At 40.7% G+C, this 288,358-nt stretch overlaps 13 protein-coding genes, 1 long non-coding RNA gene and 1 pseudogene across 21 annotated transcripts; 3 read left to right on the top strand and 12 right to left on the bottom strand.

Annotated features, from left to right (window-relative positions):
• Positions 1-13,668: 13,668 nt before the first annotated feature.
• Positions 13,669-14,907, bottom strand: LOC134630501 (carbohydrate sulfotransferase 6-like). The gene has a single exon (XM_063477821.2). The coding sequence runs from the start codon at positions 14,905-14,907 to the stop codon at positions 13,669-13,671; it is 1,239 nt and encodes a 412-aa protein (XP_063333891.1).
• A 3,185-nt stretch (positions 14,908-18,092) lies between these two features.
• Positions 18,093-24,605, bottom strand: LOC134630500 (uncharacterized; annotated as a pseudogene).
• Positions 24,606-30,258: 5,653 nt separating this feature from the next.
• On the bottom strand, positions 30,259-44,368 carry LOC134630394 (carbohydrate sulfotransferase 6-like). Its single transcript, XM_063477643.1, has 2 exons — positions 44,206-44,368; positions 30,259-34,266 (listed from the first exon to the last, which is right to left on the bottom strand). Exon 2 carries the CDS (start codon positions 34,185-34,187, stop codon positions 32,991-32,993), a length of 1,197 nt encoding a protein of 398 aa, XP_063333713.1. The 5' UTR covers positions 34,188-34,266; positions 44,206-44,368; the 3' UTR covers positions 30,259-32,990.
• A 12,439-nt stretch (positions 44,369-56,807) lies between these two features.
• Positions 56,808-64,936, bottom strand: tmem231 (transmembrane protein 231). The gene is made up of 7 exons (XM_063480485.1): positions 64,530-64,936; positions 63,444-63,610; positions 62,056-62,184; positions 60,411-60,554; positions 59,628-59,709; positions 59,435-59,540; positions 56,808-57,823 (listed from the first exon to the last, which is right to left on the bottom strand). Exons 1-7 carry the CDS (start codon positions 64,666-64,668, stop codon positions 57,661-57,663), a joined length of 930 nt encoding a protein of 309 aa, XP_063336555.1. The 5' UTR covers positions 64,669-64,936; the 3' UTR covers positions 56,808-57,660.
• A 1,355-nt stretch (positions 64,937-66,291) lies between these two features.
• Positions 66,292-74,074, top strand: gabarapl2 (GABA(A) receptor-associated protein like 2). Its single transcript, XM_063477642.1, has 4 exons — positions 66,292-66,507; positions 67,664-67,719; positions 68,627-68,799; positions 72,875-74,074. The coding sequence occupies exons 1-4, from the start codon at positions 66,474-66,476 to the stop codon at positions 72,987-72,989; spliced, it is 378 nt and encodes a 125-aa protein (XP_063333712.1). The 5' UTR covers positions 66,292-66,473; the 3' UTR covers positions 72,990-74,074.
• Positions 74,075-77,221: 3,147 nt separating this feature from the next.
• On the bottom strand, positions 77,222-89,343 carry adat1 (adenosine deaminase tRNA specific 1). 2 transcript variants are annotated; one of them, XM_063480483.1, is made up of 9 exons: positions 89,070-89,343; positions 88,757-88,825; positions 88,619-88,673; positions 88,403-88,533; positions 86,202-86,793; positions 80,926-81,071; positions 80,155-80,254; positions 79,982-80,068; positions 77,222-78,466 (listed from the first exon to the last, which is right to left on the bottom strand). In XM_063480483.1, the coding sequence occupies exons 1-9, from the start codon at positions 89,251-89,253 to the stop codon at positions 78,334-78,336; spliced, it is 1,497 nt and encodes a 498-aa protein (XP_063336553.1). In that variant the 5' UTR covers positions 89,254-89,343; the 3' UTR covers positions 77,222-78,333. The 2 variants fall into 2 exon arrangements, with proteins under 2 accessions (XP_063336553.1, XP_063336554.1); XM_063480484.1 differs by lacking the exon at positions 88,619-88,673 and having other exon boundaries at positions 89,070-89,179.
• A 1,746-nt stretch (positions 89,344-91,089) lies between these two features.
• Positions 91,090-151,979, bottom strand: wwp2 (WW domain containing E3 ubiquitin protein ligase 2). 2 transcript variants are annotated; one of them, XM_063477632.1, is made up of 24 exons: positions 151,931-151,979; positions 148,725-148,806; positions 143,392-143,548; positions 142,954-143,075; positions 140,071-140,208; positions 128,572-128,650; positions 126,009-126,166; positions 124,709-124,952; positions 123,776-123,865; positions 117,821-117,995; positions 106,171-106,225; positions 104,773-104,854; positions 103,039-103,167; positions 101,789-101,867; positions 100,180-100,251; positions 99,787-99,875; positions 97,864-98,023; positions 96,274-96,407; positions 95,025-95,165; positions 94,791-94,911; positions 93,854-93,958; positions 93,681-93,777; positions 93,215-93,287; positions 91,090-91,845 (listed from the first exon to the last, which is right to left on the bottom strand). In XM_063477632.1, exons 2-24 carry the CDS (start codon positions 148,792-148,794, stop codon positions 91,746-91,748), a joined length of 2,670 nt encoding a protein of 889 aa, XP_063333702.1. In that variant the 5' UTR covers positions 148,795-148,806; positions 151,931-151,979; the 3' UTR covers positions 91,090-91,745. The 2 variants fall into 2 exon arrangements, with proteins under 2 accessions (XP_063333702.1, XP_063333703.1); XM_063477633.1 differs by lacking the exon at positions 103,039-103,167.
• Positions 151,980-152,950: 971 nt separating this feature from the next.
• LOC134631912 (diacylglycerol O-acyltransferase 1-like) lies at positions 152,951-163,367 on the bottom strand. Its single transcript, XM_063480482.1, has 18 exons — positions 163,251-163,367; positions 161,966-162,150; positions 160,655-160,742; positions 160,526-160,566; positions 159,995-160,080; positions 159,815-159,867; positions 159,610-159,715; positions 157,884-157,979; positions 157,732-157,791; positions 157,552-157,655; positions 156,886-156,924; positions 156,164-156,205; positions 156,018-156,062; positions 155,813-155,922; positions 155,668-155,733; positions 155,479-155,566; positions 154,049-154,111; positions 152,951-153,784 (listed from the first exon to the last, which is right to left on the bottom strand). Exons 2-18 carry the CDS (start codon positions 162,094-162,096, stop codon positions 153,581-153,583), a joined length of 1,422 nt encoding a protein of 473 aa, XP_063336552.1. The 5' UTR covers positions 162,097-162,150; positions 163,251-163,367; the 3' UTR covers positions 152,951-153,580.
• An 874-nt stretch (positions 163,368-164,241) lies between these two features.
• Positions 164,242-168,868, bottom strand: polr2c (RNA polymerase II subunit C). Its single transcript, XM_063480481.1, has 9 exons — positions 168,701-168,868; positions 167,245-167,294; positions 166,915-166,983; positions 166,773-166,825; positions 165,912-166,040; positions 165,777-165,828; positions 165,507-165,675; positions 165,339-165,413; positions 164,242-164,659 (listed from the first exon to the last, which is right to left on the bottom strand). The coding sequence occupies exons 1-9, from the start codon at positions 168,784-168,786 to the stop codon at positions 164,515-164,517; spliced, it is 828 nt and encodes a 275-aa protein (XP_063336551.1). The 5' UTR covers positions 168,787-168,868; the 3' UTR covers positions 164,242-164,514.
• A 199-nt stretch (positions 168,869-169,067) lies between these two features.
• On the bottom strand, positions 169,068-175,183 carry coq9 (coenzyme Q9 homolog (S. cerevisiae)). Its single transcript, XM_063477636.1, has 9 exons — positions 175,076-175,183; positions 172,838-173,063; positions 172,591-172,726; positions 172,358-172,500; positions 171,515-171,599; positions 171,330-171,434; positions 170,237-170,392; positions 169,962-170,015; positions 169,068-169,657 (listed from the first exon to the last, which is right to left on the bottom strand). The coding sequence occupies exons 1-9, from the start codon at positions 175,131-175,133 to the stop codon at positions 169,622-169,624; spliced, it is 999 nt and encodes a 332-aa protein (XP_063333706.1). The 5' UTR covers positions 175,134-175,183; the 3' UTR covers positions 169,068-169,621.
• A 390-nt stretch (positions 175,184-175,573) lies between these two features.
• On the top strand, positions 175,574-182,995 carry ciapin1 (cytokine induced apoptosis inhibitor 1). 5 transcript variants are annotated; one of them, XM_063477641.1, is made up of 9 exons: positions 175,574-175,629; positions 177,407-177,569; positions 178,111-178,254; positions 179,328-179,407; positions 180,322-180,490; positions 181,286-181,362; positions 181,663-181,784; positions 182,101-182,182; positions 182,276-182,995. In XM_063477641.1, exons 2-9 carry the CDS (start codon positions 177,413-177,415, stop codon positions 182,384-182,386), a joined length of 942 nt encoding a protein of 313 aa, XP_063333711.1. In that variant the 5' UTR covers positions 175,574-175,629; positions 177,407-177,412; the 3' UTR covers positions 182,387-182,995. The 5 variants fall into 5 exon arrangements, with proteins under 5 accessions (XP_063333711.1, XP_063333709.1, XP_063333710.1 ...); XM_063477639.1 differs by having other exon boundaries at positions 175,595-175,874; XM_063477640.1 differs by having other exon boundaries at positions 175,595-175,874; positions 177,378-177,569.
• Positions 182,996-182,997: 2 nt separating this feature from the next.
• On the bottom strand, positions 182,998-190,829 carry prmt7 (protein arginine methyltransferase 7). The gene is made up of 17 exons (XM_063477634.1): positions 190,608-190,829; positions 189,916-189,952; positions 189,592-189,741; positions 189,389-189,497; positions 189,037-189,149; positions 188,706-188,935; positions 188,449-188,629; positions 187,835-187,962; positions 187,422-187,560; positions 187,255-187,338; positions 187,115-187,162; positions 186,849-186,938; positions 186,378-186,539; positions 185,807-185,881; positions 185,024-185,184; positions 184,645-184,741; positions 182,998-183,998 (listed from the first exon to the last, which is right to left on the bottom strand). Exons 1-17 carry the CDS (start codon positions 190,700-190,702, stop codon positions 183,840-183,842), a joined length of 2,058 nt encoding a protein of 685 aa, XP_063333704.1. The 5' UTR covers positions 190,703-190,829; the 3' UTR covers positions 182,998-183,839.
• A 773-nt stretch (positions 190,830-191,602) lies between these two features.
• On the bottom strand, positions 191,603-211,197 carry exoc3l1 (exocyst complex component 3-like 1). 2 transcript variants are annotated; one of them, XM_063480479.1, is made up of 15 exons: positions 210,935-211,197; positions 203,420-203,595; positions 202,182-202,401; positions 201,447-201,650; positions 200,713-200,912; positions 200,402-200,620; positions 200,205-200,275; positions 199,744-199,861; positions 199,442-199,567; positions 198,937-199,037; positions 198,119-198,235; positions 196,753-197,023; positions 196,468-196,623; positions 195,309-195,445; positions 191,603-194,142 (listed from the first exon to the last, which is right to left on the bottom strand). In XM_063480479.1, exons 1-15 carry the CDS (start codon positions 210,975-210,977, stop codon positions 193,956-193,958), a joined length of 2,346 nt encoding a protein of 781 aa, XP_063336549.1. In that variant the 5' UTR covers positions 210,978-211,197; the 3' UTR covers positions 191,603-193,955. The 2 variants fall into 2 exon arrangements, with proteins under 2 accessions (XP_063336549.1, XP_063336550.1); XM_063480480.1 differs by having other exon boundaries at positions 195,309-195,442.
• A 7,295-nt stretch (positions 211,198-218,492) lies between these two features.
• anln2 (anillin, actin binding protein 2) lies at positions 218,493-233,539 on the bottom strand. Its single transcript, XM_063480478.1, has 23 exons — positions 233,477-233,539; positions 232,572-232,671; positions 232,289-232,456; positions 231,888-231,962; positions 231,013-231,197; positions 230,703-230,795; positions 229,645-229,729; positions 227,287-227,588; positions 227,061-227,152; positions 226,236-226,365; positions 225,656-225,791; positions 225,215-225,388; positions 224,999-225,125; positions 224,767-224,815; positions 224,006-224,059; positions 223,893-223,925; positions 223,785-223,809; positions 223,171-223,277; positions 221,279-221,332; positions 220,707-220,793; positions 219,959-220,066; positions 219,299-219,447; positions 218,493-218,785 (listed from the first exon to the last, which is right to left on the bottom strand). The coding sequence occupies exons 2-23, from the start codon at positions 232,663-232,665 to the stop codon at positions 218,629-218,631; spliced, it is 2,484 nt and encodes an 827-aa protein (XP_063336548.1). The 5' UTR covers positions 232,666-232,671; positions 233,477-233,539; the 3' UTR covers positions 218,493-218,628.
• A 51,459-nt stretch (positions 233,540-284,998) lies between these two features.
• LOC134631871 (uncharacterized) lies at positions 284,999-286,020 on the top strand. Its single transcript, XR_010573727.1, has 3 exons — positions 284,999-285,102; positions 285,614-285,731; positions 285,879-286,020. It is a non-coding gene; the product is annotated as an uncharacterized LOC134631871 (long non-coding RNA).
• Positions 286,021-288,358: the final 2,338 nt, after the last annotated feature.

The following is a 288,358-nucleotide window of genomic DNA, read 5'->3' as shown; positions in this document are numbered from 1 at the left end:
CAAAGAACCACCAATGCACCGATGTCTGAGGGCGTCTGCCACTGGCAGGGGAAGTGGTGGGGGGAGATAGGCCTCCATACCTTGGAGGGCCTGAGATGTCCCTAGAGAGGTGGCGTCTGATACCCGACCTGACATATAGACACAGACATACAGGCACACACAGATACAGACATCCATTCCCACCCTCATGACCTCATATGCAATTATTCAACACTCACCCAACATGGAGACAGACATAAAGAGACACTGTACACACAATCACACTCCCCAAGCGTACTCTAAGCCCCAGGTCTAGGTACCCTTGCCCCTGGAGGGGGAAACTGCACCCAGACCCAGGTAGTGTTACCCTTTTCCCTGGGGTGGAGAGAAGCAGGCCGCCCCGACTCCGCAGCAGCAGGGAGGCCCCACATTCCAGACCCCAATCGGACGGCCAACTCCTCCTCCTAGTCCCCCCGCTCCAACAGGCAGCAGAGAACGGGGGTGGGTGAAGACTCCAAACCTCCCTCCGTCCCACTCATATGTAGTTTTGATGCATGTGTGTTCTAAGGTGCATTTAAAACCCAGGAGGGCATGGAGCTACCTGCCAGAGAGCAGCAGGTAAGCGCGTAGCCCCTCCTGATAGCCCTAAATGTCTACGTGTATTTAAAATTGAGAGGTGGGCAACGACGCCAGGGGTGAGGTTGTACACCCTGATTGTCTTTTGGATTCCGTGTAGTGAGCCCACCCCCAAGATCCTATATGTGTTATGAGAGTGTGAGTAATGTGAATGTCTAAGTTATGAGATAAAATTGAGGCAGAGGCAGCCAGAAGGGGACAGAGGGGGGGGATGCCTCCCCTGCACCCTGGTGACACACCTTTACCCCAAGGCCCTGCATGTGTGGGTGATTGTGGTGGAGCGGGAAGAGGGAGGCAGCTGGAGATGGGGAGGGAAGGAAGGGAGGGGCAAGTGACCCCTCCCTGGGGCCAGCTCCCCCACTGACCCCAGTACCCCCATACTCCGAAAGGGGCCCAAGCCCATCCGGACTGGGGCCCAGTTCAGCAGCGCCGCCCGGCCCCACAGAGCCCGGGACAGCCCACCCGACCCCACCACAGAGAAAACTGCACCCACCCCATCATCCACTCATCTTCCAGAATACACAAGACAATAGACGCCCAGGCTGAGATCTTCCTCCACCTCTCCTATATCTCCCCCTCCTGCAGAGTGAGTTCCTGAAGAGAGAAGACCTCCTGCAAGATGTAAAAGCCTCCCCCACCAGTTGAAGAGCCCCCCCAGGTGGCTCGATGTCACTGGCGGCACCCTGTGCCAGGGCTGGGCCCCCATACACCCACCCGCCCACAAACCCGGTGACACACCAACCAGGACCCAAGCCCCCAAGGCCCAGCCAGGGCCCCAGCCCAGAGACGGAGCACCCCCAGAACCCCACGCCCGTCCCGGACCCACCCAGGGGCAGCCAGGCTACCAGGTCAGTAACCCACGTCCGTCAGCACAGACCCTCCCCTAGCCCCGCTGCACGCAGCCACGAGGAAACCGTCACCTAAGAACCAACAGAGCCCTTAATAGGCCATGACCGCAACCCCGGGTTGAGCCCGCCAAGGAAGATGCTCCTGGGGAATCCCCCAACGCCCCAAGCCTGTCCCTACCCCCACACCAATCATAACAGCGAAGGTGGGACCAAACTATGACCGCCCACCCCCACTAGGTGATGGAGCTGATCAAAGGAGCCCAGAGCAATTGATCTGATGTGGTGGCAGAGGCTGTATCAAGACTAATGTAATCTAATAGATAATTTCTATATTGGATAGAATTAAGATTATTTTTATTTTTCCAGTTCATGAGGACTGTTTTCTTGGCTATGGATAGGGCAGTGAAAACCATATGGGCTATATTCTTTTCTGTAGTGACATTATCTAAGCTGCCCAACAAACACACTAAAGGGGAGGCTGGAATGTTACATTTCAGACACTTCGATAAGTCTTCACATATCTCACGCCAAAACTTCTGAACTGGTGGACAGAACCAAAGAGCGTGGATATAATTGTCCGGTGAATTGGTTTGGCAGTGTGAGCAGTTGTTGGTAGACGTAAAGCCCATCTTGAACATCCGATGACCTGTATAGTGTACTCTATGTAGTATTCTGTATTGAATTAATTGAAGACTGGGATTTCTAATTAAATGAAAGGTTTTTAAGCAAATCTGAGACCAGAAGTTTTGGTCTAAGTTAACTGATAAATCCGCTTCCCATTTTGCAATAGGAAGTGATATTGATTCATTTGTTTTAGAAAGCATTCTGTATATTTTGGAAAGTAATTTTGGGGTTTTAAGAGTAAGAAATTGTATCACACTTGGTGGTGTTTGTAGTTCAAGTTTGTCTAAGAAGGTATGTTTTAGCCATCATGAGATTAATTGAAGCCTGTTGCCTAAGAAGTAGTGCTGAAAGTTAGGTAGTTCTAATCCTCCTTTATCCTTGGTCTTTTGTAGTGTTTTTAAGCTTATACGTGGGGGTTTATCTTTCCAAAGGAATTTGGACATATATAAATGTCCAAATTGAGCTGTGTCTCTAATAAAACTTTGCTCTGCTTCACTTCAGCAGCATCAGGTAATGTTCATACATTAATTAATGTTTTGTTTTTGTTTGTTTTTTTCGTTTTTGATCTACTGCAGAATATTTTTAAGGTCATCTGCTGTAAAATCCCAGGCCAGGAAAATCGCCTTCATGTTTTTCTATGTTTTATGATGTTTCTTTGACACAAAGGCATCTGCTGTGATGCTTATACTTTTGATAAAGTCTCGCAAGTGTCAGCTTTGTTTTTATAGATAGGAAAATATTGATATGTACTGATATGTGATCAGAATTATAATATTTCTGACTGTCTGAGGCAAAATTTCCCCGATTCAAATAGAATAGAATAGAATTGAATTGAATCGTGGATCGAAGCGATTCAAATCGATTCTAGAAATCAGTGACGATACCCAGCCCTATTGTCAAACAGCTAACAGATTATCTGCAGGGGAATTACTTATTTGAAGAGTTTCAGTCAGGCTTCAGAGCTCATCACAGCACAGAAACAGCTGTAGTGAAGGTTACAAATTATCTTCTTGTGGACTGTTAGCAGAGATATGAAAATGCGCAGGAAAATCTGACGTGCATGGCAAACTTCACCGACGATACTTAGGGAGGAATAAACACACATCAGCCTTCGGCCATTTTGGATGAACGCTCACGCCCCTAGAGAGCGCCAACTTTATTAACAGCCACACATGTAAAACACACATCAAACGTAAATAAACCCTTTGGCTGTCTCCATAATTGAGAGCATTTTCTCTCTTCATGTCAACATGGACTCTGACAATGGACTCATCTCTGTGCTTGTCCGGAAAGACCTCAGTGCAGCGTTCAACACTGTTGACCATAATATTCTATTAGAACGATTAGAGCATGCTGTAGGTATTACAAGTACTGCGCGGCAGTGGTTTGTATTATATCTATCTAATAGACTCCAATTTGTTCATGTAAATGGAGAGTCCTCTTCACACACACTAAGGTTAATTATGGACTTCCACAGGGTTTAGTGTTGGGCTGGGTATCGTCACTGATTTCTAGTAGAATCGATTCAAATCGCATGTGTGTTGTACCTTGTCAATCTCGAGCTGTGAGAGCAGTCCCTTCTTCGAATATTGGAACACTGAGCTACTAGTTGTTTCGCCGTCATGTGGATGTTGGGTATCGAAGATTCCATAGGCACACAACTGATGTGCCCTGCTGGTAAAGCTTCCGGGTAGCCATCCCTCAAGACTTTCTCCATTTGAAGCAATGCAGTATTCGGGATTGTAACATCTAGTCCTTTTACTGAATTAAATGTATTAATTCACACAGTTGCATAGTATTAACATAGTTTAGTAGTTGTAACAGCAGAAGTTTCATTTTACAACTGTCTTTAAAATATTCTCTTTTTCTGTATGATGAGTATATTACAGGCAGATAGATGTAGGCAAATTATTTTACCAACACTTTCTGTTTGTCAACAGCATCTGTATCTGGAATTTACAGTAGTTAACTGTAAATAAAAAATTATAGCAAAGTGCCATAAAATTAAATACTGAAAGTGAAAGTACATAGATATTTTTTATCAGTAATTTACGGGATACCAGTAAGTTAGTGGAAAATTTACAGCAGCCTATACTTATAATTATAGTGTATTTTCATTTATACTATTATGTTTTACTGCAGGCAGAGGTTTTTCTGTGTGGAGTTTGCATGTTCTCCCCGTGTTTGCGTGGGTTCTCTCCGGGAACTCCGGCTTCCTCCCACAGTCCAAAGACATCCACTTAGTGGAGATAGGTTAATTGGAAACTCTAAATTGCCCATAGGTGTGAATGCGGGAGTGAATGTGAGCGCGAATGGTTGTCTATGTCTATGTGTTAGCCCTGCCTCTGTCCAGGGTGAACCCCACCTCTTACCCTAAGACAGCTGGGATAGGCTCCAGCGCCCCCCGCGACCCTGAAAAGGATAAGCGGAAGCGACTGGATGGATGGATGTTTTACTGCATATTTATTTACAGCATTATTAATTGGCTTTGTTCACACTGTTGCAGAATTAACGCTGTTTTTTACTTATAACAAAAGAAGTTCAACTTTAAAAATAACATCTTAACCGGTAATAAGAGTCACCTGTAAGAAGTGCCATATCTAATCCCTGTCACCTTAAAAAAGAAAAAAAGTACTACCAAAGGGAGGAAAATGAATGTCTGGACTATATTCAAACAAATTATAGAATTCACGTGTCTGCAACACTGTGTGCTTCAGGTCCCAGAATAATACTGGGATTTTCATAAAACAGAGCACAAATGAACTGAACCGAGCTTCTTTTTCACAGAAGTGTGCACACAGTGAGGGACTTCGCTCTATTGAATGTGTAACAAATAAAAGTGAAATGTCTGTAAATACAGCTATCAATTAATCTTATCTTCCTTCTTATTCCTATACAGTTTCTGACTGACTTGTCTTACAAAGTGAAATAGAAACAGAAAGCAAACATGTAATAATGAGTTATTCTGTACTTGTCATTCTCTCACAATGAGTCATTACACTGACTGACACATTTCATTAATGCTGGTGTCTTGACAGACAGAAATTACATGCTTGTGTTGCACAAAGGGCACTTTAAGAGCAATTTAAGAGCCTCAGACACTTAAATGGAGCCAGGATGCAAAATAACACAATTAAGAGCTTAGTGCTGCAGGGCAGGTAAACTAACCCATGCTGGGAGACTTTAGTCGATCACATCTAGAAGTTTTGATACGTCACTACTGGTGGGAAATATCTGAATTAGTGATTTTTTGGAAATGATATCCAAATTCAAGGGTTTGATGAAAATAATTCATATTTTATCAAACTTTATAAAACAATCCAAAATATTTTTGAAGGAAAATGTCCTTCACTCAAATGTTTTCCCTTCACTCAAATGAAACATTCTTTGTGAATAAGCTTTTGATGAGCTCGTAAAAATAAAATACAATTTTAAAAAGCCTTTGGAACACTTTCCAGCAAATTCATACATACAGACCAACGAGCTCAAGAAAAACAAATCAGCATGTATTTCTCACTGTACATGAACATGGTTCTCTCAGTCGGAAATATACGTCTGCGCCGGAATACCACCGGTAGAGATGCCATAGCCAGAGATGGGAAGTAACAAAGGGCAAATACTCCATTACTGTACTTAGGCAGAATTTCCAGGTACTATACTTTACTTGAGCATTTCTTTTTCTGGCAACTTTTTACTTCCCACATTTACCTTCTACTCCATGTAACAGGAGAGGAACAAGACAGGTTGTATTTAAAGGTAAGGACTGCTCAAGAGCATTAAATAAACTGTAAAGTTAAATATTACACATCAGTTGCTCATTTTGTAAATCAGATATTTGATCTGTATGATATGCAGTTATGTTTTTTTTTTCCTTTTGTTAAACACCCTGCAAAACAAACTGAGCTTTATAGTTGCTTGTGATATTCCGAGGTTGCAGGAAAACCGGTTCAGTGCTGGATAAACAGGTTAGTTTGCTGTGCTGTGGCTGGTGTACTATTTTTCTGTGTAGGTGGTTTATGATTACAGTAATTTGGGACATTATTTAGACACAAGTCAATTGTGGAATTTTCCTTCAAAAAGCGCTACTTTTTAATTTTGTGTGTGTTATTATTATTACTATTATTTATGGTGTATCTATATTGAAGAAAATCATGAGATGACTGTTATTTAATGTTTGATTACAAAAAACATGGCATCCATCCATCTTCTTCCGCTTATCCAATTCAAGGTCACAGGTGGGAGGCTGAAACCTGTCACAGGGTGAAAAGCGGAGTACAGGTCTGTCGGAGGGCTAACACAGAGACAGACAACTATTTGTGCCCACGTTAGCACCTCAATAAAATGCTATATAAATCAAATATAAACCTGTGTTTACATTAATAGTGTTTGCAGCACACAGTATTTGTAGGATGTTTTTATTTATTGTGTTTTCTTTTACTGTATTTTTAGTTCTTTTTTTACCTTCTAAAAATAAACTTGACAATTAGTCACAAACGTCTGTCATTAAAACAAGATTTTTAATTGTTGAGTACAAGTTACAAACATTATTTATTTTTCATACATCTCTACCTGTCTTAATATCTACTGCAGTAATGCACTTGTCTTTTTATTAGCTTATCTAAAATCATGGGGAACATCGACTGTGTGGATCATTATTCATCCAACAATTAGCATATCTCTGTCATACTCTCTCTGTCATACTTACAAAAAATGACATATACAGATCTAGTGCAAACCATCTATGCCAGGGGTGTCGAACTCCAGGCCTCAAGGGCCGGTGTCCTGCAGGTTTTAGATATCACCCTGTTTCAACACACCTGAATCAAATGATTAGTTCATTACCAGGCTTCTGGAGAACTTCAAGACATGTTGAGGAGCTAATTTAGCCATTTAAATCAGCTGTGATGGATCAAGGACACATCTAAAACCTGCAGGACACCAGCCCTCGAGGCCTGGAGTTCGACACCTGTGATCTATGCTGTCTTCAGTGTGCTGGTTCAGCGTATTCTTGAATCCTAGTCTGTACAATTACATTTGGCCTCCTCAACACAGCCTCTGATTGGCAGCTACAGGCTGACCTGGGTAAACAGCTAAAGTTCCCACAGTACATTGTAAAAACATCCCTCCAGACATGATCATTATGTCTGAGGCCTCAAAACATCTGATCATGCTGGAACTCAGTGCCCTGGGAAGAGCAGATCGAGGAGGCCAATGAAAGGAAACGTGCAAAGTACCAGGAACTCGTGCAGGAGTGCAGGGGAAGGGGCTGGAAGACTTTCTATGAGCCCATAGAAGTGGGTTGTAGGGGCTTTGCAGGACGATCACTCTGCAAAGTCCTAGGCCGGCTGGGTGTGGCTGGGGCAGCCAAGAAGAGGGCCATACAGGCTGTGAGTGAAGCAGCAGAGAAAGCCACAAGGTGGCTGTGGATTAAGAGGGCTGATCCGTGGGCAGCTACTGGTACGCAAGTCGGGGGCTGATCACCCCCGGCTGGGTCGCCTGGGTGAGGGTGTATGATGTTGCGAAACCCGAAACACCTGATGACCCCAGGATACATCACTGAAGATGCGTACCAGTGCATCCAGGAGATGCGTCTTGTATAGCTGAGCCTCTGAAAATGAGGGATAAAAGTTGCTGAAATTTTGAAGCAGTTAATGCAGTACTTTTGTTAAAAATGGGATTGTTTCTGTTATGCATTTCAATAATTTTGTAAAAGTCAAAAACATCTTTCAGAAACACAATGAGCAAATTCAGACCTGTCTTCTTTCTGGTATGATCTAGTGATTGGGGGGCCTTTCGTGCAGTCTGGGTGAAAGATGGACTGATCCTATATACAGTATCCAGTATCGGTCCGATCCTGACCTAAATTACTGGATCAGATATCGGCGAGAAATAAAAAATCAATTAAATATCACAAAAGCGCCTCACAGAACGTCCGACATGGCGTAACCCAGCTAGTGACCTTAGCACGTCGGAGCAGCAGCTGTTGCGTGCGAGACCTGTTGGCGGACTGGAGTTGCTTCACAATGAAGGCATCTGGAGCCTTGCACAGTAGGAGAAACGTTTCTCCCACTGAAAACACTACGTCCAGATGAACAGAATCAACTTTTGGAGATTTACTTACCTGGATGATTGAGCATGCATCAAGATGACCATACAATGGTTAGACTCACGTTTTACTTTGAAAAAACTGTGTTGCAGGCTAAACAATTCCGTGGTTTGAAAAAAAATATGAAGAACACTTTTTAACACTTTATGGGAAACGTTGTGTTAAGTTTCGTATAGAAATTACACCGAATTGATTAAAAAATGTGATAGAAACAGCTTACACTGACATCCATCTTGATAAAAGATGAGTGTCATGAAGCCGTGTTTGCATTTATTTGCACTGCTTTCCACTCTGGATGTCTATTTATGTTAAGCTTTAAGTATGAAAGGGTCCATTCTGCAAACTGTTTTGTTTTGGTTTTTTTAGTTGTTGACTATAAACATTATTTTGTGCTGATATTGCACTTTTTTTCAGAGCCATAGAGTTTTTGAAATCTTCATAAAATTGCATTTTAAATTACTTTTTGAATATTACTTTAAATACTTAGATTTAAAGTTCTGCTAAAAGTTTAAATAAAAAGATCAGTATTGCTGAACTGCAAAATGAGCAAATTCAAACTCATCTTCTTTCTAAGGGTTGATCTAATGCTTTGATTGGGGAGCATTCAATGCAATCTGGGTTGACTTGACTTCTTCTATTAATCTGCAAATACATAAAAATACATTGCTAAACTATGTTTCCACAGTGGCCATTCGTATGTGTAAAGTGAAAAGTAATGTGAAAAGGGTGCTGAATGAGTTGAAACATAAGCTTGTTATTTGTTCCTGCATTAAAGCATATTCTTAGCAGATCATCCAGCGACTGTGGTGTTGCAAGAATTTGCCCCGCTTCATAAATCTTTTTTTTTTTTTTACCCTTGTGTTTCTTCTCTGTTTGTCAGGTTGATTACTGTGTTTCTATTTTTCTCTTCTTACCCCCCCTAATTCCAACGTGAACCGTAAAACCTTAGCCCTAGACCATGAGTAAAATTAGAGCTCTAAGTCTTACAACATTTTTTACTCAAATCTTAAACTGGTGTGAATAAAATACACTATATATTATGCATATGCTATATTAAGGGAACATCAGTAAACTGCTCAAACAGAAAAAATGGGTAAAAGAAAAGACAGAAAGGAAATCCCTTGCATGGTATTTCCAAGTTTGTTTGTTTAGTTTTTTTGCTGTGTGTTAGGAAAGATTATTTCTGTTGCATTTACAGTCCAATGAGTATTAAGAAAGTAGTTTTATTGCATTCCAAAACTAAACAACTATTCCAGGTTCTTCCTTACTTTCACTGAATATCGAGCTAACAAAGATGAGGAAGGATAACAATATGATATACTTATTAGTGACTTAGCCAGTGGATGGTACTACAATGCAAATTATCCTTTGATGAGAAAAGCTTATCATCCCCTTACAATGTGAAGTCATCTAGGTTCCTAACAATAGACTAAAATACACAGGAGTACACATCATTATTTATTGCTGCCAATAGTCACGAACAGTTTCTGACTGATTCGTCTTACAAAGGGAAATAGAAACAAAAAGCTCAGACATGGAATCACAGAAATATGTTTCAAGTCTTTCACATAGTAGATAACATGCACTATGTCCTGAGCTACAGTGCTTCAATCCAAACCTTCTTTGTTGTGTCTTGAGTGATACTTTGTATCATTACTTTTGAGACTCTGAGAATGTAGGTTAAAAGTTGCTGAAATTCAGAATCAGTTAATGCAATACTTTTGTTAAACACCTTTATCTGAAAGTCTGTGTTTCAATCACAAGTGGATTCTTTGATTTAAAATCCATAGTGATGGCGTACAGAAGTAAAATTACAAAAATTATGTCACTGTCTAAACACTTGTGCATGTAACTGTATCCTACATATGTTAGAAACACCCGCTTTGGATAACTTACTACAGATATACATAGATTTGACAGTATATGACAAGTACTGGCTTTCTAAGACAATCATTCATATTTCTGTAACTCCATTAAATTTGTTTTTCTTTTGTCACGGTAAGGATTAACAGATGAGCCATATTTTGCCGCAGTGTGTAATACATTTGAGGAAACATGACAAGTGACGCCAAACGCAGCAAACCTGTCTACAGTAAAGTCTGTCACGATAAAGTGGCAAGTAGCATTACTAGTCCCTCTTGTGCTGACAAGTTGCAATAACACCAAAAACATGAAATGGCTCTAACACACTGGCCCCTAATTGTTCTTGGGCAGAGCACATAACAATTTCACATTTCACAAAAAAACAGCCATTACTTCAATAATTACAAAGGCAACAAATACTTAACAAAGAAAGAATGAAACCTTTTGCAAATTAATCATCGTAATTTGTATTGGCTTCAAAAAGGTGGCGAATTTTGGTCAAGGGCCTTTCAATGATCCTTGTCTTAGTTTTTTAGACCCCCAGATCTAACGAATCCTCCTTTGTCAGGATACACCTCAAGCACTTTTCAAAGGAATGTGGGAACAACGTGGTGTTTTGGGATGAACTACGCAACATCATCTCCAGATGAAAGGCTTTTTCTTTCTTTGTTCCATTCTTGCCTTTCTTGCAACAATGGCAAATATTCTCAAGTCCATCTTTTCCAGAAGAGATGGGCCAATTATTGAATTTGTTTCCATCTTCTTAGATATTGCTCAATCCTTTTGAAACTCCTGGTGGGAGAACTGGTTTTCCTTTCAGTAAAAGAATGATTTGGCGTAAGTGGGATAATTGTTGTGATCATCAATTCGTTTTGTAATGGGACGGTCATTCAAAATTTCTTCCACTTCGCGCAATATAGTGCGTAGCCCTTTGTCTTCTATGGTTTGCTGCATTGTCTCACTCACAGCATGACTATTATGTAATTTCGTCAACCCATTTAATTAGAGCAGGTAGTTGTACTGCCCTCTAGTGGAAGAGAATGTAATAGTTTTGGCCGTTACCTCGATCGCTTAGAGCAGGGGCCCCCAATCCCAGTCCACGAGGGCTGGTGTCCCTGCAGGTTTTAGATGTGTCCTTGATCCATCACAGCTGATTTAAATGGATAAATTACCTTCTCAACATGTCTTGAAGTTCTCCAGAGGCCTGGTAATGAACTAATCATGTGATTCAGGTGTGTTGACCCAGGGTGAGATCTAAAACCTGCAGGGACAACAGCCCTCGTGGACTGGGATTGGGGACCCCTGGCTTAGACTAACTAATCAGGTGGAGCCAGATAATCTTCCACGGCACACTTGATCATTTCTGCTCTATAACGTTGGCAACAGAAATCAAAGCTATTTTTTATACCCCCCTTCTTTTTCTATGCCCATGTTCTTCATACCAGTTTTAACTGAATACCTTTATCACAATTAAAATTTCGAATTAAAGATTAAAAACTGAAATAAAGTTTATATTTAAAAGTAATAACATAATTTCGTTGCATTAATATAGCACAAGGTTCAGTTAGCTTTGAACAAAAACACCTGACAGAAACATCCTCAAAACAACAAATTTTTAATTTCTTACGTTGGGTATATTTCAGAGCCTGTACTTTTTCACTTTTACTTGAGTAAATAAGTTGAATCAGTACTTTTACCAGAGTATTTTTTTCTGTACTTCTACAGAATGCTTGTACTTTTACCACCTCTATTTATTATTAGAGTGTACTAAAGTTAGGGTTTTTGCAGGGTTTGTTTTTGAGAGCCTGACTAATCATGTGAGCTCTATAGTCAAATGATTAGTGGTGGTATTTTCCTGCACATTTTCAGTTATGCTTCAAAGCATGCCCCTAATTCTTTCTGGGTGGCTGTAGCTCAGGTCGCAGAGCAGGTTCAGCCACTAATCAGAAGGTCAGTGGTTCAATCCCAGGCTGCCTCCTGGCTGCATGCCAAATATCCTTGGGCAAGATACTAACCCCATGTTTGCCTACTGGTGGTGGTCAGAGGGCCCGGTGGCGCCAGTGTCTGGCAGCCTCGCCTCTGTCAGTACACCCCAATGTAGCTTGCCATCACCAGAGTGTGAATGGGTGAATGACTAAATGTAGTGTAAAGCGCTTTGGGGTCCTTAGGGACTAAGTAAAGAGCTATACAAATGCAGGCCATTTATTTACCATTTCTACGCTGGTTAATGTTTGCTCTACTGTGAGCTTCCTGAACTACCCGTCCATTTAAGTCTCTCTGAAATGGAGAGCACTTGTTCCTTGTTGTGATCTTATGTGTGTGTATTTAAAACCTCAACTCTGCTCATACAAAAGAGACCCAAACCAATGCAAAAGAGATTCAAAACCAGTGTTTTTAATGAGTAGAATAAAGTTACCATTGATTGAATAAACCTCAAATCTGAGTGCTTATCATGTTAAATATTGCAAAATATAGCAAGTTTCCAAAAATGTACAAGTGAAGATATTGTTTTATTCAGAACACTCAGTCATGTAGGAAAACCAAAACTCACACAAAGTTGTGACTGAAGTCCATCTTTAATGTAAGCCTTTGGCAATTTTTCATGTGTTCAAAAAAATCACTATCAACATTTTCCCAGATATCACCCTAAACACGATTAATAGTAATTAATTTATCCTCTTTCTCTTACTCTGAATAGATAAATCAACATGATTTAACATTTGCTACTCATTCAAGTAATTTCAATGTCAAGTCATTTCAATGTAATCAAATATTAAGGAATAAAACGAACTCATTAACAAACATAAATAAAGACGCTGAGCACTTTTATGGAGTTTAAATAAACATCTGAATTTCACTCCTTCATGAATGTATATATTCATGGCTATGATGCACAGCGGAAGCGTCTGTGCTGTTGAAATCTGACTTCATCATTGAGGAGTTTCAAGTGGCAGCAAAACGATGTTTAAATTCTCTGCCCTTAAATAACAGCATTAACAGCTTAGAGATGGCCTGAGAAGGGGAAGATAATGTAGCCCATGCTGGGAGACTTTAGTCAGTCACATCTAGAAGGTTTGATGTGTCATTTTGGGAAAAGGAGAAATCCCTTTCCTCCCGTGTGTTTGGATGCTGGCATCTGCCATTTCCCTTACAGGTGAAAGCTGCTAATTAACCAGATGAATCAAGTATATCACACATATTCACATTCTGTCAAAGTAATTGAAAATATATGTGACGCCATTAAAGGTTTATGGGTACCACTGTTATTTACAAAATAAAAGTAAATAAATTAAACAAAACCAAAAAAACCCAATAAAGTTTCATTCAACCATTTCTACAGAAGCCCCACCCACCGCTGTTCAAGCCTTCTGTTTGCAAGGAACAGTAAATCATAAGAAGTTCCCATGAAAGCAAATAGTTTCAGACAGCAGATGACCTGAGAAGTTGCACCAATGCCCATTATAACATAAATATGATTTTGATCGTGGCATGCAAACACTAAATGTACACTATCAGAATACTGTGCTGCCTTTTCACATTTCAGTCTTGCCACAGTGTCCGTGCTTTAAAATGGACATTATGACAGTGTTCTCTGTTTTTAACAGTCGTACCCTAATGTAGTTTTTTGTGTAGTCCGTCTGTGATAAGGTCTTTGTCATTCTTGTTGTAACTGTTGTCCAGATGCTGTGTTTTACCAGGTGACCAGCTGAGCTGTTCTTGTGGTACCAGCAGATCTACATAGAGACTCTTCTGCTCTATTTCACTGTTTACCATCCTGTACCCGAGATAAGACATGGCCTCTTCACACACTTCCTGTACTCGTTTGACCGAGTTATGCGGCAGCATGGTGCGCCAAGCCTGAGAGATGTCAGTGGCGCTCCGCGATGTGATGTCGAAAGCCTCTTCAATGGAGCCTTTGCCTTTTCCGTGGGTCACCTTGTAGATCCATGTGGCCAGCTGTGTGGTCATCTCCAGACCTACAAACTGATACATGGCACTGATCTCCTTCAGTGGGTTGCGCGTCACATCCTCGTAGCGAACCAGTTTGTAGCGGCCTTTTAGAAACGGAGGGGGCTTCAGGATGGCCCTCTTATTGATGCGCAAGTGGCTTCGACAGATCTCCTGCATGACCTGATACTGTACCTTTGTTTCATTGATGGGTTTCTGCTCCAAAACGATCGCGTTATCACTCACAAAGTATCCAGCTACCTCTTCCTTAGATCGCATCACTCCCCGTGGGTCTCGGACCAGGTGGATGATGCGGAGATTTAAGTTTGGGTCCTGCAAAAGTGGGTAGAGGGATTCTAGCTCAAAGATGCGCACTTCCTTGTACACCACATGAGAGTAAAAGCCACACACCTGCTCTACAATCTTCAGGTCCCGAGGTTTACAATTCTGTAGGCAGTGTGTGTTGTTGCTGAGCTGATTACGTGGCATGAGAGGACAGGCCGGAGGTGAGCACAGAGCTCGACTCTGACTCCACATAAACAACTCTTTCTGGTTCTCTGGAAGGTAGGACTCCATCACTGAGAAGTCACACTGGAACAGGCTCCGTAAGAGATCCCTCAAGGCCATTCGAAGTGCCCGTGCACCATTTTGCCTCAGCTGGGTCCACACATGCCAGCCAGGCTCCATAAGGTAGAAGACAGACGGGTGCTGACTGAACACCTGGCCAATGAAGGATGAGCCTGATCTCCACGATGACAACAATAGAACGTGGACTTTGTCATTGGAGGGGGGTGGGTCATAGAGGCTGAGCTGCATGTACCAGCCGCTGACCAGCAACAACGCTGCCCCATATAGGATCACCAGGAACTTCATGGTGTTGCGGTTCACTCTGTACCGCAACATTATGGCTGTGAGCTGCTGTCAAGTCAGTGGTGCTTTGTGTGAATTCTTCTCTCTTCAGTCTTGTCTTAAGCTGTGTCTCTTTTGCTGCATAAAAATACACAAATAATATAAATTTGACATTAGTTTTTATAAAAATACCAATTTGCTTGCAAATCCTGTCTTTGCTGGAAAACCTGGCATGCCACTGGTTGTGAACCACCTTCTTAAACATTTTAAATCACATGATACAATTTTGTATATGGTGGAGAAACTAGACCAAAACGGCAAACATTAACCAATGATACTTTTTGTAAGGGTCATTTCATCTTAGGTCAGCACAGAATTTTAGTTTCAAAAATCTTGCATGGTCCTCTACTCCTTCTGTTTCCCTCGTTTCTCTCTCACTCTCTCTCTGTGTGTGTGTGTGTGTGTGTGTGTGTGTGCGTGTGTGTGTGTGTGTGTGTGTGTGTGAACAGCTAACCACACCTTTGTGCTTCAGGGGTGCGATTGCTCCAGAGTTCCTGTTCACATATGTGTGTGTGTGTGTGTGTTTTTGCCTGTAAAGCAGCCAAAATCATTTAAAACATTTTAAACTGCTGCGCACTGATGCTTTTGGCCCATGCACAAATTTGTGGCTTTTAATAATCTCATTCATTCACTGTGTGAACTCTGCGGTATCCTTGTGTAAAATAAAGCAATGCGGTTTTACCACAAAGGTCTGCTACCCAGTACAATTCTTTGGAATGAAAAATTATCCAGTATTCTGGGCTGTAGAATCTCTACATTACTGTAGCATCGCAGAACTTGACAAAATCTCTCTCTCATCTGTCATATATATATATATATATATATATATATATAGCAGCCTGTTCCAAGAAAAAGTGTCACCTTCACTGTTATTATCCGTCGTGCTGCCTGCCAACAGAGCGTGTCCACAGTCCTTTGAGTGTCCCAACACCGGGGAGCTCTCCTCTCCTCCTCCGCTTCCTCTGTCAAATGCTGCTGCTCGGATAATTATTTTCTTTAGTCCCCGGGCGTGTAAAAAGCGGAGTTTGTGGGCGGAGTATTGCATGCACAGGGTTGACGAGATAGGGGACTGGCACAGCCGATGCTGTCGTCACTTTCCGGCATAACAGGTCAGGTGGGGGAGGATGTTCGAAAGCTGGAACAGAACTGTTAAAAAGCCGTAATTTACATTTACCCGACTGCCGACATCGTTTAAGACATTTGCTCTAGTGTGTGGTGCTTTATGTGTTAATTATCTTGTGGTTCTGTCTGTTTTGTATCTGCTGGTGTGCCAAAATATGATCATCTGCCAAAAAGTAATTTACGGTGTCCCGGTATTTCCCAAAACGCGATTGCCCGTACCTGTAAAATACTTATTTGTTGACCTATAACATATCAAGTGTCAAATGCGTCACTCACGAATGGTATCAATTCATCTTGAGCTACAAACAACATTCTGGCTGTCACAAGGTAGAAGCCGCATCAGTTTTTAACACAGCGACTTTTATATATGCTCAAGAGTTATCAAGAGTTAAAAAGATATTTTAACTGGCCTAAAAGGCTGGATTGATTATACTGTAGGTACAATATCATAAAGATAGCCTACAAGTCATAAAGATAAAGAACAGGTAATGTCTTTATTTTATATATAACCCCATTGTGAATCCTGTTCGTTGAAGACTATTTAACAATATGAGTAAAGACATTACACACACACACACACACACACGCACACACTCACGCACACAAAACAAGACACTGGAAATGCAAACGTAGCAGCCACGATAAAACAAAAAACAAATACGTTCGGACTTTTCCCTGTTGGATTTCCACTTTTTGTTATGGTAATGTTTTTTCAAAGGTAAATATACTTATCTTTTTATATTTATATTATTTTTAAAAAATATATTTATATTTTTCTTTTTTCCCCCATTTCTTTATACGTTCACGTCCATCCCGAGAATTTTGCCAATTTCCCTTAAGGAACTCGGTGACATTTGTGAGTTCTTATAAGCGATGATTATTATTTTCTCCGAGGTCCGCAGCAGACCTTATGAACTAGACCAGCAAAAATGCCACTTACTGCCGTTGGGGGTGAGTGGATGAAGACAGGACAAAGACACGGTGGAAGAGAGGCAGAGATGAATAACCAATGATTAAACGCGTAAAGAGAGGCGTAAAAACACATAGCAAGTGAAAAAGGTGAGTGAAGAAGAAACAATGCATCATGGGAATCCCCCAGCAGCCTTGACCTATTGCAGAGTAAATAGAATAGAATACAATGCTTTTTATTGTCACTATACACACGTACAATGGGATACACACTGTCAGACTTTTCATCTCCACTTTACGGTAACATACTGGCGTCACTGTTGCCAGCGTCATACCGTGACGCCGTGTTACGGTAACTTACTGTTCTGCAGGATGATACCGTTTTTTGCTGTTGTGGTATAGTACTCTTGGATATGGATACACATTTCCAAAATCAAAAAATGAAAAAAAAAGAAAACATATTTTGATTGAGAAAGCACTTGTTTTTACTAAACCATTTAACCCATGTATTTTATCAGATGGTTGTACACACAATAACGATATTATGTCATATCCATATCATAACGGACAACATATGCTCAAGTGATGAGTTTTCTTAGTTATATTTTGTAGGGTCTTAAACCTACACTGTGAAGTGCCTTGGCATTCATTTTGTTGGCACCATGCAAATAAACTGAATTGAAATGAATCGAACATCAAGCCCCACACTTCTGCCTCTCTACACACTTTGTCCAAAATACTGGCTCACACCACCAAATCAATGCACAAAGCAGGGTCTACAAGGACATGGATGAGCATGTGTGGTGTGAAGGAACTTGACTGACCTGCACTGAACCCTGACCTTGCTTTGTGGACTGAGTTCATTGATTTGTAGGGTGAGCCAATACATGTGACAATAAAAGTGTAAGTACCTGAAATAAATTTTAACAAACGGGTAAAAGAAGGGGGAAAAAAATCAAAACTGTTGCACTCAAAAAACCTATTGGACAGAGACAGCTTCTTGCAAGATGGCGAAAGAGCTTGTCTTCATTGTTGTTCGCCTCGTGTAAATGTCCAGAAAGCATGGGCCATGGATCGTCTGTGGAGACACAGGTAACAACACACTGAAATTATACAGGAAATTCATTATGAATGGCAACAACAGTTACCTAATTTGAAGTTTTCCACTCAAATTCAGTAAGCCGCTGGAGGAAAGTTGTGACGTGAGGGTTAATGTGAACAACCTTTTGCTTCACAGTGGTCCCAGTCTTTCTGCTTGTCCCAACCTTGGAGGTACATTTTGTTCCCTCTTCAGGGTTTATCCTTACAAAAAACCTTAAAGCATGCCACAATAAATAGTAACATACAGTAACACTGAGTTGTGATTTGAAATAATGAGTTACTTAGGGATAATTTATTCATCATCTATCACAATTGGCTAACTGTTCAAACATACCTCTGAATTAGCTCCAATGTTGCACACGCTGACTCCTGGTATTCCAGGTTCAATACATAGAATGAACCAAAGAAGACTGACATCGCATCAGCAAAGGTGTTCTCTTTGTCCAGCTCAACAATTACACGCCCCTCTGCACTCACCATTAAGCAGGTGGCGGTCATTAAACTTTGTCCTTAAATGTATAGGGGCAACATGTTGTCATTTTGCAACATAAAATAATTTCAATACTTCACTTCTTCACACTGTCTAGATAATCAAAAAGCAAATAGCTACATACAGTTAATTATTAATGGCCTTATTCAAGATTCTAAATCCAGAAGTTCTTGACGATTGTAGATGTGTTTGTTGTTCCAACGCACATTACAGCTGTATAATAGACCAGAACTCGAATAGAACTTGAGTTAAAAATGAAATCGCACCATGGTTTTGAACCCGGTGTGGCCGCTGCGACCTAGCGCGCCGCCATCTTGGCCAAGCAGTATGTAGTCCGTGTTAACATACTATAATTGTACATAATTGGGAATTATTCTGCACATTAAACACACCTGACAAAGAGTCAGCCCAATTAAATTACTGGAGTTCCATCAACTGTATGGTTATTTTGGAGTTTATAGTTTGTGCTGCTGTTAAACTTTACAGTATTGACTTCAGTATTTCTGCTGTTAGTGTAGCTAGACTACCATGTTGATCAGTAATATGTAATGTGAAATTTGATATTGTTACTTTGCTGGATTCACTGAGACACATGTCCAACAACCTTGGTTTATAAAGGAAATTACAGAAATGTGAGCTAAATAAACAGAGACTGGATACCTGTCTCCACGAAAAGCTCCTGTGCCAAACAGAAATTGTAATATGGTCTAATCGACTCTATTTCACAAATGACTTCTTACCAAGCATAATCAGCCTTGGGGTGATTGGCAAGTTGCTCTCTGCTTCAAGGGACATCCTGGTAAATGTTTCCTGCCAGATAAAGGACCAAGACATTTTATGTAACGTAAAAAACAGGACAGCAGGCAACAGCATTAAACCTAGAGCTATATGAAAGAAGCTTACATCTGCTAAGACAAAGAGGGAGTCTTCGTTTTCCTTGTAATACTTCATCATGAGAAGTATGGCTGCTGTGCCAACCTTGTTGTTGGTCAAAACTTCCTCACTTTCTATCTGCTGGATGAGTGTCCTTATACCAAGGTTCCATTTGAGCTTCTGGCTGGAGAAATAGTTAACAATCCTTCTGCCTTTGGTTATGAGGGCCTGACTTAAGCGCTCACTGATATCAACACCTGTGAGTTTGTGAAAGTGGTTCAAAAGACCTTTCAGAGTAAACAAGAATGGCCACTGCTCCTGAATTTCAGCTACTGAAAGTGAGGGACAACTGTTGATAAGGTGCCGCTGAGAAATATATGTGAGGCACATGAAGTCATCCACATCAGGTCTCTCCACAGCTCCAGGTCCTTGTGAATTAAAAATTGTTGACAGGATGTCTTTCTTTTCCTCTAAAGAAGCTAGCGTTTCCCCCTCAGGAAGTTCAACTGGCTGCCAATTAATACAACCATTGCTATCAACAAGGCATCTAACTTTTTTAGGTGAGGTTGCATTACTGTTGGGACTGCAGTCTTCCTCATTCCTGGTTCTCTTTGTTTGACGAAGTCTATGTGTTGTATTATCTCGATTAACATGTTCAACTCTAGATTTGATGCTTCTTAGTAGTGAATAATGTCCACAACCCAGTCTTTCTCACTTTTCAGTAAAATCTGCAAATGTTTGAGGGTATCTGATGTTTCAGCTGATGCAGCAGGGCAAAGCTCCAGAGTAATGGTGTCATTCAGGTTCTCTGGTCTGTTGCCATCTAAAAAAAAGAGAGATCATTGGAAAAGCTACTTTATATGGCTATTTCAACAAATATGTCCTCACTAATAGATAAACCCTGCAATTAGGATTGAGTAGTAACAGAAAGGCAGTTTTGGGGACCTTGTCTGAAGATGAAAAGAATCAATCCCAGGACTGCAAAAGAACTACAAACTCAAGGTCTTGCATTGAAAAGTTGAAAAATACATTGAAAAATGCACTATATTTAACAGTTTGTCGCAATTTCCACCCTTAGTCCTACCACTACCAATGAAAGGTTAGTGGTGTTAGATTCAGTGTCTACTTTTGTTTAGGTTTTCCATGTTAATTAACTACCAGACAATGTGAGCCCCAAAAAGCTCTTCAATATTATACTGTCAAAGTACATGTGTAGAATGTGGTATCTTTATATAATCAAACCTTAAAAATAATGGATAAAAAATCGGTTCAGTGGCATCATTGTCACATTTTACAGAAATATAACTTACTTAGTTTTAAGAGTTTTAATCATTGGTGTTATCTTAAATTAGTTTTTAAATGTATAAATAGGATGGCCCCAGAGTGTCTCAATAGATACATTCAGAGACAAGACAGTAATCGTGTTACTAGGAGTAAGGTGAACGGTAACTGTAAGATATTATACCGCAGATCTACATTCGGTCAGTCAGCTTTTTCTATAAAGGCTTGCCACCTGTGGAACACACTTCCAACCGATATCAAACTGATTACAGACATTAGATCCTTTACATTGAAGGTTAAAGTGTGGTTAAAGGGAAACCAAAGTTGTAGTCATTTTATCTGATGATTTTAATTTTATTTTACATTATTGTCTATTAATTGTAATTGTATTTATGGTGTAATTTGGTTTTATGAAAATGTATGTTTTATTGTAATATGCATTTATTTAGATTGTAAGCCCAACAAGGGACAATTGTTGAAAATTAGCAGTAGCTATAAACCTATGTGCGGTACATCAGTCTCATGTCTTGCACCTGAACTATGTTAAACTGCACTGTCCCTTTTAAATAAATAAATTCAAAATTCAAAATGGTATGGTGAAGAAAAAAAAAGCTCATCAGTGGCATATGAGTCTATGAGTGACCTTCAAATAGACTCAAGTCTATGAGTCTGTGAGTTGTACAGAACTTACACAAACCTCCTTTAAATGCAAGAAGTAGTTTGCGTATTTGAATTGGTGTGAAAAAGGGTTTGAGATCTTCCGCCTCCACAAACAAAAGGTCACTTTTTTGTTGTACACCAATAACGTCCGTCAGATGTTCTACAATGCAGATTATTTTCTCTCTGTCTAGTGCCGGCAGGAGGCTTGTGAGTTCCTCTTCAATTTCCATCCCTGAAAAAGAATTAAGAGGAAACTGAATGGTGTAGGGAGACAACAAAAAGGCCTGCCATGTTATAAAGTGGTAGTGGGTAATAATCCATCAGACTATCAGCATTTACACACACACACTTCTTTCTGTAGGGCAACGCAAGCAGTGAAGTCCAAGGTCAATGAGGAGTACTGAGTGATGCAACTCGAGCACAAAGTACAATTCAGAATCGTTAACAAGTATCACAGCTATCTTCCCAAAACCGAGCCATCATCAGTGTAATCTACAATGGAAACATAGCCTTTGACATACTTGGTACCTTTGTAGACAACTGCTGACATCCAAAGTGGTCTGATTAGTGCAGCCTGCTTTTGCCACAGCTTCTTGAATGATAGCGTTGTAAAGATGATGATTATAATAACTTGTTTTTCCAATGATTTGAACTATAGGTGGAAACATTTGGCCCACTGAGAGGTAGAACTGCAGTAACTGATGTCGTTCAGTCAGAGTCTTGCATAAGTTGACAAAGTTATGCACTGTTCTTGTACATGCTTTGAAATACGAGTGCTTGCTCTCAAACCTAAGGGTCGACAAATGAATGAGTGGTCCAAAGTGAAGGATAAGGTCTGCATAATGTAACAAATAGTGATGTTTTGCTTTTAAAGCTTTGTCAGGAAACCTACTGTGTCTCAGATATATATAGTCCTCTATGAAAAAAGTTCTTGATTGATTTTGTCCACTTCTGCTTGTGGAATATTAAATGAAGACAGTTTGTCAGACAGTATTGCAAGAACATCGTGCATTGCACAGCTGCGAAGATCCTGATATTCCTCTATGATGCTCTGTATAGTGCTGGTTGGCGTTTTAGCCTGCATTTTTAAATGACACAAAGCCAACTGTCTTCTAATAGACTAACTGTGTCCTGTCCTTGTATTATGGCAAATTCCCCAATTTCTTGTTGCCTTGACTGCTGAACTGTCTACTTATGTTTTCGAGAAATATGGCTGGAAAATGATGTTCGGACACTGAAGTATTTAGAGCAATCTTCAAATGGACATAATACTTTGTCCCCGTCTTTGATGTGAAATCTGAGATGGGCACAAAGAGTTGTAAAGTTTTGTGCAGCATACCCACATCCAGGAACTTGACAGCTGAGGTAACCAGTGAACTTCTAGAACTTCTCCTCGGTGGTCTCCCTTCTTGTTCTGTGATTCCTAGGCATATGTGAATGAAAGGCAGAAAATGTTCTGAAAGTGGCAGGACAGCTCTCAGTTCCACAAGAAAACCTGTAGTTAGCTACATGTTTGTGGCTTTTAACACGCAAACTGAACAATATAAATTTGCGTGCATGGAAGACACAAAATTTACAAATACACATAGTTGCAAAAAGTTCAATGACCAATTACCTTTCCTAAATGACATATGCAATGCAAAAAAATAAAAAATACAGAGTATTGTCAATAGGGACCAATTCCCAGTTTTTACATGATCAAAATTATTCACAAAAAGCTTCAATAAACAGAAAATGTGTGCCGACAAAAAGCACAGTAAAGACAAGTGAGCAGTGCAGAAAAATGAAAAGATATTTGAGCTCGACGCTTAAACGGGTTTAGCTTGTCAGCACCCCGCACCGTACAGGTAGTACAAGCACACCTGAAAACACTGACCAGCTAACAGCTTTAAGCATTTGGGCGCAACCTATCACTGATTCACCTGTTGCAAACGTCCAAGTTTCTATCAAATCTCATAAATCTATCGGCAACTATTAACTAACTAGTCTTTTGAGTCTCCACATTCATAGCTATTGACATTTTGTCTTAGCGTTTGAATGAAAATAACCTAGTAAGAACGCATTTCTGACTTCTCTCGAATAAGTGAAAAAACACTTACCTATATCTATATAGATATATCTCTCTCTCTCTATATATATATATCTCTATATCTATATATCTATATATCTATATAGATATATCTCTCTCTCTCTCTCTATATATATATATATCTATATCTATATATCTATATATCTATATAGATATATCTCTCTCTATATATATATCTCTATATCTATATCTATATATCTATATATATCTATATCTATATATAGATATATATAGATATATCTATATCTATATATATCTATATATCTATCTATATATATATATCTATATCTATATATATAGATATAGATCTATCTATCTATCTATCTATCTATCTATCTATCTATATCTATATCTATATCTATATCTATCTATCTATATCTATATATATATATATTGATATATATAGTGGCTTGCAAAAGTATTCGGCCCCCTTGAACTTTTCCACATTTTGTCACATTACAGTTTTTCTCAGTTGCTTTGGTGCGTTTCTCAGATCAGAATTGAAATTCTCATAACTATTAGTTCAACCTCCACAACACTCAGTCATTTGTGCACATCATAGTAGCAATTTCTCCCCTCTCTGAACAAACTGCAAATGATCTTGGACATGAATCAGTTGCTTCCATACATTTCCCTGCTGCTTCCTGACATTTCCATTTGCTTATGTCATGTCAGTCAAAAGTAATCATACCTATGGATGCTGAATAGTCGTTCCCAATAAAACTAATAGTCATACATCCATTGCTTGAGTCATCACACACAAAATTGTTGAACTAGTTATCACATGCCAAATATTGGCCATCTGTCAAGCAAATCCTATACCTTTCTGTATCATTTTTCCTGGAAATGGCTCTGAAACTGAACAATTGATCTCAGGTGAATTACAGCTGTCACTCATGAGGAGGCGTGTGAAAGTTCAGTTGTAACCAATGACAAACAACTTGTTCACTGTCAATTATGGATGAATCCTGTGAATCCCCAATTGGCAAGCATATATAAACTGCGCAGGAGCTAGTGTGTACCATTTCTACACTTCTGTGACACAAAATGGAAGGTCAGCACCGTGGAAGAGGGGTGAGGATGCGGGGAGGAAGGGAAAGGGGAAGAGGGAGAAGAGGCAGATATAGGCGGATTCCTAATGAAATAAGGGCTACAATTGTGGACCATGTTGTCAATCACGGCCTCACCATGGAGGAGGCTGGTCGAAGGGTGCAACCCAATATTGGAAGAACTACTGTCAGTTCAATCATTCAAACATTCCGTAGGGAAAACAGGTATGCAAACAGTAATTCACTGTACTGTACTGTGCCATCTCAGACACATCACATGTTACTGTACTGTATTTGCAAATTCACAAAAAGTCCACTCTGCACCACATAGGATTGTCAGACAACCTCGCGGAGGCGGAAGAGGGCCCCTTTTTACCCCACAGCAAGAAGAAGCCATTTGTGCAATGGTCATTGCAAACAATGCAATAAAGCTGAGAGAAATACAAAGCGCTGTCATAGAGAACTACACGGTATTTGGCAATATTGAATCTGTTTCAATTTCAACAATTGACAGAGTACTCAAGAAGAATGAAATCCACATGAGGCAATTGTATAAAGTGCCATTTGAACGAAACAGTGACAGGGTGAAGGAGATCCGTCACCAGTATGTGCAGGTAAAGCTGGTCTTCTATGTTCTGCACTGCAAACTGTTTTACAGTACTTCGTAGTTTCATGCAGTACACTTGCAATTCCACAGCACATACTCTACAATGTGTTTTACCAAATGCATGCATTACTGTTTGTTACTGTACACAGGCATATTGTGACATTGCATTTCTGTCTCTCTCTAAAGCGTGTACTGGAGCTGGAAGCCAGGGAAACACTGCACACATTCATATATGTTGATGAGGCAGGTTTCAATCTGGCCAAAGGCAGAAGGCGTGGAAGAAATCGCATTGGACAGAGGGCAACCACTGAAGTCCCTGGTCAGCGCGGAGGGAATATTACCATGTGTGCAGCCATCTCAGACAACGGCGTCCTCACCCATATCCCCCTTCTTGGTCCATACAATACCCAACATCTCCTGACATTTTTAGACACTCTTTACAGGGACCTAGTCCCTGAGAATGAGAGAGGTGGAGGCCAACTCAGCAAGTATGTTGTTGTCTGGGATAATGTCCGTTTTCACCACTCCCATCAGGTCAGAGAGTGGTTTGCAGCACATGACAGAATTCTGGTTGAATATCTCCCTCCATATTCCCCATTCCTTAATCCAATAGAGGAGTTTTTCTCTGCCTGGAGGTGGAAAGTTTATGACCGGCATCCACATGAGCAAATGGCCCTGCTAGCAGCCATGGATGCAGCATGTGACGACATCACAGCAGGGTCATGCAGAGGATGGATTCGCTACTCCAGGAGATACTTTCCTCGCTGCATTGCGAGGGATAACATCTGTTGTGATGTAGATGAAAATATGTGGCCAGACAGACAGGAACGTCTGGATGTGCCAGAATGATTTACTGTACTGTTACATGTGCTGTTTATTGTTCACATTAGTGCACAGCTCTACCAAATGGGTGATTTTATGTTTACATGTATTCTACAGTGAACAAGTGACTGTAGCATATTTTTCTTTTGCACAATTCTGTAGGATTACAAACACTTCAACACAATGGAAATGTGAAACGTACGTATTCAGTGTCTCAGTTACTCCCAAGACTCCCATAACATCTACAGTGACTTCACTGCACGTTTCAGATGGCTGTACAGGTAGGCCATAGTGCTGTCGTCAGCATTTTCAGGTGTCACCAATTGTTTTTGCAATGGGAAACGCTGAAATTATAAACTGTCATAGTGGAAACATGACAATGCCATTTGACTATCTTGTTCATACAGATGGTGTCAAGACTTTTCATTTTGATGGCACTGGCAGTTTCATTGACATGGATACTTGCTTTTGCGGTATGGATAATCAATTCTGTGCATGTGACGTGCTTTTGCAGGCTATCCACTAGGTTTTGCAGTTTGCACTAATTGTTTTGGGAAATGCACTAACTGCTGTGCAAATGTTGATGGTGTTCTGAGAAACGCACCAAAGCGACTGAGAAAAACTGTAAAGCCACAAACATTAATCAATTTTACTGGAATTCCACGTGAAGTTTGCAGTTATTTATTTGTAAAAAATGTTTGGAATCATGTATGATTTTCATTCCACTTCTCAAGTGTACACCACTTTGTATTGGTCTTTCATGTGGAATTCCAATAAAATTGACTCATGTTTGTGGCTGTAATGTGACAAAATGTGGAAAAGTTCAAGGGGGCCGAATACTTTTGCAAGCCACTGTATCTATCTATCTACACGTGAAAGACCAATACAAAGTGGTGTACACGTGAGAAGTGGAACAAAAATCATACATGACTCCAAACATTTTTTACAAATAAATAACTGCAAAGTGGGGTGTGCGTAATTATTCAGCCCCCTTTGGTCTGAGTGCAGTCAGTTGCCCACTGACGTTGCCTGATGAGTGCTAATGACTAAATAGAGTGCACCTGTGTGTAATCTAATGTCAGTACAAATACAGCTGCTCTGTGACGGCCTCAGAGGTTGTCTAAGAGAATATTGGGAGCAACAACACCATGAAGTCCAAAGAACACACCAGACAGGTCAGGGATAAAGTTATTGAGAAATTTAAAGCAGGCTTAGGCTACAAAAAGATTTCCCAAGCCTTGAACATCCCACGGAGCACTGTTCAAGCCATCATTCAGAAATGGAAGGAGTATGGCACAACTGTAAACCTACCAAGACAAGGCCGTCCACCTAAACTCACAGGCCGAACAAGGAGAGCGCTGATCAGAAATGCAGCCAAGAGGCCCATGGTGACTCTGGACGAGCTGCAGAGATCTACAGCTCAGGTGGGGGAATCTGTCCATAGGACAACTATTAGTCGTGCACTGCACAAAGTTGGCCTTTATGGAAGAGTAGCAAGAAGAAAGCCATTGTTAACAGAAAACCATAAGAAGTCCCATTTGCAGTTTGCCACAAGCCATGTGGGGGACACAGCAAACGTGTGGAAGAAGGTGCTCTGGTCAGATGAGACCAAAATGGAACTTTTTGGCCAAAATGCAAAACACTATGTGTGGCGGAAAACTAACACTGCACATCACTCTGAACACACCATCCCCACTGTCAAATATGGTGGTGGCAGCATCATGCTCTGGGGGTGCTTCTCTTCAGCAGGGACAGGGAAGCTGGTCAGAGTTGATGGGAAGATGGATGGAGCCAAATACAGGGCAATCTTGGAAGAAAACCTCTTGGAGTCTGCAAAAGACTTGAGACTGGGGCGGAGGTTCACCTTCCAGCAGGACAACGACCCTAAACATAAAGCCAGGGCAACAATGGAATGGTTTAAAACAAAACATATCCATGTGTTAGAATGGCCCAGTCAAAGTCCAGATCTAAATCCAATCGAGAATCTGTGGCAAGATCTGAAAACTGCTGTTCACAAACGCTGTCCATCTAATCTGACTGAGCTGGAGCTGTTTTGCAAAGAAGAATGGGCAAGGATTTCAGTCTGTAGATGTGCAAAGCTGGTAGAGACATACCCTAAAAGACTGGCAGCTGGAATTGCAGCAAAAGGTGGTTCTACAAAGTATTGACTCAGGGGGCTGAATAATTACGCACACCCCACTTTTCAGTTATTTATTTGTAAAAAATGTTTGGAGTCATGTATGATTTTTGTTCCACTTCTCACGTGTACACCACTGTGTATTGGTCTTTCACGTGGAATTCCAATAAAATTGATTCATGTTTGTGGCTGTAATGTGACAAAATGTGGAAAAGTTCAAGGGGGCCGAACACTTTTGCAAGCCACTGTAGGTAGGTAGATAGATAGATAGATAGATCACCCCTGACTTTCTGAAGCTTCCCATTATACCATTATACTTTCTGTAACAACATTTTATGTGCTGTCTTTTACCAAGTGGGATGATTGGTGGATGAGTCATTTGGAAGACAATGCATGTTTTGATAATCATTTAATTATTTCAGCTATTTTACAAGCAGATATGCTGACTTATCAACATCTGCTTTTCTTTGTCTGACATGACAAAGGTCTAGGTAGTCTAGGTATCATTCTGCAAAAGACCAAATAATTAAAATAATAAAAAATAATAATAATAGGCAGTTTGGTGATTATTAGAAATAGTTATCTGCAACCACAGTGCTGTTATCCTCCACTGATTTCAAAGGGCAGCAAAGTTGATTCTCAAAATCAGTTTACAGAAACTTGACAGAGAGTCATCGGAGTCAATTAACATTTTAAGTGACTTGGTATTTTTAAGCTCATTTTCTGAAAGATTATGTCATAATTGTCCTGAAATTTTCTGTCCAAAGTCCAAAATTTCTGCTGGTGCCTGTTTGTGGTGAGCATCAGATCAAAGTTAAGAATTATAAATTATAATTATAATTATAAATGGCTTCTAGTGCACTTTCAGGCCTGTGAGATTCATTTAGACTCTCAGACACTGAGCCATGGCTCTTTGCCAAATGCACACATTTCTGCATCTCTGCCATTCAAAGACACTTTTTATAGAGTTTATTTTATGTAATATTCAATACTGACCTGTATGTGGGAGCCGAATCTTCAGCCCTGCTGAGAATCCATGTGGGACTTTACTTCCATGGGCATATCATGTGGGCCAGTTACATGCAAATACCGAAGGGTCATTTATAGCTGACATATGAAATTATCTTGCAGACCAGTTATATATAACAGAATAGCAGAATAGTACCTGCTCAGCTGGGGTTCCAAGCAATTCAAGCAGGTACTAAAATATGACATCATACCCAGAGTAAGTGCCACCAATTGGCTGGTCAGTGGCATCACTCAATGGGTCATTCAAAAAAATCAAAGCTGCTATTTCTGAAATCCAGCAACGAGGAAAATGGCTACAAAAACAATGCTCTGGTCATCCAGTCTCACAAAAAACCACAGACCGAGCAACAGTTACATCGTTGCCTCGACATCCACCTTTGTTGTAGCATTCATGTCACATACTAATTATGTCACAGGACCCTCGTCAGCGTTGCTATGACGAAGACCACACACATTAGGTGGCACTCGATTGTAATGGAAAACCAATGGATCCGAGTCAAGTCGTGGTGGGTCAATCCAAGTAGATACTAATGGAAAAGGAGCTTAATGGTATTGCGGGCCAAAAGTTTGACGCCCCTGGTTAGGATGCTTGATGTAAGATTTCAGGCTATAGGACAATGAAAACTGTTTTGTAAGGACATTGTGTTATCAAGTTGTGAAATGAAAGTGTGAAGTGTTGCCCTGATGGTAGGGTATGGAAACAAATTTCAAAATCCATTCAATACTTCGTGGACAGCATCAGCAGGATCAACGAAGCTGGAACCATTTTTGGCCAGAATCTGGGGGTTTGAGTCGATGAGCGCCACTGAATGATGGACAATCGATTGCACTCGCTCCACTCCACACTACCGAGGTAGCAGAGCTCCTTCTTCCTCAGACTTAAACCCTGCTGCCATAGAATGTTTCAGAACACTTCAGGAAACCATTCCTACCATTCTCTGTGAGACTGTATGCAACTCCACTTTCTTTAGCAGGTACGTATATCTGTCACCATGCCAGGATATACCTGTTACACCTGTTTCCAGGCAAAGTGTTAAAAACCCAAAAAGACACCCACCAGTGACAGGAGTGACTCCTCTCAGCAAAAGGTGTGTTCTCGTGTTAAACCAGATTCCTATGTGAACAACAATATGGTCAAATGTACATATATATTATTTATTTATTCAACTTGCATTCTCACATTCTCTTGCACAATCTTGCAATATCAAATACTTTTCAAGATACATATGCTTTTCAAGGGTCTTTTGAGCCGCTTTCAGGCCTTATTTTGCATAGTGAAATCTTCTACAATGATTGATCATGAATATCTCAAAGACTGTCAAAGATAGCCTGCCACGGTTACTAGAATCTACATGAAAGGTGAATGAAAATGGCATTTTATTTACAATTGTTTTGTTGAAAAGTATTCTATATCCTTAATTTTGTATTGCAGTGAAATATAACTATATATAATTCTCATTAGTTTATTTTGCAATGTGAAGTTATTTTAATTATGTGTGCTCAAATATGCAACTTTCCAGGACAGCTTGAAATTGTTTTTAATATTTTAAATAGCCAGTTCACATTTTCTACCATAAACCTTTTATGTAAAACAGAGACAGTCGAACAGGAAATGTTCTGAATGTTGGCTGTTTTGAAACAGAGTAACCCATATGTAAATTTTTGCATCTCACAGTAAATGTTAGGTCCTCACAGTGTGCGCCTGTGACCTTTTATTTTAACTATGTTGTTTATGTATTGTGAATGGTACTATTTTTATTCTTTACTCTGCTGAGAACATGCTTCCCAGTACAGGGTCAAATGATTAGTGGTGGTATTCTCCAACGCATGTTCAGTTTCACGTCAAGACATGCCTCTAATTTTTCCACTACTCTTTGCTCTGCTTTGAGCTTGCTGAACCACCCATCCCTTTTGAGATCTTGTGTCTGTGTATTTAAGATTTATCTTTGCTTGTGGAAAAGAGACCCAAACCAGTGCAAAAGAGATTCTAACCAGTGTTTTTAATGAGTAGAATAACCCATTTAGAGTTCCCATTGATGAAATAAACCTTAAATCAGAGTGCATATCATCTCAAATAAACAATATTTTGTTATGTATTTTACTCCATGATGTAAAACACTTCTGTACAATGGTATAGCAAGTTTCCAAAAATGTACAAGTGAAGATATTGTTTTAATCAGAACACTAAGTCATATATGAAACACAAAACTCACACCAAGTTATAGCTGAAGTCCATCTTTAACAAAAACCTTTGACAATTTTTTATGCATTAAAAAAATTTATGTACATTTATTTATAGTGCTTACTACAAAGCACCCTAAACACGATTAACAGTAGTTCATTTATCCTTTTTCTCTTACTGTAAAGATATAAATCAACGTGATTTAACATTTGTTACTCATTAAAAGACATTTTAGTGTAATCAAGTATTAATCAATAAAATAGACAGATCCCGTAAACAAATGTAAATAACGACACTGAGCACTTTTATCCAGTTTAAGTAAACATGTTAATTCCACTCCTTCATTAATGTATACCTTCATAGCTACAATGCATCGTGGAAGCCTCTGTGCTGTTAAGATCCTTCATCACTGAGGAGTTTCAAGTGGGAGCAAAACAATAATGTTTAAATTCTCAGGCACTTAAATGGAGCCAGGATGCAAAATAACGCTGTTAATTCTGAGCTGAGAGCTGGTCTGAGAAGGAACAGATAATCTATCCCATGCTGTGAGACTTTTGTCAGTTACATCAATATATTTTGATGTGTCAGACATTCAATTGCAGACTAACAGCAGACTGAATCCATCTTAAGGCAACATTTATGGCAGGTTTTAGTAACAGCGTTGGCATGCCTGACAATCTCATTTTGGAGCAAAAACACATAATTTTTTGTCAATACCTGTTTTTTTATATTGCGGGGTGTCTGGTGATTCCCGCCCCTACTTTTTACTGCGGGATGAATTAAGCTTGAGTGCAGTTAGTGAGTTTCCTGGCTGTACCGTATTAATAATAATCACATCGCTAAGAGAAGGTAGGTGCGTTTCATTGTGCTAATGCATTTTCTCACGGCTCTCTGCAGCTTCTTAACTTTTCTCACACTATCAGCATGAGAAAAGTATGTGAGGTGCCAAATGAGTAGTCCTTCAGTTCTAAGTGCTGTTAGTGCGTTAACACATCAGGTGCTGGTGATACTTGGAGGCTGGTCAGTATTTATGCATCTTGTTGCACCATTAAAGACTTTGCATAGGAAACATTTGTGTTTATTTGTTCTATATGTCTTGGTTGTCCTTGAGGTGCACATAAGGGATTTGAAGAGCAAGAGTAGCCACTAGAAAGCATAAAATAGCATCATCATCATCATGAATTGAGCCTTCAGGAGACAATGGTTTGATGCATATGCTTAAAACAATGTGGCATGCAACGGCCATGACCGGCTCTGTGTGTTTAATGTGGCACATCATAAATCAGGATTTTGGTTATGTGACATTATTTTGTCATAAATTATTTTGTCAGTGTGTCTGTTGACTGTTTTTGTTTGTGGTCTGTGCCTTGAAGAGACTATACATGTCCCTTGTCTGATTGGATGAGCTGTTTTGGGCTGGCTTAAAAAATGGCATCTGCTGATTGGCCCCCACTGTCAACTGGCCACTTCAAAAACTGTGTCTCAATACGTCCCCTGACAGCAGCTGACACCAACAGCAGACCTAGTTTTGATTAGTTTGATTTCTTGCTTTTGACCTTGGTTTACCCCGGAGTTTATGGTTTCAGTTTTGGTATTACTGGTGTCCCCACTTCGGCCCCCAAACCAGGAGAACCAGGGCAGGGTGGTACCTTTATCCAGTCCTTTGAGTAGTCCATTCTTTAAAAAGTTTTTATTCCTGTTTTAACAAGTCTTTGTCATTCCAGTTCTAATTGTTGTTAGGGTGCTGTGTTTTATCAGGCAACCAGCTGAACTGATAGGGTTCCCGTGGCACCAGGAGATCTATGTCAAGCCTCTTCTGTTCCTTTTCACTGTTCACCGTCCTGTACCCGAGCAACGACATGGCCCCTTTACACACTTCCTGGATTCGTCTGACCTTGTTGTGTGGCAGCATGGTGCGCCAAGCCTGGGAGACGTTGGTAGCGCTCCTCGACGTGATCTTGAAGGCCTCTTTAATAGAGCCTTTGCCTTTTCCGTGGGTCACCTTGTAGATCCATGTGGCCAGCTGTGTGGTCATCTCCAGACCTACAAACTGATACATGGCACTGATCTCCTCGAGTGGATTGCGTGCCATGTCCTCGTAGCGAACCAATTTGTAGCGGCCTTTTAGAAATGGAGGGGGCTTCAGGACCGCCCTCTCGTTGATACGCACATGGCTGCGACAAATCTCCTGCATGACCTGATACTGTACCTCTGCTTCCTTAATGCGTTTCTGTTCCAAGACGATTGCGTTATCACTCACAAAGGCCTTGGCTGACTCTTCCCTAGACCGCACAACTGCCCGTGGGTCTCGGACCAGGTGGATGATGCGGAGATCTAAGTTCGAGTCCTGCAAAAGTGGATAAAGTGATTCCAGTTCAAAGAGCCGCACATCTTTGTACACCACGTGAGAGTAAGAGTCACACGCCTGCTCTACCCTCTGCAGTCCCTCAGCACCACATTTCTCTAGGCACAGAGTCTGGTTGCTGAACTGATTACGTGGGGTAAGAGGACAGATTGGTGGTGAGCACAGAGCTCGACTGTGACTCCACATAAACAAAGACGACACATTGTGGTTCTCTGGAAGGTAGGACTCCATCACTGAGAAGTCACACTGGAACACGCTCCGTAAGAGATCCCTCACTGCCATTCGAAGCGCCCTTGCACCGTTTTTCTGCAGCTTGGTCCACACATGCCAACCGGGCTCCATAAGGTAGAAGACAGACGGGTGCTGACTGAACACCTGACCCAGGAAGGATGAGCCTGATCTCCACGATGACAGCAGCAGAACATGGACTTTGGCGTTGGAGGGTTGTGGGTCACAGGGGCTGAGTTGGGCGTACCAGCTAAAGAACAGCACTACTCCTGCCCCCTGTAAAATCACCAGGAACATCATGGTGCTGCAGTTCACTCTGTAGCGCGGCATCGTGGCTGTGAGCTGCTGTCAGACAGTCGTCCTTTGTTTGAATCCTCTCTTTGGTCCTGTGTTGAGGTGTTTATCTTTGCTGCATTAAAAAGCAAGACAGACAGAGGGAGAGAAATTCATATTCAAGATTTGACAATCATGTTTATGCAGCACTCAAAATCTCTAGCAAATCATTATCAAGCATGTGTCAAGAAGAGACAGTCCATACGCTCTTATAAATTAGCTGACTTTGGGACATTAATAGTGACACAATATTGATTAAGAAAATATGACTTTTGTTATCAGTTTTTTTATCTGATGAAAAGCTCAAATAATAAATAAATTAGATTAATTTTACTTAGAGACTAGTTATACTTGCTCCAGTAAATGAGGTCTTGTGCAGCTTTAAATGCTAAAAAAATTACATGTATAGTGGAAGTATTTTAAACTGTTTTAATTTTGGTGATTATGGCTTATGGCTCATGAAAATCAGAAATCTATTATCTCAAAGTGTTAGTATATTTAATTCAAAGTTTGCATATGAATGGCGTGTATTTCTCAGTCTAGTTTAGCACTAAAACCACAATCATGGGGACAACTGCCAATGTAACGGTTACCCAAATGATTATCGACATCCTGTACAAAGATTTTTGTATTTCATTTCAGGCTCATAGCGCCTAGGTACAGGAGTCAAGGTTTTTGAATGGTTTGAGATACTATGTCCTCTATGTTGGTGGTGGTGGTTGGTCTGCTGTGCTTCATCGAGTCCAAAGCCAACACAGCATTTCCCAGGAGATGTGTGAACACTTCATGCCTATATCTCCTGACAAGCTTTATGGACATGCTGCTTCCCTTTTCAACATGACATAGCACCTGCCCACAGCTCAAAAACATCATTACTGTGTGTGACTGGCCTGACCTGGCACCCCAGCAGTGCAACAATGTGATCGCCTCCCTGCCACACCACACGTGCCGAAATTCTTGGCAAATAAGTCCCAACCAAGTAATGAGTTTGTAAATATGGTTTAAGTAAATTTTAAATACTTTTATCATGTGTCTGACAAAACATAATCTGAGATACTGAAATGATGATTTAATGAGCTTTAAGCCCATAAGCCCTGAGTAAAGAAACATTTTACATAGATGAAGAACCTAACAATAAACTAGTGCAGAGTGAACTCAGGTCAAAGAAGTGGAGCAATATCCTTTAAGAGCACTACTTAGAAATTCATTGCGTTCTTATTCTATTACAGTTTTGTTTTCATCTAAACTCTCACCTTAGACATTTTATAGAGATGTCTGCAAAGATTATGGCTAATGTCAGTGCGTCAAATTACAAGCTGAGCAAGTTTCAACAATTTAAAATGATTCAAATGACACTCAGCCAATCAGACTAAGCCACTAGCTTATATCTATTATAGCCCATATATTGTTTATATCTAACTTTGTAAATAATGTGTTGCTAATATTATTAAGTGTACTGACAGCTAATAAACCAAAGATCGGGTTCATTTGGTAGATACACTCCTCACACTTGGAACACGTCATGCACTGACTGTACCTGACAAAGTCACGTACTACACACAGCACAGTCAGACCTTCCGGCACAATCTCAGCAAAAACTGTGAAAAGGTATTTGAATCCATTCATCACCTTTTCAGGTTTATTTTTACCCATTCATGTTCGCACCCTCATTTTCAGTACAGATAAAACAGATAAGCAGATAAGATTGCAAAACGCTCTTGCAAATTCTTCCTGTTGTACTTCTGTGTTTGTAATTACCTCAATGCATTTTTACCTCATTCTTTCTACACATACGCACATGCATACATCCATCGTCACAGTCTATTTTAAGTGACTCAGAGCTTCCATTACAAAATCACATGAATTCCAAAGAACCACCTCCCATTCTGCTTGCTTTTTATTATTATTATTTATTTATGATGTGTCCTACAATATTTGTCAATTTAACCAATTTTGCAGGGCAATCTTCATATACAAGATTAATTTTCATATATGAGAGACCTGACAGAATATGGAAACGACTTTTGTGCTTTGTTCTGCCTGTCTTGAAATCTTTGAAGCATTTCCACTGGACTAAACACATATGTTGAAAACAAAGACTGTGCTGAGAATTCAGTGACATTTACAAGCAAAGCTGTCATCCAGAGAACAAGTTAGAAGCATGATTGCATCTTAATTGGTGGATTTTGAGACATTTCATCCGTATTGTTGTACTTTGTGTCCCTCGCTGCTGCAGGAGAACTTCATGCTGGTTTGAAATGCAGAGAGAGCTCGGGTTAGTGCAGAGAGAAAACTGCAAACACTGGCACGGCTGTTAGAGTGAATTGATAAATGTTTGTCATTTTTATGCTTGACCATCCATCTCTATATAGTTTAACTGTGGGATGAAAACAATTCCACTCTCCCCCTCCCCAGATTCTCGAGGTTCTGGGTGCGAGGTTGAAGTGTGTTATCACAGGTCTTTTGATGTAAGCTTCCTGCGGTTACGACCCTTTGGTCAGCAGGAGGACACACACACACACACACACACACACACACACACACACACACACACACACACATTCCTACTTACATATAGAAATTCACACATGGCATACAAAGCTTTGTCTTAGAACTATGTGGGCGTTACTTCTTGTGTGTCTCAATAAAAGGCAGCAGGAGGAGGTCATCGTCGGGGGTCATTTTCGTGTGAGACACAAGACGATACTTCCCTTGCAAGTGAAAACGATCGATTGCTGTTGACTTGTATTTCTTTCACGGGAATAAGTCTCTAGAATTAGTGGGGTCTGAGTTAGACCCAACAACGGCTTCACTGAAAAAACTCTTTATGCAGTGTGACATCAAAATATCAATACAAACTCTAGACATCACGCCATGCAATTTTTCCTGCATCATGCCACTGTAGCAAGCGGCCTTTATGTAGCTGTTCAGTGTACATTTTTAAGGATTGAAAAAAAAAAGTTAATTTACATTAAATGTGTTTTCATAGAAAATAAAGGGACCAGTTTTATTGTTACTTAGTTGCACATGAGATGGTTTTAGTAAAGTTATAACTTTTGGCCACTTTTAAATGCGATACTTTCTATTGATACTTTTAGATACTTTTAAACCAATCCAATACAAAACTCTGATCTCTCCCCTAATGTTCCAATGTTACGCAACATGCTAACATGTGAGGCGTGTCACCTCACCGGCGGCTTATGACAGGAATGCTGTGAACTTGCTGTCACCTGATGACAGTTGAAAATACTGGCAGCATTCTTCTTTCACCAAGTGCAGGAAGAAGGAAGAAGAGCAAGATCCCTGACGATAAAGCAAATCATGGTAGTATGCCATAAGATGTCTGAACAGGCTGGGACACGAGCTAATCAACTTTAGACCCTCGAGATAGTGAAACAGTGATAGTGAAATCCTAGTGTGGCAATAATTACCTAGTTAGTTGGTAACTGATGTGAACCACCCTTCTTAAACATTTTGAATCACATGGGCTGATTTTGAACATGGTGAAAAAATCAGACCTAAACATCACACATTAACCACTGAAACTTTACACAGGTATTAATCACGCCACTGCATTCCTGCTCTCTCTGTTTCTCTGGGTCGTCTGATTGTTGGGACTTTCTCTGTATCAATGTAGAGTCATTACCTTATATATAAATTGCCTCGAGGTGATTGTTGCTGGGATTTGGTGATATATTAAAAAAATGAATTTCATTTATTGAAACTATCAGGTGTCAGGGCATTTAGCCACCTGCTACTCACAGATAGAAGGGCCTGAGTTTGACTCGTCTATCTGGGGCCTTTCTGTGTGGAGTTTGCATATTTTCTCAATGTTTGTGTGAGTTTTCTCTGGGTGCTCTGGCTTCCTCGCACAGTCCAAAGTTAGTGGGAATTAGTAATTAATTAGTTAATTATTAATTAGTGATTCCAAATTTCCCATAGGTATGAATGGCTGTGTGTCTCTCTGTGTTAGCCCTCTATCAGATTCCAGGGTATGCCCTACCTCTCAACCCTATGACAGCTGGGATAGGCTCCAGCCCCCCCTGGTGCATGAAAGTATCAGTCAAAGATTCAATCCTCGAATATTTTCAGACAAGCACTTATTCATCCACCCAAAAACACACGCTAAGCTCGACTTTTAGCTAATAACAGAAGATGAAACCTGAGAAAGTTACAGTCTTGTTAGCTGCTGATCCTTTCCCTTCAAGAACCCCTTTGAGTAACCTTCCTGTTAAACTCTCAGATAAATGCAGAAAAATAATCTTAAAAAAACACACACACACAAATTAACAACTTGTGACAACTGGCAAAAGAAATCTCTCAAACCATATTTACTCACTTGTACTGAAAGGCAGGATTTTATTGTATTATTTTCTAACTGAGCTATCACTAAATACTAAAATATCTGGACGAATGTCTTGCTTAAACCAGGACAACTGTAATGTGCTTCCACATACTTGCATGTGGGCGCAGATCTGATGTAGAGGCAATAATGCCAGGTAATGTCAAGTTTCAGATAACTTTGTACTTTCTTAAATTTCAACAGGCTGCTCAGCTGGAAAAGTGGAAACTTTCCCTAAGGTGACGCTGCACAATTTAGCATTGTAAGACTGAAGTGCTGCATCATCAAAAAAAGAAAATCCCGATAGACTTTCAACCCTCACTATCAAAGATGCTGTTAAATGATATTTATCTGCTGAAAACAGCAAGCACTGTGCACTCAGATGTGAGGTGACATGGATCCATCACATGCAAAACTGCCTGAGGCTGTAATCTGCCCTTTAATTTGAAATGTTAACATGAGTCTGCAGTGTCACAGACACAGTGGATAAACAGGGACAAGCCCGCAGAATGTGGACTTTCTCGAATGCCGCCCAAGATCAACATCATTTCTGAAGTAGATGGTGGAGCAGATCAGGTGTGATAGCACAGTGGGAAAAAAAGATTCATCTCAAAATTGTCAAATTCTTTTGTACTGTGACATCAGTGGAACTGTTTTGTTTGTAGGGAGACAAATCAGCTGACCAGGGCACTAGTCAAATGAAGTTTATAAATATGATTCCATATAAGAGGATGCTAAATGACACTGGCATTTTGCTGCTGGGATTCTTTCACCTGTGCTTTGACAAATTTCATTTACTGATTTTAAATCTGTTTTTGTCTTGCAAGTTCCTGTTTTTTTAGTTATGTTCCAAGTATTGGACAGCTAGGATGACTGGACAGAAACAGCGACTCATTATAAAATTTAAGAAAGTAAGTGTGCTCTGCAGAAAAGTAAGCCCAAAATTAACGAAGGTCTTTTGTTGGTTCTAAAATCTGTGAACTGATACTTGATGATGAGTTTAAAAGGAAACCGAAGCCAAGTAAATCAGTAGCCTGGGAAGCATTAGTGCAGGTTGTCCAAAATTTACTTTGGAATCACAGAGCAGAGAATTTTGCTAAAATCAAATCAGCTAACGAGTACAAAATGTCACTGAAGATGCACTTTTGTTCACCCAAATCTGGGCAAAGTCAACAATGAGCATGGAAAAAGATAAAAGATCAAATAAAATGTTGGGAAAACTGATACCGGGGACAGTGTAATCTGAGCGTGGTGGTTGACTGCTTCTGATTCTTTGTAAAAGACATGCATGCTCAGTACAAGTGCTAAAGTAAGTGGCTAAAACATTTTTGAGCAGACATTTGACATGTTTTGACATGTCGATATGAAAAGTCTCAAAACATCAGTGATGTATATCTGAAAACCGTGTGAACCTCACAGTTGAGCAAAAGTTCAGCACAGTTCACTACTGTAAACTTTACCACAGTTCCCTAGCACTAACTAATCACGGCAGCCTGCACACGAAGCCTTTAAATTAATCTGAATGGCAGTAGGAAATAACCAGAGAACTTAAGCAACCCATCTTTATTTATCAATAAAATCTTGAAAATTATTTAAGTGTCCCCTACGGTCTTTCTTTATTTCTAACCATAACGCTATGATTAGAAACTCTAACCCTAAGTGTACATGACATATCCAGTGTATGTAACACATCTTGCAGCATGACTGCAGCTTTATTGTAGAGCAGGGCCCTGATCAGGCTGCATGAAGAACATACTTGACATTAGGTACTACCCCGCCTGTTAGATTTAACTACTCATGAAGGTGCTGACATGTTAAGACTTTCTCTCCTGTTTATGTCTTGAACAGATTAGACAGCACACTGAACAATGGAGCAGTAAACAAAAGGTAAATGCTTCTAAACCCCCAACCTTCATCTGGATTTATATAATTTATGACTGTGTGATATTATACACACGCACCTTGTGTACACATGGATCTGCAGCGTCTTGTGTGCAGACATTGTGCGACGCCTTGCGTGCAGCTGCTCGTGCACTGTTTGTTTGCAGTGAGACTGAGTCTGGGAACAGATGGGTCTCTTTCTGTTTGCCAGCAGAGACGTGGTGAGTCCATGTGCAGGAAACACTTTGCTGTCTTTGTGAGGCAAGCAGCACCGTGAACTACAGCACAGGGGACACCGAAGAGATCAAGATATTCGTCTGCTAAGAAGCATACATTATTGCACCTGCATAGCGAGCTGCGCCAGCTGCAACCTTTCCTTGTGATTATCATTTCTGAGAAAGCGGCTACTCGAAAACACTCGCTGCTCGTCCTACTCAGCTCAGGGTTGTTTCAGGTTGTCTTGCAGCTGCTTGATCAGTGGATAAATAAACCACACAGTCAGCCAAACCTCCTCAACAATCCACTTAAACTAAATCACTCGCTTTGTTCATGAAGTCTGCCTGAAGGTGGCCATTCTTCAATTGTACTTTCTGATGTTTGTAGTTGGTAATGGAATGCATATAAGAGCTGCAGAGTGCTCTTTAGACCACTCTGTATCTTGTAAGTGTACAGATCCAAGTCTAAAAAGCTTCTTAAACATATGACAAAAGATTTGAGCTGATATGTGTATAAACAAAATCAGTGAGCCTTTCAAGCTGGCCTATCGCATACTCTTTGTACTCTTTGTGAACCTGAACCGTACTTATTTCTGAAAAGTAAAAATAAACATTTGCTCAGTTTTGATGTAGTTGTTCACACATTGGCCAAACAAGCAAAAGATCCCTAGTTTGTTCCCGGGAGAAGGAGAGTTTGTGGGTGCTCTTGTGCCAATCATGGAAAAGAATAAACTTGTTAAGTGCAAACAGCTAAAATGAAGCCAAATGTTAAAAACCGTGAAAAGTGCCCGTTGTCCCTGTCTGTACTTTCAAAAATGTATATTTTTGATATTTTATGGGTTTTTTCTCCCGCTGCCGGTGAACTCTGCATTCACCTTCTATGGATGCACAATCTGATACTGGACACAGGTTCTGTCCTATTCAGTTCATTGTTGCTCTGCATTTATAACTCTACATAGCAGAAGCGGTGCACCTGCTACAAGCAGCACAGCTAATATAGCATGGAGGAAACTGGCAGCACAGGTTCAGCAGTCGGGAGGTATTCCAAGCATGCTGCATCAACAGCTTTTCTTTACATATTTGCAGTGGTTTTTACTTAACTGCCTATCAAACTGTTGCCAAGTGGGATGACTCAACTTAAAATCTCCAACAACAGTGCTTTCTTTGTTGGTTTCTCTCTTGCTCTGTTTGCTTTAACACATGTTGGGAGGCTTTTACTGCACTCACTGTAACATAAAGTGTTGATAATCTTGGTTAAAACTGAAATTATCTCATTTCGCCTGCCTCCTATTACACCAGTCTCCTTCCCCTGCTCTGACAGCAGGGTGCAGTAAAGACCTGGTCGTTTTCTTCTGTAAGCAGGCCTGAAACAAACATTGACACTAAAAACATGATTCATGTGTGTTTCTTCCACCTCTTCTTTCTTTTTGTATTTACATTTATCAGCTGTTATAAATGCTGATATTCAGCAAATCACCAGCCACCAATAAATTCAAAATGCAAGCTATTAAATTCCAAGACTTGGTGGAGTTTAAAACAGCGCAAATAATATATAAAGTAAGAAATAAAATGCTTCCAAAAGAAATCTGTAAATTGTTTATAGAAAGAGAAGGTGGGTATAACTTAAGAGGGAAATGGAATTTAAAAATACAAAGTGTTAGAACAACTTTAAAAAGTATGTCTATCTCAATAGCAGGAGTTTAATTACGGAACAGTCTAACAGAAGAAATTAAAGAAAGTAACAACATAAACCAGTTTAAAATGAAATATAAAAAACAGATATATAACAAATATAAGAATGAAGAAAACAGGGTTAACCCAGGGCGGTAATGTTGTTCGTAATAGTGTTTTAGTTTGTTTGTCTCATAATTTGTGAATCTGCAAACGTTACCACTCAGTCTTTATTTATATGAAAGTAACTATACTGTGGTGGGGCTTGTTTATTTGTTTTGTTTATTTGTTTGTTTGTTTGTTTTGATTTGTCTTTACTTTTGCTTCATTATGTTGTTTGTTTAATTTAAGGCTAAAAGAAAATTAAATCAATGAGAGGTAAAATTTGAGGGGGTAGGGACTAATAAGTGTATACTTCTGCCTACTCCGTTTCAAACAAATGAATGGAATGATATTTTGTAATGATTGTGAAGGCACATGTTTGAAATAAAAATGAACTGAACTGAACTGAACTAAATCACAAATAAATCAGCTCATAAAATTTGTTTATTTTCTGCAAACCTCACATTGTAAATGTTCCTTAAGTATGTGCTTATATAGAAACATGGGTTCTTGCCAGTCTCTCAGCTATCCTCCGTTAGAAACACCTTTGCCATTATGACTCATATTTCTTCTCATAACCTGAAACACTCATAGACACATCCAGTATTTCCTCTGATGTCACAGTCCCTTGATGTGTTTGTCAAGTATTAAATTGTAGTTTCTTTTAGAGTACAAACAACGTAATAACAGAGCCAGTGTTCTTGTTTTTGGCCGTTACTGATTCACCCTTTTGTGTAATCAATAACTGCTTTGTCTTTTATCTCCACTCCCTTTGAATATTTAACCAGTTTAACACTAATACGAAAGCACACATAAGTAATGGTCAGTGGTACCCATGCACCAGTCAGCTGGGATGCATCTTTTTTTCAGACATTATTTGGTAACTTTATATTTTTGCTGTGGATTTCTCCACTGTCACTATTACAAAGTGCTCTTAATCCACTTACTATTATTATTGTTATCTCTTCCATTGAATAGCGATTTGCGTGTTTGCAGATCAGCTGAAGTAAGCTTATCAACTACCCACTGGAAACGCTATAGAGGAATGCCCACATTTAAGGATGATTGACACGGGCACTTGAGCAGAGCAGGCTTCCTCATATTACCTCTATAACCCTGTCAGAGTTTACAGTTAGTTCAAACACTGAGCCTCAAGAGTACCCAATTCTTTCTTTTATATATCTATAAACATAATGTCAAATTCTGTTTCAAAATTGAGGGAAGAGAAAATTTTTAAATGAAAGGCAGTGTGACAAATTTAATAGCTTTAAACCTGATGTTTTTGAAAAAAATTAGCTATATATTCATCTGTACGACAGATAGAGTCTCACATTTTAGACTGCTGCTCAGAGTGTGGCCCGTATAATGCCTGTCTGTGAAGCACAAACGTGACATGAATATTGGCAGCTTTTAATTACTTCATTCATTCACTGTCTTTAAATGAACCCCGTGGAATCTGGTAAATATAGTACAGAATAAAAACGGCCGAAGAGGCTTGTAGCTGGTACTTGTAATCACATTACAGAAGACTGTGTAACGGCACAGACCAAACTAACTCTGAGGGGATAAACGGGGGGTAATGGAGTCCCCTGCGCCTACCTGGGTGGTCACGGATACTGATCTTTGGAGTTTCGTTACATTTTTGCGTTGCTCGGTTTTAAAGACGAATTTATTGACATGGTTGTAAAAGAATCACCAAGGTGGGCAGAAAAGAGGGTCGTAACCGTAGAGAAGCGAGCGGGTTGTAGTTTATTCGTCTTTTTTTACCTCTTATTCCACCGAAGAGAAAGAAAAAAAGTCTCACCTTTTATTTTGTTGTCGGTCGCGCTGTCTGACAACGGAGCCTGTCCACAGTCCTCTGAGCTCTCTTCTCCTCCGCCGCCCTCGGTCACCAGCTGCTCGGAGAACTTTCTTGTAGTGGCCGTGCACAAGGCGCAGTTTTGAGACGTGGCCGGTGGCAGTGCAGGGCTGACGGGCTGGCAGAGGGCTGGGCGGGGGCTGCTGGTCACAGAGATAGGAGGGTGGTGGGTGGATGGGTGTAACGGAACAGTTATAAAGACGACATTTACGGCGCATCGACGGCAGACATCCTTCCCAACATTTATTCTTGTGTGTGGTGCAGTAGGTAGGCTACAGATGTTAACTGCCCTGTGGTCCAGTCCCAGTGTTTTATCTCCGTTACCAGCCACAATGCAGCCACTACCTTTATAACTATGTGTTTATTGTACTTACATTTTAACCAATCCGATCTTTTTTGGCCACTTAAAACATGTTTACAGAACTATTGTTATGTTTTATATTGTTGTGCTGTCCTCTTGGCCAGATTACTCTTTAAAAAGACATTTTTAATGTGAACGAGATTTATTCTAAAGGAATAAATAAAGAACATATGAAAGTCCGTGCCAAAAAACTGATTGCTGCTTCTACCTTATGACAAAGTTGTTTGTGGCTCAAGATCACCTGATATCATTCACGAGGGATACATTTGACATATATTTCACATATCCTCCTGAGAACCAAGCAAACAAGTATCTTCCAGTTTAACGTTTTTTGTGATGTCCTGCCTATTTGAACGTAGAGGCGACCCAAACACATGAGGTATCATTGGAAAGGCACAGATGTCCCTTTTTGAGCTCACTTTAGGACTTATTATGGTAGCTTGAATAAATCAAAAGATGTAGACCAAAAACAAATGTCCATTTGTCCAGTTTTTGGCAAATACACACTTTCAAGTCATTTTTCTATTCAAAAATAACTTTGCAAAAGGAGAGACACTGGATCAATAAACTCGAGGACGCGTGAGAAAAGTTGACATTGTCCTCAGAACATTTCCATCCAATTTGTTTTGCTGTTTTACAGTCAAGCTTTAAAACTAGCTGCACAAGCTGATGGGTAGCCTCTCTTTACTTTCAAAGATAAATGAGGGCTCCCCCTCTGCACTGGCTCATCGGCTCAGTGTCCTCCCCAGTTGTGCTGGTTATCATCATGAAACTGCTGAACACTACTGAATCTCCAAACATTGATTCTGTTCATCTGGACGTAGTGTTTTCAGTGGGAGACTACTGAATACTACTACTGAATAATTCAACTGAGCTCGCATTGCATTAATGTGGGGGGTTTAAGTTTTTGATTACAATGTCTCCCTGTCTGCAAGGGCCCCTTATCATAACTTTTCTAGCAGGCTACAATTTCAAGTGTCCACCCTCCGTTTTGATAAGGGACTTGACCAAGGTGTCGTTGAGCATTGTGCCTTAAAGTAAACTTTGATATAGTTCAATCCAATGACTGTCTAAATGTATTTTCTACAGTCATTGGTTTAATCAGTTGATAATAGGAGAACCAAAGCAGTTTTAATAGCCAGTAAAACACCATCTGCTTCGTTCAGCATCTGTGCTTGTTGCACCTAGGTTTGACCATCCCTTTGTTCTGCAGGTACATAGATTTTACAGGTTCGGATCACTGAGCTTTTGTGAATTCTTTGCGTGTCCTATTCAGGGACCAGTAAAGAAGTCACTGATTCTGTGCTTTATCTTAAGCTACAGTTTCTGAATCACTTTTAATGTGTACTGTACCATTGCTACTTGGTGGGGTGGGGTAAAGTTATGTTTCACATATTGTTTTGATTGCCCAGATTGTGATAATATCATGTAAAACAAGAAATGAATACTGTAGAAAATACTGTGCATTGTTTTTCTGGAAGCATGGAAAACACTGAGGACAGTACACAGGTTGGTGGCAAATGAATGCCAGTATGTTATTGCCAACCAAAATAATTTACATTACTGTAAATACTTTTGCAGTAAAAATATCCTGCCTCACTTGCATTTACATGAAAGTTGCTGTAACTAAAACCCTGGCAGTTTGTGATGTCTGGTTTGCATTATTGTGCCAAACATATTTGCTTTTCCAAGATGAGCTCCATAAATTTTCTATATGCTTCTCTTGTTTGTGTTTTTCTTTTTCTTTTATCTGTTTATTTATTCATGTCCATTATTATTTCTATAAATAGCCTAAGGAGTTTGGAATGAAAGTGACTAGACTTTCTTTAAGTTGCTAATAATTTAGGGGTTCAGCAATTTAAAAATTCTGTTACCTGTGTGGGCATTTCTGAGTTCAGTTGCCAGGGATTAACCTCTTAAGCCCCAAGCCTAACTGATACGGGGGCAAAAGGCAGGAGATCAGGTAGGCTTGGGGCTTAAGAGGTTAAATCTTTTCTCCATGCTGTTCATCATTTGCTGATATTTAAGAAATCTACTGTTGGTGAGCCTATATTTTGATATGCATTCTTGGAATTATATTATTTTTTTAATTGTCTTGAGTAACATGTTCCAGATTTTTTATTCGTTTTTATGATGGAAATGATGGAAAATTCAGTGTTTTCTTTTTCGGGCAAATATCTGGATTGTCCCACACCTCCAGACCTTCTTCCACTGGGCTTGTGTAGAACTACTAGTAGAATTTTCCAGTCACCCTATGAGCTCTGAACATGTTTATATGAAAAGAATATTATTGGCAAGATCTAGGTCTAAGTTACCATGGCAGAGAGTGAAGTACCTTTGGAACACTGAAAACCAGGGTTTAACCTAAATTAACCTCACTAAGTCCATATCCTGCTCGCAAGAACAGGACTCTGGTATGCTTTGTTTGCAACACAGATTTGGTTGTATACAATACAGCGATATTTCCATTGCAAAAAGAATCCATTAACAAGATTCATGCTTACATAACCTTTCAGAAACCATGAGAAGACAGAAACGTTTGCAAATGGAAGCCAACCAAATAAAAGCACTGAGTCGATCATAATCGTTATGCTAAACCAACACTGCACACACACCGTGTGAACAGAAATACAATTTTTTTTAAACAAATATGCCTCCATTTTTGTTCTTTTGTTTGTTTGTTTTTTAAATTGAGCTTACCTTCAAACCCTGCCTTTTGCCAACCAACCAGGTAGATGCCTCAGATTTGGTACTTTAGTACATGTTCAACTCATCGCTCCCTTTCTTATGGGCCATGCAGTCGATGTGAAAACCATGAAAACAAAGCTTGAGCCTGGTTCTGGGGTTTTTTTCCTTTTAAAAATTAGTTTTTCCTTCCCACTGTCACAAAGCGCTTGCTCACAGATAGTTGTCCGATTGTTGCTGTTCTCTATAATTTTGTAGTCTTTACCTCACAATATAAAGCCCCTTGAGGGGATAGTTGTTGGGATTTTGCGCAATATAAATAAAATTGAAAATGAAGCATTTTTTTAGTGTGTGTGTGTTGTTGTGCTGGAATATATTTTTTGCGACACTGATGGAATAATGGTGTAATAACATGTTTATGGCATTAAGTTTTTACTTTACTTGTATCCTTTTGTGTGGTTTGTGTGGTATTTAATCTGACAAAAGTAAAATCGTCAGGAGAAAGAGACCCGTCTGGCACCTGAAGAGAAAGGATTCTATTTATTAAACCCTAAATACCTAAACAAAAACAATTACAACCTCTTTATGACATCACACAGATGCAGCAATAACAAAAACTGTCTAAAACTGATTGTTTAAAGCAGTCTGGCGGTTATGAACATCCACCACTTTAACAGCATAAATAATCATCATCATCATCATTTATTTATATAGCTCTTTAAAAACACACCTGGTAGGCCAAAGTGCTGTACAATACAAATATAAATATAGTAATAAGATAGCAGAAACCAGACATAGCAATAAAATAAATAAAAATGTCAGTTACCCACAGAGTTAAAAGCCAGGGAATAAAAATAGGTTTTTAATAAGGACTTAAAAACTGGCACTGATGTAGCCTGTCTAATATGGAGAGGAAGGTTATTCCAAAGCATCGGCGCTGAAACAGAGAACGCTCGGTCTCCTCTAAGTTTCAGCCATGACTTTGGGACTGAAAGCAACAACTGCTCAGCTGACCGAAGGGAGCGAATGGGGACATGGGGCTTCAAGAAGTCAGACAAATAAACAGGTGCCAGACCATTTAGAGATTTAAAAACCAATAAAAGGACTTTAAAACGGATCTTAAATTCAATTGGAAGCCAATGTAGAGAGGCCAAAATCGGAGTGATGTGGTCAAATTTCCTTCTGCCAGTTAAAAATCGTGCCGCAGCATTTGCACTATTTGCAAGCGTGACAAAGTGCCCTGCCCAACCCCTATTAAAAGAGAATTGCAATAATCTAAACGTGAAGTAATAAAGGCATGAATAACACTTTCCAAGTCACGCTTGGAAAGAAAGGGCTTAACCTTCGTTAAACGTCTGAGGTGATAGAATGCTGATTTTACCACCCTGTTTACATGGTCATCAAAAGTAAGTGCAGAATCAATTTTTACTCCGAGATTTGTGTTCGAACTCTTTAGTTGGGAAGTCAAAGCTGCAAGATCAACATCTGGAGTGTGAGAAAAACGATTTGGGCCAAATAAGATCGCTTCTGTCTTCCGATCATTAAAATTTAAAAAGTTTTTTGCCATCCATGCTTTAACATCACTAAGGCAGTCAAGCAGAGGTTGACTTGGGAGACTATCAGAATGACTAAAAGGTAAATAAAGCTGGCAGTCATCTGCATATAGATGGAATGACACTTTATGCTTTCGGAAAATCGCGCCAAGAGGCAAACGGTACAGTGAAAACAATAATGGCCCAAGAATAGATCCCTGTGGCACACCCCAAAGCAGAGGGGCCACAGAGGATGAAGCCGACCCCAACTTAACGCAAAAGGTCCTATTTGAGAGATAGGACTTTAACCACAAAAGTGCCGAACCAGAAATTCCCACACAGTGCTGTAAGCGGGAGATCAGCAAATCGTGATCCACTTTGTCGAATGCAGCGGTCATGTCCAACAAGACCAGCACTGCATATTTACCACGGTCTGTCGCTATCAGGATGTCATTCATAACTTTTATGAGGGCTGTCTCCGTACTGTGAAATGGCTTAAAGCCGGACTGAAAGATTTCCGACAATTGAGAGTCATTCAAATAGTCCATCAACTAAGTATAAACAATCCTTTCCAGAATCTTACTAAGAAAGGGAAGCTTAGAGATGGGTCTAAAATTTGATATGACTGAACTGTCTAAGCCTGGTTTCTTAAGTAAAGGATGTATGACTGCATGCTTAAACTCCCTAGGTACTTGACCTAGGGAGACTAATGTTCAGAATGTGTGGTCCGATGGTAGGAAATACCTTTTTGAGAAAACGGGGAGGAACAATGTCATTTGGAGAGCCACACGGTTTAGCATTCAACACAAGTTTCTCTAAATCAGATGCATTATTGTGACAAAAATAATGACAAAAATCACCAAGAGAGAAAATGAAAATCATAGCAAATTTACACATTTCAAATGATTTTGATTTTTAATTCCCCACTTCCTCCTTTTGATAATGAAAATAACTTGCTTGGTACCTTAATGGCACCATATGGTGGTTAGCAATGTTGCCTCACTGCACAAAAGAGGGTCCCAGGTTTGACTCCAGGCTGGGGACCTTTATGACTCTGCACATTCTCCCTGTGCATGCATGAATTTTCTCCAGGTTCTCATTCTTCCTCCCAGAGACATGCGTGTGGTTAGGTCAGTTGGTTGCTTTATACTGGCCTTAGGAGTGAATGGTTGTCTGTCTCTCTTTGCAAGCCCCGCAGCACACTGGCAACCGGTCATAGGCCTCTCACGCTATGCCAGCTGTCACAGTGTCTTCCTTTCTTGTGGCATTTAGTGAAGCAGAAGTTCTTACTTTGCAGCTCTGACAAAAATGGTAATAACATAAAAATAATTTTAAAAAATAAGCAAAAATGTGAAAAATAAGCAAAATTTGCCACATTCTCTTCTTGATTATCATAAAACTTTATTAGCTGGGAGTGTTTTCATAAAACTTTGAGATGATTTTGGCATTGTTTTCATTGGGATGAAGAATTAGAAATCTGTATGTTGATGCTCTGTCTCTAGAGCAAAGTAAAGTGGAACTTGGGGAAAGCAATGAAACACTGAAAAAAGAGATGCAAACAAGGGATGCACCTGTTTCCTGTAAGACCCAGACTCATATCCTGTTTTCCTTCTCTCTGCAGCTGAAAGAAAAGCTTTTTGGTGACCAGTAAGAGCTGGAAGCGGAGGAGGGACTTTGGGCAATGATGTGGAATTAGTTGTAACAGTTGCAATAAGGTGTTAAAAAGAGTGCTCTTTCATTCAAACAGGAGACTTCCAGTTTGAAGTGAGCCAGCACTGTTATTGGTTATATGGCTCTTTGTTACTTTGTCACTGCATTCCCAAAAAACAATGGTCTAAGACTCTGTTTTGTGAATGGACCTGTTGGCCCATCCTTAATAATTTCAACATCTATTGGTGAGATTTCCACAAGATGCTGCATATATGCCCATAATTCAATTACACAGCATCACCAACCAGAGATGGAAACAGATTGCATTTAACAGGGTTGTATAAACACTAAGGTACTGTTACTAATAAGATCACAATAATAACTTTATTTATGTTGACTCTTTATAAAAAGCAAAAAACAGATTGCAATATTGAAGCACAAAGCCAGAAATTACAGATTAAATTTTTTTTTTTTTCTAATAAACCTGTCCCGTTTGGTTCTTTTGCCATCAGAATTATTGTCTAAAGGCGAAGAAAGATGCCCAACGGATTTACTTTACCAAATGGACCATCCCAGCCTTGCCGTAATGGTCCATTCGATTTACCTTTTATTGTTTATTTTATTTTATTTTATTTTATTTTATTTTATTTTTTTTACTTGCTAGATACGGGACAGGGGAAAAGAAAAGGGAGAAAGAAAGAGGGGGGAAAAAAAAAAAAAAAAACAGCAGGGAAGAGGGACGGGGATAAAGGGCAAAAAACAAAAACCAACAAAATAAGCAGACAAAAAATACATATATCGATCACCTGGATCACCTGTTGAGAAAGAAAAAAGAAAACAAGCAGAAGAAAATGAGAGTAATAGAATAAACAACATCACAATGATATATGGGAATATAACACTAAATACTTAATATTAAACATTATTGTGCAGCACGTAAGATCGACAGCGCACAGTGTGCTTTGAGGTAGGAGCCAAAAAGGGTGTAGTTTGTGTGTGTGATCACCTGTGTGTACACCTGTGAGCATGAGCGCGCTTGTATTTAAAAGGTTCCTTAATGTAATGATCTGCTAGAGGGTGTGGGGGGCCACAGTCCCATCCTCCAGGGCATGAAGCAGGTATGGAGGAGATCAAACTCCAGACATCCAGAGGCCCCCAGAACACAAGAGACCAAGGAAGACCAACAGAGGGGCAGCCGCACCACTGTCCCAGAAAGAGCTGAGGAGAGTCCCAGATGAGGGGTCACTCAGCAGCCGCGGAGCAGAAGCCAGGGGGGGTTGCAGTGACGTGCCCGTGAGCTCCGCCGGCAGCCAGCTGTGCCAGAGTGACCGAGCCCCAGGCCGAGAGGCCGAGGGCACCCCACCCCCGAAGTGGCCCGAGCGAGCCCCAGGTTCCAGGCCCCGATAAGCAGCCACCAAGGAGTGAGCCGGTGTGTACCCGGACGCCCACCCCCGGACACAAAGAACCACCAACGCACCGATGTCTGAGGGCGTCTGCCACCGGCAGGGGAAGTGGTGGGGGGAGATAGGCCTCCAAACCTTGGAGGGCCTGAGATGTCCCCAGAGAGGTGGCGTCTGATACCCAACCTGACATATAGACACAGACATACAGGCACACTCAAATACAAACATCCATTCCCACCCTCATGCTCTCATAGGCAATTACTCCACACTCAACCAACGTGGAGACAGACATAAAGAGACGCTGTACACACAATCACACTCCCCAAGCGTACTCTAAGAACCGGGTCTAGGTACCCTTGCCCCTGGAGGGGGAAACTGCACCCAGACCCAGGTGGTGATACCCTTTTCCCTGCAGTGGGGAGAAGCAGACTGCCCCGACTCCGCAGCAGCAGGGAGGCCCCACACACCAGACCCCAGTCGGACGGCCAACTCCTCCTCCTAGCCCCCCCGCTCCAGCAGGCCGCAGAGACCGGGGGTGTGAGAAGACTCCAAACCTCCCTCTACCCGCTCATATGTAGTGTTGATGTATATGTGTTCTAAGGTGCAATTAAAACCCAGGAGGGCATGGAGCTACCTGCCAGAGAGCAGCAGGTAAGCGCATAGCCCCTCCTGATAGCCCTCAATGTCTACGTGTATTTAAAATTGAGAGGTGGGCAACGACGCCAGGGGTGAGGTGTACACCCTGATGGTAATTTGGAGTCCGTGTTGTGAGCCAACCCCTAAGATCCTATATGTATGTGTTATGAGAGTGTGAGTAATGTGAATGTCTAAGTTGTGGGATAAAATTGAGGCAGAGGCAGCCAGAAGGGGACAGAGGGGGGGGATGCCTCCTCTGCACCCTGGTGACACACCCCTACCCCAAGGCCCTGCATGTGTGGGTGATTGTGGTGGAGCGGGAAGAGGGAGGCAGCTGGAGATGGGGAGGGAAGAAAGGGAGGGGCAAGTGACCCCTCCCTGGGGCCAGCTCCCCCGCTGACACCAGTAGGCACCCCCATGTTCTGCACCCCGCCAGGGAAAGGGGGCCCAGGCCCATCCGGACCAGGGCCCAGTGCAGCAGCGCCGCCCGGCCCCACAGAGCCCATGACAGCCCACCCGACCCCACTACAGAGAAAACTGCACCCACCCCATCATCACTCATCTTCCAGACTACACAAGACAATTACAGATTAAATTAAAGAAAAGTTAAGGCAGAAACAAAACTTCTTCATTTCAGCTTCTCCCTTTAGGGGTCGCCATTCTGGACCATCTGCCTCTATCTCAATCTAGCGCTACGATCCTCCTCTCTCATACCAACCCTTACACATCCTCCTTCATTACATCCATTAACCTGCTTTGCAATTTCCCGCTTTTTTTCTGACCTGGCAGCTCCATACTTAACATCATTTGCCCAATCAGCTGTTCCTCTTCTGCACATGTTCAAACCATCCCAGCCTCACTTACTTTGTCTCCAAAGCATTCAACCTGAACTTTCCCTCTGATGTGCTCATTTCTAATCTTGTCCCTCCTGATCACTCCCATCTTAACAGCTTCAGCTCCACTCCTGTCTTTATGTTAGTACCACTGTCTCCAAACCCTACCTCATACCAGCTCTCACTACCATCTCTTCTGTTACAAATCACCCCAACACTCTTCATCACCGCTTGTGTGCACTGTCTGTTGCTTTGGCTGGTTGATCCCAGGTATTTTAAATTTGCCTTGTCCATCACCACTCCAAACAAGAAGATGCTCAGAGCCGATCCCTGATGTACTTCCACCCGACCTTTAATCCATCTGTCACTCCTACTGCATGGCTCAACACTTGTGCGTTTTCTTCCTACAGGTTCGTCCTTACAGACTTCTCTGTCAGTCTTGACTTCCTCATGCAGCACCGCAGTTCCTCTCTTGGGACTCCACCCCTATCTCTCCATAGTTACTGCAGCTCTGCACGTCACCCTGGTTCTTGAAATTGGATTTCTCTATTCTTCAGGAATCCTCTGACCAAAATTATGCTAATCAATCTGTTTAAAAAAAGCCCAGTGCCATCTCTCCTAAAGGTCTTCATATTTCACAGTTATGCCATCTGAACCACCTTTCTACTCTTCATAGTGTAATATGTGAAATCTGCACTTCCTGACTCACTTTCCTCCATCCATCCTCCTCTCTTTCTCATTTTCATCATTCATTCGCTCCTCAAAGTACTCCTTCCATCTTCTCAGCACACTCTCTTCACTTGTTAGTACATTATGATCTCTATCCTAAACCACCCTAACCCAGTGCACATCCTTTCCAGCTCAGTCTCTCTGCCTAGTCCTTTCCTTACTGCCCATAAGCCTTTTTTCCTTTGGCACCCCCTCTCTTTGCCGTACACCTACCTTCTCAGCACTCCTGCCAGTTTTCTTCATCTCCTTAACTATCCCACTTTTTCTTTGCTAATGTCTTCCTTTAAATATGTTCCTGTACTTTGTCAGTGCATAGAAAGTCACAAATCATCAGCATAATGAATGAAATAATAAAAAGAAAAAATTGTGAGGTTGTGAGGACAGCAGTCCACCTCTCTTAAGCTACTCTCTTCTGGGACCTAAGCAGGCATCCTAGTCAGAAAAACACGCCCATTTGATTTTTTTTTTAAGGTTTTAAGTTAGGAATGTGGCCTCTTTGATTGTCCGGTATAATATTCCAGTCACATATTCTACTTTATGTTTGTGGTGTTGTTGTGTTTTAAATGGAATTATCTGAACATCCTGCATTCACTGAGGCACAGCAGATGTTGCGATGCAAAAAACAATTTAAAAAAATGTATCTAATTGACTAATATGAAACATTAAACAAATATAGGAGCAAGGTGTCGTCTCTGTGTCTCTTGGGTAAAGTTTAGTTGATAATACAACACCTTTTCTTTTCTTGTATAAGAGCATGCAGCATGTTTATGATAAAGATAATGACATCAACAGGAAGCGAGCCAAGACTTTATCGATATGTCCAGAAAATCTGACCTTGAGAACGAATAAAATGTAGTACCTACAGAATGGTTTAGACATGATCTTTCTGAGATGAAGTTGCTGAGCTGCTTGGGTGTTACTAAATGGTTTTGTCCAGCACAAACTTTGACTGATCGGTTTAAATGAGCTAATGCTCTGGTACAGAACCACATAAACACACACACACACATTAAAAACATCTCCCTGGAGGGTGAGTCACAGGGAGGAAGAGAGTGCAGTACTGCAGGCTATACGCCCAAAGTCAAAATGAAGTAACTACAGAGCCTGCTAATAGTGTGAAAGATACAGTACTGTGCAAATGTCTCAAGCCACCCTTTGTTTCCAATGGGCCAGATTTTCTTGTAATGTGTAAAAGTGTTCTTAAGCATTCAGAAAATACTTTTTTAAATCCATTGAACACCGATCTGTAAATCATTCAACCATCAAAAAGTCTCCTAACTCAGTCTCTTGATGTGTGGAAACCAGTGTGGTTTCCAGTGTGTAGAAATCAGTGTGTGTAGAAACCAGTGTGGTTACTACACATAACAGACAACTTAGTAAAGAACCAATTTTAAATTGTATCTTTAGGCATTTTGTTACTAGCAGTGTATCTCAGAAAACATCATTTGTTGCCATTTATTTAGTTGAATCTATGAAAAATGCCCAAAATAACACAGTTTGATGGACATGAAACAGTGTTTCTGCACCTGTATCATTAAAAGTTTTAAGGAACCTGGACAAGTGCACAAGGGTTATCTGAAGATTTTGTCCTTAAAAAATAGGACTAGGATTCAATTCATCTACTGTTTACTGAAGCCTGATCAGGAATTTTCTTAATGCTGTCAAGAAGCCAAACTATCTATATACTTGGTTTAAAAAGTTGTCATACTAAATATTGACTTTCAAACTTACATTTATACAGATTCTATTTTTGCCTTATAATCTGTATTTCCATGTATGTTTGCAGATGTATCAATAAATCGCTGCCCCAATTTCCCATTTTCTTATCAACAAATAAAGAAATGGGGGGTGTTTCATGAATTTTGCACAGCAATTTACAGCGAGAACTTGGTGACATATTAAAAGGCTTGAAAGTGAAGTTGGCCATTCTAAACCACTCTGCTCACAGTCTGCTGGCTGTCCATGTTGTACGCACACTGAATAAAAACATCTGCTGTTTGTGCAAAGCCCTGAATGGCTAAAAGGGGAAAGACACAGAGGAGCTTGGACTGCTACAAAAACATCGGTCAAGCCAACCAGCAACACACACTGCTCCTCCTCCTCTTCCAAGCACCAAAGCTTAAAGGGCATGTGTAATAAAACATCAAATGCTCGTCACCTTTTTATTTCCAAGAGTAAATGTTAATGAGAAACTGGTTTTTGCACCACCAGGAATGCTTCCTAACACACAAAGAAAAATTCTTCTGTCCTAATCTTGAGGATTAGGGCTGTGTCCTGACTGGACAACTCCAAGACATGGAGAGAATCGTCCTTCAGCCAGTTCAAGCTGTGTTGGCCATTTGCTCTGTCTAAATATTCTGATGATAGGTTAACCATTAATTCTTTTGAACCTCATGATTAACATTATCTCATTTTCTCACACTTAGTTCCTTCTGGTATTTCACATGCTAGGATTGCACATTTATGATCTCTGGTTACTGGCAGCCCTCCATTAGCTCGGCTGTTGTGAACTCCTTTGAAGTGCTTTTACACAGGAGATCATTAGCTCATTGGTTATTAACCCTATGATATAAAGTGTCTTAAGATGAATATTGTTGTGAGTTGGGGTTATGGCTTCCTGAAAAAGTCACAAAACATGAAAAAACAACAGGCTGCTTCAGAAAAAGTCTGAATACTTTTTAAAAAACAGGTTTTAGTTTTAATTTCTTAGGAAATCATCACACACACGTTATGGTTAAAGCAGACACACATAGTTAAACTGTAAAAAATATTTATTATCCATTATGCCACAATTCTGCCACATACACTCACACAATAGCACAAACTCTTCTCATATTTCCTAAACAGTTGCTAGAAAACAGCAGCAGAAAGAAAAAGATCCACTTTTCAGAGAAACAACTATTCAGCTTTATTAGAGGAGGTTGCTCCAAGAAAAAAGAAATAAAATTTTAAAATCTTCAAGATTTCCTACATGGGATTTCATTCATACAGAAACTCCTAACCGTTTCTCAAAAAAAATATCTCCAAACTGCCATAACTACAACAGACAGTTTGTTTTCAACACTGCCACGCCCATGGGCGTTCGAGATAACGGGACATCTGTGAGTCGTACAGCTTCTGGTTTATCGTATAGAGGCAGCTGTTGAGTTGTGCCAGCACAGGTCAGTCAGCACTACGCGCACTGTTGTCTCTGCACAAAAGAAGGAACCTTGAATGTCTCCAACCTTTCAGACACTACTTTTTGTGTTTTAAGTTCCTGTAGTGCAACAAAAGACAGACTGATTCTGCTTTCTAGCAAATATCAAAGCAGTTTTAAAATTTAATGTGCAGCAGTGTGACAAACATGGATGCTGCTTGTACTGGTGTTGCGAGGATGCTGCCTGGTCCTAATGTGTGAATGTGTTTCAGATCACCAAAGCAGGTTTTCTGGACGATGATGGGGCAGTACTTACTGTTAACTGTAAACCTGAGTTAACACAAGAGAGGCAACAGCAGAAGGAAGTTCAAAGAAGAACAAGGAAAAAGAAGATTGTGGGCAGGCTGCATAAGGAGGTCGAAGCACTACCGCTGCATCATGACATGTGGGGTTTTCCCACTGGGACTGGGACAGTTGTCAGAACCTGGTTCTGGAAAACAAATCTCTGGATGCGTTCAAAGACCCAGAGGAAGATGAGGAGGATGCTGACATATTGAATCCAGGCAAATTTGATGGTTTCCCAGAAGCCAGGACGATAGGTGGAGGGAGAAGTCAAGGCAGAAACAATGACAAAAATTAGACACCACACCCCAAAATCAGGGGTGTCAAACATTAGGCCCCAGGGCCAGAATCAGCCCAACAAAGACTCCAGTCTGGGCCTCTGGACTGCTTTGGAAAATGTGAATGCAAGGGCACACATTTTTAATTTTTAACTGTATTTTGGCACGGTTTACAGCATCTCCTACTACTAATGACCTCTTTTAAGGTCATTCACACTACACCAAATGAATTAAGTAAAATATATAAACAATTAAATGACAGAATTTTTTTCAGTGTAATTACATGACAGTCAGAACAATGAACTACCAGAACTTTTTCTTTTAACTTTTACACATCTGTTCCAATTACCAGAGCAGCATTTCTCTACTGTGCAGAAAAATGACGTAAATGTAATGTTGTAATTGCACTTCTTATTCTTATATTAAGACATCTCCAGGATTAAATGTGCAGTTAAACCTCTGTACAGTGACAGAAAGAGGAGTCTAACACCTCTGGCCCACTTAACATTGGCCCCAGGGCTGTATGTGGCCCACTGTATAAAATGAGTTTAACAATGAGTTTAACATCCCTGCTCTAAATTTTCTTTACTCGTGTTTTACAAGTTTCTGAATTTTACCTGACTTTTCTGTATCTTTCACCCAAAACTTCATAGCAAAGTTTAGCATGTGAATAAGTAAAGCACTGAATGGGACAAAGAAAATTACATCCCAGTCTCCTGACATAAAATGTTAATATCATGCAAACGGAGCTGAATAAGAGGCTGAATTACAGCCTCCCTTTACCTCAAATGACTAACTTTCATGTCATGACTTCTGATGTTAGTTAATGTTTTCCAGTTTTTTGCATGTACAGTACTGCTGTACAGTACTGCTGTGCAAAACATGTCCAATAAAAGTCTACTTACATGAGATAACATTTACTCAGTGTATCATAAACCTCTTTTTTATTATGAAATGTTTCTGGGCTTCTGGAGACATGGAGCTAATATATACTGACAGAATGTTTACTTAAATTATTTATAATTATTTTTTACATTACAAGGTTTCACAAATGTCCAAATGAAGGATCACCTCCAAATGAGTTCAAGGTTTTTATAGAGGTAGTGTTTGAGATCTCTCTTTATCGCTTCATGAATCAGAAAATACACAATGAAATCCATATTCTAAAGCCAAAAAGGCCATGCAAACCATCACGATACAGGCAGGAATAAAACAGGAAACTCTGGTGTAAGCAAATGATGTAGAAGAGTATGTCAGAGTGTAAGACAACAACTGTTAAAGCTTTGTATTGGAAAATGACAGTAATTTACATACATGTGCATTACCAGAGGTGTAAAACAAGCACCTCAGTGTGTGTTCTGGACATTTCCTTTGTATTACCATCTCAAAAGCATGTCAGAGGACTGACAAGACTATATAAAATACCTCGGAAGCTCAAAATTGAGCAGTGCATGAAAAAAACATGCTTTGCCTGCAGCGTTCCACCTTAAATAAACCTTATCCATAGAAAGTATTCAAAGATATATTTTTTGAAGGTTACTCTATGTGAAAACAAACATGTCCATTTTAATGTATTTATCAAAAGGATATCTGATGACCTCCACAGGGTAGCGGATTTCAGCTTTAAGCTCAAAGGGAGCAGCAGCAGCTCGTCCTATAGTCCACACGGGGATCGGGCAGGACAGCACTGTGGTCACTGTGGCAGGAAAAAAAATATACACATTTGCAAAATTTGACTAAATTCACATCAAACCGAACAAGAGCAGCGCCTTTGTCAACTCACAGTTTCTGTTCTGGTAGCTCTTGATTATGTTCTCGAGGTCATACGCACTCGCAAAAGGGCTGGAGCCATCGATCACCGACACCTTAGCATCAACGCGGAGGAAGAGAAAACATAGCACATTAACGTATAATCATCCCCCATAGCATGTATTAACAGTGACACAGCAAAGATGCATGGTGTACTGCAAATATATTTTTATACGGGGTTATTTCGATGGCTAAAATCACTAGCTGAATTACTCTGATATTGAAGTAAACTTTAGATAAATACTTCAGGAGTATTTTATGCAGATTTGTTTTGTTTTATGTGGAGTTACATTTGCTGTGGATGTCTAAGTCACACATATTCTAAAAAATGACACCATATGGATACAAATTTGGGCAGGTGCTTCTCTGACACCATCATGTATACACCCAGTTTAAAAGCGCGTTCAGTGGGCTGTTACAGTGGTAGTGAGTGCAGCACATAGAGGCTTAACAAATACACGCCTTTACAGAAGACAGAAAAGATAAGAAGCTACTGTTCTGCTGTGAATGATCCTTCTTATAAAGCAAGACGCTTGGGATGTGGTTGGTGTGTTTAATTTAACATTAGCAAACATTGTTAGCAAACCAAACACATGCATACTACAATGACACTAACCACTGAAGCACGAACCTTTTGGATATCAGATCTTAAAAGTGCCTTTCTGCTCCGCTCCAGGCTCAGAATGTGGTAGCAAAGCACTCATCTACTCTAAAGGGTGTAGCAAGAGAAAAAGGTGGTGATCCCGTGTCCTCTTACATTATAAATATTGTAGAGCCCCCTGTGAGGCAAAGGCGTTCTCTGCTGCAGCCTCAGGTCTCCGCTGATGAACAGCTTAGCTCCGGGGACAGAAGAGGAGTGCTGCATGTATGCCAGACTCTGCATCACCACGGTGGACATCCGCTGGGAAAACAACAACAACAAATATTACGCTCTGCTTTAGCTGAACCACTGGCCGTAGACGGTCCTGGAGGCCCTGCTGTGGCGCTGTCACACCGAAGGCCACATTTTATTATTTACAGCACTTTGAAATACCTGTTATTAAACAGGTAATATTTATTACCTGTCTGGAAAAATGTGTTTACACATGTAATAATTGGGGCCCGAGCACTAAAAGTGTGAAGGTTATTGTAGCTGCTCTGTTGTTTATCAATATTCAGGCAAATGAATCACCTATTTGAGGCTCAAAAACTCGTGAAATTGTGCATACGCCTCAGATCAGGTGAAAATTTACATAAAATTTACATATTTTACCGATTTAGCGTTTCAAAATGGCTCTAGAGCACCACCGACGCTGGCTATTAAGAAGTACTACAGACACATAGCTGAGCTACATGAGTCAAATTTGGTAAACATGTATAACATGAAAAAACCAAAAAGTCCAGGGGCCCATTGACCTAAACCTAACAGGAAGTCAGCCATTTTTAATTTAAAGTGGAATTTTGCAGTAATTTCGTCCATTTTCAGGCCTCGTACGTTAGCTAACTCCTCCTAGGGTTTTTATCAGATCTACATGAGCTTTGGTGAGTACAATCGAAAGGCCTCAGTGATGTTAAATTATGAAGCTTTTGAATTTTCACGAAAAGACATGGTCGTGGCGACACGCTAATTTTCACTCATTCGCCACAGGACACGACATTGTCAAATCTCAGTTAAACATCGTCCAGTATGTCCCAAACTTCACAGCCTCGATGTGAGTCTAGAGACATCTGTGTGCCAATATTAGGTCACACTTATGGCGCCACCTAGTGGAGACAGGAAATACACAGTAGGTTATTTCCTGTCTTCACTTGTGGTTCAACACCTGATATGCTTCAGAGATCATTAGATGGTATTCTCCATCGCCACCTAGTGGGCATAGGTGTCCAGCATGGCTCGACCGCAGCGCACCTGGATATACGCCAGGGTGTGGGGGCCCTCTCATCGCTGCTTGCAGCTTTAAATCTATTTTTAGCAGGCAGAGTGAGAGAAATATTGACATTTAAAACTGCTTAAAAGGCTTTTAAAAATCCTCAAAGCTACTAAAACTGATAAAAATCACGTGGTGATTTGTGCCTCTTAGCTCCAGCCCCACCATTACCTCACATGTTTTATCACGTTTCATAACATCAGTTTCGTAAGTGAAAGAAATAAACTTTTTATGGCTCCTTCTCAGGTTTAAAGTTAGTAGAAAAGCCTTGTCTGATTAAAAGGTGTGTCCTACAGAGGAAAGGTCAAACCTAAACTATCTAAAGTCAGTAACGTGGACCTCTTGGCCATCTTATTGCTGTTGGTGCCTTTTTGGAGCATCTTTAGTGGTGAACCATGTTATTTATGGCCCAATGTGCAACCTTTAATTTGCACTAACTAGCTTAATAGATTCATGGAGCGTCTGTGCGAGTGGGTAATGCTGTGGAATACATACAAAGAGCTGGTAGCTGAAGGTGAGCAGCAGCTGAATGCTGTACACCTGCTCATTGGGTTTCAGAGGAAGCTGCAGCTGAAAGACCAGGAGGTCCAGTTTCCCATCCTGGTTCTGGTCCTCTTCTCTCACCTGCAAAGTGCAGTCACAGAAAAACAAAGCAGACTCTACTGTTATTAAAAGTAAAAAAATCATATCTGTCCACTGTTCACTGTTCAGTATAAACAGTAACAAACATGATGTTTATTATGCAGGAACAGACACTTTTTTAAACCAGGGCTTGCTACTTAATACGTTTTCCAGCTTTTCAATGACAGTAAACTCAAACTGCTCACTGAGCAACTGGACTACAAGGAAAAATAACATTGACATTTCTAATGTATTACACACAGTGAAATCATTAATTATTGTATGAAATAAGAAAATCAAAGTAATTGCCATGTGAGGCCTTTCAGTACTTTTGTGATGGTACAATGCAGACTTACCTAATGTTTTTGTACATTTATTACAAGTTCGTATTGGAGCTGAAAAAATTTAAGCCAATACATAAATGCCAAAATCTGCAGCTATTCTATACTGACTGATTTTGTGAGGCAGTTTTGTATCAACATGAGGACACCAAATATTGATATTGCATTAAATAAATTTAATAATTACTAAAAACAAGAACAAGAAGCTGCATCTCATGCACCACCATCCTGAGATAACCGAGCAAAATTTACATTTAACTGGCCCACCTGAAAAACATTGCTTCACTGGACACACTCGCCTTAACAAAGCTGCCTCCTAATTCAAAGCAAGCTAATGGCTCAGCCACATAAATGAAATTCAACAGCAACCTTGTGACATTGACAAAAACTCCCCACAGCACTAAATGGGAGTCTATGGAGACTGGCTTACTCTTGGAGAAGGCCCCAAAAGGGAATCAGGGGAACTGCATGTTTTTGGCACTTTGGCCTTAACTTCATTTCTCAGCCCCATAAGTTGCTGCTTTTGTCCTACTGATGAAAAACACTGATGCACTCACTAACAGCCACTTTGGTCACATTTCTGCTGTTTCTGCTTTTCCTTCAGAATAACCTTCTGCACACTTATTAAGGTGAAAAGCAGCATACACAAATACACAGAATGAGCATGAAAATGAAGCTTACACCACGGCAAAGTTTCTTACTTCTAAATTCTGATTTCAGCATAAACTCTAATTACCTGTCTAATCTCATCTAATCCAATCCAGTCATCTGCTAAAAAAAATCAACTGTGAACACAGTGCTTTAGTTCATTACTTAAATATCATGTCTTCTATTAAAACAGGATCGATTCTGCTGTAGTTTGTTACCAGAGAACTTAAGCATCGTGCTGATTTGAGTGGCGTGTTGTGAACACATTCTTACAGTGACAGCAGGAATCCGGAGGTTGGCTCCTAGCATGTTGTTAAGTTGGGGGAAGGTGCTCCAGGCGACATATTCTCCCCGAGTACTGGTTGCTGCAACAAGCAGAGTCTGATACTGGAATCTCACAACTGGCTGTTCCTCATAAGTGCTCCTTTTTATCCAAAAACCTAAAATTAAAAACAAGTTTGAGAACAAGGAGCATGTATTTGTACCATTCAAACTGTTCATTTTTCTACAACTACTTACTTGGTGTAATTACAAACATATGCAAAATAAATCAGACTAACACCCATTTGGAAAAAATAAATAAATAAATTGCTGGACCACTCCTTGGAGGTCAAGAGACTGGAGTTGAGATTATTGTGTGGGGAAATCCCAGTAAATTCCGGTAAATCAGCAGTTTCTGAAACACCCAAATCAGCCGGTCTGGCTCCAACTCCATGCTGTATTCAAAGTCAGTGAAAATAATATTAAATTAACTTTCTTAAATTATTCTCATTTAGAAAACAGCAGCAGCTTGATGATGTCACTGAAGGCTTCTGTTTTCACCTCTGTTGTCATTTTACACACGGACAACACCAACCACTTGTTTATCAGTTGTAATAATAAACATGAAAATAATTACTGCCTGTGATGCAATCAAACAACCACCTACAATGCTTTCTATGTGTTTTCTGTTTAAAGCAGACATGAATTAAGCGTTTTAACATATGTTTCACAGTCATACGAGAGCAATAAGAGAAACCAGGAGCCTGTGATTCCTGACAGAGATAAAAGAAGTCTGATAGTGCAAAATGAATCTTAATAGGTGTATAAAAGCTTCAATCGGGAGTTTTATAAATGTAATTTAAAACTTCATGGCTTGTGCCATGCTTTGATACCTAGCAGACTTGGGAGAATAGAGGAAGTGCCACAGGATTTTGCCCTACCAGCTAACATTATTTACAACTATGAAGATCCCATGGCGTGGCGCAACCCGGGTGTTTTTCCATGAGTGACGTGCAAACAAATATTTTGCTTCTATTAGCGTGGCATGTGTGGCTGTTAAAGGGTGTAGTTTTTAGAGCACATGCAGAGTTTCTGTACCTTGGCTTCTGTAAGCAACTAGCAGAGGCGGGATGTAGGTGAGGCACAGAACCACAACCAGGAACAGCGTGGCTTTCGTGCACACGCTCGTTTTGTACCGAATCAAAGCCGGGTGAGAGTACACCTCATAGAAAGCCATAACTGTGCTGGAGGTATAAACAGCTCAGTCTTCCAGATAGCAAAGATGCTAAAGCGACGGAAAGCCCTCGGAGGATCAGCGTGGGCAAACCGACAATAAAATGCTAAGCAAGCACAAATTATCCCTTAGTCATCTAACCGCTTCCGTAATGAAGTGACTCTAGTAGGGCACTGGTCAAAAACACAGTGAATTAACATGCTATTTATGTTAGCACGAAGTACCGCGCCATGTTCCTTCCTAGCTTAGCGTCTGGCGGTTACCATGGCTGCCAGTGTTCGCGTTTGTGCTGCATTCACGCGATACCAGCACGGTGAGGAGCACGCTTAGCAGAGGTCACTCACACACTCACACACACACACACACACACACACAAAACGTGTACAGAAGCAAAAACGCATTACAGGCAGGGATTCTATATTTTTGTGGTTATTTTGCATTTATTTCTTGTAATTTTGACTTTTGAATAATTTCATCACCGTTTTCGTCAGTTTGCTTCGCTTTGCGGTCCTTTTTGTGTCTGTTTCAAGTTGTTTGCGGTTTTTTTTTTTTTTTCAATCTTTTTGAGGATAGGGGGGTCTAATTATTTTTTAGTTTCTCTTTGAGGAGGTTTTGTGTCTCTTACTTTTTGTCTTGGTCGTTTTGCATCTAGTCAATTTGCACCTGTTTCAGGCCAATTCCTGTATTTGCCTCTGTTTTCAGTTGGGTATGTCTGCGAACACGTGTCTGTTGGGTTTCTTCTATCACTTTCTGTTCATTTTGCATTTTCCCTTTGCATGCCAATCTAAATATTCTTTATTTTTCACTATGCAGTCACATAATGAAATTCTGTGTGGTAGTTTTCATCTTAAAATAAGACATTAATTGCTACATAATATACAATTGTACACAATAGAAAATAAATCATCATTAAAGATAATTTTGTGTTTATTATTATTATTATTATTATTATTATTATTATTATTATATGGATGGTTGGATGGGTTCATTATGCATTAACACCGATGTCAAATTCATTTTACATTGTGGCCCACATGCAGACCACTTTGATCTTAAGTGGGCCAGATGAGTGAAACTCTGCTTATTGTCATTGACCAGAGGTTTAACTGCACATTTACAGTCCAAATCGGTTTTTCTACATGATAACGTTTTTCTACTGTAGTTAGTGAAAAAGTAACACCAGCCTTAATGATTCTGGGCTTATATTGTAAAATAAAATACATGTGTAAAATTAGAGAAGCAATTCTGCTATCTCATTGCCCAGACTGTTCTGTAATTATATAACAGAAAGTTTTAGTTGTTAATTTTTTATTTTATTTTATTTTATTTTTTGTCTGTGGACTTTTTGCAAATCAATAAATTGCTCTAGTAGAGCATCATTTAATTGCTTATTTGTTACTTAATTACTTTGTTATGAATGGCTATGAGGTGGGAAAAGCTGTAAAAGGTATGAAAATACAGTTAAAAGTCCAATATTTGTCATCTTTCACATTTTCCAAAGCCCCCCAATGTGCCTGATTACACTCTTTGCCCGGCCGAAGATGGCCCCCGGACCTTATGGTTGACACCCTGCCATTCGTCGCTGGACCGGGAGCACTTGAAGGCAGCACCAAAACCATCAGCACCTCCCCTGTGTCAGACAGTGACGTCACCTCCCTGATAGACGGACAGCTGAAAGCTCCTGGCTCAGCGGGGTTGTTGACGTTTTGTTTTGACCGCTTTTGTCTGGATTTTTGGACATTATCCGCAGATTCAGAAGCCCGCCTTTCGACCCTGCCGTCACGCGTCAGTGCGGGGATCCAGCAAAGATGAAATGGATGTTTAAAGAGGACCATTCCCTCGGTAAAGGGGTTTGGATTGTTATGAAACGAGAGATCTTGTCATGTCACGCACCCTCCGTTCTGTGTCTTTCTCTCCGCATCCATTGTTGCCATCTCATCCCATATAGGTGTAGAAATGTATTGCTTGCCTCAGCATATAAATCCATGATGGCTGATGCTGCATGGCTAGCAACTAATGCTAACATTATTCTTGTAAGTGTGATGACCGCTGTCAAAATCCGGCTCACCTTTCAATATCCCTGATGCATCAAAACAATCCTACCCTGAAATGTGTTTTTCCACTGCATGCATGTTCTTAACCAAAATGCATTTAAAAATCCCACAATTTAATGTTGCTTTGCCTATATGTAATCACTACTTAAAACCCTGTGGTAATAACATGATTAAGGGCTGTCAGGGATTGTTGTGGCAAATTCGGCTGTATGCAGTAGGGCTACAACTTTTTGTGTTGGTTCATGCTGCTGGGTAACCCCCTCCAGGGTCTATTTAACTAGGCCTTACAACTTAAATGGGTACTGAAGAGAACTTCCTCAGTGATTCAGAGCTGGTAACACCTAACACAAACAGTGTAAGTGTTATTATGTTTATTAATAATGTGCCAGAATTTGGTGTAAAGTTCTCTCCAAATTTAGATAGCTGGAACGGCTTTGCTCCTCAGCCTCTGTCTCCATACTCTCTTCAGATAACCTCGAGGTTCCTTTTTAAAGAAACACTTGCAAAAGTAGGCCTCTTAACTGGGCTAATGAAAGTGTGCACCTAAATGAAGCCACCGCATCTTCTCACCCATCACCTCATCCTCCCTGACCTCTGTTCATTTTTTTCCCTGCTGCATGCAGTCTTTCCTCCAATAGATGCTCTTTCCTCCTCCTGATATAATAATCACTTAATAAAAGCAGCTGATGTGACTTACTACTGATCTGTGACAGTAATGCCTTTAAGTGTCCACTTTAACACACATGATCACACTGTGAGTTGATGTTAGAAGGCATCCGCCGCTCTGTCTGCGTAAGCTGCAGTCAACCTTAATGCTGTGCTTGAATGTGAATTTGAGCCGATATATCTGACTAGGCTTGGCTTGAAAGGCCAGAGGAATCCCAAGAGGCCTCGCTCAGCCCTTTAATCTCTGACTTCCTGTTTGTTTCCTGTCTATCCTTCAGAGCACCGATGTGTGGAGTCAGCCAAAATACGCAACAAATATCCTGACAGAGTACCGGTGAGTTGTGGGGGAGGGCAGTTACCCAAAACCTGCTAAATTCACATCAGGATTGGGTAAATGTGCAGTCCTCTGACATTGTTTAAATAAGCAGAATTGTAGGCGCGTAGCAAGAAGGATGGTCCTTCTCATCTTTAGCCTGGAGGATGCAACATTCATGGTTTCCATAAAGAATTTGAGATTCTGATTGACCAGACCACCATCCATTTTCTTCTGCCTATCCGGGCAGAAAATGACCACAGGACAACTTTCCATTTCTCCTCAGTCTGTCTTAATTAAGTTAGGCCCCAGCAGAGTGCCTAGGTCTGTTCAGTTTTTCTATTTTTTCCATTGACCATGGTTTACTAATGTATTCCTAAGCCCATGCAGTGATTACTATAGAGAGTCATGTCTGTCTCTAATGCAGTAGAACATGAGGACCCCAGAGATCAAAATTTAAAATTAGTTTTCAGCCTTGTCCCTTGTGCAGTGGGATTTTCCCTCCTTTGTCTGAATCCTTTAATGATGTTGTGCGTCACAGACGCAGTGACAGCCTGGGCACACTCTACCTCTCGCACTATGGCAGCTGGGATGGGCCACAGTTATGGCTCTGTGATGGTTTGGTGTTGCATTCAGCCAGTGAAAATTGCAAATGCAATAAAAACATGCATGGATAGAAGAAGGACTATCAGCCATGGATTGTGGCACACCATAAAACCTTACAAGTACCTTGGTGCTGAGGGCTTACTGGTGACATATGTTCTTACTTCACTCACAGACATTATTGTAAGGCTAAGCTTAACAGTCAGCCAGAAGCTTTCAGATAGGGAGTGCAGGTGTTTGCTACAGTACTGGGAGATTTGTGGCCCACACACAGCATGACCACAGTGTGTAAGAATGCATTTGTCTGTTAATGTGTGCACTCCAGGTGATAGTGGAGAAGGTTTCTGGCTCTCAGATAGTGGACATAGATAAGAGGAAGTACCTGGTGCCCTCTGACATCACAGTGGCCCAGTTCATGTGGATCATCAGGAAACGCATCCAGCTGCCTTCAGAGAAAGCCATCTTCCTCTTCGTTGACAAAACGGTCCCCCAGTCCAGGTGAGAGTGCGCTGCGTTCTGCAGCAAGTCAGTAAATTTAAAGGTCAAACTCATGAGTGTGCACCACAGAGACCAAAAAATCTTGTGCCAACACATTCTTCTCAATAATTTTATTGAATGTAAATGTGTTAGATGATTTGAACTTTTCTTGAGTTAAACAATACCGTTGAAATAAATATTTATGCTGTATATTGTTAATATTTACTTTGAATTGCATGAATTGTACTCTGTAGTTGTAGCTTAAGAAAGAAATGTGAGTTACGTTGATTTTTTTAGCATCTGTTCTCCTCACTCAGATGAATGAGGAATCCTGGGAATCAAGAATTAACTGATTTGAGTTTAGTGGTCTCTGTGTTTTTGGCCATATCATCAGAATTCATTACATAGTTACAGCAAAATTTCTGCAATAAATATATAAAAATAAATATGTTTAAAATCTGTTAGCCACATTTTATCCTGGATCAACAGCCTGACGTTATCAAAGCTGTAATGTGCACACTGTGTGTTACCTAAAATGTGTTTAACCATTCATCTTGTGTAACTGATGAGCAGGATCGTATGTAGAAGTATTTCTTATCCAGCTCCATTTGAGTCTGAAGCTACACTTTCACCTCGATCAAAACTTTCACCAGTTTTAAGATGAAATAAGCTTCATGGTTGTTGTAAGGTTAAGTAAACAAAGAAACTGGAAGCACAGCTGAACTTGGTGTATACAGACAAACATGAACAAGAATAAAAGAGTAATATATTATCATAATTAAAAACACCAAGTACATAGGGGTTAATCCTAATGTTAGCAGCTTTATCAATGGTATGGGTAAACAGTGGAATAGATGGAAATAATAGAGGTAGGTGAATATTATAGAAGGGGTGGGGGCGTCAAGGGTGGGTTAGGGTTAGGGTAGTATCGATACCAGCGCTGGTATTGGTATTGTAGCGATACTGGTGCGATAGCATCGATACTTTGTTTCTCTCCTCTAAGTTCTGTGCGTTGCTCCCATTCACCAGAAAGAAGACATGTCTGTGTAAACACTGCTCCTCTTTGGACACTTTGCTGTCCTGTGTTTAGTTGCCCTTGGGTCACATGTCCTACCGGCACTAAACAGCTGTAAATACTAAAAACAGTGATACTGTATGTATTCGAAGAAAATTCTCTTCTGTGGCTACACCATCAACCATAAAAGACCATGAAAAAGCACAAGAAATGAAGAGAGGAGGTAATGTGTATGTAAATTCCTCAAATTGACCCAAACAGACAGAGCTCGCTGTCACAGTCCTTTCAGAGAGGCAAAGAATATCCAGGTAGCTCACGTAGTGGTGAAGCTAATGTTAAATAATTCAGTTCATCAGCGCAACTTAACGTGGAAGTGTTATTGCCCACCATAATTGTTAGTGGTCATTGAATTGTGTTCATGATGATTCATCTTATAAATCATGACACATCACTCTCCACCATATATTATTCTTACTATAGTGCTTTGCACTTAAGGTAGATATTGCACAGGGATCAGCAGTTTTCTAGGTGTGGGTGTTGAGTAGCCTGATGGTCGATGGGAAGAAGCTGTTTTATGCTCTTTATGCTCCTGTACTTTCTTTCATAAGGCAGCGTGAAAGTCTCTCATCTATTCGTAGTTTATTCAGTTAAATCCGGTTTTTCCTTATATAGCACCAATTTCTAACAAAAGTCACTTCATTGTGCTTCATATTGTGAGGTTAAGACCCTGCATTATTAGAAAGAAACCCCAGCAATCACAAGGCCCCCTATCAGGAAGCACTTGACAAAAGTGGGGAGGACAAACTCCCTGTTAACAGGAAGAAGTCTCCATCAGAAACAGGCTAAAGTAGGTGCAGCCATCTGCTCTGACTGGTGGGGGGGTGACGGGATGGGATCAGAGAGAGGCGGTTTATCAAAGGAATCTGCTTCTGAGTGCTTTGTAGCACGCTGGTACTGCTCTCCTTATTAAAGTCTAGCCACAGCACGTATGCCACCTCTTCACTAACAAAGCAATAATTCTGGAGCCAAATCTAGAACCAGTTCCACAAAAAAGACTGGCTCTGGTACAACGTTTTTGGCATCGTCTCTACTGATGTGGTTGCTCCAAGTAGTTGTTTAGCAAGAGGATGCCAAAGATGTTTCAGCAGCACAGCTCCTATAGTCCACAGCTTTGATCAAGTTTTATTTTTGATAAAATAAAACTTGATGAATGGAACCAGAAGGAAGAACCACTAGCGGCTCTTTTTTATTTTTAAAACTCAAACATTTGCAAATAAAATAAACAATGCATTAAATACAAAATACCAAATGTAAGAAAGAGTAGATGGTCTGGCTTCAGTCTGGCTCAAAGGGATGTATTTCTTACCAAGTGTCCTTTCTTTCTTTGTGAACCGCCTACAACAGCGTGTTGTTGTTGAGTATTTGTGTCACAGTGAGTGCTGACGTGAGGCTGCGAAGCTACACCAGGACCTGGTTTTACAACCAGTAAATCAGAAACATTTATTAAGGAATTTAATGTATTCTGGGCCAGTGTTGGTGTGAAATGCTCCTGGAGTTTGATGTACAATCACTGAAGTGGATCTATTTCAGTGCTGACCCCTAATAAATATATGATTTCCTGTTTTGCAGCTCATCAGCTGCGTGTGATTTTAGAATAATTTTTTATGAGGAATTTATTCCACACGTAAATCAGCTGTTGTGAGGAATGTTCATGTTCATGTTGCAAAAACATGCATCTGGCTGTAATCGCTGAGCTCCTCAACCTCACGTTCCCATTGAAGGTATTATACAGACGGCCTGTAGTTTTTATCAGATTTGACAGTGAGTCTAATGAATTTAGACACACCGACACAGTAGGGCTTAACATTGCTCAAGTCTTTGTCATATTTGACATGACATAACCACTGGTTGCTAGGGAAACGTGTAATGCTAGGCTGGTTGGCAGACGTCCCAGGTAATTCTCTGTAATTACTAGTTGTTGTAGTTGTAAAATCGACGCAGTTCCCACCTTTAAAGTAAACGCTGCAGCTAACTTTTACTTTGAAGGCACACGGTCTGCAGTTCTGCTTTTGCAGTTTAACTTTGAACAGAGTGAAAAGTGCAGGTTTTCTGCAGGCAAACCCATTATTGGTTACCCACAGAAAACCACGATCTGGGCCTTGAGGGTTAAACTAGGCTAGCCCATAGCAGGTTTGCCCTTTTGGGTGGGCAGTGGGTCTATGAACCCTGAGGAGGAACATTTGCTAGAATGATTGTCACACGCCCAAAACCACGGACAAGTTAACATCACATATTAACTTGTGTCTACAAAAGCTCAGTACATGCAGTTAAATCCTGGTACTTAGATTACAGTTTCAAATTACTTTTATATCTGTTCCTCCATTCAAAGGGTGGAGCTGCCCAAAAAACTGCTGGGTGAAATTACCAAGGTCACTATAGAGTGGTGAGAGTTGCTTCAAGAAGGATTTTGATATATCTTTGCACTGTATATAAAGGATGTACATATTGGGCTAGTATTGGGCCACACCTCAGGCTCAGCTTCTGAATCTGGTTTTCAGTCTCAATGAATTTCAGTCCTGTGGCATCAGCACATTAACTGTGCACCAGGAGCTTAATGATACGGGTTTCCATGGCCGAGGAGCTTCTGTAGGTGTAATGTGTTTGTTGCCCAGGCCTTTTTTTATACGGTGTTGGCCTAAAAGTGAATCTGTTCCACAATATGCATTTGTTTTAATTGCCAGCAGGGGGCGACTCCTGAGGTTCTTTGCTCTGCGACTTCACGTTCCTGACTACTTAATGGGCTAACTCAAAGTAGTTTGAAGTGATACTGAGTAAAACATGAAGTTAATTTAATAATTATGGTCATGATTAGAGTCAGAAACCAGGATATCCGATAGCCGTCTTCCAACATGTCATTCAGAAGCTCACACTCATGACCTCTCAAAACAAAAAGATGAAGGTGGCGAAAACACTCGGCACAGTAATACAATGGTGTCGAATCTGTCTTTAGGTAAAGCCTTTAGATATGACTGACTCTGTTTTGTGCATCATCTAACGAGTTCGGTTTTTACTGTGTTTCAGTCTGACGATGGGCCAGCTGTATGACAAGGAGAAGGACGAGGACGGCTTTCTGTACGTGGCCTACAGCGGAGAAAACACCTTTGGTTACAAGGCCTTTTATACAGCACAGGGTTAATGCATAACTGATTACTAGTTTCTCTCTCACACGCTTGCACACACACACACACAAAACCCCAAACACACCGACACATTAGGGCTTAACATATACTGGTGCATAGTGCTTCAGAAATTGGCCTTTACATGTGTTACACAGGTAACACACCTACACATTTGGCACTCTCATTTCTGATCAGTTTTTGATACTTAAAACTGCTAATTTATGATGCGAGTATGCTACAATAAACAAACTTTTTTTCCCCAGAGGCTTGGATGATGTAAAAAAAAACCAAACAAACAAACAAAAAAACGCTTAACTTTGTCATGATCTCCATCTCAAGGCCAGTTACTGAGAGAATTATCTTTAACACAGCTGTGAATCTGAATAACAGTCATGTACATTAAAGCCACTTCAGATACCATTCATCATCCTGGCACTGTTAATAAAAAAAACACACACACACACATGCACAAACCAATCATTATGTGACACAGTCATGCTCCATTTTATTTGTTGTCACAGATATTTATGTTCAGTGGAAGTGAGAAAGAGACGCAGTAATCCTGTGACTAGAATACTTACCCGCATTCTTTGTATTGCTCATCATATCATGTATGAAATGTTCACCACAAGTCAAAAGATACTCTGTAGAAGGCCCAGGATAGGCTTGAAGGTTGATGATAAGCACGTGAATGACGGCAGCTGAATGTTAGCCGGCGCCACTCCTCGGATGTTACCGAGTCCGCCCCAGCCCGACGGTAGTCTCTCTGCACAGGATGTTGTGCTGGATAAACACGAATTCATTGAACTGCTTCAAAAAATCCAACACTTTACTTGAAGTTTTAAAATACCGTCAGGAAAAAAATTAACATATAAACAAAATACAATTAATGACAAAACAACCTTATAATTAATAAAACCTTAATGAATATTTCCTGAATTTAGAGACACAAACAACCGAAGCCTCGTTATTTATTATTATTAATTCACTGAACTTTTAAAAATGTAACATTTCTGTTCAAACCCATTAAGTTCTGAAATGTTCAGTCGGAGTTATTCTATGAATATTACACTGACAGCACTAATAAAATATTCCAACAGTCTTCTGATTCCCCCTGATTCATAATAACCTGTGAATGAGTTTAGCTAAATATAAATGATGTAATGGTACAAGTCAAACGTATATAACCGCAGTGTGAGCAACTCAGCTATGCAGTGTATATTTAGCACTGAGAGTTTCATGTTCCTGCCAACTTTGTTGTCACTGCACACTCAGATTTGCACATGTGCTGGTCTGTCACCGTGCAACATGGATGACCGTCTTAGCCAGCGTGCGCACGCATGAGCGGCCGGGAGGTGACTGCAGTTCACAGCTGTGGGTGAACTTCTCTCTTTTTTCTTTTTCTAATCCAATATTTAAATTTTAGCATTCAGTGTTTTATTTTTGCTACCTGTGTCTTGGGGTGCAGTCGAGTCCTTGTGTGATATTTAATTAAAAAGTAAAGCTATTTGAATTGTATTAAACTCGTGTGAACGTTTATGTTTAAATCCTGTTTAACATTTAATTATGGGCTCATTAACCACAATAATAAAGAGCTCGCTATTTATTTGCGATTTTTATTCCTGGGAAACCTCATTCCTCATGAAATGTGACTGGGAATTGAATATTCACAGATCTGTAATTAAATTGTTTTGCGCGAGTCCTGCTGTGTCTTTTGTGTTATTAATGAGCTGTGATAACTGGGATTTACACTTCAGTGCATTGCACTGTTTCACTTTAGGGAGCTCAAAAAATGGACAGGAAAGAGCCGAAAGGATGAAATCGCCATTAAAACGGAAACTTCTTGGCTACTCAGAAAACACACTTAAAACCAGGGCTGAAGGATGTATTCAGATCTTTACTTAAATAAAAGTAATTAAGAAAGTAAAACTATATTTATAGGGGCACGGATAAAAAACAGCATTAAAAAACTGAAAAATGTGACAAAAAAAATCACCATAAAGTGATTGAAAAACTTACATTTCATCAGAATCTTTTCTGAATGTGTCATGAGATTTAAATATGAATTTTAAAACAACGGGAGAACTATCGGGTTAATAAACACGGAGGTCCCACTCTATTTTTAGCTTTATTTAGGCTTGCAAACATGGCTGGAGCGAAACCTGCGTTTAGAAATAACGCGCCGTGCTTTGTCATTAACTTCAAGTAAAGTGTTGTTTGGGTCTTTGGCTGCAAAGCATTCACAGCCTTTTGATCTCTCAGCTCTCACGTTGCATTCAATATGACTTCAAGCTTGTAACTGAGACAATAAACTTGTATTTAAAAAGTTTAACAAATTCAAAGACCAGTGGAGCCAAAGGATGATGTTTCTATAGACCTCATACACACAGACTTATGGCCGGAGGAGATGCCTCCTGCTGGCAGGTTTAAGACTCGCACTGGCTTCATTTTGCACACCTGAAAGTTACGCCTGTCCGTCCATTGCAGAACGTCTATGGATAACTCTGAGGCTGAACTTTTAGTTGCAGCTGTAGTTTCTGGTGCTGGTTTCCACCCATCATTTGACCTCGTTGCAGTTTTCATGTCTGCGCTCCACAAAGCTGGTTCAGGATCGTAAACACTGTCTGATGTTGTGTAATATGCATTGGTAATTCTTATTTCATCAGTGTTGTATGAATATAAAACATATCTTAAAGACATAAATACATTTTAGATATCTGATAAAGGGAAGGTAGCTGGAAGACCTGACCAATAAAAACTAATGTAAAATTTACGGTGTGGTCTTTGACTTGGTGGTTGCACTGTAGAGTTTCACAGCTGTGTCCCTACTTTTGATGCATCATACACATAAACACTACATGATCATGTAAGGGGGTCCGAGGAAGAGGCGCACAATTAAAGGCAGAATCGTCCACTTTAATAAAAACCTAGAGATTTAATGATGAGCACTGATCGTGTTGACAGGCTTGTAAAAAGATGTAAAACAAAAATGCTCCATGCAGTAAAAGCTGACATTTCGTAGTTTTTTTTTATACTTTATGTCTTATAATGCATCAACATAGATTAACTTCATTAGCCCTCACCTTTCAGACTTAATCTACTGGAAAAGCATGACGTTTTCAATCCGACGCCTTTACAGTGGAGTTCAAGCTCACTTGTTTTTAAGGGGACAGTTTTAAATACTGTTGCTCTTAAAATGCATCACCTCATTTATTTCCCTCATCTTCCCACAATGTCCTGGAGGAAGTTTAACAATGGGTAAAATCCCTGTATTCTTTTCTTTTTTCATTATTCTTTTGGCCAGATTGGACATTTTGTGAGCCCCTGGTCTTTCTAATAAATCCATAGTCTTTGCTGATAACATGAGTTATTCTCTTGAAATCCTTTGGAGCATCTCTGGAAGTCGAAGCTCCAACTGGGAAACGTCACAGTGGAATAGATTCACATAGATACACAGAAGTGATCATTAATCTACTGAGTCAGAGTTTAGAAATAAATTATCCTAATATTTGGCAAATACTGTGTGCCACATTATCTGTGACAGATATTCATATGTTCTTCGAGTTCGGTGATATCGAAGTCGGCCATGGCCACGGACCCTTTAAAGTCTAAATACTGCAAAATACATTTACTGGCTTAATCAGCCACTCACGTGGCAGAAACTGTGTATTTAGGGTCAAGATGACCCGTTGAAGTTTAAACTGGGCATCAGAATGCGTGATTCAAGTGACTGTTGGATGTTTTCTTCAGGAAATGTTTCCAGCACCTTGTCGAATTAATGCCACACAGAATTAAGGCACCTCTGAAGGCAAAGGGGGTCAAGGTGCGTCTAAAGAAGTGAGTGTTTGCCCCTGGTTCAGTTTTCTTGTAAGGTCTGTTTAATCAGACCTCCTGGGCTGAATCAATACTTCAAATATAAAACTCTGCTTTTTCTGTATTAGTCCAACGCTCACAGACTAAAATTATGAAGCTGTTAAAGATTCTCTTGAATCTAAAATCTAATTGATATTGTTTTCCCTTGGCATGTAGTGCTTTTATTCATCTGATTATTGAATTGTGCAGTTCTGGAAACATCAGCTTTCTCTCTAATGGAAAAGAACTACAATGAATCCCCTCATGCCAAGGAAAAAAAATCCAACTGAAAACTTGCATTAACCTCAGGTTTATTTATGCAACTATCCATATATTTAAAAAAATATATAGAATTTAATTCAATTTTATTAATATAGCACACAAAACACAATGAGGTGCTTTATATCTTAAGGTAAAGACTCTATAATAATACAGAGAAAACACACAGCTTTCTATGAGCAAGCACTTGGTGACAGTGGGAAGGAAAAACTCCCTTTTACCAGGAAGAAACCAGGTGCAGGGAGAGGCAGCCATATGCCACGACCTGTGGTTATTTTTTCCCTGAGCTACAGGCAAGCTTGCACTTTTTGCCCTGATGTAAGCAGATGTCTGCAGCCCAGTTCTCTACATCTCTACGATGGAGGTGAGGAAAACAGCTCAAAGTTGCTGAAGAATGAGAATGAGAGAATTGAAGGCATCCTGGACATAAGCCGCCATGTGCTGTTTGTCATTAGCAGAGAGGAAATAGCAGGAATCAGCTGAGCCACATCACCAACTGAACTGATCCTCTGTCCCTGCACCGTGGTCCTGAATGAACGACCTAACTGTTTGTGCAGAAATGTGCAGCTTTACCTTTTTCTTCACAACAATGTGTCCTACACAGGCCGAGTTAACAAACTGGTGCGAAAACGTTTTTGCAGGGTTCAAACCACTGCCAGAAAGTAACTGCTGGTCGTTTCCTTACGATGAAATTAGAAAGCTTTTCCCAGAGTTTGCAAGTTCAACCTGATAAACCAACTAAAGCAATTCCTTTGATTCCAAATTTTGACATAGTCTGGGACTTCTGGGGCATCTTCATGTTTTTAATGCAGGACGCATTCAAACTAGGAGTGAGACTGGAGGCTGTGTTTTCCTGTGCAGGTATAAATGGCTGTGCGTTTTTAAGAACACCAGGCAGCTGGAGCCACAACATGCACTGTGAAAATAAGCCATCGTGTGTGCTGCATTACCAACAGTTTCAAACAGCGTGACAGCGCAGAGCATCCTGCTGAGGCAAACCTGCACTGCAGACCAGCTGAGCCAACACACACACAGGAAGAGAGCAAAAAGACAGCGCAAATTAAAGAAGCCAAGCTTGTCCTTTTATTAAAAGGGTGCTGCAATCCTTTCTGTTCTCTGCAGCATGTTTGAAATCCGAGTTTCACAAAGTCAAACCTTGGGCGACCTTTGACCTCTGAGTTTCTCATACAACAAAGCCGCTTTGTCATCAAGCCTGTCGAGAGTGAGTTTTCAGTGGAAGAGGAGGAGGTTTCTGTCACTGCGCGGCCACAGAGGGAATGCCTGACTGCGCAGCTGCTGCCAGGCCTGCTGGTACGACTGGGAGGCCTGCTTGTAGTCCCAATAGGTCTGCAGCTCTGCTTTCCTGGACACATGTAAGAAAAGAAAATCCTCGATGTAAAGCAAGAAGCAAAAAGCTTGGACTTTTATTACTCTAAGTTACTTTTAAACCACTACAGAAGTACAAAAAAAAACCATTGGCTGAAACTCTGTTCGTGCGAGATTGCTGCTACAACCTGTTAGCACGTAAAATGAGCTGAAGCTTAAGTTCTGTAATAAAGATTCAAGATACATCATTCAAAGGGAGAAAGTGGATTACTGTGTGTTAGATAGGAGAAACAGATTGTTCAAATACCTGCTGGTCACCGTGGTTACTTGAGCCACTGTAGTAAAGAAGAGCATCTTGTAGATAAAGTGACCAGGACTGGCTCTCAAAAGGCAGATTAACGATTGATTTCCCTCAGCTGCAACTTCCTCCTTCGTCTGCTGTTTCTCCTCCTCAGACGTACCTTTGTCATTAAGTCCTGTCATTGTGCTGAGCTGAGTGTGAGTGTTTACAATATGTCTGTTGTGTGTGGGCCGTATCAGGTTTTCTGACAAACACAAGGACCTTTGTCCTCCATTGTTAGTCATCAGAGTTTCATTTTCTCAGATTCATTTTCAGGAGACCTACTGTCATCCTGAACCCAGTCTTCCACATTAATGTAGCACAGCACACTATGTGACAGGATCTCCAAAAACAAAGATGATGCAAACAAAGTAGCCGTGTGACAGACTTAATATAAGTACACAGCCAGGGATTCAACTGCAAGGAGCAATTTTCACATAAAAAAAACCTTACAGATTCCTGTCGAGTGCAACATGAAACCGCAGCAGCCTTGGACATTTCTTTATTTGGCAACAGCCTGGCATGATTGAACCACGGTGGTGGTTTTATCCATAGTTTAACAGGTAACAAAATGAGAGCAGAACAAAGGCGTTCCCTACACCAGCCCGAAACCTGCAGAAGTTCAGCCGCTACCCAGAACTCATGGCCAAAAGTGAGGTAAGGAACAGAACATAGCACCCTTCTCCACCTAACCTGGTGCATGTGAGATCCACATGGCCTTAGACTTGGAGAAGGTGCTAACTCTGAGCTCAATCACTTCAGACTCAATTACAAACTTGCTCCGGTGCAAGCTGAAGGTCACTGCTTTATGAAGTCTTAATACAAAATTTTTTTTTTTTTAAAAATCACCTGATAACTTCATAAAGTGATCGGTAAACATGAAGCCAATCAGCAGCAGCATAGCACACAAGTCTGAAAAAGTGCAAACGCAACATTTTTAACCCACAGCAGGCTGGAAACCTAAGACTGAGGGATTCAAACCAACCCCACCTGTTTAATATGAGCTTAGCAGTTCGATTGCATAACATGATTTCCAGTAATGAACATTTCACAGTGATGTGAACATTTCCTTATTGATTGGTGCACGTAGTTTTATGTGAATGAGAGTTGCACGAACTGAGAGAAGCTGCACTGTTCTTCAAATATTGCAGCTCTCGTTGGAGCGTTTTCAAAAGCTGCAGTGAGTTTCTGAAAGAGCCAATTGTTTGTTACCTGAGAGAGTCGGGGAGAGCCGAGGGATCGGTGGCCGACACCAAAGACAAGAAGGAATGAAAAAGCTCTGATTTGCACAGAACAGACCTGAAATCAGAGAAGCACGCCGGGATGTTTGAGAACACAGCAAACTCACATGGCGCTCCTGTATGATGACAGTGGATTGGTTCTACCTGGCTTTTGCTGTTCCCAGGGCCTTCTTGGTGACTCCGTGTTTGTAGCCATTAGCGGTGACATCTAGTGGCTGCTCTGTTACGTTACACCAGCTGATGGCTGAAACACAGGGAGCAAACCTCAGACACACACCGAGATTGCAGACTGCAGCTCAGTGCTGGAGCAGTTTAAACACAATTAAAACTTTAATTGAAACCATAAAAACTGCTTCACTGAGTGAATGGGTTAAATGCAGAGAGGAATTTTCCCACGGGGATAAATAAAGTATACAATATTATTATTATTATTAAAAAGAACATAAAAGACAATACAAGCAATCAGGGACTATCATTAAAAAACTGATACCATTAACAGAAAGAGACAGCTGCAAACTGGACCCAAACTGAGAGAGGCCTGCAGCGAGGCAGACAACCTGAGTCTAGCAGATACTCTTGATCTGAAATCCTTTCTTATCTCATGCTCAGTTCCTCTGAAGCAAACTGTTTTAGTTCCCTTCCTCCTGTCTTTAAGCCAAATTTCCTGATTGGGTGATCCTCACAAACAGAAGGTCTAAGCTGCAGGTGGGTGTGGCTTCTTTGAGATGACTATATTAGGGATAGTGGATGGTTGATGTCAAGTGTTGACATCTAGTTTGTTGGCACTTATAAATAATTTGCAGAATTTTTCTGAAAGCTCTGAATGTGAAAGCTGTAAACAGACAGGAAATGAGTATTCATTCAAAACATTTCTTCTCATTCACAATTCTTTTAACTTCATGTGGACAGTCCTACCTGCCCCGCAGGGGGAGATGCGGCCCTGGCCGGCCTGGTGCTGGAGCTCAGTTTGGGCTTGGCTGAAAGGAAACTCCAACGTGGCCTGGAGCAGCTCGGGTGGACGTACGGCGAAACCGGCAGGGAGGTCTGATACACAGGCACACCTGACAGCACAGAAGCACTGCATTTAATTGAGTGTGGTCTGATTTGATGAAGACTATTCACTGACTAACACCTGCAGTGCTGCAGGTATTCCACTAAATTCCACAGAATTTAGCAGCTAGAAAATTCCCACATGATTAAAGTGATATCAAAGCAGTTCTTTATTGTTGCACGCTGAGGCGTCAAAATGCATTATCTTCATGGGTGAAAGAGTTCATTGTCTGTGTGAATAAGTGATAATCACACCCACTGACAGCTACCTTGATGTAACCACTTAGCCCGATTACAGATGTTAGGTTGTCAGAAGGCAGATAAAGGAAAGATATCCTGGTTATATGGCTCAAGGAAGTGGTTTTTAAACCAGTACCAGTTGGTGCCTATCCAACATACACACTGCAAAAGGAACACTATGCTGTCTTATTTGCTCGTCTGCTTTCACATGCATATGAACTTGGGTGACATCCCATTCTTAATCCATGGGGCTTAATATGATACCAGCTTCAACATTTCTGGGAATGTAGGAGTGTGTTAATGGGAATTTTTGACCAGGAATCCCAAATACAGGAAGGTCTGGAACTGGCTCTGTTTAAAAGTCCTAATCTCTGAATCCCATGAGCATTACCCAGTAGGCAAACACAGCTTAGATGGAGCCAGGGAGGAGACTCACCCAGCTCAAACTGGTACTCAGCCCTCCGGATGCTGATCCTGAAGGCGTGCTTGCCAGGGTGGCTAAGCCCGCTTCCTCGTCAGCCACACCCATTACCAGCAGCTCTCCTCTAAATCTGTGTACTTGGTAACTGAGCTTGGAAAATTAAGCCCCAAGGATCTGTTAATTTTTAAGGTTAAAGTAACATGTAAGAACCCACTGACTGACGTTCTAATTAAATGCAGATTTTTACCTTTGAGGTTTCACACAAAGTTAAAAAGGAAGTGTCCACATTTTAGACTTTTTGAATGCAGGATGTTTTACCAAAGCAATTTAGCAGGAGCGAACTAGAGCCAAAAAAATCTCTTGAATCATACTTATCCAATAACCTTCTCTAAGCTAGTGCTTGTTTTGTTTGATTTTGAGAGAGATTGACCAAATACTGAGCACATCCAGGTGAGACGATGCACTTATCTCTGTTTTGTGTTGACATAAATAATCCCCGAGGAATACAGGGGAAATCCAAATCTGCTCAAAGTTATCATCTGCAGGACATCAGTGGAATTCTTTGGAAGCTTTAATCTAGCAGGAAAACAACAGAAATCCAAATCCTCTTCAATTTATAATCAAACACGACAAAATGAGAAAAACGCAAAAAAAATATCAAAGCAACTGTAAGTCAACAGTCAACAGTTGATTCCTCTGTGACTCGGTGGGAATTTCCAAATGTGAACTCTTTGATCCAATCTTCTCTAAGGCTCGTCTCCCAGGAGACAAAAGGATGAACAGCTTGTCTCTTCTGCTTAAAACAACAAGGCTTCGCTCACGGTCTCCACTCTAATTAGTTCCAAAGGGGTTCTGTCAGGCTAAGGTCAGGATTCTGTGCAGGTAGGGCTGGGCGATATGGCCTAAAATTCATATCACGATATAATTTGAAGCATGTGCGGTAATGATATATATCGCGATATATTATTTTCTTCTGTATAACGTATTTTCCACACTATAAGGCACACTTAAAATCCTTTAATTTTCTCAAAAATCGAGAGTGTGCCTTATGTATGAATTCTGGTTGTGCTTACTGACCTCGAACCGATTTTGGCGTGCAGAAATCTGTTAAAAAATGTTTTAGTACAATTTTGGTAAGCCCTACTGCTTGATGGATTGTCAGAGCATTACGGCTGCCGTAGTGAGGAGCTTCGCGGAGTAATCTGGGTCCAAAACTCCGTCCATTTCAGGTCCCAAAGTCAAACGAACACTAAGAGTTAAAAACGGTCTAAATTCTTTCATCTTTAATTAAATCATCAGCGTTGCTGCTTTATCGGGTGTAACAATTAAGTTTAACATCCATGCATCCATGAAAACAGAATTTATTAAATTTAACGGAGTTAGAAGTTAACAGGAAGTTAGCTCGCTAGTTTACACCTAAACATTTCATACCATGTTCTGACAGAGATTTTTGAAACTAATTAAAACGTACAGCTCTGCTACCACTTCCAGCATAAATGAAGACAGAAAACTAAACAGCAGTGACGTTTGCAGGGTTACTGAAGTTGGACTACCTGGTATATAATGTGCTACGTGATTGCTAGTAGGGCTGGGCCATATTATACCGTTCACGGTAATACCGGTATAATGTTAGGCAACGATAGGAAAATGAAATATCGTGATAGAATATGAGTAAAACGCGCATGCGCAGTGCCTTTGTTTTCATACGCACATGGCCGATTGTTGAGTGAAACAACCAGAATTGAACCAGAATTGGTTTGTAAAAATGGTGCAACTTCAGTGATGTGGAACTGGTTTGGTGTTTGTACCTCAGATACACGACAAAGCACATTTTTTTGCAGAACATGCAAGCGGGCCGTCGTTATTGCCGTGTTTGTCGGACTAAGATGCTCTTAAATCTGGGAGTAATCTGGGTCCTAAACTCCTTATCCTTCAGGGCAAACGAACACTGCAGCATCACTGAGAGTTAAAAACTGTCTAAATTCTTTCATCTTTAATAAAACAATCAGCATTACTGCTTTACCAGGTGTAACTATGAAGTTTAACTTCCAGGCATCCATGAAAACAGAATTTATTACACTTAACGGAGTTAGAAGTTAGCAGGAAACTAGCGGAAGTTAGCTCGCTAGTTTCGCTAGTTACCTAAGCATGATATAGCATGTTCTGACTGAGAGATTTCTGAAAAAATTCAAACGTACAGCTCTGCTATCACTTCCAAAATAAATGAAGACAGGAAACTAAACAGCAGTGACGTTTGTAGGGTTACTGAAGTTGGGCTAGCTGGTATATAATGATGTGCTACGTGATCGCTAGCGACACAGCTATGTTAGCATAACATAAACAGTGAAGCTGGAGGATGAACACTAACACTTTTCCACTTATAAAAGTTAACGTGAAGGTTCCTGATAGTTAGAGACAAATGCAATCGCATGGCAGGATGCTGTAAACGGACCAAACTTCAGTCAGGAGAACAACTGAGATAATCCATCCACAATGTGAGGTTAGTCATTAATATACTGCAACAACATGGGAATAGAGCAGCTGTGATAGAATACAGCATTAATGAATCAATGGTACAGAAGTGGAGGAAGCAAGAAGAATGAGTTTAATAAAGTTTGATTTATCTGACTGCTTTGTTTCGCTTAATGTGCCTTATAATCCCGTGCACCTTATGGTCCGAAAAATACGTACTGCACTCCAGTTTAATGTTGCAAAGCACCTCTTTTTAACTTCAGTGGATGTTATGCATGGTTATGCTCAGGATATGTCAGCCCATTTCTACTGGAAATGCCTTTTGGTTAAACTTTCAAGCAAGGAATTTGCATTTGCACTGTTAAATTTTTATATAGCTTTAATGCACATAAAAACCAGCTTCTTGTTTAAGTGAAAATAAATGGAAGGTTGTCTTTTTGCGCTAGTAATGTTGTGGAGTTGTATTTTGTCTCGCATCAATTATATCGTCAGTTATATCGTTATCGCAAATTTTCAAATATATATCGTGATAAATATTTTTGGCCATATCGCCCTGCTCTAATTGCTAGCGACACAGCTATGTTAGCATAACATTAGCACAGTGAAGCTGGAGGATGAACTTTTTTTCCACTCGATAAATGTTCTGGTGGTTAGGGACAAATGCAATCGCATGGCAGGATGCTATACACGGGCCAAACTTCAGTCAGGAGAACAACTGAGATTATTCATCCACAATACGAGGTTAGACATTAATATACTGCAACAACATGGGAATATAGCAGCTGCGAGAGAATTCAACATTAATGAATCAATGTTACGGAAGTGGAGGAAGCACAGTTTTTGGCTTTCCCCATATTTCAAAAGTGCTTCGCCTCTTTGCTATTACTGTCGCCCGGCATAATTTGCAGATGATAATGGTTTTAGCCGCTGCGATGCTTTCGACCAAAACAGGCGCAGCTTGATGACATCATCAACATGCGCTATCGCGATATAGTCAAAATCTCTATCGTTGGCCAAATTTATATCGTTTCTATCGCCCACCCCTATGTGCAGGCCAGTCAAGTTCTTCCACACCAAACTAGCTCATCCATGTCTCTATGCGCCTTGCTTTGTGCACTGGTGCGCAGCCATGTTGGAGAAGGAAGAGGCCATCCCCAAACAGGAACAGTCTTGGTGTGCTGAGGCATTCAGGGGCCGAGCCCAATTCCTCCAGAACAACTCCACACCATAACCGCTGCCCTCCACCAAACTTTACACTTGGCACAATTCAGTCAGACAGGTACCGTTGTCCTGGCAACCGCCAAACCCAGACTTATCTGTCGCATTTACAGACAGGGTAGCATGAACATGCAACATTGTTCTAGAGTCCAGCGGCGTCATGCTTTACAGCACTGCATCCGATGCTTTGCATTGCACTTGGTGATGTAAGGCTTGGATGCAGCTGCTCCACCATAGATACCCATTCCATGAAGCGCTCTGTTCTTGAGCTAATCTGAAGGCCACATGGAGGTCTGTAGTGACTAGAACACCTGAATTCAATGATTTAGATAGTTGGCAAAATAGTGTAGCTGATGAATTAAGTTCACAATTTAGCAGGTTTTTTTCCTCAGGAGTTGGTGGAGAGGATGTCTCTTCGTTAATTGGAAGGCAACTGTTTGCAAACAGGTAGTTTTTCTGGCAGAAATCAAACTGAACTGCGAAGTCATTGCACTCGTTTCACTTTCATTAATATCTGCTGCATTTAGCTCTCTAATTGAACCTAACGTTGTTTTACATCAAGGAGGATCCTTGACATGCTGGTCATGACTATTTTTTTTCCATAACTGGAACTGTTTCATAAATCTTCAATATCTCTATTTGGTGTTTATTATCATCACGAGTTGTAAGAGTGATTACTGGCTCTGTATCTGTGATCCACAAGTTTAAGGTGAAGTTTTCACAGTGCACGACTAATAAAAATGTATATTTAAGGATATATATGTGAAATAAGCAGGCGGTTCAGCATTACCTTGTAACCAAAGCTCTCTGCATGACTTCTTGGTCATATGGACACTTTCCCACCACCACGGTGCTGAAGTACAGAGCCTCCTGTAGGTAATGGGACAGCAGTGCACCCTGGAAGCCCAGCACCCCCCAGCGGGCCATCTTGTCACTGCAGGAGAGGGAGAGAGTTGGCTCTCCTCTGCCGGGCTTTACCCGGAGAACGCCCGGACTGTGATACCCCACCCCAGGCTGCAGAGGGTCAGCTGGACCACCCGGTACACACTTGGCCCCTGTTCTGTGAATGTCTGAGACCTGATGATGCAGGCCAGTACCAACAGTTTGAGCCAAGACTGCAGAGCTGCTGGTTTGTGAGGGTGTTTCCGATGTTTTGTTAAAGTTCAGCGATCCACACTGTTCTGTGTCTCCTCTGTCCTCTTCCTTTCTTTCTGCCGTCTCCTCCAGATGAGGCTGCTTAGAGATTCGCTCCTCGCTGGATTCCTCTGCTTTCCTTTTCAGGTCTCCTCCTCCATCAGTCTGTTCATGGCCCTTTACTGATGTGACAGGAGGGCAGGGCTGAGGCTGGCTGTCAGTCATGGGGATGATGGAGGCGTCGCCACCTGGTTTCAGATCGGACAAGCAAATGGCATGAGGGCACACTTCTGCATGATTAAAGCCAAGATAGATAAAGGTATGGTTAAAGGTAGAATACATATATTCTGAAAGACAAAAAAAAAGAAAGCGTCTGCAAACGCCTCACAGCTAATAACAAATACTACAGTTTAAGGCTACGTCCACACTAATGCGTTTTCGTTTGAAAATGCATCATTTTCTCTCCGTTTTGGCCTCGCGTCCACACTGAGACGGCGTTCTCGCTCATGGAAAACGCAGCGTTTTGAAAACACTCTCGAAAACGCGTAATTTGAAAATGGTGCTTACGTGTCGCAGTGTGGACAGCGAAAACTGAGACTTTCTAAAACAATGACACATGTTAGTCATATGATGCAGTCATGTGACCAATTAAACAAAGATAGCAGAGGGCATTATACAGCAGTTGTTTTGTTTGCTCTCAATTTTGACAGCCCTATTAAAGATTAATATCAGTTTGTACGTGCTCCAGATAGCTTTTCTTCAAATTCTTTAATTCTCACTCGCTTTTGCAACTTTGTACTTTTGTGTTACTCGCAGCAACAACTCCACCTCATTGTCAGTCCATTTAAAAAACTCGGTGCTTTCTCAACATTTTGCTGCAACGTTTTTCCCATTTTCCTCTATAAACCACTGTGCTATACTGAATTCTATGTGCAATAAACCGAACTGTATATAGAAAAGACACTATTTATTTACATATTTGCTTTTTTCTTCTTACACCAGATTGTATATTTGTACTTTTTTTCTGTTAATACTGTTTATATGTATATAGTGCCGCAGTTTAAAAACTATATATATATTGTGAAGTTTTTGATATATAAAGCTGAAATTTCACAGCAATCATTACACATGTCCAAACTTTGGACCATAAAAGTTTTGTGTAAATCAGAGATGATTAAGCAGGTGAGCAACGGTGATTTGAGAATTACTTTTTCTCTTTGTTCCCACAGAACTGTGCCAGTCTCAGTTATAGCGCAATGTGCTTTATCACAAATGACCACTGTTCTCTGCATGAAAAGGCTGGACTGACTTCCTTCACAAACAAAAATAATCATGTCAAGTCCTCAATTATTCATCATCTCATGGAATTAATTTGACCATAAAGAGGTTGGAGAGTTAAACATTAACAATCCTTATCAGAAATGCATCTTTATTATTTATCGGCTAACAATGCCGCTGCTGACTAATATTTAGGTTTACTGCTTAATAAGCAGATATTAAATGTTATCAGTGGTGAATATTTAACTGTTGCCACATCAACTTTGCATCAAAGCTCAAGAGCTGAAAGACTTTTAAGGCTATTTGTTTGCACTCTGGCACAAACAGGGGTTATTACATGTTATCATTTATAAAGACCTTCATTACACTCTGCTAGAATGGGTTATATAATCAAAAAACAGAATAAATCTAAACTGGGTGAGTTACCAAACTACCTCACATTAACTCACAGTAACTACAGCTGATAACCTAGCCACTCTCTGTGTGAGCAACACAGATCTGGTTTGATTTCTTTCCATCTACTATCTGCTGTGTGTAACTGTACTCGTTATTGTCGCTGTCCTGTGTGCTGACACTCACAGGGAGTGTGGCTGGTAAAAAGAAGGAAGGAAACTCCGGGCCGAAGCTTCCACTTTCCTCGCTCATCTGCTGCACAAAACACAGAGCTGCCCCGACCGCTCACAGCCCCGTGCAGCTCCTGGATCAGGTACCTACAAATAAAAACACATACATATACATAAAGCAATCAGCACAGTCAAACAGCCTGCAGTGACACAGGTGGGTGCATACACACACCTAATACATCCCCTCCTGGCAATGACCTCTGCGTGGCTGTCGTTAAGTACATCACCTGAATTAAAAAGGAAAACAAAATTTGGCTGGCACAATCGACACCTTCAGCATCTGAGACACAAAACTTCCATCTGCACACACCTGTGGGACTCATGGCAGTCTGTCCAATACATTTGGTCCCAGTTCCCAGAGAAACAACCTCCATAGCAACTGTGATGGAAAAAGAAAAATATCACATCACTATTCCTCATTGTTTTACGCATTTTCATATCAGTGTCTACAGGTCCGCTGAAATATACTTTATGGACATAATTTAGAACAATTTAAAGCCTTTTTTCCCCATCTTCAGAAAACTTTAAATGTCTTTTTAGCAGTGACGTTTGGTAGAAATGGGGAAAAAAATGAATGAAACTGGGGTTTCAGAACAGTGGACTGGTCCATCCTGCCGAACAACCTGAATGAGAGTCAGCTCCGCGGGTGATCTGGAGCACAGCGGCCAGCAGGGTCCACTCTCTGCCCGGCTCAGGCTTCCCTCTGCGGGGAAGCTGACTGAAACGCTCGTAGCACAACTTGGCGACTTCATCCGCGCTCACCACATTAAAGCGACGGGGAAGGCAGGTGTGAGCACCAGTAGGCATTTCAGATATGACTAAATTCACCGTTAATGTCCCGGTGTCACCCGAACACTACAAAGGTAGCATTTTTATTTAGAACTGCGACCAACTCCGGTGCACTTCCGGCGAATGAGAACGAGAAGCAGTTACTTCCGGGCTCAGCAAAGGAAGAGGTACTTTCACAATAAAAGTCCTCTCTTCAGCACCCTATGTCAATACATCCACCAGCCCTCTTCTGCACATCACCAAACCACCTCATCCTTACCTCTTGCCTGTGTCCAGTGGGCTGATTAAGTAAACCTCGCCAGCGTACTCAATAAATGTATTGTCTTTCCACCGCTGTAGACATAATCTGTTGTGCCCAGAGCCGCAAACTGGACGGCCAATGGGAGACTGAGAGTGAAGATTCACTCAAAGTTTGTTTGCATGGTTACATCCAAACATGCATTTTCAATTATTGTGACCCAGTCGGCCAAACCTCAAACTGCTTCGGGCTGAGCTCTAACTGGGCGGCCCAGGCAGAGTGTAATCCCCTTCTTAGCTTGTGGATACAAAGGCAGTGAAATAACATATGTCAACATTCCTCAGGTCGTCTCAGGAAACTTGTCAGTAAAGGGGTGACACCGCTAACCTAGATAATCAATGTAAAACACCTTTAAAATATTATTTTTATTATTCGATTTTTAAAAAACAAAAACCACAAACAAAGCTACAGAGATGGTTCGTTTTTTAAATTTTCCCTAAACATTTCAATAATATCGTTGATTATTTTTTTAAACACACTAATGATGGCAATCACGACAGCAATTGTGACATGGTGAATTTTTCTATGTAAAGCATGTTTTTATAAATATTCTATTTTGTGTAATTAATCATAAACCACACATAAAAATAAAATTTGAGTAAGGTTATCATTTTGTCTTTCTTCAACAGTACAATATTGTTATTGTGAAGTTCAAATCTGACATCTGGACATTGCTAACCTCCATCATCATTTGAATTTTCCTCTGTAAAGCAGTTATATACACTTTACATAATGACTTACAATCATTATGTAATTTCTGTGCAAAAGTCTCGAGCCGCCCCTCATGGGTGCAAACATATTTACAACTGGAAATACAGTATATAAGGCAAAAACAGTACAATTCTGTACAATTCTAAGGAGCCTGAAAGTCTCTATTTGGGATGACCACCTTTACTCTTCACCATAGATTGAACTCTGAGGCTGCTTTCATGTTATTTCTTTAAGCACTCTTCAGGAATAGTTCTCTGGGCTCCTTGAAGGACATTTAAAGCTCCTGTTTGAAAGTCGGCTGCCTTTTTGTTCCGTCCTCTGTCAGAATGATCTCACACTGCTTCAATAATATTGAGATCCGAGCTCTGGAGAGGCCACTCCATGACTGATAGTGTGGGAGGTTTGCTTGTGTTTGTCAAACTGTGTTATCGTTGATATTTTTCATAAATTCAACAAAAGAAATGGGAACAAATTATGTGTCTTTGCAACATGCTCCTAGTACCAAAGTGCCTAAAGATACCATTTAAAATGTTTCTTTGCCAAGTTGTCTGGTACTGGTTCAATTGTTGAGTTAGGTGCCTTTTTATTCTTGAATGACTCAGAGTTCGGTGTTAAGTAGCTTAACAAACAAAAGAAATGATCAGGTTCAAGTGAAAAAGCCGCCAGTGTCCAAAGAAAAGCTGTAAAAAACCTTCAGAAAGCCTGCAGAACGATTGCTCAAGAGCACTTTAAAAAAGAAAATCTGATAATAAAGAAACAAAGGGTGGCTCGAATTGTTTGCATGGAACAGTAAACCAATTAATGCTGAAGCTACATCACTCAAACTGGATTGAGCATTTTAAAAAGAAAGCCTCACCCAAACATCTTATGACTGAAATCTCATTTATTTGAGTTATATACAGGAGAAATCGGCTGAATTTCACAATTAACAGAAAAAATAAAAAATAAAATCGCATCTCATCTCTCTGACCTCTGTAATAGAGGCGCACTAGTTCACGATAACAGCTTCCTCTCACACGCTGCTGCCTCGCTGCTTTAATATGCTTAAAATGTACGTCTCTCTGGTAGATATGTTATACTGCATTTGCGGGTAGCTGTGCTGTCGCTGTGAGTCGCTGCTGACATTAAAACTATCATGTCGTCTGGTTTTGGTGCGGTTCTAAGCAGTGAGTAAAGTGGGGGGGGGGGGGGGGGAATCATCCTGTTTAATCCAAACACATACACACCATTTATATGCAAATACACAATGGCATTAACATGAACAACCACGCACACACCCACACACACATAAGCATTCACTCTTCTGTGTTCCTGTGCCTCAAGCCTGATCCCATGATTCAGGTCACTAGCTCACTAACATGATCCTCGCCCAGGTGAGGGCTTGTTTAGCTGACAGGTGACTCCTCAGCCCTGTGATTAACAAACAAACGCAAAATAAGACCAATAACAAAAAACTATTCGTCGATTTAAGTGTCGTCCGTCTCTGCCTCCTCGCCTCGCCTCACTCCTGTCCAAATCCCTCCGTCTCCTCGATGGCGAACAGGAGCTTCTCTCTGAGCTGTTCCAGGCTTCGGTAGGGAGGCAGATCCAGACGATTGAAGCTGAGGAGGAGGAGACAGAGTTACACCTCAGCGTGGATTTACAGATGGAACATCAGGGTGACATTTATCTATTTTTTTAAACACTCCCAGGCCGCTCACAGCTCAAACAGAGGAAGTGAAATCCTGATTTTTATTTTTCCCCCTGTAGGGACCGTTTTAATCCTACCTGCCCTGCTCAGTGGTTTTAATTCATTTTAGATCATGTGTATTTTTAGCTGAAATTACTTTTGCAGCTGAAATCCTGTCCGAGTCCACATCCTTAAATTTCAACAGTCTTTTTCTTTCTCCTTTAAAACGAGAATTCCCTTCGAAATGTAGCAGAAGCGTTACCACTAAGATACAAGCGTCTTCTCCTGATACTAATCCAGGAGGTGAAGGTGACAGAGGGGCGGTCCAGAGATGGTAAAACATGCATAAAAAATGTGACTCTTGTCAGGGAGGTTCTGAATGCTGTGTGACTTTAAAAAAGTGAATTTATCAGGAATAGCTGCTCGTTTCAGACAGATGATGACCTGAGGGACTGCACAGAGACCATCTACAACATGAAGAAGGATTCTAAATTATGCAAAGCTGCTCTAGTAGAGTCCCAGAATAAAAACCTGGAGCTGGAAGTCGAGTGAAATGAGTCCACTTTAAGACGTTTAGTTAAATCTGCTGATCTGTCTATCAGATGTCTTTTTGTACATTCATTTTAGCCTCAGAGCGGCAGCTCTCTGTACTGTGAAAAGACTGTAATCTAAGGAAAGTGATTTAAGTAGAGAGAGGTGAAGAAGAAAGTGCAGGCAGGGTGGAGATGGGTGTCAGGGGTGATTTATTACAGAAGGATAGGTTCATAAGATTGTTGCGAGAGCTGCTATGATGACAAAATAACAGGAGGCCGAGCTGAATATGTTCAGAATTTCATTGGGAGTGAGTTAAGTGGACAGGATTAGAAAGGAGTACATCAGAGGAAAAGCTCAGGCTGAGACAAAGTTAGAGAGACGAGGCTGCGATGGTGGAGTGCAGAGGATGGATAGTGGATATACTGAAGACAGGATGTGGAAGAGGGAGCTGCCAGGTGGGAGGGAAAGAGGATATGCAGGGGCTGATGTGACAGAGGAGGATGTTGGGATAGGGTGATGGAGGCAGGTGATCCGCTGTGAGGTTTGTAAAGCTGCACCTTTTCTCACATCTTCCAGTCCTTCTCGTTTGTAACCTTGCTAGTCTTAGGCTATTTTTAAGTTTTTCAGAGGAGCGCTTCAATAAACACCTTGCTTTTTACCCTATAACAGCTTGAACAGGCTCCGCCCCCTTGACCCTAAATAAGATCAGCAGGAGACGATGAATAAATGGATGATTCAGAGAAGCAGAACATGAGGCAGCATCTTACCATGTGTGGCTTCTTGGAAGCCAAGTCTCCTTCCCCACTTTGTCTATGCAGAACTTCTGGGGACCATTACTTCCTGCAGGACACACACACACAAGCAAAACTCAAACCCTGAACAGGAAGCTGAATGCTGCCGACTCGCATAGCAGAAACTCAAACTGAAGATGATTAAGAAAGTGAGTAATTTTATTATATCTTATGAAAATGCTCTGGGATTTCCATCTCCCAGAGCAGCATGGAAAAGCTTTTGTTTTCAGCACTTTGGTTTGGAGCTAAATGTCTGCTCAATTTCCCTACAATTGCTTGAGAATTTCCTGTTATTGTCTGTAAACATCACAGGTCCCTCCATGCAACAAAGATACCAGCTTTACTAACATCTTTGAGGCCGTGCAGAGGCAGAGATCTATTTACAACAGTATTAAAACCAGGAGAATCAGGACGCTCCTGTCCCTGTAAACTCAGTCAGTACCTATGAGCTCGGAGAACCCTCCGACGGGCAGCCGACAGGTTCCCGTTACAAACTGAAGCAGACGGATTCTCTTCTCATTGTCCATCTCTTTCACCACCTGCAGAAAAAATGCTCAGGTCAGCGCTTTCCTAGGAGCATCACCGTGGTAGATGTGTGTGTTTACAGGCCCATACCTGCCAGAACCAGTGGATCTGCTTGCTGTTCTTGGTGTAATGTCTGTAGATTGTGTTCTTCTGCCAGTCAGCCAAATCGATCTCCTGCATCCCACAAAGCATCAGCTGCAAAAAGGACAAAGATGGGGGATTACTTTAAAATTTAGACTTTAAACTACTCACATGTGACTTCACTCTGTGTGCTTCAACCCTTCAACACTTCAACCCTGACGTCCTTTATAAAACTTTACTGATTACAGCCCAAATTCTCAAATTTCCTCCTGATAAACGGGGCTCCTGCAGCTCAAGTCGGATGAGATTTCAGACTTTTCAAAAAAAAAAAAAGAAAAAAAAAAGAGTCCAAGCTTACATCAGCACCACCAGCTTGTTTTGGGGGGTTTTCTCTTGGCTCATGAACTCTTTCCCTTCTGTTCCTCTTTTCTGAGTTCTGTCGTTTTAGGTCTGCTTCCAGAACAAAATGTTTGCATATGTGAGGGTCTGTGCCTATACAGCTCACTAGAGCTATGATTGGGAAAACCCAGGAAACTATTCTGATGGTCGTCACACCACGTCTTTACTGATCTCTACTGAGGTGTCAAAACGGCTCAATAAGGGTGCAGGGAGGTCCATCCCTCAAAGAAAAGCTAATGGGGTAAAAGGTTGAGACATTTACACTCAAATAACTTTGAGTACATGGTGTGAGATTAAACTGCCTCAGGCTTTCACTGAATTCACAAAATATGAGTGTCACTGGGATCCTGATCCGTGTGACTTTAAATCCTCAGTGGAACCCTGGGGCCCATATAAGTGGCATTATGGTGCGATCAGGCAAAACACGAAGCATCGTTTTCACATGGTGTGATTTTTGCTGGGAGACACGCACAAGTAAAACAAGCTGCTAACAGCTGGATTCATGACATTTTAAGCCTAAATACCAATAAATACAAGTCTTCCTCACCTCCAGCTCCTTCTCGTCAAAGTAGCGAAGCCACTCCAGAGGCACCACCTCGTTGAAGCCGTCCAGGAAGGCTTTGGTTTGCTCCTCCACCCCGCGGGTGAACCTCCAGTCTGTCAGCAGGCTGCGTGAACAAAGAGAGGCTGCTTTTTATGGTTTGCTCTCCACCACAGACCTTGTTTCTTCTATGCTCATCCGTCTTCATCAGCCCAACTGTCCCCATTTCTGCTTACTGACCTGATGTACTCCTCCTTGTTCTCCTCGGTGACCAGCTCGTTCTCCCCGTCGTCCTTCAGCTGGTGAGTGGAAACCTTCCCGAGGATCTCCATGTCCTGTGCAAAATAGAGCTCCACGCCGCACTCTTCCAGGTTGTTCTCTCTGAAAACACAGACGCACACATATTGATACTAAAATCATTGGTACCTCGTCCTCTCTGTGCCGCCTGCAAGACTAACCTAAATCCAGCAGCCTTCTTGGAACAAACTGCGACACCAACTCTTTTATGTCACAGTTCATACATTAAGTATAAAAATATCAGAAATATTAAAAAATGTTTATGTATTTACTAATACTGTTAATTTAGAGAAGGGGTGTCAAACATAAGGCCCGGAGGCCAAAATTGGCCTGGCAAAAACTGCAATTTGGCCCACTGGATACCTTTGGAAAATGTAAAGGCAGGCATGAATTTTTTACCTGTATTTTCCTGCTGATAGTCATTATCACTCAAAGTAGCAACAGATAAACATGCTTCTGTTCACCATGTTTAGAAATGTATCTTAATAAAATTAAATAAAAGTGGCTGTGAATCAACAAAAACTTCATGTTTTACAGATACAGGACAGGCTGGGCAGCTGTCAGAACCTTTTCTGTAATTTTACACATTTATCGTGTAGAGAAACTGAGACGTATTGTTGAAATTGCACTTCCTAATCTCATATTAAGACATCTCAGGGATTAAATTTGTACTTAAACTTCTTTACACTGACAGAAATACGAGTTTCACTCGTTCAGTCAACTTCAGATCAAAGTGGGCTGTATGTGGCCCTCGATGTAAAATGACCTTGACATCTCTGATTTAGAGTATAAACCTCACATTAGGTGGTGGTCTGATAAATTTTATAGTCTGTCCAGCTGAGGGCGCTCCTACTCCACTGTTTGTGATCAGCACTGTCAGCAGCACATGTAACAGAGCAGCATCTCAGAGTCTTATCAGCTAAGCTTTTAGCTAGTTTGTCAACTAAAAGTCATTTAACAATTACTTGATAAATCAATATGGTTTGGGAGGCATTTTTAAGACTTTCAGACTTCCTGCATCCAGTTTTCTGTTGTTTGGATATAACTGGATTAGTATGACCTATTCACCTGGACTCCTATTGTCCATTTCTTTTATTAGTTAAAACACTAACTCACATGCCAACCTCTACCCTTGTGAGCATAAGGTGGCCAGAGAGCACAGATTCAGAGGAATCATAACTGCATTACTTACTTGACCCACATGATGGAGTTATAAAACTCCGGATCTATGGACTCCAGGTCTTTGAGAGTGGGTTTCTTGTCCAGCATTCGCTTGTAGAAAGGAAGCGTGAAGCCGGTGTCGATGAACTTTCCGTGATACAAAGCCTGCAGGGAGGATTTATTACATTAGAAACCACAATAAGGGACGCCACCTGGTGTTCACCGCTCACATTTCATAAAATGTAATTGGGTTAGGCTGATGATACAGCAAGTTTGAGTTCCTGGATGTAATAAAGCAGAGACGGAGGGAGGTTATTTTTGGCCTGCTGTAATTCTGCGATATTAGTGTTTTTTTATGGACTCTGGTTGCACATGTTTCAAATTAACGCCCGACAAATTACACATATTTTCATCTCGGACGCGCGCCATGCTGATGATTCACACGGGGGCCGGTTTGAGCTCATTCAAGTGTTAGAAACGCTTTAACAGCCAATCACACTTGCAGAAAAAATGAATGGGGCTTTTATTTCTGAAATCACTGCAGCCACTTTTGCTGAAATTATTTCTGAGCGCACAAGAACAACGCAAATCATTAAGACTCAGACGTGGACATAAACATGTGCAGCGACCACAAACGGCCCCAAACCACATCTTAATCTTTCCTTTGTGTGTGTGTGTGTGTGTGTTTTCAGAGAGAGCACACTCAGTCAGACGGAGCTGTTTAATGTTAAAAACCCTGTGAGAGTTCAGAGCTACGATGAGCCAAGAACAACACAGACGCTCACTGACTCAGTCACAGACTATTCTGTCCTGCTGACCCTGACCGACCGTGTGCCCACCGCATCTGTGCAGGCAGAGCAGAGGGTGACCGAAGTGAGAGCAAAGCAGGTAAGGAAAAGACATGAGAAATAAAGTCAGAGAGGCTTTGGGAGCTGGGAGTGGGTAGAGACAACGATCTTTGTGAGGAAAGTCAGCAATGTGCAGTTTAGGGCTAAATATAGGCAGCTGCTGCCGGGTGTGGGCTGGGTGCGGCAGTGAAGTCATGGTGTGGGTGAGGGGTGGGGTAGCAGATGGAGGGGAGGGTGTCGGCTTTGGGACCTACAAATTTTTTTGAGTTGACCCCAGAAAGCTGTGCATGAATGCTTCAAACAACTTCAAAACGAAACCTGCTCTGAGCGAGAGCTTTCCCGACTTCCTCAGTCGCGGCTGACAGCCTGTGGAATGACTTTTATGTGACGCACTTTCAGGAAAAATCCAAAATATGTGATATCTGTTCTAAACAGTGAGCAAAACTAGCTAACCAAAGATTAGAAATGCAGTCCTCTAATCACAAAGGTTAGTTAAACACACAAAGCCTACATACGTGTGGTAAAATCCATTTTCTAATTATTTTTGCTGCTAAAGTAACAATATTACTATGCTCTATCGTGTTGCAATATTGAAACACGATAGAGGAATGTCTCCCAACGTGAGCGTCGCTTCAGTTTATTAAACTGAGGTTTCACTTTAAAAGAAACACATCTGGATACAATGTTGCCGTCTGTGGTGATCAAGAGAAAAAAAATGGCTCAGATGTAACAAAAGAACTGTGTTTTTTTTGTGCGATTTCAATCTAGCTCACCATAGCGATGAAGCGACCGATGAAGCGAAAGTACGTGAGGTGGTCGGGGTTTATGGAGGATGCTGGGTTGATCTGCAGACAGTAGTTGTTCTTGCCAGCATACTCAAACAGGCAGTACATGGGATTCAGGACTTCATGGGACAGCAGGAAGAACCACTCCCTGTGGAAGAAGAGAAGAGGAGGTGAATGCACTAGAGGAAGACATGAGGCTGTCATCCTGCAGGGACCTAACAGTAACATACAACACTGAAATTTAACACCTCAAAACTATAATTTTATTTAAAAAAAAACAAACCAAAACACATTCTATACTAGCTGTACAGTCAATAGAAGAGAACATGATCACAGGGAGTTTATAAGAAAAGCAGGAAAATGAAAAAGCATTTCTCCCACATGAGAACGAGGTGCTTTTTTTCATTGGCAGCATATAATTACGACATTTATCATCCTAAACTTCCAGCGTCTTCATTTTTCACTCATTTGCTGCTTTTAATCTTCTTGTCAGAAAGACAGGAACCAATTACAAGGTGTTGCCAAGCTCAACTCTAAAATTACTGCCAAACATAAAGACCACTGGCACGGCTTAATATTGATGTCCTGTAGACACGATGATTTCTTTAAGCTCATCGATGCCTCATGTAAATCAAACAGAAGACCAAATAAGGTTGGAGTTTAATTCTGTTTATTCTGCTGATCCTTAACATGATGTTCATTTCTGATAATGGGTCTCGCTGACCACTTATTAATCTAAATCAACTCTTTTAGCTGAAAAAGAAGATTTTTCTTTTGACTCTGAAGTGGTTTAGATGGGAATAGAAAGTACATTTATAGTTATGAACACATCCTACAAGCCAAATCTGACACATGAATTACATGAAGACAAAACATATAACATTTAGGATAAATACAGCCAGGTAGAACTAAATAAAAAGACACAAACAGACTGTGGAAGGATGCACGTTAGAGAGAATGAGGGCCCCCTCCACCAGCTGCAGCACCAGAACCAAGCACTCCCAAGGCCCCTGCCCTCTCCCCTTTGGGAATATTAGGGAGGAGGGTGTATGGACTGACGGACGCAGACACCTCCCAACATCCCGTCCGTGGTTCTACCCTGTGGTAGAACAGCATGATGTCACCTACCATAGGGTAAAACCACTGACGTGACACCGGAGACAGAGACACAATGCAAAACCAAAGAGAACAAAATGAGGAAAAATAACAACATGTACAGAGAGGAAGACCTGAGTGACAGCAGACGCAGCGGGCAGCATGGACACGTGTGATGGACGGATGGAGAGATGGAGGAGGACAGCAATGTTGTGAGAGAGAGAGCAACATGTAACCCAACACTATCACACAAGTCTGCACTTCTAGAAGGCAGAAAAGGCTGTTTTATATCAAAATGATGTTGCTGTAACAATTTCAGACAAAAACAACAGATTAAAATCTGCGACATCATGTTACTGCATCTACAGGCTGGAAAGACACACATCGGTATCACTGTGTCTAGGTTTAGGCATCATAACGGTGACAACGCTACCACCATCAGGTCAGGATGGAAACTGTAACGATGCCCTATCTTGCAGGAAATTGACCTCAAAAACTTTACTTACAAAAAAATTGTAGAGGACAATTTTTAAAATAAAACAATGAAGCTGGAGGAAGCACAATGCAGAAAACAAAGATTTTCAGAGAATTGCAAGTTTTGAAAAGCAGTCATTTAAACACCACTGGTTTTTTTGTTGGTTTTTATCCAACAGGAAGCTGGTGCAAAGATCGAGAAGCAACAGGAACAGATGAAATACGCCATCACCAACATTAAAAACCCCTGGATTACATAACAAGCTTAACAAACCCATATAAAATGACAGAATTTGAAGATGTAAAGAGAAGCTGCAGGAAAGAGTTTGAGGCTGCTCTCACCTGGCGATGCCACCGTAGTCCAGCCCCTCCTCCCCTCTCATAATAATGTAGAGCCGGCGACGAAGATCATATGGCTTCACGTTCATGATCTGATGACAAAGCACGTTATTTAGACGTTGATGGTGTCCAAGAAATGGCCTCACTTTGAGCCATTCCTAGACTCGCTTCTAAAGTAACTAAATGATTCTCCTGATACAAGAAACTCTTTCAAATTAAAAGCCCTCAAAAAATTCACCACACAGAAACCTTTTATTCCTTATCATAGTGTTTTCCTATATAACATAAAGCACCAATGCAAAGCAGAGATAAGATAAGATGTAGTTATTAAATGTTACCATTATGTAAACTAGAAGAACAAAGAAAAATAACCAGTGTGTTTCATCCGTCTCTGACCTGCTGAAACGAGTCTTCAAACAGCGTCTGTCTGGACACGGAGATCTTCACGTGGCTGGGTAAGGCATTAGACTGCACATTACAAAAAGAAAAAAGAACACCACCATCAAGTCAAGAAGAAAACCTTGGGACATTTCTGTAATCTCAATCCTAATCCCTTTCTACAATTCACATGTGTCAGCATTTAAAACAGGTACAGAGTTTACAGAGCACGTCACCACCGCTTGATCTGTACCATCTCATTACTGATGTTTCTCTTTTTATGCGTCTCAGCCTGCTGGGTGTGAAGTACGGAGGATAAAAAGGGGCAAAAAGTGAAGAACACTATGGCTCACAGACACACATACAGAGACTCCTACATTTATTATTCAAAGTGCCTAAAACAGGAGGAAATTACTTTACTTTGTAGTACATTCATCTGGAGAAATAAACCTAATTTGCATGGACACCACTGCTGTTGGATTCATACAGAATCCAGATTCAACTTTTAAAGATTTTTAACAAAATGGCAAATACATTTAAAATAAAGCTACGGCATCTTCATCAAATTTTCTTGGGTATGAATCAGAACACTGAGATTAAATGAAGATTGACAGGACAGATGGGAAGAGTTTGATGCTGGAGCACACCAACTAACTCCAGTTCATCCAGGGGGCTTAAATAGAAGCTAGTAATAAGATTTTTCCAGACACCATAAATATAAACAAACTGGTAACGATGCCTACATATGCAACCTGAGATTTTCTCTTTTTTTGAGACGGTATCTGAAGCTCTCTGTGGATCCATGGATGCCTCCCCCTCTAAGACCTCCCCGTAACCACAATGACATCATGTGGTCCAAAGGCTTAGCTCAGTCTGAGTTCAGTCACAGTGGAAATGTCACTTGACAGATATAAAGCGCTTGCCAATCAGTTTGGTTTGGTTCACATGCCGCTAACATGTGAATGCTCCTAAAGTCGTGTCTACTACAAAATAAAAGCCTACTGAAAGTCCAACTTTGCGTTAATAACGTCAAAGACTCGAAGATTTCATATGAGGCTAAAACCAAAAAAATCTTTCCTTTTTGAAATACTCTCTAATTCTGAACGTGCACTCTGTTCTCCTGTTTAAAGGCTTGCAACAGTAAACAGCTGCGCTTCTATGATGGTAATGACTGAAAATGGCAGCACTCCAACGGCACAAACTGACATTTTTCCCTTATTATCAGGATCTCACAGGTTTTCTTTCTACAGTTTTAGAATGTGCACAAGGGGATGTAGCCTTCAACTCCCAATCAGTCTAATCGGTCTATGCAATAATGCTTGTGATGTGTAAAATGATAGAGTTTCTCTCTAGTTTGGCCCTATACTGCTGTAGCTCATGAGGAAAGGTGTGCAGTTTTAATAAAGAAAATGATGTTTTGTCTTGAGTTTATGTAGAGAGGAAATAACTGCCTGAAAACCAAGTCGTCCAGAAAACTGAAAATATATTTTTTGGCCACACTTTTCCAGTCTTAGAGTGAATTATGCTTTTTTTTTTCCTTCTCCGGGTGAACAGATCCAGACTGCAATAATCAAGGTGAGCAAAGTGGGGAGTTTTATTGTGGCTACAGAGTCTATTTAACACTTACATGGCACAGGAAACGGAACTGGTGGTATTTCCACCTGAAGCTGCGGTCGTAAGCGCCTGGTGAACCGCCCTGCCGTGACCTGCGCGCGCGCACACACACAGACACACACACACACACACAGAAAACAGAGAAAGTTGGTCAATTTTACAAGTTTCAACAGAACTCTAAAGGTCAGCTGACCAACAGAAACTTGGCGTCCTCTTTTGAGGAATACTTAATTTGCATCAGCTCTACAGCCCTCGAGTGTCTGAGTCTCAAAGACAGAGGTGAGCCTGGCCCTGCAGCTGTGTTAGTATAAGCTCCACCAACCCACTGTATGTGCATGCACACGCGCGCACACACACACACACACACACACACACACACACACACACACACACACACACACACACACACACACACACAGTGGATATCTGCCTTGTCAGCAGCACACAGGCTGAGAAGCAGAAGTAGAGTAAGACAGATGATTTGGGGGGGAGTGAAGAAGAAGGAGGCCTCTAATGCGTCGGGTCTGTGCTTGCCGAGCTGCCAGGCACATCTCGGTTTGGGTTAGGAAATGGCGACCGCAGCAGTAGAGCGCTGGCCGCGGACACACACTCCTGCAGGATCCAGTGTAAGAAAACAGTGAAGGAGGCCTCTGTGAAATAGCAGCCTAAAAATACGTGCAAATATCTGCATGAAAAGCAGCTCGCCGATGCACACACACACACACACACACACGTCTTCAGCACTGACCACACAAGCAAATACACACTTGCATGCAGAAACACAGAAAAGCACAAACACCCACACAGATGCCAGCGCAGTCTGCAGTGGATGTGTTGTCGCACATCTGCACATTCTCCTGACTTCTGTGGTGGGATTTGAGACTGCTTAAAGGCAAAGCAAACACTCACAGGCTGAGGGGAAGAGCAGTGTGTCTGTGTGTGTGTGTGTGTGTGTGTGAGTTTTCTGAGATCATCTGTGACACTGATTCTCTCTGACTCAAAGAAATATTCAAAACAGGAGAGAAAGGAAAGGTAATGGATAAAAAGGAACAGCAAAGATGATGGGAGTTTAGAAAAAAGATTATTTTCAGGTTTTCACCAAACGAGCGGATTGTTTGACTTAATATTTTCAATGCAGTTATGTCAGGCCGAGGCAAAAATCACTTAAATATTTTGGAGAAAGTGTCGAATGATCATTTAATTAGGAAGTCTTTGCCTCGGCCTGTGACAGCTTTGGGAGGAAAGGGCTGAGAGAATATTTACCCTGACTCAAACCCAGGTCGAGGGTCTTTAAAGGTGGTGGTGCGCGAGTTGTGGTCCACGAAATATCGGACTCCCTCGGCGGTGTACTTCATCTCCCAGCCCGGGGGCAGGGGGTGCTCCTTGATCATCCTGCAACAGGGGAGAGGGCAGTGAGCGCGGTCCCGGCTCGAGGGGCCCCGTCTCGGGGGATGAAACTGACATACCTTCCCCTGCCAACCCGTGCTGCTAAAAACCAGAAAGCCTGCGCCGGCGTGCCACAGTGGAGTTTACCTCCTATGAGCATGGCAATGGTAGGTTTGATTATTCAGGTGGCTTCAAACCACAAGAACGCTTAGAGGACACAGAAGCAACATGTTTGGCTGTAAGGTGAAAAGCAGTTTTCTTTCCCTGATGCTTTAGTCTCTGAGCAACTCTGTGTTTTCTAAAACTCTAAACTTTTGTCACGGTCAAGGTTGCGTTTAAGTTAAAGTTTAGCACCCCGTGTTTAAAAAATACAAAGTGTATTTTTATATTTATTCAATACGATATTTGATTGATCTTTTATTTAGTTGTGAAATGGTTTCAACTTTACACAGACACAAATACACACACAAACATGCACACACACACTTATTAAGGAGTGCAACGATACTGACAGAAAACATGATAATTTAAAATTAAATCTGGATGTATAAATGGTGTCAGCAGTGCACATGTGATAATAATCTGAGTAATTGTTCTTTTTGTATGCTTTTGTGTAGTTCTGACTGAGTCTCTCACTAAATCCATGCACTCCAACGCATTATCGCCACTTTTTTTTTTTTTTTTTTACATGCTCTATATTTTTTATCGCAATAAATTTCATAGCAGTCGCCCTGATCTACCTGTGAATTCTGTTTCCTTTCTATTGTGTTCCCGGATGCTAGGCTAGCACAGTGGCATCACCACCTCACAGTAAGAGGTGACGATGCTAATACAGCTTTGTAATAGATTCCTGTCTTAAAAAGTGCTATATAAATAAACTTTACCTACTTACTAAGAAGTGCCTGCTTTTAAATCTGTCTGTTGTCCGAGGAATTTGCCGAAATGCAGAGGAGGAACAGCATTTTTCACTTTTCAAACCATTTTGGATGAAAATTAAGAAGAAGAACACAGCTTTTCACCTTTTCGTAAACGTTGTCTTTTTAACGTGTTTTTGCTGGGCGTGTATTGGCTAGCCTGAAAATTTGAATCAAAGACTCTATAAAAGGGTAAGGGGAAAATAATCAGTTGGCTGCATGCTAAAAAATGAATAATTTACAAGAAGAAAATCATGCTTTTAGGATTCTAGAAAAGATCTAGAATGGCAACAAAGGTTTATCTAACACACTGAGGAGAACAACTGCATCTCCAGAAGAAGATGCAAAGAAGGCTCAAACTCTGAAATGTCAGCGGGTCAACTAGTATGGGTGAGACGAGAGGAAAATCAGGAAAGTGAGCGAGATGACCAACGGCGCATCAGACCTGTGTCCAACATAATGTGAGGTAAAGCTGCTTTTTTTTTACTTATGTCAGGCTGTGAAATAAATGTTCCTCTTGGGGATAATACTCTACTCGTGTTTATATCATAATGTAGATGAGTCACTGTGTTGTCATACTAAACTGTGCATGACTACCACGTCTTGAGTATGAGCAAACACCCAAAGCGGCACGCCACCTAACAAGCAGGCCAACACATGCACGCACACAGAGATATTTTCCAGCTCACTGTCTCACCCTTGGGTCCGAGGATCATCCCACTGCGTCGTCCGTGTGTTGTGGTTGACAAAATACACCCTGCCATTGTCCTGACGCTTCTCTGTGGAGACAAATGGGGCAGAAGGAGCATGCTCAGTGGGCTCAGAGGTTCTTGGAAAACTCCACACTCGACGGGATCAGAGGGATCACCTGACCGAGAGGAGAAGAAGAAAAAAATCTCGCCGCTATGAGAGAAAAGCAGCGAGTCTTTGTGGCATTTCGCTGTGGCGTGATCCAAATACCTCACCGGGGTAAAGCAAAATATGTGTTTGTGTATGTGTGTGTGTGTGTCTCAGAGTGACCACAGACATACAGCAGAGAGTGTACACTGGTGCCCCATCCTCCTCCTCCCGCCGCTGGTCTGACATCTTTTTCTCATTAACAGGAGTGTGTGGAGGGTTCAGAAACAGTAGTGCTCACATTGCAACTCCTACTCACTCCACCCCCCACTTTACTATAACCACCCCACTTGCCACTTTCCCTTCTTTTCTCCTCCATCTCCCATCTTTCTCTTTTTCAAATCGGAGCAACCGCAGATGAAAAAAAAAAAAAAAAAAAAAAAAAGAGCGCGCCCAAGAAGTGAATCAGAGCCAGCGATGTAATTGAGGTTTTGAGGTACCGCAACATGTTGAAAAGGCATCACGGGCAGAAAGCGGGGGATTTTTTTTCTTGATTTTTGGAGAGAACACGGCTGTGATGAAGTCTGTGAAAATGTTGGCGGGCCGGGAGCTGCCAGCAGCGTTCGTTTATGAATGAATGTGCGGGAAACGATTCGCCGTGGCTCCGGTTACATTGCTCTTTTGGGGCAACAGTGAAGAGCCCCATCAATAACGCGGCCCTCTGTAATTTGTGGATTTCAGAGCAAAAGGAAAGTGTACAGTGATAAATGAGTAGAGCGCTGAAAAGAAACCATGAGACACTTTATCCAGCTTTTCTACACGGGAATGAAAATCACCATCAGTGGAGGGATTTATCAATCAATTAACAGCTGACTGGCTCACAGGTCAGTGTTTCAGGACAAATGTAATAGCCACAGAACCAGAAGAAAGGTTTAAAATCTCCAAAAATGTGCTTTGAGATCTGTAAAAGGGAGGGGAAATTTCACCATGCAGCTACTGTTTTGCAACACCTCCACCTAACAGCTGCACGCACATAAGGAAAGTGCATATTGAACCATTAAATCGAAGGTTCACGTCAGGTGGTTTAGGTGTCGCCAAACCTACCTGCAGGACCGGTGAGGGAGGCAGAATCAATCTTTTCAAACAGGCTGTAAATCTAGCACACCTGGAGACGATTTTAGAATATTCTCGTCTTTGCCTGGAGTTTGTTAACAGTCGCAGAAGTGTGTGTATGTGTGCGTGCGTTAGAGAAACTCACCCCATCCAGGAGGCAGCGGGCCCAGAGGGTCATTTTCCACAGGAGCACCGGACGGCTGAGGGGGGGAACACAGAGAGAAAACAAATCCGGTTAGGACACCTTTAAGTGTCTCCTCTCACAGCTTGCTTTTGCTCCGGTTTTCTCTCGGTCCTCGTCGCCACCATCGCAAAAAAGTCGTGGAAAACAAAAACACACAACATGTCGTGAATAAACCAATCAGAGCTCAGGTGGGTGAAGAAAAACTGAGAAAAACTCATACAGGTGCTCCTAACCGTCGCAACCAAGTCTCTGCTCGACCTCCCTCCCTCGTGATATCTGTGGCTAAGTGAGGTGTATGTGTGGGTTAAGGGGAGAAAAGGTGGATGAGGACGGGGTAGTGGGGTAGCTCCTCTCTGCTGCAGCACTGAGGGGCGACTGAGAGAGCTGGCCAGCCGGCGGCTCGTATGCCTTCCAAAAACTACACGCTCGGTAGGAGGATAAAACAACAACGCTGTTCCAATGAGCTCACTGGCTGGATGCAAGCCCCACCCCCCCACCAGCTTCCCGCTCACCTCCTCCCTACCCCACCCAGAGGTCCTCCTCCTCCTCCACCACCGCCTCCTTTCTCTCGCTCTCTTCTAGCGCTGCTGTGAAAGTAGGCAGGGAAGTGCGATGTCTGAGGGAACTGAGGGAACATTCATGCTTGTTCCAGACTGGACACCACCCACCTCCCTGGCCCCCACCCACCCCACGCCTGACAAAAGGCACCTTTATTCACCCTGGGCCTGGAAACCACTGTGGGGTTTACTCAGCCTGTACTCATACACACACATACACACTGAAAATGACAAAAAAAAAAAAACATGTGTGCGCCATGGTGTGGAAAGTTTGTCCATGGCAAACAGTCAGTCAGTGTATGTTCTTATGGGGGAATACACACACACACAAACATACAGGAATATATTAGCATGAGTGGAAAAGCAGCTGAAAAGATGCTTGTTAGGAGTTAGCAGAAGATTTTTATCAAAAGGGACGATTTAGGTGTGTCGCAAGCAGCTTCAACAACATTCCCTGCACCACCAAGCAGAGTGCTCCTCATTCTCATGACAACATGTTGTGGTGCTGCTGTAAATAAAAACGCTGCTATTTAGCCATAAAAAGCTCCGCTTGGGAGAACCCCCCCCCGAAATCAATTAGAAAAACTTTTAGGCGGATTCACGACTTTTCTGAAGGACAGCTGATCGACACTCTGCCAAACTTGTTGGGTGTGTTGCTGAGGACATGAGTACGTGCAGTGCCATGAGGTCCACTGTCATATTTTGGGTAAAAACACTTTTGCGTTTCTGCTCCAACATGTGTGGAGAGATGACACACAAGCCAGGGACTGTATATAAAAGATGGACGCGGCGACTTTATACAGGTTGAAGCCTTAATGTTAGCATTTTGCTCGCTCCTTTGGAGCCAGAAGTTGTTATATTTGCATGATTCTAAGTTAACTGTGTGGGTGCTAATAAATGAACTACCATAAAAACAGAAGCACAAACCTCTTTAAGGTCTGTGCCAACTAGCAAGCCAACTAAAAAAAATGCTCCAGTTCCAATTATCGCAGTTGGGCAGCCCACTAGTTAATTACAGCCGCCACACCACTAACTTTACATCATCCCAGCACACAATAGTTATGAAGGTGACAAACTATCAATGATTTGGATTGTTTGGATTCAACCTCTTACCCCTAAGTTTAGTGATTATAATAGTGTGTCTTTTCTCTCAGTTCCCTGAACTTCAACCGGTCGCAGCAGATGGCTCCGCCCCTCCCTGAGTCTGCTCCTGTCGGAGGTTCTTCCTGTTAAAAGGGAGTTTTTCCTTCCTGCTGCCGCCAAGTGCAAATTGAACCGAATTAAATGTGGAGCCCGAGCCTAATTCTAACATGAAACCTCTCAACTCAAACATGATATTTGGTTTCCTGTGTCAAATGACTCAAATCACTCATTCATGTTTGGATGAGCAGTTCCTCAAAAACCTGCAACTGGACAGTTGTAGCTGCAATAAATAACCTAATTTACACTCTTACCAAACAGGCTGAGCACTGGTTTATTAAGGGGCGGGTTTAGACAGCACAGGTAGTCTTTGTTGTCTTCTGTTGGCTATGAAGGGAAGGTGAAAAAAGGCAAACCAGCATTTTCCAAATGAAAGCTGGTGAACCTTCAAAGATTTTTTTTCCACATGGACATACTGCACCACACAAGCAATGATTATTTCCTGAGTAACCATAAAGTGGTGTATTATCCACCGAATGTCAGCATCACCTTAAACACCATCCCGCCCCCCTCCCTCCAAAAAATGTGACTGTGCCCATTTAAAGAAGCTCTGTCATGGAAACAGTGAGGGAACTGGGATGGAAAGGACTGGGCCTGCTGGAGGAGCAAGAGTGGGCACATAGCAGGGTTAAAGGGTGTGTGTGTGTGTGTGTCTGTGTGTGTGTGTATGTTGTTCCCATCAACAGCCAATCTATGCCCCGGCGCCCCACCCTTATGGGTTTTCTGTGACTAAAAAAGGTAAAAGGAGAATATAATGATATAAAGACATGATGACTTCATCTTGGCTCTGACCATTCAGCTCTTCAGCAGCTTCCAGACGCAGTGAGGCTGGAGGGAAGAAAAGAAAAGGAGGCTGAGAAAACAAGGGAGGGGAGAGGAAGCGAGGGAAAAGCGGCGTGCTGGCACAAATGTGTGAAATAAAGGTTGGGTATTATGGACCTGGAAGAAATACGCCACAAAGGCCTCGTTCAAGGCCAGGCACCACAGGTGAAAATGGCAATTTCAGCTGGTTGCTTTTAACACTTCAGAGGCAGAGTTTAAAAAAAAACAAAAAACAAAAAAAACCCACACAAAAAAACCTGAAATGCTTTTGCACTGTGAAATCCTTCGTCACATTTCGGTTGCAAAGAGGACTTGTTGCTTGCTTTCCACATCTGCAGAGAGCAGAGAGGATGGTGTGTGCACAGCTGGAGACGGGAAAATCTGAGGTCAGGGAGTTCATGAGCCAGTCAACACTTTATCTGTGTGGGTCTTTGAAACTAACACATTCAAACATATTAATGGCTCATAATTGTCCAGTGTTTATGGCGCTGTGTGAATTTACAGCTGCAAACCTATATGAGATTTTTAAAGATACTTTTACAACCTTAAACTAAAAGTGATGATTAACCACTCTTTTTCTTGATGTACTGAAAGATTTTCGGATTGATTATAATGTAATTTTCTGTGTTATGTGATATATTAACAATATGCCAAAGAACATCTGACAGTGAAGTTAAAATGCTTAAAAAGAACTATAACATTTGAAGAGCAACACACTAAACTTGACTGACTTTTGAACATATTTTTGTCATTCTTTCCATGGTTAGGTGTAATAATGGGGCTAAACTGCCATGTTATCAATAACCTGCTGCTGGATATTGATATTTTTCAGACTCTATGACTCTGATCACACTCACTGCTCCATCACTCTTGGTGTTAATCAAATGAACAGAACCTACCGTATTGAAACAGGAAGAGACTCAGTGGGAGACAGCGAGGGAAAGCTCATCAGGAAACCTTAATAACTGACTAAAATGGAATTATAAACAAACAAACAAAGACATATGTCAAACATGTCCCAGGAGCCGGTTTTAAGCCCTCTGCCTTTCACTACCTCCTGATCCACACTGCCCACACTGTGGCTGAACAATCCACGGGAGGGCTGGCCTATGTGGCTCATTCAGGCTGAGGGCCCCAGAGGCTCGCCAACCAGCACCTGCCCCACCCCTGGATCCAGGGTAGGCCTCTGATAAACATGGTCCATTGTTTCAGAGGTCGCTTTGACCTTAGGCCAGCCCCTCACCCGGGACCAATCTGCCTTGGGAGACGCTACCAGGGGCAAAGTGACACCTGCTGGCATCACCAAAGCCCGCAAACTCCTTTAACACGATAAAGGCGTGATTCATGGAGGGATTCTCAGAGGTTCACAGAAGAGGTTCTACTCCTCCACATGGAAAAGAGCAAATTAAGGTGTTTTGGGTATGACCAAATAGAAGGAGACCTCAGAGTAGAGCCAGGACCCAGGCTTGGGACACTGGTGCCCCTGAAGAAGAGCTGAAGGAGGTGGCTAGGGACAGGGAGGTCTGGTAGTTTAGGTAGCTTAAACGGCTACTGCCCCGTGAAGCAGCCAAAAATGGACAAACATTTATACTTACTTGCTGCTCTTTTCCTTCTAAAGGATAGTCTTCAGTTCAATTCAGCTCTATTCTTATCGCACCAAATCACAGCACCAGTTGTCTCAAGGCACTTTATATTGTATGGTAAAGACCCTACAATAATAAACTGATACTGTGATGTATGGCAGACCACTGTCTGCATCGACAACACTTGAGGTGTTGTCGTTATTATAGGTAACAGATACAAACACGTTGTTGTCACTCTGTGATTTTAAATGGTGTACATAGTGTGGAAACTAATTATTTAAAATTTTCCCAAAAATATTTGAATGATTTTCTCAATTAATTGACTTTTAACTTGACTTAAATTCCAAAAATTATGAAGCATATTACACACTAACCTACTATAATGTCACATCTATTTGTGTTGTCTAGTCAAGTCTACAACCACATGTTAACTTCACAAATGATGAAGGAAAGCAGCAAAACAAGAAAGTTTCTGCTTGAAAGTGAAACACTGTTGCTGATGAACAAGTGATGTGAATAAGTGAAGAAGTGCATTACTTTATTACTTTTTATTACTAGTTCTAAACAATGTTGTCAAGCTGAGAAGACTTCTTTTTCTGAACGAGATTATTGGCCAAAATGTCTTTGGAAATTGCAAGGATACAGCACTAGCTCTTATGAAAACTGCCATGAGGGCTTAAAGACTCAATTTGACAGCACACAGTAAGTTCCTAATTGGTTTAAATCTTCTAATTTCCATGAATAAATTCACAATGATATAAAGACCAGCATGAGTGCAGTTTTATAGGCTCTGTTCATTGTTCCTTTCCTGTTATAAAAGTGCTCTATGACGAACTGAGTGTAAACAGAAGTCGACGTCACATCCAGTCATGTGGACTGTGTGAGTTTTCTGTTCAAGTGATAAAACACAGGGCTGATTCAGGTAAAGCTGTTAAGGAGTCCTTGTTGCAGCCAGAATGGGCCAAAAGTTAGAGGGCAAGGGGGAAACGAGGGAGGGAGGAAGGCCTCTGAGGGAAGGTGAGGGGGAGCGAGTGAATGAGTGATGTGAGAGCTGAGAATGAAGAGGGTAAGAAAGGGGGAGGTTATCTGAAACGAGTCGAGATAAAACTACAGATATTTTTGAGGCGAAGCAGAAAACGGGGATTTTGGAGAGGGAAACGGGAGATTGGGGGGATTCTGGAGAGGCGACAGAAAGATTGGGGAGGGGTTAAAGGAAAGAGTAGAGGTAAATAAAAAGGAAAGGCAGAAATGGGGGAGGGCCGGAAAACAGCAGTTAATGACTGCGAGCCTTCTCTCACTGGGGCTTCTAACGAGCAGCAATTACTTGCCAAACACACATTTGGAACCTCTATCACTGCGAGGACTGCAGCTGCAATCATTATTTTCATTCCACATTAATGTGACAGTTATTTTCCCTCCTAACTGCTTTGTGGCTAAAATATCACGAAGGTAAAATCTGCTCAAAGAGATATACAATTGTTTTTACAGTCATGTGATAATAAAAAGCGCACAAAATATTCACATTTGAGTGAAAAAAATGACAAAGCTATTTTTTAAAATATCTTTTTGCATTTGTTGCAGACTCTTGGGGCAAAGCTGGTTGGGATTAATCCTCTTGTACCACCAAGTAAAAACTCTTTGCCATTTGAACGATGTGAAGATCTCACTGAAAACTGAAAGTTTAAAAGCTGTTTGTTTTTTTTCACATCACTGTAAAGAGAGCTAGAAAAAGACTGCCCTCTACAACCCAACTGGCAAAGGTGGACCGCTTCCTCGTCAACTCTTCTACTACAGAACTGCGCTGCCCTGGCATGTGGGGACAGTGACGTCTGATTTTTTCCGTGAGTGTGTTCAAAAACATCTGTAAAGATCAGTGGGTGCTCTGTCATGGATTGGGGCTGCGTTTAACCCAGCGGTGTTGGAGATCTTGTGAAAATTGGTGGAACTGTGAACACAGAAAGGTACAGTCAGATTTTGACCCGCCATGCTATATCATTTGGAAAGGCTTCAGATTAATATCACCTTCATTTTATTGCATGAAAATAATCCCAAACACACTGTCAATGCTGTTAAAGCAAACCTCGGTAGAAAGACACACAGTGGAACACTATCAGTCATGGGCTGGCCTCCCCAGAGCCCGGACCTCAATATTAGTGAAGCAGTGTGGGATCATGCTCACAGAGAATTTAAGAAAAAAAATCAGCCAACATCCAAATAAGAAATTTCAATGTCCTTCAAGAACCTTGGAGCACTATTCCTGAAGACTACTTCAAGAAATTACAAGAAAGCTGCCTCAGAGAGGTCAGACTGTTCAAGGATAAAGAGGGTCACACCAAATATTGACTTTGAAACTTGTTACAGTTGTACAGGCTTTATTTTTCACACATATATATTGTAGCTCCATGTATGTTTGCAGATGTTAAATCGTTGTACCTATTTTCCATGTTCTCAAGACTTTTGCACAATACCGTGCAGTAATGTGATGTTAAAAAGTGCCCAAGTGGCAGATACCACAAAAGCAGCTAACCTTAAAATCTCAAGCATTCTGTTCAAAGTGTGTCCTATAGTCACTACCAACAAAATCTTCTCACTTCCCACTCTAAAAAAAAAAGGCAGACACACAAAACCATCAGTAAGCAGCTGAAAAGTTTCAGTATTCGAGCGTCCAACTCCTTTACAACACTCAGTGCATGATTGCTTTGGTGCCTGTGTTTATGGAGCTTTAGACAGTCCATGTTTTTGAGTGTGTGTGCACAGCCTCATTGCAGCGGCATGGTCCATTTAAGAGGGCGACTGGCCCCTTGGCTCTCTTTAGTTGTCATGTGCTTCAGAGAAGAAATGTGGCACCTGACCTCAACATTACAGCTCTGTGAACACATCTGCACCAACACACACAGAGGAGGAGCACATGACTGCATGACAAGGTCATATAGCTCCATATCACAATATCATCACCAATATTGCAAACTTGACTAATGGGACTTTACAGGCTTACCAGTAAAGTTCCACCACAAACAAAAAAACCCTGTAATTGGGGGAAAAAAATGGAAGAAACCTCTGGAGGAGTCATGGTGAGAGTGTGAGCCGGGCAGCAGAACATGTGGCTGTGTTCACAGGAAAACTATGACGAGTTTGTGTGTGTGTTCCTTGTTCACACACAGTGGGACCATAAATAGTCGCTGCTATCAGCAGTGTGGGCATTCCAAGACAGAGCAGTGTACTATCAACACGGAGGGCAGACCTGACTCTTGGGTTTTCTCACACACTCGGAAGGAGAGAGGGAGGAAGGGAGGGGCGAGGAAAGAAAAAGTTTCCAGCTCGAACTGAACCTTTCTGTGCGGACATTAAAAACCTGAATGAATAGTGACACTGCTTATAACTTTGTTTTTGTTTTTTCAACTATTTTTACGTTACTTATACAATCTGACATCACTGGAAATGTTTACATACGGGTTAAGTTGGCCATTAGTCAGCCTCTGCTTAGTCTGCTCAAGGACCTGATTGAAAATATTCTTCACATCATCGAGTATCGGGGCCAGGCTCGGGTGAAGAAGTGGCGTCTGTTCTCAGACGATGCCTCATTGAAGACGCTGATCGTGTTGACACAGACATACGCTTTACTGGGAAATTCAAATGTCACAACAAGACAAAGGTCAGGGAGAAAAAGTGAATTTGAGGTTTATTAGAAAAAGAAAAAAAAAATTTGTGCACAAATTAAAAAGCCAAAACACTGCACTGTTGCACTGATTAGCTAAGACGAAGAGGACGTCTGTGCTGAAGATAACAGGTGACGCAGACAACATCCAATCATCAGCAAACCACGAATCCACCTTTAAATTCACTAGTTTGCGTGAACAACACTGCTCATTTCCTCCTTTATATATTTATTCTTGAACTCTACCTGAGCATATAATAATCTTTAATAATGTTCATTTATCGTACACTGGAGCTTCAAACTATTCTAGCTGCATTTCCCCCTCCCTTTAACCCTTTAATCTGATTGGCTGTCCCTCGCAATTAAAAAGTATGAGGAGCAGGTGGGTGGGGCTTCTGTCCCCATAGCTACAACTGATACAGATGACAAAACTATTACCCCCTGTATGAAAATTTGATTTCCCAAGTACTGTTAAACAGAGCAAGGGATTTTTAACGTAGCTTTTCCAAACACCGCTTTCATTATTTTACTTTATTTTACATAAAAATAAAATGATTTCACAAAATCAAAAAAACCTAAATTAATTAAATTATTAGCCTCCCTGATGCTAAATAGTCAGATGTGTATCCTCTTCGCTGGATAACAGCTTGAAGTCGTTTGTTGTAGTCTTACACACGCCCCCTATTTTGTTTTTGGCAGGATGTGCTCGAGTGACAGCTCAAAGGTTTTTATACTGTGTGTAAAATAGGTGTCAGGCTTTAACTTGATTTTACAAGCTTTGAGCATTACAAAGTCAAAGCACATCATTGGACAGCAGTGATTTGTGCTGTGGTTCAATAAAAATGTCTAATAATCCTGGTCATTTTTGATTTTTTCCAAAATAATTCTGTTGTTGTGTGCAAATTTAAATAATTTATGCTTTCTAAAGAAAAATAAGATATTTAGAAATGGTATGTTAAAATCCACTGCTCTTTAAAAAAAAAAAATAATTAAAAAATTTGGTCCTCATCTGTATTAGGGATATCCTCTTTCTAAAGTCAGGGCTTTGAGACAAAGGGATTACTTTCACATAGACTTTGACCATGTATAATACAGCCATCCACCATTGTAACAGGATTGTGGAGAATAAATCTGACAGCATTCAGTATCAGATCGAGATAACAAACACTGATATAGCTTTCATCTTATATGAGAATGTGAAAAAAAGTAAAATAAAAGGAAAGACTGGTGATGTAATCAAAAGAGGACTGTTTCCATTTGATACGGACACCCTGTCTATGCATATCTGCTGATAGAGAACATGAATCCAATATCAGTGTTAAATGAATTAAATTAAAATTAAATTAGCACCTGAGAACAGGACCAAATAAACAATATGGCAAACAAAATAATAATTCGCCTTCTTTATAAGCACTTCTCTCATTTCAGCTCAGTATTAGAGCCTTTACTACACAGGCTGTAGTTTATGATCATGCTAATTTCTCCTCTCTCTGCTCTCATTCCAAGTGCACACCTGATAACAACATTATGCTATGTAATCATAAGAAGACCACAGATGAAGGATCGTCTTTGAGATGATCAATCGTGCCAGTTCACTCGGCTGCTGATTTCAGTTTAGTTGAAAACCTTTGCAAACATAGAAACAAAGAAAACTGCTGATGCAGCAGCTGGGAAGTATCTCCAACCTACCTACTGTTTGCTGTTGCTTCGTCTATGCTATGTATAAAAGTCAAATGAGGAGATCGTGCCATTCTTTTTGGAGATTTCAGAGTGATCTGATCAACATAACACATCAATGCATCCCTAACAACTGCAGCAGTCCAAAGTAATTAACGTGTGTAGACAAGAAGTCAGTAAAAATACAAGCCACAATGAAGACCAAAGCTAAATTTGACAGTGTTTTCCATTAAATGTTTTGCCTTCAAGTTCAAACTCTGATCATGTCAAACAGATACTGTCCATCGTGAAATCAACAATGAGTGAAACAAGTATAAAAAGGGAGGGACTCACTGATGGATAAAAGAGCTGAAAGATGATGAGAGCATTTAAAAAATGACTGGAGCAAAAGGACAAGCTGATAAAAAACAAGTGAAGGTTGTTTCAAAGACGACAAACACGACAAAGGAACCAGGCAGCTGGAAGCATATAAAATAACCCGCCACAAGCAGACAGAGTAAAACAGAAAGACTGAGACGAACACACAGATTTCATAAAAACTGAAACACCAGCACGGGGAGTGCAGGGCGGGGTGTTTTTATAGAAGCCTATAAGAGTTTTAAGGCGTTTTTTTACTAATGGTCCATTGAGAAGGCTCTGTTGTTTTAGCCCCATTAGTTTTTACTGTCTGGCTGCAATCTGACCTTGACTGCTTCATGGAGAAGATTGTGATTGTCAGAAGCGCGGCCAAACATCAACTGGCTGCGCTGGAAAAATACTATAAACAAGTCTCAAATATCATCTCTAACCCCCCGCAGACGACGCCTTCAGACTGCTCGACTTACTCAAATCATACAGACATTAGTCTCATGGTGCCTGCGTGACAGTGATGTCCAAATCTAAACAAAGCAAACGTTTTGTGCCAAATTCAAGAATTTCACCGTCTTCTCAGTCTAGATGAAGGACGGCTTTTCCAAAACATGGAATCTTCAGCCTCAAAAGTCTGGTGTTTTTAACCAACTTTATTTTCCTCTATTTCAAACCTGCCAGAATGGGGGAGGATAGCTGTGTCTAAATGACACAAAGAGACAGCTTTACTGAGACTAGGTGGCTATTACATTAATACATAGCTTTATTCAGACATACCAAGATACAGTACCGCGTTCCCTCTCGTCTCAGCACTTGACCAATTTATAGCCACTTTTCAATTCATTTCAGTTGTATTTATATAATGCAAATTTACAACAGCATTTGCCTCAAGGTGGTTTATACTGTAAAGTAAAGGCCCTACAATGAAACAGAGAAAACTCTAATAACCAAATGACCTCCTTGGATTTGCACTCAGCAACAGCGGGAAGGAAAAACTCCCTTTTAACAGGAAGAATCGGGCTCAGCGAGGGGCAGAACACACTGTGGAAGAGACCCAGAGATTTTTGCAACCTCACTAGTGTAGTGCATGTTCATAAAGAATTTAACCCTGGGTATCTTTGGTTGCAACAATTCACATAATAAGAAATAATAAAGTTCCAGGTTTAAAAAGGGGATATGTATCTACACATGCCTGCAAAGCCCTAAATACTGTGTAAATTTAGGGTTACGAAATCTGGGAATACGGTAAAGTCTGTGTGCGTGTGGCCCCTGTCCCGCGGACAGAGTGGCGCATACAGTACTCATTGCAGGAAAAAAACTGAGAACCGCTCACCAGTGCACTTCGTTTAAGTCCTAAACAGTTTAACCAGCAAGTTTAAAGGCGATCAGATGATCAGCTGTTGAGATAGATTTATGAGGAGTTGGATGGACAGACACACGTTTATGGTTTGGCTCAAAGCATTGACCAACACTGCCAGAAAAATAACCCAGAATATGTAAGTAGATGCTTGGGGTTATCTGGAAACGCTGTCACCACATAGGTTTATGCATCAGAGAGATAACAAGAGTCTGTTGTAAACATTTAAGGGCTTTAACCACCAAGGTTATTTGTTCTCAACTTGCAACACTGTAGCTTAAATGGATATATGCTACTAGTGGGGTTATTTTCCAACTGTTCCAACATTTTTAAAGTATTCAAAAACATCTTTGACTGGGCTCCTTAAAGGCCAGTGTACTGCATGCTGGAAACCACTAAAACCCTGTGGTACCTGGTAGAGGAAGCGCTGGCTGAACTGGTGCATGGCGCCCTGCAGCTGGCTGCGCTGGCTCTGCCACTGCTGGTAGTTTCGCACAGACTCGGCTGTAGGCCTCTGCCACGTGGTGGTTCTGGTGTTGTGGTCCACATAGTAGAACCTGCCCCGCTGGTCCACTCGTTTCTCCCAGCTGCAAGGGGGGACGCAGAAAGGGTTAGTCGGGGCAGCAACGGGCGCTGTGGCTTTCAACAAGATTTTATTAATCGCTTCAAGAGTGGGTGGTTGCATCGAAAAGCTGCTGATAGCAATGGTACTTATTTATGGAGACGAGGAAAGAGAAACAGACGAGAAAAGGAAGGAAAACAGTGAGGAGGCAGATAGAGAGTAGGATTCAGGAAAGGAAAAGAGGGAATAGAGGCATAAGGAATGTTTCTGATGGAAAACTGTTTAATGCTTCCTTTTTAAGGATGTTTTAAGATTATTCCAAAGTCTCAATCTTGCTTTGGATTAGTGCTCCAGTAAATCACCTAAAAATCAGCTGTAAGAGACAGAGACTGAAGCTAGCTGAATTTTGTTTTAGTACGTTATCACTTTAGCTTAGCCTGAAATATCAAGTAGTTTATTCTCCTTAAGCCGACGCCTGGCATTACGCATGATGAGTAAAAACAATGGAATATGTCAGGTTTCTGACTGAGACTAACCATGTCCTTCATGTGAGTGCTCAGTTGTTTATGTGCATGCTATTCTTCCCCTGAGACAGGAGGTCTGGACTTGGACTGAGATAGTGACAGTCTACTTAAAGACAAACACACAAAGAATAGACCCACAGAGGACAAACACATGAACAAAGCCCCCCTCCCCAACACACACAAACCAGCTCCCCAGGCTCACCAGGACCGACTGCTGCTCTGCTGCTATTCTTGTATCTCTGACTTAAGTTCAACAAAATTTGGTAAAGAGAAAACAGCATCGACTTCCGAAGGCTAAAAACACTCACTGCAGATACAGACCAGCTTAAAAAAATCCAAATGCACACAGACAGCCTCAGATAGAAAATAAATAGTCGTGCACAGCAGTACCACACCTCCACTCTTGTCTTGCTACATTTTTTCTTTTTACCTTTCATATATTTGGAGAACAGCACAACTGCTACTTAACGACTGATTGAAATCAGCATAATACAAGCAGTGTAGCTGGCTCACACAGAATCAGTATGACTGGAGCCGCTGCCTTTCAGTTTGTCTAAAGTCCAGGACCACTCGCTCCAAAACTGAGTCTCTAAACAGGCTCAGTTTTGTTGCACTGAAGCATATATGCAAACTCACATTCAGGCTGCAGGAGGAGAACTGCATGGAAGATTTAGTTTACCAACTGAGGCTAAGAGTTTACTTGCTGCATCATGTTTTATTGGATGCCTGCATATTTATATAACACAAAATGGTAATAATTTTCATCTGTTGGGTATTTAAGCCTTTAGTGCCCAGCAGAACAAGCTCACAGTGAGATGGAAGAAAATAAAAGATATGCAACAGAAGATCCTGGACTTGGTTGCACCTTAGGACAAAGACACACATTACACATTTCTCATCAAGGACAAAAAATCTTCTTGAAAATCAACATGCATAGTTAGATCAAGGTAAGTGGAAATAATTAGTTTTAATGCCGGAAATAATAATTTCCCATCTACTTGTTAAATTGTTAATGATGGGGGAAAAAGTACAGTTCAAATCCTTTTTTAAGTCAGGCTTTGTGGTTCTAATGACCAAAAAGCAGCACTATGTTCAAAAGTTAGTAACTAAAAAACGGTAACAAATACAATGAAAGTAAGCGATCCAATAGGGTGTTTAATTAGATAAATTACTATTACATATATAATATTTAATAACTCTCCCAACACTGCTGAGCTCTCTAAGAACTTGATATGATATTTTATATGATACTGATGGGTGACGCAGTGCATGAATGTAAACACAGACAAACCAGGAGGATCATGTGACAGCCACGGCAGAGAAGTCTCTTTCTCAAGGACACTTCAGTAACACAGATGACTGCAAACACAGCGAGTTATTTGGTGGAGGGACAGTCTGTCTGACCACGATGCCTCTGAACTTTCTTTAAAATGCACAAGAAAACTCTGCTCCCTCTCTGATATTAGCGCTGGCTTGTTATTTACTGGAGCCGAGGAAAATCCCAGAGCCCACAGAGGCCCGTCTGAGTCTCTCCTCAGTTGGGCTATCTGTCTCTGACGCTCTGTACCAGTTATGGTACCATGTCATTAACTATCTACTCTGTGTATTTCTTGGAATTTGTAGACTACAGTCCCATCACCATGTTCAGATCATACAGTACAGTGTTGAGCTTCGTTTGAACAGTTCAATCATTATTTATAACCGTGGCAATCAAAAGCAACACTTATTAGCTCCGTCTCATGTCTGTGCTTGAGTTACTTAAAATGCTGAATTATTGGTGGGAAAAAAAAGGTAATAATGAAAAAAAATAACATTAGGTAAACAATATGAGCATTCAGTGTCAATTCCATTTTGGGTTATGCTCTAAGTAGAAAGGGTTAGTTGCATCTTCAAGCAGCTGAGATGATGTCTTCTGTAGGGTGGACTCAGAGTTAGTGTGAGGAGTGCAGACAGCCTGGAGCCGCTGCTCCTTATATCAAAAGGCCAAAGCTAAGGTGGTTCAGGCATTGGAATGGGACTGGGATGCCACCTTGATGCATCCTTTTGGAAGGTTTTTTTTTCGGGGGGGGGGGGGGGGGGGGGGGGTGTATGACTGGGAGGAGACCCTGAAGTAGATCCAGAACACACTGCAGAGATTATGTATCTCATCTGGCCTTTAAAGGAAGTCTAGAATATCCTCTTTAGTCATAATTTTTCCAGAATATCTTAATAGTTTTCAGTTTTAAAACTTAAAGTTAAGAGAGACCTTATTTCTCCCATATTAGATTCTCTTCATTTGCTCCCTGTTAGAACCAGAACCAAACTCAAAATCCTTTTCATCACTTAAGGTGATGACTAATCAGGCTGCGTCATATCTCAAAGACCTTATAGTACCGTATCAATCAATTAGAGCACTTCGCTCTCAGACTGCAAGCTTACTTGTGATTTTTAGGATATTTAAAAACAGAATGGGAGGCAGAGCCTTCAGCTTTCAGGCCCCTCTTCTGGAGAACCAGCTTCCAGTATAGATCTGGAAGACAGACACCCTCTCTACTTTTAAGATTAGGCTTCAAACTTTACATTCTGATAAAGCATATAGTTAGGGCTGGATCAGGTGATCCCTGAATCCTCCCTTAGTTATGCTGGAATACACCTAAGCTACTGGGGGCTTCCCATGATGCACTGTGTTTCTTCTTCACTCACAATGTGTTTATATACCTCTTTGTATTGAATCTTAGTTATTATTAATCATCTCTCTTCCACAGCGTGGCTTCGTTCCTTCTTTCTCACCTCACCCCCAAACGGTCACAACAGTTGGCCGCCCCTCCCTGCTGGAGGTTTCTTCTAAAAGAGAGTTTTTCCTTCCCATTGTCACCAAGTGCTTGCTTATAGGGGGATGTAGCACCTTCAGATGACTGTTGTTGTGATTTTGTACATTATAAATAAAATTTAATTCAAAAGAAGTAAACTGAACAGAATTAAAATGCAGGAATTTATACCTTTAGGTATATCGTTAACCAACAAACAGTGGAAAGTCATAAAAACAGGACAGAAAAGGTAATCTCACATGGGTTTCCCGTGGAGGACAGAGTGAGATTAAAGCTTCAGGTCGGGCTCTGTCATGATAGCTTCAATCTGAACTCTGGTTTGTTTAGCATCAAAGAAAAAAATACTGTTGCTCAGTAACACAGCCACAGATCTGATTACTGCTTAAGGCTTTGTTAAGTTTTTCAGACTGACTTTTTAAGTGGAACTCACGGCTACACTTTGGTCTGGCATGCTGTACTTCTTCTTAGCTCTAACCATTTTAGTCAAGATGTAATCATTTGATGTTTTGAAATGCTATACTGGATATAAACAAAAGCTTTTCAGTTTAGTCTGTTTGTTCTAAAGAAATTTTTTAAAAACCGCAAACAAAAAAAGCTGCAAGAGGTCCAACACGTTGCACGGGAAAAAAAAGAAGAGTACAACATAATGCAGCTTCAAAACTGGAGCGGTTGAGCTTGTGACGTGTTACTGCTCACAAACCCTGCAAATGATATGATGAAGAACAATGTGAGAAGCTCTCCTCAGTCTGGCTTTGGATTGCTTTCATTCTTTAAAAAACACTATTGCCTAACTACCCCAACCCCACCCCCTTCATCCTCTAAACAGCTCCTGATGTGTACATCTGGAGCGTTAGCGCAGTATTAGCTTGCTAATTGATCCTCTGAAGGGCCACAACGGCCATCTGCCAGCACAGTGGTGGATGGAAGTACATGTGGCACGAAGAAAGGACTTTTGTTCTCTGGGCCCCCACGCTCTCGTTCCTTGTATGGAAAATCTGAGAAGGAGGTGGAGGTTTGGGGGGGGCAACCTTTTCCTAAAAACAGCCTCTCTTTCTCTCTGTCACCCAGTCAAACGCTCTGAAAATCAATCAATACTCACTCCAAGTAAAAATGTCGTAAATGGGCTGAACTCTGGCAGAACACTGTACTCCAGAAGAGGGAGAAACGGTGTTCTCGTTACGATGGCTCAGCACACAAGCACTACGATCAAGCTGCAGTGTTAGGCACAGTTACAGTGCAATGTGTGTGTTTATGCCAGAGAACATATAACGTGCTCTTAATAAAACAAGAAGCTTTGATCGGGCAGAAACCAAGACTGGGAGGGAACTTTATATGTTCAGCTTTAATTTTAAAGTCACAGTCCACCCAGAACTGAAATTCTTGTGGCAAGTTCACTTCAATGGAATTGCTGCAATCAGAGCTCACAGGGGTCAGATGCCCCTCCCACCAACTCAGAGGCTGTTTTGGCTCGTTTCAACAGAACGCTGTCAACTTTAGCAGCCAGTCAGCTGATGTGCTTCACAAGGGCCTCAGAACAATAAAGCGTCTCTCATTTCCTTCTGTCCCACAACACCTCTGCTTGCTTTTCCATCGTCGACACTGCTGACTCACACACTCCACTGCTGTTTAGTCATAATAAACTCCATTCTCTTTTGGCCAGTTTTGCTTTAAGTTTTACTTTTTTCCTTGATAAAACATTCTTTTTTTTGTAATTTTGACTTTGATGTTTCAGGAAACTCTGGGAGACAGAGGTGTAATGCTATCCTGCAAAAAACACAGATGTAGCATTAGAGTAGCATCGGCCTAAATCATTGTGGCACAGGGCATTTCAACCGAGTCCAGTTTGAACCTAATGCAAACTGTCTAAAGAGCTTGGCACAAATTTATATCCTCAACCGTTCGGTGCAGGGGAATGAGATCAAACTGCGCCTTTAATGTCTACCTATGCTGACGTGCGAGCCTCCTGGAACAGAAACAGTACGGCATGATTTCAACCTGGAACAGAACTCCACTTGTTTATCTTCGGTGGGGTTTTTTTTTGTCTACATGCTGAACTCCGCTGTTGTTCCTTTTCCTGAACAAGCCAACTTTTTACACAATCAGCTCTCAACCTACGCAAAGTGTCATTACCACTGGGCAAGGACGGCACACAAGTGGGCCTCTGTATCTTCTGTAATTACCATAATCCTCCTCTCTATGTAGCCAAATAGACAGAAATGTCAGACCATTAATCTGGCATAAATGGTTATTTAAGGACAGATCCTGCTTTTCCCCATTTACGTTACTGTCAGATGGTGAAGCTAAAAAAGTGGCCACAGATATCAGAAGAAATGGATATTTTCAGACAGGTGATGACTGAATGCCCTTTAGTTTACACAAAGGAATGTTAACACATGCATTAGCCTAACTTTACTTAACCCTAAACAACCAGTGCACTGATGGAGAAAACACATTTAAAAGTGCTACGGGCGCACCCCGGTGGCAGTGGTCTCTCCCACGTTGTGGTTTTGGTGTTGTGGTCAACGTAGTACACTCTGCCATGAGGCAACACCCTCTGCTCCCAGCTGCACAAAGAGAGAAGAGACAAGCACGCACAAATATTCATTTACTATCACACCGAATACATTCCAGCAACAAGATATCCAAGATTTTTCTTAGACTGCCAAATACATCTTAGGTTTTTTTGTTTTGTTTTTAAAGTAGTCAGGGAGTGTCCCTTAATGTAATAAACCTCTAAATGTATCTCGCTCACCTACAGCCATCCACACACTTAAGCTTTTTAGGGGCACTGACTCAAAAAGTGTTGCTGAAGTTTTATCCTCTATAAAAAAAAATCATTCACATCTACCTCTGTAAACAAACGACTCACACTGGAAACACCATTTTAGTCTAACAGTAAAATATTCTTTTCTGACATATTGGTGGCAGTCATCTCATTCTGTGCTTATTCATCTGATAACTATTAATGAATCCCCACTTTTAGGTTGAAACTGCAAATATACACACACTACACAGATTCTTACAAAACTATTGGAAGATTTGACTGGGTTCAGAGTTTCAGAGGCAAATATGGTAATAAAACTGAAAAAGGTGAAGTAAGCTACAAGAAGCAAAAATATATATAGAAGGCAGACTTCATTTTATTACAGGATGAGGAATGAAAAGGAAATTAAATGTTTTAGTATGGGAGGACTCAACTTTCTCACAATTAAATACTTATGACGCATTCACAGTTTACACGAAAGATCCGGGCCTTTTTTACATGTAGATACAGCAGTGTGTGTTTAACATTTTCTTAAACAATAAATATTCCTCTCGTTGTTTCTGTGGGAGTCTTTCGTATAGTTTATAGTTTGCTGCTCAAACTACAGGCTGACTATGAGATGCTGTGACACACTGCCTCTTACCCTGCTGGGAGTGAGTCTGTGGTTGGCTCTGTGGTGCTGTTGCTGGCCTGCTCTGTGCTAGAGGTGGTGTTGGAGCTGGGCTCCACTGAGGCAGCTGGACCCAGAGCTTCCTGCTGACCAGGAGAGGGGCTACTGCTGCTGCTGCTGGCAGCTGGAGACCTGCCCGAAGGAGAAGAAGGAGGAGGCGTGTGACGGGACACGCCGCGATTGTTCTCCAGTCCATTAGACGTCAGCTCAACCTTATCTGAGAGAAGACACGGCAGCAAGAAGCATAAGAAAAGCTGGGAAGATGATGTGATGCATTCTTACAGTCAATTAAGAAATTACGGTTTAAGAGTGAGTGGACTGATGGTTGCATGAGAGCTGATTTGGGACCAAGAAGGACAAACAAACATTTTCTGTTGATTGGTTGATTACAAGTAGCTGAAGCATCTGCTGTATATTACTCAGCTACTCTCTTTTCCCACATTTCCTTTCTCTCCACCAGTGCTGTCAAATAAAGGCATTAAACGCTTCCAATGACCTTCAAATTAAATGTTAACTTTGGCAATCTTTAGACGGTAACACAATTTCAAGCTTCACGTTTGGCATTTGCACCTGGAAGGTGTTTCTAATTCCCCAAAATGAGTGGCCGATCCTTAGGCTGCAAAATAAAAACAAATCTATCTGCCTGTGAGAAAATCACCGAAGGATGCACACATACAATGTTTTTATTGATTGAGGCCCCTGCAGTAGCCTTTCAGCACATTTTTCAGCCTGCTCATCTCGATAAGTTGCTTAATTTAATAATTTTGTTTAATTTTGTTTAGTGTGTTGAACTTCTTGTGTGACACTACACATATCTAAAATTGTCATGTGACATATTTAGGAGTGGATAAAAACTTTTTGGGTGTGTACAGATTATTTTCACTACAGCTCATCTCCTCATAATTTTTTTTATCAAATGTATTATCTAGAAAATGAATTCCCGTTATCTCCTTTATGTTTTTCTGACCTTAAGTCCAAAATTTCTATTATTTGTGACAAAGTAAAGCTGAAAATCCATTAACAAAGCAGGAAACTGTAATTTAACATTTTCCATACGAAGCATATATAAAAGCTGCTGATTAAATTTCTGTAAATAAACAGCTGAAATATTATTTTAGCCACATCTACCATTCGCTGTAGCGTGGTGTAATGTGGTTATTTTCTTGGATGCTCCCTTTTAAAAGCTTCCTCAGCAGTGTAACCACATAAATGTAAAAACCCTGTGTTCTTAAACTGTGCGTGACACCATGGCGAGGTGAGCAGACTTTGCTACCTGCGCTGTTTCCGGGGCTGCCGTGACTCTTAGAGGACCGCCGGCGAGCAACGGGTCCGGGGATCTGCTCCTCACTCAGATCCCCATTTGTCAGAGAGCTCCCTCTGGAGTCACCCGGGGACTCACCCTGCGAACCCCCCACTGAGTGCCTGTTGCTCCTGAAAACAGAGAAAGAAAAGGGGAGAAAGAAAAGAAGAAGAAGACATATCAACATCTGCACTTACTTTATTTAAGGAATTTTATTCACCTCGTCCTTTTATATCCTTTGTTATGACAACTCATGATTCAACCACACACGCAGAGGTGTCAGCTGCTTTTCCTCTCTGAACACTATCATATTTTCCCCAACGCTAAATATAACTTTGCTTTTCTGACGAGAAAGAGAAAAGCACGAAGGCTTGCCCCCCCAGGACTGAGGAATGCTGGGGCCGAGCCTGGACGGCGATCTCTAGATGACCGGATTCTCGGTTCAGTTGTTTACGCAGCTCAATAAGGAGAAGAACTAACAGTGCAGTGTGCACGTCTGCATGTTTTTATGACCATGTTCATGCAATGAGAACACTTGAGAACAGCATAAGAAGCCTCTCATCTAGTCTGTTGGTGGCATCTCTTCATATGCAGTATAGAGATGTTGACTGCCTCGCCATGACAGCAGCGGTTTAGGCTCTTGGCTGAACTGTGCTTAATGCCCCCCTACAGTGTTTAGAGGGAAATACCATCTGACCCCATGCACTCCCGCAGAAAAGCTTGGAAATAAATGCAGCCTGCTCCACTATTTATTATCTCGCTACCATTCTAGCCAGTGAGAGCTGCGTCTGAAACCACACTTGGGGGGGGGGGGGGGGGGGGGGGGGGGGGGGGGGGGGGTAACCTCCTGGCACTCTGCATAAGTGCTTCAGTCGACCGTGCTGGCAATGGCTTCCTCCACTCAACCCTTTTCTGCATTTATTTTGATTACAATTATGCCTGGGGTTTATGACTTTCATAAACAGTTTTTTAGAAACGGGTTGGGCAAGTTTAGCATTGTATTATTATTATTGTTCTTACTGTACCACAACGTCTGCAGACTTTCTAAAGCAGTGGGATTAAAGAAGCCTTTTTTTTGAAAAGGCATTTTTGGTTTGTTAGGCTATAAAGAATCACAAAGTCTTTTAAAAATCTGACTTCTGGAAATAAACATTAAGACAGAATAATGCTGAAATGATGGCTTTTATAAATACACTCTATTATTCTGGTGTTCAGCTATTCAACAGGAGATAATCATGCCTTGTATTTGATGTTTTGCTTGCCTGATATGCCAGAAAAGTGAATCTCTTTGGAGTTTTATTGCCTGTTAGAAAAATTGAGCTGATTCGTATTTTTTTTAATTAAATTTTTTAGACATAAGCTATAACTTTAGCTTATCTAATGCACTATATCCCACAGGAGATGCCAGTACAGTCTACAGTATTCCCCACATAACTCATAAAGAAGCTCTAATGAAAGCTGGCTATAGTGTATGCACCTCCTTTTGTATATCTTGTTATATTTCATGTTATAATTCAGAAATTTTATGAGCCTAAATGTCACTGTTCATTATGACAGTCATGGAGTAATGACAATTAAGAAATCCCAGACTTTTGGGCCAACTGTCCTGCTGTGTCACCCCAAGCTCTTCAGAAGCTGGACAGCAAAACTGACAATATCCCACGACGTGCCCTAATAAAATAAAATATCAAATTTCCTCTAGATGACAGCAAGCTGTGCAGATCCAGGAACCCAAAGTCCGTTTTATGCAGATGCCAGATGGTGGGAATTATTACACCGTGACGCAAACGCAAAAATTTGGGAAGGGGATAAATGATCCCCCTTCTTGTGTGGAGAAAACCACAACTAACCACCACATATGTTGGTAGAAAAAGATTCAGAGTCTTGAACTGAGCTATTTCCCAGAATCCCCCTATAGCACACATGGTGGCAGAAGTGCAACTTAAACGTCGTTGGTGTTTTTTGGTAACTATTGAGAATAAAGACGATTTGGAAATCGGGGGGCAATTCAAGACTGCTCATAACTGATGACTTCCATCTAGAAAGACTTTGTTAGACAGACTGTGTAATCTGTTGGGAGGATGCTAACATTATGCCAATCAAGCTGAGGTAGGACATCCAAAACATCCTTTGTGAAAATAACTTCAAACAAGCTGGATCTGAAGCAGATGCATCAAAAATGTGCCTGATGAAGTAAAGGAGGTGAGTTACATGCTAGTGAGGCCAACTGCATACTGTGCGCTTAAAACACAATCAAAAAAAGAGCTGAAGACCTCTCAGAAGGCAAACAAAGATGTTTTGCAAAGACGTTGATAAGAATTTAAAATTTGTTTTGCACTTTAGCCTTTGAAATCCACAAGCTCAGAGGTTTCCATGCTTTTGCCAACCAAGGCGCACTCAACATGTGTAACGGCACAATGAGTTGGATGTTAACCATAGTTTTACTCCATTCTTAAAATATTGTTGAAGCATCCAGAGAACTGTACCCAAATCCCAAACAGTCACAGTGTGTGTGTCTTTGTGTGCGTTTTCTGACCTGGCCTGTGATCCCGCTGTACTGGGAGTCTCCTCGCTCTGTGTCCTCCTCAGGTTGGGTCTATCCGACTGAAGTATCTCTGCAACAAAGACCGATTACATCATTAGTGGACAGACATACTTACACACGGACACGTCCATATCACGCTCCTACCAGCACACTAACAGTTCAGCAGTGAATCCTTGACTAGATAAAAATTAGTCAAGTCTCCTTTTGCTTGTGACAAAACAGTGACAGTTCGGGCTGTTTCTGTCTCCTGCAGTAGACAGCCCTGTTACTATAGCAACCCAATGCAGTCCAATAAAGAAATAAAAGAAGAGGATGTAGAGTTAGGTTTGGTTTTATTCACTAAACAGTCACAGGGCCAAACAAGTGCACGTGCAAGGTTCCTGAAACTAAAAATGAGGATGTGTGAAGTTAATTTAGTGTACTATTTAATGCACGCAATATTCCTGCAAGGTAAAACGGAAGGTTTAACCTCAGACACCACTGTTTATCTGCAGGAAATGTCACACTTGGTTTTAGGGGAAACAAAAAATTTCCAAAATGTGTAAAATGTCCATCTGCATCTAAAGGACAGAGGTCACTCTTTCAAGGACGCAATGTTCACATTTTGGACAAAGAAGGTTTGAACGAGTGAACAAACATCTCGGATGAGAGGTGAAACATCTTCAAGGAAACTTAAAGAAGTCCAGATGCTTTTCTTTCCAAGCTCCTTAGACTATGATGACCTGGATGACTGAGAACCTTCACAGACATAAAATGTCAAATATACAGTTAGAAATGTTATATTTTCCATAATAAATACACTATAGTGAGAACTGGGCTCACATCTGTCAATCTGGACCAAGTGACAATCCTCAGGGCCGGGCCCAAATGAAGCAAACACATTCTATAATCATCAAAACCTGCAGTTCCTCCAATGGCCACTGGAGGCTGGCTTTAAATTTGAGACAATCCCCATGGACTCGTATGAGAAAATGTCCATTTTCAGCAATTAAATAAAGAGGTTTACAACCTGGTACTAAAACATTGTTTGTCTTCTTTATAACGGCTGTACAGGGATAGGCGTCTATGACTGACAGTTGTGCTCAAAGGCAGCAAATCACTCAACTGAACCTCTGAATGGTTCAGATGTTTGATCTGGACAAAAAAAAAAAGATGGATGGATTTTGGATGAAATTATCTCAATAATCATAAAACTATACAAATACAACATACACAACTGATTTGCTGCACAAAAAAAACTTCAGTTGCTTGTAAACTATATATAGCTAGTGAATGATTCCACATGACAAATTAGACAAATCAGACAAATTAACTTTTTAAAATCACACTTTGAAGCAAGTATTGACAATCCTGGCTAAAAAACTCAAAGCAAACTCACTAAGCAATAAGTTCAGCTTCCCTAACATCATCATTATCAGTCCCAGTGTCTTCTAAGACGCAGATTTATCATCTCACTATGAAATTTGTGGTGGTTACTTGTCCCCGCATCTCAGAGCTGTACAGTAAATGAGAAAGTGCTCATACTGAGGCTTTGTGTGCACAAATAAAATAATAATGAGAGCCATATAGACCTGACACATGTGGTGGTGGAAGCACAGTTGGCGGTTTAATAGAGACCATTCATACTTGTATGTACCATGTAGTCTGTGCTGGTTTGTGTGCGCAGTGGTATGCGGTCTTGGCGGTGTGAGGGAATGTGTGACTATACAGTCCCAACTGTGACTGAAAGCCACAGGCCTGTAACGCGCTTTTCATTAACACTCACTTTCTCCTTTACACACCACCTTCCTTTGTGCCGTGGGCACGAAAGCCTCAAACGGCATCCATGTTTACACATTTACATATCCCGCTATCTAAGGTAAAGAAAACAGGTAATGTCTCACTGACTCACATACTTGCACACATGCACACACACAGAGCACTGTTTTAGAGCTATGAAAGAGCTTCTTGTGAGCAGACCTGGTGGACATACAGAAAAATAAACAGTGGTCTTGAGGAGAAACCATTGTGTCATAGCCCGCTCACTGAGTTCATCATCCCCCATCCCGCGTAATGGTCCAATTACTGCTCTGGTGTGTGTCTGTCTGAGGTCGTATGCCTTCTCAACATCTAAACTTCAGTGAAAATAACAGAGGGCACACTTTTCAGTCACGCAGCTGCTATGGAGAGACTGGAAGCCTTGGCTTACTTGTTTAACCTCAGTGTCCACTCGGATTAGCCCCTGTGAAAGAGAACACCTTTGATTTAAGACTCCAATAAAAGAGGTCGATTAGGCCAAGCCCAGAGGTGTTCACTGATGTTAACAACAATACAAAATGAACACATTCACACAACTTGCGGCCAGGGCGACAAATGAACTGATTATGACAACACTTAGATGAGGGTCTACACCAGAGGTGTTAAAGATAAGGTTCGGGGCCAAGAATCAGCCCAGCAAAGACTCTAATTTCACCCACTGGACAGCTTTAAAAATATGAAAGAGTGGACCTTAAACACAGTTAAACCTTTAACTGTATTTGTGGTCTTTTACAGCTTTTCCTATTGATAGAGAGATAAACAATAAAATTACAGAAAAGCTGCAGTTTTTCCACAATTTACTACAGAAATGTATGTTTATTTAATTATATAATTAAAGGACAGTTTTAGCAAAGGACTACAGGGACCTTTTCTGTAATTTTACACATTTATCATGTAGTTTCATGCTTCAAGGCCCAATTATCAAAGTTTGATGTCCCTGGTCTACATGAAGCACCAGGGAGACAGTCATCAACTGGTCATTTGTGATTTGTAATGATGATCCTAACGGGTCTTCATTGCATAAAATTTTATTGCAAATGAAGCTTATTTTTAACCCGTATCGTGATATTAGGATTCAAAAGTAACTACAATAACAAATGTTTGGGAAATCTGGTTTGTGTACATGAGCAAAATATTGGCTTTTTAAAACCATGAAATATCGGTACTGGTATCGGTCTTAAAATTCCTACACTGCCTAAACTCTACATAACAAGGAATTTACAAATTTCCCACGTGTGGGACTAATAAAGGTTATCTTATCTAAATCATATGTTGCATATGTTTGCATTTAGACATTTCCAGTCATGTATTTGTGTAAATGATCCTTCATCATCGAAACCCTCCATATCCCTCATTGTGACTTCCAAAATGCACAGTTTGTATTTAACTAAGCATTTATGAAATTAGTTTATTTTTTACCCAGTCTCTTTATTCAGTGTTAGCGACACCACCCTTTAATATCAGTCCCTATATATAGACATCATTGGGCAGCGACTGGGATTTTCATATCACATAGTTGCCCTCGTTTTGCAGACTGTAACGTCTCATCCATGGACATCTTCTTGTGGATACATGCTATACCACAATATATACATCTTCCAGTGACACTTTTGGCTGAATTTCTGTCTCACGCTCTTAATGAGTTCCACAACTCTGGCACATTTAGCCTTTTAATTAACACAGTCTAGCGTGACGTCTCAGTGTTAGTCAGTGGGTCGGATAATCTGAGGGTGTCTGTGCTGCGGTTTACATGTGGCTCCTGCTTCTGTGGGATAGGAAGCTGTGAGTATGTGGAGTGTGTATGTACAAATCTGACAGTTACAAAGTTTGCCAAAAGTTGAAATATAAGGGTTTGTTTATGAAACCCACCACATGCGTGCGTGTGTGTGTGTGTCAGAAAAGCTGCCAGGGGAAGTGAGCAAACCCCCAAACTAACAGAGCTGCGTTCAGACTGAGAACACAGAGCCCCTTGACATCACCAGAAGTAACACACTCCCACCTTTATGCACTTTGTATATTCAAGCAGCTCACATACGGCTGAGCACACACACTCTGCAGAATGTAAAACACATGTGCGCTCACACACAAGTGCAAAAAACCCAAAACAAAACAACAAAACCCCCCCACACATCTGCATCGACACTCGACACAAGAACATAAAAAACACACACAAAGTCAAGTGCCTCAGCTTGAAACCCAGGATCTGGAGGGCACACTTCAGACCTCTCCTCCCCCTGAAACACACACACACACACAGTTGCATTCAACTTTGTCATCGCTGCCCCTGCAAGCTTGAAGAGGAAACCCCCCCCCCCCCCCACCTCTCGCTACCATGCACACTGCTCCAGGATCACAGAAGGCGATTGTACTACTGAGCTGCAAGCAATGAGACTCAATTACGCAATTCTCTGCAACAAATTAGACAAAAGCGCTCCTGATGTTGGTGATTATGTGTGTGGAGAGGCTGCAGATAACAGAAAACTGGGGGGTGGAGGGCTCTTTTCGTTGTACGTCAACCTTTGACCTGCACACACGCTCAAATTACAGATGCACGCTTGTTTAACTGCATTATGAGGGCCTCGTTTTCACTGCATTCATTCATTTATATCCAGAAAATGGTCTTACTTTAAAGAATGGTTCCATATTTTTCCATAAACGCGCTCATTCGCTTTCATGCCAAGCCTTTGGTGAGAAGATCAAAGTCAAAAGAGCAGCATGCAAGCTTGGCTTTGTATCACGACTACTCAATCTTTACAAAATTATGTGTAAAAATGAGATGTCCCCACTAACCTTTCTGCACCCAGCTCTAGCTGCTGGATGGAAGGATTATCCAAAAAGTCAAAGTACTCTGTTAAAGATCTGGACATTTGATTTTTTTTTCCCTGTTTATTTTGAATATGACAACACTGCACTTAGGTTATGTCGTTTTTAAACATTTTGCACCCAAATATCACACAGATTGCCTGGACTTATTTTGTATTTTGGGCTGTAAAATTACATAATAATTATCATCTTTCAGGAACCATTTGAACTTTCTCTGCAGGTCAAAATGGTTAAGGAGATACAGTCATGTGAAGCACGCATGCTAAAATCTAGGCCGAGCTGATTCTTGTGCCTGTGTTCAGCCAACAGTACCTTGTGAAGGTTTTGTGCTGCCGTGACAAACAACATATCTCTGTAAAGCCTGTCTTTTCTTCTTTTGGAAACAATCTGAATTTTGTCTGTAGCACAAACGGGAACAAACAGACAACAGATTTTTGTAACATGGGCTTGCCACCAGGCTGATAGTTTAAAAAGGCAATATGGGATAGTTTGGAGACTCCTTGTTGTTTATGCACAAAGTGTTTTCAATCGACGACAGGTCTGCAGAGCAGTTTAGTAAACTGTTTTATTACAGAGTTATGCTGTTGGAAAATGTGCCGAATATGTTTAAGTGTGACTTTGCAGAAAAAAGCAAGACCTTCTTTTAGCTTTAGATAGCAGCTCCATAACTTACATATACACATGTAGTATCAAAAGTGCCAACAAGCTATAATAAACTTTGCAGTGTAACTTAAGCTCGCTTTGAAGGCCTCAAATCCACATGGAGAAAAGAGTTGGGTGTCAGATGAAGTTTGGGATTCAGTCCTCACTCTGGTAAATTCCACATCACTCTGCGCTCCCTATTACAATTTAAAGTATTTCATAGGGCCCACTTATCTAAACCCAAATTAGCTAAGATTTATCCTGGCTTAGACCCCCGCTGTAATAGGTGCGGGTCTGATGATGCCAATCTTACCCACATGTTTTGGATCTGTCCTGCCTTGGCAAATTTTTGGTGAGGTGGAAGGCTGCTGCCCCGCCCACCCATGTTCAGTGACTTGCTGATCTCATGTCATGTCTTAGTCTTGAAGTCTTTGCAAGGAAAGGTTTTTGTCAACATTAATCGGCCCTCCCGAGTTTTGGTGTTAACTTTCTTTACCTGTCTACATGAGGAGTTCTGCTCTGTCTTCAATGCAACCACTGTTTGTGTTTCCATTCTTTTTGTAAACTGTATGTGTATCTCAATAAAAATATTTTGAGTAAAAAAAAAAAAGAAAAAAAGGTGGCAACAAGCAATGCGGTCTGATAATGATTTTCCGTTTCCAGAGCCCTGAGCAGTGATTTTCACTTCCACGCGAGGACACCATAGATGACCCACCATTCAGGATTCTCTGCATCTCTTTGATTATTAGTTTTATTTTTTGTTGATTTTGTTACAACACATATCGCAGCATCTATTTTTCTGTGCTGAAAAAAACTACACCGTTTGCATTTTGAGCGAATCAATGCTGGGAGAGCGTCCAGCCCATCCCACGACCCTGAACTGGAGAGGCAGTTAGAAAACAAAAAAAAAGAATGGACGAATTGTTTCATTGATGTTTTTGTACCATTTTCAATTAAACTCAGGGTTGATAGAATTTGCAGATGATTGCATTCTGCTTTGATCCACATTTTACACAGAGCCCCAACCTTTTTGGAAACTGGGTTGATCCGTTGATGTTGGAAAAATACTATCCAGAATAAATAATACACCAGAAATTTATTTTAATTATCTTTTAAAAGTCAGAAAATTACAGATAAGTCCACAAAATATTAGCGGACAATGTTTTTCCTTTTTCGTGAACTTTTAGATTCATTGTGTCCACACTGATTTAGTGGAATTATTCATCTGGTGCTAACTGTGATGAAGTCCTGGCATGCAAATATGGAAAGAGTTGCCGCAGAAACAGCAGTGACTTTGGCAACTGTGTCCTTACAACTTAAAAACACTGTGTATGATTCTTATGCGCATTTAAATCCAAACAATTATCCTGCCTTCCTCTTAAGTGAGGACTTACAAAAAAAAAGCCCCATTTACAGGATTTGTTTTTCCATCTTGTCCCTCTCGGGGAGATATATGTTACAACAGCATGCACACACTCGCACACCTCCTCTTAACCTCTCTTCACATCTGAACAGTCACAAAGAGACACATTTACGCAGCCCATGCTGTGGCAGGCCTCAGGCCTCACTGCTGGCTGTGTTCATTCAGCAGGATACACTGCAGGCTCTGTGTGGCGCTCTATGAAGCCTTGTGTGTGTGTTGCACAGAGAGGAGAGGAGATGGATGCATGGAACCTCGCTATGGCTTTAAGAGCAGATTAAGAACACTGTATTTGTTTAAAAAAAACATAGACCCAGTCTTTGCTTCCAAACCATAAAGGAAGGCAAAATGTTAGTGTAGTGCTTGGGAGCGGAAAATTCTGTTGACTGAGAGTCAATAAGTGTGTGAAGTGTTTGAAATCCTTCCTGGCAAGCTATGGAATCATTTTATATTGGTTTGGGAATAGCAATACATGAATGTGAAGATAAAATATCAACTGAGGCCACAGTTACACAGTGTCATATATTCTTTTAATATCTTGATTTAAGTGTAACGGTATTCTTGTTTTGTTATTCTTGGCCGGACAGACAGACTACTGGGACACTATTTAAACATCACCTAAACTCTCTACTAAAAACAACAACCGGCTTTGGTGAAATGAATAAATACTCTCTAGTCTAACTTTACAGTAACTGTCATCAGGTATGACACAATACACCTGAAGCTACCCACTGCATAACAAATACTTTATCCAAATTCTTTAAAACTGTTGTCTTTATACAGTTAAAGCAGATAAAAGCAATACAGAGAATATTTTCTGCTGATCCAGCGCTTTCTAAAACTCAAAGTGCTCTCAGTGAAAAATAACAGTTTCTAATGAGAAGACGCCTGAGTCACCGGGAATGTGACGGCAGAAGGCGGACAGAGCGTGCAGATGTTTTTGGCAGAAGCGAGCTGGCACAAGGGCAATAAAAGGAAATTTGTTGAGACTAACAAGAGCGTAGCCGCTGCTGCTGCTGCTTTTTCAGACACTTTCATTTGTCAGATATATGGCCTGGAGGCCAGGCCCTCTGCTTGTCTTTGGAAAGTGCGAAAATGGCAGAGGAGGTGGTCAATTTTTAGAATTTTTACTGTGTTTTGCACCAGGAAGCATTATGTTCCAAGACATTAAGACAGCAGCTGTCAAAATCCGGTGCAGAGGTGTGATACAACATCAATTTAACAGCCTTCATGACATTACCCATGGCCTGCTGTGCCACTGGAAGGATGTTAAAACATGTCAAAGCCACGGAGGCATGTCAGTGCTTCTCTGACTTTCAACAGCAGCTCTTTTTCTAAGTGGAAAAAACGACTTTGCACACTAAGACACCTCCAGCTGTTCATCGTATGTGTTGTGAGGATGAATCCTGAAATGCTATGGTGTTTACACTGCAAAAACTCAAAATCTTACCAAGTATATTTGTCTAATTTCTATTCAAAATATCTCATCACACTTAAAATAAGACACAATCAGCTACGGAGTAACATTTCAGTGAGATATAGGAACTTGTTTTTAGTGCATCTTGGATCTGGAGAATTTTCACTTGTTCCATCGGCAGATTTTTTTTTCACTTATTTCAAGCAAAAATATCTTGTGAAAAAAGTGATTTATTAAATTCTATTATCTAAATATTTAGAAATATCTGAAATATGAAACAGCACTGTACTCTCAGAAAACATCAAAGATCACAGGTAAAATGCTTACCTTACTTTGACTGCTGCAAAGGAGGTCTCCTTTGCAGCAGTCAAAGTAAGGTAAGCATTTTACCTGTGATCTTTGATGATGACTGCATGTAAAGGAGCCAGGAGGAAGGCCAAACTACTTGTCAAGCTAATGAAAACTTCATTCATTTAAATGTACATGAAATTACCATCAAAATAGTGGAAGAGACTTAAGATCGTTATAAAAATCTGACTTTTTCTCCATAATTTACACCAAAGCCGAATATGGCCACTTTTGAAAACACACTTTAGATTTAAAGACAAAAGAAGATGAGCAAACATGTGTGTTGACTATTAGATAAAATAAGTGTAACACATCTGGTCAACACATTAAAAGGTTATCAAGATGATCCTGGTTCTATGATAGACGTTACTTGGAGTTACAGCTTGAATGACTGATGGTGATTGTACTATAAACATATAATCAATATAAACATAAAAAAAAAGCACTATGGCATTTCAGACTTGACAAACACAAGTGGTTAAATACTTTTCCATGTCCTGTTATTTCCATGTAAAGTACAGTGCTATTACTGCTAACATTAATATTAAAACTGCAAAAATGTGAAGAGGGAGCAAACCCCTTCACTCTCGCTACAAAACATACATCCATTTAGGGCTGCTCAATTAATCAAATTTTAATCTAAATTACGATCTGGGCTTTCAACGATCATTAAAAATGACTGAGCCGATTATTAGCACCTCCCTCGTGCTTTACTCTCGCGCTGCTCCGTGTGGCAAATCGAGCGTACCTCTCTGCGTTTCGATCACGCGTCACAACAATTAAGAGGACCCGAGGAAAGTTCGGAAAGCTAAGCAGAAGTTATTTGGAGAGGAGAGGATAATGGCTGCTGAAGAAAGAATGCCATTGGTTGAAAAGAGAGGTAAAACGACTTCAGTGGTGCGGAAACATTATGGGTTCGCGGAGTCAGACGTGGATCAAGTAGACATAGTGTGTAAACTTTGCTACGGTGTCGTAGCTGCACCACAGAGCAACACTACAAAGTTCACTAAACATAGAAGTTTACATTTTTCATTTATTTTTTATATTGCAAACATTTGCACTGTTATCAGTATTTGCACACTATTTTATATTATTTTTTGACAATCTTTAAAGCCATTATTCAATACATTGTTAAATAAATATCGTCAAATAATCGAGATCTCAATTTCAGTGAAAATAATCGTGATTATCATTTTTGCCATAATCGAGCAGCCCTACATCCATTTAATGCACGCCGGTATTTCCTAATGAAATAAGTGAAAAATGTCACAGTATAGGATGTTCATAACATTAGGAACAACTAGTTATTGATTACTCACAACTACTGACAAAGGATGGAGTCTGCTGGTTAAAGTCTACAATACTTAGACAATTCCGATAAAAAAGCAACAATAATTTAAAAACAATTTAATAATTTAAAGCAATTCAGTTATTGAAGCATTTGTTTTCAGGTTATTCCCAACATTCAACATTCATGCTTCAAACCTGCAGTAAAGGTTTACTTGGTTTTTTGTGTAAAAGTGTTGCTACATAGCAGAACACTGCACCATCATCACACCACAGTCTGCTGAATCTTAAAGTTTCAAGCTGAATCTTTTTGCAGTTAAACAGATAAACTGAGAGAACTGTTTCTAGGATTAAAAAGGCAAATCAAATGCAAAGTTGCATCAGTCGACCAAACCTTAAGGTTCACCTTCACTATTCCTGCCATTTTTAATTGCACTATGAAATGAGGTTATGGCTCCCTGGAAATGTTTGTTATCGTCCTAAGGCCTTCTCCTGCGTGGGAACCAACAAATACTTTAATTTCCAAAGGTTTAGGCAGCTGCGTAGAGAACTCAGTGACTGTGGGTTGCTGGGACAAGGTTTCGGGAAACAGAGTATTTATGAAGCTTTGAAATTTGAATCACCTCCCCTTTGAAAAAGCCAATATGCAGCAAGATAAAATAATTAGAGTTAAATTAACTGAGGTTAAAGGTGCTTTTTGGACACTTACATTTTTAAAAAGAGAGAGAGAGAGAGAGAGGAAAAAAAATAATCTTGCTTAAATGCTGAAAACAATGTCAGCTTTTACTTGGCTGTCTTTAGTAAGACTAAACACAGTAAAATGTTAAGGCATCATGCTACTGTACAGCCACAGCATAGAGCAGGAGGCAAAGTAGGCCAGCAAAACATAGAAGGCTTCCAGTCCCACTGTTTTTAATAAACAGTATTTAAAGTACTTTTAATATAGTAAGACTGTTAAGCATCTGCCTAACGTTTCATCTGATTCCTGTCGACACCCACATCTGTAAAGTTATCCAGATGTGGGTATCTTTAGACTTATTTGTTGATTCTCAGTAGACCCTCTAAAAACTAATAAAAATTAAAGAGAACAACCGACATTAGATTAAAACAGCATTCGGCTGTCACCAGTGTCACCACATAAGCAATGTACCAACAAGCTCTTGTGTCACCATGGCAAAAAAAAAAAAAAACTCCACTACAGAACATGTCAACAGCAACTGTATTTAACCTGAGAGCAAAGAGGGCAAGAAGAAGCGATTTAGACTATTTTGAACCCTTTGGCTTTTTCCAGCACTCATTACCAGGGCGGAGAGACACACAAGCATCTCACTGTACAGATATATCTGTGTGTGTGTTTGCTTTCTGGCAATGCTACAAAATATTAAAGAGAAAGAGCAAGGGGAAAGAGGGAGAGGAGGAGAAAAACTTTAATACTGCGGTGTATTCTGTACTAATAAGCTGTCTGGGCTTCTGTGGGAAACTGTGTGTGTGTTCACTTTAATATAGCTTGCCTGACGGGTGTAAGCTTTGCCATGCACTTCTGTGTGCTTCTCCAAGGCTACATGTTTGACTGGGAGCTTTCTTTGAATGTGCTGCATGTTATTTCATTTTTATATTGTGCACGGTGCAGCTGTGAGACAAATCTTCACATCTGTGGTGTGGCTGCTTTGCGATGTGCTGTTCTGGTCATTTCTGTGCGATTACCTTTACCCTTGTGTATGTGTGCGTGTGCTTGAGAGATAAAGGCAGGACTCACTGTCTGCTGCCGTGCTGCCATTGGGCAGTGAGCCCAGATCAACAACCATGCCGTCCAGACAGACGTTGAGCTCGCCTCCTGCTACAACCGAGCCTTTGTTCTCCGTCTGCAGCACCAGACTCAGCTGGACGTTCTCCACTAGAGGGTGGAAGAATGACAGACAAACAGAGAAAGAGGGGATGAGTGACTGAGAAGGCAGAGGGACAAAGGAAACTGGACATCCTCTGTTATTGCTCTAACAGAGGAAAACAGCGTGAAGTTACCGAATACCAAAAGGATTGTTTTCCAAAGATGTCGTCCCCATTTCACTTGGAAAATATTCTGCATGTTAACAGATATACAGAAGGTCTGACTGATCCCCTCACACGTCCAGTGTGTAAAGTTGTTTTTAACTGCAGCATTTACATGAGGTAAGTCGTCTAGCTGCCAGATTAAGTTCCACACTGCACGTATGCACTGAATCTGCCCACAGCTTCCTGCTTGGCTCAGAGGCTTTGTTTTCACATCCACTTTGTTTTTGGTTTTGGGGTTTTTTAAATGGTTTAAATGCTCAAACCATTTCACAGTTAGAGAGGTAAGACTAACATGGTTTGGACATGAGGAGAAAAAGAGAAAGATCTCAGAGGAGGTTCATGGATGTATTAAAGGAGGACATGCAGAGTGGTTGGTGTGACAGCGGAGGATGCTAGGGATGAAAGCAAAAAAAATCCTGTTTTAAATGTTTCTCTAAGATATTTAAGTTAAAGTTATAAATTGCAGCTTTATTTCATTTTAAATTAGATGAAGGGTTCAGGCTTTATGAATTAAAGCTCTTTAGCATGTACCGCTCCCTTTTTTTAAAGGACAGGTGTGGCATTTCTTCATCATTGAGCTTCCATCGTATCTGGAAGCTGTCGCTGTGAATCCAAAACACAGCTGCAGTTGAAGTACAACTCAAAAACCGTTAATCCTCAGATTTTAAAAAATAAATCCATCGGATATAACAGGAACACTAGTTTAACAGGAACATTGGTGGACACAATAAGGAGCTTGGCAACATAAAGACCCTGACATCCAAAGAAAAGAGAAAAGTGGTGCATAATCACGGGATCCTTTTTACGGTAAAATGTCTTCAGAACACGTAGCCAAGCACACAACACTCTCCAGGAGGTAGGCTTAATACCATCTACACTTAAGATAAAGACCGGGATGGGAAGTAGGCAGTAAACATGTGTCTATCAGGCTCTCAAACACAAATGCAAAATTAGACTTTTCCTAAAAATTGTCTACAAAGTTATCTGTACAGATGAAAGCACGACAAAGCACCTAAACTAAAAATGTTTTTATAAATATTTTCATTTGTTCAATTACATCTAAGAAGACCATGTATAAGATATAAAATGTCAGTAATAATGTGTCCTTTGACATTTTTGTTAGAGAGTGGGTATATCTTTTAAGATGAGTAGCAAAGGGAAGATCACTCTCTGCAGTTTGAATGTGCAGGCTCAAGCAGGAGACGCCTAAGGCCATTGCATCCTAGTGCTCAACCTACCCCAATACAGGATAAGAGATCAAGATAAGCAAGATCCATCAAGTATGGCACCATCTTAGACATACTTACATTACAGTCTTATAACTCTAAGACTTGTCTGGCTCAGTCAAATATGCAAGGGTAAAGAATATTAAACGCTTACAGAGGAGTTATTTAGCAGTAACTATCAAGCCAAAAGTTACAGAACACTGAAATCTTTTCTGAGGAGTTCATAACAAAGTTAAGTTAAGCTTAGCTGGCAATGTGTCACCATCACTGAGGCTACTGAAGAGGTTTGAGACATCCAATCAGTGTTACTGTTCAGTTTAAGTGTGAATATCAAATAAAACTCTCTGTCTCAGCACTGTTTACAATAGTTATGCACATTCTTACTTTGAAAGTAAAAAGAAAATTCAGGTGTTGTGCCAGTTATACATCTGCATGTCTTACTTCACTAAGTGCCTCTGAGTGGATGAAAACCACAGGCATGTGAATAAGGCTCTGGCACCCTTGGTGTTAGTTAGCAGCACATCGTTCTTTAAAAGAAACAACTTATTCTGTAAGCTTGAGTATTTTTAGTTTTTTGCCAAATCTGCTGGTGATAAAGAAAGTTTTTTATTAGTATGGTGAGCTTCTGTCAAAGTGGGATAAGATAAGCTGCAACAGCCTGATTTTGAAATAACTGACAAGTAACTATCAGAACTTCCAATGCTACAAAGAAAAGTAAGAAAAATTAAAAGTCTATATACTCTTTGCAAAGCCTCAGCCACTGCGTGTAATTTTTAAGGTTATTTTATCTAATCTAACTACTGCACATGGATTTGGAGTCGGCATTTTAGTCTCAGAGTCTCAGCAGCCCCTCTCTGACCGTGTCTGTCGTGTATTTACAGCAATATTTTCGAATTTCCCTCATAGCGGTTGGTCGTGGCTTACATGATGATGTAATGAAGTCTCTGGAAGACACAGAACCTTTCTGTATGTGAATGTATATGTCCTGTATACAGACTGTAAATTATACTGCTAATAATTTTGGTTACACCAAAGCAAACACTGTTTGGGTATGCTGCATATCATCAGAGTAATTCTGACAGTTCCAAAGAGGCTTTGGACTTTGCATCCAAGGAAATTCACCAGGACTGTAATAAAAATGCCCAAGAGCAATTTTTAGGTAATTTCATTTACTCAAAGTAATATAGAGAAAATTTATATATTTTTTTCTTTTTTTTTTAATCAAATAGCCAGGAAAAAAACAATGAGGAAAAATGCACAAACCTCTGTTAAGTAAGGTAGAGAAACACATACAGTGAAATTGTGCTCGACATGCATGGTCACTCCAAACTGTGTGTGGGTGTTTGTGTGTGTTTTTTTCTTACTCTTGCCATCGTGTGAGCGCAGCGTGTCCAGCAGGTCTATGGTTGCGCTGCCCAGTAGCTCCTTTCTCAGGGTGTGGCAGCTCCACAGCTTTAGATCCAGACGACTCTGTGGCGTCACATTACTGCAAAACAGCATGAAGAATACATAAGCTACAAATGCTTCTGCTTACAGCAGCTGCATTTTATTATTGCATCCTGCTCCTCATCGTCTTTAGCGATGGTGCGCAAGTTCTACCTCAGGAAAAATGTTTTAAATAAGCTGACGGGAAACGAGTACAAAATCTCGATTAAATTTTAGATGTGGTAGAGCACTACCACGACAGCAATACAGTCCAAAAACTGTCAGATGCATGCAGTTAATTTAATGTTCTATTGAATTGTTTTAACAATAAAACCCTGGCTCTCATGAGAGCCCGAGCGTGTGTGGTGCTCACTCACAGGGTGAGGTCTTCGTTCCACTGCAGCTCAAGGTGCCCGCTACGTTTGCCTGTTTTTTTGGTTTCACTGGTGAGGCCGTCTGCAGTCACCTCAACGAAGGAGCTCAGCCGAGAGTGCCGGTTCGGCAGCTTTGGGGACTGGGGCTTCGCTGACACCACTGCAAACACACACACACATAAAGCATGTAACGTAGTGGATGAACACATCTGTGGTTGTGACAAAACCTCTGCCACCAGTGCTGTCATTTATGGCAACAAAGGACAATAAATGTTAACAAAAGAGAAGCATTTCTTTTTTTCATTGACGTTTAACTGACTGACAGCTGCAGAGAGAGAGAGTCGGAGCTGATCAGATCCTCACGTGGAAAACGACAGTCTAATCACACTAAAGAATTTTAGTTCAGATTCAGAACACTTTATCAATCCCTGCAGAAATTATGTGGTCACAGTTACTCCAAGACAGCAAGAACAGCAACTACCTAAATTATATTAAATAATAAAATATATTACAAAGTTACAAGATGTAACAAAATAGCTTACAAATAGTTCTAATATTATAATAACAGTTCTAATAAACAAATATTCCAGTACAAAAAACTAAATATGACACTGAGATGGCCTTCTTATTATACCGACATCCTCTGTAAAGGATGTTCAGATCGTTAGGGTGTGTGCATTGTATACTGTGCATTAGATGGAGGAACTGAACAGCAGGAATGACTTCCTGTGTCGTTTGGTGGTGCATCTGGGCCTCACTGAACAGCTTCTGTGACTCGCCAACAGTGGGTGAGCGGGATTGTCCAGCATTGTCCTTTTCTTGGACAACATCCGCCTCTCTGACAACACCTTAAGGGAGTCCAGCTCCATCTCCACAATGTTACTGCCCTTGTGGATCAGTTCATTGAGCCTGTTAGCATCCGTGACCCTCAGCCTGCTGTCCCAGCATGCAACAGCATAGAGGATGGCACTAGCCACAACAGACTCATGTAAAATCCCGAGCGTGTCCAACAGATGAGAAAAGGCCCCAGAAAATACAGACGGCTCTGACCCTTCCTGTAGAGTGCAGTGGCGTTTTTATTGTCACTGTGTAATCCGAGGTACTTAAAGTCCTCCACTGTGTCCACATCAACCCCCTTCTTTTTAAATCAGACCCGACTGGTGATTGTATATATGCAGTTTCTTCATCCAGGTGACCATGGTAACTAAAGCTAATGCAGCAATGCTTCCAAAATAACTGGCCAAATAAGTCTTTGTAGGAGCGTTAAGATGACTGCCAAGAGGCGATGTGTACATATAGGATTCTGGAACAATCCTGATTTTTATGAGATTGTTTTCTATTTATTATATAGAAAACAGTAGCACGGTGTACACTACCGTTCATTTTAGGTCACCTGGAATGGTTCTCAGCGGTGCTGGAGTTAAAAGTTAAATAAGTGGTTCAGTAAATTGGACGAATGTTACAGCGTACTACAACACCCTAACAGAAACTCCTTGGACTGTGTATACTCCTGCATGTATACTGGTTGTTGTGAGTATTTTGTTACACACTGTGTGTCACGGCCTGTTCAGGATGGATTTGAAGTACACGGAGTGTATCAGACAAATACAAACTTTGCCCTCTAGTGGAAGAAAGGAACACACCTTCAGTGTCATTTTCATTTATTTAATTTTTATTTATTTAATAAAATGTATTTAATTTATTTAATTTTTGGGGAAAAAGAATTGACTGACCACAATAAAGCCTTCATGTTAAAAAAAATACAAAAAAATCCAGCCAAGGAACCAGTACAATGTTCACTGGGGGAACATTGTACTGTTTACTTATGCTCCATTTAAGGTGGAATGAGTATTTGAAAGTAAAGAAACTTTTTGCATTCACTGATTTCAAGCTTTTTTTTTTCTTTTTTATTTGGAGTGGGGTAAAAGTGTACATCCAGACATTGGCGAGCTCAGAGGCTTGGAATTCTTGCAGGCCTGCTGAGACTCTTGTTATCGCATGTATCGGTCCTCAGAGGAGCTGATTTCTTCACACTGAATCACAAAATCACAAGATTGCAAACTGAAGGACATGCTGACTCGCAGCGTCTCGCAGAGTGCCTCTGTTCAGGACTACCGACTGAAAGAATAAATGTGACAGATTAAGATAAAAAAAAAAAAAAAAAAGATAGAGAGAGGGGTTTCCATCTGTACTTCTTCCTTTGCAGTGAGACCTTAGCAGATCCACACTGGCAGCAACATGTTGATGACCTCAGATCTTCTGAACATCTGGCATAACAGAACATGACTCATGTGAAGTTCTCTAGAAACAGGGAGGAAGTGACACGGGGAGGTGGGAGGTGTGCCAGAAATGGAAGAACTGAAGTAAGTTTCAACAGTGTGGGAGGATGTGGGAGAGGTGGAGGAGTGGCAGACAGCCTTTGAGAGCAGATCGGTAAATAAAAAGGTGAGTCAGTGTTCATATGATCAAACCTGTGGTTATGACTCTGGTGCAGTTCAATGACATATAATTAAGGAAAAAAGTTCTGATTAACTTTTTTTTGTCTCTTTAAAGATAAGGTGCAGGGAAATTCATTTTATTCCCAGCAGACTCAAGTGATTCATGCAAAAACAAAAAGTGAGTCAATCACCTTATAGCTTCATGCTAAAATATTACAGCATAGTACAAAGAAAAATGTATACAGGTGGAGTTATCTGATGCATGGACACTAGTTTCAATCAGTAAAAAAAGAAACAAAAAATGGTATGCTATGCCTGACTTGAAACTTTGATTCAGATCTGCCAATCAGGAAGCTCTATAAAGGTACGTCCTTTCTTTATTATCCAGAAGGAGAAGGCAGAAGGCGTGGGCTATCCAGCAGTTCGACATGAACACAGTGACTCCATATCCATGCAGTTATCACTGAAGGCATTCAAAGCTCACACACCTGGCGCCAGTTTGTTCATACTGACCCTGTCACTACCTAAGTTTGAGTGTCTATGCATTTGCACCATCTGTTTACAGGTAACGACAAAACAACATGTCTGATTAGCAAAGCTAACTCGAAAGTTCGAGTTACGGATGGGTTTTCTTTTTCTGAGTGGTGGAGACACAGTCTTTTGTTCAATATTTATTAACAGGCACGTGTGCTTGTGTATTACACAGTTTATGAATGCATGCCTGAACTCCACACACTTGTTAAATTTGCTCATGACAGGCTCTAAAACAAACTAACCTAAACATACAGACTTCAAAACGCTCAGGTCATATATCCTTATATCAGGTCTATGATACAAACTCATATTAAAAGGTAAGAACTACTGTTACTGTGATGTTTTCATCCTTTTGACCATTTCAAGTGTTGGATGATTAAACCAAGCAGGACTCTCAGGCTTGGATTAGACTCACTGTACGACACTGTTCTCAACTAAATCGATTTTTGGAACGACATTGAATGACGTCTCAAACACATGAACTAAACCTTCTGAAAATTAACACAGAAAAAAAATGTTTAAAAAAAAAATCTCTGCATTGACACAGTTACTATGGTAACTTACGCTGGACACATGACCAATGAAATCTCTCAGCACCGAGCCTGAAACAGAAAGCCTGGAGTAGCAAACAAGGTTGTGTTGTAGGTAGCACACTTATCTGGTCACCTTAACCTCCAGTAAAAAAACCACCAAAACCTCAAATCAAAATCTTTTATGTGCCACAGAAAAACAAAGAAACAAGAAACAACCAAACTACTTGTTAAATAACCGATTCACTTCTTACAGAGTAGGATTACTGAACAGAGTTTTAAACGGTTATTTTTATTACATAATTTTTTGTTTGTCATATATTAAAGCAATTTGAAAGTCACAGACAATGTCACATTAAAACCCTGGCAGCTCTGCTGAAGCTGCGAGCCCTCCTGCTGCCTCAGTCATTAGAGATAAGAACATAAAAAGTCTATCACAGCCATCTATAGTGAATCTTTTTTGTTTCCTGACTCCTCCAATTAATAAAATTCGATCATGATCTATAAGCAAAAGGCTTCCTCTATTCTCCAAGCCAGTGTCAGGTCATCATTTGGCTCTGTTTCTCCTAGGTTAATGCATAAAACTAACAAAACATTACCAAATTAAATCTAAACATATGAGATTTAATTAGTGGGAGATCACTGTCATTCTGCAGGTTAAAGTGTACCGTATCTATATTTCCTTGATTATCGCAAGTACAGATCAGGATTTTAAATATGTGATATTTTCAATTACAAATCAGATTTGTGAAAATGAAAATCCATCAGTAGATGTGGCATTTACATTGATGCATGCGCCAGCTGCGATGTAGGTGTTCAGCTGATGAGCTGAGAGGTGTTAGACTGCATAACTGCCTGGATGGATCGAAATTATTATTCATTTATTTAAACCACGGAGGGAAAACGCTGCAGTGCAAGGTAAATTCATCCAACAAACCAAGGTGTGAGCTAAGTAAGCTGTAAACTTTGTGGATCCTGGTCGTTACATTTTATCAAATAGTCAAACAAACTAAAAAGGAGAGAAACCTGAGGGTGTCTGGATTGTTCCCCTCATTTCCTGTTTTATTTTCTAACAGCTGTTTGTCTTCACCTTTAGTTATTTCCATTTCTGCCTCTTCTCCAACAGCGAATTACACACCTACACACCTACAGGTAAAACCCCCAGTTTCCCTTTCTTTCTTGCCAGGTCACCTTTGTACTCCTGGCAGTTAACACCTCTGGGCACATCTCCGGTTTTCCAGGTAATGTCTTAGTGTAAGTTTTTCCTCTTTGTGGTTTGTTTGAGTGTTTCTCTGTTTAAATTTTTGCCTTTTGTGTTTACATTGTGCTGAACCCTGGACTGACATGAGGTTGGGGATTTTTTGGACCTAACTTTGCCATCTTGCAGTTGGACCTTTGTCTCTGTACTGAATCCTGGCAGGAAGATAATATTGCATTACATTAAGGATGCAAATCCTCCCTTATCTCACTTTATAAGTCAACTTTTATGTCAGGTAGAGACCGACGCTGCTTTTCTCAAGTCAGCAAGCTAAAAAACAAATATTTGTTTGCACAACAACAAGTACAGCTCTGCGTCACTAAACTGGCCTCTCCAAAGCTGGTCGCAGTTCATCATTCATGGTTTCACAACAAAAACAGCGCAACAGAAAGGACATAGTCACATTATGAAATATGTTTATGGGTGATAATATACTGCCTTATGCTTGGAGAAGGGATAGCCAGATAAAGAGATTAAAAAAACAGAAGTACCTGTACCACACTTCTTCTGTTTGCGGTATCAACATTTTGTCTGTGTGAGCAATAAAGTAGAAAAAAAAAAAAAAATCACAATTACCTTTCAAGGTCAACTGAGACTTCTCAGTGGTCTGGGCACTGCCAGGTCTGCTCACGCTGGCAGCTGCCATGACATCACAGCTCTGTAACACAATCACAAACACACAAAATATTACAATATACTGTCATTGCCTTCCAATCAGGTGTGTGTTGGGTGATACCGCTCTTCTATGCAAAAAAATATTGTGGTGGAGGCAGAATTTTACTGCATTAGATGGTAAATCTGGAGCAAGAGGTGGATGACATAGCTTGATTTATGTGCAGTGTCTTGAACGACAATCTTGAAAGCAAAGCAAGTTGTCTCATATTATTTTAACGTCACCAGCATAACATAACCCCTCCTTCAGACAGAAAAGCATAAAACTCCCACCACACTGCACCTCCAGTCCTTAAACACTCACTCCAGGGGAGTGATAAGTGACGTTGCCTAAGCACATTTCGCAGCATTAGAGAGAAAGCTAGCTGGGCTAACCTAATTCAACGGGGCAAAACATCATGACATGCAATCACGCATCACTTAAAACTGCACAGTTACAAAACTTCACAAGCAGAAGGGAATTCTGAGTCTTTTAAAAGACTGGAGAGGTCGTATCACTACATTCACCAGCAGCAGAGAGAGAGACACGGGATGAACAGGACAAAGAAGCAGCAGAATACAGGTGGCGCTCCCCCACCCACAGCAACAGGTACCAGGTGGTGATAGTAACGGGTGTTTTTCCTCAAGACACGACAATTTATGCCAAAACATCTGGAAGAATACATCCAAATGGAGTTTGTTTCAAAGCAGCTGTGCAAACATTAAGGCCAATGAGCCCGACCGATGTTTACTTTAAAAACTGTGGCGTTAGATTCAAGTCAAAAGCAGAACTCAATGATTTCCCACAGCCAAATATCCACCTTCTCTTAACACAGCAAAAAGCTTATTTATTGCTTTAGTTATTTTATTATTATTATTTTATTTTTATGGTCACATTAAAACACTTAAAAACAGACGTTGCACATACTTAACTCAGCAGTCAGCTCAGATATGTTAATGACCACCCAAGCATACACATCGACTTGTTTCAGCATTTTCTAATATAACGCTTCCCCCACTAACTGGCTCAGACTTCACTGTCATTCAGCTGTTCCCACAAAAAGGATCTCTCGCTACAGCTGGATGGTCTGCTGCTCTCTCCTGAACTCCACCTGGCAAAGGTAGTTCTACTGCTGAAGGGCCACTTTAACCACAAGCTACACCCTACAGCTCACCAAGCCTACAGAGCAAACAGGGCCTGCCGTCTCCAGCTCCAGTCCAAGATAGTGGAGGTGAATCTCAATTGAGGCAGCCCATTTTATAACTCTGTTATTTATTTTTGACAAGGTACTGAAAAAATTAGAATTAGGGAAACTGCTTTTTGTAAGCACATGTACACACACACAGATTCCCCTCCATGCCACAAACAGAAATCAGTAGGACGCTATATTCTGGCAGAAGCCACGAGACACTTTAAAACTATACAAAAGGCCCACTCATGCAAAAAAAATATAGAGTGAGACAGCTAGACTCTTGCTGGTTAACACGAGTGTGCATACTTGTTCTCCTCTCTGATCACACTGCCAGAAACACTAAATCAGAGCGCATTCACTGGGAATTCAGCTGTACTTAAACAGTATATATGAACTCAGACATCAGGAGGGAAGATCCACAGACCCAGGCTACAGTAAGGAGCCCTCTCATATCATCATCATGAATGAACAGCTTTTACAGGCACATGTTTGCACAATTCATTGATGCTGTAATAATGTTCACTTACCCTGGTGTGATTACAAACCTTGTTCCACTATTGTAACTAAACCGGATTGTTTTCATGTACATGCAGATTGCAAGGGCTTTAACAACACTCAGGAAATTAAAGGGTGAATCACTATATTATTTATAGGCGAGATTACCTACCCCAAGTTGGAGCTTGTCTGAACTATTTTATACACTCTCTGACAGTGTGATCTGTAAGACACTAACTACTTATCACAATATTGGAGTACAAGGTATATAAAGCTGATTAAAGGTGTACTGAGTAGCCTGTCCTAATGAATTTACATTAAAGGCGTGAAGTTGTTCTCCCTGTAATATTAAGTAAAAGCCATGACTTTCATCAAACCCCATCAACATCACCTTGAGCAAAGTCAGAGCACCCTGCTGAATTTAAAGCACTGCAAATACAATGCAGATTAAGGCTGGACTCTGCTCTGAAGGTGTGCTGATACTGATCTGTACTATATGCATTAAGGAATTAAAATTAAATTAAAAATAAAACCCCGATTCTAACACTGCTCTGCGAAGGGGACCCTCATTTTGAAGGTGACATGCTGCAGGCACTGCAACCGAAACCAAGACAAAACCCAGCCAGAGGTGACCTGGTCCGAGTCAGAGTGACTAACCGGGTGTTGGATTGCCAGAATATCCACCTGAGGTCTGTCTCAAGGCTGCAGATAAACAGACGAGAGCTACCAAAACAAAAAGCGCACAGCATCCTCCGTCAACCTTGTGAAAGAAGCTGGAGGCTGCGCAGCGTTTCTTGGCCGCTGTGAGCAGTCTGAACTTCTCAAGAACCAAGAGAGGTTTAAATGATCCTGACAAACTATTTTATCGCTGCCGTATAAAATACATTTGGCTGCTGCGCACACAATACAAACGCGGAAGGTGATCAAGGTTTGTATGCATCACCGTCAACGAGAGCCGACCAAAACGCTAACGCTTCTGGTCATGTTTTCAAAATAAAATTTCCTGTTTCGTTTTGTTTGGGTTTGTTTGCGTTGAGAGCGCGGAGACAAAAAACAGGAAATTAATCCTTTTATCAGCAAGTAGAAACTGTCGAAGGTGAGCTTCTTCTGTTGAAAAACACAAATGTATTAGAGACTCACAATTTATACATTGATCTTTAAGAATCTGAATATTTCAGTCGAACTCTAGTAACATTTATTTCGAAAGGAAAGCCAACACACTTCCGCTTTGACTCCACGAAATTCAGCTGGTTTACCTAAAAGAAGCTAATAGCTAGCCAGCGAGCTTCTTGGTGGGATTTTATAAAAGGACATGCGGATAAAACCCGTTCTAATCACCTGACAGCAAGTAAAGCCTCACCCACAGCCTCACGGTTCTCCTCAGGCCATGGTACACGTATTGACACGATAACAGTTTAGGCTTATGTGTGATCCTGGACGTACCTTTTTCAGCTGTGCTCCGCCGCTGTCGCTAGTGAACTTTCATTTCCGCCTCAGTGACAATATCACGTGACCTAGGGTATGGCGTTCTCATTGCACAAAGGATTGTGGGTCGTAAACAATAATAAACAGCCCACACAATTACCTTAAATCACCTTTAAACAGTGAAAAACAAACAAACAAATGTGAATTTATCAATGAGTTTCATTTTTCGTATAAAGCCTCACATACAGCGAACACGGCCTCTTGCTTTCTTCCAAACCATGAAAAAATATTTAAATATGAAATGAGGAAAGCATGCCCCTATTTTTTTTTTAATAAATCTGTGTATCTCTATGTAGTTTACATCTTTATCTAAGCTCTGAATGATCCCTGGTTTGATCCCAGGAGGAGACACAAAACCCTAATCCTACTGAAAAAATATGAAGTTTGTTCGAGGTCAAATGCTTAGCCAACCTTTGTACTCATGTCCCCCACGGCCTAGTATGTTGTTATGAAGTTTGAAGAATAAACTTCATAACAAGCTTAATATATAGCTTTTAGTGCTTTTTACATTTGGTGGGACCTTGACCATGACCCGATTTCTTACCAAAATTAAATCAGCTTGAGCTGTTTTTGGCATCTACCGTCTCCCAAAATTGAAAATAATATCTTGAAACTGCATGAAAAGTTATACGTTTGAAAATTTTATTTTCTGTACATTACCCCAACTCCCACTCTCCTCCTTCGACTGTAAATATCCTGTACTGTTTAAGTTTGCACTTTGAGTCCACCTGCTTTCACTTGCATTCATGACAGATGGTAAGTGCATTTGAAAGGTCTTGGGAACCAGCTAACGGGAGCAGTACGTATTTGCGCAAGTGGGAATTTGTAACTGTGTCCTTCAGCAGCAGGCGGCAAGAACAGGCTGTATTCCTTTCAGATGGCAAATGTTAATCCACAAAAGAACCTCCAGAGAAGAGGAACCTGATGGGAATGTTGGCATATGCATCTAGGATCTATGACAAGGAGAGGAGATGAGGCTAAGTAACTCAGATGGCTTTATTTGAAAACAATAGCCTGAACAAGTAACGATTAGAGGGGTACACTACAAACAAAATTCAATAGCGCCAGTATTTCTTTGTGTTAGCTGCCTCGACAAAACCTAAAACCTCAGTCGGAGATAACAAGTGTCATGATGGAAGTTATAAATTTTCTGCTGAACTTCGCTTTCTGCTTCAGATTCTGTGCACACTCACATAAGAAGAAGCTGTCTGCGGTTCTTGTGATTCGGTAAACTTATATAAATGAAGGCCTCTTAATCACACGTTGACGTGGCGGCGTCCTAGCAGCAACTTTGATTACAGCAGGAATGGTCACATCAGGAAGACCTTTACAAATTGATTGCAGCTGAGTCACCATCTCACTTTGCTGTCCACATTCAGAAAGCATGAATGAACAAATTTAAATAAAGAAACCTTAAACGGTCATTTATTCCAATAATATCAGCTTGATGTGTATGCATAGTAGCATAACTCAGGTTTGGTGTACACAGAATAATATGTATTGCTGAAGTGGAACATCAGGCATGTGCAGCTTTGCCTCACAGATGAATTCTCAGCCCAGTCATAAATGCAAAAGTGTAGGAATATCTGCTAGACTGCCTTCACTCAGTCAGTGAAGCTGCAGGAAAACTCTCCGCTCTGATGTTGGTGGTGACTGTGACGGGCGATGCTGACAGTTAACGTGGAGGCTGACGTAGTAGTCGTGAAAGTAAGTGGTCACAGCTAGAGGAGGGCCCAGCAGCAGGAACAGCCACACTAAACCGTTGCCATAGTTTCCCTGGAAATAGTTTCGAAGGAATACCGCAACCAAGAGCTGCAAGGAGAAGACATGGTGTCAGCTCAAGGCATGCCCCGATTATAATAACACAGTGCATTGTGTTAGGTGTGGAAGGCCAAAAACAGTAAAGTGGATCAGGTTTAATTATTAGGATTAAGATTTCAGTGCGTAATCCATGTCTCCATTTAAAGCCTTTTTGCATTTGTTAATAGTGTTAAATAAAAGGACATAAAATGCATCCATGAATGATTAAGTTGCATCCCCATACAGCAGCAGCTGCCACCAGTGCAATAATCTCACCTCAAACACCATCATGAGAAAGATCCACAGACGCCAGCTATGCAGGGGCAGAGCAATCATATACTGTGTAGGAGAGAGAAGAGAACCATCACAGCTCATTAGTACTGTAAGTTTATCCAGAGGTACCAGCTTAATTTTATTGTATAGAAGTGGGCTGCAATTCAATCCTAATCTCTTTTCCTTTTCCCCAGTGGGAGAAAAAAATCACGAAGTCAAGAAAAAATGTGAAGTCTGACTCCACTCCAGAAACCAAACTACCTAATAAAGCGACGGTGGACGTCACTGACGTGGGTCAGCTGTGGTGAAACTACAATGTCCCACTGATGGACTACAAAGACTCATCTCACACTGACTGCTGTGTGTTTCATGCAGCTTGTAGGTTATAAACATGGTCATAAATCTCACTTAATTACCAGACAGAGGAACAGAGGAATAAAGATATATAATAATATACAATAAGAATGGTAGGATACAGTAATTTACAGCAGTATACAATAGCATAGTGCAAATATAATATCAAACAACTCAAACAAAGTGACGATATAACTATTCCAGTAAAATAAATAACATAACAATCAGTGCAGGTGCTTATAAAAAAAGTGACATAGTATTGTGCAATGAATAAAAAGAGAGTAGCAGCATATGATGGGGGTATGAAACAAACATTCAATAACATACTGTTAAGTAATATTACACAATCTGAATGAGAACAAAATAACATTGATATTAATCTTAAGAAATGTCACCCTTTTAAAAAAAAGTCTTTCAGCGTCTGTCACTGATGTAAAGTCAGTTCATAGGAATCCTAAAGGCCAGAAATAGTTTTACAGCGAAAACTTAACCAAAGTGTGAAAACAGATATTTTTAAATCTGAAAACATGAGTTCAGAGAGTCTAAAATAGTTCCACATTTACTTTTAGCTTCACATGGGACACAAACCAAAGTTTCTGGGGCTAAAGATCAATGTTTGGTCCTTGAAAGGTCACCTGCAATCTTGGAGTATATGAGATCGTTCAGAGGTAACTTCTGGGTCTGAAATGGGAAGAAATGCAGAAGTTCCTTAAACCTGCATTCTGGTTAATGACCAGCAGGGGTGGCCCTTGGATGTTGATTCACCTTTACAGTGTCTCTGGCCAGTTCTGCACAAACTTAGTCTGAACGTTATTAGATTGCTGTAACTTATGCTGGATTCCCCGTTTATTAAATGCTAGATTTGTGGGACTAAATTCAATAAAGCCAAGGCCCTGACATTCAAGCCCTACACTCTATAGTTGCAACGATGGTCTTCTAGCACCTTAAATATGATACTGTAGACCAGTAAGGTAAGAATCAGATACTGCCATAAGCAAGGGTGCAATGTATCCTGTGCCAAAGGAGGTAAGGAAGCACTGATAGCCCCTTTCCAAAGATGTCAGAAGAGTGGACTATACCTCACAAAGCGCAGCAGACATCAGGAAAACCAGCAACTCAGCATGTGATGGGGAAACATTCCTCTCCACCAGACGAGTGTAAATGTGTCTTTTTATGCATAAAAAGAAAAACATGTAAGCAAAAAAAACCCAAAAAAACAACCCATGTCAAACATTCAAGCACACAGACCAAAAAAATGTTGATAATACCTGTGACACCACCTCTGAAAGGGAATATTCCAGTTCTTCCAGAAAGCAATCAAAGTTGTAGCGTTCCTGTAGATAAAATATAAACTGCATTAATTCTGAGATGCAAAATTAACACAATTTACAGTAAATGTTCTATACAACTGACCACCAGTCTCCATAAAAATGGCGATCACCAAAGCGCAGCAGTTCTGCACAGAAGTTCAGGTATGAATGAGTCAAAAAGAAGAAGAGGAGCCAGAGGAAGTGGGTCGGTGCCTGACAAGAAAGTATGTGTTAGCAATGCCAATATGCCACACATACAAACTCTTATCTCTAAGTATCATGGACCAAGGACAAAAGAAATCACTAACCACCAGTCCCACGAGGTGCTCCACCCTCGTAGTGATGGCCATGCTCTGGATAAAAGTATACAACGAGAAAGAAGGGTGGATTCAGCAAGGGTGGGAGCTGCCCTTGTTTTAATGAGCACACTTTAGAAGGATCATGTTTCACTTACAGAGAATGAGATTTCTGATCTCTGGAAGATGGGTTCAATCCACTAGAAGGAAACAAAGGATTCAAGAATCATGAAATTCAACTTGGTTCTTGAAGATAATAGTCATCGATTTCCATGACTCCCTACTCCATGAAATACCAGCTGAAGATTTTACCCATTTATACCCATTTATAGACAGGACATTAAAATCACTGAGAGGTGAATCAAATGCACTGATGTCACTTTGATTCAAATATTGCAATAATGGCACAGTATGTCCAACCACACCAATGAGGAACGGGTTGAGGAACACAATAAAGAGTCATGACCCAGTTTTCTAAACTCCCGAGGTCATAGCCCAGTGCCTGCTTGACGCCCTGTGCACAAAGGCTCGTGGGACCAATGAGTGGACTGTAAATGCTACAGTGATCAATACTCTTCATGTGTGCATTTTTATGTACGTGATGAGAGGTTATAGCCAGGAAATAACTTCTTGGTGTTATACTAAAGAATGAGGACACATTTTAAGGACACGTAATAAAACATGTATCAGCAGAGTACATTCAATAGCATATGTCATCATCAGTGCTACTCCTAATTCACACATACCCCCCAAATCAACCTCCAGAGTGAAACATGCTCTCACAGCCGTGCAGTACCAGACTCCCTGAAAGGTCTGCACATAAATGCAGTGATACTAAACTACTGTATAACAAAGAAAGGACTTCAACGATCTGCTGTACCTGCTGCACAATGCCAACCATGATCTGGACAACCACCACCTAAAAACAGAAAATTATGTTTAATTATCCCATGTAGTGTGTGCACAATAATTTTACATTTTGTTTAAAAAAAATACATTTTAAAAAAAGACAAATATTCAACACATGTGATTTAATGTGGCATACAAAACAAATCTTAGATGTCGGGACTTTAAAATGTAGTAGCTAAGTCCTTACGTTTCAAATTCTCTCCAACAATAGAGAATTTAACAGGAGAAAAGACAGAGAAGACAGGAACAAGGAGCAGCAGAGACTACAATACAATCAAACGAAAAAGAAATAACGAAACAACAAGGATTTATATCAGGAGCAGTCACACTGACATTAGCGGGGACACAGAAAATCCCCTGTGCAGTGTCACAGTATTACAAATACAATACTTCTGGTTAAAGGTTCAAAGATAATCTGATTAAAGAGCCTGAAGCTATCCAAGAAAACGGTTTGTTAGCGCTCGTTTTGTTACCATGCCAACAGAGGATGAAGAACGCCACGGAGCGCTCAAGTCTAGACTTGTAAAGAGAAAACTGAGTCATCCATATCAGCGCTATTAATCCTTTTTACTTTTTCTATTCTCCTCTCTCATAGAACAATATTGTGTAAAAATAATGACACCAGTGTTCAGCTCACCATTTCTATCAGTCTGTGAAGCAGCTTATTAATGCGGACGTTAGGACAGCAGGGGAAGCCCCTCTGGAAGCAGAGAGTGGGGGCGAGGAGGAAATAATAGAGCTCTGAGAAAATAAAGACAGAGTTAAAAATGCTGAAACATCACTTTGAGGCACTATAAAGAAATGAAGCAGCTGTTACCTCTGAATGTCAGATGCTCATTGTGGTGTTTCTGTGATGCAGGTCCATTCTGATCTTTCTCTAAAAAAAAAACAAAAAAAAAAAACAGAAGCAAAAAGCTGTAGCAGCTGCTGTTCTTCTGAGATGGGGTCAATAAAAAGTTGCACAGATACCTAAATGAGCCAGACGATACCAACGATTTGTTTCCTGGTAGGAATAAAGTTTCATCCCCAGAATAGCGTAGAACAAGAGAGAGAAAAATGCTCCACCTGGTGGACAAAGCATAAACGTGCTTTTCAGACAATGAGACACATACACATGGAAGTCCTGGTTTATTTTCACAGCTTATGCCAGGCGTCATCGGTTCCACCAGTGCTACAGTCAGTAGTCAAACTATCTGCTGTGAATAAAGGTCTGTCTCATATGATAAACAGCTGCCAGCGGTGATGTAAAAAAAAAAGATATCTTCTTTTTTCCACAGAATCTATCTGGAGAACAATTCCTCTTTGCTGGCAGTGTATTCTAATTGGACCAAACCATACACCAGCTGTTTGAGAAGAATTGAAAATAAGGTACACTCACCAGCCACTGTGTTAGGTACACCTGCTCATTAACGCAAATATCTAATTGGCCAATCACATGGCACCGCAATGCATTTAAGCATGGTTATGATGGACTGCCAAAGTTCAAACAGAGCATCAGAATGAGTGAGTTTGAATGCAGTACTGTTGTTGGTTCCACACAGGCCTGTCTGAGTATTTAAAAAAAACAGCTGGTCTTCTTACTGGGATTTTCCCACACAATCATCTCTAAGATTCACAGAAAATAGTTTAAAAAAAGAGAAAATATCTAGTGAGCTGCAGGTGAGTTGCAAATGCTTGTTTGTTGATGTAGAGTTGATGAGCAGTTTGGAAAGCAGCCACCCAACTGCTCATAACAACCAAGCTTTGCAGAAGAGCATCTCTGACACCACAGTATGTTAACCTTGAAGCAGAAGATCACATCAGGTGCTGCTCCTGTCACCTAAGAACAGTAACCCGAGGCTACAGTCGTACTGACTCATCAATAAAAGACTTGAAAAATGTTGCCTGGCCTGATGAGTCTCAATCTTTGCTGCCATATTCATATGGTAGGTCAGAATTTGGTGTAAACTACATGAAAGCAACGATTATTCCTGCCTTATATGAATGGTTCAGGCTAGTTGGCGTAATGATGTGAGGGATATATTTTGCAAACTTTTGGGCCCTTTAGTACCATTCAAACAACACAGCTTACCCAAGTATTGTTGCTGACCATGTTCATCCCTTTATGACCACATTGTTCCCATCTCCTGATGGCTGCAGGATAATGGACCCTCACAAAGTTCAAATCATCTCAAACTGGATTAGGTGAGTTCACTCTAGTGAAATGACCTCCACAGTCACCGGATGTCAATCTAATAGAGCATCTTTGGGATGTGGTGGAACAGGAAACTCACATCATGGATGTGCAGCCAACAAATCTGCAGTACCACTGTGATGCTGTCACGTCATCCCCTCACCCAAACCGGTCACGGCAGGCGGCTTGGTTCTGCCACAGGTCTCCTTCTTAATAAAGGGAGGTTTTCCTTCCCACTGTTGCCAAAGCACTTGGTCATAGAGTGGTCAAATGATTGTTGGGGTTTTCTCTGTTTTATTTGTATTATTGTGTGGCTTATAAAGTGCTTTGAGGCAACTGTTGTGATTTTTGTGGTATATAAATAAAACTGAATTGGATTAAACTGAATGTCAACATGGATCAAAATCTGATCTGAATCTGTTTCCTGGTATACTTAATGAAGTGGCCAATGACTGTATTTTATAAGGGAACTCAAATCTATCGGTCTGGATTACAGTAAATATGATGCAGGTTTAAAGTTACCTGTTGACATTGCAGGCTCATGTACGATGACAGCAGCAGGAAATAGAACCAGCAGCCCCAGATTAGTAAGGTGTAAACGATGTGCGTTGGAGAGAGACAGCATTGCCTGACAAACAAAGATTTGTTATGTTTTTCTGTGTCAAAAAGTCCCTCTCTGGAAAGGTACATCCTTTCACATTTAAAAGAGAAAAGAATAAGCTCTCACCTTTTCCTGGGACCTCTCCAGAAGCAAAGCTATCAGAGCAAACGTGTTGGCAGCTGGGAAAATAAGAAATTTGTTCATTCACAACAACAAGTGTGCTGCTCTCTACTCTAAAGTAATCCTGTATCATTCATGATGTGTTTGTTTCTCTGCCACAGTCCTACGGATACCAATGGTTCTCACCCAGAATGAGGATGACTGACGGCCAGTTGCAGTTGTCCTCAATCAGATGTCCCAAAACCTTTTTGACATCTACCAAAAATCCATGTCTGTTATGAAGAGGAAAACAAAGTTAGCTTTAGTAAACAGTAAACAGAGAGCAGGGATGCATTTAAACTGGAAAAAATACTGTAATGAATAGAAATTCTTGGTCTTTAGACCAAGAGGTTTTAATATGTTCATGTGACACATTCAGTGTGGCGTTTCTCCTCACAAATTACCATCCAAAAGTCTTCTAGATTCAGAGTGTGTTGTGCTGTTGTGAAGCGCAGTGCTCGTGCTTTAGCGTTTCTTCCACTAAATGTGCCCGCAGATTCCCAGCATATAGACTTTACACTGGAGTACAGCATGGGAGGTTTGCTAAACATGAAACTTTAATGGTTTACAAAAAAGCTAGTCTGTTTGTAGGTGAAGGATGTGTTTTATAAATGGATGTGAAGTCCACCAAATCTGAAAATTCAAACCAAAAAAAGGACAGCAGCAATTTATACTCACTGTATGAAATTCTCCAAGAACAGGTGAGCATGAGTCAGGACCTTAAAAATCAGAATGACAGCGTTTTTATAACTCAATAAAATCTTAAATGTATTTCCACAAATGATAAGGCAGGGCTGAGAAACTAACCAGCAGGATGATGATCCAGTTGAGGATGCCTCTGTATCTGGTAAAGCTGCTGTTAGAGCTCAGCAGAGAGTCTTGGATGCTGTGGCAGCTGCACAAAAACACATTTTCATCTTCATCAGGCTTATTTTTTTATTTTTTACTGTAAATATTATCCTGTCAGCTCTAATATGACTGCATTGCAAAAACATTCCAGGTCTCCTCCAGTGGTAAACAAATGGAAAACCACTCAGCTGATGGTTTTTTGTTGGTTATACGAGGCCCTGGGATATAAAGAAACTAAACATGTCTACATCTGATTGTGTGTTTAATATATTTTAGCCCAAATTCAGATGATTTTACATTAAAAGTGACACTCAAGAGTCTGAAGATGGTTTACTATTCATTAACTGTTCCAAACAATTTCGTAATGATGGTGCTAAATAAGTATTTAACGGAATGATCTCTGTGTAGTTATGAAACAGGGTGTTTTGGCTCTACGATGGGCCACAAAGACCACACGGTACGAAAACACAATGTCAGAGAGGTGGTGTAGGTTCTCAGACATCCAGCTCATGGTAGTCTCAAGAGCTTGAAAAGGTTTTTTAGTGGGGTTTGTCCCTTAAGAGGTGCTCGCTGACTCAATATTAATCAGATGCACCACCACACGAGCCAAGGTGTGAAAAAAGGCGTAGATCTTTACCACCAGAGGTTTTGGGTGAAACCACTGTGAGACCTTGCCTGCCCTATCATGTGACCTATTGAGGTCACCTGACACAAGATGTGAGTGGGTGTTGAAACACCTGAGAAGGGATCTGAAGATCTCATCATAGGTGTCTGATAGTTGTTATCCACCACCAAAGTTCAAGGATTCAAGGATGCCAGTGTTCACTTTTTGGACCAAGAAGACAGATGGTTTAACCGATCACCTTCTTTTGAAGCTTTTAAGATGTAGGAGAGGGTTTTTGAAGCTGTGTGTGAGATTAGAGCTTCAGAATTAGATGGCCACACCTGCTGTAATGTGCGTCGTTACTTGTTCACCAAGATGTCAAGTATTATTCCTCAGTAAATGCATCTAGGTTTCACGCTATCCTCCTGAACAGTTATTTCTGCACAATGACAGCCAGGTCTGATGGGTTCTGTGAGTTTTTATTGGAGTTTATATGATGCCTTTCACGTATATAAATACAGTAAAAAGTCTACTCTCACGTCAATGCATTCATAATTTCTTATTTGTGCTGTTTATTATTTGAGTAAAATATGTGAACACTTTATCTGCCGATGAGGTCATACATCTGCCACATGGAGACACGAAGAAGGCAGCAGAAAGCTTACCAGAGCAAAGATGCATAGGGGTGTTCTTCTTCACTGGTTAGATCAAATGTAGAAAAGGAAGTGCTATCACAGAGGCTTATACCGTCTTCTTTGACTGAGGAGGAGGAGAACCTCTTCCTCATCGAAGCCATCTTTAACTCCAAGGATCAGTCCACCGAGGTGGAGGTCACAGATGTTTGAGTCCACTTTAAGAGTTAGAAAACAGATTTATTTAACTCTCACAAATCACATTCTCTTATTAGATACTTGATTTGAAATATTTAGATGATCAAAGAATAAACATAAATATTACATAGTGTCATATTTTTATCTGAATTTCATGCAAGAAATAAAGTGTAGACCAAACTCTGCAAATTCCTATTTACGTACACTGCATAAATAACATCAAATATTCTATTCTACTCTATCCTAAGTCTGGGCTCTGAGGAGGTCAGTTGATATTGTTCCAATGGGTGCTTTTCTATCCAGTTATGCTTTCACTGCATTTGCAGTGTGTTTGGGATCACTGTCATGCTAAAAAATAAAAACCTTTCCCAATCAGATGTTTTCCAGATGGTATTCCATGGTGGATTTAAATGTAATTGTACATTTCTGCCTTCATATTTCCACCGGTTTTCTCCAACACGACTGGCTGAAATGGAGCTCAAACCATGACCGAGCCTCCACCGTGCTTTACAGATGGCTGTACACACTCACTGTTGGGCTTCTATTTTGAACTCTTCCACACACAAAAATTTCAGATTTCCTGTTTCCCTTCATTGAGACAGGGTGTCCCTTAACAGCCACCCTTCCTATGCAGTTTCCTTATAGTTTTTGAATTCTGCAATGCAAATGGCATCTTCTTTGAAAAGAATTCCAACCAAATCGCTGTACTGGATTAACAGTTTGGTGTTTTATCGCTTGTATACGCGGGTGAACATTAAGAGAAACTTTTAGCCTTTACCGAGCTTTACGTTCAATTGTGCAAATTCGGCAAGCATACAAATTATTATTAAATGAGAGATTAGACTTTAATTGTCCTTTCTCCCTTAAACGACCCGTTGTCGCAGGTATCTTAAGCTTAAAGCCAAGAGGTTCTTTTTATTTTTATTTATTTATTTATTTTTTGCTGCTAGGTAGATAAAATGTACGCCGAATGAAATAGCTGCCCGAAATACATTAGTCAGTCTAACCTACTCGTTTTACAACCACTGCAACACCGGGTGCTAACAAGTGAAACTTTAAATTTCTGCAAATCCTAAAGAAGCTCGGTGTGACCTTCTGAAACGAAAGAAAAACGTCCTACCGCGTCATCCTCCGCGTGCAGCATCCTTCTACCAGGTCCAGGTCTCAGAGCATCCGCCGCCTGTCAGCTGACTGCCCGACACAGAGCTTCTCTGACCTCCGAGCCCTCTGAGGACTGAGGAGGTGCTATTCGGCGTGAAGCCACGAGATCCTTTTATTGTGAAACATTCAAAATAAAAGCCCCAAAAGAAAAAGACTTTAATTTCTGCAATGCCAAAATAAAGGCCTGTAGTCTGATTAATTGTCATTTTGGTGCCTTATACGGAAGCCCGTGGTTTATATACATATGTCATTTATTGTTCCTCCAGTATCCAATTCATACTTCGCACACAGTACATGTCACAACAGCGGATTTAAGGTATTAATAGATTAATAAGATAAACATTTTAGATAAAACAATGTTTACAGAAATTGTTAGGCTTTAAACATTAATTTCTTTTGTACCATAAAGGGATTGTAAACAAAACATTCATGCATAAAAATCAAAGATTTGTCTGGGAATAAAGCCTTGAACTGATCTAAGTTTAAGTTTAAAGGTGCAAAATAAATGAAAGCGGGGTTCCCAAATGAGTTTTCTCCCAAATGACTTGAAGAAAACTCCTGCCAACCAAACATTAATATGTTTTAAGTCATATAACTGAATGTATCTAATGTTTAACTGTTAATATTGAAACTGCTCAGTTTGGTCATTATTGATGAGGAAATAAATGAATGCAATTTATGTGAAAAAAAGTTATACGTTTTTCCCTTCATCCCCTCAGCACCCAAAGAATTGTACGCCTTCACTTATATATTCCGACTCTTTAGACCTAATTAATTACATTTAACCTTGATTAAATATATTTAGTTTTAAAACGTCTAAATCTGGTACTAAAATCACATATTTATTCACAGGTTGCAGATGCAGGTTAGTTATCACGAGCACAGAAAAACTGATATAAGGACATTTCATGAAAAAACACATTTCCTTTAGAAAATATTTATTTAAAAAAGGAACATTTAAGGAAAAATAACAGTTTAAAGTGTTACACTGACAGCAAAAAAGATCAATACGCATTTGGCTCAAACTCCAAATTAAACAATGATCTCGCAAACTCACTGCATTTTACATTTCTAGTGACTGAGACTCAATTTATTATGACCAGAAAAAGTTGTACAACCCACATTTTCATGGATCAGATATCAGTGATCCTGCCAGCCTGCAAGGAGGACACAGCAAAGCCATTTCTGGATGTGAAGATTATGCTGATGCAGCGGAAGGTCCTTTAGTTGATGATCAGTACATCGTTCTGGATCTCGTGGCTCAGCTGGGTTTGGAGGTCACTCAGCTTCTTCTTCAGGACAGCCAGCGCTGACATAACAATGGTCTCTGGCCGCAGGGAGCCGCATGACTCCACGTTGTAATAGAACCTGTGCAGGGAGAAATGTGAGCAGAGCTGCGTGCAAAGTTTCCTTATAAAAGTCAAAGTCATTCAACTTCAGAATTTAAAGTCTGAAACCTCCTGGATTGCATTCAGAGCCTAAAACACATGCACAGTACTGAACGTGCTAATCTTTGCTTGCATCTGGAGTTCATTTCAAGCTGGGTTTGGTAGACCAAGCAAAACCACCCAAGCAAAAATAAGAGAAGGGATCACATCCATCTCATGCTTCTTTATTGACAGTATGTTCTGGCCATCTCCAAAAGTCTGTGTATTGATATCTTTGTGAATATTTAGGGTGGAATTTGCTATAAGTACCCAAAAAATGCAACACTCCTCATAGGCTTGCCTCAGGACATCAATTACTAACATGAACAAAATGACTCCCAGCATGACACAGACTCTAACACAAACTCAGCATGAGCATTAAAAACAAATCCTGCTCTGTATTCACCCAGTATGTGGTTTGTAACAACAGTGGAGAGGACAGGACATTTTCATGCAGTGGGAAACACGAGTGTCAATGTTCGATTCAAATAATTCAGGAAACTTTTGTTTGGTTTCAGGGATCAAGACAGACCTAGATCCTTCTGGCTAACGTTAGGTAATGCAAATCCCAGTGGGCAGAATAATAAAGATGAGAAAACATCATAAGGCTCTTTGCTAACCGTTCCGGTTTCCCGTTGGGGTCGTAAGGGGCCTGAAACTCATCCTCTTCGATCTCTGAGTACTCGCTCTTCGGCCTGGGAATCAGTGCATTGGGTGTCAGTATTTTTATGATAATTATTCTTTAACAATGTAGTTTTTAGATGAGCCAAACTGGGAGGAAAACCTACCACTCCTCGGGTCGTGGATAAACTGTGTGCCTCAGTGCATTGTCGGGGTCATACTCGAAGGAGACCCCCGCTGTTGGGTTCCACTTGGCGTGTTCTTTCCCAAAGCCTTTCTTAGCGTAAGCTCTGAGCCGAAGTTCCTGACCTTTACGGAGCTTCACCAGCAAAATGTCTGCGTGGTATCAGAGCACAAGAAACATTTATGAAGTGATGTTAAAACAGACACCAGACAGAGACCTCAGCAGTCGGTATGTACTCGTGAATACAGCTTACCATCTTGCTCGACGTAGTCGTTGGGATCGTTGTCTCGACTCCTGGAAGTCACCTAGAAAACCACAATGCACCACAGTCAACTTCACCTCTGCTTCCAGTCAACTAACGATCCTAGAAAAAGGAGAAAAGCCTCACCGGGATGACTCTGGGGTTGTTAGACAACAGGTCACGCGAGGTCACGTGACGCGTCTGGTCCTCGTTACATCGAACATCCAGGGTGAGCTCCACAGAGCACTCCTGACAGAAATCCTCACAGGTGCAGTCCTGCAGGAGAATTTGACGTTGTGGTGTTAAAGCTGGCGCCCGCATTCAAAAGTTAGGACGTTCTTGGCTTTGTTCAGCCAATGGGAAAGCGGCTCAAAAAACTCAAGTACAGTTCCTAACTTCTGATTGGATTGGTGACCTGCATCCTGCCTCCAACTTCCACAAGTCAGATTTCTAAACACTTTGGGATGGTTTCAGAAAAAGCAGACTGCCATGTTACGTCGAGCGTGTGCACGTTTCACATATCAATAGATCGTCATCATTTTTACCCAGAGCATGTCAGTAAAAAAGCTGGAGATTTTATATCTTGTCTGCGTGTCTGGAAATACTCTGTGTGGTTTAGAGTAGGCAGGAGGCCGAACACGAGGCCCACAAACTAGCAGTAAAAGCACTGGGCTGTCCCACCTTTTGTCACAATCTGATATCATGTATTGTTCACACCAGGGAACCATCATGTTAATGACCAGTCTGAGTCTGTTGGGCATTTATGTTGTCACAGGCAGCTGACAAATCATGTGTAGAAACCATAAATGTCTGAAAATTATGAACAGCATCTCTGAGTCTCATGGGCAGGAATGGCACTCTAATCTGGCAGGAGGAGTTTTTGCAGGAAACAAGAGAGAGCTGTCCACTGAACAGCAAGCGTGGCAACACAGATAAGCTTTAAAAATACCTTGGAGAAACAAGGATAAAATGAAACTGTGGTTGGCCGTGCTACAAATGTCTGCTTACCCTTGAATACTGCATTTTGTCCACGATGTCGTCGCTGGTGAGTGGTATGAGCCCTGAAGATACAGGAAACACTCAGGTTTTTACAGCAGCCTTCTTTGAACTCTCGCACCGTCACAGGTATTACATATGCTCTCATACATACCCACTCTGTGGGCGATAAACTCATCGTGCAGTACTGACGAATTGGCGTCGATCTGGATCCAGTCAATGGCTGGAAATGAAGTAGTGCAGTGCAAGTCAGTCATTTAGGCTCGCTGAGGTGGGTTTGATACTGAGCGCTTTCCCCTGAGTTCTGGTGAAGCTACACAACTTTATCCAACACAATATCCGTTTTGTTTTGCTCTCCATGTCGTAACAGCAGCTGAGACTTGACTGCTTACTTATAGAACTTACTTATATAACTGTACAGAGGACCCCACCAGAACTTGGCGATGTTAAGCAATGATACACACACAAAAAAAAGCTACTGTACCTATTGTAGGAACCTCCGACATAAAGACACGGCGGAGGGAGTTTGCGACCCTGAAAAAGAGAAGAAAAAAAATGGTTTCAGATGAACAACACACCGTTAAAGTCCCCCTTAAACTCCAGACTGTGCTTTCAGGTTTTTATCAGGTGTGTGCTTCACAGTACGAATTCTAATAGTGTCCAAGATCACCTGAAATCTGCGACTGAGACAGCTGAATTATACAAACACTTAAAAGGGCTTCCAGTGACGAACGATGAAGTGTCTGCAAGTTATAAAAGCCCCCCCCCCCATTTTTTGGGGGGGATGGGAGCAACATCTGATTTATTTAATACTGCAGCAGGAATCTGGTAATAAATCAACTAGCAAAATACCAAACTATTACTGATGTTCAAACTTTTTTTTTTTTTTAAATCAAAGAGGCATTCCTTAGTCATAACATCAGCAAACTCTGTATTTTCAGATTTTGGAGTGTTCAGACAGTAAAAAAATTGCACTCCACATTTTCATGTTGTGATGATATAGAGCTGGAGGTGACAGAGCTGAAGGCGTTAAGATTTTTATCTGGAATGAATATAATGGACAAGCTTAGAATTGATGGATAGCTGGATTTGAGTTATGAATCAGAGGGACATTGAAGACTGAGTAATATGGAGACAAAGTTGGAGAGGGAAAGCTGATCTGCTGTGGCCACTCTAAAAAGAACAGACCGAACAGTCACTGAAGCGAGAAAATAACCAGGAGACTTAAAGAAAGGAAATATTCTTCTAACGAGAAACTGCTGATTCTTTTTATGATTGATTGCCTAATCAATAAAATGTTTCTTTTAATTATCAGACAAAACACATTTTACAGAATTGCAAGACAAAGAAAACTAAATTTTAAGATAGTGTCCAATGAAGTTTCCTCAGCTTTAATTGGCGTGTTGTTAGACTGCCAGTTAAACCTGGTAATCTAACAAAGGAAAGGCAGGAAAATACTTTAATCTTTAGGAATTTTCATTTCGTTATTTTTTTATTTTATTTTTTTTTAAAAAGCTTAGTAGAGAAAAATGTACATTTTAATCAACGCTGGAAAATATAAAAAACTAATGGAATAAATATTACTGTGTAGTAAACCAGCACATTTGACTTATCTACTTATATTTCTTTATTTTTACAGCCTATGTATTTACTTATTGTTTATTTGTATATGAAACTTTGTCCTAAATGGTAATTCATACACAGCAGACTAAAGACCCATTTAAAAACATGACCTAACTAATGTGAAGCACCTGCATTTACTTCCACTTTTAGCCAGCTTAACATACACTTAACTAATAATTATATTAGTTAGTTATTAGTTATACGAGTTAAACGAAATCAGCTTTACACTGTTACTCGGCGTGTGTTTTGGTCCTGAGAATAATGGCCGCCCTCGTCCTCCTCACACACTGCTCAAGGGAAAATATACTCGTACTTACGCCAAATCCGTGTTTTCGATGACAAACTTGACATTTTCGTCTGTCAGCTCTGTGATCTTCACCGTTGGCTGGTTAGCATACGGCATTACTGAACCTAAATGAAGCTAAACTAGACGTTTCACTATCAACACACTTCACCACTACCGCTGCTTCTGCTTGAAGACCTCCACGGAAATATTTACGAGGCGCTGATTGGCCTCGATATATAAACGCCTACGGTGATTGGGTCAAAAAAGGCTTGAAGGCGGGTCTTCTTTTAACATCCGGGTTACAGACGACGGTAGCTCCCTTTTCAAAACAAAAGTACAAATTGTCAAGTTTGACTTGCTCGCAAAGATTATCTGCATATTCCTTTTCAGGCAAGAACTTTATTGTCTCGCATTAACGTAAAACAAATATTTCAAGCGTTTAGATTGGTGGGCAAACTAAGACATTAACAGAATATGTAATGACATTTCAAAATTGCTTTTTCATTGTAATACAGACAGATCAATTACAATTAATGCTAACGTCCCAAACCAGACACTTTAAAGTCTCTATATACAAAACTTTAACTGCAGAACATTTCAAATCATTCTGGTGGCACAGGGTTTTTTGCTCTAGTAAAATATAGTGACTTTGACCTGAAGAAACTTAGTTCTTTAGTGGGAAACTGATTTCACAACTGAAGACAAACCAAAAAAAAAGTTAAATATACAATTACTATTTTATTGAACTTTCACTTGATTCAACAGCTAAATTAAAGATCTGTGTCCTTCTGTACAAAGGAAAAAAATGATCTGAGCAGGAGAGTGAAAGGATCAGCGGGTGAGAGTTTCTGCAGGTGATCAGAAACAAATTTGCTCCTTCTATTGTTTATTAACAGCCATAATCCAACATTTCAGAGTTCTGCTCATGATGTGGACGGTCAGGATCGGTGCTTCATCTTCTCTGGTTCAATCCTGTGAGGTTCTTCAGCTGTGAAAAAGAGGCGTGCAGACATTAATGAACACAGTTTCCTTCAAAATGCAGATTTCTGTCAAACCTCAGGATGTTAGTAAGATGGTACTTCAAATTTATGACATTTATTCTAACTGAATGAATCTTTCTCAGTGCAAAATGATTGCATTACACAGAGTGTGATGTGCTTCTGAGGTAAGAATGTGAGAGTTAACAGCACAGATCTAAGAAGAGCGTGAAGACTTAAGTATCTCTGCTAATCCTGTGGCAGAAGTTATGAGAAGAGTGAATTTAAATGGTGAATATAAGACAAAAGACTCACTGTAACAGCAGCTCCCATGAGTCCCTGCACCACTGCTTCACCTGTTGACTGCACCTACACATCAAAGTGGAACACACAGCTTACGCACGGCTGAAGAACAGGTTCAGGTGTATAAAGACTCACTTTTACAAGATTTCTCTTAAAACGCTAAATCTCGGGTCTTTTATTTGTTATTATCATTGCTGGGTGATGCTGCAAAGTGATTAAAGATGTGCTTCTGCAAAAACATTCAAAAGAAGTCAGGAGTGAGTCTTTAACAATGTTTCACTCTCTACCTGTTTGGCTGTGGTGGCCATGTTGACTACATCCTGGATGCGGTTATCGAGGAAGGTCCAGGTGTCCTGGAAGTCTGGAGAGGAATCCTGAATCATCACTAGCTCTGTGGTGTTGTAGATGCCCGTCAGCGCCGCCCGCTTTGTGTACCAATTCATCTACAACAGAAATGAGTCCTGCAGTTTTACTCCTAGTCCACATTTAGTCCAAGGTAAACTCAAAAGTAAAGTAAGTAAAACGGATGCAGTGGCACATAAAAGGTCAGCTTTAAAGAAGAGCACACAGGAGACTGCCCCAGAAAACAGTGCTGTGCAAAAGCCTTGAACTGCCACTCATTTCTTTAGATTTTGCCAGGAAAATGATTGCACCGATTTATCGCAACATGCAAACTTAAATGTAAATACAACAAGAGCCAACATGGGGCTGGTTAGTTAGCTAGAGCTTAGACAACACGTATGTGATAATGGTGATTTTGTCCTAATTATAATCTTATTTTTTTAATTTTTATCTTTATTTTTTTTTTTACTTATTCAATGTATCATTTCTGGCATGTCAAGTGTACAGCACTTTGTGTTCAGTTGGGAGTTGTTCTGAAAGTGCTATATAAATAAATTGCTTGCTTGCTTGCTTGCACACAGTGTAAGAGCATGCATTGCCTGCAAATTTAAGCATGACTGCAGTTAGCGTGACAGCTGCAGGTGTCAATAGTTTTCCGAGGTTACACCTTTACTGGAACAAACCAAATATTACCAATTACTAGAAATGTGTCAATAAAAAAACTTTAAAACAATCACTCACGAGAAGGTCGTTAGCCTTCTTTTTCCTCTTTGTTTTTATCTTGTTAGTTAAACAGTATCTGTGATATAATCTCTTGGAGCGAGCATTCACTATTTATATAGAAATGCTCAAGTGGCACTTGCCAGCCAATAAGAAACAAGTATTTTCAGTGTACCAGCAAGGACAAAGTGAGGTGTCGATAGGGGCAGTAACCTGGGAGGTGGCAGGTCGGACATTTTGAGGGTGGTGATGAAAGGGGGACAGGAAGCTATGAGAAGGAGAAGAAGAAGAAGAAGAAGGGTGACAGGATCCACTCACGTCTGTGGATCGGTCTCCGGCGTAGTACCAGATGTCATCCATCAGCGTGGAGAGGTGCTTCAGGCTGTCGGGGATGTTGTGGGGAAGCAGCAGTAGGCTCATCGCCTAAGAAGACAATATCAAGTAAAGCTTCCTGACCTGTGAACACACTCAGAAGCTCATATTCCCAGTGTTCCATACTGTACCTGTGGCCATGTTTCGATGTAGGGGATGTACATGCGCAGTCTGGTCTCTACAGCATCTCTTATAAAATCTGCAGTCTTCTTTGGTCTGCAAGAGAAATCTGTCATTTTACATCTTTCACATTCTTTTATACTACCTGTCCCGCTGAGTGTTTTATTTTCTAGCCTAAAGCGTAGGTGAGTAATCGACCTGAATTAAACCTGAGCTCAAGCTGAACCTGCACAGTCTTCCCTAAAGTACTCACTCATCCATCCAAATCATTGAATTCAGGTGTTCCAGTCACCTCCATGGCCACAGATAAATAAAATCAAGTCCCTAGGGGTCTGTAGACTGCTGTCAGTCACTGCAAACCTCCAAACTTCATGTGGCCTTTAGATTAGCTCAAGAACAGTGCACAAAGAGCATTATTGAATGTTTCCATGGCCGAGCAGCTGCATCCAAGCGTTAGATCACCAAGCACAATGCAAAGCATCAGATGCAGTGGTGTAAAGCACAACGGCACTGGACTCTCGAGCAGTTGAAACGTGTTCTCTGGAGAGATGAATTACATGTCTAGCAATCGGATGGATGAGTCTGGGTTAGCACAGTGCAGACTGACAAGTACCGCTGTCCTGGCAACCGGCAAAGTGTAAAGTTTGGTGTAGGAGGGATTATAGTGTGGGGGTTTTTTTCAGGAATTGGGCTCGGCCTCTTAGTTCCAGTGAAAGGAACTCTTAATGCTTCAACACACCAAAAGGTTTTAGACAATGTCATGATCAAGTGCATATGTTTGTGAAGGCAGAGAGCAAATACTTGTGACAATATGGTGTAGCTGAACTGCAAAGTGAGCTGCTGTGTATACATACTCAGCCTGGCCCAGCTGGACCTGATTGTGCTGTTCAGCCAGGATCTCCGTCAGCTGCGCATTGCACTGAGCGATGAAATGCAGGACCAGGTCTCCGGATCCTTTCTCGAACATACCGGTGGAAGCAGAAGACAAACCCAGACTCTGGTACAGACACAACAACCACAGTGTTAACGGTGCAGCTTACATACGAACACAGGGCTACACGATAAAGTCTTTGAACTACTCTCTCACCTCAGCACCAGCTGCGATAGCTTCCATCGACCAGCCGTGCAGAGGGACAAACTCCAGAGCGGCAGTCAGGATTCGAGCCTGAAGCTGCTCCTCTGTTTCATACTCCTCATCTTGCTCCCCGCTCTGATCCTGGTAACTTCACAAAGACAAACGGCAATGTGAGACCAAGTGTAGCTCTCCCACATCAGAAAGCATCTTGTAAAATTCCTGTTGAATAACAGAAGTGACTAATGTAACGATTACTGACCTGGTGTTTGGATCGGTAGACTGGTCGGCTGCCGGATCAGAAGCAGAAGCCGCCGTGTCCTGTTCAGCAGAGTGAGCCTGGTAGTGCTCATGGTAGGTGGTGGATGAGGAGGTTGAGGAGGGAGGCTTGTCAGATTTGGACTCATCCTGAAGCCTCAGCCCTGCACAGTGGAAGCCTCGTCTCGGACTGACACACTGAGGGTTTGTTGTTGTTGGTGCAGCCACCACTGGAGAATACAAATATATGGATTTACTTCCACAGATTCATTTTTAATATGGTGTACTTGTTTTCTTGTTTATTTCTCGTAATAATCGTGGTGTATCGAATCTCTATCGCCTGTCACTTTCCTCCCATTGTGCGCTGTATTTGTTCACACTTTTACCAAACTTTTAGAAAAAGGATTAAATGTGACAAACCACAGTACAAAGTCTCACATTTACATTAAACTCAAGCTCACATGGTATAAAGTACTTTATTTCCCCATCTGTTACACTTAAGAGAAATATTGGTGAGAATGCTGCACTAAATACTTGTTATACTACACTCATTGGCCACTACATCAGCTGCTTGTTAAGGCAAATATCTAATCAGCCAACCATGTGTCAGCTATTCAGTGCATACTGGCATATAGACATGGTCAAGATGACCTGCTGAAGTTTAACCTCTTAAGCCCCAACGCCCCCTGATACGGGGGCAAAAGGCAGGAGATCAGGTAGGCTTGGGGCTTAAGAGGTTAAACTGAGCATCAGAATGGGAGGGAAAATGACTTTGAACGCGCCATGGTTGTTGTGAGACAGTATTTCAGAAACTGATGATCTGCTGTGAATTTCCCCACAAAAACATCTCTAGTTTACAGAGAACAGTCTGAAAAGAGAAAATATCCAGTGAAAAGCAGTTCTCAGCAGAGAAAATTATCTGTCGATACCAGAGGTTGGAAGAGAGCAGCCAGACTGCATCGAGCTGATAAGACAGCAGTAACTGAAATAACCACTTGCTACACGCAGAAGAACATCTCTGAATGCACAACACTGGAAAAATGTTGCCTGGTCTGATGACTGTCGATCCTCGTCTCAACAGTTCAGGCTGGTGGTGGTTTAATAAGGAGGGGGAATTTCCCTGGCACGCTTCTTGAAACCAGCTGAACACCATTAAAACACCACAGCCTATCTGAGTATTGTTGCTGACCATCTCCATCTCCTTATGACCATCTTCCGGTGGCTGCTTCCAGCAGAATAAACACGTCACATCATCTCAAACTGGTTTCTTGAACATAAAAAGAGTTCACTGTACTCAAATGGCCTCCAGTCACCAGTCCTTTGGGATGTTGTAGAACACATTCATAGATGTGTAGCTGATAAATCTATAGTCTCGATGTGATGCATTCATGTCAACATGGACCAAAATCTCAGAGGAAAGTTTCCAGCACCTTGCTGAATCTGAGCCATGAAGAATTAAAGCACCTCTGAAGGAGAAAGGGGGTCTAGCACAGTGCTAGCACCTAATAAAGTGACCTGTCAGTATAGGACATATGGACTTAGCTTTATTCGTTTATTCATTAACTATTATATATATTCTATATATTTTATATCAAATCATTTTATATTCCAATAAAATGTGGGCAAATTATAAAAAATACCCCAAAGTATTCCAACGGGAGCATTTTAAAATTGATTTGTTATACTAACTTAGTATAAATTAGGCTGTTTAGGTATCAAACGATTGATAGTTTTCATAGTTTAAGTGTGTATTTCAGTGGAAAATGTGCGGTTTGGTACATTTTTTGCAAACTCTAATCAACAAATACTGAAGCTTTACCGTAAATACACTCCGATAGGAGACTGCACATGTGTGTGTTTCACAGAACTTGCAATGATAGAGGAAAAGGGAGCTATAATTAGGGGTTTCATTAGAAACGCTCAGACAGCTTGTATAACTGCAGAGAGCACGCCCCCTCCCGGTGTAGGAACCTGTTTACGTGTTTACCCTGCAGTCACCTGTGAGGTCTGCCCGGCAGAGCCAACCCGGACACTACAAACCTCCTAATAGCCCCGTTTTTGGAGCTACACTCAGTTCCCTGTTGCTGATATCGTCCTTCATGGTCACCTTTGGCGCGATCAGCTAACGGTAATAAAACGCTCGTTCTAAAGGCGCTGATAACGCAGACACAGACACGCGTTCTGGAAAACGTGTCCCCGGCTCTCCGGTATAGTCACAAAACCAGCGGTGACCCCTTCTTACCGCTGCTCAGGCCACGGAGTGCCCTTCCAGCCCGCAGACCTCTTAGCAGCGCCGCCATATCAGCTGCTCACAGCGGCGTCACCACCGCGCGACTCGCTCCCACAGCGGAAATCCAGTCAGAGCATTTCAAAATAAAACGCCCGAATTAGGAGTGTATGTTTGTGTGTGTGTGTTTCCTCATGTCTGTGTCCCAGTAATCATAAACTTGGCCATTATTTTAGCTAAAATTTACATATAGAGCATTTAATTTCCCAAACGCGAACTAAGACCACCGAATTATGCAAAAAAAAAAAAAGAAGTAATTTTAATAAATTTAATAGTTAAAAACTTTTCCATGAAAAGGTTTGAAAAATATATTTTGGATTATCCTGTATTAGGTAAGCATAAACCTATTGTGCCTAAATTAATTCATAATATAAAGTCAAGTATACATAATGTATGAAGAACCTTCACACAGCCTGTGGGCCAGTCTCAAACACTTTACTTTGAAAATAGGAACCGGAAACACGGTTTGACGTAATTGTAGCTGAGTTTAACTGCCATCAGGACAGCAGGCAAGTCATCGTGTAGGCTCGGTTTACGTTTTGTTTCTTTAGTTAATTCTACCACCAGAGGCCTTTTAGGAGAGCAGTAGACAGACGTTAAGCCTTTGATACCGCGGGTAGCCGTGTACCGGGAGCTGCTTGGTGTTCACGCCGTCGTTAGGAGCTGATTACGGGCCTCTGCCGGTGCTGCGTCGCGCTGTTTGCTCCTCGGAGCTCCTGAAACACCGGAGTCAAGAACAAACCTCTAATTATTGGTATATCACGTAAGCGGTTTTCTGTTTTGGAGACTTTAAACACATCTCTTCACTGTCACTTACAGAGCGACAGGGATCCTTCTAGACCTTTGTACGATAACATTAGAATAACATTTTGTAATTTGACTCTGATTGGATCTTAAAAACTTTTATTACACTCATTTGCACTTCCACGTTTATATTAGAATAGCTTTACATTAAGATTCACACTTATATAAATACCCCTTATCTATCGTATTCTGGAGCAGTCACGTGGTGTATCTTATTTAAGATTTCCTTAAACTTTCCCCTGATTGGCTCCCCTTTGCAAACAGAAGGTTTGATTTTTACTGTGATTTTTACTTTAACTAATAATTAGTTAATGTAAGAAAACATGCCTTTCATGTATATTGATACTGTGTTTTTAGGAAATCTCGAATGATATTGTGCCCATCTTTGAAGCACTTTGGGTCAGCTTCTGTTCTTCAAATGTTCTATAGGATATGAATAAAATAAACGTTACAGTCAATACAAAAAATTTCAGACATGTTTCACAGTGCACGTTTGAGGTATGCGGCCCAGGACAGATCCCCTAAAGCTTCCTCAACATCATTTACCGCTGAGTAATTAAATGTTTGAGAGGATGGTGTGTCATGTATGAGTGCTTGAACACAATATGAGGTACCTGTGCTTTTGGTAAATACACCTTTAAAGCTCACAGAACATGTGGAAAGACAGAGATGGCAGTTTAAAACAATCCCCAAATAATCCAGTGGAGCCATGTTCCAAAAGACTTGAAGCTTTAACAGCTGCCAGAGAGGCTTCTGCAGAATACTGAATCAAGACTCTGTGTAACTGAGAGTCGAGTTGAGCACTGGATGAATCTGTTGTGTCTTAATGTTACAGACATGCCAGTTTGGCCTTTCTTGCAGCCTGGCTGGTTCATCAAGTTACAGACCTTGGGTTGAAATTTTACAACCTCCACAGACACCAAAACTGCAGTTTCTTTTCATTATTTCTCCACTGCTGCTTGTTTCTAATGAACAACTTAGCTTCAACCCGGCTGCTGTTTACAGAGTCAGAGAGTCTAAACCAGGGGTGGGCAATCTCAGTCCATGAGGGCCGGTGTCCCTGCGGGTTTTAGATGTGTCCTCGAACCAACACAGCTGATTTAAATGGCTAAATTAGCTCCTCAACATGTCCTGCAGTTCTCCAGAGGCCTGGTAACGAACTAATCATGTGATTCAGGTGTGTTGACCCAAGGTGAGATCTAAAACCTGCAGGGACACCGGCCCTCGTGGACTGAGATTGCCCACCCCTGGTCTAAACGATAGCAGGAAGAAAGAGTTCACTTGCTGTTGATTTTCCCAGAACAAGAATTACAAGATTTGCTTTTTTGTTTTTGTACAAGTACATGTGGGATTTATGTTGTCATGGTGGAGGCCACAGCAGCAAAAGGATGGAATGCTGCAGTAGTCATTACCTACACCTTCAAACACACAAACTTTGATGCTGCACTTTCAGGTATAAAAACTTGAGTTCACTTCCGCCAGGAAATCATGGCAGACCTTGGCATCAGAGCAGGAGACAAAGTGCTGCTGGTGTGGGCTCAGCCTTCAACACCTGCAGCCCTGAAGCAGTACGCAGAGGAGCTGGGAGCGGTCGTCGGTGCGGATGGCAGAGTGGCGGTGGAGAACATGGAGAGGCTGCTGCTGTGTGAGTTCACCTGATCATTTCTTTTTAACACATGCTCTGACTTAACCTCTTAAGGAAAACTGCTGAAACAGCAGCTGTAGACTGTCATCATCACCACAATCAACACGCGTTAAATTCCCCTTCATCTCTGTCATGGGTTTATGTGTGCAAATGTCTAAAAATAGTCACAATTACAGTACTTATCATAACTACTACTTAACTACTCGGGAGAACAGCTGATAAAGAGAGGTGCTTTCTGAGGTGGCGGGAATTGAAAATGCACTTCATGTACCTGGTGCACACAGACCTGCCTGTAAGAGGTTATTAATAAAACTTGCAAATGAATAAAATCTATTTCTGAATCGACAGAACTTTAAGACAAAGGAAACTCGAATCCACAAAGAATATCCATTTTCTTCCAGTGCACCTCCACACTGGGTCTTATGGTTAACCCACCTCCTACGTCTCACTTTGAACCCCTGCTCCATTGTGAAATACCTTAGTTTGCAGTTCAGAACATAGCGTATTTCACATTAATTGTCTCCTCCTGTCCTCTCCTCAGCCTCTCATTCGGCCTCCACCTTCAACTGGGTGCTCTCTTGCCTTCTGACTGACAGCTCCTCCATCCACACTTCAGAGACTCTAGCAGAGATAGCCAGAGTGCTCAAACCTGGAGGGCGGCTGGTCCTCGATGAACCAGTTACAGGTAAGAGACAGTAGTCCATTCATCCATTTGCTGCTGGAATATAAAAAAGATAGTCCAGATGTCCCGCTTAGCAGCTCCTCCTGAGGGATGCTGAGATGTTACGGAGTCTCATGAGAGTCTGGATCAGAGTGTTCTTGACCCTGTGACCTAGTGTGTAAACCTGTTTGAGCTTCTAGATTTTTGCTCTGCATTGCTTTGCTTCCCTTTGTTGAGCCAGCATGGAATCCTTTTTACCTGTTACATTTAATCCTAATAACACCAGGACTTCACTGTTATTCATTTTGTCATTGGTTTTTTTTGACTTGCATGGAACTTTAAAAAATATGCTTGGCCTGCAATAGCATTTTTTTCACATCTGAACCAATCACTGTTCAGTTATTAAAAGGTTAAACACCTCCTGAAGTAGGAGCTAAGAGACCCCAAAAAACAGGGTTCCAAGAACTTTTCTAGTACCTAATTCCTGCAGTCATAAGAGCTGTGAAAAGGTTCCTGTGCCCCTGGAACTGGGTCATTTTAAGGAGCTCCAGCATTACTCTAATCTCTCCAAAAGTTGATTCTGTTCATCTGGACGTAGCGTTTTGTGGGAGAAACGTTTCGTCACTCATCCAAGTGACTTCTTCATTCTCAGCTGACTGCAGGTTTCCCCAATCTTATAAACAGTACATTTGCATAATGACTGAAACCAGCCCACTGAAGGAACAATGGGCTGGGAGGTCAGTTCCTTAATCTTAATTATGCAAATTCTCATGACCATTGATCAACATTAACAACAAACAACAAACCATTACTCTGACCACTCTCTGGAGCCTGCTACTCGGTCCCTGCAGGTGACTTGTAAGGATGACAGGTGAAATAGTAACCACTGGCAATGCAAACTGTTCAGGTATCAAGTTAAACTCACTTCAGCAGCATGACTGACGTGACTTTGAATGAGAGTGAAGGACACTGTTGTTCGACACGTGATACAAGAGTGGCTTAAGTGAAACAGTGGAAACATATTAACGACAGCAGTTTAGGTGTATTTATCCTCGGTGTCGATGTGTTTTAATGTGCTGAGTATATCTGTGTTACAGGATCAGAAGGACAAAGTGTGAGGACAGCTGAGAAGCTGGTGTCGGCTCTGAAGCTGTCTGGCTTTTTGTCAGTAACAGAGGTGAGTAGTTCACACTGTGGAGTAGAGGGACGTTTTCCCCACCACCTGGAACTGTGTACTCCAGCAACATGCAGTTATATTCAGGACATTATTCCACTTAGACCAGCTGATCGGAGCACTTGAGGCACCGGTTTGACATATTGTGAAGTTAGTTTTGGGTTTAAATTCCTGGAAGCTTGTCTCTGTAAACAGATTTTGAGTCTCCAGCTGCTTGAACAGTGAGGAACATGATTGGAAGAAAGAAGTTGGTATGGGTCTTTCAGTTGCTGGCTTCTGAGAATCCCCTTACTGAGGAGGTCTAATTATTGTTAATAGTTTGACCTGATGGTCATTTTTGCTTCCTCATTCACACGGAGCATCATCTGCCTCCATCGCATCCTATCCCTGCCATCCTCCTCAGTCATGTCCATATTCAACATCCTTTGTCCAATATATCCACCATCCCTCCTCTGCACATGTCACAAGGGTTTTCCCCAGAACCTGCATACCTTTTTTTTTCTTTTTTCTTTTTTTTAAATTTACTGAGATTAAAAAAACTGTGAACTTTGGGCAAAACGCTACACTGCCACTTTCTTCCCAGCCCAATAATGGTGTAAAAGGGACAGGGAAAGTGCTACACCGACATGAAGCCACATCCTACCTTAACCAGTGCTGATTAATAAGGGAGGGCACGGTATAACTGCTGCTCTGAGTGTGCCTGCACATCCCAGAGTGTTAGTATGAACATGGAGGAATCCTCCGTTCACTGTGGGTCCACCAGTTAAGCAGCAAATTTAGCTGCAACACGTTATTTCTGTGGGTCTTCACGTCACGGGTGGAAAAAAAAAATGCTCCCAGCTGGGCGTATTCACAAGGCTGGATCCAGCCCCTGATTTTGTGCCATGCTTATATCAGTTTGCCTTCTCATCATTCAGGTCAGCAAAGCAGAGCTCAGTCCTGAAGCGCTGAGCTCCCTCAGGGCAGCCTCTGGTTACCAAGGAGACACCCTGTCTCGAGTCCGCGTATCTGCCTCCAAACCCGACTTTGAGGTGGGGTCATCGAGCCAGATCAAACTGTCGTTTGGGAAAAAGACAGCCAAGCCAGGTAGGCTTCATAAGTACGCTTTGTTCTTTCTCCTGTTGTCTCTGAGTCCACAGCTCACCGTCTCTGTCAACTATGATCTAATAGGCTACAGATGCCAGATTTCCTTTAGTTTGTAGAGAGGTTTGAGTTGATGATGATGATAGGGATGAGCCCTGTGGTGCAGGATTAGACAGATTTATGACTCTAACAAAGGAGAAATTACTGTCTGGGCATTAGGAATACTTTATGTCTAATCTGTTAAACGTCACAGGTGAGTGAAATGCAAATAAGCAGGTGGATCATCACAAAATAACCTCAGTATGTAGGGTTTTTTTGTTTTGTTTTTCTTAATGTGCTTTAAGAGTGTTAAGCTCTATGATTATGGCACTGAGTTCTGCTCAGTTTAAAAAAAAAAAAAAAAAGAAAGAAAATCCAACTGAAGAAACATGAAGTACCACTATGAAGTCAAGAACAATCAAGTTAGGAATCTGCTGACCAATTTGAAAAAACGTTTTCACATTTTAAAGACTATCAACAGAAGACGAGTGACTTTCTCCACTCTTTATACAAACACAATAATCCAGTTTGTCTGCGATCGCTTCTTTTTTTTTATGAATAAAGTAATTTCCATTTGGAGGAGGAAACTTCATTTCCTATTCGGAGTGTCTGTCATCCTCACTACAGTAGCATTTTATTTTATTTTTTTAACAATACTGCATTTGCATCATTATAAGTGACGAGTGAGTCTGTGAGTCTGTAAGCTCCTCAGACTGTCTGTGCTGTGAAGCTAATGTTGGTTAAAATCTGTGATTTCAGCAGAGAAACCTGCTCTAGATCCCAACACGGTGAAAATGTGGACACTGTCAGCCAACGACATGAACGATGATGATGTGGTGAGTTTATACACCGACTGAAGCGCTGAACCACGCACACGTGACAGTTTATTAGGCAGGAAGAAATCATCTTTTAAAGAAAAAAATATATATTTCAGCACGATGTAGTTTGTGGTGAATTGCTGATTTTTCTGCAGTTTGCTCAAACCTGGTGTAATGCAACACACTTGATTGTTATAGGTCTGTATTAAACCCTGGGCTGTTGAGTGGAAATGCCATGGCAGGAGCTTTACAGGCACATTTCCTCACACTGATGTTTTCTGATGTTTTTCTTGTCCCTTGTGTTTATGTTCTGTGTAGGATCTGATGGACTCGGATGCTCTGCTGGATGAAGATGATTTGAAAAAACCTGATCCAGCTTCTCTTAAAGCTCCGGGCTGTGGAGAAGGAGCTGGCAAGAAGAAGAAAGCCTGCAAGAACTGGTGAGGTTTTGTTTAAATCTCACATATTTTAGAGAGATTTAAGACCAATATCTGAGCTTTCAGAAATGTCAGTGCACTTTTAACCAGATATTACAAGATTTACCCATGCACAACTTTTTGGGCTCATGCTCATTTTCAGCTTCATGACTTATAAAATTTATGTTTGAGATGTCCGCATTAAGGACGTCTGCTCTCACTGACAGCATACAGATCCAGTGTTATGAGCAATCTGAAGTTTGACTCGCAGCAATCTGAAACTTTTGCATGAGCATGAAGGACATCATGTGACGTGATGCTGTACTGTATGTTTGTGTAGCACATGTGGGCTAGCTGAAGAGCTGGAGCAGGAGAGTAAAGGAAAACAGAAGACTGACCTGCCAAAATCAGCCTGTGGAAGTGTGAGTGTATACTTTCAAAGCCTGCATTGGTACCTCATCCCTCCTCTGGTTCTAATAAAGAAATAATAATAATCTTTGTTCTGTTTGTGGCAGTGTTACCTTGGCGATGCTTTCCGATGTGCCAGCTGCCCGTACTTGGGGATGCCGGCGTTCAAGCCGGGAGAGAAAATCGTTCTGGACAACAACACACTGACGGACGCTTGAAACACAATTTCAGCAACGTGCGCTGCTCAAACTTCAAGACATGACATTCCTCTCTTTTCCGACCCTGTAGACACGATTCCCTCTGATTAAACCCCGAGGATCAGTGAGGCACCTCGCTGATCCATTTTGTTTATAATCCACACTGGAGTGTCACAGGAGTAAATATGCACTGAGAATGTTTGAGTCCTGCTGTGATGAGATTTAAAACATAAAGTAAACTCTCAAGATGATCAGTGCAATTACACCATACAGATTTTTTTTCCCCATCTGTCAGCTGGATTGCAGTTTCCAACATTGAAGCTTCAATAGAAATGGTTCATTGTTGACTACAAAGTCTATAGTGAGAGCGCCTTCACCTGAAGGATTTCTAGGTCATACTGAAAAGCTGACGTGCTTTCTTTATTCCTTGTATTTAAACTTCTATTTACACCTGATCGCTAACAGCTGAAGAACCGAGTGGAAACATATTGCTGTTTAAGATTTACAGATGCTGACATCGAAACCAAACGGCATTTAAACTGTTCAAATGAAGGGTCTGTATGTATGTGGAAGGCAAAGAAGTGTTGTTGCCTCTCTTTGTTTCATTGCAATAAACTAAAACCAGCCTTACACTGTTTAAACATATCCCATTTATTTCACTGCATGTGACTTAATACTTAAAAAATGGTTATTGGTAATGTGACTGTAGGTGGCCCAGGATCTAAATGTAATCCTTTGCTCTGAAAGAAAATAATTTAGCCGACTCTCAAACTTTTAAAAACATTTAAAGTCATTCCCGTGTGCTTTAGGAAATTAAGAAACTTTTTTTTCTAGCATTTTCTAGAGAAAACTATCAAATATTGTATCCCTACAGAAGACAGTGAACAGTTCTCTGAACATTAACAGATATTTGGTGTTTGGGTCATGCCACCTTTACATTGTCTGCTTTTTATAGAGATTTAGGAAAAATATGAAGTCATATAAAACTTATTTGGGCAAATTTGACACCTCGTTAGCAAAACACATTCATGTCAAACAGCAGCTTTAAACACTCGTTTTAGAATATTATTTCTTTCACAAAAACTCTGACACCAATTAAAAAAAAAAACTTTATAAAACAATTTCCTGAATATCAAATAAATAGTCTTTCTCAAAACAACATTTGGCTTTACTAGACTGTAACCTGCTGATTGACAGCTGCTACATCTCTTGTACACCAAAACCTCTTAGAAACCTTTGTTGTAATGAGAATTAAAAAAACTACTTCAAACAGACTTTTAATGTCCAGCTGATACAAAATATCCCGCAGCGGTACCATCTCAGAAAGTAAAAATTAGAATTAGTGACATCCTCACTAAGCTTCTCATGTTCCACACTCTGAATTATGGTTAATTATGGAGATTCAGTCAGAACAGAACATGTTAAATGTAAGGTTTGGTAAAAAGTGAGCTGTTCAGTCGGTGATTGCTGGACGTCACTGAGACGTGACACTGAAGTCCATCCTAATGTCTCCTAAACTGGGTTCAAAGGTGAAGCTGTAAGACACCGCGGCCCTGCCGTCACCTGAGATCTCCCACGGCGACCCGAAGAAGTAGACTCCCTGCTTCCTGTGTCGACTCCACTCGCAATCGCCCTGCAGGAGAAACATCTGCTGTAAAACCCAACAAGTCCACTGTGTCCCCAAACTTCACACTCCCAGTGAAACGCTCCACCGAGGACCACTTTTAGTAATCTTTAGTGATTCTTTAAACTTATTTTGGTTTAATTGTTTTTAATTTACAGTATTGTATATGCACTCATAATCACTGTTTTTCTCATTGAAACAAAACAGCCCTACCAAATAATAGCAGGTTAAATCTGTTGACATTAGAAACAATCAGCAGTACTGACAAGCATCCGATGAGGGTTAACAGGGTACATGTACGGCTTTGTGCAGACACCCGGCTTCCTTCTAAACTGCTGCAACTACAAAGACTAGAAGACTAAAATTGTATAAAACTACACATCTGTTGGTAGTGCTGGTGAATGCCTGGGTAAGAGGTTCTCCCTGTGGTTCCTCCCACAGTCCAAAGACATGCAGTTAGTGGTGATTCTAAATCACCCATAAGTATGAATGTGAGTGTAAATGGTTGTTTGTCTCTGTGTATTAGTCCTGCAGCCTGTCCAGGGTGTACCTCTCCTCTCACCCTGTGGGCGGGGCTCTTTCAACACTGTGTTAGCAATTAAGTTAAAGAAAGAGTCATTTAGTAAGGACATTAAGTCTAATCGGAGGCAGATACCTGCTCATTGATTGGTCTGTTGAGACCTGCGCTGACAGTGATGTCATCTGTCAGGTGGTACTCCATCCACAACGCAACACCATGGCAACGACCTTCCCTGAAAAGCACGTTTAACATAGAAAATATGTTACTGACTCATTTGGAGATGGTGGGAAGTAAAAACTCCCTTTTGACAGGAAGAACCAGTACCAGGCTCAGGGAGTAGCTGCTTCAACCAATCGGGAGTTAGGAGAAAGAGAAGAGGAGAAGATACAGAGACAAAACAAACTACAGAAAAGAAAAGACAAATAACACAACAGCCACAATGATGGAAAAACCAACACATTACACTGACATGTATGTCTCAAATTAGTTCTGGCACTGATTAAAGTAACTGTACCTAATGAAAGACAGCGAGCCCTGGCTGCTGATTGGCTGCTGAGGGAGGCACTGTGTGAAGTCAAAGGTCATGGCAGCGGTGGATTGGGTAAGAGCTCGACAAGGATACTCCCACAGGGGGTGTGGCTCCGCCTCACGGGACTCACGGAAATCCAGAGAGCGCTGAGGGGATATAAGGATTTATTTGGATACAGATAGTTACAGCTGCAGGAGCTGATGAGCTTAGAATTCAAACCAAAAATTAATTAAAGGTGTTTCACTCGGCTCAATTGTAGATGCACTTCTTTTTACAATATAATTTTATGACATTAGTTCATCTTCACAAATTGGTATGTACATTTATATGCAGATGACACAATGTTTTACTGTACTGTTGATTCTGCATTGAAGTTTCCATCTTCCAAATCACTCATTAGTCACTAACTGCTTTGCTTTCATTATGTTTTCTTATTGTTCTGTTCAGTTTTTGAAGGTTGAAGTTTAGCAGTTTGTGCACATGAAAGTCCTCTCTCAGGGTCAAACTAGTATTTACAGGTGTCTCTGTTTGAGCATTTGTCTTATTCCTGACACCTTCAATCCCAAAAGCTGATAGAACTCACAAAATAGAACTAGCACAGAGCACCCTGACGGTAAAGTTCAATAAAAACGACTACAGATGACTTCATCTCTAATGAGTTTTTAAGATAATGCTTTTTACTGATCCAAATGTTACAGTATTACCATTAAAATAGAAATAACTCATTCAAAACCTCATTTAACATCCAGTGAAATCATCTCATTTTACCTGGACCATTTCATCCATGGGCGTGACATCGAAGCCCTCGCAGGTTCCACACGGCGCTCTTATCCTCCACAAATCCTACCAGACGGACAAAGAGAGAAACAACGCGTTTATTTTTTTTGTTAAATAATTGGATATATGTCTAAAATCACTGAGTCTTAAATCATAGTCATTCCCTCCACATGAGAGGAATCTCACAGCATGTAGAACTGAAAGATGGAGATGCAGAAATGCAATAAAGAAAATGATCAGAGTATTTAACACCTTCACTCACCGGTATGAACAAAAAAAACCCAAACAAACAAAATAGCAACTTGTTTGTTGCCATTTCGATGAAACATTAGTATTAACCACTGAATATGACCTGAATTCACATAAGCAGCCGACATCTGATAGATTGATTAAATATTTATTTGATTGGTTAAAGTGTAAAGTCTGAAGGATCATTGCAGAAACAAGTGTAAGCTGATTTCCACAAAGAGAAGATTTTTTGGTTTTAATATTTATGGGTCCCATTCTGGGAACGTTTGATCGCCCTGTATACAGATGATAACAACAATCATAACAGCCTCACCTGGAACTCCACAGCCACCACGTGAAGGGAGGCAGAGCGGGGCAGGATGCTGGCGTTGGGTCGCAGAAGACCTGCCAGGGCGGTGCGACAGTACCAGAAGAACAGGGAGTGCCACGGCAGGAGGCTGGTGCTGAAGTACGGTTCACCCATCAGGACGGAGATCTGCACAGGAGAGACCAACATCACCTGACACATTTCAGTTTCCTTAGCACTCATGTGGGTGGGACTCCTGACGTAAAATGCTCTCTGTCATAACAGATTAATAGATGCTCCCAGTTTGACTGGACTGGACCAGGTTATGTGTTACCACGGTGATTTAGCCAGGTCAAAAGAAAGCCACTTTTGTGACACGGAAACTCAAGACTTTAAACTTGTTAACCCTTTAATCCTGCTTTGTGGTACATCCTCCTAAAGGAGTCTAAATGTGTTGCATTCAGATGCTTCCTGGTCGCATCGGGAAGACGACGGTACCTGTTCTCCTCCTACATCATTACTGGTCAGCTGCTCCGGCCTGATCTCCAGCAGCTCAACACATCCTTTCATGGAGTTGGCTTGCAAAACCTGCAGAGAAACATGCTTTCATGTTGATATACAGGACGTAACAAGTAGGATAAGACACAGTTTTGGTTATATGAAACCATTTTATCATCTTTTTATCAAAATGAAACAAGAATAAAAATCATACAGTGCTTGAAACATTTCAAAGCATCACCGCTGAGAATGATCTAAATGATTACCTCATCAATAACCTGTTTAGACATTTGGGAGTTTTCCAAACCGAACACCTGAGTAAAAAAGGAAAAACAGGGAAGTGAAAACAGGCGTGACGCTGATGATGTCACAGAGCGACAGTATCTGTGAGGTGAAAGCGGCATACCTTCTTGGCTCCGAGCATGTGAGCGAACACAGGAAGCAGACTCCCGTCACTGACGCTGAGACACACGCTGTCCTCTCTCAGCACCTGAAGTTCACACAGCTCGTTAAACCTCAGTCATATTCGTGAATATCTGAATTTACACAGGCGGTATCGATGCCTCCACTTACGCTGCGCAGAGCGCTGACGTAGCTCTCCGTACGCCGTCTGTCGTTAAGTTCGCCGAAACGCGGCCGAGTCCAAACCAGGTGAGCCTGGCAGGTGCAACACGGCCGAGAGGGAGGAGCCTCAGTCTGTGAGCCCCGCTGGCTGAAACGATCGACATTCAGACCAGTTTGTGACAATTCCCAGCCAGGAGGACATGTTTGTGAGTAATGTCTAATAATTCAAGTTATTGCTGTTAAATGTGGTTCTACAAGCCACTGAATCATAGGGTGCAGTTTTTCACATGAATCTAGTTCTTTTCACTCATATTCAATGAGAATAATCACACTTATGTCTTCTTGGTGAGCTGCAGGCAGATTCAAGAAGTCTCTTAAAATAAATTGTTCAAAGCGTATACACACGTCTGAGCAAGCTGTACCTGCGAGGCTGCAGGCTGTACCACAGACTGTAGTCATCGTGGCAGACCATCAGGCTGAGCTCCTCTCCTTCTGTCACCTGGCTCTCCACAGGCAGGAAGTACACACTCTGCATCCAGTGGTCACGCCACTGAAAGACACGATAGTGACCAGTGATTTATCGATTTACTTTTTGCCGTGACCAAAAAAAATGTCCCACATGTGGGACTAATGAAGGTTTATCTTATCTCATTCTAAACGCAGTGAATCAAACCTCAGCTGTTTATGCAAAACTAAGAAAATACCTTCATATATTTAGCAGACTCAGTTCTGGCTTCTTTATCCTGTCAGTTGTGGATTTTACTGCAGTTTCATTATTATGTGCAAAAACCTTCAAAGATGAAGACTGCCAGGCACATTTTCCTACTGTTTCTTCATGCTGCACACACCACAAAGAATCATATCACAGATTTTTGCTGGCATACAGATGGAGACATGTTCATTGTATATAAAGTGAGTGCACTGAAGTGTTGTTCCCTCTAAGAATATTTGTGGCACTGCTGCCTGAGCTGTTAAAGAGCTTGCTCTAGTCTGATGCTACTGGCTGCTTAAACACAAGCAGAGGTCAATAACTCACTGGGGCCATCTTTGGCTCTTGGTAAGTCCAGCTGGGTGCCATGGTGCACACTATGGACCCACTGGGGTCCATGTCCAGGTCCCACCAGGACAAAACCACCTGAGCCCGGCCGCTTGACTGAGCCACAAACTGGGAGGAGTGGGCCTGGAAGGCACTGCTTACAGGTTTGCTAAAATCCACGCTGAAAGGGAAGGATGACAGTCAGAGAGGGATGTGAATAACTGCAGATGCATACGAGCAAGTGTCTCCTTTCTTACGTGAACATGGTGCAGACGGGACCCAGCGGGGTGAAGGTGGCAGGAGACACCTGGCTCAGCTGGATGTCGCACACCGCGTGAGCTCCGGCACACCGGCCCACTGTGGGTGGAGGGACCAGCCTGGCCCCCTCCACCTCAACTGGCTGCAGCTGAGCCCAGCTCCAGAGAAGCTCCGACTCTACCAGCTGGGCGTAGACGGTGGCCCGGTGAGGGACGGCCTCGCAATGCTCCTGCAGGGCAGCAAAAGGAAAGTAAAACTACTGGAAACAGCCCAAACCTTCAGCTGTGAGGAAGCTGCTGACAGATGCAGGAAAAGTGTGACAGCACACACCTGCATCAGGTTTTGGTGGGCATGCTCGTAGCTGGGCAGAGCGCCTTCACCGATCAGCTCAGTATCGAACAGCTCTGTGATCAGGACGTTGGCCTTAACCTGCATGTCTCCATCTGGAAAACAGGGTTCTGGTTATGAAAACAGATGCACTGGTGTGTAAGTAATGAATGCTGTTTTTTTAAAAAGGTCCTCTGCTTGTTTGGTTTTTTGCTTCGAGTGAATTGTTACAGTTTGGGAGAAAAGAGTGATGTTAGTAAGTTAATATATGGACAGAAGATTTAATTGATTTAGAGTGAGCTGTGAAGTTGAGATTCATTAACACACAGCCTGATGCAGTACTGCAGTGTCTGACCTGGTCCCACAGTGACGTCTGTGGAGTGTTTGTTAATAATCTTGATTTTGTCGGAGAAGCCGTTCTTCTCCACGATGCACTGCGCTGCCTCGGCCATCGGCTTAAAAACCTGCAGGAAAGCATCACAAAGTTATTAACTGATAATAAAACACCGCAAGGGGGAAATGAATCCATCCTGAAAGAGAGCGTTTGGTGATGTTAACCTCCACGGCGTAACAGAAGTCAGCCCCGGCCGTGATGGCCATCATCGACAGGAGGCCAGTTCCGGTGCCGATGTCCAGCACGATGACCCTCTCGCCGCGAGCCTTCACTCTGGCTACAGCAGCCCAGATGCCCTCATAGTATTTCTTATTCTACAGTGGAAGACATGTCAGCGGTGTTGTTAAAGACGTTAGCAAAGAGATTTCAGTTGTTTTATTTCTGCTGTCAAACACGACACTTGTTATATGTGTTATCCATCTATTTGGGTTTATTATTAGTAATAATAAAAGCACTTCTGAGAGAGGGACTTTTTCTCCAGGTCTTACCCTGTCGTGATCGTGCAGCATGTCTGCATAACAGGACCTGAAAGATAAACCGATGAAGGATCATTGTAAATTTAAAAAAACTGATTAAAGAAGAAAAAGATAAAAATTAGTCACTAATGCAGTTTAAACATATAAAATCAACATTTTTGAAAACATAACCAACAAAGAACATGTCAGGCATACGTCAGTCAAAGGAGCTTAATTAAAACAGAGGAAAGTTAAGAAAAAGATAAATAAAAAAATGAATGTACAATTTAGAAAATATAGTCATGTTCTGTTTACACTTGGATTTAGAAAGACAAACATATAATTTTTTGATTTTATTTTACAATTCTCATTTTTTAGGCCATTTTTTCCGTGATATTTTTCACTTCAGTTAATAAAGTTGACTTTTCAAAACCTTTTTTTGATCAGCAGCAGTGTAGAGTGAGACTGTATCTGTAGTTTGTTTCCATATCATTATTTGTGCTTTTATATCTCATATTGTTATCTTTATTGAGCATTTTTACACGTTTAAGTTGAGAATTTTCATGACAAACGTTACAATTTCTTTTGCCGGCATCACTGAACTTCCATACAGGATCACAGAGTGGCGAATATCTTCAGTGTTTCTAAGGATCTTTGTTTTCAGGGTACGCAAGACATCTGTAAACCACATCTGTGGATGTGGTCACTGGACCCCCTGAGCATACCTGGCTATCTCCTGGTGGTAGTCGTACTCCTCGCTCTCCTCCACCCAGTCTAAAGCCCCGGTGGTCGGGTTGGCTCTCCCGCAGAAGGTCTTCATCTCCGCCACAACACTCGGACCCCTCTGCGGTTGAATGAAGGCTGGTTTCACCTGAATATTCTCTACAAGTAGGCAAGTAAACACGATCACAGCAGCAGCGTTTCTCCAAAGGAAGCCGCCATCTTGCCACGTGACGTCACGTAGGCGGAGTCACGTGACGCTTTGCGTCGCTGATATTTTCTTTTTTGGTATTTGTGTCGTTATTGAAGTTGTAATTTAGGTGTTGGTTATTAAATACATTTATAAAAGATAATCATAATAAAAATGACTATAAAAATATTAGAAAAAACATGAGAAGAAAAAAACAGAATAGAAAAGAATAGCCCTTTATTGTCATTGTACATGTACAACGAAATTGTGGGTGCTCCAAACGGACTGTAAATAGTAGACAGCAGGAATTTAAACAGCTAAAAAGTATTAAGAAAAAACAGTATAATAATTCATAAAATAAAAATATAAATAAATTCAAAAGTGACTGTATTAGTTACTAGAAACAGCCTTTTCAAATAAAAGAAAACTGAATGAATAAAATTCATCCTAAATTTTGCTTTCATTATCAAAATAACGTTTCATCATTCTCGCGAGATTCAAAGATTTTTACTGTCAGTTTGCTGCGTGTAGGACATCCAGGAAAAATGAAATGCTGTTTCTCTCACACACTGCAAAGAAGAATTAAGAGGCAAGAAAGATAAAGGACACTCTAGCAAAATATATAAAAATCAAACATATTAACAGTGCAGTAGTTCAATATAAATAAATACTTTATGCCAAGTAAAGAACATAATAAATAAATAATACTGCATCTGCTGATTGATAGTGATTTCATACTTAATATGTGCCTTATGCTTTTAATAATAGAAATACAAAGTTTACTTGATAAAGACTTTATTAAAACACTTATGGAACAGACTTTATGCACTTTAGAGGCTTTGAACCAGAAATGTAAAACCAATAACAAAACACCAAACAAAAGACAACAGTTGACTTTGTTACATAAATACAATAAATACTTTCTAAAAAAAAATGAGATAAACAACATTTGGTACAAACAGCAAGCTTGAAATGAAAACACACAGACGGAAACCACTGAAAAGACCATTTCAGAGTGATTACAGAGCAGAGTTAGCAGCTCCTCTGGTGGGATGTTCACAGCTGGGAAATCTCAAAGAGAAACCATGTTCATCTTTAAATAATAAACTATAACTTATACACACTTTCATTTGTTCTTTTTTTAATGTATGCACTTTCCTAAATTATCATCCATTTTTATGTCACCTTAATTTTAACATTTCAATTCATAATGCCATTGTTTCATGTCATATTTTTATATTTTATGCCACATATATATTACATGATTCATCAGTGTCTCATTTTTATTAATAATCCAACCACGTATTTAATATTTATTTTCAATTTATTTCATTTCATTCTCACCTTTTATTTTTTTGTCACTTTTCTTTCATAATGCCACTTTCTATATGATCATTTCTTTATTTCATGTCTTTTTCTTTCATTTTGAAAGCTTTGGTTTTCAATATACATTGCATAAGAGTTATGCTTTATCTGAATTTCTACTATACCTTTTATCTATTTTACCATAGAAACTTTGACTCAGCGGGAAGCAAACCCTGCCAAACACCCACGCTACATTAATGTGTATACGCATGCTGCACAGCCAATTTAATTTAAACTCAACTCAAAGCATTTTTATTTTTGAAGCCCACCAATATCATAAATCTGTCCCATAACCTCTGTCTTCCCTCAAATCAGATGAAAATCTCCACAAAAAAGTTTAAAAGTGTCTTTTTTCAGTAGGAAGTTTTTAGTTTATATAAAGATATCTAATATGCAGCATTTTAGAGTCTTAAAAAGGTTTTCTCACAAAGAAATGATCGAAGAACTTTGGTGCAGTTTATCCAGGCAGATTGTTTGTTTCACATAGAAATGTTTTGAAGCTAAAGTGAGATTTTACTCATGCAGGTCAAAGCAATGCTCAGCGCTGACTCTTTAAACTGACAGAAAGCAGAAATAACGTTTAACCAGTAACGTGGTGGGTAATGAAGAAGAACAAAGGCAGCGTGCAGGCCTGTTTGTGCTGTTTGTCACTTTAAATCTGAAGCAAAAGTCCCATTTGGACATGAATAACATCAACAGGTTTTTATAATCTGTGAAAATATGACAGCGTATCGAGACTATTGAAGGTTAAAGGAAAATCACAGTATTGAAACTCCTTTTGAAATGTAGTTTGTTGTTTCTCTTAATGACTGGAAAGCTGTTGTTTGTGTTCTAACATTTCCTTTTAAAGATATTTATTTAAAGATATTTAAACAAATTTAAAGATATAAATTTTACCTACATTTTACTTGGAAATTGTTAAATTAGATGTTTTTCACATCAAAAAAATTTCTGTTTTCTTTTTCTTTCTTGTCCTAATATTGTTTTTTTCTCCACAAATCATACATGTGTGTTTTTCTCTCAGAATTGTATGACTTTAATCTCAGGATTTCTTCTTGCTTTACCCAGTCGCTCAGTTTCTCTGTTTGTATTTCTTTACCTTTAGTAATTCGCTCTCATTGTAATGGACACAAACATTCAGGTAGGAAAAAGATTTAAAAAACAAATAAATGTGAATAAATAAACACATTTATTCATTTTCTGTCATTTGCTTAGAAATAACAGAACTACAGGATGTCAGGCCGCTGTTGTGACAGTTTGAGAAAGTGGAAAACAGAGTTCAGAGAACAGGTGTACTTACCTGAAGCTGACATCACAAGAGCGCATGAATACTTTTTCACTTTGATCATAATATAATCCCCAGAGAAAAATAAGTCATATATGGTGTGGACTGATAATAAAATCACCCAGCCTGCCAAAGAGAAATAAATTCCATCCAAATGGGGCTACAGAGAGTGTATGAAGTGCACAATCGTCCTGTTACTGGACTTTAAAAATCATCCACGTCCTGTTAACTTTGTTGTATAAACTGCAGAAAACTCTGACAGCGACTTCTGGAAGTATAGAAGACTTAAGGCAAACAAAACAACCCCTACCTCGCAGCTGACATTAGACCTGGACCAGCAAGTCGCCACCTCAAACCCCTGGTAAGCTGGAGGAGAAATAAATTCATGTGCATCACCGAGATCTCGAATCCTTTGGTGAGAAGAGATAAATAAGGAGAGCTGGAGACTCTGCTCAGCACTGTTTCTAAGTGTTTATTTAGGAGCTCCCTGCTTTTTACACGAAACCCCTGCAGCTATGCACACTTGGCAGTTGGCAGGCAGAAGGCCATGGTGGAGGGAGGCACCAGGATGTCAGTGAAAATGGGTCGGTATCCGACGGGAAGAGGGGGAGCGCTCTGCTCCAGCAAATCCAGTACAGCCCCTTTGATGTCCCTGGAGACGTCGCCTCGGATTTCCAGCAGCACGGACACGTGCTCCTCACTGAGAGAACAAACACAAAATCTTTTACTACATTATTCACCAAAGGAAATGGACTGGTTCTTATACAGCACTCAAAGCACCTTACACAACTCACCTCATTCACACAAGCTCTTACTTCTATGTAAGTGCTTTCTATGTAACATTCACACACATTCATGCTTCGATGGATGCTTGGGGTAAGTATCCTGTTCAAGGATATTTGGCTTGGGCACAAACCTTGCAATTAGCCAATGACCTGCTTTACTTCCTGAGCTACAGCCAGATCATTTTAAATCGTATAGCATTGCTTTGATGATACCTTTTCTTTCATAATGTCACTTGATTTTAGCTTTTTATTCCACAATGTTTACACTTTTGATCATTCTGTTTTATATATGGGTTTATTTATTTCGTATTGATTTTTCTCACCTTTTCACCTGACAGCGTTACTTTAATTCAGACCATTTAATTTTTTCTAAAATCAAATTTTTATTCAATTCACATCACCTTCTTATACTCTTTTTTCCATAAATGTCACACTTTATGCGTTGTTTAATATCATGCCTCATGTCTCACAGCCTGAAAGTGAGTATAGACTAAGTATAAAAACTAAATGTCAGGCTTTGTTCGTGTGCAAATCTGTGTGGTAAGAAACAATGAAAAAAGATTAAAGACTTCAGATGTGCTTAAGGAACTTTAAACCCTCCTGCTGTCATCTCACAGAGGTCTGAGAGATGTTCTATGAACGGTGATGCTAATTTCTAGAGACCTGATTGGCCAGCGGGCAGTGAGTTTGTGTTATGGCTATGTTCAGTCTGGGTTTTTCGTTTTGCAGCTTTGTTCAGGTAAGTTATTTTCCTACTCCTGTGGTGCGTGCAATCATAAAAAAGGGTTTTCTCCTTTGAAACACGCTGACTGACTGATTATTAGATGAATTAAACCTCAGAAACAACCCAAAGATTTCTTGAAACGTCCCGTTTTGTCTGCTCACTTTGGAAGAATTTGTTCTGTTGTTTGTTGTTTCTTCACTCACTGAACAACCAAAGACATTCAGGGCCGTGGCAGCTTTATTAAAGACGGTGTTTCAGAAAGCTGACGTATTTCTTCTGAACAACACTGGCAGTATTTGTTTTATGCATCAAGCTTACAGAATGAGCAGCAGTTAGGGTGGAGGAGGTGCTGATTACCTGATGTCAGGATATTTGGCTGCAAGTCCAGACACCTCCAGTGTGAGCATGTTGGGGTCTTTGAGGCGGATGAATTCGGCCAGGACGGGGAGTAAGGCCAAAGGGTTCACTTCAGGTGCTGACCCTTCACTTTCCTGCTGAGACAGATAGATGCACGTGTGGCTTTGAGTGATCGAGCACAGACAGGTATGAAATTATTCAGATAAGACATCGCAGCAGACGAAAACACACGATTCTCATGCAGTACAACGGCAAACTTTATGTATACAAATATCCTATATCTCAGCCCAAAGTGCTCAATGTTAAATAAATAAATCAGTAAATAAAATACTTATGTACGATTGTTTCTACTCAGCGTGTTATTATCAAAGAAACTTATCTGACCACTTCTTTAAAAATTATTGTTCTAGCAATGAATTTATTAATTAATTTGTAGTTAACAATAAAAGTAGATCATTAGAAGTATTTCATTTTGTCATGCAGTAATTCATATTACGTTTCTATTTCACAATATAGCTTTAAAAATGTGTCTATGTTTATTTCATAAAGCTATAATCCCAGGTTTCATCTTTTTTTTTTAACTTTGTTCGTTTCATTTATATATTTTTAGTTCCACATTTTTCCATTTTTTTTCTCAATTTCTTTATTGTATGTCATATTTTAGTTTTATTATACTTTAGATTATTCAAAAAAAAATTTAAATTTCATCATATATTGTTTAAATGTTTAAAAATTAGTTAAATTGTACATCAATGTTTATCTAATTATGCATTTGTAATTTCACAGCGACAACATGATTCACATGATTACTTTTCTACTTTTACATCATTTGATTTGGTCTCTTTTTTATGTTAATCTTATTTTAATTATTTCATTTTTATTTCAAAATATCACTCGATTTTGTTCCATTTCATTTCATTTTTATGCCCTTGTTTATTTTATAATGTTACATGTCATGTGTATTTTGTTAATTAATTGAATATTGACCAGCACGGGCCTAAATAAAATACATTTTCAAACTGCAGCTAATGTAGTACTCATATTTCTACAAAGTCTCGACCTTAACATACTGATATTGTTCAGTGTTACATAACCTAATACATTTTTCTGAATCATGTGTAATAATATTGTGTATTGTGTAATAGTACTTTATGCCCACCAGGCTGTGGAAGATTTCTCTGAACAGCTGGTCGTCCTGAAGCATCTGCTGAGCGAGCTGCCTCCTCTCCTCGCCACTACGACACACCAGCCTCTTCTGCATCAGAGCCCTGACGTACTCCACCACCATCAGCCACTGGGCCTCTTCCTGCAGACGCTGCACACACAGAATGTATAAAATAAATATGCACTATGAGACTTTCTTCGGTTATTAGGTTCTGTACCTCTAGACCACCTTTACCCTCGACACACAGTACATTTCTAAACCGCTCTCTGAATCTGATACCTGCCGGCAGGGAGGCCGAACACGCACGTACAGCTCCAGGTGACGCTCCAGGACGCGGCAAAGTTTGGGGGTCGGGTCTCCCTGAGCCAGCCAGGGTCGGGTGAGAAGGCCTGGGAGGAAAGGCTTCAAATCCAGCAAGAGCTGATCCATGACAAGCCGGCACGCCCGCCGCACCGCCCGGTCCAGAGCTGCCAGAGGGTTTGGAGGAGTGCGAGTGAACTGGCCTGCCGACTGGGACGACTGCTGCTGCTGCAGGCTCTCCGTGGACTTCCTGCACCGACAGTGAACAACGATTAATCCTCTCTGAGACCACACACATCTTTGCTCCTCAAATCGATCTAACTGTTCACTGCACCGATCTGGCAGGTCACTATAGCTGTCATACTGTACATGTCGTACATATATATAAACATCCTTTTGTAAAGGATCAAACTAATCAGATGCACGTCCTGCTCTGGGTCTAACCTCATTAAAGATGGATTTATGAACAAACATGTCCCTACTTTCTTTGTCTTATACGGCACTAAACAAGCTGTTTTTAGGACACTCAGATTCCAAGCCATGATCTTCATCTCTGGAAAACTGAAACTAATCACATTTAGAGCAAATACCGTTTCACAGGCGCAGCTATTCACTGTGTCTGACATACACCCTCATGTTGTGATGGTCTGCTTGCTTGCTTATAACTTTTCCATGCCGATGGGTGGAGCAGAACATCAGCTCAACTGGAGTGTTTCCTCAATTAAACTCCACCCTTCCTCAGACCTTCAGCAGCTTTTCTTTCACACAGATCTTTGCTTTGTGCCACTCAACATGTCCAGATACACACAGGTCATCATTACTGATGATTCTCACCTCACAGTTAGGTTTTTCTTTGTCTTTTGTTAATTTAATACCAAGATAAATTAGTATTTAGTGGCCTTCACCCTGTATCTTCCTCTTTTGTCATGGCTTTAGAGCCAAGCCAGAGTGCAGAAAATTACATTAAGACAGTTAATTATTAATGGCTAACTGTTGTATGACTTATAGCTAAACTCATAATAAAGATCAGGACTCAATCTGTGCATCGGGATTATGACCAAAGTCTAAAAATATGCAAAGGAACCCTCAAATGGGACTGCACGTAGTGGCACTGGGATGTCTTTGCTTCAGAACTTCCCTGTGGAATTCTTCCGTTTCTATTTAAGTTTTTTCAAATTGATATTAAGAAATATTAAGTGACCCCACACCATCAAATGATGGATCGATTCAACATGAGAGCACTGAGAGTGTGCATGTCCTGGAGCATTTATCAATCAGAAGCTCCTGTGTGTGTGTGGTGACTACTTACTTCCACATCTGCACTGATGTTCCACTACAAACTTACTTGAGGATGATGCAGTTGCTGATGGAGGCCAGCAGATAGTGGAGGTAGAACTTATTTTTGCTGTTGCTCAGATCCCTGCGATGCTCCTTTCCAAATTCCACCAGAGCTTCACGAAACCTGAAGGTTAAAGTAGATGTAATGATTCATAAGATTATTGCAAAAGGAAACCTCCGGAGCTGAAAAAGTGCTGCAGGGAGAGCACAAACTGTAGTTCTTCTAACTTCCCACTAGAGGCATGCTCCAAAAAAAGAGTCAACCTCAACAGACTAATGAATCCAGCTGGACACTGGATTTAGGGGCACATCCATGCTGTCCAGGATACAGGTATCCTGACAGAGGTGGCATGAGCTGATCCACGCTTGCTAGGCCTCACCTCTGTTAAGTGGAGTCATTAAACTGAACCTTCTACCACGCTTGTGGGCTAGCTATTCTGCTTTGACTTTGAGGCATTCTCTTCCAGAGAAACTGGGACATTTTCTCTTTTTGGACCATTTTCTTTAAACCCTAGAGATGGATGTTTGATGTTTGATGTGACTGAAAGTCTCAGAGCAGTTTGAACCTTAGCAGGTTGCCTTGACCATGTCTGTATGTCTAAATCCACCGAGTTGTTTTCGTGATTGTTTGCGTTAATAAGCAGTTAAACAGGAGCATCTACTGAAATGACTGGTGAGTGTACATAGCAGCAATAAGGAAATGATAAAACTTGATTTGACTTGAAGTCTACAAACAGTGTAACCTGGGTTAAAGAGCAAATACTAAGCAAAAGCTGGGTGCAGTATGTTCAAGAGCACAGAAGCACAACGTTCATGCACACACACCTGTTCAGGAGGTTCTCCATCTCATACAGTCCCATCTGTATAGTCTGATCTCGCAGGGACTCGCCGATCATCAGAGCCACCCGGGCATTCTCCTCCAGCATCTACCACAGTGACACACAAAGCCACACAAAATACACAGCATAGTTATATAAAACACTCCAAAAAGTCCACACCAACTACATTCAGTGGGGAACTTGAACTAAGTTTAATAGCAGAGACTGTGAGATCTTTGTTTCTGCCAGTGCATTTCCAAGAAGCACATAATTTCATTACATACAGAATCTCCAGGGTGTGGACAGGGATGAAGATCATCATTGTGATTACATTATCACGTGATTACATTATCCATCTCCAAAACCAGGACAGAATCCACAGTCATGCTGCATGCGAGGATTGTGAGATGCTCATTTAAAGGTTTATTAAAGAAACTTTCAAATGCGTAAAATTTGCTCCACGTCATGGATCTGTGATTGTATTTATCTGATGTTTTTATAGCACTGGTTACCTGTGTGATGATTGTGGGCAGGCTTGTTTGGTAGAAGCCCTCATGGTCTGTATCTGGCTCCTGGTCCCTCTGCCAGTCCTGCAGCTCCACCTGCAGAGCTTTGTGCATCCATTCAGATACACTCTTCTACAGCAGCAATGACACACACACACACACACACACACACACACACACACACACACACACACACACACACACACACACACACACACAGACTATGAGTACTTAATGCAACAACACAGACAGTTTCAATATATAAAAAAATCTGTATTCTGTATATGCAGACTGTATCCAATGCTCACCCGAACACTCTGCACGTATTTGCTCTGCAGCTGCTCGAGTCCCTCTGTGGAGATTAGAGGCCCCAGCTCTTCTCTCTCCATCTCCGTCACCAGCTCAGGATGACCCATCATGTCCGGGCTGCCAAAACAAGACTGCCACGTTCAAATTTTAGTGGCTTTAATAGTCATTGTAATGACGTATTAATGAACTCGTGGCTTCTTGTGACGTTAATGGCTGAACGTGGGTTTGAAGAGTTCAGCCAAAGGGTGGCGTTTCATGCTAATAAAAGTCCATAACTTCACAATAATAACAAAACAGAGATTTGAAAGAAAAGTTTTGTGTCTCTTGTTTCTTCTCTCTTCCAATTTTGTGATTAGCTCAAGATTAAAATCTTCCAAACTGCTGCTTAGAAATATCCTGAAAAACTCACTTTATGGTAACAGAGAAAGGATAAAATACAGATTCTGACCACGAGCCTCACCTGTTGTAGATGTGCAGCACCCAGTTGAGCACAGCGAAGATTTCACCGCTCTCCAGGTCCCAGCTGCTAACCTAGGCCACAAATATCACTTACATGTGGACATTGATGGTGGTTGGTGTTTAAAAAAACACTGACCTGGACAAAAGAAGATAGATCTGTAGTATTCATGATGAGGTGGCATTGTTCATTTCACCGACCTGTGTCAGGTGGGCATGTAGACAGCGGTGGCTGGCCCTCAAGTAGGCTCCAGTCAGCTTGTAGTGTTGCGGGACGCAGTGCTCCAGCAGGTGGCGTACGGTGGCCAGGTCGGCCATGATGCCGTGCTGCAGTGCAGAAAGGTGACCTGCGAGACCCGGACCACGTGTGTGCAGATAGGAAACACTGCGAAACCGCGCCACCACCGCCTCCTCTAGTACCTGGGAGAACGGAGTATGAGTGAACTGAGACATACATTTGTATATTCAAAAGCAGAAACTTGGTAACAGTGTTTGTATCAGGTGCCGCTGACCTTGAAGAAGCACGCTCTCCAGCAGCGAGGTCGTCCAGGGGGTAGGGGCCTGCTGTTGCCTCCGCCGCCTCCCCTCTCCTCCAGCAGAGTTTGGTCCAGCGCCTCCTCCCGCTCCACAATCCTGACAGCGGATACAAACGGCGTGGGGTTTTGTCGGGCCAGAGCCAGAGCACTGCTCACCACCGCCCACAGCTCCTTCCCTGCAGCGCCAGGATGAATGTGGAGTATGAAGATATCAGGTTTCAACCAGCAGACTTTGTGCTTTCATCATCAGGACCACAGAAGCTGGGATTAAAGATTTTATTAAAGCTGCTAATTCCCAATGGCACTCTTTCCATGACACTGCTTTTTCTACACGCTTCTTTGATATATTCTTGCTTTAGAAAAGTCTACTATAAAGCTTATCTCATATCCGGGGTGCATGTTAAATATTGCTGAATGTTATCAGTTTTTTCTTTTATCAATAAAGATTTTTTAAAGGTTTCTCTCCAGAACAAAACTGGTTGCTACAGCTGCAAATGCCTGAAGGTCAGTTATTTAAAACCATGTATCAACAACTTTAAGCAACTTATATGAATTAATGGTCTTTTTTTTTTGTTTCTTTTTTTTTTTTTTACAGAAACATGTAAATCTGATTAACAGTGATGTGTTGTTAAGGTGCTAGGAGAGGAACTTTAACAAAAAATGATGGTTAAGCTTGAACAGATTTTCCCGTATCTTAATGAGTTCCTCACCCAGTGCATCGACCAGGTGCCGGACTCCAGAGAAATATTTGGCCACCACTTCCTGGTCTTCAGTGCTGAGTGCACCTCCTGCGGCCTTGTTGAGCTGCCATAGAATATCATCCTGCAAGTACTCCAGATCCATCAGCTTGGCATGGGCCTCCAACAGCCGCCGGGACTCCACCAGGCGCTCTGTCTCCATCACCATGCTACGCACTGGGCAATAGAGAGTATGTGGAGGTGGTGGTTTACATGAAACTATAAGAATTACCAAAGGAATTATTAAACATGAAAAAGTTTACACTGCGCTATACACAGTTTTTTATAGTTTCTGTATGAAGTCATTATGGCCTTAAAGCTTTTAAGGCCTCAGCATGGAAAACTCAGTATCCTTAAAATACACATTAGAGCAGTGGGACACCTTTTTTTATATGTTTTCAAATCATAAACACACAGACACAGTTAAATTTGCCAAAACGCATCAATGTAAATGTTTTATGGTGTTAGTGTCAGCTTTCAAATAGTTTTCCTGAAATCCTGTTCCAGCATAAAATTGTGTAAAATTATGTCATCTCTAGATTTAAGTCCTTTCATGTCAAATTAAAACCAGTTATAATAATCTGCTCATCATATAACAGGATTAAGGCAAATGTATGCATGTATGTATGCAAAGCGTGATGACCGGGACATCTACGTTAGTCACTTTCGTCATGGGATCCTACTTTCATCCACACAGCTGCTTCTCACCGGAGTAAAGTCGTGGCAGGTTGCTAACAGCAGCGAGGAGCTGACTGTGGTTTGCAGACACCTCTCTCAGCCTCTCCAGAGATCTTCCCCCCTCTGTGTTTTGATCAGACTCCAGTCCAGCTTTCTTCAAATCACGTGACACTTCCCTCAGCTCAGTCCGGGCCTCGCGGAGCTGCTCCAGACCCCAGCCCACTCCCTCCAGGTACGACTGGACCATGGACTGGAAAGAAAGGGATTGCAGTGTTAATGTTAGGTCTATTTACAAAAAAAGGAAAAACAGCAAAACTTTTCCTCTGTCCTTCCATCTCCCTATATGCCATCTTTCTTCTGATCGGTTGCTCTTTGTTAAAATAAGGTTTAAACAGCAGGTGGGCGAGGATGTAACGGGACTAAAAACCCTCCAAAAGGCTTTCGTGATTTTTGGTCAGCAGTGGTTTTCTCCTTGGAACTTTTCCATGGATGCCATTTTTTTCCTCGTCTCTTACTGAAGAATCATGAACTCTGACCTCTACCGAGACAAGTGAGGCCTGCAGGTCTTTGATGTTGTTCTGGGTTCTTTTGTGACCTCATGGATGAGTCGTCGACGAGCTTTTAGGGTAATTGTGGTAGGCTGCCCTCTCCTTGGAAGGGTCACCACTGTTCCAAGTGGTGTTGATAATGATTCACTGGAGTCCCAAAGTCTTAGAAATATCTTTCCTTTCCAGACTAATAGACATCAGTGACTTTGTTTCTCACTTTTCTCTTTAGATTGCAGAATGATGTGTTGTTCATTGAAATCTCAAGTGATTTCTTGAGTCGGCAGGTCTGGTGGTAATCAGTCCAGGGTGTGGCAACGGAACTTGAACTCAGCTTTCCAAGATAAAAAAATCAAAGTTAATTCATGATTTAGGGGGGTGGGGGGGGGGGGCAATTACTTTTTCACAAAGGGGCAGGTAGCTTTGGATAGCTTTTTTCGCCTCAGTAAATAAAATCATTACTTTAAAAACACATTTTCTGTTGAACTGGGTTATAACTATAATTACAACTTGTTTGATGACCTGAAACATTTAAGTGTGACGAATAAGAAAAAAGAAAGAAATCAAGAAGGGGGCAAATATTTTTTGCAGCACTGTATGCAACAGAAAATAAGGAAGAGCAGATTAGGTTTCTTTTATGTGCCTTATTGGGATAATTTAAACTGCTTTAAACTACTGCTCCATTATTGTGCATTCATGCGTATTTGTGGACTGTGTTGTCACCTTCAGTCTGGTGTGAATGGAGGTTGTCCTCTGACTTTCTCTCTTCCTGTATTGACTGAGTCGCTCCAGATGTTCAGGCCGACAGAAAACACCCGACGCCCACTTCAGGGCAGCGCCGCGGGCCAAACACTCTGCCCTCTCCACCTCAGGCCACACCTCAGGCTGTGGCACCATGTCTGAGAGACAAAGAGAATAAAATATCAGGCAGGGAGATATAGTGAAGCAACTCGCCCATAAAGGGGCAGGCCTGCCCTTAAGCATACTCTGTTTTATTGTCTTTTCAAACTGTAATTTACACCATGAACATCACAGTGTTGAAACTTGTGACTGAGACAATAAACTCTTTTACTGAAGTCACAGAGGAAGTGAGCAGCAGGTTGATTCCCCCTGGCCTTTCTGTTCTGTTCCAGTCTGTTGTATTTGAAACACCCCCTGTTGGCCATTAGATAGAATGCAGATTTAATTAACTTCAGCCCTCAAAGCTACAAACATCTTTTATATACAGTCAGTGTCACACACACCACAAAGAGGCGTGTTTTATCCACTACTTACTTCTAGCACAAGATATATTAAAACTACTAAGTTCACAAGTTAATGTTTGGGTAAAATGTAAAGAATAAAAACTACATTTTATTTTTATATATAAAAGACTCTGAGCCATGTTAGTAAGCTGCTGAGCCATCCTGTGTCACTAGAACAGCTTCAAAGCTCAAAGTCTCTGGGACTCCACAGGAGGGAAGGAACACCACTCTTCCAAAACATATCCCCTCAGCTGGTATTTTGATGTTCCAAAATCTCCCTTAGGTGTTTAGTGAATCTCATTTTCATTTTCTCATATCATTTTCATCCTCATCAAAGCATTGAGCCCTTATGTCCTATCAGTGGGGGGCATTATAATCCTGGAAATGACCACTATCAGAAATGTTTCATCACAGGGTAAAACTTATACTGCATTAGACATGTCAGAGAAGTTCTAGTTTTGCAGTAGTAAATTATGGATGTTAGTTAAACTATTATGCATGTTTTATTATAATGAGATGTTCTACATTTGTTCCATTTTATTTCCATCTCAGTTCAGCCACTGAGATTCTGTTTTATTTTTTAGCTCTATGTTGGAAACAACACGTCGGGTGTGTTGCTGCATTGACATGACTATCACTCGGTAATGCTTGATTGATACAACTGCAATAAATCTATGCATACAGTGCAAGTAATTTTAATATTTAATTCTGTGTTTTTTAAGTATTTACAATTATTGTTTTTCTTTTGCAAGCTTTTATTTTTGAATAAATATTACTTCCTACCACGGTTATCCTGTCAGGGCAAGCAAGGCAAGCAGTGCTTGCCTCATCAAATCTAAAAATAGATGCAAATTGAAAAACAGTGATTTTTCCTTTCACTTCAATCTTAAAGCTTCTCATCTATTTGTGCTAATTTTGTGCTCATCTCCCACTAACAATGAAGGAGCTGGGCAAGCGGAAGACAGCAGCTGTTTTTCTGGTGGATAAACTCTGGTTTTTCGCTGACAGGACGCGAGTATGTGAAACAATCTGGCTCAGCCTTCACTGCTCTGAGATCAGCTATGACATGCACTACATATGGAAACACAGCTAGCAATAGCAACTAAATGAGCTTTAGTGATTTAGCATCATAAGTGATGAGTTTCATCTTGCTAACCACCTTGGCCAGCATGTGTCATGTAGAGTAGAAAAAGTTGCTAATAACTTCTTACATTAGCAAGAAAAGCTGTGACGACGGTAGAGAGGGGAAGGCAGCTCTGACCATAAAATAGGCAAGTTGACTAGGTGCAGTGTCAACAGTGCTTTTAAATGAGTATCTATGAGAATGTCTGACAGTATTTAATTTAACCAGCTGGTTTGCCAACACTCCACATGACATGATGGAGTTGGAAAACAGAATCTAATGAGACAAGGGGAAACAAAACTAAACAAAATGCACATGAGATAAGAGACTAGCAAAATAAAACAGGAAGTAACAAACATCCAAACAATGACACTAATATACAAACAAGTCACTAATGGGAACACTAAGAAAAAACAAAAGAAAACCTTATATAATCTGATCTCTAAGCAAAATACTAACTGCTACCCATACACCACACTAAAGTCAAGGTCAAGAGTATACAAAGAGGGATACAAAGAGGGGCATTAAATAAAGGATTAAAAAGGCCACAACTAAAAAAAAATTCCAAAAGCCAACGGGCAGGGTCAAAAAACCAGGATCATGACACAACATTCATTTTTTCATTCATATTTTAATATTGAGAGTTAACCATGACCGATACTACTCAAGTCTCTGTTCGCCTTACTGCAAAACTCACCGCATGCCACCGCTTCCTACCCACACCTTCCAAATCAAGGAAATGATAAAAGTCTGCTCGGTCACATGGTATTAAAGATGGGAGGTCAGCACAGTCAAGGGGAGCGGACGCACAGCAGAGCAAGGGGGGAAGCAACAAGGGGGACCAAGTGAAAGCTGCTCTCCATCTGATCGAAAAGGACCTCTCTTATCCTCCCTTTCCCTTTCTTTACACCTGTTAGGTCTAATTGTTGAATGTTGCCATTGTGTTTCTTAAATTTGTACAGTCTTAGTTCAAGCAGTAGGATCAAAGCCATTCCTTTGATCCTAACCACCTCTAACCACTTTGTGCTGGGGGAGGTTTTATTGCAGATACATCCTATCTGGAAGATCTGCTTCTTTTGATGTAAACTTCCTGCGTTTACGACCCTTTGGTCAGCAGGAGGTAACACACACACACATTCTTACCTACATACAGAAGTTCACACATATACATATAATGCCTTAGAACCATGTGGGCGTTGCTTTGCTGTGTTTTGTGTGAACTGTCTCTCAATAAAAGCCAGCGAGAGGAGGCCGGATTTGGGGTCATTCGTGATGAGCTAAGATACCAACGAGGCCTCCCTTGCGCAAGTAATCGATCGATCGACTGTCTTGTTTTCTTTCATGATGAATAAGTCTCTAGAACTAGCGGGGTTTGTGGGAACAGACCCAACAACACCTTCCTTAAAAACTGTAATAAGTCCGTTTGATAGTAATATTTTAACACAGTTTATTAATTAGCACAAGGACAGTACCTCTATGAAAAATAATGCTAGCTGGTGCTCTTCTTTGTACATAAATACTTCCCTTCCTTTAAGCGTAAAAAAACATATTCTGAAACTGTCCATGAGCCACAAGCCGTACAACCGTAAACTCATGTGAAAAACATCACTCCCTCAGGTTTTCCATATTGAATCATCTACAATATAGAGATCACAGTGGAAAGGCAAAAAATATGTACTTTATTTCTTCTTGATTCAAACAAAATGTCTAATTAAAACAATATTTAACATTTAAGGCAACTTCACTCCTATTTAGTAATGCTAGCACCACAACAAAAGGGAGAGTGAGACATTTAATTCATGTGAGTAACGACTTACTCAGTGACTTCACTGCAGTTTTCACATTTGGCAAAGCAATCCAGTGGACCCATCATTTAAAGAGTCTAATAAACTCAGTAACAGAACTAAAATGCTTGATTTCATATAACAGCTGTAACGAGAATCAAATAATACAGCATAAAGTTAAAATATTCAACTTGTATAAACATTTAACTTCATCGATTAAGGGAAAAGGAATCTGACATATTTTAAAATTTATTTTATATATTTATTTATTTATTTATTTTACCTCTGATAACTTTCTTGTGGTTGCAGTGTGCCAAACAGTGGATCAAACAGTATGTTTTGTCCCCCAGAAAACCAGAGCTCACGTCCTCATTTTAATATTGATCAGACCAACAGAGGCAGCTGTGTACTGTCGCAGGTTTCTGTTTGACTTAAAAACACTTTCCCCTACAATACTCAAGATACTTATGGTATCCCGCGGTTCTTTACAGCAAAAGAACTGTGTGTTTGTTTGTGTGTTTCTTACAGAGGAACAAACACACAAAACATGCAATAAAACTTTAAAGTGCAAGCGGAAATGCAGAGACATGTTAAACGCCTTATACTCACTGGGTGTGACTATAGTTCAGGGCTATTACCATCATGAGATTAGCTGCTTTACTACAGGGAACAGTATTTGATCATATTTAGACAAACTGGGCTCCAAGTGAACGAGTGATTCTAAATGTCACAGTTTAAAATCATTTGAAGGAAGTTTTGAAAGCTGGTCACAACCTTTCCCATGACAGAGGAGCTTGAATTGGCTCGATTATGTGCTAGAAGAGAAGTTTCACTCCCTCGGCAGCGTCATTATTTCTGTCACAGCAGCTCTGCTTCAGAGAAATGCTCGTGCAGAAATGTGCAGTGATGAGATTTGTTCCCAGCTGGGAAGCAGCCGTCAAGAGCGATTATGGATTGCCTCACTTAATGTTTTTTTTAATCGCTTTCTCATTTACCAGCACAAGAAAAGTACACTCTGATTTTGTTACGGCTCCCAAAGCTGCCCCCAAATATTCTCCCATAATTTTCTCTGAATGTTCAGTATTGAGCTACCCACCACAGAACATTACATTCAGTGAGGAAAAATACAGACTTCTTATGAGATTTTTATTTTGGAGCGCTGGTGAACTTTCGCTTATTATACCATTAACACAGCTTTGACTTTAAAGCCTTATTATTCAAAATGTAATGAAGACAGGAACAGAGGAGATAATATAAATAATAGATACAATTTAACAAACTGAGTACCAACACAGAGAAACCTAACCACTTATATTAAGGCCCTATTTACACTTTCCTAGAATATAGTTATCGTCAATACACTTTGCAGATAAACCTTCATATCAACCCTCAGAAATTATAGATAAAACATCCCCCAAAAGGTTGATTCTGTTCATCTGGATGTAGCGTTTTCAGTAGGAGAAACGTTTCGTCACTCATCCAAATGACTTCTTCAGTCTCAGCTCTCTGCAGGTTTCCCTAACTTTATAACGAGTACATTTGCACAATGGCTGAAACCAGCACCACTGAAGGAACAATGGGCTGTGAGGTCAGTTTCTTCATTAATAGGCAAATTGCCATGACCACTGATCAAAGACCATTGGCCCACCCCAAGGATCGGATCCCTCAACACAGAGTAACATTGTATACGCTCGTTAAGTGCCAGGAGGATTGCCGGGATTTGTACATCGGGGAAACCAAACAACCTCTGGCTAAGAGGATGGCACAACACAGAAGAGCTAACTCGTCCGGCCAGGACTCTGCAGTCTATTTACACCTACAGGCCAGTGGACACTCTTTCAAGGATGAGGATGTACACATCCTGGACAGGGAGGAACGCTGGTTTGAGCGCGGAGTCACGCAGGCCATTTACGTGAAAAGGGAAAGACCATCTCTGAATCGAGGAGGGGGTCTAAGGGTACATCTGTCACCATCTTACAATGCTGTGATTGCAGCCATTCCCCAACTCTCTGTGAATGGTACTCATGGCCATTGATCAATGGTCTTTGATCAATGAGCTTTGATCACTGGTCATGACAATTTGCATATTAATGATCAAGGAACTGACCTCACAGCCCACTGTTCATTAGTAGTACTAGTTTCAGTCATCATGCAAATGTGCTGTTAAAAGATTGGGGAAATCTGCAGTCAGCTGAGACTGAAATACATAAAGACATAAATAAAACACTGAACAGGCCACAGCAGATCATCTGCCTGCATCTCACACTGTCCCTGGCATCCTCCTCTACATGTCCTCCTTCACTAATTCCTCAAAGCTTGTCTGAGGTCTTCCTTTTTTCCTCCTGCCTGGCAACTCCACGTTTAACATCCTCTGTGAAATATATCTCTTCTATCGAGTCTAAAAATGGCATCATACACATGACCCCCTGTCTCTTGGGTGAAAGATCAGGTGATTCCAAGACTTCAGTGAAGTGACAAGAATCAGGATTCTTGTCTTCTTTATATATAGTAAAAAGAGACAATGCCTAAAAATTTACATAGCTTCCAGCATATCCCAAGTTACCCAACAATTCGGGAATGGGAAGTGCTGCGCAGTCACACAAATTCTCCCTGTCCCAATGGAGGGACTATTTTCTAGCCCAGACTCTTTGTGTTGTTCCTGTCAGGTAAGCAGGATATCATATCTCATCTGTGAGTCAGCTAGAACACAGTTAGTCACATGACTGCCTCAATTGGAATTACACAACATAATTGGTCTTAACGGAATAATGTACTGGTTAGTGACTCAGCAGACAGCAATGTGCTGCGCTGGGTCGCCTGGCTTTCTGGCACTCTGGAGGTTGAAAGGTTACAGATCTGCAGCACAATGGACAATATGATCATTTAACTGCCGACGGCGATTAAACAGACCTGATTCATAACGATTTTGCAAAGATTGCAGAAAATTATTTACTGCTGATTTTATATGAGAAGATCCTGATGAGTTTAAAGCTGCTACTTAATGTTCAGTAGTTGGTCTAAAAGTCAAATATAAGTGGAAAGGAGTGAGATCAATTTAGCTGACATTTTCAGATGGCTGCATTTAAAGATGCTGTTTCTTATCATATATGTGTGATAAGAAAATCAAGAAGGTACAAACAACAAAAACATGCTGATGCAGAACCTACAGTGTTTTCAATCCAAATCGATTCCAATCCTCTATCTGAAAAGGCACTTTCCCCTTAATAACAACCGTATGGTGGGTGATTTCTTTTTAAATCACTCACCAGACTGGATACTGTTAGGTTGGCCTCACCTCTTCTAATTTCCTGAGCTGGATCTCTCAACCAGGTTTGTGCTGTTTGGACCATTTTAATGGAATTATGTGACAAGGAATATGACCCACAGTGTGTCCAAGAAGCTTGTGCTTTAGTTCAATCTAGCATTTTGTGTTTTTTGCAGTTTTTTATATTACTTAGCATAACATAACTAAATAGCAGGTATCTGTGTCTGTGCACTCATTCAGTTTATGCCAGGAGCTTGCTAACCGAGCTAACTTAGAGCTCTAAAATGTAGACTTCATGTAGTGGGTGGCTGCATACATCTTTTATATTTGTGGGTCATTGTTCTCAGCATATCTGAGATTTCTGACATTAAACATAACAGTACACGGTCCCTTCAGCAGCTGCAGTGGAGCTTTCAGTTATACAAGATCTTGAAAGCCCTCATGAAATGGATATTTGAACATTCACAGGGTTGAAATTGCATTATGAGAAAAATAAACTTTTATACCCAAACACACTTGGAGTGTCTGTAGTTTTCTCCCCCCCAAGCAGAAACACTGAACACAGGGAGAATCCTGTATCTCACAAGCACTGGCTTCTTCAATATTTCATCAGTCACTACAAATCAATCCATCAGTGTGAGCCAAACTCCTCAGTCATGAGTACTGCTGTGTTCATTCATTTCTCTCACAGAGAAGTAAGAGTGCAGCCTCACGCACAGCTTTGTTTTGGTTCTAGCTGTTAAGAGGCTTTAGAAGAAGTGGGTGTTGGCCACAGGCAAGCAGTGTGTGTGTGTGTGTGTGTGTGTTTGTGTGTCCCATTACCTTCTGGTTTGTCACCACCATTCTTCTGATCCCCAGCTGACATTGGAGTTCAGTTTTTAGCCACCCATCCACCCGACGAGTCTCCTTTTCCCCTGAGGGCCGGTGCTGAAGGTGCCCAGGGTGCAGATCTGATGGAAGACAGTGAAGGAAGACACTGATGAGGAAGAGGAGAGGAGGAAGCAGAAGAAGAAGGAGAAGGAGAAGAAAGGGTGGAGGAGAGAAGGCACATATCCATTCTACTGAAGGCTTTCCTCTTTTCCTCTCTCTCACACACATACACTCTCTCTCCAGACACATCCTCTGCTGAGAGGCCGGCAGGAAAGGGAGGGAGGAGGGGGAGTTAAAGGAAGAGAATAATGCCTGAGGGTGGAAAGAGAGGGGAGGGAGGGGGAGAAAGGGAGGGTATAGGGTGATGTGCTGCTTTCAGGAGCCTGTGCAGAAGATGGTAAATGCTGTGAGAGGTGATTATTTCTAGTTTTATAGCCAACAAAACAATTGCAAATAAATAGTTGATTATTAGCGTTTTCTTTCAACTAGAGGAATTGAATTTCATTTTTACAACAGTCCGTCATACCTTTTTTAAAGGTAAAGACCCCATGATGTTAGAGAGAACCCCAGTAATTAGAAGATTCCCCGTGAGCAACACTTGCCAATAGTGGGGAGGAAAAACTCCCCTTTAAAAGGAAGTGACGTTGAACAGAACTCGACTCAGGGAGTTCAGGGTGAGGAGACAATACAGGAGATACAGGAGAGATAATAATGTGGCAGCAATAACGACATATAAACACACGTGGAGTGAAAGGAAGGTGGAGGACTTGTTATGTTGAGTAGTACGATCCCACAAAGCATACTGGGAGGACTTATGACGTTTATATAATGAGTTAAACTGACTGCAGTTCACGGCGAGCAGTATGATAGAGGCAAATCCATGTTTGCACAATTTAAAATATTTCAAAAAATTTGGTGAAACATGGTGGCTCACAACAAAACATCAGCTGGACTGTTGATCATGTCGTTACATGACAAAGGAAAAAGGAGAGGGCTTCAGATATTTCTTCTCATTCACACCATCTGTCATTCTGAATCATTAATTTGCCAAACATGCATGTCTTTGGAGTGTTGGAGAAAGCTGGATTACCTGGAGAGAACCCAGGTAGATAATGGATTTGAATCAAGGACCTTCTTTCTGGGCGGCAAAAGCACTAACCACTGCACCACCATGCTGCTGCCATCACTACCAAATCACATGAACTATCCTAATAAAAAGAGAGCAAAGCATGAAACATCTAGTCACACCTTGAGGCGACTGTTGTTGTGGTTTGGCGCTGTATAAATAAAGTTCAGTGAACTAAATTAAGAGGAGGATATACTCATCCATGGCCACATCCATCATTTGGACCTGGAAACATATCATTAGATCATCAGTTAACAAGTGGATCACAGCACAAGTACCAGCGATAACCAAAAACTTTGGCAGAAAGAAAAGTTTGATATGTAATCTTAAAACTACAGAGGCTGTCTGTTTCTTCAACCCAACTGGGAGCAACTGATACCCAAAGTCTCTGCCTCCCATTCTACTTTTTGAAACTCTAGGAACCTTAAAGAAGTGGACAGTCTGAAACTATCAAACTACGAGGTCTTTATGATATGATGGGGCTTAATCATTCAAGAGTTTGTATGTGTTAAGGATTTTAAATTCTGGATTTAACAGGCGCCAAGAGGTACCACGTGAAATGGATAAGAGCTACAAAACAAGACAACAAGATCAAGAATAAATGCACAAATTTAACTGAAACTTCAGTACTTAGAGTTTTTGCTTCACCCAGCTGTTGGTGGTATGATAAACACATCACTGCTTAACCCATGTGTTATCAAATAACACTGTATCCCATGGTACACTTCAGTCACAACACTGAAACGATTGTTTGTTATGGCATCTTAAAAATGTCCCATGTGACGCGAAAGCATCACAAGGGAAAGATGACGAGGGGAGGAGAGCAGGAAAACAATCCAGATGGTGGCACATGGGGTGGGGGCACAGCGAATGGACCGGTGTTCCAGAGGACCCCCTCTGGAGTCTGAGAGTCTCCTCGACTCAAAGGGAAACCACTTAACAGAAGAAACAATGTATAATGCATAAGTCATTATCTTACAACCCAGTGGAAAAGAACAGAGCCAACAAGAAATGGAGTCCTTGATGAGTAGTGTTGTATTGGAAGGCACTTTGTAGGTGTCTCAGATGATTTAGTCAAGTTCTGGATAAACTGTTGTGGAACAAAATGTGTTGAAAATTTCCACTCAACAAAAACAGCACGTGTCATTGACCCTCTCTGATCCTCTGCAGCTGTCTCACCAGTACCGGCTACTGCCCCCGAGGACAGTTTGTTTATTTGCGGACCAGTTGAGTCCTCTGACCCCGCCGCCCTGTTTACGCCTCCAAGCTTCCCGGACCTCTTCACAACACAGCGAGGAGCGTGCCAAGCGGCCCCGTGGCCGGAGCCAGCACAAACACAGTCTCCCATCATCTTTCGGTGCTGCATTACTGATTTCCTCAAGCGAGTTTAGCATTTCGGCACGGGTGCTCTGCGGATCGAATAACAAACTAAACTGAAACGGACTTTGAGAAAGGCTGAGAATGACTGATGTGGCCTGTTTAATGTGTGAGAGCTGCATCTCCAAACAAATATTGCACCAGGTGAAGTTTTTTTTAGCCACACTTCTTTGTGGACTTGAGAAATGTTTTGAATCTACTAGAGTAGCTTTCCTGAAGTTTAATGAGGTCTAACTCGCATTAGAGATATCTATTCTCTATGACATCACACAGAGTCAAAAGTAGAACAAGCTGAAGTCTGAGCTTTTGGTTCACACGGATGAAGAAAAGACAATAAGACAAAAAAGCAGTAGCTTCCCTTTTAGAGCATCTTTTTCCTTACTTGAAATAAAAGTTTTCCACAAATGGCCTCCAGAGTGTGCAAATCTGTCACCACCGGGTCGGTATTTCAGTGTTCGCTGAGCTTTTGAAAATATTCCATTGACCCAGCTCAGCCCATCGAGGGTCCGGAGCTGTGTGGGTGTAACTTTCTCTTTGATGGTTCGCTGAAATCGCACATACCCAGAAAACTGACTGGATTTCTTTTGAATCTCTGGTGAGATGTGAGATGAGTGATAGCTGGTGTGCAGTGTTTATGAGCTACAACTAAAATCACTTTTTAATGCTTCCTTATGCAGCTGGCTGACAAAAAAGGGGAGATATATATATGTAAATCAGCTGTATTGTGAATATAGCTGTATATAGAAGATGGAAAAGGCTTCCAGGCCTGAAACTTGAAGTCAGTGAGGAAGCAATTTAAATGGATTACTTCTGATGCCCAGCAGAAGGCAAAACTCTGATTGCAAAAAGAGCTCAATGAGGAAAACAAAAAGCTCACTTTACTTACTTTAAAGTCTTATTTATTAAACATCAGCTTCATTTAGTAAAAGCTGGTTCCATTTCAAGTCAAAAAGACAATTTTATTTTTTTATTATTATTATTATTATTATTTTACAAATGCTTCAGTCAGAATCAGCTCACTTGTGATATCTGATGTCGATAGACTGAGATCAGAAAAATGCAAAATGAACTTTCACAAACTAATAACTCTTCCAGATCTTTAAAAGAGAGTTTGTCTTTGAAAACACATTGTTGCATGATCTCTAGAAACACTACCTGCATATGTTTCATATTATTTTTCACAAGTTTTGTTAGCATAGATCTTTGATAGGTACAGAATAGCATTAGCTACTAGACTGTATTATATAAAAGATAGCAGTAGTCCCTGCAATATTGTCCACTACTTTGGAACTTTGAAGCTTTAACATTAGTGTTTTGGCTGCCACCATATTGACTTCTTTGGAGCCAGAACAGACCATAGTTGCATGAGAAGGTGGAGTAGTAAATATTGGCTAATGCTAGCTAGTTCGGGGTACTAGTAGCTGAGAAGGTAGAGCAGGTCACCTACTAACTGGCAAGGTGGCGGTTTAAACCCTGGCTGCCAGTCTGCATGCCAAAGCATCCTTGAGGAAGATGCTGGACTCCAGGTTGTTCTCCGATGCGTTCACTGGAGTGTGAATCTTATTAGGCATAGAAAAAACAATGCTTATGTGAATAAGGTATGTCATATAAAAGTGCAAAATACTCAGAGTAGGAAAGCACTATATAAGAACCAGCCTGTTTATCATTTAGCACGCTGCACCAAAAAAAAAGTGCAACACATAGCCACTTGCTAATAGTGCTAAGGACAACATGCAGCTCACAGCTCCTTGTGTACATCCACATACCTTTAATACCATTATTAAACCAATTCACCCAGTATTAAGTTATTCACAGACCATAGACCTATATTGGGCAAGTTTACGATTTTAACATGAGACTGATTCACTTTTGGAACCAGCCTCAAGTAACTACTAAAGGAAGTTCATTTTTCTACCCAGGAGGGTTGCAGTTTGTTTGTGGACCCATGGGCAGCTTATATTATTGTGTTGGTGAGAAATTAGGATGAACCATATCAATAAGCTGGAAGATGCTTTGAAAAAAATAATTGAAGTTTATGTGATAAATTACAGGTATCACTATAAGCTTCATTTTGTCTCTTACTTTAAGCACATTACCCAGACCACTCTGGGCACCATCAGCTCTTGTATCTTTACTACACAGGCACCGTTTCCTCCAGAGCCATGTAAGGAACAGAGCTGAGGATGACGCACCAGGATGTTGTGCAGAATGTATTCCTGTCAGGGTGGGACGACACTGATAAGGACAACAGGGCCGCTGACCTGACGTTCCCTGCTCCTGTCACACTGACAGCAGGGCTCAGTGCAGTCAAGTGTTTCTTCCTCCGTCTGTGTCGCTGTACGCTTGGTCACTCCCTCTGCTGCAGAGTCTTATATGAACTCACAGCGGCCCTGCAGGACGAAATCAGATATTACTACTGAAACCTTTACACCTCAGGCTTTCCGGTCTGCTGGAGGAAAATATGTCACTATCTCCTGGTTGCAAAGCAATACAATGCTGCCTTGAACATGCTTCAGTTATAGTTATAGTCAACAGTGTATATGATGCGCAACAGCACAACACACCATCTGGTTTAAGCGTCATTAAATTTTCAGCAGCATAATGAGTCTAACAGCATTTGCAAATCCTGATGAGTGCTGCCTCACATCACCTCAGGTCCACAGCCAGTAAAACCAGCTGAGATGGTGTGGGAGTTTAAAAGATGGGTAAAAGCTCAAAAATGTAGTGAGGGGACAGATAAAAATAAGAGTATATTGCACTTTGTTTCATTTGTCCAATCAACTTTAAACTTAGTAGGCTTGTTGCAGTGGAGCACTTTCAGGTGTCCGGGACACCAATTCTTATATTTTGGGTAAAACAGGTTCTCTGTTACCGTTTTCTTCTACAGTAACTGCTGACTGCTTGACACTGAATAATTCTTGAGCCTTTTACCTGTAAGTTTAACCTAAACCTAATTCTAACTTTAATCCTAAAACCCAGACTTGAACCCTCAAACAGGCCTTTGAAGGGATGGTGCCCACAAAGAGAGCTGGGCATGTTTTCATTTCATTTTATTCACCTTTGCCTTTACAAAAAATTACAGAATAACAGAAATTTTCCATCACACCTTCCTGCCTGAAATTACTCCAATTTGTTCATGTTTGGATGAGTGGTTCTCAAGAAAGTTGCAACACACATTGTTTAAAACCTGGCTCTGCTAAACAGGCACAATCAGACACATTCTGGGAGTTTATCCTTATAGGTGTCCTTTCTTCAAGAGCATATTTTATGATGTGTTTAAGGTCAAAGTGTAAACTGTAGCTACAAAAGCAAAACAAACCTCTGACGCACTCACATTTCTCTAGTAAGACTTCAAATTTAACGAGCAGAAATTGTTTCGTTCGAGCATGTTTACATAGCTGTAATGAATAATGAACTGGCTTCCATCTGTAATGATCTAATAGACCAGTTCTACATTCCTGCCCCACAATCTAGCAAAGCTCTGGCAGGCATAATGCATCGCCGCCCTGCACCCAGAGGATGAGGCTGCTGACACAGCCGTACGACCGTCCTGAAAGCTCAATCACGTGACCCTCTGCCCCTTGTTGTTGTCATCACCTTGAGCACCGTAACACCCAGCGGCGCCTCCACCCAGAGGAGCAGTGGGACGAACAGGAAGTCTAATTCTAGACTACTTCCTGTATGGCATTCCTGACCTGAGCAGCCTTCCTGCCAGATTCTCTTAAGCGCCTCATGTATAGCAGGTTTACGGCTGAAACAGCTACTTTTACGTGAATACACGAGGCGGCGAGTAATTGTAGTAAAACCTTAGGGAATCTGTGCACAGGCTTTCAAATATTTTTTGCATTAGTAGGAAAAATGGTGTTTATTGTTAATAATTGGTCATTTGTTTAAAAATCCTAGTCTGTGTCATTTAAACCCATCAGTCAGAACACTTTTGTAGCAGTTATACTTCATTTATTTTACCGTTTGGCTTCCATTAAGTGCATAGAATGAGAGTTCACATCATCAACATTTAGAATAAAGTGACAGAGATGGACAATAGCAGAACATCAGGCAGACAGCATTCATTGCAGCAGCGTGTCAGGGGCCTCCCCAGCTGAAATACACGTAAAATATGATTTTATTTATCTGCACTTGTAATGCAGAAGATTGACACTTTTAGAAATAAAACAGAGATGCACTGACTAGCAGTTTCATGGCGGATAACAATATTAATTTTGCAAGACATTCAGGGTATTTATACACATTTTATCATTTAGATTCATTTAATTTATTCCCTCTTGTGTGCCAGGAGGAGAAATGCATGCATACTGTATCCAAACATATGGATATATGGAGGGTAAACAACAGCTACTGCTATTACTAAAAGGCAGATTGGCTGATATATTTGAACAAGACCAATACAGATGCTTACAGATTTACCAGTATTTGATTGATTATGATATATATTGGTGCATCCCTGGTTTTCAGCATGACATCATATTAAAACTAATTATACAGACTTCACCTCCTGTAGATATTCCATAGAATTCCACAAATTCTTTGGAAAAATCCCAAGATGATTATCTGTCAGTAGAGAGGTCTGAACGCCTGCCGAGAATAGATTTTACATTACTTACTCCCATTCAACACCAGCCAAAATTAATTCTACAGTTTTAATTATTAGTGTTTCTGTCCATTTCAAACACGAAATCCCAGATTACTACAGTTAAAGATTTATACCTGTATATATTTATTAGTGTCTCTATATAAATTTTAGCCTTCCCATTTAAATGATACAAAAAATACAATCTGAATCCAAATAAATGCAAATTATAGCAGAAACATATATGAGGGTATAAGGCAAGAGTCATCTCAGATACTGAAAGTGCCCTATATTATTGCCAGCAGAGGCTGAAGCAGCTGATTGCCACAAAAACATAGATATATATATAAAACGTAAATACTCAGACAGCTGTGACTTGGGAACCAAAAGGGGAACCAAACAAAAGTGTTTGGATTCAGGTTAAAAAGAAACACATACAAGGAAAAAAAAAAAATCTCCCAAAGATAAATCAACGAGACACATGTCAGAGAGGCAAACACTCTGAGATGAAGAGTAAACCCTGAAGCACATCCCAGCAGGTGTCTTAGTGATGTGTTACAGTATACTCTCCCTCAGGTTCCCACTGCTGGACGTGTTTGACTGCTGACTCTCTGTTTGGGTTCGATTCCACGTGTGAAAGTCCAAAAGAGCCTGGTTGAGCTTCTCCATCCAGTCCAACCTCTCCTGCTTGGTGTCTGCCGAAAACCAACACCTGAAACAGGAACGGCCTTCGTCAGTTTGTGTGCAGCTATTAGTGTCCAGCCTCCACCCAGTGAGTGGTGTCACCGAAAGGTGTTTCCCATCAGCTGTCAAAAGCACAACACCCACTGTGACATCACTAGTTGGGTGCAGCCAGAAGAGCAACGTCATGCGTCATGCTCACTGTAAACAAATGTGGAATAGACTGGCTTAAATGTGTAAACCAGTCAAACAAAATTAATCAGTGAGAAAAGTAGATGAGCTAAATTTTGTGAGCAAAGCCTTAATTCTCTTAATTTTTCCAATAAGCAAGCAAAATGAGCCATCATGCACAGAAGAGAGGTCCTGACAGTTAAACCTGAGCTTTTCCTGCTGGATAAAAGTGAAAAAGTCAGTTTGCAGCTGTGATTCACACTGAAAGTAGGCTGACTACAACACATTAAACACTTCGCTCTAATGTTTTTGTCTGTTTGTGCAAGCAAAGACCTCATTTTCAGGGAGTCAGGGTTGTTAAATTCCTACTTACTTGGCTGCGGCATCCTGGCTGAGGTCTTGCTCCTGCTGCGATACGCTGCTTACCAGCTCAAAGGTGAAAGGTCGAGCACACAACTCCCTCTTCACAGGGCTGACGCACTGACTCTGTGAGCTGGAGAGAGAGATGCTGCCTTCTGCCTCCTTAGAAGTTGAACACAAAAGACTGATTTAAGTTCACTGATGGCAACAATTAAACTTGGCCAGTTACAGGGTACGCCCTTCAGAGTCGCCTTCTCATGAGTGCCTGTGCAGGTGGTCAACTACACATTTACATATAAGTTGCTTACCTTGCTAGTTAGAGCCACAAACAGCAGTCCCTAAAACGAATTATTCATGTTTTATTAATGTAACAGTTTCTTAGATTTAAAATGTCAGGGTGCTAACCACTACTGATTGGAGCTAGAGCTGAAAACGGAAAAGTCCGTTTAAAAGTTTTGACACTGCAGCAAGCAGGCATCGCAGTAGCACAGTCATAAACTTCCACTGCGAAACCTAAAAATAGCATCCACCCCCAGAAGCTACTCAGACATGCACAAGAAGATGACACTGAAGAGATGGCAAAATTTAAATCAGATATGCTTTTTGATTTTTATGGGCTTGCTCCTGGAACTTCCATATTTCACATCTATGTAATAAACCTGCTCGTTCATACCTTTGTTTCTCTGTCATTTGGATAGTTCCAGTAGTACAGGTTGCATTCCTCCAGGACAAAAAAGCGGCGATGCCAGACCCCATACCCACTGACCAACTCGAACATCGTCTGGGAACACAAACACAGCAACAATGCAGTGAAAACAGCTGTTTAAATTTAGAGGAAAATGATTTGATGTGTGTAAAATTTCGCTGAGGCAGGATCTGCACTCCCTGCAATGTGACTTTAAGAAACTGAGACATGACTTCAATTTCAAAATTTTTCCCCTTTTATATCTGGAACATTAATGTGTGCCTGGCATTTTGTCTTTGATTTGACTCACTGGTCCAAATTATCTGATGCTCATGCAACGAAGGCTTCAAGCTTCCAGATCACACTCGTGATTCATCTGCGTGGCTGGCTTAGAAACTAGTTGTTAAATGGCATGAGAGAATTTTTTCATTTTCAGACAAAGTGCTTAAGCACAGTTTCAGGAAGTCTCCACCTATGCTAACATGAATCATAGCTGCCAGCTGGAAACAGGAGTTTTCGTTCTGGTCTGCAGCCTCTGTGAGCTCAGCATCGTGACACCGAACCAGCTGCATCTGCTACAGAGTCACAACCAACAGTGGCAGACGGAGTGTGAGTGAGAATGGAAGACTAAAGTAAAACACCCAAGAAAATATCCTGCTAAGATAAATCTCTCTGTGACATACTCAGGTTTTTCTTTAATATAAAAATATATAATCAGATATATAAAATTCCTGACCAGGAAGCCTTGGTGCTGGACGTCAGAGTGGCTCTTGCTCTCCAGCTGCAGGTAGATGTTGCCCTCTAGAGGAGAAAGAAAGGGTACCTAAAGCCAGAAAAGGACAGGGAGGGGCACACAGTGTCAGACTGGTAGGATTTTAAATGGTGGTAACAGAAAACAGCATTTCAAATACATCCCAACATGCTTTTCTACACATAATCTAACAGATGGCCGGCAGTGGTCAATTCGACAGTGAATGCTGCCGTTTTCCACGGAGTAAAGATAATTTCAAACTGCAGGAATCAAGAATATAGGAGAGAAATGTAAGAACACGTACACTGACTACACATGCAGTAATATGTATCAGCAAGTTGAGATCACTTTATCATTTTATGTCCTTAAGAACAAGTTTCACATTCAAAATGGCAACATAATGGATAGTCTTTAATTTCTGAGATTAGTTCAAGTTCTTTCTTATCTAAAGTGACAGCAAAGTTATTTACAAATAACCCTCGAAGGTTTTTATGAATTATGAAACAGGTTAGTTTTCAGAGAGGTGGAGGGGTGACAGAGTTGTGAAAAAGTGAAACCTTTTCCTGAAATTCATCTCCCAGCAGCCTCCTGACTTTGCCATCCAGTTTCATCTGAGTGGAAGAAGCAAGAAAAGAGGGGGAGGGAGACAGACACGTTACATCACCAGTGAGCCCGTGCATGTGTGGAGTAATAACAAATCAAAAGGGGGAAAGCATGCAGGGTGGTGTTTGCAGCACAGTGCTTCTTCCTCTCAGGCAGCTGCAAATCCCAAAGACAGTGCTTTTATTCAGCTGCATCACTCAATCAGCAAATTCACATTTATACAACTACACAGACAAAAGAAGCTTCCATTTGTATTCATCTTTTTTCTACTTATCAAACTTTCAAAGACAAGTTTCCATCGCCAAGTCCTATTTCTCTTTACCAAAACTCACATTTCCACTAGGTTCCAGAGTTGCTGAATATTACAGTTTTTCTCGATTGCTTAAACACTATAACCAATCTTTTGAACTAAAATTTCAAAACCATAATGCTATTTTTCAAAAACCACACCCGTTTCCCTGAACTATAAACACTATTCCCCTGCTTTAACACATGAGTCAGATGTGGTGAACTGTTACTGCAAAACTCTACACACAAATCCCTACATTTTTCAGTGCTTACACCATGTGGCCATTTAGAAAGCACTTGCATTCAATAATGTTAACTTAAGTCAGCACAGCTTGAGCTCAATTAGCACACAATTAACCAAGTGGAAACACTACGAGTCAAAATTTATCACACATCAATCAGAAACTCATTCAGGTTTGAAACAATGGATTCAAAGAGATGCAAAGGAAGAGGTTGAGGAGGAAAAGGAGGTCTAGGACACCAAGGAGGAGGTGGAGGAACATAATTGGCCATTGGGCTATTGTAAATGTCCCTGGTCAGCGTGGAGGGAATGTCACTCTGTGCGCAGCCATCAGCCAACGAAGGGTACTCCACCGCCATGCCATTCTAGGACCCTATAACACTATGCTTCTCCTTGCTTTTCTTGATGGTCTAAGACAACATATGTTCCAGCGGGACTACAGTGAACCAGCACAGCCAGAGCAGCCTCACTATGCTGTTGTTTGGTGTAATGTCAGCTTCCATCACACTGCTCTGGTTCATGACTGGTTTACCAATAACCCAAGGTTTTCTAACATCTTTCTGCCTGCATACTCTCCCTTTCTAAACCCAATAGAGGAGTTATTTTCGGCGTGGCGGTAGAAAGTGTATGACAGAGAACCTTATGTCCGTGTTCACCTCCTCCGGGTCGTGGAAGAAGCCTGCCTATACATATCAGTAGATGCATGCCAGTGGTGGATCAGGCATGCAAGAGGATTTTACCCCCGCTGCCTGGCCAGGGCCAATATAGCCTGTGATGTGGATGAGATTCCCGGGCCTGACCCAGACCACAGACAGGATGCTGAGGTGGAATAATGTTTTTGATGTGTGTTGTACTGTATGGTACATGAATAAAAATGTGCCACTGTATGTACATTGGATCTTTTGTGTTCATGATGTGAAAAGGTTTTTGAGGGGAAGAACCACAAGCAACATAACTTGCCAGTTTTTGAAATATTGTTTTAAATTTATTGCACCAATGTGTAAGACTATGTTGGAGTGTGTGTGTTTTTGAGGCCTTGTGTGTGATGTCTGTGGGCAAAGTTTGTTTTCTCAGCAAGAGTGAATGGTTTTGAGTGTAGAGCTTAATTTTGACCTGAAAATACAGTGTTTGGGAAATTGGGTGAGACGTTATGGATTTGTGTTTACTGTTTTGAGAATACGAGTCATAGTTTCAAGAAAAGTGTTTAAGCAATCGAGAAAAACTGTAAAATATTTGTAAAAATGTTGAACAGGCATGAATCCTGCTTTCACCAACAGTCCTCCTCAGTGTTCACCCCAGCAACAGACACAATCTTACCTTATCCAGGGGGAATTTGCTGTGTCCCAGTGAGGCTAACGTGATCTTATGAGAGCCGACCAGACAAAAGTTACTGGAGCGACGGGTGATGAGAGGAGGCGCAGCAGCTGAAGGAGCAAAAACAAAAACATGACTAATGTGCAACACTTAGAGCTGGAAGTATATCACCAGCCACCATTATAACCATCTTTGTGCCAGTTTGTTCAAAGAGTGAAACAGGACGAACTGAAGCCCCATCGGGGTGTTTATGCTTCAAGTCAAGTTTATTGATATTGCGCCAAATCACAACAAAACACAAGGCAATTTATATTGTAAGATAAAGACCCTACAACAACATAGATAATAATACACCCCAATAAGCATGCACTTACAGCTAAAAATCAAGTTCAGTGTAAGACTTAACAGTGAACTTCATGAAAATAAAATTTAGGATCCAGCTAAAGAAATACTAAAGAAAATGGAAACTATACTCCAACACACTGAAGCCAATATAAAACATTTTAAGGCCTTTGGTTATAAATGTGCATTTAAGACATTTGAAGACCTGTAACCATGCTTCTCTTTATGCACTGACAAAATAAAAATAAATTAGTGACCAAAATAAAACAACTTACATGTTGAACTGACGCTGGATCTCTGCTGGAAAATAAGACAAATTAATATATAAGAATAAAACTTAAAGTATAACCACGATTTGATGAAAAATAAAACTGAAACCTCACCGTGAGAGTATTCAGAAGCTTTCTTGGAGTGACCTGCACATGAGAAGGCAACATTAATGAATTTAAACATTGTATATATAAACATGCAGTGAGCTCAAAAATGACCAGCTTACCCGTGGCTTGGTGGAGGCCCGCTCCATGGTGCAGTTACTAGCTGAGGTTTGGGACTAGATGGCAAAAAAACAACATAATAAAAATATAAAATAATTTCAGTTTTAGACACAACAACACTCCACATTTAAAATCAACACAAACATAATAATAATAATAATACATATTTTACACATTTGGTATATTGAGCAGTAAGAAGGTCATTAAAAAACAAATCACTAGGCCTAATGCAGCACACCTTAAACTGCCTTTAAAACCAGCACACACCCAAGCAAAGGGCAGCCTAACCAGAGCCTTATACAATCCTGCTGCTAATGCTGAACGACCACAGCTGACCATTCACAGCTGTTCAACTACACTCGTATTACTGATAGGCATTAGTTAGTCTCCCCTGGCTTCAGAACTTATAACTGAAGTAAATCTCATGAGCTGTCACATAAAGAAAAAATAGTGGCTTCTGTATTTAGGTGGGAGGACTCCAGGACGGCCCCTCTCCCTACAGGATCGCCAACTAACAGCACGCCAGCTTACAGCAGCCTTCCATCAGATACCACAGAGACATGCCTGCAATGCTGCAGCAAACAATCCAACCAAGTCTCTTCAGCTAATCCATTAGATGCACTATAGATGTGTGTATTACATTAGCACATCTGGCTGCAACATCACCAGTTCACAGTTAACGCACATGAAAGGTTTATAATGATTTAAAACGTGTATAATATAAATAGTCATAGAAAATGTAGCTCTATAAATTGTGACTGACCAGGCTGTAGACTTCCACATCAATTTCAAAGGATGAGCGAATATCCTTCCTGAAACATTAAGACGAAGCAATGCAATGCATTAGGATACTTTGCATATCAATTACCACTTAGTAGAGTCACAAAATGAGAAATCAAAATGCTGTTTCAGAGCCGCAACATGAAACGTCACATAAGGTCAAAGGCCACAAACATTTGTTCCAGTTTAAGAGTAGTTGATGAAATGCAGCTTACATAGTGACAGATGTGGGGAAGGAGATGGTGTCTCCGTTCTGAGCATCTGCAGCTGTGGCCAGAGGGGTGGCGACGATGTTGCAGGGTCCGTAGCGGATAAGAACAAAGAAGTAGTGACTTGGTCGACCTAAATGACAAACAAAAACAACATCATGAATGTTAAGAGTGAAGCCATTAAAAACCAAACAAAGGCAGAAATCTTCTCAGCTGCGGTACCTGCACGGTTGTGTGAGGAGCAGACATATTCCACCTTGAGCGGCAGCTGGATGTTTGTGATGCTGACAGTGCCTCTGCAGGGCTGCTGGGAAATGGATTCACTGTCTCCAGATTCTGAGCTCCTCTCCTCCTTCAGTCTGGCCACCTCAGCCAGCAGGGCAGAGCGCTTCTCACCTGAAACAGAAAATATATCATAAATGCAAGGAACACAAAATAGATAAATATTATAACCTATCAGCAAAGAATTGAAAGTTGTGGATATCACACTGTCAGTTTTGACTGGTTCCTAATCTTAAAGACCAATGAATGACCAATAACGGCTGCGGAGAAGAAGCTTAGAGGAAGGAGAATGACAGGAATGAAAGTGGCTTATGTGAAGAAGCATTCCTGACTCTATACTGCACAAAGATGCGGTGGTTAAAAATCTTGCAGTCTACATACACGAGACCAGCAGCAGTTTCTCGGCTTCGGCCTCCTCCAATGAGCCTCGCCCGTGCTCCTCATCCGTACAGCAGTTCAGGGCCTGCAGCGTCTGGTTAATCACAGTCTGCAGTTTCCCAGCTTCTTCATTAAGAGCCTGGACACAATCAACCAAACCCAGAGCATCATTGATACATGTAATATATTCAAAAGGTTCCACAGTTTTTTGGATTCTCCCCCTTTAAGAAACATTTTGTTGCACTACAGTTCCAGATACAAATAACATAAGAGTGTTATGAGGGGCGATCACGTTCGAAAGTATTAAGTTCCTCTGCGTAAAAGTCTCCATTAAAACATTCTACATGCTTGAAATTTAGACCAGATGAATGTCGAGTTTCCATAATTAAACATCATTTCAGCTTTTTAAATTCATTGCTCTATTCTTTGATTTAGTCCTGCTCCATTTGTTGAAATGGAGAAAGACTTCAAATTTCTGTTACTCCCTGTGTAAACTTCAGGACAGGTAAGTTGTTGGACAATATTGAGCTTAGCCTTCAGTAATATCAGTGTTTTCCTAAACTAGTCAAAGCAAACTACACACCGCTATTTTCTCCTTGATGTTGACAGGCGGTTGAGGCTTGGGCGCCTCTTCAGCCCGTCTCTGAACCCCCGGAGTGACGCTCTGAACGATGGGAAGCTTACTCTGCCTTTGTGTGCGGTAGGCATCGATGCTGACAACCAGAGAACAAACAAACATTAACATATGGATAACAATGTTTGAGAAACAATGTGTGAGTGCTGGCACAGTTCAAGAGTTCACAGAACAGTGTGGGTAAAGCATCATGGAGCTTTCTGAACATGCACAACATGTAGATTTGATTCGTTACACAGTAAATTTAAAAACATATGAAACATTAGGCACCAACAACCCTACCAGACTGCTGAAGAGCACAAACTCATGTGGTGGTGCAGACTCTGATTCAGTCGTTTTTACTAACAGACCTCAGAGTGTGCAAATGAGCCCACTGTGAGATCTGATAATGATATTATTGCAGTGTAACTGCTGTAAACTGATAAAACGTTCATGATCCTGAATTCGGATCAGATAATTTTTTTTCTGTTTTAATAACTTGGGAACTAGAGAGTGGTGTAAATGTATGGAGATTAGTGACTACTGCCAAGGCTGTACCAAAAAAACAAACAAACAAAAAACTTCTATCCTTTACAGCTTCAGATCTCACTTTATATTTTATGACCCAACTCTGTAAGCATCTCAAAGCTCTGAACATTTGGGTTTTTAAACAATTTGAACACAAATGTATTACTATTACTCTTTATGTTTGGCAACAGTTTGACTGTGAAAAGATAACAGCTGGGATTTATTATAATCTGTATTTGTGTATGACGATGTAACTGCTGTGATTACCTGTACAGGGGAGCAGATTCAGCAGGAGGGGCGTTAGTTTCATCTGGCGTCAGGAGCAAAGGAGGGATGGGCTCCTGGCTTGCGGCCAGTCGCTGTTGTAGGAACATTAGCACACATGTCATAAGTTGTGTTGTTTACAGGGCACTCGTTAATGCTGTCTGCTATTGGAGGACACCAACTCTTTCAGCTTCTGAGTGTAGCTTCCCTAGACTGGAATAAATCTTACCAGTGGGGTGACCACAGCCTCTACAGACTTGCTGAGAGGAGAGAGGATGCCAGTGGGAGGAAAGTTGAGCAGCTCATCTCTGATGTTATCAACCTTATCACTCTTCTCCTCTTTGGCCTCTACCTCTTCTTCACTTTTTTCCTTCTCCGTCTCCATCTTATCGTTTTCGACGGAGCAAGCCCCAATACCACTGTCGTGATCCTCAGGGCCTTCCATCCTTTCAGCATATTCGAGCACCTCCTCGAACATCTGATCGATAATTTCACCAGTGTTGGTGTCATCACGAAAGCTCACTTCAGTATCTGAAAAATATCACAAATGTATGAAATCACTTTGAATCATTTTCTGACACTTCAAATGCTTCTGTGCAATACCAAATCTGTGTTTTAGACATCAAACAAATAATTTCGTACGTTCTTCTCAGCACAGCTCTGATGAAATATTTGTTCAATCTAGACAAAAACCACCCGTGTATTTGTGCACCATGGACCAATACCATAATCTTTCAAAACATGCACCTCATGACCAACGGACTCTTTCACCCGTGTGTTTCCATCTCTCCTAAAGTGTCCTCAGGTAGCCCAGGTGCTCACACTGCCCTCACCTGACAGGGCGGTTTCTGTAGAAGTATTGTTGTCAGACACCCCTGAGCTGTTGATGAACTCAGGCTCCAGAATAAAGGAAACCTTCTTTGAGCTCTCTCCTCGCTTGTGAGTGTCTTCTGTCAGACTAACGTCAAGATTCACCCTTTCATCTACAGATTCCTGCCCCACCTCCAGGTGATCAGATGGCTGGATCTCTGCTGAGGTCTGAGCTCCATCAGCCTCTGTTAATGTGCCCTTGGGCTTTACCACAGGTTGTGCCTCATCTTCTAGATTTCTCTCTAGTCCCGCGTGCTCATTTTGTTCATTTTCAAAAGAAGCAGGCAATGCTCCTTTGTCTCCATCTGAGCCTCTGCTGTCTGACTCTTGATCGATGTCTTCTTTTATACAGACTGTCTGGGTTTCCTTTGACTGTTCAGAAGTATCATCATCGTGACTGCATAGTTCAATTTCTTTCTGCTCTTGTTTTATCGTAAGAACATCACTATCTGCTGTAAGTAGTCCCTGACTACCTTCTTTACATGGCTCCATGCTCTCTTTGTCTTGGTCTAAAGTACACTTCCCTCTCATTGAGTTTTCTAAACAGCTTTCTGGTTTGGATTTGTCATCTTTTTGTATTTCAGAACAGCCAGCGGTCTTAGTAGAGACATCAGAACGTTGACCATCATCCTGGATGTCAGTGGGTTCATTTTCATCTGTTTTCTCTTTGTTCATTTGGGATGATTCCCCTTGCACGTCCTTCACACATGCTTCGTGTACTTCATCTATGGCGGATTCTTCCTCCATACACACTGTGATTTGAGGATATCGCCACATCCTTAACTCCTCATCTGTTGATGATTCAATCTCCCCGTCACTAAAGCTCGAACTATCCATCTTTTCATCGTCTTCAAAGGCCAGCATGTCAGAGCTACCCTGTTCACCCACTGTGGACTCCTGTAATATTTCCTTAACGTTTGACTCATGTGGAAGAGTTAATTCAGAGAAGCTTTGCTCATTAGATGAGGTTAAGTCAGACATGTTCTGATCCTCACCAGAGGGGGCTTTGGAGAAACTGTGATCCTCGCTAAAAGAAAGCTTTAACACAGTTTGGCCCTCTGGTTGTTGGGAACCTGGCTGCTCTTCTTCATTAGCAGACAGAACCTCTTGCTTCTGTCTGGGTTCTTCACTGAGAACGCACTGTTTCTGCATTCCAGTCTCTGAATAAGCTGCAGGAGCTTCAGAGTGACCGGATGTCATCTCACCTGTTGAGAAACAGGAGTCTTGCATCTCATCACTACACACCTTTTATAGCTTTATACTTGTTAAACCTTCAGAGCAGTTACTGAACATACTGAGTCATTTATATAAAGAGCACAAAATCTGTACTGATACTGAAACGAACTACCATTTTAGATGTGAAATGAACTTCCAAGTACATTTCTATTTTTATTAATTAATTAAATTTGCAAGATGTAATCAAATGTACTCTATTAGTCTCATTATTCCTAAATATAGGTTACATAACAGACAAGAGTTTACAACATATTCTGAAATGTAAAACTTTTCTCCTTAAAAATGAGGTCAGACAAAAACAAATCGAACAAATGGCAAGTAGCCTGAGATTACATCCCTGGTACATAAATGCTGTTCGAATGTGTTTGCCCCAATGCGGATGTTGCGTATCATTTCCAAGATTAATTAGAATTGTTTTTGTTTCATGTTATAGAAAAATATATGCTTCAATTTCAAATCTAAATGACACCCAAAGCCTTACCTGTCATATTAAGAGATGCACTCTCTGCACTTGTCGTCGGAGGTTCAGTGAAACTAAAGTCTTTCACATCAGCGACACCTTGATCCTGCCAGAAGATCAGGAACAACAGGATTAAAGAATAAGAAGTAGGAGTTTTATTGACTTTAATGATACTATGTTGATGACTACATACAAAAGGAAATAAAAGTTCAGATAAAAACAAATTAATTTAATTAAGGGACGGAAAATTGTAAAAGCGAATTCTAAAAATTAAAAATCATGAAATATAAAATTCACAGGAAGAAAAAACAGCCCCTAAAAGAAGTGAACCAAGAAAATATTGACAGGGTGCAATAATGCTGAACAGTGCATTGCACTGGTAAGTCTGTACGATCTTCAAATGTACAAGAAGTGCATGAATCCACCACGGCAAACCAAACACGACCTTTGTTACCGCAGTGACAAGCCAACATCCCCAAAACCATAGAAGAGAGAAGATGGTGCACAGTAAGGAGTGAACCTCAGTTTTCTAAAGAAACTCTGTCTCCAGCAGTGCTTCAAGACATATTTAATCAACTGATCTCTGCCCAAGTCTATGTGGCCCATAATACCAGGTGACTAGACAGCGCAGGGTTTTACATTACTGACTCACATCCCAGGGGCATGTGGGAGGCCACTGCACTCTCCTTTTTGATCTAGGAACACTGGAAGAGGGACCTGAAGGGCCACAAGGAGTCCGCTCCTGTTTATATAAACTGTCATGTTAAAAACTCTATGAAAACCAACAGGGAAAAAATGAAAAGTACAGTTTACAAAAGCTACAATCCACAAAAACGAGTTAAAACCCGAACAAAGTTTTAGTCAAAGCAGGATGTGCAGAATTCTTGTTGACACTGACTGTGTGCATCAATTACTATTTACTGTATCACAGCTGTGAGACTAATCCACACTGCTATACTTGATGGCAATTCAAGTATAAAACTTTAATTTACCCCATCGATTTTAAAATAACAGATAATAAACTATGACAGTTTATTATCGGAGCTCTGTAGGTGGAACGTCAGGGTTTGAAAACTCACCTCTGCTAAAGCGGAATCTGAGCTGCTCCGTTTCAGCCAGGCGTTCTCAGCGATGGGCTGAAACGGCACCTGACTCAGTTCATGCTCTCGCTCCTGACCAGTGAAAATATATCAGATTTTAGACATTTATCACAAGCATAATCAATTATCCAGTATTTGAATATTACAAAAAAATAATTTCTTTCTATGTTTTTTTAATATTAGATTTAAATAATAAATAAACAAACAGAAATAACTAATTTCCCCCCTTAAGAACCAGCACATGGGAGTATTGAATGTGCATTTCAGTGATTAAAGCTGTTAAACCAACCTGGCGGATGCGAGAAACCTGCTTTGAGCTGGGTGTAGTTGAGCCCTGGAGTTTTTGTTGGATGACTGACACAAAGCTGGAGCGTGTCCGGGGGCACTGGTTGGCGGTGCTTGGGGTGTTGGTGGGGCTACTCTGGAAAGAGGCCATTTTGAATCGCTCCATCCGCTGATTGAACTCTGCCTCACCTGGAAAAATTTTCAGACAGTGTTTAAGTCAAAGGTGGGGTACTAAAGACAAATTACCTTAAATAACTCTAATAAGGTGGAATGACGGCCTTAAGCTTTTGTTGGTTATCAAATTGAACCAATGAGCTAAATTAATAGAAAAAAAACAGTCATCAGGTGAAAGACTCAAGACCTTCATATTAAGGGATTTTTCTGGGTCATGCACACCCTCCCATAACACTGCATAGAAATAATGCAAATAACAGTAATGCTTCCAATATAAAGTAACAAAAGAACAAAAGAAAATATTTATGAATGGAAATGACAGCAGATGATTGGAAATCAGCTACTGCTCAAAAACAAATTTATTTAGCTCTGAGTTAAATCATTCCATAACTCATGTTAGCCAGATGTATCATAAAAAGAAACACCTGCCATGTTCACTACTGACATACATTCTCTGCACATGTTGTGTTATTTTAAATTAGAACTTAGCAGCTGGGTGTTGCAAACTCAGGGACGGGCAGTAAGGCCAATGTCAGGACTGAACTTCAGTCTGTGTCCCTCTGTAATACACTCTAATTAATGGAGTCATTACAGTAAGCAATCTATTTAGGCTTCAGTCTTTAAGACTGAAATTGTTTGTAGTTAGTTAATAACAGGTGATGATGATAGAGAGGTTTTTGAAGGTGTGCTCATATGTAATCTCACCAAGGAGAGGCTCTTTGTAGCCCTTGCTGTCCCCGCCTGGATCCGAGAGACACCGCTGTGCAGGAGGAGCTCCTCCTAAAATACAACACACTTTGTTACAAACTACAGGAATTATCCAACTCCCACACAGTCACTCGGGCTCAACAGAAATTACTCAACATCTTGACAGCAGGTCTTATCTTGCTTGTAAATAATCTAGTTGACTTTTGATCTACTATCTTAAGCATTACCTGAAATGCTGCCAAAAAACAGAGAAGTTTGTTAGCTACCCAAACAAAGCCAGTGGTGCAATAAATTCCACCTTCGTGAAGGTTTTGTCACAACTGTACTGTACAGATCAGTCAAGTATTTTGTCACATGTTCAGCATGCATGAACTTGTATGCAGAAAACGGTCAGTTACCATCTCTTCTCTGGGTGAGCTGTTGAACTCGTGACCGGACTGAGGGAACTATCGGTGTGTCGGGTTTGGTTTCAAGCTCTGCTCGGCGTCCAGAGGAAGATGCTTCAGGGCAGCGGTTCTCCTGACCGGCCGCTTCCAGACGGCGCCTCTTCTGACTGTCACTGGTCTCTGAGACAGCAAGACATAGAGTCCCTTATGCCTGTCGCCTTTCTTGTAAATATATGTGTATTTTGTAAATATAAAGAAGAAGGAACCTTGACATTTGTTTAAGCCACAAACAAACCTGGTGCTGAGCAGTTATTGTCCTCTGAATCCGACAGCGGTGCTCTCTGTCTCTTCAAGCCCATATTGTTGCCATTTTCCTCGCCTGCTTCCATATCGAGCTTCAAAAACATTAAGCACTGAATGAGTATTTTTAAGAGGTCAGTTTCACTGATTTGAAGATAAAACTCAAAGTCCATGAACAGATTTAGTAAAGAGTAAAGCGGTATCAGCTAGCAATAGTTACTTTCCCAATACAACAAGCCACACCAGAAAAAAGCCTGATCAAAATCCAAAGAAATAGCTACATGCCAGATTGAATTTAGCTTTGTGATTTCTACAGTGACTAATCCCTTTACCGATTTTCCAAATATATATCGGTGTTTTATCCTGTCTATGGCCATAAAGCTTCACTCCCGACCAGGCCTCCTTCGAAAATCAGGTCAGTAAACTCAGTGACATTTATCTGCCTACAACAAAGTTAAATAAATTTGCAAAATTAAAAATGTTCTGTTATTAAATGACACAGATTATCGCAGCTAAAACTAAACGTGAAAACGCTCCGTTTCAGCTTGGTTCGTTTTTAAAACAAAAAGACTGCTGGCTGATTGGGCTAGCTCTTCAGCGAAAACTGAAGCATTTACTTAACACAGCGACAATTTAGTTATCTACGCCAAGTTTTCCTTCCCGTCTCCAAACAACCTGTCACGCTAAAATATACTAGATTAGCACGCTGAACCCATCCACACCCTGGGTCAGCTTGGCTAGCTCTTTTCAAGCTAACCTATCTAAAGTTAACGCTAGTTTAGCTTCGAATTAGCTAACTTAAGCAACAGAAACCTAGACTGGTAGCTCGAGTTTGTCTCTATATGTTTTGTTTCTAAATGGCTCCCCTCCTTCTTCTTTTTTTTTTTTTTTTTTTTTTACCTGAGAAGAAATCCGTAAGAAACTACAGGTGTTACACAGGTCAACCTTAACTGACAGAAACCACGAAACAGTCCTGTCGTTGTTTGCTCTCTTCTTCTAACTTTGAATTTCAGCGGGTCTTCTGACGTCAGAGGAACGAGCGATTGCAGTACCGTAAATATTCAAAAAGAGCCCCGATCTGATCTTTGCCGTGCGGCTCCTGTGGGGCGTTAAAATCTGATACTGCGTCCATTCTCTTGAAATAGTAGATTACCTCTTTTAGTTAAATACCCACCACTGATTATTTACATATTTGTTTTCCTATTAGTTAATGTAAAAACGGCTTTTGTGGAAATTAGGTGTTTATATTACCGTAAAAACAGAGTAAACGCGCGGACGGTTGCTGACTTCGGTAAATAAGGTTGTAATAAGCGTTCCCCTCCTGGAAGTTATAAAGTGTACCACATCTTTGCTGTTACAGAACTGTCGCATAAATTTAGATTAATGATTATCTCAGTGCCCGTCTCTAGTATGTTGTCTGATTGATATTGTTGTGCAGATTCCATCAAAAATATCTAAGCTACACCTATATATATGAACAGCCTTTAATTATTATGTGATTTCTCTGTTTGATGTCCTGCAGACCGCCAAGTCTGTTGTTAAATATTATAAAGCTCTATGACACACATGCAACGAGTAGTTACAAAAATGACCAGTAGGTGTCGCAGGTGTAGGACAGATTGCTTTCAAAGGTAAGGCTCGGTGAGCATCTTTGTAACTTTGAGAAATCTTTATACTAGACAGTATAAAGCTGGTATGAAGGTGGAAATCAGTGAATGAATCTCAGCATCATCAGCTAATGAATCTGTGCTACACTTGATGTAACCTGACCATGAGCACCACAGCTGTCGTGCACCAGTCACACACTGTCCTGTAGTGTAAACCCACGACAGCACAGCAAACCAACCTGTTTATCCTGCACTAAAGTATATTTGTGCAACCTTTAAATAACACAAAGTTAGCACACCCCAGTTTGTTTTTCAGCATGATTCACAACATAAAAAAATGTCACATGTAAAGACCAAGTATTTTATTTAAAAACATGAGGACAGATATGTAAAATTTCAGTTGATCAGATACTACTGAGCAGTCCTTACCTTTAAGTGTAGCCTCTCCTCCTCCTTTCCTGTTCTGTCTTTCGTATCTTTTTCCATCTCTGCGTAAAGTTAGTACCGCATCCGCCACTTATGGGCAACTGCACTGGTTCTGGTGATGTGCAAAAAATACAAAAAACACCAGTCCATGTTATCTCCTGACCATGGTGATTAATACAGGAACACGATTGCCTTTGACATGAAACTGTTTAGGCCCAAATCTGCTGATATTTGAAGGCCGGCAGCGACATGAAACAATAACTCCCCTTAAATGTGTTAAACCAAAAGCAAGAAGCCTGTTTTAAAAATGTAAGGAGGAGAAAGTCCAGATATTTGTTTATATATGTAGGGAGAAAAAGTAAAAGTTGCCAGAAAAATAATGCTCTAGTAAAGTACTAATACCTGAAAGTTCAACTCATGCACAGTAACAGAGTATTTGTACTTCGTTACATCTCACCTCAGCTCGACAGTAGTGAAATTTAAAATGGGCAGAGACAAAGAACTCTGAATTCAAATGATGGCGTAGAAGTATAACTTGCAAAGGAAAAATCGCTTAGAATCATATTTGTGTGCAAAGTCAGCAAGCTTCAAAGTCAGATGCTGTTTGCTAAACTCCACCCTTGATGGTTCAAATCCACAAAAAGCAGCACACCTCAGAGCAGCAGACCATAGAAATCATGGGACTTATTTCTAACGGAGCCTTAGGTCCACCCTGCCCTGCTACACCAGAACTTGGGATTTCTACTATTCTAACTACCAAATTCCACTTTAACCCATATGTTGAATCAGCAAATGGTGAAGATGTATCTTACAAAGTTGATAATAATGTAAATTAGTTGAAGTTGCTAAATTATTTCTCCTCAGCAGTTCAGTATGACTGGATTTAAAAGGGAAATGTTGTACTTGGGTGAAGTTATTTTGGCGATAGTCAGTTCAAGCTTTCCTCTATAGTGAAAAGTTCTTTTTCCCCTTGTAAAGTAACTTGCTCCAAGAGCCGATAGCAAACCAGTGACGTGTGAAATGATTCTGCTGACACTGCTTCAAATGTAGGTTTTCCCATACTTACACTTTGTAGACAGTTCCTGCGCACTCACAGCGCACGTTTCCAACCACAAACAGTGAGTTACATTCATTTCCTCCCACCTCGAAACTGATTGTGGAATGAAAAACCAAACCACAGACGGACAAATGTTGACGTTTCCATGTAGGTCCAGTCAGACCATCTCTTACACAGTGAGAAATATACATGAGGATATTGCAATGAAGGAATTAGATCTTTTTTATTGTAAAAACTAATCTGATACAGTACGTGGTTATGAACAAATGACCCGGTAATTTATATGACTGTAGACAGACTTTGTTTTAAAAAATAAATAACCCTTTTAAGCTACTTACATTTATTTAAATTGAATTTTTGTGTCTTTTGCTGCATGATGAATGCAATGCATTGTTAGAAATATCACTTCCTTGTCCCCGATGTCTGCAGCATAAACCCAGGGAACTGAATTTGAGTGTGAAGTCAGTGAGGTCAGGAAGAGCAGAAATGGGCTCAGAAGCAAAATATCATGAATTTGAAGCTGTACTGAGGTATTTTATTTTTCATTTTCATTCTAGCAAAGGTTTTGTTTTTTCATTTTAATCTTCTTTCTGATAGAAAGTCTAACAAGGACACCCAGGAGAGGTTAAGGTAGAAACTGGAGGTGGCTGCAGTAATGGCCTAGCAGAGCACCTGAAGGGAGGAAATGCAGCATTTGTTGATGTGCATGGGTTCTAGAGTCCAGGTAGACATTTTCCTCAAAGGATTAAAGGAAGCTTAATATTTACAGTTAGTTTGTTTAATTACTTCTGACCAGAAATATTCCTAAACAGTTAATTTTCAGGGTGGATGGAGAGTAAGGATGAGCCTTGAATATGACGATTAACAGGAAGACCAATATAACAGATTATAAACAATAACCCCAAAACAGTGAGAATTTAACACAAGGCTTAACGGGAGAAACAAACAGAGGAAGCAACAAAGACTTTGGAGCAGAAAGAACTATTTATAGTAGGCAAAATAATTATTTGATTCCTTGGTCCCACACTAAACATCAAATCCAACGAGCACAGAAATTGAGCCTTCACTTAGAGTGAAACCTCAGCAGAACTTTGAACTCAAATATATTCACCAAGAATTAAAGACCCCAAATGACTATGAAAATGAAAAATTATTCAAGTTATGCAACACTCTCTAATCATGTACTAGAATCATGCACTACTTTAGCTCATTACCTGTAAAATGTAAAATGTCACTTGTTGAGCTTTTTGAAAAGTTAAATATGAAATTACCTGCCACTTTTTGAAAACTTTTTTTTAACATAAAAAAGCACTACTCTTTTTTTGTTGCTCACTCCAGTTCTGTTCAGCTAGCAAGACTAAAGTACTGAAGAAGTCAAAGTCAGCTTTATTGTCAAAAACCATATGTACAGATCATACACAGGAATTTGAAACTGCAGTCCTGTCACGGCCCTCAGAGTTACACTAAAACAACAGGAAGATAAAAAGATCAAAATCTCATGTACAATACAATCTTATATAAACAGCAGTGTTCAACACAGTCCGAGTGTTTGTGGGTAAGAGTTTGTGTGCAAGTGTGGTGAGGGAATCAGTGAAGGGCGATAGTGAAGGTTCAGGGTTTCTTATGTCTGGGGGGTTCAGAGGGAAGAGGTGAATGCAGGTCTGGAGTTCATGAGAGTCGAGAGGGACAGAGCAGGGAAAGAATTCAGCATCCTGACAGCCTGATGTATGAAGCTGTCTCTCAGTCAGCTGGTTCTAGCCCGGAGGCTCTTCAGTCTCCTTCCTGATGGCAGCAAACTGAAAAAGTTGTTGGACGTATGAGTGGAGTCACCTGTAATGCAGAGGGCTTTTTGGGTGAGGTGGGTGCAGTAGACGTCCTGGAGGGAGGGAAAAGGAAATGTAGCTTTTTCTATCAGGACACAGTGCAGGAGCCATATCACACATTGGAATTTGAAGGACATACAGACACAGACAGTTGATTGTTTGGGCTTGTTCTATCAGATATATTGAGACCCTGAAGTTCCGGTTTGAATATGCAGATTGGAATGTGACTTAGGCAGGGTGATCAACTGGTCGCTTGAGAAATCTTCTGAAACATCAGCATCATCAGGTCTACAGTGAAGTCAGCATGAAGACTCTCAGCCTGACGGTGGGACTGCTGCTTGTACTGTTTGCTGTTTACCACAGTGATGCCTGCTAGTCTGCTACTTGCACTTGTGTTAGATTAGTTCTTTGAATTTTCTGTCTTTCTCTTCACTCACATGGACAGTGAGACAGGGGGAGGATATCAAACTCATATAAGTTCATGGTCATGAAGACCAGTGTTGATCTTAAGTTCTTCACGGTAATTTTCTCACTCTTCAAAGTCAGATTGAATCCTTGTGGAAAGTGTGGTCACATGTCCGGCATGTCCTTCATTGAGACAGATTGTTTTCCTTAAATTTGTTTTTCTGTCTCTATCTTTTATGTCTTTGCTTAATAATCTTGCTCCGAGACATAAAATAGGATCCTTCAAACTGTGTTTTTCATTAAGATATAACAAATTGTATTTTTGTTGCCTGAATGAGTGTTAACCTTAATTATATCTGATTTGCTGGAGAAGTCATTAGAAGCAGACGCAGCACTGAGTAATCCCTGTTTTTCTGTTACAGCTAAGGCAGTGAATTCACCTGACCTTTGCTGTTTTCACTTCTTTGACAAACGGATCCCAAAGGCGAACATCGCCTCCATCGTGAAAACTCACAGACTACGCTCCACACCAGCATTTGTGTAAGTTTGTCTTTCACTGTCTCTTTGATTCGATCACTAATGTTTGCCAAGAAGTCATGTATAAGCAATGTATGATCATCCACATTGAAGCCATAACTCTGCTATTAGCAGTAAAATATGGGAATACGAGAACCAAAAATGATACAGACTTTACTGCACAATCAAGACACGATCAAGACAGTCTGTTTCTGTGTGAAACAGACTGCAGAGTGGGCAATGGAACAATTTGTCAAACAAGAGACAGTGAAAATTGAACCAATGATGCCAATGAATGTCACAAGCCAAAATTCATCAGTAAATTTCAAGTTACTTTGCAAACTGTTGCTGGAATTTTAACCCCTTCATTCTTTATCTGCTTAATTACAGCTGCAGAATATAGAGAACATTTATTTTATGCGGATTTCTTTCTTTTTTTTTCTTTTTCTTTTTTTTTACATTATCACAATATCAACTTCATAATTTGGGAATTATGTTAATCCAGTATGTAAAACTCAGTTGATAAAGTGTCTTCCCTCATTAATATCCCATAATCATCTGAAGGTGGTCTTACTGTAAGATGGGAGCATTGAAGAACCACGTGAAGTGCCAGACGACATAAAGTTAGATGGCAGGGTTAAAGAGTGCAAAGACAGAGCGCTGAAAAAGTCTCCAATGTTTTGTTGACTAAGTAACTCCAGAGTTTCTCTTCTGGAACTAAAATTGTGGTGTGGGTTTTCATGGCCTGTAGGTGTAATGTGTAGGTGACCCCATACGTTTGTCCATATAGTATTCTACACTGCCTACCTTCCCTTAAACCATGTTGACCCAGGTTGATGTGACAGTGTCTCAAAGAGCCTCATTTGATGAGCAAAGTTTATGTTAGTCAGCAGCACTCTTAGCTTTGAGGTGTGTTTGGCTTCAATATCCTGCTGCAGTGTGAATTCTTCTCCACAAAGATCTACATCACTGTTGGAGCACATCTCTGAAGAATGGATCACTGCTTGCCCTCAGTCAGGGTGCAGTTGATTCACATCAGGTGTTCAGCTCTGGGTCTGGAAACACCACCAGACTTAAACTCTCACTGTCTGATCCACTGTGGTATCTCTCCCTCTCCTTACAAAGGCCCTTGTTTTCCTGGCTCTAATCTCTGAGAGTGATTGTTAAAAACAATTTCAAATATTTTTGATTATTTTCAGGTTCAGATGAAAATAATACAAACGATACATAAAAACATGTATCCGGTTTTATCAGTTACTTTCACTATGCCATTTATATAAGCCTTTTTTATCACCTTGTATTATTTTGCTTTATACTTCATTAAAGTTTCATTTTCATGCTGTGGCCTTTGTTTTGGAATTCATCAGTATGCTGGTTATGAAAATGTGTTAATAGAAGCAGTTGAAGGTGAATGTGCACGATGTGACATATTAAGACCTTTACAAAGGCATTATCTGAATGTGGGAAACTTCTCTGATCTGCACAAAAGGTTGCATGAATGTAATGTGGTTTATATGCTGCTAAGAGATGGTGGTGACTATCATAGTGGAGCCAATGAGATTTGATAAGGGAATCAGAGGGGTCATTGTCGTTCAAAGGAATAATACATACATACAAAAAACACCTTTCATAACAGGGAACACCCTCAGATGCATTTTTGTACGTCTGTATTGGCACTGCACTGGATGAATTTTACTCATCCATCCTCTGCTTTTCTGTTGTGGGGTTCCCTCTAAGAATCCTTTGTCCTTTCTATAATAAGTACAAGTGATGCATCAGAAACCAATGACATTTAAGTGCACTGTTTTATCTCAAAAAACAAAACAACCCCCCAAAAATTCTTCAGCTAGCTGTATATCTGGACAAGAAAATAGGAAACAGTGGTGTAAAACTGTTGATGCGTAGGTATTTTGTCTACACGTCATTAAAACTCTATACATTTTCTTTTTAACAGTACGTTTTGTTATATTTTAGTCTTTTGTGTCACATGCATGTGTTTAATGGCAACACGTGTTTCTTAAATTGAGGTCTGCAAACTGGCACGGTTGAAAGTAGGTGCATGAAATGCATCTAAATAGGTTACGGGTGCATCTGTAACCTGGGTTTTTGTACACATCTAAAAGCAGCACTGATAAGATCTTGGGAACATCATGAAATCTCCATCACTTCAGTCTGCACCACGAAACATTTGCATAGAGATGAGAACTGAGTCACGATGTGCTTGTAACATAGTTTACCCTGGAGGAGGCAGAAACTTTAGCTGCCATTCTTTATTTGTAAAGCCCTTGGATGAATTTTTTTAGCTAAGAAACCATGAACTTTGTCTTTTTACACAAGGAGATAGAACGGTTTGAGGGCTAGTTTACCCAACAGAAAAGAGGCTCTATATCTGAAAATAGTTATGTTATGAAAACTTCAAAGCTCTCTGCCTACAAGTACAAAGTGAAAATGTGGTGGAACTGCACAGTAAAAACAGCACAGTTTCTTAGAAAACTCTCGAGTGTTGTTTTTTCCAGTTCTCTGTGGCAACATCACAGAAGTAGAAATCTAAACCAAATATTTCTGCCTGTACGACCAAGACAGTCTAATCCACAACTGCAATAAATTCAGCTCCCAGGACACAGAGATTTGACCTCTGAAGCCTCATTTGTCGTTTCTTGTTCTGCAGTTAATATTTAGTTGATATTATAGGCTCTGTGTACATAACCTTAACGTATATTTCCCTCCCTATGTCAGCAAAGTTAACTGTATCTAGCAGCACAATCACCGAAGCTGGAAATGAAGCCAATGCTTCATTCAGACTGCACTGCCTTGAGTAATTACATGAGGTTGTTTCTATGATTCAGTCCCCAAAGACTTGCAAATGGAAATAACCACCTTAACAGCAGAAATGATAAAGTTTTAAGCTTGGTAACAAAATTCACAAAATCTGTCCATGGAGGGATTTGTTTTTTTTTACATAATTATCCCCTTTAAACTGTACAGAGGCATAATAAGGACAATATTAATATAGACCTCTTGACCTCATGACCTCTCCCACATGTGCACAGAGCCAGTCTGTGGGAGTCAGAATTGTGACTGGGCTGTAATGGATCAAATACTCAAATTTCACTCAGTGTGATAGTGCAAACCAGTTTAGAACTTTTTTGTAATGTGTGTTTGTTTATTTATTTTCAGTTAATTGTCTCTCTCCATTAAGATGAAACTATCATAAAAATTAGAGACTTTTCATTTCAAGTGAGCAAACAAATTTAGCCGGCAATCAAATAATTTTCTTTCTTTCTTTTTCCTCAGAATTTCAGTGGAATAATCAGTTGCCCACTTTCACTTGTGTAGCTCTAAATTTGGTACAACTACAGTTCAGGTTCAGTAAGATCAGTACATGCTGACTAATTGTGATAAGCATAATACATCTCAAATTTTAAGCTTTGTGGTAGAAGCAGCAGGAGTTTTTTGACCTCCAGCCGGGCCTAGTGATGGGTACTCAAGGACTTACAATTCTGCATTTGGGTTGTGAGTCAGTCTATTCCCCATCTGCTTGGGGAAACACAACTAATTTTGTGAAAACCACACACAAAATGTCAGGCATGATTGCGATCAGTTTCCTTTGTCTATTAAAACCCCGTAAAAGAACCTGAAAACTAGAGGTAACCTGCACAGATATAAACACTGATTACACTCTCCTCCACTTCCGCTGATTCTAATCTGTCAAATGTCCCCTTACTCTAACTTTCTTCCGCAGATGCACGAGCGGTGGTTTGAGTGTGCTTTCGTGTCGGGGATTTCTGAGTTTGGGGCGGAAAGGTTGACATCACAGAGATAGAAAAGGCATAGGATTTATATTGGATGCACGGCTGGTCAACATCAGATAAAAACACGACGAAGAAGATCCTCCTCATCCCTCCGCTCTCAGCATCATGAAGACTCTCTGCTTCTCTCTGGGACTGCTGCTGCTCGCAGCCTGCTGCTGTGATGCCATCCGTGAGTGTTCATCCCTTTATGACTCCTTGCATTTGTTTGAAAATTTATAGCTGACATGTTGATACTGACTTTAGTCTTTTACTTTGCTCTCAGCGAAAGGCGTAAAGTTCAGCACAGCTCCTGGAACCTGCTGCTTCAACTTTAAAATAAATGCAATACCGGTGAAGTTGGTGTCCTTCATCACCCAGACGCACAGCTCCTGTCCCAAGAAGGCATACATGTAAGTTTGATATTTTCAATGAATAAAGTATAAAAATGGATATGTGAAGTTTAGACAGGCCTTCTGCAAGATCTCAATCAAAGCAGTGTGAATAAAATGATTTTTGTGTGCATGTTTTGCAGAGTCCACACTGTCAGAGGAAAAAAGATCTGCTACACTCAGAGCTTCCAGTGGGCTCAGGACATGTATCGCCTCCACAACACTGAAGGCAGCAGCTAGCCACCACGAAGATCTTCAGCTATCAGCTATCGGCTTTAGTTAATAATTGACTGCTTTTTTAAGGCCTTATGGCTTCGCTTCGTATTTGTATTTTTATAAAACTGGCTTAAAAATAAACAAAAAATGTATGCAAGTTCTCTGAAGAGACTGTTAGATGGTTACGTGAGTGATCAGATGTGCGTTAGGTATGTTTTGTGCAGGGGAAGAACTGTAAAGAAATAATAATACAAAAGTGCTTTTTACTCTGCTGCCTCAAGCTCAAAGCTGTAAAAAGATCTTTATAAACTCATTAAACACAGATCTTAAAAAACCTGTCATCCAGTGTTTCTCAGTCTCTTGTTTTCATTTGAACAACTCTTTGAATCTATAAAAATGGTAAAAGGTATTCAGAGATAATAACCAGAGAAACAGCAACAACTAGAACTGAATTACCTTTTAAAACAGGTTGGTGCAGCACCACTTCTGCCTTGGTGTATTTTTAAAACAAGCCCACGTTTCAGCAGGTTTGAGTAGTGTCACCAGCAGACACAACGGGGGACCAAATTTTTGGCCACAAACTGACTGAATTCCCTAATTGTATACAAAATGATCAAAACGTGCTCCACCTGAAGGAGCAAAATTCAGTTGAATCAATCAATTAATGCTTCTGTATTAGTCTAATAATGCCATACAATATACAGTGTATAAATCTACTAACCTCATCAGGTTCACTCCATTGTTTTAGGCACGACTGTAAACATTGCATTCAAAGTTATTTCGGTATATTTCAGCTCGTGAAACTGTAATTTTTACACCTGTGAGGATTTTTTTTGTTTTGACACCAAGTAAAATCTTTACGTTGAAACCACGGACTAAAAGCAGATGAAGAAAGATAAAAAGATCACGAACCCAACAGTGACTGCTGGTGTGTGCCACAGGCCTCGCAGTCACCTTTTAAAGAAATTTACAATAGCTCATTTTACTGGCATGTATGCCATGACTCATGTGTAATTCTGGGGTACACTGACATTCGTAAGCGCATTAGAAAGCATGTAGGGGGATTTAATCTGAAACGAACAAAGACGACCTGCACCAGTCTGCATTTATCGGAATGTAGTTAAACCACAAGCTGATCTGTCGTTGTGATAACATCTGTGAGGTTTTAGCTCTTACGCTTGTTTCTGTGTGAACGTGTACTTTTCTTAAGTCATCCGTTGTCTCTGTGTGTGTGTGACCACCCCTCAGCAATGGCTAGAGTTCAATCTTCACTGATAGCATCAACACAGGCTGCAAACCTGCAGTGCAACATGCAGCATTATTGGTTCAATCTTCAAACACAATTTACTGCAAGCAGCTGGGCAACAATAACACCCACCACCCCAATCTAGGTCGCTTATAAGAAGAAGAAAATTTTACACTTATGTAATTAAAAAAGTTCAATCAGTTAACAGCTTATAACACTTAGAATGTATTTTTTTCTGGCGAGACAAGGTTTATTTGTCATATATATATTGAAAGTCTACATAAAGGGACTGTGCTTACCATGTTTTAAGAAGAAGGTTTCGGATAACAAGGTGTATGTGCAAGTAATCTCTGTGAATCAAAAGCTCATGCTTTCTAAACGACATTTTGTACCGTGAATCAATCAAAGTCCTCTAGCAGATTTCAGGAATATCAATCTGGAAATGAATAGAAGTGTTCTCTATACAAAATATGGATAAAAATCAGTTACATTTTATTTAGAATGCCAAATCACAACAAGAGTTGCCTCAAGGTGTAACAGTGGGAAGGAAAAATTCCCTTTTAACAGGAAGAAACCTACAGCAGAACCAGGCTCAGGGAGTGAAGGGAAGCCAATACAGGAGAAATCTGCTCTCTATTTCTAGACCCTGTCAGGACTCTTGCTGCAGCATTTTGGATTAACTGAAGGCTTTTCAGGGAGTTTTTAGGACATCCTGATAATAATGAAGTACAGTAGTCCAGCCTGGAAGTAATAAATGAATGAACTAGTTTTTCAGCGTCACTCTGAGAAAGGATATTTCTAATATTAAAGAAAATTTTAGATATTGCACAAATGCAAGAAAGCAGTCCTACATATTTGTTTATTATGCGCATTGAAGGACATGTCCTGGTCAAAAATGACTCCAAGTTTACTCACAGTGTTACTGTAGGCCAAGGTAATGCCGTAGAGGAAGCGTCTGGTTAGATACCATACTTCAGAGTACAGCAACTCTAGTTTGATCGGACATGTGCCCTGTGACTCGCTGGTAGTCTGAATATTCTCTGCAGCAGTAGAAACACAGGAAAAAGATTTCAATAAAGTCTCTTCATAGCCATATTTTCATGCAACTAAACTGGATTCTCACTGATGTTACATTGGTTTTTAGTGTTTAGCATGAATCCTTTTAATCAACATACACTCCCTAGACAGTTCATTAGTTATATGCTACTCGGACCACCTTTTGCTCTCAGAGTTTCTGTGATTTTTCCTGTCATATATTTAGGAAACTGCAATAAACGTTTCTCAGACAATTTGGTCCGTGTTGACGTCAGAGCATCACACAGTTGATCAGCTGCACATGCATGATGTGACTCATTTGTTCCACCACATCCCATATTCTGTGGTGTTTAAAAGATGGTCAGTTAGTAGCCAAAGTGGGGCCCAAAGTGTGCCAAGAAAATATCCCCCACACAATTACACCAGCAGCAGCCTGAAACATTGATATCAGGCAGGACGGAGCCATGCTTACATGCTGCTTACACCAAATTCTGACTCTACCATCTGATTGTCACAGCAGAGACTGAGACTCATCAGACCAGGTAACAAATTTTCACTCATCTATTCTGACATATGGTGCACTGAGAGATGCTCTTCTACGTACATTGGTTACGATGTAACGAGTGGTCCTTTGAGTTACTGTTGCTTTCCTATTAGTTGAAGCAGTTTGACCATTTTGTTCTGACCTTCGGGATCAATTAAAGCATATTCTCCCACAAAACCGCTGCTCACTGAATATTTTATTTTTTCTGAGAATTCTCTGTAAACCCCAGAGATGGTTGTGTGGGAAAAAGCAGATCAGCAGTTTCTGAAACACTCAGACCTGTCTGACACTAACAACCAGGCCACTTTCAAAGTTGTTAAAGTCAGCTTTTTTCTCCATTCCGATGCTCAGTTTGAACTTCAGCAAGTCATCTTACTTAAATGCATTGACTTGAAATTTTCCTAAACCAGCAGGTGAAGTTGGCTTTTATGCTCTTCTGCTGCTTCCTTTCAGGAAATCAAATTATATAGAGCAGGGGAGCAGGTCACATCACCCCAGTGACCCAGATAATGGAGAAGAAGCCTCTAACATGTTAATACTGTCAAAGGGATTATTTGAATGAAAACCACCATCTTTGCATAATGAACCACAGAGAAAGAATCCAAATGCAGGACATAAAACACCAAGAAAGAGTAAAATCCAAATCTTTAACCCAAGACAAAGACACAGGTCAAGACATTAGCAAGTGATAATGTTAGAGCAAAGAGCTGACAAAAAAGTAAGGTAAAAAATCAGGTAAAAGGTCCATACACAGAATAATAACTGCAAACATGAGAATCACAGGCATGCTGGAGTGCAACTATAACAAGACAGACTAACGAGATTAATGAGTAATGGGAAAAAGGTGTTGCACAAAAAGGGCAGGAAAGAAGACACAAGTTAAATAGACATTTTACATATTGCAAATAAATTGCTTCTAAACAAATAGAGAGATAAATTAAAGATGAAAATATATATTTAATTTCAGTTGGATTTTATTATGATACTGCTATGTGAACATGAATAAACCCCGACAACCAGACACAGGGTGGGCATCTGGCTGGCCATTCTTCAATGTGGTTTCTTGGTTAGGGTTTGAGATCACTGTGGTCTCAAAAAAAGGAAAAGAATAACATTTTTACACTGCATGCCTTTAAATTTGATTAAAAAGACGGTATGTGTCTAATTTGACCTAGAATGCCTTTGTTGCTGAAACTCCATGCATCTCAGAAATGTTATTATGTCACTGTACAAAAACTGCTTAGTAATAAAAAACGTATTTTTAAAATACATTTTGTGTGCAGATGCTTGTATGCGTTGCCTGATGATTCTCGCCCAGACCATCACTGTAACCTGCATACTGCAAGGCTCAGAAAGTGATGATTAAGGACTATTGGTGACAGTTATGAAACAACATTAGAGGTTTAATGGTGGAAACATTATGACTATGTATGATGTAAAGACAATGCAAAGGCTTTGCAGAATGAGTGGTTTGTCTGACCTTGTTTTATCACACGATCAGAGTGGTGGTGAGCCCCTCAAACTTCCTGTTGCCTTATATTTGTTTTATAATTTTTTTTTCCACTTTTCTCAGAACGGCTTTGAATATGCAGATGAGGACATGTGAGCATGTCCCCCCTTAAACTGTAGAGAAGCATAAGGTTATTATTATTATAGCCTTTGACTGCCAGGTGAATAAGGACACAGCCCATAGCCACACACTATTAGCCAGTAAATTCATTAATATAGACCTCTTGACCTCATGACCTCTCTTACATGTGCACAGAGCCATGTGTCAGAATTGTGGCTGGGCTGTAAAGGATCAAATACTCAAATTTCACTCAATGTCATGCAAATCATTTTAGAACCAGCCGGGCCTAGTGATGGGTACACAAGAACTTACAATTCTGCATTTGGGTTGTGAGTCAGTCTACTCCCCATTGCTTGGGGAAATGTTAACACAACTAATTTTGTGAAAACCACACACTGTCAGGCATGATTGGGATCAGTTTCCTTTGTCTATTAAAACCCCGTAAAAGAACCTGAAAACTAGAGGTAATCTGTACAGGTATAAACACTGATTACACTCTCCCCCACTCCCGCTGATTCTAATCTGTCAAATGTCCCCTTACTCTAACTTTCTTCCGCAGATGCACGAGCGGTGGTTTGAGTGTGCTTTCGTGTCGGGGATTTCTGAGTTTGGGGCGGAAAGGTTGACATCACAGAGATAGAAAAGGCATAGGATTTATATTGGATGCACGGCTGGTCAGCATCAGATAAAAACACGATGAAGAAGATCCTCCTCATCCCTCCGCTCTCAGCATCATGAAGACTCTCTGCTTCTCTCTGGGACTGCTGCTGCTCGCAGCCTGCTGCTGTGATGCCATCCGTGAGTGTTCATCCCTTTATGACTCCTTGCATTTGTTTGAAAATTTATAGCTGACATGTTGATACTGACTTTAGTCTTTTACTTTGCTCTCAGCGAAAGGCGTAAAGTTCAGCACAGCTCCTGGAACCTGCTGCTTCAACTTTAAAATAAATGCAATACCGGTGAAGTTGGTGTCCTTCATCACCCAGACGCACAGCTCCTGTCCCAAGAAGGCATACATGTAAGTTTGATATTTTCAATGAATAAAGTATAAAAATGGATATGTGAAGTTTAGACAGGCCTTCTGCAAGATCTCAATCAAAGCAGTGTGAATAAAACGATTTTTGTGTGCATGTTTTGCAGAGTCCACACTGTCAGAGGAAAAAAGATCTGCTACACTCAGAGCTTCCAGTGGGCTCAGGACATGTATCGCCTCCACAACACTGAAGGCAGCAGCTAGCCACCACGAAGATCTTCAGCTATCAGCTATCGGCTTTAGTTAATAATTGACTGCTTTTTTAAGGCCTTATGGCTTCGCTTCGTATTTGTATTTTTATAAAACTGGCTTAAAAATAAACAAAAATGTATGCAAGTTCTCTGAAGAGACTGTTAGATGGTTACGTGAGTGATCAGATGTGCGTTAGGTATGTTTTGTGCAGGGGAAGAACTGTAAAGAAATAATAATACAAAAGTGCTTTTTACTCTGCTGCCTCAAGCTCAAAGCTGTAAAAAGATCTTTATAAACTCATTAAACACAGATCTTAAAAAAACTGTCATCCAGTGTTTCTCAGTCTCTTGTTTTCATTTGAACAATTCTTTGAATCTGTAAAAATGGTAAAAGGTATTCAGAGATAATAACCAGAGAAACAGCAAAAAGTCACGGTGGGCGCTGGCCAACTGTGGGGATGTGGGGGAAATTGAACCCAAACGCAGGACTTGGTGCAAAGAAAGCAGTGCGTTTATTTACAGTGAGCCAAAAGTTACACAGCAATAAATCCCTGTGAATTCCCTCGTCTCCCGTGCTGTGCCTTCTTCCCAAAAAGTCCTTGTTTAGTGCTCTCTGCTCCTGTGTCTCTGCACTCCCCGTGCTCACTGCTCTCTCTCGTCCCACGCTTCTCCTGGGGGAAACAACCTGGTGGAAGCAGCCGTCAAAACGCTTAATTCCAGCAGGCATACACTCACTGAACTTTAAACTACTCTAGAAGACTGACGTGAAGTCTCACATAATAATCCCGCGCCGAGAAGCGCTCAGCCACACTCTCAAGTAGCTCTCCCGATGAGGCTTCATTAGCTGCAGGTGTGTGTACTCATCCGCTTCAGGTGTGGCCACTGGCCAGCCTCCAGACGGGACACACCCACCAGGCCTGCCTGATCCCCAGTGCTTAGCGACACCCATACACACACCCACTTGCCTATATATACACACAAGCATGCAGAACACAAGAACAGCAGCAGATTGCAGCAGACATGCATAATATAAAACGAGTCCACAACTGCTCATGGACCCTGGGTCGCTCAGACCCAGGTCCCTGACACAAAAACTAGAACTGAATTACTTGTTAAACTAGGTTGGTGCAGTGTCACTTCTGTCATGGTGTACTGTCAAAACAAGCATACGTTTCAGCAGGTTTGAGTAGTGTCACCAGCAGTTTCTATGAATTCTCAATTCTCAGACAATTTGGTCCGTGTTGACGTCAGAGCATCACACAGTTGATCAGCTGCACATGCATGATGTGACTCATTTGTTCCACCACATCCACAACCAATGTTCCACCAACATTCTGTGGTGTTTAAAAGATGGTCAGTTAGTAGCCAAAGTGGGGCCCAAAGTGTGCCAAGAAAATATCCCCCACACAATTACACCAGCAATTCAATTCAATTCAATTCAATTTTATTTATACAGCGCCAAATCACAACAAAAGTCGCCTCAAGGCGCTTTATATTGTACAGTAGATCGCACAATAATAAATACAGAGAAAAACCCAACAATCATATCATATGACCCCCTATGAGCAAGCACTTTGGCGACAGTGGGAAGGAAAAACTCCCTTTTAACAGGAAGAAACCTCCGGCAGAACCAGGCTCAGGGAGGGGCGGCCATCTGCTGCGACCGGTTGGGGTGAAAGAAGGAAAACAGGATGAAAGACATGCTGTGGACGAGAGACAGAGATTAATAACAGATATGATTCGATGCAGAGAGGTCTATTAACACATAGTGAGTGAGAAGGTGACTGGAAAGGAAAAACTCAATGCATCATGGGAATCCCCGGCAGCCTACGTCTATTGCAGCATAACTAAGGGAGGATTCAGGGTCACCTGGTCCAGCCCTAACTATATGCTTTAGCAAAAAGGAAAGTTTTAAGCCTAATCTTAAAAGTAGAGATAGTGTCTGTCTCCCGAATCCAAACTGGAAGCTGGTTCCACAGAAGAGGGGCCTGAAAACTGAAGGCTCTCCCTCCCATTCTACTTTTAAATACTCTAGGAACAGCAAGTAAGCCTGCAGAGCGAGAGCGAAGTGCTCTAATAGGGTGATATGGTACTACAAGGTCATTAAGATAAGATGGGGCCTGATTATTTAAGACCTTGTAAGTGAGGAGCAGGATTTTGAATTCAATTCTGGATTTAACAGGAAGCCAATGAAGGGAAGCCAAGACAGGAGAAATATGCTCTCTCTTTCTAGTCCCTGTCAGTACTCTTGCTGCAGCATTTTGGATTAACTGAAGACTTTTCAGCGAGTTTTTAGGACATCCTGATAATAATGAGTTACAGTAGTCCAGCCTGGAAGTAATGAAGGCATGAACTAGTTTTTCAGCATCACTCTGAGACAGGATATTTCTAATTTTAGAGATGTTGCGCAAATGGAAGAAAGCGGTCTTACATATTTGTTTAATATGTGCCTTGAAGGACATGTCCTGGTCAAAAATGACTCCAAGGTTCCTCACAGCATTACTGGAGGCCAAGGTAATGCCATCCATAGTAAGGATCTGCTTAGATGCCATATTTCTAAGATTTTCAGGACCAAGTACAATAACCTCAGTTTTATCTGAATTAAGAAGCAGGAAATTAGCGGCCATCCAGGTCTTTATGTCTTTAAGACATTCCTGCAGTTTAACTAATTGGTGTGTGTTACCTGGCTTCATGGATAGATAGAGCTGCGTATCATCTGCATAGCAGTGGAAATTTATGCTATGTCTTCTAATGATGCTGCCTAGGGGAAGCATGTATAATGTAAATAGAATTGGTCCTAGCACTGAACCCTGTGGAACACCATAATTGACCTTAGTGGGTGAAGAGGACTCTCCATTTACTTGAACAAATTGGAGTCTATTAGATAGATATGATACAAACCACTGCAGTGCAGTACCTGTAATACCTACAGCGTGTTCTAATCGCTCTAATAAGATATTATGGTCAACAGTATCGAACGCAGCACTAAGGTCTAGCAGGACAAGCACAGAGATGAGTTCACTGTCAGAGGCCATAAGAAGATCATTTGTAACCTTCACTAAAGCTGTTTCTGTGCTGTGATGAGCTCTGAAACCTGACTGAAACTCTTCAAATAAGCCATTCCTCTGCAGATGATCTGTTAGCTGTTTGACAACTACTCTTTCAAGGATTTTTGATATGAAAGGAAGGTTGGATATTGGCCTATAATTAGCTAAGACAGCTGGGTCTAGAGATGGCTTTTTGAGTAAAGGTTTAACTACAGCCACCTTGAAGGCCTGTGGTACATAGCCGATTATTAGAGATAGATTGATCATATTTAAGATTGAAGAATTAATTAATGGCAGGACTTCTTTGAGCAGTTTTGTAGGAATGGGGTCTAAAAGACACGTTGATGGTTTAGAGGAAGTAATTATTGAAGTTAACTCAGAAAGATCAATTGGAGAAAAAGAGTCTAACTTAACATCAATGGTACTAAAAGTAGCTGTAGACGATATTACATCTGTGGGATGATTATTGGTAATTTTTTCTCTAATGATAAAAATTTTATTTCTGAAGAAGTTCATGAAGTCATTACTAGTTAACGTTAAAGGGATTGTTGGCTCAGTAGAGCTCTGACTTTTTGTCAGCCTGGCTACAGTGCTGAAGAGAAACCTGGGGTTGTTCTTATTTTCTTCAATCAGTGACGAATAGTAAGATGTTCTGGCTTTGCGGAGGGCTTTCTTATAAAGCAGCAAACTATTTCTCCAGGCTAAATGATGATCCTCTAAATTTGTGACACGCCATTTCCTCTCCAGCTTACGAGTTATCTGCTTTAGGCTACGTGTTTGAGAATTATACCACGGAGTCAGGTACTTCTGATTTGAGACTTTAGTTTTCACTGGAGCTACAGTATCCAGAGTCGTACGTAGTGAGGAGGTAAAATTATTAACAAGATAATCGACCTCTGTTGGAGTAGCGTTCAGGTAGCTGCTCTGCTCTGTGTTGGTACAGGGCATTGAAGATGATAACAGTGGGTGGATTATATTCTTAAACTTAGTTACAGCACTTTCAGAAAGACATCTACTTTGATAAAGTCTACTCTCCACTGCTGTGTAATCAATTATTGTAAATGTAAATGTTATCAGGAAATGATCAGACAGCAGAGGGTTTTCAGGAAACACTGTTAAATGTTCAGTTTCTAAGCCATATGTTAAAACAAGATCTAGAGTGTGATTAAAGTGGTGGGTGGGTTCTTTTACATTTTGAGAGAAGCCAATTGAGTCTAATAACAGATTAAATGCAATTTTGAGGCTGTCATTTTTAGCATCTACATGGATGTTAAAATCACCCACAATAATTATTTTATCTGAGCTGAGCACTAAATCAGATAAAAAGTCTGAGAAATCAGAGAGAAACTCTGTGTAAGGCCCAGGTGGACGATAGATGATAACAAGTAAGACTGGTTTCTGAGTTTAGACTGGTTTCAGCAGCCTGAAACATTGATATCAGGCAGGATGGAGCCATGCTTACATGCTGCTTACACCAAATTCTGACCCTACCATCGATTGTCATAGCAGAGACTGAGACTCATCAGACCAGGTAACAAATTTTCACTCATCTATTCTGACATATGGTGCACTGAGAGATGCTCTTCTACGTACATTGGTTACGATGTAACGAGTGGTCCTTTGAGTTACTGTTGCTTTCCTATTAGTTGAAGCAGTTTGACCATTTTGTTCTGACCTTCGGGATCAATTAAAGCATATTCTCCCACAAAACCGCTGCTCACTGAATATTTTATTTTTTCTGAGAATTCTCTGTAAACCCCAGAGATGGTTGTGTGGGAAAAAGCAGATCAGCAGTTTCTGAAACACTCAGACCTGTCTGACACCAACAACCAGGCCACTTTCAAAGTTGTTAAAGTCAGCTTTTTTCTCCATTCCGATGCTCAGTTTGAACTTCAGCAAGTCATCTTACTTAAATGCATTGACTTGAAATTTTCCTAAACCAGCAGGTGAAGTTGGCTTTTATGCTCTTCTGCTGCTTCCTTTCAGGAAATCAAATTATATAGAGCAGGGGAGCAGGTCACATCACCCCAGTGACCCAGATAATGGAGAAGAAGCCTCTAACATGTTAATACTGTCAAAGGGATTATTTGAATGAAAACCACCATCTTTGCATAATGAACCACAGAGAAAGAATCCAAATGCAGGACATAAAACACCAAGAAAGAGTAAAATCCAAATCTTTAACCCAAGACAAAGACACAGGTCAAGACATTAGCAGGTGATAATGTTAGAGCAAAGAGCTGACAAAAAAGTAAGGTAAAAAATCAGGTAAAAGGTCCATACACAGAATAATAACTGCAAACATGAGAATCACAGGCATGCTGGAGTGCAACTATAACAAGACAGACTAAAGAGAATAATGAGTAATGGGAAAAAGGTGTTGCACAAAAAGGGCAGGAAAGAAGACACAAGTTAAATAGACATTTTACATATTGCAAATAAATTGCTTCTAAACAAATAGAGAGATAAATTAAAGATGAAAATATATATTTAATTTCAGTTGGATTTTATTATGATACTGCTATGTGAACATGAATAAACCCCGACAACCAGACACAGGGTGGGCATCTGGCTGGCCATTCTTCAATGTGGTTTCTTGGTTAGGGTTTGAGATCACTGTGGTCTCAAAAAAAGGAAAAGAATAACATTTTTACACTGCATGTCTTTAAATTTGATTAAAAAGACGGTATGTGTCTAATTTGACCTAGAATGCCTTTGTTGCTGAAACTCCATGCATCTCAGAAATGTTATTATGTCACTGTACAAAAACTGCTTAGTAATAAAAAACGTATTTTTAAAATACATTTTGTGTGCAGATGCTTGTATGCGTTGCCTGATGATTCTCGCCCAGACCATCACTGTAACCTGCATACTGCAAGGCTCAGAAAGTGATGATTAAGGACTATTGGTGACAGTTATGAAACAACATTAGAGGTTTAATGGTGGAAACATTATGACTATGTATGATGTAAAGACAATGCAAAGGCTTTGCAGAATGAGTGGTTTGTCTGACCTTGTTTTATCACACAATCAGAGTGGCGGTGAGCCCCTCAAACTTCCTGTTGCCTTATATTTGTTTTATAATTTTTTTTTCCACTTTTCTTAGAACGGCTTTGAATATGCAGATGAGGACGTGAGCATGTCAGACTTAAGCCGAGGGAAGCAGGACAAATCACTTCACATATCATCTGAAACACCAGCATCATCAGGTCTACAGCGAAGTCAACATGAAGACTCTCAGCCTGACCGTGGGACTGCTGCTCGTGCTGTTCACTGTTTACTACTGCGACGCCTCACGTAAGTCTGTTAGTCTACTTCCTGCTTCAGACTGGAGGGAATTTCTACTGTGAACATGAAATTCTTCATTTTTTTGTATTTTAGTGATTAAAACAAAAATGAAACTAATTATTATCTCAGGAAAATGACAAATGATTGAAAGATTTTTATGTATATATATTTTACAAATTCCCCTCTTGCTCCTGTGGCGGTCTAGGCTCAGATCCTCTACCAGGACTGTATTGTATATATTTGTGTGTGCATGTGTATATGATTATATTTATGAATATGAAGCTATATATAAGCATATATACAATTTTTACGATTTTTGTTGGATATTGAAGTTTCAAAAGGTTATTTAAATATCCAGCATCTAACTTTGCCCTTACTGTCCAAGTGTAAAAAGGTATCATTAGCATAAGCTAAAATAAATTTAATCATTTTCTTTTAAAATCTTCTGTCACATAAAAATAATACAAATAAAAAATTACATTTTAAATTATATTAAAACATTTTAAAAATCCCAGAAAATGTTGCTAAAACTTTAGCTTGCCAGGGTAGCTGTACGTCTTGAGCCAACGACTAATTAAAAAATGTGATTTATTGTGGTTATATTGTTTTAAATAAAATACTAAATATATATATATATATATGTTTAAAACAATATTTTCCTAAGACACACAATTATCTCAGCTGGATGAAAAGTAGAGGAAGACAGAGTTTGTTAGCTGCAGTTTAATCTTTGTTCAAACACAAGTGCAACAGCTGGGCCATCAAACTCATTTATATTCATAAAGACCAATAATGATCTCAAGTTTCCCTGTAGCACCTAAAAAATGTGTTATCTCGTATCAATCCAGGCGATTAACAGCCTGAGAAATAAAAATTCATCAGAGAAACATTTGCACTTTCTGCTCTTCTGCATTCCATGCATCTAATGTCATTTCATATTTTAAATTACATATATATAATTTTACTTTACATGCTTACACACTAGTATCTGCACAACAGAAAAAGCAGCAAACTGAATAAAAAAGCCTTACCCAGTTTAAAAACACTAGGACATAAAATATGAGCCTTCAAACTGTAAGTTTTGTTTAGATATAAATTGAAAACAAGTTGCAACATAGAGTTGTAGCACTAAAACATACCCTGTGTTTTTCTCTTACAGCTTCTGGAATGGGTTTAGTGCCACCTGATCTTTGCTGTTTTAAATTCTTTGATAAAAGGATCCCAAAGGTGCACATCCTCTCCATCAGAAAAACTCACAGCAAATGTTTAACAGAAGCCTTTGTGTAAGTTTGTACTTCAACATCTCTTTGCTGCGCTCACTAATATTTACAAAGCAATGTATTAGCCTTCATTTTTATGAAGAATAAAATCTGTGATATGAGAACAAAATAATGACACTGATTTTTTTGCAGGATCAACACACCCAGAGGCGATTACTGTGTGAGACAGAGTGACGACTGGGCAATGGAAGAGTTCGTCAAACGCCACAATTAAGACATGAAGAATCTACCATGACCCCAATGACCGGCAACCAGTGCTGGAGTTTTAGCCTCTTTGTACTTTGCCTGCTTAAGTAGTCTTACTATTATTGAAGTTAGGATACTTTTATTTTGCATGTATCCGCTTAATTATCACCATAAGTTTAGTAAAAAGTTGCATCTCTGAAAAGAGAATTTGAGTATTTGGTATTTGTTTGTCTCTCACTAACTTTGGCAGCAGGACTTTAAAGATTTAAAGATTGAAATTTAAAGGGATTTCACTCGGGTGAGGACAAAAACAGCTGCAAACATCACAGAAGAGAGGTCATTCCTGTTTAGTTAATGGATTCTCCCTGAATACTTATTTTTTGTTCTAGTGCAGTGTTTCTGATACAAGTCCTGACCAGGACTAAAAAGTAGCAGGCACAGAAATGTGCTAATTTATGTCACTTTGATTCCTGCCGACCTGAGAACAAAGATTATGTCAAGCCTTGTTAAACCAGATTATCCCTGCAAGAGCTTCATGTGACGACGATAGTCTTCAAGTTGAAACAGTTATCCTGCTGCAATATGAATCATTCTCCACAAAGATATAAATCACTGCTGGAGGACATCACTGAAGAATGGAGGGCTGCTTCTCCTCAGTCAGGGTGTAGCTGATTTAGATCAGTCCATCTTCTCACCACCGTGTTTCACTGTAGCTTTGATCCACTGTGGTATCCATCCCTCGCCTGTTTCTCCTTACATATGCCCTTATTTTCCTGCCGCTAATATCTAACTGAGAGTTATCATTAAAAACAATTTTAAATTATTTTGATACCTTAGACGTTTAAATTATTTCCACATTCAGATAAAAATAGTGCGCATATTAAATGCATTCTCAGAATTTGGATCCTGCTATATATATTTGTATATATATCTAATGTCTCCAGTCATTTTACCATTTACTTTCACCGTGCCATTGTTATGCAGATACAGTATGTCCAAAGCATTTATATATCTCTGTATATTGTTTTTCTTTATTCTTCATTAAAGTTGCATTTCACAAAACTCATTGACTCTGTCTGACAGTGAATGTTCAACTGTGCTTTTATGCCGTAGCCTTCTCTTTGAATTCATCAGAATAGTGAATAAAATCAATAAAATATCCTACATAAACTTTAAAATATGCTCACTTTCCTTTAAAATACAACAAATTTTAAACTATAAAAATGCTGGTGAAAACATTTGGGTAAAAATTGTTTGTCATTTTAGGAAAACTTTATAACAACAATCACAAGGGTGCTGAATTTCTCTTCTTGCGCCTAAGTTCAGGTATGCTTGCTGTATTTATGTAGGTGCTTGTTAGTGGTGAGCGCTGCACATTCAGGCCTGTGGGACTCATTGAGACACTCTCAGACACTGAGCCAAGGCTCTGTGCTACATACAGAGATTTCTGCACCTCTTGGTATTTAGTGACACTTTGTATATAGTTTATTTTATGGCAATGGCAATTTTATTTAGCTAGTACATTCCATTACAAGCCAACTCAATGTGCTTAACACAGAAGAACATAAAAACCCATGTTGGTTTACAATGCCAAAGGCAGTGAAAACAGCAAAATACAATAAAACTGTTCTGTCATGATGGGTAATCTAAGTCCAAGCTCCAAATACATTAACTATCTCAATAAATCATGTTTAAATTCTTCCAAGTGATCTTTCCTTATGAAATATTTCTTAATGATAGAAAGCAGTTCTCATAATCGTATTGCAGTGATTATCAAAACTAAGAATGATACCAATTCCTGACTTGCTGACTGTATCTCAGAGACAAAGGTGATAAATGTGAAAAAATTGCCTCTGACTTCCTGTAACAGCAACTAGTATTTCTGTCTTTTCTCTGTTCAGTTCTAAAAGGTTTCGATACATCCAGCAGTTAATGCAATCAGTTTGCATATTAATGTTCAAGGAACTGATCTTCCAGCCCATTGTTCCTACAGTGGTGCTAGTTTCAGTCATTATGCAAATGTACTGTTTATAAGGTTGGGGAAACCTGCAGTCAGCTGAGACTAAAGAAGTCACTTGGATGAGTGACGAAACGTTTCTCCCACTGAAAACATTACGTCCAGATGAACAGAATCAACTTTTGGGGGTTCTGTTTAGAAGTTTAGAAGTTTGTGAACAGAGGTTAGATCATCAGAGGAATGTGATAAGTACAACTGTGTATCATCTACATAAGAATGGTAGGCTATATTATGATTCTTTATGGCCATACTGAGTGGAAACATGTAAATGTTAAATAGTAATGGACCCAAGACAGACCCCTGAGGAACCCCTTGTTGAATTTTCATTTGTGCAGATCAGAAACTGCTAGTTGAGACATAAAAACTTAAAAACCCTTTAGATACGAAGAGAGGCATCATCAAAAACCGGACCTGTCAAACCAGCGGTGTCATGAAGCCCTTGAATCAGAATGTCAGTGCCGAAAACAACAGTGAGATCAAGAAGGATTAAAATCTAAACTTTTAGTGAGTCACTATTAATCTTTAGGTCAGTGATGACATTAGAAAGAGTTGTTTCTGTGCTATGATTAGTTCTGAACCCTGACTGGTGCAGTCATAAAGACTGTGAGTAAAAAGGTATTTATTTTATTTGTCATAATACTGTTGTCAAATAGTTTACTGAGAAAAGATGATTATGTAATGCTCATTACTAAACTCTAAATTTCGTCTTTTTAAAGTTTGCATTTCAGATTATATTTTTACACCTGATAACACTGCATACAACCTGATAAAGCATAGTGTTTAACCTGGTCTTTAACCTCCTAGGACCTGGCGTCCACATATGTGGACATCACATTTTGGGTTATTTAGACCAAAATACACAATTTTGCTCTACAAGGGCCTGATATCCACTTACAAGGACATTATACTGCTTCTGTTCTATCAAAATTTTAAACGAATATCCTCATATGTGGCTCTTATTTTTCTTAAAAACAAAAATAAGGTAAAAAAAAAAAATTCTGGCAGTTCTTTGTTTTTACATTCATCAGGCCCCAATATGCCCAAATATCAAAGAGAAATTAACAATGCATGCTGTGGAAGAGTTCGGGTCTTAGGAGGTTAATATTGCACTGTAATATATCCTTACATGTTCTACTTGTAACTATAGTGCAACATAGAAATGATGCATTTAGAGAAGTAGTTTTATGTCATTTACCATGGCACACTGTTTCATTACAACACAACGACTTCTGTTTGCCAACGTGTAACGATGATGCACAGTCAGGGTCATTGCATTTCATAAGCTGGTTTGCACTGAATTACATGATTTGTAGTATGAGTGGTGGGACTGCCATATAATAATGGGCCACGATTGATTAACACATGAAGCTATAGCATTACATCCAGCCTGTGGGCCTTGGGTTTAACATGAGTGGCATACACCGAAATAGCTTTATCACCTTTATAAGCTTTGATCTTCACTAGTTTAACTGAAAGAACCCCAGCGTCCTCAGATGCCTTCGGATGAATTCACTGCTTCTGATGAGTCATTTCTGTCTTCTTAGTTTGTGTTGAGCTGTATTTTTTCAGTGTGAAGGACCTCGAGATGCTGTTCACACTTTGTTTGTACAGGAAAGTTTTTGTCTGCCACAGTTGTTGATATAATCTTGTTGAAGACAGCCAGAGCAGTTTTATTTTGTCACTGTGCTTATTTTTTTTAAATGAACTACAGTGTAAAGCACTCTGGAGCACAAACCTTCACCAAGGCAGCTGTTCTTTAGAAACGTACTATAAGTTCGTAGTGCAGTAAGATGTTTACTTTGTTTACACAAGCATTACGTAGGAGTACGTAATGATAATGGGTATTGCTTTATAAATAACTGGACATGAATAGTTTGAGATCAATAAATAATATTGTTCTACTACTTTAAAGCTATATCACATTTTGGGGTCAACTACAAAGAAAGGCAGATGTGAAATATAAAAGAGAGGTCAGAGGTCAAATGTGACATGATATTCTAAATCTTGATATGGTACTTTCTAAATGTTCACAATACACAGCACATTTGTAATGATTGTAGTTTTTAAGTTATGAAGCTTGTTGTCAATTTTCTGACAAAATAAAGCGTTAAGTTGACCTTGAAGAGCTCAGTGGAAATAAGCCAAATTTTAATGGATTGTTAACATGAGCTCTACTCTCCTCCTAAAGGTTTATCTGAATTAATGCAAAACCTTTCTTGCATATTCTAATTTAGGTGACTAAAACTCACATTTCTTTCTCAATATTTTGGGTACTCATTAGGCAGGAGACCAACAACCCCATAGTCAGTACGGAACAGTGGTGAAAGAAAAACAGCTTTTTTCTCCCTTGTGTTTTTTGAGTTTTAGCTCTTTTGATTAAAAAAAATGGCTCAGCACAGCACAACATGTTACTACATGAAAATATGAAGGTGGTAGGAGAGAAATAAAAATAAGTAAATATTAAGCTAATCGTAAATATTAAGCTAATCGTGCACAGCACAGGCCTGCAACAGAGGCAAAACAAAGAGGAAACAATCAAGCGGTGACAGATGTGGCAAGCAGTGACCTTGTTTGTGCAGCGTTTTCAAAACTACTATAAAGTCTATTTAGGTTGGTGTCAGGAACATTGTGCCTGGAAGTCCTGGAACTTGGAAGTGAAAAAAGCAGAGATAAAGGCTCAATTTTCAAATACAGTCTCAGTATCTTTATCCTGCAAATGTCCAAACACAGTGTGTAGAAGTTCCTGCTTAGGCCTTGCAGTTCAAACAGAGGTGGAAGCTGATGATTAATTTGTGTTTTATGTGGTGAGAGTTTCACACGGTGCAGAATTTTAAATTTCAGCAGGGTTACGCAGTACAGTTACACACTGATATTTTTTTGTATGATCCCAAATCACATCCTATTCTTCTTCAGTGATGTCTACAGCAAGTTTATTTTTCCACACCTGTGCTACAGCATGGATGCTCATTACATCCAACACATCAGTTTGATTCAAGGCACTGTAAAGATGAGATATGGCTTTCTTGGCTGGGCCTGGGAGAAGTAACTGCTGATATCCTGCTTTTAATATTGAAAGTAGTTTTTTGGGGGTTTTGAAGTCTGAGAACTGAATGTATCTAAAAAAGAAAGTGAAGTTGGGGATGTTCACTGTTTACCACAGCGATGCCTGTAAGTCTGCTTCTTGTGCTTTGTTAGTTCTTTGAATTTTCTGTGTCTTTCTCTTCATTCAAATGGAGAGTGAGACAGAGCGAGGACATAAAACAGGAGCCTTTAAACTGTATCCTTCAATAACAAATTGTGTTTTTGTTGATGTTTGTTGCCTGATGAGCATTAGCCTTAATCATTTCTGATGTTTTTTTGTTGCAGCTAGTTATGCAGAGACGTGCACGGCAGGTGTTACTACACTGCCGTTAATGAAGTAGATGATAATAAGATGTGTTCGGCTGAAGAACGAGAAATCCAATCTCCACCCAATGATCAAGATGGGGGAGAGAGAGAAACTGAAAACAAACCAGCACTCATTATTGTCGATGGGGCCCGGAGGCCAGTATGTGGGTGGGGACCCAAATCAAGAGACAGGCGGAGGGTTTTTCACAAGCTTTATTATAAACAGAGAGATAAGCAATGACACAGTGTGGAAACGTGGCAGTGAGAAGATGGTTTCTGAATTTGAAGCTTACTTTGCAGGTCAGGAGCGTAAGGTTCTGGAGGCCTGCTTACCACAGTTAGGTAGCTGACGAACTGGCCAGTCTCCATAGCCAGTCTTGTTAATGCTCGCACTCAGGGGGGTTCAGGCCTATGCAGGACAGTAGTGATGACAGGGTCTCTCATTGGTACATCCCACACTTTATGGTAGGTTGTGCTACTGGCTTGAAGTTGGCCTCTAGTGTTGTTGGCCACATCCAGTCCATCCATAAAGATAGTGCATGCGCTGTAATGACTTTGAACTGGTGGCGAATAGATCGAATAGAAGTGCTGCCTCGCTGATTGCCGTCAATGTATATTGACGAATGTTATAGCCTGGAAATATGGTGCACCTAGCATTCAGCAAATATACAACATGTAAACATAATACATCCATACTACATAATATAGTGTGGAAAAACTGAGTATTAATATACAAATGCGTCAGATATCAGCAAATATCTCAAATATTGTCTTGCGATTCTACTGCCGACCTCCACTGCAGCCTGAGTAAAGGAAAGTTGTGCAGAAAGTGATGATTGGACTATGCATGCATTATCAGTGCATGAATTTATTGGTAAAACACTGAGTGGTTTGTTTGAGCATTTTATCAGATATATTGAGTCCCTGAAACTTCCTGTTGTCTCATGGTACAGAAAACCCAATCTATTAACCACCTTTGGGGTTGTTGTTTCTAAGAAATGGTTTGAATATGCAGATGAGAACGTGACTTAAAGCAGGGTGATCGGACCGATCATTCAGACATCTTCTGAAACATCAGGATCATCAGGTCTACAGTGAAGTCAGCATGAAGACTCTCAGCCTGACAGTGGGACTGCTGCTCGTGCTGTTCACCGTTTACCACAGCGATGCCTGTAAGTCTGCTACTTGTACTTGTGTTAGATCAGTTTTTGAATTTCTGTCTTTCTCTTCATTCAGACACAGAGTGAGACAGAGCGAGGACATCAAACTCATATAAGTTCATGGTCATGAAGACCAATGTTGATCTTAAGATCTTCACTCTCACTCTTTAAAGTCAGATTGAATCTCAGCCATATTAATACAATTCATAGCCATAGTCCAGACTTTCATGTGATATGTGGGATTGATGGTTGTACGGAGGAATACAGGAACTTAACCTAGTGCTAATACATTATTTAACTTTTTAATATGAACTAGACTATGGAACACCAAAGTGTTAAAAATGTGTCATTTAATTTTTATTTTACATTGTGTATTTTTATGATATTTTATTAAATGTTTATTTCACTACAATTTTTTTTGTAATAGTAGAAACATTTTGAGACACTTTAATTTTAAGCAGCTGTTTAAGCAGCAGCCAATGAGCGTTCAGGTCCCACCCACTGACCCTGATTGCCTGAATAAGAAATTCAGTTGTTAAATGACCTTCTGAAATAAATACACCATAATGAAAAACCCCATTATGAAACAAAAACAGACTTTGGGAAAAAGAGATTTTGGAATATACTCATTGAATTTAATAGAATGTCTCAAAAAATAATTCATAAAAAAAAATTTATGCTACTTTAGCTTCAAGTGACAACAGACTAAAACAATCCTCTGGACAAATGCTTATATTGATCAAAATTTTGCCATTCTTATTGGACAGTGTTGTAGAGAAAAATTCCTTTATCCAGTTTATTTTGGATTTAATTGAAATTGTTAAAATACTTTTTGCCCCAGTTGTGTCTTTACAAACTGTCTGCAAACTAAAAAATGATAGAAGATTACATGCTGCATTTTCCCACTCAGATTATTGCTCTGGGACCTGTAATACGTCATACGTGCATGAGATTCGAGTCTAAACACAGTTTTTTTTAAACAATGGTCAGCCAAATTAAACTTTAAGAATGTGTGCAAGTCTGTTGTAAACCACAATCAGCTGCTGGAGTGTTGTCAAAGTGAAGCAGGAACTGAGCATCTGATATTTGTAAATGAGAAAGAACTAGGTCCTGTATCAGAGGTGATTGAAGATGCTATACATCATGCCATTAGAGTAAAGTAGCTTATTTTACATGGTAACAAATACATCTGTGACAGGTCTCTTATACTCATTTCAGCAAATGGTTTAAACCCTATCTTTGGACTTAAAAACCTGAAATAAATATACCTTCCAATGATTGACTTTCTTATTTCAAGGAAAAAGGCAAATGTTTCTTATTTTGAGATAATCTTTTGTTTTACACTCTATCTAAAAGCTTTTTTGCTTGAAATAAATGTAAAATGGTTCATTTTTAGATATACAGACTAAATAAGAAAAAAAAGTAATATATACTTGAAACAAGTCTAATCATCTAACACATGAGACTGGAAACTAGCTTGTAATGTTCAAAACAAGATGGACAAGATAATCTGGCTAAATTTAAGACAATAAATCTTGTTAAGCTACAAGGAATTTGCAGTGCAAGTGTGGTCACATGTCCTTCACTGAGACAGATTTTTTTTAAACTTAAATTCTTTTTTCTATTTTCTATGTATCTCTATCTTTTATGTCTTTGCTTAATAAACTTGCTCCAAGACATAAAATAAGAGCCTTCAAATGGTATCTTTCATTAAGATTTAACAAATTGTGTTTTGTTACTTAATGAAGCATTAACCTTATTTATATCTGGTATGTTGGAGAAGTCATTAGAAGCAGACGCAGCACTGAGTAATCCCTGTTTTTCTGTTACAGCTAAGGCAGTGAATGGACCTGACTTTTGTTGTTTTCACTTCTTTGACAAACGGATCCCAAAGGCGAACATCGTCTCCATCGTGAAAACTCACAGACTATGCTCCACACCAGCATTTGTGTAAGTTTGTCTTTCACTGTCTCTTTGATACGATCACTAATGTTTGCCAAGAAGTCATGTATAAGCAATGTATGATCATCCACATTAAAGCCATAACTCTTCTACTGAGAGTAAAATCTGCAAATATGAGAGCAAAATAATGATACTGATTTTTCTGCAGGATCAAGACACCCAGAAGGCTTTTCTGTGTGAAACAGACTGCAGAGTGGGCAATGGAACAATTTGTCAAACAAGAGAGAGGAACAACTGAACCAACGCCACAGTCAACAGCTCAAACATCTTTCATGACTCCGATGAATGCTACAAGCCGAAATGCATCAGTCACTCCATGAAGCTGCTTCATAAACTTTTAATTTTTTGCATTATCACAATATCAGCCCAATAATTTGTGGATTATGTCAAACCTCTGATAAATACATTTCAGTATTTAGTTAATGAACAAAACTATTGGGGCACATCTGAATCTTTGAATTCAGGTCTTTTCTGTCTTGTTGCCACAGGTGTATAATATCCACCAAAATGCGATGCAGTCTGTACAAACACTTGTGAACGACTGAGTTGTATTATGTTGACCCAGCTTGATGTGACAATATCTCAAAGAGCTTCATCTGATGAGGAAAGTTTATAATGCAACAATATGCAACAAACATGTATTGAATCATTTGCTTTCACTATGCCATTTAAACGCTGCATTGTTTTGCTTCATTCTGCATTAAAGTTTCATTTCACAAAACTTAGCGACTTCATCTGACAGTGAATGTAAAAGTATGTGTGGCGGGGTGTGGTTTGTGGCTCAGCTGCAGGGGAGGGGTCGAGCAGCGGGTTGACCCACACAGGTGTTCTCCATCACCGGGTCACGCCTTCCCCATTTCACGAGGATGCTGGGACCTGACGAGAGAGCGGTGAGGTGTGCTGAGCCGGAGAAGGCAGCTGAAAAACTCAATTTTTGACACATCCTTGTGTCAAAAATCCTTATTAAATAAAAGAGCTGTCAATGAATAGCGTCACGTGCATGGTGGAATCATTTTTATGTCACTGTGTATTGCTTTGCTTCATTCTTCATTAAAGTTTTATTTCACAAAGCTCATCGACTTCGTCATTCATGCTCTGGCCTATGTTTTGGAGTTCATCAGAATGCTGGTTCATAGAAGCAGAACCACTTTGTGACTGAGTTGCTGTTGTTCCCAATTGCTTCTGCTTTGTTCTACTATCACTAAGAGTTAAATTTGGAATAATTAATGGTGAGGAAATTTCATAACTGGACTTGTTGCACAGATGCATCCCGGTACCACACTGGGATTCACTGAGCTCCTGAGAGCGACCCATTATTTCACAAACATTTGTAGAAGCCGTCTGGATACTTAGGTGCTTGATTTTATACACCCGAATTCAGTGATTTGGATGGGTGAACGAAAACATTTGGCGATATAATGTATATCAAACCAAAAAGTCAAATCTCTACTTTTCAAAAACAATGAACAAAATCAGATATTTTTCACCAACAGGGTTCCCTAATCAATTCAATTTTTTTTTTATACAGGGCCAAATCAAAAAAAAAACAGTCTCCTCAAGGAGCTTTATGCTTTACGGTAGACCCTACAAATATACATACAGGCAATAAGTAACACATCCCCCTTGTAACAGATCATGCCCCTTTGTAACAGTGAGGCAGACCACGACAGGTATAGTGGAACAAGAGGCATTTATTCACTATATAGCTCAGGATATGACAATGAGTGATTTGTCAAGCCTTCTCTCTTCACAAAACAACAATCATCACCCTGACTAATTGCAGCTGGCATCCTTAAATACTCTCAGCTGTCACAGGCTAAACCATTATTCCACTAACAGGTGAGTTCTAAAATCCCAACCTTCCACCACGTTATACAATACATACATTTCAATGAATAAATATATACATACATTTTACATTTTCATATTAATAAATATTTTACACTTCTGACACCATATCCATTATTATAAAAACACCAAAAACCCAAGACAAAAGATTCCCCACACTCGATTAACTCATGGCCTCTCCCGGAACCAATGTCTGAAGTACCGGAAACATTTGCCCCAAAAACCCTGAAGAAGACACAGGAAAGAAAGGTGAGTAATCACGTCTCAGTCACTTCTTTGCACCACCTTTATTTCTAGACTTGTCACACACACATTTGCGTTACTTCTCTTTACTCGTAAACCTTATTTGCTCTCAATCACAACCTTTCCTTTTCACAGACAACCACCACATTTCTTGATGAGGAGAAAGTTACATTGAAACCAAGCACACCATTGTTTTTCTTGTGACATTACCAATAGGTTTGATGTGTCACATGGCCCTCTTCCTATTGAAAAACAGAAGTTGTATCCAAGATGGCCGACTTCTAAATGGCCACCGTGGTCACCACCCATCTTGAGGAGTCTGCCCCCTCGCATATACTAATGTGCCACAAACAGGACTTTAATATCACCAACCATTCCCATTTTATTACGGTGTATCCATATAAATGGCCCACCCTGTATAAATGGTAGTAAGGGAGTCCTTTTCCTTTCACCCCTCTTTAAAAAATGTAGCAAGCTTGAATACCTTTCTTAATATTACAGCTCAGGATAGGAAAGCGTTTTTCCATTTCTTCCATCATACAATCTAATCAGTTGACAGATCATCAAAGAAGGATTCAGTAGAGTAATGAACCACTGTCTCCTTAAGCGATGCAACTAGGTTTATAGCCTCAGACAGGTCAACAGTTTTGGACTGAAGCATTTCTGATAACATATTAGAGTCACTCATAGTGTAAGGCTTCCAACAAAATATCACATCCATCTGAACCAGATTCCCCCTTTGCTTTAACAGCTCTCTGTGCATTGGTCTCTGTTGAGATTTCTCTTAGTACACACAAAATAACAATCTGTCCATGATATTACAGAACACTATATGTCTAGAAGATCTGCACATATCACTAAGGCACTGCAGTTCTCTTGGTGCCCCATGAAACATTTCCTTCTGCACTGTCAGTCTTATGTAATGAATGAAAGATTCAGGTATGAATGTGTATAATCGTTCTAGCAAAGAAAATACATTTCCTGCATCGGGAACTGTGTCCTTTATCCATCCTGGCACACCAGAATATAACCCACTCATCACAGATGCTCCGTCATACTCTTGGCTGACCTTGTTCTGTCTGTAGTCCAGCCCAAGTTTGTCCACACAGCCAATAATCTTGCTGGTCAACTCAGCAGTATCCTGTCTGTCTCTTGAAACCCCAAGAAACTCTGGACCATTATAGTAGTATCTAACTACAGAAGAATTTTTCTCTGATTTGCTGTCATCTTTCCATTCTCTTTTAACCACAGGGTCATGATTGCTTATCATGTCTGTGAAGGTTCTCAGTCATCCAGGTCATCGTAGTCAAAGGAGTTTGCAAAGAAAAGCGTCTGGACTTCTTTAAGTTGCTTGAAGACGTTTCACCTCTCATCCGAGAAGCTTCTTCAGTTCTAAGGTCAAATGGCCGAGAGTCCCAGATTTAAACCAAGTGGGAGTATCCCCCCAAAGAGGGACAAAGGACCCCCTGGTGATCCTCTAATCACATGAGCCAAGGTGTGAAAGCGGGTGTGGGTCCCAATCAGCCAGGGTTTCGGGTGTGCTCATTGTGAAACCTGGCACCACCTTGTCGTGTGAATTCCTGAGGTCAGATGGCCCAGGATGTGAGTGGGCATTAAAGCGTCTGGGGAGGGAACTCAAAACTGGATTATAGATGGCAGACAGTTGGTGTCGTAAACCACCGCCTCTGTTCAAAGATGGTCACTCACAGTGGACATAGATGGCCTCTTTCACTCCTCTTTCAAACCATCTGTCCTCTCTGTCCAAAATGTGAACATTGGCATCCTCAAAAGAGTGACCTTTATCCTTAAGATGCAGATGGACTGCTGAGTCTTGTCCTGTGGAAGTGGCTCTTCTATGTTGTGCCATGCGCTTGTGAAGTGGCTGTTTGGTCTCTCCAATGTAGAGGTCTGGGCATTCCTCGTTGCACTGTACAGCATACACCACGTTGTTAAGTCTGTGTTTTGGAGTTTTGTCTTTCGGGTGAACCAGTTTCTGTCTGAGTGTGTTGCTGGGTCTGAAGTACACTGGGATGTCGTGCTTGGAGAAAATTCTCCTGAGTTTCTCTGATACACCGGCTACATAGGGGATGACAACATTGTTGCGTCTGTCTTTCTTATCCTCCCTTGCTGGTGTCTTCACAATGAGCACACCCGAAACCCTGGCTGATTAGGTCCCACACCCGCTTTCACACCTTGGCTCATGTGATTAGAGGATCACCAGGGGGTCCTTTGTCCATCTTTGGGGGGATACTCCCACTTGGTTTAAATCTGGGACTCTCGGCCATTTGACCTTAGAACTGAAGAAGCTTCTCGGATGAGAGGTGAAACGTCTTCAAGCAACTTGAAGTCCAGACGCTTTTCTTTGCAAACTCCTTTGACTTTGATTGCTTATCATGTTCAGCATTTCTAGGAAAATTACCCTTTTATTTGAGTCAGCAGACTGTGACCACGCTGAGCAATGTTTTTAGTAGCAGTGAAGATTAGAATTACTGCTTTTGTCTTAATGTATGTCTAGTTTTTAAGCACCTGTTTCTCGGGATGGCAAGGGCCATACATTACAGTTTCACAGAACCCATCCATTTCCATCCATTTTCTTCCGCTTATCCGGGGCTGGGTCGCGGAGGCAGCAGCCCAAGCAGAGAAGCCCAGACCTCCCTCTCCCCAGCCACCTCCTCCAGCTTATCCGGGGGAACACCGAGGCGTTCCCAGGCCACCCGAGAGATATAATCTCTCCAGTGTGTCCTGGGTCTGCCCCGGGGCCTTCTCCCGGTGGGACATGCCTGGAAAACCTCGCCCATGAGGCGCCCAGGGGGCATCGTTGTCAGATGCCCGAACCACCTCAACTGGCTCCTTTGGATGTGGAGGAGCAGCGGCTCTACTCTGAGCCCCTCCCGAATGGCCGAACTTCTCACCCTATCTCTAAGGGAGAGGCCAGCCACCCTTTGGAAGAAGCCCATTTCCGCCGCTTGTATTCGCGATGTATTTCGGTCACTACCCACAGCTCGTGACCATAGGTGAGGGTAGGGACGTAGATCGACCGGTAAATTGAGAGCTTCGCTTTTACACTCAGCTCTCCACCACAACAGACCGGTACAGGGTCCACATCACTGCAGCCGCTGCACCAATCCGTCTGTTGATCTCCCCTTCCCTTCTCCCATCACTCGTGAACAAAACCCCGAGACACTTAAACTCCTCCACTTGGGGCAGGGTCTCGTCCCTGACCCGGAGTGGGCACTGCCCCAAGTGGAGGAGCTTTCACAGAACCCACTGACTTTAAACATTGCTTTCTTCCAATGACGATACCCCACAGCTGAATACACAGTAACAAGAGTCTCTGCTCTGGGAACATTCCAACCAAGTTTTGTGGCGTTCTGGTGCAGCCTTGATATGTCTTAGGAAACCTCAGATCACGTGGCTGTGGGGCCTTCACTTTTGAATTTGGATGTGTTTAAATTCACATACAAAAAAGAAAAATATTGCAAATCCAAAACTCTACACAATAACCGACTTGGAGGAGAGAAGGAGAAATTCAAAACGAAGGAGCACTCATGACATTTTTAACATGAAGAAACGCCCAGAATCAGACTGAGCGGGTCACAACGTTAGCATTTTAGATCTTCTATTGCAGTTCCCTGGTTAAAGGTCAGCATGGTTGTGGTCTGTTGTAATACAAACAAACAAAAAAGTACCCAGCATGAACAGTGATGAATATGTTTACATTTAATCAAAGCCACAGTCTTTCTCTAACTTTAACTAGAGTACTTTTAGTTGCTTAAAACTATGAGGTGGGATCAGTTATAACTGTGCCACCAATGCAGCTTGAAATATGGTGCAGCTTGCATTCAGACAAATATGCAACATGCAAACATAAAACATCCATAACACATGTTTTTGTGTGGAAAAGTGAGTATCAATGCAATTTTTAATATTTTGTCTGCAGAAAATCATTTATGTAATCTGAACTGATGCACATCAGACATGAGCAAATGTCTTACGTGTTGCCCTGTGATTCTTCAGCAGCCTGAATAAAGGACAGTTGTGCAGAAAGTGATGATTAAGCAACATTGAGGAAAATTATGAAATTACAGAAGCCGATGGACAAAAAAGATATAAAGAAATAAAGATGCACGCAGTGGATGCAATGTAAGGACCACATGGAATGGTTTGTTTGAGCTTGTTTTATCAGATAATCAGAGTGATACCGAAGCCCTGAAACTTAATGTTGTTCTTTCTCAATATTTTGAGTACTCATGCCAGGAGACCAACAACCCCATAGTTTGTATGCAACAGTGGTGAAAAAGAAACAGCTTTATGTTTTTTGATTCACTCTTTTGGTAAAACAAATGGCTCAGCACAGTACAACATGTTACTACATGAAAATATGAAGGTGGTAGGAGAGAAATAAAAATAAGTAAATATTAAGCTAATCGTGCACAGCACAGGCCTGCAACAGAGGCAAAACAAAGAGGAAACAATCAAGCGGTGACAGATGTGGCAAGCAGTGACCTTGTTGTAAACAGACACCAAATATTTTCAGTCATCAACGAGACCTGAAACCCAGTCGCTGAAGTGACTGAAGAGGTAGCAAAACAAACATACGGAGGCCAAATTCTCATAAACTGTTCCCTTGAGGAGCGAAGAAAGCAGGTGAAACATTCCAGAGGAAAACATTCCATAAGAATTTGCTGCCAGGTTGTTTTACTGGGAGGTTTGTTATTTATCTAAGACGTGTTGTGTTTGTGCAGCATTTTCAAAACTATCATAAAGTGGATTTAGGTTGGTGTCAGGAACATTGTGCCTGGAAGTCTTGGATCTTGGAAGTCAAAAAAGCAGAGATAAAGGCTCAATTTTCAAATACAGTCTCAGTATCTTTATCCTGCAAATGTCCAGCAGGACTGAATTTTTCAGACATGACCAAACACAGTGTGTAGAAGTTCCTACTGAGGCCTTGCAGTTCAAACAGAGGTGGAAGCTGATGATTCATTTGTGTTTTATGTGGTGAGAGTTTCACACGGTGCAGAATTTTACATTTCAGCAGGGTTACGCAGTACAGTTACACGCTGATATTTTTTTGTATGATCCCAAATCACATCCCATACTTCCTGTGTTGGGTGCTCATTACATCCAACACATCAGTTTGATTCAAGGCACTGTAAAGATGAGATATGGCTTTCTTGGCTGGGCCTGGGAGAAGTAACTGCTGATATCCTGCTTCTAATATTGAAAGTAGGTTTTTTGGGGGGTTTTGAAGTCCCAGAACTGAATGTATCTAAAAAAGAGAAGTTAGGGATGTTCACTGTTTACCACAGCGATGCCTGTAAGTCTGCTTCTTGTACTTTGTTAGTTCTTTGAATTTTCTGTGTCTTTCTCTTCATTCAAATGGAGAGTGAGACAGAGCGAGGACATAAAACAGGAGCCTTTAAACTGTATCCTTCAATAACAAATTGTGTTTTTGTTGATGTTTGTTGCCTGATGAGCATTAGCCTTAATCATTTCTGATGTTTTTTTGTTGCAGCTAGTTATGCAGAGACGTGCACGGCAGGTGTTACTACACTGCCGTTGATGAAGTAGATGATAATAAGATGTGTTCGGCTGAAGAACGAGAAATCCAATCTCCACCCAATGATCAAGATGGGGGAGAGAGAGAAACTGAAAACAAACCAGCACTCATTATTGTCGATGGGGCCCGGAGGCCAGTATGTGGGTGGGGACCTGAATCAAGAGACAGGCGGAGGGTTTTTCACAAGCTTTATTATAAACAGAGAGATAAGCAATGACACAGCGTGGAAACGTGGCAGTGAGAAGATGGTTTCTGAATTTGAAGCTTACTTTGCAGGTCAGGAGCGTAAGGTTCTGGAGGCCTGCTTACCACAGTTAGGTAGCTGACGAACTGGCCAGTCTCCATAGCCAGTCTTGTTAATGCTCGCACTCAGGGGGGTTCAGGCCTATGCAGGACAGTAGTGATGACAGGGTCTCTCATTGGTACATCCCACACTTTATGGTAGGTTGTGCTACTGGCTTGAAGTTGGCCTCTAGTGTTGTTGGCCACATCCAGTCCATCCATAAAGATAGTGCATGCGCTGTAATGACTTTGAACTGGTGGCGAATAGATCGAATAGAAGTGCTGCCTCGCTGATTGCCGTCAATGTATATTGACGAATGTTATAGCCTGGAAATATGGTGCACCTAGCATTCAGCAAATATACAATATGTAAACATAATACATCCATACTACATAATATAGTGTGGAAAAACTGAGTATTAATATACAAATGCATCAGATATCAACAAATGTCTCAAACGTTGTCTCGCGATTCTACTGCCGACCTCCACTGCAGCCTGAGTAACGGAAAGTTGTGCAGAAAGTGATGATTGGACTATGCATGAATTTATTGGTAGAGCACTGAGTGGTTTGTTTGAGCATTTTATCAGATATATTGAGTCCCTGAAACTTCCTGTTGTCTCATGGTACAGAAAAACCCAATCTATTAACCACCTTTGGGGTTGTTGATCGTTTTTCCAGTTTCTAAGAAATGGTTTGAATATGCAGATGAGAACGTGACTTAAAGCGGGGTGATCGGACCGATCACTTCAGACATCTTCTGAAACATCAGGATCATCAGGTCTACAGTGAAGTCAGCATGAAGACTCTCAGCCTGACCGTGGGACTGCTGCTCGTGCTGTTCACCATTTACCACAGCGATGCCTGTAAGTCTGCTACTTGTACTTGTGTTAGATCAGACGAGAGTGAGACAGAGCGAGTTCATGGTCATGAAGAACAATGTTGATCTTAAGATTTTCACTCTCACTCTTTAAAATCAGATTGAATCCTCTGAGTAAACAAGTGTGGTCACATGTCCTTCACTGAGACAGATTTTTTTTAAACTTAAATTCTTTTTTCTATTTTCTATGTATCTCTATCTTTTATGTCTTTGCTTAATAAACTTGCTCCAAGACATAAAATAAGAACCTTCAAATGGTATCTTTCATAAAGATATAACAAATTGTATTTTGTTACATAATGAAGTTTAATGCTTCATTATATCTGATTTGCTGGAGAAGTCATTAGAAGCAGACGCAGCACTGAGTAATCCCTGTTTTTCTGTTACAGCTAAGGCAGTGAATGGGCCTGACTTTTGTTGTTTTCACTTCTTTGACAAACGGATCCCAAAGGCGAACATCGTCTCCATCGTGAAAACTCACAGACTATGCTCCACACCAGCATTTGTGTAAGTTTGTCTTTCACTGTCTCTTTGATTCGATCACTAATGTTTGCCAAGAAGTCATGTATAAGCAATGTATGATCATCCACATTGAAGCCATAACTCTGCTATTAACTGCAAAATATGTGAATATGAGAGCAAAATAATGATACTGACTTTTCTACAGGATCAAGACACCCAGAAGGCTTTTCTGTGTGAAACAGACTGCAGAGTGGGCAATGGAACAATTTGTCAAACAAGAGAGAGGAACAACTGAACCAACGCCACAGTCAACAGCTCAAACATCTTTCATGACTCCGATGAATGCTACAAGCCGAAATGCATCAGTCACTCCATGAAGCTGCTTCATAAACTTTTTATTTTTTGCATTATCACAATATCAGCCCAATAATTTGTGGATTATGTCAAACCTCTGATAAATACATTTCAGTATTTAGTTAATGAACAAAACTATTGGGGCACATCTGAATCTTTGAATTCAGGTATTTTCAGTCTTGTTGCCACAGGTGTATAATATCCACCAAAATTTCCTTTTCACAGACAACCACCACATTTCTTGAGGAGGAGCAGCTGTGCAGGACCTGGAACAAAGGCTACCAACTGATTTTAAAATGCACAATAAATATTCAATAAATATAAACTTGTGTGCAAATCTATGCTTAAAGTGCAACATAAGGTGCTTTTACTAAAGTGAAAAGTGTGCCCCTAAACTGCTATACAAATTATAATATAAATGGTAGTAAGGGAGTCCTCTTCCTTTCACCCCTCTTTAAAAAATGTAGCAAGCTTGAACACCTTTCTTAATATTATAGCTCAGGATAGGAAAGCGTTTTTCCATTTCTTCCATCATACAATCTAATCAGTTGAGAGATCATCAAAGAAGGATTCAGTAGAGTAATGAACCACTGTCTCCTTAAGCGATGCAACTAGGTTTATAGCCTCAGACAGGTCAACAGTTTTGGACTGAAGCATTTCTGATAACATATTAGAGTCACTCATAGTGTAAGGCTTCCAACAAAATATCACATCCATCTGAACCAGATTCCCCCTTTGCTTTAACAGCTCTCTGTGCATTGGTCTCTGATTAGATCTCTTTTAGTACACACAAAATAACAATCTGTCCATGATATTACAGAACACTATATGTCTAGAAGATCTGCACATATCACTAAGGCACTGCAGTTCTCTTGGTGCCCCATGAAACATTTCCTCCTGCACTGTCAGTCTTATGTAATGAATGAAAGATTCAGGTATGAATGTGTATAATCGTTCTAGCAAAGAAAATACATTTCCTGCATCGGGAACTGTGTCCTTTATCCATCCTGGCACACCAGAATATAACCCACTCATCACAGATGCTCCGTCATACTCTTGGCCGACCTTTTTCTGTCTGTAGTCCAGCCCAAGTTTGACCACACAGCCAATAATCTTGCTGGTCAACTCAGCAGCATCCTGTCTGTCTCTTGAAACCCCAAGAAACTCTGGACCATTATAGTAGTATCTAACTACAGAAGAATTTTTCTCTGATTTACTGTCATCTTTCCAGTCTCCTTCTAACCACAGGGCCATGATTGCTTATCATGTTCAGCATTTCTAGGCAAATTCCCCTTTTATTTGAGTCAGCAGACTGTGACCACGCTGAGCTATGTTTTTAGTAGCAGTGAAGATTAGAATTACTGCTTTTGTCTTAATGTATGTCTAGTTTTTAAGCACCTGTTTCTCGGGATGGCAAGGGCCGTACATTACAGTCATCAGAGTTTAACAGAACCCACTGACTTTAAACATTGCTTTCTTCCAATGACGATACCCCACAGCTGAATACACAGTAATAAGAGTCTCTGTTCTGGGAACATTCCAACCAAGTTTTGTGGCGTTCTGGTGCAGCCTTGATATGTCTTAGGAAACCTCAGATCACGTGGCTGTGGGGCCTTCACTTTTGAATTTGGATAGTTCTGTTTTCACATACAAAACAGAAAAATATTGCAAATCCAAAACTGCACAATAACCGACTTGGAGGAGAGAAGGAGAAATTCAAAACAAAGGAGACATGACATTTTTAACATGAAGAAACGCCCAGAATCACACTGAGCAGGTCACAACGTTAGCATTTTAGATCTTCTATTGCAGTTCCCTGGTTAAAGGTCAGCATGGTTGTGGTCTGTTGTAATACAAACAAACAAAAAAAGTACCCAGCATGAACCAAGAATGTGTATACATTTAATCAAAGCCACAGTCTTTCTCTAACTTTAACTAGAGTACTTTTAGTTGCTTAAAACTATGAGGTGGGATCAGTTATAACTGTGCCACCAATGCAGCTTGAAATATGGTGCAGCTTGCATTCAGACAAATATGCAACCTGCAAACATAAAACATCCATAATACATGTTTTTGTGTGGAAAAGTGAGTATCAATATACAAATGCATTTTTAATATTTTGTCTGCAGAAAATGATTTATGTAATCTGAACTGATGCACATCAGACATGAGCAAATGTCTTACGTGTTTGAGCTTGTTTTATCAGATAATCAGAGTGATACCGAGGCCCTGAAACTTAATGTTGTTCTTTCTCAATATTTTGAGTACTCATGCCAGGAGACCAACAACCCCATAGTTTGTATGCAACAGTGGTGAAAAAAAAAAAACAGCTTTATGTTTTTTGATTCACTCTTTTGGTAAAACAAATGGCTCAGCACAGTACAACATGTTACTACATGAAAATATGAAGGTGGTAGGAGAGAAATAAAAATAAGTAAATATTAAGCTAATCGTGCACAGCACAGGCCTGCAACAGAGGCAAAACAAAGAGGAAACCATCAAGCGGTGACAGATGTGGCAAGCAGTGACCTTGTTGTAAACAGACACCAAATATTTTCAGTCATCAACGAGACCTGAAACCCAGTCGCTGAAGTGACTGAAGAGGTAGCAAAACAAACATACGGAGGCCAAATTCTCATAAACTGTTCCCTTGAGGAGCGAAGAAAGCAGGTGAAACATTCCAGAGGAAAACATTCCATAAGAATTTGCTGCCAGGTTGTTTTACTGGGAGGTTTGTTATTTATCTAAGACGTGTTGTGTTTGTGCAGCATTTTCAAAACTATCATAAAGTGGATTTAGGTTGGTGTCAGGAACATTGTGCCAACTTGGAAGTGAAAAAAGCAGAGATAAAGGCTCAGTTTTCAAATACAGTCTCAGTATCTTTATCCTGCAAATGTCCAAACACAGTGTGTAGAAGTTCCTACTGAGGCCTTGCAGTTCAAACAGAGGTGGAAGCTGATGATTCATTTGTGTTTTATGTGGTGAGAGTTTCACACGGTGCAGAATTTTACATTTCAGCAGGGTTACGCAGTACAGTTACACGCTGATATTTTTTTGTATGATCCCAAATCACATCCTATTCTTCTTCAGTGATGTCTACAGCAAGTTTATTTTTCCACACCTGTGCTACAGCATGGATGCTCATTACATCCAACACATCAGTTTGATTCAAGGCTCTGTAAAGATGAGATATGGCTTTCTTGGCTGGGCCTGGGAGAAGTAACTGCTGATATCCTGCTTTTAATATTGAAAGTAGTTTTTTGGGGGGTTTTGAAGTCCCAGAACTGAATGTATCTAAAAAAGAAAGTAAAGTTAGGGAGATTTATCTATTTGTTCAAAGAACAGCCAGATATCACCTTCACCTTAGAGAGAAGTCATCAATATGAAGAAACCTCAGGAACCAGAGTCAGTGGGTGTGTGGCTGACTTTAGCATTTTAAATCTTTTGTTGTGGTTTCTTGGTTAAGGTTTGGCATGATAGGGTCTGGTCTCATACCAAAAAAATATATATATACACAACATGAATTTTAAAACTGCTGTCCTTCTTTAACTTTAACTACAGTGCTTTGATTGCTTTTACCTGTTGGTGGGACTCTGGTGTAACGGTGACTCCAATGTAGCTCGGAAATGTGGAGCTCCAGACGTCCAGAAACATGCGAATGTACACTCATCAGACATGTTACTGTATGAAAATCTGATCACTAACATACAAATGTTGGGTAACACAGTACTGATGGTTTGAATAACTACCTGCTGCCTGTTTATTCTCACACAGGCCTTCACTGCAGCCTGGATAAAGCGAAGGTTTGTAGAAAGTGATGATTTGGGACTATCCGTGAGAATTATGAAATGACAGGAAATGTTTAATCAAGGAAACAGGATGAATGAACGAACCACAAAAAGAAGAGTTTATCATCAAACTACATCTTGACATTTGCAACTTGACCTACTAACTTTGTGATATAAAGACAATGCATGCAATGTAAGAACTTTGTAGAACAATGGGCGTTTTGTTTGAGTTTGTGTTATCAGATAATCAAACTGATAATGAGTCCCTGAAACTTCCTGTTATCTCATGGTACAGAAAAACCCACTCTATTAACCAACTTTGGGGTTGTTGATGTTTTTCCACTTTCTTTAGAAGTGCATTGAATATGCAGATGAGAAAGCGACTTAAAGCGGGGTGATCGGACTGATCGCTTCAGACATCTTCTGAAACATCAGGATCATCAGGTCTACAGTGAAATCAACATGAAGACTCTCAGCCTGACGGTGGGACTGCTGCTTGTGCTGTTCATCGTTTACTACGGCGATGCCGCACGTAAGTCTGTTAGCCTACTTTTTCTTGACTGGTGGGAAACTCTACTGTGAGAATTCAATTCTGTATTTTTTCTTTTTGTTTTTTTTCTTTGGAAATGATTGAAAAAGTATCATTTTTCCTAAATTTAGCCTCTGACTAATTAAAAGGCATGTACTTTGATGCCTCTTTAAATTAAACACTAAATTTTACATTTAAAACACCATCTTCCTAACACAGATAATTATCTCAGCTCGTTGAAAAGGATGAAGAATACATATTTTGTTTGAAACAGCTTAATTTTTCTGTGCATTTGTCTTTTTGTACAAACACAAGTGCAGCAGCTGGGCCATCAAACTCATCTATGTTCACAGTACATGCTGAACAATATTGATTGCACTTTCAGCAACATATCTGTTCTTCTACATTCAGGCCATCTACGGTCATTTCATGTGCATTTTGGATTTATCATCACAGTTGATCTACAAAAAAATAATATAGATGATCTGTACAAGCATCGAAAACAAAGAAACAAACTGAAAAAAGAAAAAATCACTGCGCTATGATGTTGGACGTACGTCTGTTAGCCCACTGTCCACTCCAGACAAAAGGAAAATTCTACTCTGAGCACTAGATTCTGCATTTTTCTGTATTTTAGTGCTTAAAATGAACAGACAAACAAACAAATACAAAAAACTGTTGTTATGACATAAAGGAAAATTTCAAATAATGACAGGATTTAAAAATGTATTTGAGAACTAGCCCAGTGTCAGATTGGCGACCCGTTGTCTACAACATGGACAACAGTGGAAAGTGGATGGACATAAGCATTATTAAAGAAGCCTGAACTAAATTAAAAGAGATAACTGCTGAATTTCACAGATTATTACAACAATAAATTAATGGACTTTCAATCTTGTTTTCACATGTACGTGCAAAGTACGAATAATTTTTAACAGCTAATCTTGAAGTTAAATTTCAATAAATCTTTTTTATTTTTGCAGTATGTGTTATCTTGTGAGGCTCAAAAGCGTCCAGTTAGCTATTCCTCTAACTTTATAACGCTGATTTGATTTTCCAGCATCTTACTTTTTTCTACAAATTTTACTTATTTTATTTTGTCATTTGGTGTAATTACTTCGCTAAAATAAACATAACCAGTTTCTGCTCATCTCCTTGAATGTAAAAGGAAAACATAAAGTTTAAATAAAAAAGTAACACAATATTGCCGCTAAAAGCTAGCCAGCCTAGTTTAGCGCTGGTTTGAACTTCCTTGGTTTGTGACTAATCAAATCACATTTTCTCTTTGTCCAAAGATGGAGTAACAGCTTTACTGAGGCTCTCAAACTGATTTGTTTCAAGCAAAACAGTGTTGCTCTCAAGCAGCATATTCTTATAACACCTCTAAATATATCATTCTGTTAATGTAATGACATCCATTTGAATCCATCCATTACCTGTGCTTTTTGTATCTATCACAATCGATATAAAAAACACAGAACTACAGTATTTTACTTTCTTCTGATCCGAATAGCTTGAGAAAATCTTTAAATATATATATTCCCCTCTTGCCCCTGTGGGTAGCTTCGATCCTTCAAGCTCGGGTCCTCTACCAGAGGCCTGGGAGCTTGAGGGTCCTGCGCAGTATCTTAGCTGTTCCCAGGACTGCGCTCTTCTGGACAGAGATCTCCGATGTTGTTCCTGGGATCTGCTGGAGCCACTCGCCTAGTTTGGGAGTCACTGCACCTGTTGCTCCGATTACCACTGGGACCACTGTTACCTTCACCCTCCACATCTTCTCCAGCTCTTCTCTGAGCCCTTGGATTTTCTCGAGCTTCTCGTGTTCCATCTCTCTGATGTTGCTGTCATTGGGAACCGCTACATCGATCGCTACAGCTGTCGTCTTCTGTTTGTCTACCACCACTATGTCCGGTTGGAAGTCCCACAGGATCTTAGCTCGGTCATTCTCCACCACCCTAGGGGGCGTCTCCCATTTTGACCTCAGGACTTCCAGACTGTACACGGCACAGATGTTCCTGTACACTATGCCGGCCACTTGGTTATGGCGTTCCATGTATGCCCTGCCTGCTAGCATCTTACACCCTGCTGTTATGTGCTGGATTGTCTGAGGGACATCTTTACACAGCCTGCACCTGGGGTCTTGCCTGGTGTGATAGACCCCAGCCATGATTAGTGCCTCTGTGCTGTCTTTCAGTCCAGCTTTGTCCAGCCTCTGGTAGGATTTCTGGATGTCATAAAATATGATCCTTCAAAGTGTATGTTTTATTTAGATATAATAAACATCACTGCGGTGCCTGCTGAGCATTAACCTTAATTACTAAAAACATGAAAAAATATTTGTGATGTGTTGGACATCAGTACTGACAAATCTCTGATTTTCCTTTTACAGCTCATGGAGTGAAACCAACACCTGACCTTTGCTGTTTTAAATTCTATGAGAGAAAGATCCCAACAAAGCAGATCAAATCCATCAAAAAAACTCACAGCAAATGCACAACACCAGCATTTGTGTAAGTTTGTCTTTCACAGTCTCTTTAATACAGTCACAAATATTTGCCAAAATAATGTATTATCCTCCACACAGAAGCTGTAATGCCTTTAAAAGTTAATCTGTGAATATGGGAGCAAAATAATGATACAGATTTTTCTGCAGGATCAAGACACCCAGAGGGGATTTCTGCGTGAGACAGAATGAGAATTGGGCATTGAAAGCATTTGTCCAAAGCAAATAACACAATTAAGACATGGAGAATCTACTGCACAATAAATCGAAATGCATCAATTACTCCATGAATTTGCTTTTTAATCCAGATGTATTGCTGGAGTTTTGACCTCTCTATAATGTGCCTGCTTAATTACTGTCAGTATTTCTGAAGACAAGACACATTTATTATGCACTGATTTAATTCAAAATAAAGATATCAATTTAGAATTTGAGTGAAATGTTAAAAATTCTTTTTCTGAGGTTTTCTGTTTCGTTGCCACAAGTATATGAAATCAAACACATCTTTACAATTGGCAGTCTTTACAAACATTTGTGAAAGAATCAGTCGCTTTGAAGACTGTGAGACTTCTGTCTTTGAAATACCACAATCATCTGAAAGTGAAAGCATTCAGTGGCAGATTAGATAAAGTTACATGGTGGGGTTGGTGATTGCAGAGACAGAGGGCTGCTGACTCATTATCATGTGTTTCCACGTGTAGGTGGCCCAAACTTTTGTCCATATAGTATTCCACACTGCCTACATTCACTTACAGCATGTTGTCCCAGCTTGATGTGACAATGTCCCAAAGAGCACTGCTAGGCTTTCTTTGGTCTTGGAGATGTTCTTCAAAGCTCTGAGGTGTGTTTTAGGCTCATTAACATTCTGCTCTGTAACTTACTTTCCCACAAACATCCAAATCACAGTTGAAGTGCATTTCTCAAGAATGCAGTGCCACTTGTCCTCAGTCAGGGTGCAGTTGATTTCAGTTCAGGTTACCACCTGTAGAGCAGGAAACACCTCCTTATATTCCACTTTATTTTCCTGCTGCTTATCTCTCACTGAGCTGTTGTTAATTTGAAATATTTTTAATTCTGCAGACTTTGAGGTTATTTCCAGGTTCAGATTTGTTTTCACTTTGCCATTGTGATACAGATACAGTATATCCAAAGCATTTGTATCTCACTCTGTATTGTTTTGCTTCATTCTTGAATAAAGTTTTGTTTCACAAAAATCAACGACTCCATCTGACAGTGAATGTGTGCTTTTATGCTGTGGCCTAATTAATGGAATTCATCAGAATGCAGGTTATAAAAGTTTGTTAATGTAGTTGAAGGTCAAAGTGGAAAATGTGTCATAGGGAGAACTCTCACAAACTCATTATCCGAACGTGGGAAAATTATCTGAGCTGCTCTGAAGTTGAATGTGAATCTGCACAAAAGTTGAAGTAAACAAATGCAATGTGAAAACTGGAAGTCATCGAAAGTTATCAAAAGTTTAAAATTAAAGTGTAAAGAAATATTTTCATATTCATAAATTTTGAATTTTCCATGTGAGAGAAGGAGTGGATTACTTTAAGACTTCATGAAGATGCGCTTTTTAAGGGGAAACCAGATTAGGAGCTGTCACAGTCCGGGTGAGTTGGCTGTATTTGTTCATATTGCTCTTGTCAGTGTACCTGCGATGTTCACATGATAGTGATCCAGAACAATCAACTGGTAGTATTTAAGACCAGCGCCGACACGTTAGTAACAGGCTGCCTTAGCGTCTCATGCGGTGTTTCTATGATTAACTTACCTTGTTCTTCTTGTGCTCTCAGTAGTCTCTTGGATCCACCCTTCACATTGTCTGCAGATTGCATTCCTACCAGGACGCTGGTCACCACCTTTGGATACCTTCATGTTCATGTTCACTCTTCTTGCTCTTCACCACCTGCCTGCCCTCCTGCCTTCAACTGTTTTAGATCACTGGATTAATCAGGTTGGGCTCACTCCGCTCATCCACCTTGCAGGATGCTCACCAGGCCATCATTACTCTCCCGGGAGCTTTCCGTGATTGAATCTGCTTTTGGGTCCAGGTTCACTTACTGGCCTTCAGGCCCATGTGACAAACAGAGGAAAATGGTCAGACTGCTTTGAGGTGACAGGATGGAAACAGTAACTCAAATAACCACAGCAAAAGAACACACCGAATGCTGCTCAAGTCAGTCATAAACAAAACTTTCCATGCGGAGGAGGAGGGGTGGATATTACTTTAAGTTTCCCTAAAGAAAAACACTTTTTAAAAAGAAAACCATGTTTGGTGCTCTTATTGCTTTAGTTATTTTGTAGACTTTGACTTTATACAAAAGCTAACAAAACTTTCTATATAATTTTGTTAGTTTTTATCATTTCACAATTTCAGATGTTAAACAGTAAGTGACCATATATATAGCCTGCTATGTATCAATAGTTCAGGCTGCTGCTGATGGAGTAAGGGTATGGAAGATAAACTATATTGCTGGCAGGGTTTAATACAACCAACTGGCACTAAGAATAACTCAGAGAAGAGAGAGCAGGTTAATGAGGGTGCCAAGAGGACAAAAACAGTATGTGTGTATGAGATTTAAAGATCATTGCATTTCATTTTATTTACATTTTACAAAGCATCCCAAGATTTTTGGAGCTTTCCAGAGGAACAGAATGCTGTTTGAAATCCACGTAAATGTTACCACTGGAGGGTGAGCAGGCCGATGGGGAATTTGAGGAAGGTAATTCAGATTGGTTTGATGAGTGTAGCTGCTTGTATGGTGATAAGGACTGGAGATGGCAGGCTCTTCAGTCAGCAGAAGGACCACTAGAAACAAGGAGACGTAAGAGCAAGAGCACAGGGTAATGTCTTAAAGAACTAAGAGGCCTGTTACACTCCTCTTTGGAGGCAGAATATTATGCAGAGACGCGCATAGCAGATCTTACTACACTGCCGTTGATGAAGTAGATGGTAATCAGACGTGTTTAGCTGAAGAACGAGAAATCCAATCTCCACCCAATGATCAAGATGGGGGAGAGAGAGAGAAACTGAAAACAAACCAGCACTCATTATTGTCGACGGGGCCCGGAGGCCAGTATGTGGGTGGGGACCCGAATCAAGAGACAGGCGGAGGGTTTTTCACAAGCTTTATTATAAACAGAGAGATAAGCAATGACACAGCGTGGAAATGTGGTAGCGAGAAGATGGTTTCTGAATTTGAAGCTTACTTTGCAGGTCAGGAGTATAAGGCTCTGGAGGCCTGCTTACCACAGTTAGGTAGCTGACGAACTGGTGGCGAATAGATCTTAAGTGCTGCCTCGCTGATTGCCGTCAATGGATATTGATGAATGGCTATAGCCTGGAAATATGGTGCACCTAGCATTCAGACAAATATACATCATGTAAACATAATACATCCATACTACATATTATTTTGTGAAAAACTGAGTATTAATATACAAATGCATCAGATATCAGCAAATATCTCATACACTGTCTCGCGATTCTACTGCCGACCTTCACTGTAGCCTAAATAAAGGAAAGTTGTGCAGAAAGTGATGATTGGACTATGCATGCATTATCAGTGCATGAATTTATTGGTAGAGCACTGAGTGGTTTGTTTGAGTGTTTTATCAGATATATTGAGTCCCTGAAACTTCCTGTTGTCTCATGGTACAGAAAAACCCCAATCTATTAACCACCTTTGGGGTTGTTGATCGTTTTTCCAGTTTCTAAGAAATGGTTTGAATATGCAGATGAGAACGTGACTTAAAGCGGGGTGATCGGACCGATCATTCAGACATCTTCTGAAACATCAGGATCATCAGGTCTACAGTGAAGTCAACATGAAGACTCTCAGCCTGACCGTGGGACTGCTGCTCGTGCTGTTCACCATTTACCACAGTGATGCCTGTAAGTCTGCTACTCGTACTTGTGTTAGATCAGTTTTTGAATTTCTGTCTTTCTCTTCATTCAAATGGAGAGTGAGACAGAGCGAGTTCATGGTCATGAAGACCCACATTGATCGTAACCCTTGTGGTGTCCTCGGATCAAAAATGGTCCCTAGGTGAATGGCAAACAAGCATATGGGAATCCCGAGGACACCACAAATTAAGTTCTTCACTGTAATTAAAAGTCAGATAGAATCCCTGTGTAACCAAGTGTGGACATGTTCAGCATTTCTTTCACTGAGACAGATTTTTTTTTACTTAAATTTGTTTTCTATTTTCTACGTATCTCTATCTTTTTGTCTTTGCTTAATAATCTCCCTCTAAGACATAAAATAGGAGCCTTCAAACTGTATTTTTCACTAAGATATAACAAATTGTATTTTGTTGCATTAACCTTAATTATATCTGATATGTTGGAGAAGTCATTAGAAGCAGACGCAGCACTGAGTAATTCCTTTTTTTTCCTGTTACAGCTAAGGCAGTGAATTCACCCGACTTTTGCTGTTTTCACTTCTTTGACAAACGGATCCCAAAGGCGAACATCGTCTCCATCGTGAAAACTCACAGACAATGCTCCACACCAGCATTTGTGTAAGTCTCTTTAATACGATCACTAATGTTTGCCAAGTAAGTCATCTATAAGCAATGTATGATCGTTCAGATTGAAGCCATAACTCTGCTATTAATAGTAAAATATGTGAATATGAGAGCAAAATAATGATACTGATTTTTCTACAGGATCAAGACACCCAGAGGGCTTTTCTGTGTGAAGGAGACCGCAGAGTGGGCAAAGGAACAATTTTTGTCAATGAAAAAAAAAGCTACATGAAAAATCTTTCGTGACTCCGATGAATGCTACAAGCCGAAATGCATCAGTCACTCCGTGAAGTTGCTTTATAAACTTTTTGCATTATCACAGTATCAGCTTCAAAATTTGGGGATTATGTTAAACCTCTGATAAATAAATTTCCTTATTCAGTATATGGACAAAAATATTGGGGCACATCTGAATCTCAGAATTCAGGTATTTTCAGTGTTGTTGCTGCATGTGTATAAAATCCACCAAAATGCCATGCAGTCTGTACAAACATTTGTGAACGACTGAGTCGTGTCATGTTGACCCAGCTTGATGTGACAATATCTCAAAGAGCTTCATCTGAGGAAAGTTTATAATGCAACAATATGTAAAAAACATGTATTAAATCATTTGCTTTCACTATGCTATTTAAATTCTGTATTGTTTTGCTTCATTCTGCATTAAAGTTTATTTCACAAAACTCAGCGACTTCATCTGACAGTGAATGTAAAAGTATGTGTGGTTTGTGGCTCAGCTGCAGGGGAGGGGTGGAGCAGCGGGTGCAGGGTGTGGTGTCAGGGAAGGCTGAACCACACAGCTGTTCTCCATCACCGGGTCATGCCTTCCCTATTTCACGAGGATGCTGGGACCTGACGAGAGAGCGGTGTGGTGTGCTGAGCAGGGGAAGGCAGCTGAAAAACTCCATGAATAAATTATCTTAAAAAATCCTAATCAGTAAAACTGCTGTGAACCTACAACGTCGTGTGCATGGTGGAATCATTTTTATATCACTGCTTCATCCTTCGTTAAAGTTTTATTTCACGAAGCTCATCGACGTTATCTGACAGTGAATGTAAAAGCATTTTCATGCCTGTGTTTTGGAGTTCATCGGATGTGACTGGAACACCTGAATTCGATGATTTGGATGGGTGAACATACCCACATAGCAGACAGGTCTGGCCTGGATCTGGGGTCAAGCTGGCACTGCTGGCTGACTTCTGGCATGGTAAGTGGTATGTCATCCAGATGTGGGCCAGACCTGGCATAGATGGCACTGTTTATGTGATGGCATGCCACATCTGGCTCGATTATGGTTTGGTTTATGTGGTCCAGGCTCATAGAAAGCAGGTCTGGCCTGGATCCGGCATCGAGCTAGCACTTCTGACTGACTGGTGTCATGGCAGAGTGTATGTCATCCAGATGTGGGCCAGCCCTGGCAATGATGGCACTGTTTATGTTCCTATTTTCTTATTTTAGTTAGAAAACACAAATGCCATGTTGGAATACTATAGTGCTATGGTAGCCAACGTTTCAAATGCAGGTTTGTGAGTGTACACTTTATCCAAAACCTAGTGATGGTTTACTCATGTTTACCACTGGGTGGCTGTAGCTCAAGAGGTAGAGCAGGTCGCCTACTGATCAGAAGGTTAGTAGTTTGTTCCCTGACTTCTCCAGTCTGCATGTCAAGAGAGTGAATGTAATTAGGAAGCACTCAGTTTAGAGAAAGTGTGTGAATGTTGTATAGAGCACTCTGGGAGTAATCTGGGAGAGTAGAAAAGCACTGTATAACAATCAGTCCATTCAGTGTCTGAACAGAGTTTCATCATGTTACTTTTGAGTATCATGTTCCGGCACATGTTGTTATTACATGGCTTGGTTAAGGTACACATTAGGCTGACATCTTGGGCCAGCACAGGGCCAGCAGTGTGTCTGCAACTGGCCTTGTGCTGGCCCATGTGTGGGCCACCTCTGGCAAACCAGATCTGGGCCACCAAAGGGCTGTCATTCTTTGCGGTATGTGGGCCATGTGCAAGCACATTGTGTGGGCCAGATCTGGGCCATACCAATTTTGCTATGTGGGTAGATAGAAGGAGGAGATAGAAGCCACTGACATAAAGACAAGAAAGCTCCTTACCATGCATGGAGGGTTTCACCCCAAATCCAGCACCCTGAGGCTGTACGCTAAGCGGAAGGAAGGAGGCCGGGGACTGGTGAGTGTCAGCACCACAGTCCAGGATGAGACAAGGAACATCCACGAATACATCATGAAGATGGCCCCAACTGACAGCGTGCTCAGTGAATACCTCAGGCAGCAGAAACCCAAGAAAGAGGAGGAAGGCGAGGAACCATCATGGAAGGACAGGCCCCTGCACGGTATGTACCACCGGCAGATAGAGGAGGTGGCTGATACCCAGAAATCCTACCAGTGGCTGGACAAAGCTGGATTGAAAGACAGCACGGAGGCACTAATCATGGCAGCACAGGAACAAGCACTGAGTACAAGATCCATAGAGGCTGGGGTCTATCACACCAGGCAAGACCCCAGGTGCAGGCTGTGTAAAGATGCCCCAGAGACAATCCAGCACATAACAGCAGGGTGCAAGATGCTAGCAGGCAGGGTATACATGGAACGCCATAACCA

Source organism: Pelmatolapia mariae, linkage group LG7 (assembly GCF_036321145.2).
Source record: "Pelmatolapia mariae isolate MD_Pm_ZW linkage group LG7, Pm_UMD_F_2, whole genome shotgun sequence".
NCBI lineage: Eukaryota > Metazoa > Chordata > Actinopteri > Cichliformes > Cichlidae > Pelmatolapia > Pelmatolapia mariae.
The sequence above is the reverse complement of the archived record's forward strand: the minus strand, read 5'-3'. Positions and strand labels throughout refer to the sequence as shown.

Excerpts from the sequence above, each read along its gene's own strand:
- LOC134631912 (XM_063480482.1), bottom strand. The coding sequence starts at position 162,096 with ATGGCTTCGATGAGGAAGAGGTTCTCCTCCTCCTCAGTCAAAGAAGAC. Across the intron at positions 157,792-157,883 it reads GTATCGTCTGGCTCATTTAG|AGAAAGATCAGAATGGACCT; the intron begins GTATCTGTGCAA and ends TTTTTTTTTTAG. Across the intron at positions 156,206-156,885 it reads TGGTTGGCATTGTGCAGCAG|TGGATTGAACCCATCTTCCA; the intron begins GTACAGCAGATC and ends GTTTCCTTCTAG.
- gabarapl2 (XM_063477642.1), top strand. The coding sequence starts at position 66,474 with ATGAAATGGATGTTTAAAGAGGACCATTCCCTCG. Across the intron at positions 66,508-67,663 it reads TAAAGAGGACCATTCCCTCG|AGCACCGATGTGTGGAGTCA; the intron begins GTAAAGGGGTTT and ends TCTATCCTTCAG. Across the intron at positions 68,800-72,874 it reads AAAACGGTCCCCCAGTCCAG|TCTGACGATGGGCCAGCTGT; the intron begins GTGAGAGTGCGC and ends ACTGTGTTTCAG.
- anln2 (XM_063480478.1), bottom strand. The coding sequence starts at position 232,665 with ATGGAAGCAGGCGAGGAAAATGGCAACAATATGGGCTTGAAGAGACAG. Across the intron at positions 232,457-232,571 it reads CAATAACTGCTCAGCACCAG|AGACCAGTGACAGTCAGAAG; the intron begins GTTTGTTTGTGG and ends TTGCTGTCTCAG. Across the intron at positions 226,366-227,060 it reads GAATCTGCTCCCCTGTACAG|CATCGATGCCTACCGCACAC; the intron begins GTAATCACAGCA and ends TCTGGTTGTCAG.
- exoc3l1 (XM_063480479.1), bottom strand. The coding sequence starts at position 210,977 with ATGTCAGCTGGGGATCAGAAGAATGGTGGTGACAAACCAGAAG. Across the intron at positions 199,038-199,441 it reads TGCCCACAATCATCACACAG|ATGCTGGAGGAGAATGCCCG; the intron begins GTAACCAGTGCT and ends TCACTGTGGTAG. Across the intron at positions 196,624-196,752 it reads TTCGGCCTCCCTGCCGGCAG|CGTCTGCAGGAAGAGGCCCA; the intron begins GTATCAGATTCA and ends CTGTGTGTGCAG.
- LOC134630394 (XM_063477643.1), bottom strand. The coding sequence starts at position 34,187 with ATGCCGCGCTACAGAGTGAACTGCAGCACCATGATGTTCCTGGTGATT.
- tmem231 (XM_063480485.1), bottom strand. The coding sequence starts at position 64,668 with ATGGCTTTCTATGAGGTGTACTCTCACCCGGCTTTGATTCGGTACAAA. Across the intron at positions 62,185-63,443 it reads TCCGGATTCCTGCTGTCACT|GTGAGAGAAGAGGACCAGAA; the intron begins GTAAGAATGTGT and ends TGCACTTTGCAG. Across the intron at positions 60,555-62,055 it reads CCTTCAGCTACCAGCTCTTT|CGGATGTCCACCGTGGTGAT; the intron begins GTATGTATTCCA and ends TTGTTTTCCCAG.
- coq9 (XM_063477636.1), bottom strand. The coding sequence starts at position 175,133 with ATGGCGGCGCTGCTAAGAGGTCTGCGGGCTGGAAGGGCACTCCGTGGC. Across the intron at positions 173,064-175,075 it reads ACTCCGTGGCCTGAGCAGCG|TGGTGGCTGCACCAACAACA; the intron begins GTAAGAAGGGGT and ends TGTATTCTCCAG. Across the intron at positions 171,435-171,514 it reads ACATCGAAACATGGCCACAG|GCGATGAGCCTACTGCTGCT; the intron begins GTACAGTATGGA and ends TTGTCTTCTTAG.
- LOC134630501 (XM_063477821.2), bottom strand. The coding sequence starts at position 14,907 with ATGTTGCGGTACAGAGTGAACCGCAACACCATGAAGTTCCTGGTGATC.
- adat1 (XM_063480483.1), bottom strand. The coding sequence starts at position 89,253 with ATGCCTACTGGTGCTCACACCTGCCTTCCCCGTCGCTTTAATGTGGTG. Across the intron at positions 88,534-88,618 it reads GCCAGGAGGGGATGTATTAG|GTACCTGATCCAGGAGCTGC; the intron begins GTGTGTGTATGC and ends TTTTATTTGTAG. Across the intron at positions 80,069-80,154 it reads CTGGGAACAGCAAAAGCCAG|GTCTGTTCTGTGCAAATCAG; the intron begins GTAGAACCAATC and ends CTCTGATTTCAG.
- polr2c (XM_063480481.1), bottom strand. The coding sequence starts at position 168,786 with ATGCCGTATGCTAACCAGCCAACGGTGAAGATCACAGAGCTGACAGAC. Across the intron at positions 166,984-167,244 it reads GTCGGAGGTTCCTACAATAG|CCATTGACTGGATCCAGATC; the intron begins GTACAGTAGCTT and ends CTTCATTTCCAG. Across the intron at positions 165,829-165,911 it reads ACAACCCCAGAGTCATCCCG|GTGACTTCCAGGAGTCGAGA; the intron begins GTGAGGCTTTTC and ends GTGGTTTTCTAG.
- wwp2 (XM_063477632.1), bottom strand. The coding sequence starts at position 148,794 with ATGGCAGCTGCCAGCGTGAGCAGACCTGGCAGTGCCCAGACCACTGAG. Across the intron at positions 94,912-95,024 it reads AACAAGGAGGAGTACATCAG|CCTGCTGACAGACTGGAGGT; the intron begins GTCAGTAAGCAG and ends TTGTTCACGCAG. Across the intron at positions 93,778-93,853 it reads AGATCCACTGGTTCTGGCAG|GTGGTGAAAGAGATGGACAA; the intron begins GTATGGGCCTGT and ends TTTTTTCTGCAG.
- prmt7 (XM_063477634.1), bottom strand. The coding sequence starts at position 190,702 with ATGAAGACCTTCTGCGGGAGAGCCAACCCGACCACCGGGGCTTTAGAC. Across the intron at positions 189,742-189,915 it reads TGCTGCACGATCACGACAGG|AATAAGAAATACTATGAGGG; the intron begins GTAAGACCTGGA and ends CTTCCACTGTAG. Across the intron at positions 184,742-185,023 it reads GGCTCGCTGTCTTTCATTAG|GGAAGGTCGTTGCCATGGTG; the intron begins GTACAGTTACTT and ends CGTGCTTTTCAG.
- ciapin1 (XM_063477641.1), top strand. The coding sequence starts at position 177,413 with ATGGCAGACCTTGGCATCAGAGCAGGAGACAAAGTGCTGCTGGTGTGG. Across the intron at positions 179,408-180,321 it reads GCTTTTTGTCAGTAACAGAG|GTCAGCAAAGCAGAGCTCAG; the intron begins GTGAGTAGTTCA and ends CTCATCATTCAG. Across the intron at positions 181,785-182,100 it reads AAGAAAGCCTGCAAGAACTG|CACATGTGGGCTAGCTGAAG; the intron begins GTGAGGTTTTGT and ends ATGTTTGTGTAG.